The 216420-nt window shown below is 42.4% G+C and overlaps 9 protein-coding genes and 58 non-coding genes across 71 annotated transcripts in view; 7 read left to right on the top strand and 60 right to left on the bottom strand.

Annotated features, from left to right (window-relative positions):
• Window positions 1-3951: 3951 nt before the first annotated feature.
• On the bottom strand, window positions 3952-48247 carry adisspb (adipose secreted signaling protein b). Of its 3 annotated transcripts, none has more exons than XM_085152613.1 (6): window positions 48047-48233; window positions 42141-42244; window positions 28478-28611; window positions 13220-13358; window positions 10169-10294; window positions 3952-6241 (listed from the first exon to the last, which is right to left on the bottom strand). In XM_085152613.1, the coding sequence occupies exons 2-6, from the start codon at window positions 42157-42159 to the stop codon at window positions 6141-6143; spliced, it is 519 nt and encodes a 172-aa protein (XP_085008739.1). In that variant the 5' UTR covers window positions 42160-42244; window positions 48047-48233; the 3' UTR covers window positions 3952-6140. The 3 variants fall into 3 exon arrangements, with proteins under 3 accessions (XP_085008739.1, XP_085008731.1, XP_085008747.1); XM_085152605.1 differs by having other exon boundaries at window positions 47916-48232; XM_085152621.1 differs by lacking the exons at window positions 3952-6241; window positions 10169-10294 and adding an exon at window positions 10506-11612 and having other exon boundaries at window positions 47916-48247.
• On the top strand, window positions 7606-7676 carry trnag-gcc (transfer RNA glycine (anticodon GCC)). The gene has a single exon. It is a non-coding gene; the product is annotated as a tRNA-Gly (tRNA).
• A 1901-nt stretch (window positions 48248-50148) lies between the features above and the next one.
• trnak-cuu (transfer RNA lysine (anticodon CUU)) lies at window positions 50149-50221 on the top strand. Its single transcript has one exon. It is a non-coding gene; the product is annotated as a tRNA-Lys (tRNA).
• Window positions 50222-50376: 155 nt separating this feature from the next.
• On the top strand, window positions 50377-50450 carry trnan-guu (transfer RNA asparagine (anticodon GUU)). The gene has a single exon. It is a non-coding gene; the product is annotated as a tRNA-Asn (tRNA).
• Window positions 50451-50914: 464 nt separating this feature from the next.
• On the top strand, window positions 50915-50988 carry trnan-guu (transfer RNA asparagine (anticodon GUU)). The gene has a single exon. It is a non-coding gene; the product is annotated as a tRNA-Asn (tRNA).
• A 452-nt stretch (window positions 50989-51440) lies between these two features.
• On the bottom strand, window positions 51441-51513 carry trnak-cuu (transfer RNA lysine (anticodon CUU)). The gene has a single exon. It is a non-coding gene; the product is annotated as a tRNA-Lys (tRNA).
• A 1297-nt stretch (window positions 51514-52810) lies between these two features.
• Window positions 52811-52884, bottom strand: trnan-guu (transfer RNA asparagine (anticodon GUU)). The gene has a single exon. It is a non-coding gene; the product is annotated as a tRNA-Asn (tRNA).
• A 615-nt stretch (window positions 52885-53499) lies between these two features.
• trnan-guu (transfer RNA asparagine (anticodon GUU)) lies at window positions 53500-53573 on the bottom strand. The gene has a single exon. It is a non-coding gene; the product is annotated as a tRNA-Asn (tRNA).
• Window positions 53574-54188: 615 nt separating this feature from the next.
• Window positions 54189-54262, bottom strand: trnan-guu (transfer RNA asparagine (anticodon GUU)). The gene has a single exon. It is a non-coding gene; the product is annotated as a tRNA-Asn (tRNA).
• A 1091-nt stretch (window positions 54263-55353) lies between these two features.
• trnan-guu (transfer RNA asparagine (anticodon GUU)) lies at window positions 55354-55427 on the bottom strand. Its single transcript has one exon. It is a non-coding gene; the product is annotated as a tRNA-Asn (tRNA).
• An 895-nt stretch (window positions 55428-56322) lies between these two features.
• On the bottom strand, window positions 56323-56396 carry trnan-guu (transfer RNA asparagine (anticodon GUU)). Its single transcript has one exon. It is a non-coding gene; the product is annotated as a tRNA-Asn (tRNA).
• A 605-nt stretch (window positions 56397-57001) lies between these two features.
• On the bottom strand, window positions 57002-57075 carry trnan-guu (transfer RNA asparagine (anticodon GUU)). Its single transcript has one exon. It is a non-coding gene; the product is annotated as a tRNA-Asn (tRNA).
• Window positions 57076-57680: 605 nt separating this feature from the next.
• Window positions 57681-57754, bottom strand: trnan-guu (transfer RNA asparagine (anticodon GUU)). Its single transcript has one exon. It is a non-coding gene; the product is annotated as a tRNA-Asn (tRNA).
• Window positions 57755-58194: 440 nt separating this feature from the next.
• Window positions 58195-58268, bottom strand: trnan-guu (transfer RNA asparagine (anticodon GUU)). The gene has a single exon. It is a non-coding gene; the product is annotated as a tRNA-Asn (tRNA).
• A 615-nt stretch (window positions 58269-58883) lies between these two features.
• Window positions 58884-58957, bottom strand: trnan-guu (transfer RNA asparagine (anticodon GUU)). Its single transcript has one exon. It is a non-coding gene; the product is annotated as a tRNA-Asn (tRNA).
• Window positions 58958-60048: 1091 nt separating this feature from the next.
• Window positions 60049-60122, bottom strand: trnan-guu (transfer RNA asparagine (anticodon GUU)). Its single transcript has one exon. It is a non-coding gene; the product is annotated as a tRNA-Asn (tRNA).
• An 847-nt stretch (window positions 60123-60969) lies between these two features.
• Window positions 60970-61043, bottom strand: trnan-guu (transfer RNA asparagine (anticodon GUU)). The gene has a single exon. It is a non-coding gene; the product is annotated as a tRNA-Asn (tRNA).
• Window positions 61044-62145: 1102 nt separating this feature from the next.
• trnan-guu (transfer RNA asparagine (anticodon GUU)) lies at window positions 62146-62219 on the bottom strand. Its single transcript has one exon. It is a non-coding gene; the product is annotated as a tRNA-Asn (tRNA).
• Window positions 62220-62660: 441 nt separating this feature from the next.
• trnan-guu (transfer RNA asparagine (anticodon GUU)) lies at window positions 62661-62734 on the bottom strand. Its single transcript has one exon. It is a non-coding gene; the product is annotated as a tRNA-Asn (tRNA).
• Window positions 62735-63349: 615 nt separating this feature from the next.
• Window positions 63350-63423, bottom strand: trnan-guu (transfer RNA asparagine (anticodon GUU)). The gene has a single exon. It is a non-coding gene; the product is annotated as a tRNA-Asn (tRNA).
• Window positions 63424-64514: 1091 nt separating this feature from the next.
• Window positions 64515-64588, bottom strand: trnan-guu (transfer RNA asparagine (anticodon GUU)). Its single transcript has one exon. It is a non-coding gene; the product is annotated as a tRNA-Asn (tRNA).
• A 605-nt stretch (window positions 64589-65193) lies between these two features.
• On the bottom strand, window positions 65194-65267 carry trnan-guu (transfer RNA asparagine (anticodon GUU)). Its single transcript has one exon. It is a non-coding gene; the product is annotated as a tRNA-Asn (tRNA).
• A 441-nt stretch (window positions 65268-65708) lies between these two features.
• On the bottom strand, window positions 65709-65782 carry trnan-guu (transfer RNA asparagine (anticodon GUU)). The gene has a single exon. It is a non-coding gene; the product is annotated as a tRNA-Asn (tRNA).
• A 615-nt stretch (window positions 65783-66397) lies between these two features.
• Window positions 66398-66471, bottom strand: trnan-guu (transfer RNA asparagine (anticodon GUU)). Its single transcript has one exon. It is a non-coding gene; the product is annotated as a tRNA-Asn (tRNA).
• Window positions 66472-67562: 1091 nt separating this feature from the next.
• trnan-guu (transfer RNA asparagine (anticodon GUU)) lies at window positions 67563-67636 on the bottom strand. The gene has a single exon. It is a non-coding gene; the product is annotated as a tRNA-Asn (tRNA).
• An 847-nt stretch (window positions 67637-68483) lies between these two features.
• Window positions 68484-68557, bottom strand: trnan-guu (transfer RNA asparagine (anticodon GUU)). The gene has a single exon. It is a non-coding gene; the product is annotated as a tRNA-Asn (tRNA).
• Window positions 68558-69669: 1112 nt separating this feature from the next.
• Window positions 69670-69743, bottom strand: trnan-guu (transfer RNA asparagine (anticodon GUU)). The gene has a single exon. It is a non-coding gene; the product is annotated as a tRNA-Asn (tRNA).
• A 615-nt stretch (window positions 69744-70358) lies between these two features.
• On the bottom strand, window positions 70359-70432 carry trnan-guu (transfer RNA asparagine (anticodon GUU)). The gene has a single exon. It is a non-coding gene; the product is annotated as a tRNA-Asn (tRNA).
• Window positions 70433-71037: 605 nt separating this feature from the next.
• trnan-guu (transfer RNA asparagine (anticodon GUU)) lies at window positions 71038-71111 on the bottom strand. Its single transcript has one exon. It is a non-coding gene; the product is annotated as a tRNA-Asn (tRNA).
• Window positions 71112-71552: 441 nt separating this feature from the next.
• On the bottom strand, window positions 71553-71626 carry trnan-guu (transfer RNA asparagine (anticodon GUU)). The gene has a single exon. It is a non-coding gene; the product is annotated as a tRNA-Asn (tRNA).
• A 605-nt stretch (window positions 71627-72231) lies between these two features.
• trnan-guu (transfer RNA asparagine (anticodon GUU)) lies at window positions 72232-72305 on the bottom strand. The gene has a single exon. It is a non-coding gene; the product is annotated as a tRNA-Asn (tRNA).
• Window positions 72306-72746: 441 nt separating this feature from the next.
• Window positions 72747-72820, bottom strand: trnan-guu (transfer RNA asparagine (anticodon GUU)). Its single transcript has one exon. It is a non-coding gene; the product is annotated as a tRNA-Asn (tRNA).
• A 615-nt stretch (window positions 72821-73435) lies between these two features.
• trnan-guu (transfer RNA asparagine (anticodon GUU)) lies at window positions 73436-73509 on the bottom strand. Its single transcript has one exon. It is a non-coding gene; the product is annotated as a tRNA-Asn (tRNA).
• A 1091-nt stretch (window positions 73510-74600) lies between these two features.
• On the bottom strand, window positions 74601-74674 carry trnan-guu (transfer RNA asparagine (anticodon GUU)). The gene has a single exon. It is a non-coding gene; the product is annotated as a tRNA-Asn (tRNA).
• Window positions 74675-75786: 1112 nt separating this feature from the next.
• trnan-guu (transfer RNA asparagine (anticodon GUU)) lies at window positions 75787-75860 on the bottom strand. The gene has a single exon. It is a non-coding gene; the product is annotated as a tRNA-Asn (tRNA).
• A 615-nt stretch (window positions 75861-76475) lies between these two features.
• trnan-guu (transfer RNA asparagine (anticodon GUU)) lies at window positions 76476-76549 on the bottom strand. The gene has a single exon. It is a non-coding gene; the product is annotated as a tRNA-Asn (tRNA).
• A 605-nt stretch (window positions 76550-77154) lies between these two features.
• On the bottom strand, window positions 77155-77228 carry trnan-guu (transfer RNA asparagine (anticodon GUU)). Its single transcript has one exon. It is a non-coding gene; the product is annotated as a tRNA-Asn (tRNA).
• A 441-nt stretch (window positions 77229-77669) lies between these two features.
• trnan-guu (transfer RNA asparagine (anticodon GUU)) lies at window positions 77670-77743 on the bottom strand. The gene has a single exon. It is a non-coding gene; the product is annotated as a tRNA-Asn (tRNA).
• Window positions 77744-78358: 615 nt separating this feature from the next.
• On the bottom strand, window positions 78359-78432 carry trnan-guu (transfer RNA asparagine (anticodon GUU)). Its single transcript has one exon. It is a non-coding gene; the product is annotated as a tRNA-Asn (tRNA).
• A 605-nt stretch (window positions 78433-79037) lies between these two features.
• Window positions 79038-79111, bottom strand: trnan-guu (transfer RNA asparagine (anticodon GUU)). Its single transcript has one exon. It is a non-coding gene; the product is annotated as a tRNA-Asn (tRNA).
• Window positions 79112-79552: 441 nt separating this feature from the next.
• trnan-guu (transfer RNA asparagine (anticodon GUU)) lies at window positions 79553-79626 on the bottom strand. The gene has a single exon. It is a non-coding gene; the product is annotated as a tRNA-Asn (tRNA).
• Window positions 79627-80241: 615 nt separating this feature from the next.
• trnan-guu (transfer RNA asparagine (anticodon GUU)) lies at window positions 80242-80315 on the bottom strand. Its single transcript has one exon. It is a non-coding gene; the product is annotated as a tRNA-Asn (tRNA).
• Window positions 80316-81406: 1091 nt separating this feature from the next.
• trnan-guu (transfer RNA asparagine (anticodon GUU)) lies at window positions 81407-81480 on the bottom strand. Its single transcript has one exon. It is a non-coding gene; the product is annotated as a tRNA-Asn (tRNA).
• A 605-nt stretch (window positions 81481-82085) lies between these two features.
• On the bottom strand, window positions 82086-82159 carry trnan-guu (transfer RNA asparagine (anticodon GUU)). Its single transcript has one exon. It is a non-coding gene; the product is annotated as a tRNA-Asn (tRNA).
• Window positions 82160-82591: 432 nt separating this feature from the next.
• Window positions 82592-82665, bottom strand: trnan-guu (transfer RNA asparagine (anticodon GUU)). Its single transcript has one exon. It is a non-coding gene; the product is annotated as a tRNA-Asn (tRNA).
• A 1112-nt stretch (window positions 82666-83777) lies between these two features.
• trnan-guu (transfer RNA asparagine (anticodon GUU)) lies at window positions 83778-83851 on the bottom strand. The gene has a single exon. It is a non-coding gene; the product is annotated as a tRNA-Asn (tRNA).
• A 1094-nt stretch (window positions 83852-84945) lies between these two features.
• On the bottom strand, window positions 84946-85019 carry trnan-guu (transfer RNA asparagine (anticodon GUU)). Its single transcript has one exon. It is a non-coding gene; the product is annotated as a tRNA-Asn (tRNA).
• Window positions 85020-85634: 615 nt separating this feature from the next.
• Window positions 85635-85708, bottom strand: trnan-guu (transfer RNA asparagine (anticodon GUU)). Its single transcript has one exon. It is a non-coding gene; the product is annotated as a tRNA-Asn (tRNA).
• Window positions 85709-86800: 1092 nt separating this feature from the next.
• trnan-guu (transfer RNA asparagine (anticodon GUU)) lies at window positions 86801-86874 on the bottom strand. Its single transcript has one exon. It is a non-coding gene; the product is annotated as a tRNA-Asn (tRNA).
• Window positions 86875-87721: 847 nt separating this feature from the next.
• trnan-guu (transfer RNA asparagine (anticodon GUU)) lies at window positions 87722-87795 on the bottom strand. Its single transcript has one exon. It is a non-coding gene; the product is annotated as a tRNA-Asn (tRNA).
• A 1112-nt stretch (window positions 87796-88907) lies between these two features.
• trnan-guu (transfer RNA asparagine (anticodon GUU)) lies at window positions 88908-88981 on the bottom strand. Its single transcript has one exon. It is a non-coding gene; the product is annotated as a tRNA-Asn (tRNA).
• Window positions 88982-89596: 615 nt separating this feature from the next.
• trnan-guu (transfer RNA asparagine (anticodon GUU)) lies at window positions 89597-89670 on the bottom strand. Its single transcript has one exon. It is a non-coding gene; the product is annotated as a tRNA-Asn (tRNA).
• A 903-nt stretch (window positions 89671-90573) lies between these two features.
• trnan-guu (transfer RNA asparagine (anticodon GUU)) lies at window positions 90574-90647 on the bottom strand. The gene has a single exon. It is a non-coding gene; the product is annotated as a tRNA-Asn (tRNA).
• Window positions 90648-91262: 615 nt separating this feature from the next.
• Window positions 91263-91336, bottom strand: trnan-guu (transfer RNA asparagine (anticodon GUU)). The gene has a single exon. It is a non-coding gene; the product is annotated as a tRNA-Asn (tRNA).
• Window positions 91337-92343: 1007 nt separating this feature from the next.
• trnan-guu (transfer RNA asparagine (anticodon GUU)) lies at window positions 92344-92417 on the bottom strand. The gene has a single exon. It is a non-coding gene; the product is annotated as a tRNA-Asn (tRNA).
• A 605-nt stretch (window positions 92418-93022) lies between these two features.
• On the bottom strand, window positions 93023-93096 carry trnan-guu (transfer RNA asparagine (anticodon GUU)). Its single transcript has one exon. It is a non-coding gene; the product is annotated as a tRNA-Asn (tRNA).
• A 615-nt stretch (window positions 93097-93711) lies between these two features.
• Window positions 93712-93785, bottom strand: trnan-guu (transfer RNA asparagine (anticodon GUU)). Its single transcript has one exon. It is a non-coding gene; the product is annotated as a tRNA-Asn (tRNA).
• Window positions 93786-94279: 494 nt separating this feature from the next.
• Window positions 94280-94353, bottom strand: trnan-guu (transfer RNA asparagine (anticodon GUU)). The gene has a single exon. It is a non-coding gene; the product is annotated as a tRNA-Asn (tRNA).
• An 821-nt stretch (window positions 94354-95174) lies between these two features.
• trnan-guu (transfer RNA asparagine (anticodon GUU)) lies at window positions 95175-95248 on the bottom strand. The gene has a single exon. It is a non-coding gene; the product is annotated as a tRNA-Asn (tRNA).
• A 919-nt stretch (window positions 95249-96167) lies between these two features.
• On the bottom strand, window positions 96168-114900 carry gba2 (glucosidase, beta (bile acid) 2). Of its 2 annotated transcripts, none has more exons than XM_085153916.1 (18): window positions 114462-114900; window positions 113668-114335; window positions 110856-110947; window positions 110473-110588; window positions 109368-109586; window positions 108246-108485; window positions 107950-108052; window positions 106280-106433; window positions 103864-103989; window positions 103263-103447; window positions 102907-103011; window positions 102702-102809; window positions 102165-102316; window positions 101951-102057; window positions 99724-99866; window positions 99374-99489; window positions 98305-98496; window positions 96168-97077 (listed from the first exon to the last, which is right to left on the bottom strand). In XM_085153916.1, exons 2-18 carry the CDS (start codon window positions 113859-113861, stop codon window positions 96877-96879), a joined length of 2553 nt encoding a protein of 850 aa, XP_085010042.1. In that variant the 5' UTR covers window positions 113862-114335; window positions 114462-114900; the 3' UTR covers window positions 96168-96876. The 2 variants fall into 2 exon arrangements, with proteins under 2 accessions (XP_085010042.1, XP_085010043.1); XM_085153917.1 differs by having other exon boundaries at window positions 114577-114900.
• A 370-nt stretch (window positions 114901-115270) lies between these two features.
• rgp1 (GP1 homolog, RAB6A GEF complex partner 1) lies at window positions 115271-120689 on the top strand. 2 transcript variants are annotated; one of them, XM_085153919.1, is made up of 9 exons: window positions 115271-115516; window positions 115707-115822; window positions 116735-116868; window positions 117430-117513; window positions 117702-117851; window positions 118195-118341; window positions 118616-118743; window positions 118862-119039; window positions 120279-120689. In XM_085153919.1, exons 2-9 carry the CDS (start codon window positions 115707-115709, stop codon window positions 120500-120502), a joined length of 1161 nt encoding a protein of 386 aa, XP_085010045.1. In that variant the 5' UTR covers window positions 115271-115516; the 3' UTR covers window positions 120503-120689. The 2 variants fall into 2 exon arrangements, with proteins under 2 accessions (XP_085010045.1, XP_085010046.1); XM_085153920.1 differs by lacking the exon at window positions 115271-115516 and adding an exon at window positions 116052-116180.
• Window positions 120507-122996, bottom strand: msmp1 (microseminoprotein, prostate associated 1). The gene is made up of 3 exons (XM_085153923.1): window positions 122418-122996; window positions 122185-122293; window positions 120507-121388 (listed from the first exon to the last, which is right to left on the bottom strand). Exons 1-3 carry the CDS (start codon window positions 122527-122529, stop codon window positions 121217-121219), a joined length of 393 nt encoding a protein of 130 aa, XP_085010049.1. The 5' UTR covers window positions 122530-122996; the 3' UTR covers window positions 120507-121216.
• Window positions 122997-126998: 4002 nt separating this feature from the next.
• pik3c3 (phosphatidylinositol 3-kinase, catalytic subunit type 3) lies at window positions 126999-141188 on the top strand. The gene is made up of 25 exons (XM_085153915.1): window positions 126999-127407; window positions 128861-129049; window positions 129225-129368; window positions 130169-130298; window positions 131982-132068; window positions 132276-132371; window positions 132469-132540; window positions 132657-132761; window positions 133361-133453; window positions 133587-133772; window positions 134022-134152; window positions 134585-134666; window positions 134774-134841; window positions 134934-135039; window positions 135517-135633; window positions 135931-136062; window positions 137424-137552; window positions 137722-137791; window positions 137893-137957; window positions 138037-138121; window positions 138210-138284; window positions 138743-138911; window positions 139384-139474; window positions 140598-140723; window positions 140877-141188. Exons 1-25 carry the CDS (start codon window positions 127343-127345, stop codon window positions 140889-140891), a joined length of 2628 nt encoding a protein of 875 aa, XP_085010041.1. The 5' UTR covers window positions 126999-127342; the 3' UTR covers window positions 140892-141188.
• Window positions 141189-141674: 486 nt separating this feature from the next.
• On the bottom strand, window positions 141675-151525 carry LOC146522126 (uncharacterized). The gene is made up of 7 exons (XM_085153922.1): window positions 150501-151525; window positions 150170-150290; window positions 148702-148871; window positions 148391-148569; window positions 147946-148108; window positions 147360-147484; window positions 141675-147256 (listed from the first exon to the last, which is right to left on the bottom strand). The coding sequence occupies exons 1-7, from the start codon at window positions 150562-150564 to the stop codon at window positions 146948-146950; spliced, it is 1131 nt and encodes a 376-aa protein (XP_085010048.1). The 5' UTR covers window positions 150565-151525; the 3' UTR covers window positions 141675-146947.
• Window positions 151526-151858: 333 nt separating this feature from the next.
• On the bottom strand, window positions 151859-183455 carry tesk1b (testis associated actin remodelling kinase 1b). The gene is made up of 11 exons (XM_085153918.1): window positions 183185-183455; window positions 181745-182317; window positions 167060-167181; window positions 166021-166069; window positions 163609-163755; window positions 162718-162800; window positions 156208-156298; window positions 155608-155691; window positions 154349-154435; window positions 153868-153964; window positions 151859-153789 (listed from the first exon to the last, which is right to left on the bottom strand). The coding sequence occupies exons 2-11, from the start codon at window positions 181931-181933 to the stop codon at window positions 152663-152665; spliced, it is 2076 nt and encodes a 691-aa protein (XP_085010044.1). The 5' UTR covers window positions 181934-182317; window positions 183185-183455; the 3' UTR covers window positions 151859-152662.
• Window positions 183456-195191: 11736 nt separating this feature from the next.
• faah2b (fatty acid amide hydrolase 2b) lies at window positions 195192-208881 on the top strand. Its single transcript, XM_085153879.1, has 11 exons — window positions 195192-195477; window positions 197925-198007; window positions 199202-199338; window positions 199713-199922; window positions 200493-200612; window positions 201182-201317; window positions 204543-204660; window positions 204759-204878; window positions 207408-207519; window positions 207664-207852; window positions 208537-208881. Exons 1-11 carry the CDS (start codon window positions 195289-195291, stop codon window positions 208710-208712), a joined length of 1590 nt encoding a protein of 529 aa, XP_085010005.1. The 5' UTR covers window positions 195192-195288; the 3' UTR covers window positions 208713-208881.
• A 1834-nt stretch (window positions 208882-210715) lies between these two features.
• Window positions 210716-216420, bottom strand: part of nelfa (negative elongation factor complex member A) — a 15411-nt gene continuing 9706 nt past the window's right edge. Inside the window, exons 2-11 of the mRNA XM_085153874.1 lie at window positions 214533-214704; window positions 213727-213888; window positions 213453-213542; window positions 213251-213378; window positions 213059-213128; window positions 212878-212966; window positions 212674-212782; window positions 212254-212582; window positions 212066-212165; window positions 210716-211381 (exon numbers count right to left, since the gene is read on the bottom strand). Of these exons, the coding sequence (XP_085010000.1) occupies window positions 211197-211381; window positions 212066-212165; window positions 212254-212582; window positions 212674-212782; window positions 212878-212966; window positions 213059-213128; window positions 213251-213378; window positions 213453-213542; window positions 213727-213888; window positions 214533-214704 (1434 nt within the window). The 3' untranslated portion in view covers window positions 210716-211196. The remainder of the gene's footprint in view (window positions 211382-212065; window positions 212166-212253; window positions 212583-212673; window positions 212783-212877; window positions 212967-213058; window positions 213129-213250; window positions 213379-213452; window positions 213543-213726; window positions 213889-214532; window positions 214705-216420) is intronic.

Here is a 216420-nt window from a genome sequence, read left to right as displayed (position 1 = left end):
ATGTTTTTGCCCTCTCTGTTTTTACTGGTGCGCCACAAAAACCCCCCAAAAAACAGATTTTTCCCTCCATATTCAATTTTCTGAAGACTCCTCATAGCTTGATTTCTTTGTGTGTTTTTAGGAAACATTTTCATGTTTCTAATATGTTAACAAGTACAAATTATTTATTTATTTATTGGCTGCTACATTTGATGCCTAATTGTACCCCAGTACTTCCATCCAGGCCTGGCTGCCGACTGACACACCTGCTTGTTTAGACTTTTTAGAGAACGTTAGATGGATGGACACATGCATGATAGAGAGATTAAGACGGGGACAACCCTGTGTTGTTAATAAACAGTGAATGTGCACAAACTGTGGTTGCATGAAATTAAAAGATATGGCTGAATTTGTGCGATAATAAACAGACCGGTTCTCTTCAAAAGATGCCCCAAAACAAACAGGAGATACAGTGTTTTGTTTCACCTTAAATGCTTCATATCAGAAACATTTACTGTGGAGATATAGGGAAGCACTTAAATGCTCGTGTACATTTAAGAACCATTTGGATGCTTTTTATATGTTAATACAGCATCAATTTACACGCGTTCAATACTGAAGTGGTTCTGTGTAATGTTTTTATTCTAAGTGCCCTCATTCGTAATTTCAGTTAAGATTGATTTTTTTTTTTTGCAACATACTGGCTTTCTTAAACTTTCCTTTCGCGCTTCATTTTATAGTCTGCACTCGTCACTATTCATTAAATGTCGCTATCGCATTGGAAGTATAAACTAATGCATAATAACAATAACAATTTTTCCTTACGCTGTGCTGATCTGAGTTCAGGTTTATCCTGAAAAAACAACAACAACAACAACAACAAAATTCCCCCACTTTTGTTTTTTAGTATCATCATAGTGAGGTCCAAATTTAATCTCCTGAAATCTCACTTACATTAAATCAAAGCGCATATTCTGCGTCACATGATACTAGTGTTTCGGACCTGCGCACTGTTTGGAAAAGCTCGTGCCCAAAGGCCAAAAGAAAAAAACGCTTTATTTGCACCATTCACCGACTGCCTCATCTGCGTCCCCACCACCCCCACCACCACCCCGTGTGCGGATTGCGGCCTCGTGGAGATGAATCTGATCAATCAGATCAATCAACAGAGATTACTGTAATCCCGGAGGTCAGTGGGAGGGCACACATCTCACACAAGCTCTGCGCAAACATGTCCACGTGTAAGAATCCATGTAACGATTTTTCTTAGAATTGTTAGAGTTTTCACTTTAACTTCATTTAATGAGCAAACCTGAGTGTTGCCTCTGTGGAGCCATGCCAAACACAGCTATGTGAATATAAAAACGAGTGAAGCTTTTATCACAGTTTAAAGGGGAAAAGTCTCCCGCTGGAGGATTTCAAACGAGGACATAAAAGGTTGCACGAGCCTCTTAGAAACTCTTTTAAAACAAACAAACAAAAAAAACAAAGTGCGTTAGATGTCACACACGAGCCTCCACGATCCTGGTTGTTCGGTAAATATGCGCGTGCAGTGTGTGTGAACGCTGCTGCTCGTTAAAACGGACGGTGAGGAGCTCTGGCCCGTCGAAGGTTTCTCTACAAAGTTTATACGTACAAAGTTGAGGAAACTAACTTTAACAAGTGGCCCACAGTGTAGTGGTTTACACAAAAAATCCCTGGTTCAGTCCCGGGAGGAAAAGACCCGCCAAATAAAACCTGTGGAGTGACGCTCTGTAGACAAAGTAGCCTTCTGTGCGGCTCGAAGGTCAAACTGTTTGAACGAAATGTACCTTTATATAAATATGAGTTAGTGTTGGTATTGAAATGCGAGCTTACTGCTCTAAAATCTTCTTATTTTATTTATTTTTTTGCCCGTGGACTACTGAATATAATAATAAGCATGAGAAATACCCAAATTTCAATTTTAGATCCAGTTTCCCCCGTTTAAAATCTGCAACAAAAAGAAAAGAAAGAAAAAAAATCTATATTTTTTTAAACGGAAGGAAAACTTTTGAATATAACGCCACACTTCAAAGTTACACAAACTACACTATCGTTGTGGTAATGTTTTAAATTAGAATTTCACTTGAAATTAAATGAGTTTAACTAATAATGAAATTAAATTATTATTATAGAGTTTTACAGCATTTATTAGAAACACACAGAAGATTATCAATGTGATCATTCAGAGCGCTTGTCTGGTGTCCTCATTGTTTCTACATGTTGCCTTTTGGTTGCCTCCACGGGATCCAAACACCGCTGCTGCTTACACTGGTCCAAACGTGACCACATATGAAAACAACTAAAGTTATGTTAGTTGTGCTTCTGTCTCATCACCGAGTATTTAAAGAGCTACTGACTCCTGCTTTTGTGCACGTCATTATTCAAAGACATGAGTTCACTTTAACAACAGGAGGAGTCTCAAATGACAAAGAAAACAAGAAAGTAGAAAATCACAAGGTTATTAGTTTAAATGCAGATCCGTGCAGCTCTGCATTTTTCCCCCAGACTACTTTTTTTTTCAGAGAAAGAAAAAGTTAAAAGCGAGCTGTGATCTCAGTCTTAGGTCTAAAGGCTGTTTGTCCTTTTTTTTTCTTTTAAAATCATTTTTAGTTTGATGCGGCAGCATCGGGGCTGGCGAATCCGGATTTAGTTCAGGACACAGAGGGTCCCAGGAGCGCAGAGACCTCTGTGATCTGAACACTGCGGACTTTGTTCGAACTTTTTTTTCTTTGTTTTTGTCCCCAAAGCCACCCATCAACTGATGAGAAGAAGAAAACATCTGAAGGTCAAACGTAAACAAATTAGAAATGCGTCAGTTTGGTGTTGTGTGGACGTTTGTGGGAGGGTTGCGACCTTTGAAACTGCGACATTACGCAGTTGCAAGAGCGGCGGTTATTTAAGATTGGTTATATAATGTTTGGAAACAAGCCGGAGAGGAATAAAGGAGAGAATCCACAAAATCCTCTATTGCTTTCTCACGGTGTTTTTATTTATTGATTTATTTATAGGAGAAATTCCAGTGTGGAAGTTTTAAAGCGGAGCGTAAACTCAAGAATCGGGAGTAATGGCACATCGTCCCGGTTATAATTTTGACGCAGGCCTGCAGGTTGTTAAACAACTAAACCTAAACACGATGAGAACTTTTGTTGTTGTTGTGTGTGCACAGCCTGCCTGTAGATGTTGAGATAAAGTCTCTCTCTAAAAAAAAAAAAAAAAATATATATATATATATATATATATATATATATATATATATATATACTTATTTATTTATTATTATATATATTATTTATCTATTTATATTTCTACTTCTACACTTCATTTAATAGGATTGCTGTGTTGTCTGTTGTGTGGATGCATGCTGTTCTAGGATTAATAAAGTTTCTCTGATTCTGATTGTTTATAAAGTCCTGACAGACATATATGAAAATATGAGGTGGATGAGACGTTTTCTTCAACCTTTGTAATCCCATGTATTCAATTAAAATTATAATTGAACACAGACAAAAGTATTATTATAATTCTAGATCATGATCCAAGAAAAAGAAAAGGAGTGTAGTCTGTACAATTTGGGACATTTACAGTAAATCTGACTAAGAGGAGGATGTCATGAGGTTTGTTTTGGACAGAAACATGAACTGAATTCTTGTAAAGCTTCCATGAACCGGTTACAAGTACATTTTGTCATGCGAAACTTTTCTCCACAAAGATCCTGTAATGTCGAGAACATAAAGTAACCCTAAATCACGAGAAGACTTCAAAATTAATCTAAATTTTTTTAGAGGGTAAAAAACTTTTTTTTTCTATCCACTGAAGTCAAATAAAGAAATACTTTGTGTAAAAGACTGAATAGACTTTCTGCAGGATATCTGTTTGTGCAGTGACAGTGGAGACTGCCACCAAGCATCCTTGAAATGCACTGACAGCGGACACAAAGAGCAGCCAGACTCAAACATATACATTTTTTTTAATTCATTTTCAACATTAAAAATACAAATCAAACATACCGGGAGCAAAAAATAAACTGCTACATTCCTGAAACCTATCGAGCACTTCAGCTTTACACTAAGATGGATCTCTGACCTATCGTGCAGAAACAAACATCAAAATAATCTATCCAATCTTTACTATACCCACAGCGCGTGGTCTAATAATAAGAAAGCAAAAATAATAAGAAAAAAAATTACACGCTAAATTTAAGGCTGAATGCAACCAACAACAGAACGAGTAACAGCAAAAACATGAACATTAACCAGCAGGAAGGAGATGTTAGGACTTCTTTCAGAGGAGATTATAAAGAGACGGCAGTGCAGCCAGATCATGGCACTTGATCTTTTAAGCACAAATGTAAGTTAGCAGAGCTCCCTCTGATCTTCAGCTGCACTGTGAAGACGGCACTGGGACAGAGAGGTGGTGGAAGTGGTGGTTTGAAACCTGCAAACTTCCAAAGTTTAGGTGCTTCCGGTTTATGACCCCAGATGTTTGAGTCCTGGGTGGCTCGGACTAACACTTCCTAAACCTGAAAACTGCTCGGGTGACAGGATGCAAACGGATGAACAACGGGGAGTTAAGAGACAAATGGGATGTGGCGATGAAAGGCACTTTTCTGAAGGCTTCATGGATTAAAGCAAGAGATTGGAGCTTGAATAGCTGAAAGGAAAAAGCCCCTCAGAGACTTAAATACCAAAGGATGGTGGTCAGTGTGTGTTAAAGCACTGCTTTAAGGGTCTACACATGGGCAGGAGATGTTGGTCCAGGGAAAAGTTTGGGATAAAATAATGAAAATGTTTTTAAAATGATTATTCGATAATAATATATCAACAATATTTAAACAAATTTATCAGCCAATTCTTTCACCCCAGTTTAACACCCTTAAAACAACAACAGGCTATTCACACGTACACCGAATATTTGATTAGATCTTGTTTTGGTTACACATTTGTTTTTAATTTGGGGAAAACTGGTGAGTCAACAACATCTGTAGCTCAGCAACAACAACAAAAAGAAGAAGAAGGGGGAAAAAAAGACTAGACTTAAAACACGAGAGGTAAATGTCAGATTTTGATGTCAGCTCCTCTTAAAGAACGAGAAGGAGCTTTTAAAGTACACACACCTATCACAGAGTGAAAACCAGCTTAGAAAATCCTGACATATGTCAGCAGATCAGTGCCAGATAGCAGGAGAGCAGGTACTGAAGCATCACTTTCCCCTCCCTCCAGTGTGGCAGCTGTACATTCATTCCTCACCTACTGAAACAAGTCTATGTTTTATTTTGAAAGGCAGACTGGGGAAAGTGAAATGTTGGGGCAGGTTGGTTCAAATACAACAGAAATATTAGATATACCTGCTGAGATGGGTTTAACATGAACACTGAAGATGCAGACACATTTTATATTTAGGTCTTCCTTTAAATAGAGAACACTGCAGCACAACTGGTAAAAGATGGCCTTCAGATTGGAGCAGTAACGCATGCAGAGCTCTTTAGCACCCCCGATAGTCACACAGAGGTATTGCATGTTAAACAATGTTCCTAATTCGCTCTTGTCCTCACTGAATTGTGCAGATTAGAGCCTTAATTTAGGGTCAAGCTTTTGAAGTCGTAAATGAGCCCTTGTTTACTCATAACTCTATGAATCCAGGTGGGCTTTGCACATCAGAAAAAGACTAAAACTGAACCACAAGTAGTTGTGAGGCTGTGCTGATTTACAGGCAGACGCTGCCCTCTAACGGATGAACAAGGAAAGCACAACAGTTGAAGACAGAAAAGCAAGAGGACTTAATTACATGTTCCTTCAGAGTGAGGGCCAGAGCTGAGGAATGTTTTTCACATCTCAAGATGAAAACCATTTCTGAGGTCCAGTGAACAGTGAATCACACCAGAGGATGGATGGATGCAAACTGCATTTCGTTGCCCTGTACCTGTGCATGTGCAATGACAATAAAGTTGAATTCTAATTCTATTCTATTCAGAGGTGGAAAAGCTGCACAGCCCGTGGCACTAATCGTGTGTGTGTGTGTGTATTGACGGGCAGCTCAGGAGGTTTCTGTTTCTTTTTCTATCTGTGAAGATGGCAGGTGTGTGAACTTCTGTAGGCGTTTGTGGATGTGTGAAACAACTGGGAACAGAAGGCTGACATTTAGTCAAATCCCTGCCAGTCACTCTGCTCAGAGTCGTACTCGAGCTCCGGACCGATGCAGCGAACGCCTTCCAGCAGCATGGGGGTACCATGGTGACGATCTGGACAAGAGGCAGAGAGACAAAAAGAAATCGTTACTCTAATCAGAGCGATTCTTACATTACAATATGAACTGTAATGAGAGATTAATCAAGGCTGCTAAGGGCATGCTGGGAAATGACCTGCTTCACTAGCCTGAATTTACTCTAAGAGGCATTTAATGAAACTAAACAGATTCTGATCCTGCACATATTCAAGACTCTTGTAGCTTTATTTACAAACCTAAATGTGATAAGTCAATAGTTATGTGGGAAATTTACATTTGAAAAAAGTAAAAAGACCTTTAATCATGTAGTACTATATGGCCCAGTGTTCAGGCATGAAACTGGTCTGCACATAAAAACTACAAATTTTAAATATTAACTTTAAGGCTTTTAGACGTGGAGGCGGCTCTTTGTGATTGAGCATAAGAGTTGATATCAGGCCACTAGATGGCTGCAGAGTGTAAAATCTGCAGAGAAACAGGTCCTAATTTCTGGACGTTCTAGTACCAGGAAGCCTTGTGCTGTTAGTTTAGAGTGGATGGCGTTATGAGAGTGGCTGTCCCAGCACAAAGCCTGAATGATCTAAAAGTAACAAATTTTATTTCTCGCTCAAATTAAAGAAACATTGGATATCTATAACTTTTTCTTTCTGACATCTCTTCCTGTTTAAAGGGAGTTCTCCCTTCCCACTATTGCCAAGTGCTCCCTCATACAGGACTGTGTGATTGCTGAGGTTTCCTCTCTAATACTGTACTGTCTGTACCTAAAAATATAAAGCACCTTGAGGTGATTGTCACTGTGAATTGGTGCTGTTTAAATAAAACAGAACTGAATCGAATGTGGTCCATGAACTAAATCAATTTGAAACTCTTCCGATAGACACAGCCACTGAAAGTCTGGGAAATGTCTGACAGGAGTCAGCTATTTGGAGCTACATTACAATCTGACAATAACCTTTGATGGCATGTTCTGGTGCAATAACAATAAAACATCGTCAGCCTATTCCCGCCACACCTTTGCACATTATGAACAGTGTTTCACAACATCAAAGTATTTGAGCAAACAGAGGCAAAAAAGAGAGTGACATATTTTCCTTCCTTTAAGTCTTGTTGTAGAGCATTTAGAAGTGGAAACATGACCTGTGAGCACTTGGCTTTAAAAAGCTCAGGCATTGGTCTCAAACTCATGTATATAACCCACGATGTTCACACGGTGTGAGAGAAACAGACCGAGCGGCTCCTTTAAGAGAGGCAGCCCCCTCCTTCACCCCCCTCCTCCTTCTCCCCTGAGGCGTCTACTCTACTTCTCCACAGTCCCTCCCCCCGCCCTGCAGCAGCAGGCGCATGCTTTTTTTCGTGACTGCAGGATACACATGCAGCAACGCATTGGTGGTTCAGTGGTAGAATTCTCGCCTGCCACGCGGGAGGCCCGGGTTCGATTCCCGGCCAATGCAGTTCGTTTTATTTTTTTCCCTTCAGCCCTGATACTGCCAAAATTACTGCCAGAAGTCTGTCGTGAACTTTAAAATACACAGATGAATGTACAGTTACAAAGCTTAAAATTTTCACAAGTAACACATTCCACTCCCCTCTGGACACACGATATATGTCCATGAAATAATTAAACTACTCTGTCTGTGAAGGTTCTCAGTCATCCAGGTCATCGTAGTCTAAGGAGCTTGGAAAGAAAAGCATCTGGACTTCTTTAAGTTGCTTGAAGACGTTTCACCTCTCATCCGAGAAGCTTCTTCAGTTCAAAGGGTCAAATGGTGGAGAGTCCCAGATCAAACTACTCCCACACGTTTGCGAGCTTTTCTGCAGCCACTGCTATTGTTATCTTACCTACTTGCAACATGTGAAACTCACTAATCTGCTTTCTAACAGTACATGTTTTGATCGTCACCGGTGAGTGGCTAAAGACTTAAAGCACTTTGACATCAGGTGATTCTTTGTACCATACTGTTTTGGATACACCGTTTTTTTAAGGTATTAAGAAATAACTTATATGGGCTCCAACAAATGACCACCTTAAGAATAGATAATAGATAACATAAAAATAACTAGCAGCTTTCATCATGTTAGATTAAAATATTGGGAATGTCTGTTACAGTTTTCCTACAAGATAAAATCACTTTCTACATTTTAATAACTAACTAAAAACTACCATTAGGACGCTTCCTATCAGCCTCACTGGATATATAATAGTTAACTATACATCAGATAACAACCATGTGTATTTATACAAGACTAAAGGCTCAGCCTGCAGCTGAGTTGTATTATACTCCGTCACTGATCTGATGTGAGCGGTACAGCTGACGTAGAGTTTAATCCATTGATCTGGTTTTCATCCAGGACTCAGTTACACACAAACATCTGAACAGATGTTCAGGCCACATTATGAGGATAACAATAAACACTAAACAACACAGCCATCATTCATCCTCAACTACGCAAGTACCACACACACACACACACACACACACACACACCACGTTCTGCTATATTTACACAGACACAGATGGAAAAACACACTGCGCACCCCCTTTAACTAATTCTCCATCTGCTGAGACAAACGCCACAGACTAATTCAGTCTCACTGACATGGATTGAAGAGGAGGATGCAAATTTATTATTACAGCCTCCGCACAGCAGGACAGAGCAGAACAAAAGATTTATGGATTACAAGAGCCATATTGTTTCTGTCGTATCCCTGCACCACAGAAAAGGGGACTTTTTAAAATAATTTTTTGGTTAGTATTTCTGAAAGTTTTTGTTTTTATTATTTTAAAAATTTGTCCACAAAACAACTTTAGCCTTTCTTTTTTAGTGGTTCATTGTGACTTACTTTGGTTGTTGTTTTTATAAGTTATTCAGACCCAAAAATTCAAAGTAACCAGCAGGTGGCAGCAGCACACCAGAAACAAGCGACCTTTGGGCTTATCTGTTAGTTCTCCCTTTAAAACCAAAGAAGAAATGACTGATCATTTATAAATTAAAAAGTAAAATATAATGAAAATACACTCACAGAACACTTTATTAGGTACACCTTACTAGAACTACGTTGGCCCTCTTTTTACCTTCAACATTGCTTTAATTCTTCATGATTCAACAAAGTGCCGGAAACATTCCTCCAAGATTTTGGTCCACGTTGACATGACAGCGTCACACAGCTGCCGCACATCCATGATGTGAATCTCCTGTTCCATCACGTCCCAAAGGTCATGTCTACATGGATAAAAGCATCGAGCTGCTACAATTTGACTCGCTGAGTAGGCGCTTTCGTTAATGCGTCCTTGAACACGTGTACCCAATGAAGCGGTCAGTGAGGGCAAATTCTGATATTATGTAGTTTGATCATTTAACTTTACAGGTCATTTAACAGTCTGGGAGAACTACCAATTATATATTAATTATCAAATAAATCATTAATCAATAAGTTAATCAGGTATTTATGTATTTTACTTCATGTAAGAAGACATGGAGGAACAAAAAATAAACCCACTTTTAAGAACCACTTCAGATTTTAGAAAACCTGTGGAAAATGTATGATTTGTTTCCACAAGTTCATGAAATTTTATTAATCAAATTAAGTGATAAAACTAAACCAAATGGCTCCTGGTCAGTTTGTCCTCTACACTTCATGAGGTAAATCGTCTTTGGCCTTCCTTTGATGTTTTATGAGCCTTAGCAACTAATCTATGGAAGCCTTCCAATCATTTCAGTTTAATAAGTTCCCAAATGATTAATGGTTTTATAATAGAAAGTCTCACGGGCATAGGTAGTCGTATGGTAATGTCTGAAAAATTAATCAACTACACAATGCCTCAGCTATAAAAAAAAGAAAAAGGTCTTTTATAGGATACAATGTGGTGTATTTGTAACTATTTATACAGAAGAAGCAGACAAGATTATATTATCACATATATGTTGTTAAACACAACCTTACCCATGACTCTGGCGTGAACTTTAACTCTGACGCAGACGTCGTCGTTGGTCTCGCTCAGCAGCATCACCTCCTCACACAGAACTCCCTCGTGCTGGGTTATGTACTCGCACGTTATCTTCAGACCTCCTGGAGAGACATGCAGGACAAAAAAATAGCAACAAAGACAGAAAAGAGAGTAAGTGTCGTCTTTATTGGCACGTTTTACCAACGCACGCACTTTATCTTCTCTGTGTGAGATGTTTTTTATAAGGATAATTTGAGTGTCAGACAATCCAGAACAAAATGTCAATGGGATGGAAAAAAAACAAACACAGCTGACTGATAAGCACATGAATACACACACACACACACACACACATACACACACACACACACACACACACACACACCCACACACACACACGAGACAAACATAGTAGCACACCTGTTAACATAATCAGAGAGGCTGAGAGTAATATAAAGGGTGTGACGATTAACTGAAAGTAAAGGTCAGTAACCTGCTTCAATTACAGGCATGCAGTCGGCATGACTCCCAGAAACCTCTAACCCATTTCAGCTGTTTTATTGGCCAGGAGAAGCTCACGTTCATGCTAGCAGTTAAAAACTATCTTTTTTTTAGCCCACACGGGTGGCAGATGTTTAGGGTTTACTGACTATTGCGGCATGACGGGCGGCAGGAACACAGAGAAACACAGGAAAGCGTGTGAAAGTCAGATCTGTTCCTATGATTTTTTTTTTTTTCAAAGAAGGATCTCTGTGCTGACATGAGCTGAACTGTCTGCTGCTGTGATCCTCAGCCATCTGGAACTCTGCAGCCTGTGACTGTGCTGCCGAGTTACTTACTTTTTAGCTTAGCTATGCTTTCGAAAAATATGACTGCCACTATCCTTCAACACAGTCTGAACTCTCTGTTTTCTTGTAATGTCTTCAAGTTGGAATAGTTCTTGAGGGTTCTTGAAGGACAGTCAAAGCCCTTTTTTGGATGTTTCTGCCTTTTATTATGTTCTCTGTCAACACACTGCGTCAATAATGTTGAGTTACAATGAATTATAATCTGTTTTTTAATGCTGTTGCCAATCAGTTGATTTCCAGTTGGAACTGCACAGCGGATTATTTTGCAGATCAAAATTAGCCGAGCTGGAGGTGGCAGAAAGCAGATGTAGAATTTCACTGGGAGTGACAAGAATGGACAAGATTAGAAATGAGTGCATCAGAGGGATGGCTCAGGCAGTATGGTGGCAAAGTTAGAGAGACAAGACTGAGATGGTTTGCACATGTGCAGAGCAGAGACAGAGGATATATCGGACAAAGGGTGTTGAAGATGGAGCAGGCAGGCAGGCAGAAAGGAAGACAACAATTGAGGTTCCTGGATGTAGTGAAGGACATGCAGAGGGTTGGTGTTGACAAGGTGAGGTGGAGGAAGATGATCCACTGTGCCAATTCCCTAAAAGGAATCGGCAGAAGAAGAAGAAGAAGAAGAAGAAGAAGAAAGAAGAAGCATGGTGGTTTACCTGTCTTGTGATCATTCACTGGAGATAGGTGAGATAGTTGGTCAGTGAAAACGTGTTACAGAATATGAAATGTCTCATTTTTCCCTACATTTTGATATCAGGTCATCTTCTAGCCGTGATTCCTTCTGGGTCAAAGCAGTTTTCTAATATGATCATAGTCTGAGGTGTTCAGTTGGGAACTTTTTTTTAGTGAGATTTTGATATAAAATGACCCAAATGTATTGTAAACACAGTACCAATGACCTTTATACCACAAAAGGTCTGCCTGACTCACAGTTTAAACAGGAAACTAATTACTGTAAACTGTGCAAATGCAGCTTGTTTTACATATACTGACTGGGAAAAACAGGGCTTCGTGTCACTGAAAGTGAGGGCTGAAGGATGGCAGCTGATTAGTTTAACAAAATAACTATCAAAATGTACCAGCTTATCTCACAGCTTTAGATAAGCATTTAATTGAGTTTTTACCCTGTATTTCACCTCTCAGGCAACATACATGTGAGCTGTTAGTGGAAGACATTTCCTCCATTTAATTGAGATTATTGTAACTGTAGTAACTGCTCTGCTCCCAAATTACAGAACGTATGATAACTCGTCTAATCTACAAACATTTCTTCTGTAGCCACGCCTCTGCTTTTGGTGCAACACATTTTGTAGTTAGAATAATGATAAAGGTACAACTAACGTCAATAGCAGCCTGCATGCAGATCATTCTAGTAACGCTACTCTGTGTTGTTATTATGGTTTTTTCTTCTTAGCATCAGCTTGTTAAACGCCGGTAAGTCTGACAATATTACAGAGTCTGGTCACTGACTAAAGCCGGATTTATGCTCCTGCTTTTGTCTCTGTTAGCTCTCAGAGAGAGGGATCATGGGAGTTCAAAGAGGCTACAGAGGTACACTCGCCTGCAGTCCTCCAAAAACAGACAACACAATGTAAACCTTGTGCGATGTACTCTGGAGAGGCTACAAAGCTTGGTATAGCAGCGCACAGGCTAACAGGGCAGCACCATGGTGAGACCTTAACAAAGTAATATAGTACAATATAGTCATACGACTCCTAAAGGGATCAGCCAAACAAAGAAAAAGAAGATGATATTATGGTTTTAAAAGCAATAGGAGTATAAAACCACAGCATTGGTACTAACATATTAGACTTTAGGCCAGCCTGTTGTGCAGTCCTTATGCTATATTCACTAATCTGTTACTACTGATTTGGTTTTATTACCTAAAGCGAATCTAAAATAAACACATCTGACATAAAGACTGCACTACATGATTTTCCCATTTTTGACTTTTTCAGTAATCATTAAGCTAATGTGTTACATAACACTGATCATGATGGACAAATCCCAAACCAGTGACCTAGTTTAGCTCATAGTCATCAGTCAAAAGATGCAACACAGACAGGCATTGATAATTTGAACGTAATTACAAATTTACATTATTAAAACTCAACCTTCTTTTCACAATTTTAATGGAAATTGTTTTTCATTTTTCCATTTTTCCATTTTTTGTTTTTCCATCGCTCGTGACCTCACCCTCTTGTGCCGGTGTGATATCAGTGATCCGGAGGTGTGGGCCGGGTAGCGGCGCTGGACACACATTTTTACCCAGAGCTGGGATCTCAGGCAGGGTGAACACTATTTCATACCGGTGCTGTGTCTTCAGGAAGCCGACCTGTAGAGAGGGAGAAGAGGTTTTAAACAAGAGTCCAGCACAGATTTAGAGATGAAGGCAAATCATTTTGTTTTCTTTCTCCTTCCTTTATTCAGCCGCATCAAAGGGAAAGAAAGGTTAGCTGAGCAGAGATGGTCTATATAGAGGAGAAAGTGGCTGAGCCGTGCTCTCACATTTCATAGTGTAAGCTTATTACGGGTACATAAAAATGATTTATTTTATGGATACATATAAGCGCTCCACTACCGGGCTGAGTTTTCCTTGAGAGAGTCCTCTAATTGAAATGATTATCTATGGCTTCAGTGATTGTAATCCCATCACCTCTGCCAGATTTTCATTGTAGCCTGATGGGGAAAGAAAACCAAATTACCCTCTGAATTTCACTCAACTCCAAAATCATTTTAGTGATGCTAATCGCGCGTGTGTGAAGCCTTCAGCACTTATTCTTCTACTCAAGTATGAAGGCCATCAGCTCCAGCACCCAAACAACTTTAGCACCCAATGCTGGTGGACATTTAGCATAGCCAGGATCAAGTGCAAGAATTGCAACAAAAGAAAATTAACACATTTGTTTGATTTCAGTACTTTTGAAACAAAAAAAGGCAAACAGAGAATAATTTTATGCTTTCAAATGTGAGAAATTTAGGCTTTTCCAAGTTCTAATACAAACAAGTTCAAACAAGTATAAACAACGCACATAGCATCCAGCAACGTGTAATTGCCTGAAACTTGCATTCCTTCCAGTGGCCAGGGGAGACTTTTCTAACTAAAGTCTATGGGAAAATTATTCTCTTCTAAAGTGATTTATGATCTTAGTAAAAAACACTTCAATGACGACTTTATGCTCTTTCAAAGTTTAGCTAATTTCAAATCTTAGGTAAAACAGTATAATACTCATTTTTGCAAATGAAGGTCCCATTCAGTGTAAAATAGACAATAATCCTACCATCAGTATACATATAGCATTAGTTCACAACAATAGTCATATCAAGGTGCTTTATACTGCAGCATAAAGAGGTTAAAATATTACACAACATTCTTTTTTACGCAAGTCACTACAGCATGAGCATACAGTATCACTTGGTTTCTAAGTCAGATCCAATAGTGACTCATTATAGGGCTGCTCAATTAATCGAATTTTAATCTCGATTACGATCTGGGCTTTCAACGATCATTAAAAATGACTGAGCCGATTATTAGCCCCTCCCTCGTGCTTTACTCTCGCGCTGCTCCGTGTGGCAAATCGAGCGCACCTCTCTGCATTTCGAACACGTGTCACAACAATTAAGAGGACCCGAGGGAAGCTCAGAAAGCTAAGCAGAAGTTATTTGGAGAGGAGAGTGACTGCCGTTGGTTGAAAAGAGAGGTAAAAAAAAAACTTCAGTGGTGTGGAAACATTATGGGTTCGCGGAGTCAGACGTGGATCATGTAGACATAGTGTGTAAACTTTGCTACAGTGTCGTAGCTGCACCACAGAGCAACACTGCAAAGTTCACTAAACATGTTTATATTTTTCATTTATTTTTTATATTGCAAACATTTGCACTGTTATCAGTATTTGCACACTATTTTATATTATTTTTTGACAATCTTTAAAGTCATTATTCATATTGTTAAATAAATATTGTCAAATAATCAAGATCTTAATTTCAGTGAAAATAATCGTGATTATCATTTTTGCCATAATCGAGCAGCCCTAACTCATTACGTATAATTTAAGTCTATAAACCAGAGAGTGTAGATGCTACATCCATCTTCTTCATATATTTATTCTTAGGTTTTATTATATTAAAATACGAATGTATTTATGATTTAGACAGCTGCTCAGGTACCCAACAGTTGATTCTGTTCATCTGGACGTAGCATTTTCAGTGAGCAAAATGTTTCGGCACTCATCCAAGTGGCCTCTTCAGACTGTAGTGACTTGCTTAAAAAAGGATGTTGTGTAATATTTTAACCTCTTTCAGACTGAAGAAGTTACTGAATAAATTATTAGCTCTGGCTTTGGTGATTGTAATCCCATCACCTCTGCCAGATTTTCATTGTAGCCTGATGGGGAAAGAAAACCAAACTACCTTCTGAATTACCTCATCCAAGTGACTTCTTCAGACGGAAGAAGTCACTTGGATGACAAAATGTGTCGCCAACTTTAAACGCTACGTCCAGATCAACAGACTCCATTTTTGGGGATTTATTTAACTGGATGATTGAGCATGCATCAAGAAGCTGCTCAGATAGTTTAGGAAGTTCAAGAAATTTGAAAATTTGTCAAACGTTTTCATTCTCTGACAGTTTGTGCACTTAGCATGAGGCCACAATCACCATCATCAAATGCACTGATGGGAGTGGGAAGTTCTGCAAAAAATCTACTAACCACTGTGACCAGATTTCTACAAAGAGCAGCACAAATCAGCAGGTCAAAAACAAGTGGAACCAATGTGGGAGTGAGTACTGTACTCGCCAAATTGTTACAGGGTAAGCACAGGTTTTACACCTTAGGCCTAGATTATACTTTGCAGGATATCAATACAGTGAGCTGGAGACCCGACGGTGGAGTAGTCTTTTCGGTTATACACGTTTGATTTCTGCTATATTGGGACTCTCTTCCTCCCACCACACTCCACATTAGGTTCAGTTCAGTCTGCCATTCTGATAACCCTCTGCAATAAATTAACACCCAGTTACAACTATCACAACCACAAAAGCTGGAAAATAACACATGCATTTTTTCAGTGATAAATTCAGTGTTATTTGCAATAACTAGCCTACCCCTCTCCTCGTGTTTGTGTGAATCATTTGAATACCCTCCTCCCAAAATTGTTGTGCACTGAAAGGGAAACCTCCGCCCAGTTTAGTTTGAAAAATATTCATTGTGCCTCTTTATAAAATCTGAGCAGCAGATCTTCAACACCAAAAGAACATTTTGCACTGATGCTGCCCACAAATCTGGTCCATAGCGACCAACTGGAAACATAAAACTTGGTAAAAGATCTGTGCATATGACAGTGTAGAGTCAGTCAATTATCCTGCATTTTATGCTCAAACCTGAGATAAAGAGTATTATAGTTGGTATAGTAAGTGCAAGACAAAGCTGCAAAAAGTTAGTGTGGGATGATATAGTAGTAGAGATATAGAAGTAGCAGCCTCATATTAAGCAAAGAGAAAAATTCATGAGGGGGAGTCATCACAGCAAGTGGTGAAGAAAGCTGTGCAGAGGAGACGAGATATACAGAGATACATCGAGAGTGAGAGAGAGAGAGAGAGAATGAGACAGCAGGGCCATGCAGGCAAGGAGAGATAAGCGTAAAGACCCTCCAGCTAAAGCTGCAAACGCCATTTTCAGCCCCACGCGACCCCTGGTTAAAGCAACGGGCAGAGCAGAGGCTCCAAACAGCGCTACAGAGACAAGAGGGAATGCTGAAGGAGCGCTGCAGAGAAGAACAATCGTTCTGTGAGCGTAGTCCCACGCACGTCCACACACTGTGAATTTCAAATTTCAGGCTCCACATTAAAACAACAAAATAAAGAGTTTAGGCAGGAAAAAGCCCAACCAAACAGTTGGAAGTGAAAAACTCAGCGTGAACCATTTCAGTTCATAAGAAAAAGAAAGAAAGCATTCCTGTTTTTGGTATTACAATATATCATGTGTAACACTGGGAGCGTTCACCCAAAAACAATGGTGCGATTCAGCTGGCTGACAAATACCACACATTTCAAGAACTCGTCACCCCACTTCACCAAGACAGTTCAGTCAGTACTTATGAACACACAACACTGACTGCTGACTACACGTAGAAGCAGGAAACGCTTACTTGGAAGACATCGCTTATGAGAAGAAAAAAAAATTCTCCGTAGACCGAGCGAGCCACTGACTTACAAAGATTGAGCTGTAAGCTATTTGTCTGGTTACATTTGCTTTATAGCTGCTGGCAATACTTACATAACACATAAGAAATTAATTTTTGCTGGACTTCAAAGGGCAACTCCATAGAGTCAGCTTCATTTATTCAGAGTGCCGACATGCAGCTTAAGCAGATTATACTAGGAGCACTCAATAACTCAATCAGTTACCAGAGTAACCAAGGTTACTGAACAACATATAAATTTACACTGCTATGTAACCATTTCAGTCAGTGCTCTGACTATATAGAGCTTAATATAACTGGAAGTAAAAGTGTTATATACACAAATCTCCTACGTTTCTGTGGATTTGTTTGCACTTGGATGCACAGGGGTTCTGGTTGTAAGCAAGAATTGCTCATTTACATGTCCAAAACTACTAGAGCAACATTTGCAATCACTTCAGGTTGTATCTACATATACATTAATGTAACTTACTGTAGGAAAGGGGTATTTTTTAGGTCCCGTTTTAAACCACCTCTTGTGATTTAGTCCAATATCAAAGATCAGCTCATTTTATGTTGCAGAAAAATGCTGTTAGGTACTATAATCGTTTTGAACCTTTGCAATCTACATTACAAACGTTGTCGCTTAGAAGTTGAGGGTGTAGCACACTTCTGATTACAAGGTGTTTGCACAGGTCGCCTAGTGCAACTCCGATTGGTGCAATCATTCAGTTTGGCAAAGGGCTGCAATCAATCTGAATCAGTCTGCGCCAATGAGCCAATTTCCTCTGTGACACTTATTTACATTAGGGAACTCGAGTTGGTTGTTGAGCACCGATTTCAATTTGCAGTTAAATCACCATCCTGCAGCAACTACATCATTATTGGTTGATTCTGGTTGGACTAATCAAAATACTATTTTCCATGCTGGGAATGTACCATTACAGTGTACAAAGAATAAATATGTCAATTGCACCAAAACTGGTTAAAAAATGTCCATTTACACTCCAGTACTACACATAATTAACTTTTTTCTTGTCTCTTCCATAATTTGTGTTCTTCCCTCTTTATTCCCTACCTCATCCTCTTCTTTTCATCCTCCAACACATCAGAGTCAATGGTGTTCCCTCTCTAATGGTCAAAAAGTTGAAAAAGAGTTTGTCCTTCCCATCTTGTTCATGCTCATCTTGTCCTAATATTGTAGGGCCTTTATGTGGTCAGCTGTGTGGTTTGGTGGTGGTGATTAAAACTGTGCAAAAGATCCCCAGATGGAGACAAGGAGAGACAAACTCAAGGGTCACAAGTTAGTCTAAATAAATGGGAGGAAGGTCATCCGGTGCAGAAAGGGCAGATAAAGCTGCTGTGGAAAATGAAGCCTTCATTATACTCTGCTGTGGACACAGACAACTGCAGACCCAACCGCTGAGTGATCTTTCCTGTTAGATTTCTTTGAAGTTTGCCACCTGGGGCACTTGCACAGTTGGTGCATTGTAATGTAAATTCTAACGAGTCCGTGCGGTCACACAAAACAGGAAGGCGCACGTTCTCTCCCACTCACCATCTGATGGGGAAAATGACGTTTCGTTAAAGCTGAAAGTATAAACAAGGCTTAAGAGAGGAGCCAACACTACCGCTTTCATTGTTCATTCATTGTTTCATTTTCCTTACACAAAAAGTCTGTATGTAGGCAAAATCCTTGTGTTCACCTAATTACTGGAAGGCCCATCTCTTTTAACTCTATTTTGGTCTCCATCAGCTCCTGAGTGGAATAAATGGCTCTTTTGTAGGTAAATTCCCCCTGTGTACTAAACAACTGCCACTTATGCAGTGTTTATCTTGAAGAAGAAATCTTTAAGCATCAAGAGTCAGCTTTTGTTTGCAGATGTGTTACTACAAGAACAACCTCTAACAACAAATCACTTTTTAATATACTAAATGTATTAGTTCCACTTGAAGCTAAAAACAGCTTTTCCTATTTTCATCTTATTTTGTGTTAATCTTTCCAGCAGACAACCACACACGCTTCACTAATTAGCCTTTAATCTGGTAACTTAGTAATGCGATTACTGGTAATCTGCATGTAGAACCACTAACGTTATGCAGAACAACATCTCACCTTATGCACTACAGAAACTAAACTTCATAAACACTTTAAATTTAAAAACGTGTGGCTTCTTCAGCCGGTCTTTGCAGCACTGACAGCTGCTCATTTGCATTACCGCGGCTAAAATTTCTGTGCAGAAACACTGAATAGAAAATCTGCCCGACCCGCACCTGACACATGGACATACACAATTTGTGAAATGTAAATTACCTTCATCAGGGCTACATTCATACAGCTGTTAGATGCATAGCGCTTCCATCCCACGCGCGCCCACTTCTTCAGTGGTCTGTCTGCAGGGATTGGCACCTTTCTTCTCACCCCCTAACCAGTTCATTAGCGATGCCCCCTCCACGAAGAGCCACGAAACCGAGCTCACAATTCTGGGCCTGCACTTACAGAGCTTTTAGAAACACGAGTGCACAAACGGGCCGATCTGTGACTGAGAACTAAGTGTCTGCAGTCCATCCACGCGCTCACACACAACTTTTAATCACAATGATCTGGCTGTGAGTGAGAGTTAACACTTCAAGAGGCTTAGTACCATAAACTGAACTTTAAGAAAGACATTTCAACTTGGTTTCTGGTAGGGCAGTTATCATCTGAGGAAAGCTTAGCATAGTCACACGCACATTAACAAACACACTTTTGTTACTGCAAAATTAAACGTATGCGCAAGTTAAAAAAAAGAGATCTGTAATCACTCATCTGCCTGCTTTCCTTTCCTTTACATTGCTTCCTCTTTCCCACATTGTCAAACTCAATGCTGACATCATTACTCTAGTCCAATCATCTTCTTACCAGCCTTCTTTTAGCCAATCAGCCTCCACTTTCCGCTCTGTCATTCTCAACCCAAGCCTCCATCCTTACCACAATCAGTGTCTAGACTACGGGGATCCTGTCTAATAGCCAAATACATTAATTTTTCCATCTCAATAAATTAATAACTTTTTTTATTTATTTTTTATTTTTTTAAAAACACACCTAGAGCCAAGCGAACCCATGCCATAAAACTCCCATCACACAGTTTTTGTGCTGATGTTAATACAAGAGGAGAGTTGGAGTCCTGCAGGAACTGACTCATCAAAGCATTAGTGACTTTTACACACCAGGAATCAGCAACCTCGCTCTGTAAATGGTCTTCCACTTTGTGCCCCAGTTGTGGTTTTTAAACACTTCAACTTTGCAATAATACCAGGAAGGAAATCTCATAAACTGACTTGTTGCAATGGTCACATCCTATTACAGTACCATGGGCTTTAGAATGGCCCATTCTTTCACAAATGTTTGTAAAGGCAGACTGCATAGCTAGCTGATGGGTTTTATACACCAGTTACACTTGTACGGTGGCCCTGAGAGGTCAAATGCACTGCAGCTAAAGTAAACAACAGTCAAAAGAAGAATGCTGAATAAGGCAGACAAAACAGTGCTACTCCCAGCCTACCAACAGCTGCATCTATGAGGTGGCTGTACCTCAGGTGGTAGAGGTCATCTATTAATCGGAACGTTGGTGCTTCGATTCCCATCTACTCCAGTCTGCACACTACTTCAAGATACTAACCCCAAGTTGCTTACTGATACATCAGAGCAAGAATGCATGTGAATGTTAGATAGAAAGCACATACAGAGAAGCTTTGAGTGCTAAGATGGAGTAGAAAAGAGCTATATAAGAACCATTCCATTTACCATCTATGGTATCAATTCAGAAATCCTAGGTGACTTTGCTTTCTTAAAGTCACAAGTTTTTCAGAAAACTTGACCTCTGGCCCCTGAGGTCAGATTCTTAGTTGTCTAAGATTTTTCGTAGATGCACATGTGGTATCAATTGAAATTCCTACGTTGCTTTGATCTCGAGTTACCGATTTCACAACTTGGTTGTTGGTGTTGCCCACCTGCTGGCCCATCCATCAGGGTTACAACCCCATCTGACTTTTACGGCTGAGGGGTAACACGTAAAACCACAAAAAAGTGCAAAGTTTCAGATAGTAATTAAGAGAATTACCAAAATTATTACAATTCATCTGTAAGGGAGACATGATGGCTTTAAATTTCATCTACATGAACTGCTCATGGTTAACTAGTGAAAGCTGAAACCTGAGATGCAGGCTCTTTTTCCCAGATAAGTTTTTCCCTTTAATAAACCTTGTTGGTAACTTCTGTGTTTTATAGCTCTAATGTTGTGGGAACTAAGTAATTATTTCTCTGTTGTCACCATTATGTTGCTGCAGCCGCTGTATGTTGACAGGGGTGGTTAGGTTACTATAAGAAGCCAGAAAGTGTCTAAATAAGCCCAAGTTTAAGTGTAAAAGGCAAGGACAAACTTGCCTGTTCAATATAACCCAATGTACTCCTTATTACATATTCAATATTTTATATATACATTAAGATAATAGCTGCTGGCTAGTAGGTTGTTACCAGGTGGCTTACAGTTAAGCTAACACAACGAGAGCAGGAAAGAAGACTTTAATTTAATTATTTGAGTCATGAGTGGTAGGCACACAACAGTAGCATACATGCTGTTTTTTTACTCCTCCTGTTTTCATCCTGTATGTGCTTGCTGTTGGTTGAGCTTGAAGTTCCTGCTGTGCCTTTGAGAAGATACAGCGGATGGTCAGCTTCACACATGGATAAGGGTGTGGAGATAAAAAAAAAAGTCCATCTTTGCTTGCCAATTACACTGAATTGAGAAAGCCGACCACTTTATCATGTTTTATAACACACAACAGTTTTCATTCAACATTATAATATGACTTTGTTGACTTTGTGACTTTGGGGTTTGATTATTTTGGGACATATTTTATGAACCTGCCCTAACACCAAGAAAATAAGAATCAAATTTATGCAACGCTTTCTCACTGCATCCACCTCTTTGTTTCAGAGTTGACCACAGACACTTAGCCCAAAACAAGAATCTTCATACTGAAGTTTGCAGTTATGAATCTGGAAAGTTACACTCTGAAGACTTTAAAGGCACCGTTAAAAAAACAAAAACAAAAAAACAACAACAACATGAGAAAAAAAGATAAACAACAACAAATCTGTGACACTACTTCAAAGTGAGATGTTATTTCAAGTAGCTGTTTATGTTATTTTAAACTTATTTACTAAAGAAAAAATAATGTTGTAATAACAAAGACACATTGATTAGTGTGCAATTACATCGCCCAACAAACTGAGGCATTCTCATAGACTTAAAAATGAATCCATTAAAATTACATTGGGGAGGGCACTTGTTTGTGGAAGCCGCCAAATTGCCCTACAATCTTGATTACAGTGTCCCAGATGGATATCACTCTTCTGCCTAATCGCGTTTCATTTATGTGACTAAATAAATAAGGCGTACATACATAGTACGCCTTATAAGTCACTTTGAATTTAAAGATCACCCCTGACCTTAGGTCAAAGGTGATCTTTAAATACTCGTCCACAAGTTTGAGGTGCTTGTTACACTGAAACTTGGGCTTTCTGGCTTATTATAGTAACCTAAACCCACATTCCCCCATCAACAGAGTGACTGCAGCAACATGCTGGTGACAGAGAATGAATTACTCACTTACCACAATAATAGAACTACAACACACAGAGGTTACCAGCAAGGTTTATTGAAGAGAAAATCTGTTCTAGTAAAAAAAGTATCACTGCAGCTCATATTTCAGCCTTCACCAGTTAACCATGAGCACATTTATGTAAATGAAACAACGCTTGACTCAAACACGAGTTTCTGGAGCCAACTTCAGTGATCAATTTTGCTTTAGTGGCATGATGAACTTGATGTTTACGATGAATGAACATCGGATGGATTGCCATTGAAAGCTCTCCAATATTTTTAGTAGATCAATTTGAATATCCTGTCTCCCATCGTTCTCAAGTTATACTGTTCACGACGATAACACCCCACTCGACTTTTTACAGCTGAGCAGTAAAAAGCTGTGGGAAGATCTTCAAAGATTCAGTTTCAGTTTTATTTGTCATATGCAAGTTAGCACAGGGTCAACATTGCAATGAAATGTGTTTGACGAGCAGCAGTCACTCAGCAGCATGATACAGTAGGAGAAAATATAATAAAATATAATAAAATAGAAAAATAGTAAGGAGCAAAATATTAGAGAGACATGGTAAAAGAGAAAAGATAACTAAATATATATGTATCTATAAATATAAATATATGTACACTAGTGATTAAATAAGAAAATCTTGAAAAGAAATATGACGGGAGGGCAGATGGGATATTGCACAGGAATGAGCAGCAGAAAATTACAGTATTGCACTTTTAAATATAAATATCAATGACAATAAAGTGAAGTGACCAGTGCAGATTAAACAGAGTACTTGTGAAGCTGCAGGGTAGCTTCTGAGTGCTGTGTTGTGTGTGTTTAAGTGTTGTGGTTGAGGTGTCGTATGGTTTGGTGATAGAAACTGTTTTTAAGTCTTGTAGTCCGAGCAGACAGACTCCTGTAACGTCTGCCAGATGGTAACAAGGAGAACAGCTGATGTGCTGGGTGGCTGTGGTCCTTGATGATGCTGTGTGCTTTACGGAGGCATCGCTGGAGGTAAATGTCCTGAATGGCAGGAAGCCTCGTGCCAGTGATGTGCTCTGCTGCCTTCACCACCCTCTGTAGTCATTTGCTGCTGCTGGCAGAGCAGCTTCCGTACCAAACTGTGATGCAGCTCGTCAGCAAGCTCTCGATTGCACACCTGTAGAAATTTGAGGTGATGTTGGCGTTCATGCTAAACTTCCTCAGCCTCCTCAGGAAGTAAAGCCGCTGGCGAGCTTTCCTGACAGCAGTGTCTGTGTGAAGGGTCCAGGAGAAGTCCTCAGTGATGTTGACTCCAAGGAACTTGAAGCTGCTGACCCTTTCGACCTTGACACCGTTGATGTGGATGGGCTGGTGTTCCCTGACTGGTCGTTTCCGGTAGTCCACTATCATCTCTCTAGTTTTGCTGATGTTGAGAGTCAGGTTATTTTCCAGGCACCACTCGTACAGTGCCATCACCTCCTCTCTATAGGCCGTCTCATCATTGCCTGTGATGAGGCCTATGATGGTTGTGTCATCCACAAACTTGATGATGATGCTGGACTCTTGTTTAGCAACACAGTCGTGTGTGAACAGGGAATATAGGAGGGGGCTAAGCACACAACCCTGTTGCGTACCTGTGTTTAAGATGAGTGATGAGGAGGTGTGCTTACCAACTCTCACCACCTGGGGCCTGTTTGTGAGGAAGTTTAGAATCCATCTGCAGATCGGTGCTCCCAGCCCAAGGTCGACGAGCTTCGTGGGAAGTTTCGAGGGGATGATGGTGTTAAATGCCGAGCTGTAGTCGATGAAGAGCATCCATTCATGGCAATCCATCAGACAGTTATAAACACATTCCTCAAACACATGACGTTGGCAGAGGAAAAGCAAAAAAATTTCTGCAAAGTATTTTTAAAAAATGTTACTGCTATTCGAAAATAAGTTGTTGAGACACTTCAGTTTGGGTCTAAAACGGTGCAATATGTCGAAACAACTGAACATTGTAACAACATTATGAATTTGAATCTAGCAATGCATCTCTACTGACAGATATCCCACACATTACATTCACAGATAATAACGTTGAAAAGAAACATAAAGAAAAAAACAATGAAATGAATAAAAGTTGATGAAAAACCACCTCTATAACAAAGCAGCTGTAAAGAACTGTAAAAAGAAAGTAAAAAATAAATAAATTGTGCAGTTAGCAACATGGTTCATTATCATTACTATCATCTAAAGATCAAGTGTGTATGACAAGTTAAGTCACAGGGTGATTTATCATTAATATTACAATAATGTTGGGCCTTAGGCACCTTCCTTTGTTGTTGGTTCCTCCAGGGTTTAAGAGCCGAGAGCAGAAAGATGTGCCGTCCGATATCATTGTTCTCTAAACTTTAAAGCTGACAGAGAAGATTACCAGGAATGAAAAGACTTTAATCTTGGACTCGATGTTTCACAGATACAACCTATCAATTCTGACAGAAAGCGAGGGGACGGGTACACCAGATCAAAGACTTACCTCTCTCTGTTATATCTGCCACTTGAAAACATGCCATCCAAGGAAAGTAAGCCCTTATGTACTATTTCTGAATTTTTAAGCTGATATGCCACTTTTCTGTGAAAAGTAGATTTGTTTTTTGCAAAAGAAAACAAAACTTAAAAATATTTTTAATCACTACTTTTACAAATGTAGCCGGTTGGAGGCTTCTTGTTAGAAAGACATGTGCCAGAGAAGTAAGATCTTGTGTTGGCAAACCTTTAATCAACCTTTTTACAGCCTTTGTTGACATCCACTCTGAAACTACACCTGCACCCCATGACAATAAAACTGGAATTGAATTTGGTTCTCTGGTGTACGTGACACGCATGACGCAAACTGAATAACAGGCTGGAAGCAAACTGGTGTGAGTGTTTCTTATCCAGAGCGTGTGATGCTGCCAGACAGCTGAGCTTAGGGTGATCATTTTAAGTAAGTGCCTCCGAACATTTCCAACGCCTCATCAGCGAAGCACCTCATGACTACATTAATTCATAACAGACAGACATATAAACAAGACACACATAATCACCAGACTAAAAATAGTCTGGTGATTATGCTATCCTTTACAGACGGACGTTTAACATCTTTTGTGCTCTTGATAATTTCCCCTTGTTAAATAATTGCACAGTATAAAAGAAGTAACACGTGTGCTTTTAGTGTCCCTCAAACCATCAGTACTCTTAAAAGGGAAAATGAAAACCTAGGAGCAAAATGGAAAAATATGATCAAAAAGAAACTGCCTGTGAGCTGCAATCGCTAATGAAACTTGGTTCAGTATTTTGTTTGTATATCATCAAATTATCATGATCACAAATTTCTGTTGAAATATGGCGATATCTTTTTGAGACTCTAGCCTACCCCTATTACTTAAACGTTTACAAATACAAAAATTTGAGAATTACATCAGGAAAAAAACTACAAAATAAAATAGGTACTGACTTTTCATAGCATGTTGATGTAATTTTTGACTCTACTTGTTACAAAAGCTTTATTTTATTTATTTTTTAATGCCACCTAATCTAACACTTCCTCTTATTAGCTCTCCATATCCACTTCTAGTAACATCCTCTAACTAAAATATTCACACAACTTAGACATTGTTTTGTGTCTACACTAATCACACTGCTTTTTATTTCGTAGACTGATAAGATAGATTGATCGATCTAATGTGTCGTGGTAAAACTGAAAACAGTCTCAATCGTCCCGAAGACTGAAGAAGTCACTTAGATGAGTGATGAAATGTTTCTCCCTCTCAACGTCCAGATGAACAGAAGGGGTTTTATTCATTATTTTAGCGCTCAGAACTGTCATCTATAGCACCAAACAACAACAGCATGGCACTTACATTGAAGGTGAGACAACGTAAGACATTTTTTCTTCCATTTATATAATACATGTAGCAGCCAGAGGTCAGTCAATAATTGTCCTGCCTGAAGATTTTGATAATTACTGACTTTTATTACGAATCCCTAGAGAATTTTATTCATATTAATCCTCCTTCAACACTAACAACAATCTGAAGCAATTAAGTGGAAGTGGTGGTCAACCACAGAGCCATACAGAGGCAGTATGCAGTAAAGGACAAAGGTGACTTTATTTTCTACAGAGGCTAGGGTCACTGAACATCTGCCATCACTTGGTGTGCAGTGTGTCTACCATATGGTGGTGGCCAGTGCTTTTTGTTGGGGCCTGCTGAGGAGAAGCTGTCCGCACAGCAGAGAGGAACAGTAGACAAACCTATAGAGGAACGGCCCAGCAGTCGGGTCTGAACTTGAAAAAGTCCAGCAGGCAGTCGAGAGAAGAATGCACTTGAAGCTGAAATCAGCTATAATCAACCCTGCACACCCACTCTGTGGCCTGAAGGTTATCAACAGCAGCACCTTCAGTCAAAGACTGACTGCACCAAAGTGCACGTCTGATCACCTCAGGAGGTCCTTTATATCAGCTGCCATAAGACTGTTCAGTGCACAGTGATAATAATATTTTATCCACATGTTTGCACATTTGCATGTTAATCACCGACTGTTTTATATATATTGAAGTACTATTAACTTTTTTGGAGGAATTAATATAAATGAGTATAGGCTATCTTTCTTACCCACATTCGTGGGTTCAATGATATAGAACTGATGAGAAACTCAGAGTAAAGTGAATTACCTCAACTGCCGTCTGACAGTCAGAAATAGCATCTTATATTAGACTTCCTGTAAGGCGAGACTGTGGTCTGACTGCAACTAATACAGACAATACAATAGAGGAGAGTGGTCTTCAGACTCTTTAGCAGGACACAGGAAGTGAGATAAAACTGTTCAACAACTGCACCGATAAAAACGCTAAAGAAAAACTTTACTTGATTTAAATTCAGCCGTCATTGCCTTCAAAGCTCCTTGTGCAACTCTGACCTTCTTTTCTACATCTGGATATACTCTAGAGTCCATTCCCATGTTCACGTATCTTCTCCTCTGTGTCTAATCAGCAACTTGAAATTCATCTTAGGAAAAAGAAGGTTGCAGAGAGCCAAATTTGGCAATAGGGCACAGTGATGAGCTAAGATCATGGCCATATTTCAGGTCATTTGGATCAAATGTGACATGTCAGGATGTTAGAGCAGAAACCTGAACTTCTGCAGAGGGAAATTTCGGTGCACAACCCAGGAATGTTTAAAAATAAACAATAATCATACTTCTCTGACTCCTGACCTGATGTAGGCTCTTCCACTAAAACCTGCACCACAGTCGGACAGAGACTCGGCTCTCATCATTAGTGATCGTCCTTGGTATAAAAGTCAAATTGGTTTGAAGAATAAGTTCACGTTTGTGCTCAGCTGGTGGTCTGAACAAAACGTCAAGGAAACAATCTGTCAAGTCCTTAAAGCCTCACAGTGCTTCACAAGCAAAAGACATTGAAGAGGAATTTAGTTGTGGTGGGTTTTGTTTGGGTTTTTTTGGTTTTCAAGGAACAAGTTGTGAAACTTTTTGACTGCACTTGTTATAAAAACAGTTAAGGTAAAAAAAAAAAGGTTAAAAAAAATTAAAATCAAACTGAGCTACATTAAAAGACATCTCTTTAATCTTCAGTAACTATTAAGTGTCAAACTATTACAAGGTTAAACTAACCTTGACCAAGAAGTTGCCATCATCTTCTGGAGTCACCATGACAACGGAGTCATGTAGCTTTTCATCGAAATGAACGTGTGAAGATGCAGCGTGGGATTCCTCTGAGAAGCGCACGCCTCCCGCCTTAGCACAACCTGAGGAAGAGGAAAGACGGAAGAGCAGCTGAAGGTCTGCTATGTACAAATATTCACACTGCATGCAACACACATGAAGCAGCCGGTTGTTTCCTTTAAGTGATGTAATGGAGAGTTGCTGGAGAGCACTTCACAATCACTCATGCGCATGCTTTGCTAGTATGCACCCTCTGGGTGCTTTAAAGCCTTGAAAATGCACACACAAACACACATCAGGCACAAAGATTTCATCCCCTTCAGATATTTACATTTTTTCTTTTTTTTTTTTTGTAAGTGACCATCTGACTGGGCCAACGCTCATTTTGCAGCATGAGACAAAGACACCAAACACATACCCAGAGTCTTAAAGCTATCTTTACCCACAGGATAAGCAGGGTGATATCACATTACAGACACATTACAGACACATTACAGGTAACAGTGAATCTCACTGTTACCTCAGTGTCAAAATAAAAGAGTTAAAGGTTTGCAATCTAAACTTCTGATTTGGCCTTAGATTTTAGTGTTATCATAGGACACACTGACACATTTTTATTTATTTTTCCTCTGCCCAGGTATTCATTCCCAGTGTGAGAGAATGGAAAATCCTTCTCCAAATAAACCGCCCTCCACAAAAAATAATAATTCCCTGAAAAAACAAACAATTTGTTCAAAGGTCTCCTCCATAAATTTGAGCCCCTTTCAAAGCATCTCCTTCCCAGAGCCTTTCAACACCAGCTAAACAGCAAGACAGGGAGAAATAGTACAAAGAATATACCTAAGCAACTTTTTAAATATTTATGAAATACTCTTCAAATCAAATTCAAATTCAAATTTTATTTGTCACACACACACAACCATACACAGTATGACATGGGGGTGAAATGCTTGTAGCTGCGCAATGCCCGACCATTAAATGACAGAAAAAAGTTTTACAGTATTTACAATTTACTACAAAATTTACAAATTAACTTAGGAATTTACAGTAAAAATAAAAATAAAAATAAATAAAAATGTGCAAACAGCAGAGAGAGATTATAAAGATTATAAATTATAGGAAATTATAGGAAATGTGTGGTGGTGCGTGTGGTGATGTGATGTGTGTGAGAGTCCAGTCTTATAGTGATGTGTGTGGGAGAGTACAGTCCTACACCTGGTTCAGGGCCCGAATAGCCTGGGGGAAGAAGCTCCTCCTCATTCTCTCTGTTTTGGCCTTAAGGGAGCGGAAGCGCTTCCCAGACCTCAACAGTGAGAAGAGTCCATTGTTGGGATGGGAGAGGTCCATCATAATCTTCCTAGCTTTGGACTTGCACCGCTTGGTGTAGATGGACAGCAGGTCAGGGAGCTCTGATTGAATGATGCGTTCGGCTGAGCGCACCACTCTTTGCAGATCTCGTCTGTCCTGCTTGGTGCTGTTCCCAAACCAGGTGCAGATGTTTGCCGTCAGGACGCTCTCGATGGTGCAGCAGTAGAAGTTCTTGAGCACCTTCAGTGGCAGATGGAAGTCTCTAAGTCTTCTGAGGAAGAAGAGACGCTGACGGGCTTTCTTAACCTGGGTGTTGATGTGGCAGGACCATGACAGGTCCTGAGTGATGTGGACACCCAGGTATCGGAAACTGTCCACTCTCTCCACTGGTGTGCCACTGATGATGAGGGGTTTGTAATTCCTCGCCTGCTTTGTGGTGAAGTCCACGATCAGCTCCTTAGTCTTGCTGATGTTTAGGAGGAGGTTATTCTCCTGGCACCAGGTCTCCAGGTTCCTAATCTCCTCCAGGTAGGCCGTCTCGATGTTGTCGGAGATCAGGCCTACAACAACAGTGTCATCAGCAAACTTGACAATGGAGGTGGTGTCTGATGTGGCTACACAGTCATAAGTGTACAGTGAGTACAGCAGGGGGCTTAAAACGCAGCCCTGAGGCACTCCAGTGCTGAGTGAGATGGAGGGGGAGACTTGTTTTCCCACCCTCACTGATTGGGGTCTGTCTGTGAGGAAGTTGAGGATCCACTGACACAGTGATGAGCTGAGTCCTAGATCCGTCAACTTGGTGAAAAGCTTAGAGGGAATTATTGTGTTGAATGCTGAACTGTAGTCCACGAACAGCATCCTAACATAATTCCCTCTGCCAGTGTCCAGGTGACTCAGGGATGTGTGGAGCAGGTGAGATATGGCATCGTCTGTGGAACGATTAGTCCGGTAAGCAAACTGAAGTGAGTCGATGGTGGCAGGAAGTGAAGAAGTGATGTGATCTCTCATCAGTCTTTCAAAACACTTCATCACAATTGAGGTCAGTGCTACTGGACGGTAGTAGGACGGTCTGAACCCTCAGTTGTTATCACACATGAGCTTCCAGAGAGTGAGTCACAATATCAGAGATATCAAGTCAAGAAATTGTCCTAAGATGCCCTATTTTAACATGTAGACAAAAATCAGGAGATAGTCCCCTCAAGAAGCTGGAAATAAAGAAACTGCTGGACATTATAGACAATGCTGGGCATCCTCTGCACACGGCCATAAACAACCAGAAGAGTCTGTTCAGTGACAGGTTGCTTCTCCCAAAGACAAGAACCAACAGACTTAAAAACTCCTTTGTCCCACACGCCATCAAACTGTTTAACTCCTCTCTGGAGGGGAGAGGGAGGGGAAACAGGAGGACAAAGGAGGGGGGGAACAACTAAGCTGTAGTGCCTCTCCACTTCACTGTGCAATTACCTTTTGTGCAATACTTTTTGTTAATAATCAGCGGTGCAATAGACTCCATACTTGAAATGTGCAGTTCACTTGTATTTTTATTTTTATTCCTATTTATTCTATTTATCCCCTTTGTATATTTTATCTATATATGTCTTTGTATTTATATATGTGTGTGTATATATATATATAATATTCTTAACTCTGTAACTTCTGTCGGTGCTGTGCTTTTTGGAAAACAAATTTCCCAGAGGAACCCACCCGAGGGATTAATAAAGTTTTATCTTATCTCTTATCTTATCTTATACTCAGTTTGGTTTCGGGTGCTGCCTTAATAGAGTATGAGGGAGTCAGCATACATCACACCCACTCCATCAATTCACTAGATAATCACCAGTATTTATCTCACGTGGGCACAGTTCAGCATCACTGGGGAGCTTGCAGGTTGAAGACCGTTAACTGTTGTGTGTCCTTGTAGCTATACTGTGATCCTCTAACACTGTGCAAGGCCATGCGAGTTTGGTTAATAGAGAACTCTGAGGTGGTCATAAACAGACGAAACAATGCAGTAAAGAAAGAGGGTGGAGTTTGCTTTTTTTTGTTTATTTTCGATATAATACGATTATAAGAATGTCTGTATGTTTTGTAACGTTCACACGAGGTCTGCAGCATTAAGACGAATCATAGCGGTGGAGCAGCAGTGCTATGCTTGGTGCTAGCAGACTGGAGGCGCCCTCTGACATCTCCTGTGGAGTTAAACGATAGTTAATTACGGTTTACATATTTAAATATTCCTAATGTATGTTGGGCTCTAATGAGCGTAAGATCCCCTGCTCGGTCCCAGGAGGAGACACAATTCCCTTCAAGGTTGAATCAGGAAGGAGACCTGGCATGAAAAAATAAAAATCTGCAACTCAAACATGTGGAGCTACCTGCTGTGAATAAGGAAGCAGCCCAAACTAGCTTTATATGCGGTGAAGACTATCTGCTGCTTCCTGTCAGTGCTTTGCAAGGATAACGGTCCTTTGTATTAATATTCAAGATGTTAGTTTCTAAAGATAACAAGGAGGCGCACTCACAGCCGGCCACTAAATCTGAAGAGTTTGACGAGTTGAACTTGAACTACTTGATCGATAGCTTTTCTCCAAAGAATCCCAGAAGGAGATCAGTGCTTTAGCTGAAGTAGGACATTTTTTTAACCACTTTTATTTCGATTAAACAGTTTCTGACACCTTAAGATGGATATACTGTGCTTCAGATGGCATGTAAAGAGCTTTACTTTCTCTATTTATCATTCAACATGTCATAATATTAAATACAACTTCAAAGTAATACAATCTGCAATAGTGTTATTGTTTAACCAACCTCTGTCTGCACAGTTGTATGGTAATGGTAAATAAACTGGTTCTTGTTAAGCACTTTTTTAGCTGTACTTGAAAACTCAAAGCCCTCTACACAATCTCATTCACAAATTCATACAAGCTCTTCTACTTCTGCTGCAGCATTCAAACATATTCTCAAGGAAGTTGTTGTTGTTTTTAAAACTGTGTTTTATCTCTGTTTAATCTCTAACAAAGACTGTTTGACAACAAGGCCCACAACTAACTTGGATTTCATAAAGCATTACTTCACCACGGAACAAACTTTGCTGGGTTACTTCTTTGGCTTAGGTGTGTTTATGTTCGGAGTCACAGTGGAACAGGCCCATGCACCACCACACTGAAAAGCTATCTGGAATCAGCATTATTAATTTAGTGAGCTAAATGTCACCAAAGTCACACTCACTCCAATCAAGGCTCATTTACAGCAGTCAGAATATTAATGTCTTTTTTAATACATTTTCTAATTCGTGGTGTGCAAGAGAGTAATTTAAACCACATTTTGTTTCTTGCCAAACTGACAGTTGGGGAGATTTATTTCTTTTTCTGAAGTCAAGTCTGAAGTTAAACTATCCTCACATTTACTGGCAGAGGGTTTTCCTGCCCTTCAGATCTGGACCAGAAATGTTACTTTAATTCAAGCACAGGGTTTTTGTCAAACATCCTCTGCCAAATTATAATAAGCCAACAGTTGGTGAAGCTGATACCATCTGAATTAATTACCAATCTAAGACAGTGAATCTAGGCAATATCCTAGCATTTATCTTGAAGAGCAGATTAAATCAAAATAATGAATCTCTTATCTCACAGAAACAGGAAACCAATAGTAATCTGAAAATAAAGACATATCAGCTTAATATAAGCTAAATTTATATAAAAGCCAGTTTACTGACAAGTGAGCATATTAATATGCACAGGTTCAATTTGTGTAAGGTATAACTCAGCGGTCTCCAACCTTTTTTGTGCCACGGATCCGGTTTATGCCCGACAATATTTTCACGGACCGGCCTTTAGGGTGTCGCGGATAAATACAACAAAATAAAACTAGTACCGGTACCGAAAAAAAAAAGATTTATTCATAACACACGTGAAAAGACACAGGAAAACCAAATGAACGATAAAAACGATAACAAAATAACACTGAAAACCGATAAAAACCCTGAAAACCATACATTTCACACCTGAGCCTCAACTCTCGCGGCCCGGTACCAAACAACTCATGGACCGGTACCGGTCCGAGGCCCGGGGTTTGGGGACCGCTGGTATAACTGATCCAGCTCATTTAATTATGTAGCACAACCTAAACCTACTTTTTTTTTGTTAAAGTAATCAAATAGAATTTTCGTTTAAGGCTAGCTCCTGTAAAAATAACCAAAGGCCAGCATGTGCAGCAGAGCCAGTAAAAAGAAATGAAATAAAGTAAAAACATATATTCTACATTCATTGGGTAATATCAAAGAAAACATGCAATGAACTTGCAATCGTGTTGCCTTTGAAAGGTACAGGAACTAGAACTGCAACAATTTGGACGGTTGGATGGCAAAATTAAATGGCAATAACAAGGAGACAGTCTACAGTTTGTGACTGTATGGGGTCAAATTGGTAATTTCATGTTTGCAATAATCTGTCAATTAACTCTAACAACAGGGCGAAAATATCAAATTTGTAGCTGTGTACAATTAAATCATTCATATTCAATTCATATTAAACCCTTTAGATATATTCAGATACTCAGTAAAACCTCATAGATCTGAAACTAAAATTCCTCTATAAACAGTGATGTAGTCACTGCAGGATGGCAAATTACCTACAGGAGTTTAAGCACTTAAAGAAACACATAAAGAAATATAACCATAATACAACCACTCGAGAACCAATTTAGTCAAGTCCCCTATTGTAAGACATCGCAGACCAGTCGCACTCATCAGCACAGACTTACTCCAGTTAATCGCACTGTGTTGTGATCTGTTTGTGAGTGACTGCACTAAGTCAGGTCTTCATTGTTTGGAAGCAGCCTGGCTCCCAACAGGCAACTGGTGCAATCACCTTGTTATTGAACGCAATCGTCCAGAGTTTGAGGGTGTTGCACACCAGCTGGTTGCCACAACAACTTGTTAACTAATTTGCCTCAGACAGCAAAAGAGCTCAATGCAATCACTGAGCAAACATCAATTTTTTCTTTGGGGCAAGGAGGTTAATGTCAATAAAGGTTGCCGGCAGCTGCTACTTCCCTTTCAGTGGCAACGGTGAATTCATTTTAAAACGTCTTGCCTTAACAAGTAAAGAAGTCAAAAGATATGAAAATGTTCTTTCATCTCTTTCCAGTAGTTCTTCAACTGATTGGCCTCTACTAATGCTAACCAAAACTGGTATTGATAACTTATCTTTACACCAAAGTGTTGCACTTTCTCAGAAAGTGACTTATGTTCATTTTCTAAACAGAAGCCCTCTAGTGTTTCAGGAGACCAAATCCACAGTGTTCAACATGGGAGTGTTGGCCTTCTCTTTAATAAATATTATTGGTGCATAACGTGTTCGTAGAGTCAGCCTAACATTTTACTGCTGGGAAAGTAAGCTGATTTATGTGGAACTAGTCTCTACTAGAGTAGTTTTGCATGATTTACAGTTTAAAATAATCCACATTTATCTATTAGTGGGACTTGGTGGAGCCCCTCAATTCATCTTGTGTCTGACACAAGTTCTTTTAGCTCCTCTCCGTTTGAGCAAACCTTCCTCTAATTGGATGTCTTTAACAAACAGCAGGTTTTAAGAAAGTGGGTGGAACTTCTGTGGTCATATTAAGCGCTATACGACTGACATAGCCATGTAAGGATACCCCCTCTCTATGACATCATTCAAAGCCAACAACAGAAAAAAAAACTGTCTGCAGACAAGCATTTTCAGACATTTTAGGCCTAAACCTTGGTCTCACAGGGAATACATATACATACACAGACATCATTATGCAAAATGCTGGCTATGTTGGCCCTAACAGCAGAGATCACTGTAACATCCATCTATCCATCCTCTTCCACTTATCCTTGTCAGGGTCATGGGGGGCCTGACGTCTATCCCAGCTGTAGTAGTATAACTGAAAATATTAATAAAGAAATAAGTTATTTTTATAGATACAAACGTCTGCTGTAAGAACGATGAGTACATATTTTTAGAAACAAGCCCCGACGTGACCATGCATACCATAAGTGGCTCTCCAGTGCAATCCAGTATTCAAACTCATAGCAGAAGACTGATGCATTTACCTTTAGAACTCACACAAGCAGCTACATTACACGAAGCACAGGCATTACTGTCGCTCTAGTTCCATTTAACTTTTATTCAGACTCATATTAGAGATTAGAAGTGCTTGCTATCAGCAATCTGGGTCACAGTAATGAGTTCGTGGAGTTACATCATGTTCCATATGTGCAGGATCACTGTGTAGAAATAGAACTGTAAACTGAGGAATGATGTTTCATATCCAAAGCTCTTTATATCAAAGAAAACAACAAGAAGCCTTTTAATATTAACAATATCCCATACTCAAAGTTCTAAAACAAGATAAGCAAAATGTAAACTAACTTTAAACTGAATTTATTAGCCTTGTTATCCTAGACAACGCCACCTTATAAGTCTCCAGATAAAGGATGAGAAGAGTCAGAGTATGTCAATATTATCCGTAAAATGAGTTTTCTTATCTGATCTGTGCCTTTTTATGAATTCAACACATACCACGGTATTAATAATGAGTCTTTCCCAAGTCACGATATTCACCCTGATACTTCCATATTTGATTTTAGGAGCACAGTGTTTGGCATCAGGTATTTGACTTTCAAACATTTTTCAGCACCGTAAATGTGCTCATTCAGTTCTCAATGTTACTATAAAAATACACTAATGATAAAAGGAATACTACTTGTTTCATGTTTAGGGTAATTAGTTTAGGCAAAGAAAAAAAAATAGAATAAATCTGTGACAAAAATCCTAAATTTTAAATCCTGTTCAAATAAAAGAAATTATTGATGTATACTACATTTTAAATACGTCAACACTTCAAAGTCACATTATAACGTCACAATTAAAAGGCGTATCTTTACATTTGGAGCAGTTCATATAGGACTGGGGAGTGTGCAGCTACTGGGATTGTCTCAATTGACAATGAAGATCAAATTGAGATAACCCATCATTTATAACCAATAACAATACACACATGAAACCTATATCTACAAAAAAGAAATAAATAAACCAAAAAATGCTGTAGCAGGTCCAAATGCAAGAAACTGAATAACCTCTGAGTGATGGATCTTAAGTTTTTGGATTCAGGTGAGTCACCATTATTAAACATGTTTTTTTTTACCTTACGTGATTTTTTTTTGTTTGTTTTTTACAAAAACCTTTTAATAATTCAATTAGTTCATAATTTATCTGCACATTTTCTTTTTACCTTTATTGAAGACACCCAGAAGTCAGAGAGGTTTTATCTGATATCATTGTTTGTTTTATAGAACCATTACAAATGCATTTCTGAATAAGCTATAAGCTTAAATTCATCAGCTCCTATAGGAGTAATGCTTTATACCGATCAAGAACAAATCTTTTAACATCTACTAGACATTTCTTGTATCTTATTTTGGAGTATAGAGTACCAATATACGTGGGAAAATCAATAACATTTGAAAAATAGAGCCTAGGGCTCTCTTTTTCCTTTTTTATTCAAATAGAAAGTGAGTGGATACAATGATATAATGATCACCACACATAAATTAAACTTCAGCAATAATATGTATGCATTTTTTCTTTCTTTCTGAGAAGACGTGGCTCTCTATCAAATATTAAGCTCTACTATAATCATCTAAATCACGTGATGAGAGCACTTAAAGTTTTTCACCCTGCTATAAAGCTTTTTGAGTGAAGCCTTGAAGTTCATAAAATAGGGCTTCATGGGAGAGTAATTACTCATGTAAAGGCAGACTTTTTGCAGTAAAGCAGCCTTTCACAGTCAAAAGGATATGCTATAGCTTGAAAAGTCTGATTAAGAAACGTGCTTTTATTTACAGCGAGTCTACCTGAACTTTGACTCCATGTGGAAAAATTAGCAGTTTAAGAAAAAAAAATAATGGCATGAGTTGTAAATCTAACAGCTGTAATGTTTTGCTAAGAAACTAACAAATGACCATGACGCTACATGTGTATTTACAGATCCACTCGCTGGCCACTTTATAAGGTACATTTGTTCAACTGCTCAGTATTGTAAATATGTAATCAGCCAATTATCTTGCAGCAACTCATTGCATTTAGGCATATATACTAATAATGACTTGAAGTTCAAATTGAGCTTCACAATAAGGAATAAAAGAGACTTTAAACATGCTAGTGTTTGCTGTTTTTATAGCCTGGTTTCACTCAGCGGTGTGGTAAAATAAGTGTGTTGCTTCCACATTTGGTGGGGTTGGTTTTCTCATCTATTTTGAAGGACTCTGCTTTGTTGGAGGTTTCTAGAGTACCTTCATTTTTAGATACTAAATGTTTGGAGGCTGGCACAGTGTTTTCAGACACGCCCGTGCTTGTATAGCATCGCTATAGCAATGATATGACATTTTTTTATATTATATTTATACTATTATTATCACTGACCATATGATATGGCCCAGCCCTGGTTGTTACTACAGTTAAGATTTACCACAGATATTTTTACATCCCTACTAATATTTTGGGGGTGTGAAACATGGTCTCACAAATGCAAAATGTAAAGAACAATAATTAGAAATACAATTCAATGAAAGAGCAGATCGGCTGAGTTCAAAGGACACAAGGGAATTGAAGAAGACTTTTAAAGGGCAATGACTGCTCAGAAAATTAAGCATAATCATCTTAAAGAAACTGAAAGCTGCAATAAATAGAATTAGTAATAAATACTGTAAGTCATAGGTTATTTTTTATTTTTTTTATTTGTTAAAGGAGGATGGATAAAGATGAGTGTTTGCCACTAGCTGGTGAGCCAGTTAGGAGTTCAAAGAAAGAACGAGAGGTTTTTACACAAACAAATCAATCACGGATGATACTGTTCTCACATATGGAAAAAAAATGAGTCATTGAAATTTGACTAGCTGTTAGTACACTTGGACGGCGCACCTAAGTACAGGCTATGTGGGGTAAACATTATACATGAAGCCTGTTAAAGTTTTTTTTTTTATTTGCAGGAGTAACCATGCTCACTGTTTGGTTAGGTCAGGGTTTTCACTCATTCGTTCGAATTTAAGCTGATGTTCTTCACTATCTGTTGCCAAATTCCAATTTCATACTACAGCTAGGGAGATATCACTCAAGCTAGTGTCCCAGCCTGCATTGTATAATATATCTGCTGATATATTATACAATGCAGCTGCCTAAATCCACAAAGATCCATAAACCTCAGAGCCACAGCAGCAAAAAAAAGGTCAGCAGATCACACAGCCTCTACACAAACAAAACAAATCTAACAAAGCCACTAAGACAAACAAATATATATATATATGGTTGTTATCTGAGCTGCTGTTAGAGCTGTCCAAATTCCGCTTTAACCCCTGGTTAAAGACACTCAAAAAAATATATCTGCCCAGATTGCCGACTTTAAGTTATTCCCCATATAATTTTTGTTACATAAGTACAATGTACTTACATTTAATTTAATCTGGTCAAATGAAATTTACTAGACCAAGCACATTTTTCTTAATGATGAATTATTTTAATAAATTAACCTTTGATTTTATATATTTAAGTTGCATTTGACTGAAAACCTATTTACGGATAACCTCTTTAACACAAGCATTTCGTGTGTATTTGATGTACTTTCACATACAAGAACTGCATCAAAGGCGCAGATCTGAGCCAAACCCTAACCCTATCATTATCACAATACTGAGAGCTGGCACTGTTTAGACTGGTCTCATATCCCCGAGTTAGCACAAAAAAAGAATCTGTACACACAAATTAACACGCAGCCCTGCTCAACTGGCTTATTTCAAATTAATATACATCTACTTATGTCCTTCCACTAATCTGCCTGTCAGCATGCCCCTTTCTGCTTTGCTGAATATTACTGTAGTCAGTTAGCCTATCAGTCTAATCCTGGTGGGTTTAGGAATCAAGTGCAGTGTTTGCAGACTGGACATAAAATATCCTTACCTCCAAAAATTGGAAAAAAACAAAAAACAAAAAAAACAACAATCAGCTGTTATTAATGAAAAAAACTGCAGTTAATAAAAAGATAAAAAATATTACCAGTGTCTACTGTTAACATCACACCAACAAACTGCAAGCTTCAATATTTGGTAACAACTCTGAAAAGACCCACCTGAGACTCTCACATTTGGTTATATTACCACATTTAGTAGCACTCTTTGTGGGGAGAAGAGAAAAAAAACTTCCAATTTTGCTTTCAGCACACTGCTGGGCATGGTTAAAGTGAGATCACACACGCTCATCTATGTCTTCCTGTCTTCTTTTAGCTTCTTTTCTGTTGCCTTTACGTCCACTGACCTCGGCCCTAAGTAACACAGACGTGTCCAAGCCCATAAAGTGGTCCAAGCTACAACAAATACATATATATATAATTTCATATGAAGACAACTGAGGGAGACTGATACCGCTGATATGCAGCAGATGAAAGCGCACAGTAATTTACAAAATCCTCCTGGGAAAAGATTTTTAAAAAACAAACAACAACAATAACATTTTGTGTGTTACAGATTACCACAGAAACTCGCACACGGCAATGTTCAAAGGACAAAAGAAAATGATTGAAATCTCCACAGTAAAATTTTTACTGCTTATTATAAAATACTTTTATTGTACTGAAGGTAACAACTTCTAAGAGACACTCTTCCTGTGATATCTGAGCCAATCCAAACACTGTAAAACCAGCCATCAGTGAACCTAACAAAGGTCTGCACAGTGGTCTGTGAAGGCAACAAGTATCCATAACTACTGGGAAGGAGATTAAGTCTTCATAGAGATACACACATAGTCATTGTTCCCTGGCATGCCTCACTGTACCATTTCTGCTTTTCAATCAAAAAAATAATTTAAGTCAGGCTGTGTCATGGCTAAAATGGTTAATCTGTGGTTATGCGTCATCCTGAATTCTAACAGGGAATTGGTTACTCTATTTTTTTCCTTTAGTCTACCTTCTAATAAACAATGAATGCAGAAGAAGTGCTATGTCAGTTAGCCAAATATAAAGCATCTGAAACTGTAGCTCATGTCCCAGATGAGTAAAACTGTTTTTTTTGTTTGTTTGTTTGTTTTTACGCATCTATATATAGTAATGTGAAAATGAAAGTTTCACACGACTACTCGTCATTTCCTTTCCTATCCTTTCCTGTGAAAAACAAACCCTTACTTACCCCTTACTTACTTAAGAGGGTAAGTAGCAGTTTAGATACTCCTAATGAAGTTTTGATTAACTGATCATCAGCAACTGTTCACACCTCTATAAAAGCAGAAGTTTTGGCAGTCTGCTGGTCTGGAGCACTCAGGTGTATTTTAACACAAAGCCACAATGTAAGCAAATTAGCCTCATGGTCAGACCATGTAACGCTCAGAGAGACCTGCTCATAAAAAACAACAAGTGCGACATTCAAACATTACAGGCCTCAGTTGCTTGTTAAATGTTAAAGTGCATGAAAAAGTTAAAGTTCATCATATTAGACAAAGACTTAACAAGTATGGCTTGTTTGGAGGGGTTAGCAAGAAAAAGCATCATCTCTCTAAAAAGAATAAGCCAACTCAGCTGTAGCATCTGAACAGGAATTACAGAAAAATGTGTTTTGGACAGATATGACAAAGTGGAAATGTTTGGCCATAATACACAGCACCACGTTAGGAGAAAACCAAACATACACAGCACAAACACCGCATACCAAATGTCAGCATGGTGGTGGAGGCATGATGATTTGGGCTTGATTTTCAGTCACAGGACCTGGACACCTTGCAATCACCGAGTCGACCATGCACTTCTCTATATACCAACGTATTCTAGAACAAAATGTGAAGCCGTCTGTGTGACAGCTAACGCTTAGCCCAAAGTGAGTCACACAACACGTACAGCAGCAAATCTACAACTTACAACTTGTGTGTACTCAGTTTTTCACATGACTGTGCGTGATTTCCTGTACCAAATGTATCAGCAAACTGGTTTCCTCTTTCAGTACCCCCCCCCCCTTCCCAAATAACTTTATGCAAATTATTTTTGCAGTCTGTTGCCACACGACTGAGTTATTCAGTAGAATTTAAAAAAACAAAAACATTCGAATCTTGGGTTAGTGTGGGCTGCCTATATGTTGAATATTACAGCCGTTGCTGTTTGTCTGTCTGTCTGTCTCACCAGTTTAGAGTGGGCATTTTCTGTTTCTAAAAATTGCAGGCAATCACCCCATCATCTGGCACATTACTACAGAATGACTTAGAAGTACTTTTAAAGAATGCATACAACAGTATACACTCACTTTTCTTTGCAGTAGCCATCTCACAGGAATGAGTCCAATACAGACACACTTAGTCACACACGGTCACAGCCTTGTCATCTCAGCAGTCCGACCTCAAAACAACTCTGCAAAAAAAAAAGGAAAAAAAAGAAAAGTTAAGTTAGGAGGCAATCACACAAGGGGGTGACAACAGAAAACAGGAGGAAGATTTACAAAAATTTACATGAGCGAAAAGTAAAAACAGTGAAATAATGGCTGGACTCCCTGTGCTTGTTCCTAAATCCTCAACCCCCTGTTAGCGTGTATTTCAGCTGAGAGCACAGCTGTCCTGTACTAGTCAAGCCAGGAGAACCAGAGACTCCCGACAGAGACTTCAATTAAAGGAAAACAACAAAACAGTCTAAGAGGATTAGCTAGAGGCTGAGGCTGCTGCTGCCAGTGGGCTTCGCACAGATGGAAAATCTTCATCACTACTCTACTTATAAGCACGGAGAAACTTTAACTATATTTATGCAAAGTACAGTGCAGCACAAGGTAGTCATAGCCAGTACATGAAAGACATAGCATGCAGGTCTATTTAATATACTACTATGATAACACTCAAAGATAGCAGTCTTATTTTCAGGCAGTACTGCTGTTATACAACAATAACCAGCAGGCCTGACAGACTTCAACAAGCAGCAGCTTTAAATAATTTTAACCAACAGGTGCAAGAACTTGTGACATTGCTATAGAAAGTTTTTAGAAGTGGCATTTGTAGTGCATCCAATTATTTGATCTGGTGACACAATTTTTAAGTTAAGTCGGGTCTTAAGATTTGGAGCAGCTAATGCTATTATTAGTACAAAAGGATGTTTTATGAAAAGTATGGAAGCACGTGAGTGCCACTTAAAAACAAAATAATAACAATGCTAAAAAAAGTTCCCTCATTGCTTTAACACTTTATCTTTTTAGGCCTACGTTACAGAATAAATTGAATTGAAAGCCTTTATTCTCATTATACAATAATATTCTCTCTCACACCCACGCACATCTTCATACATCATTTTGAAACTTTTTTCTCTTTATATTTCAAGAGAGGACGTGGAAGAGGTTTTTTCCCCCCTGTGAGCACAAAACTTGATGAGTTTTCTCACTGAGGAAACACTAAATGGTGACAGTGAACATGTTTTATTTTTACTGTAGTAAGTTCAGAGCAGGGTAGGGCAACAATGACTTTGGTACAGTAAACACTGAAACAACCAAAAAGAAAGAAGTGTTGAAATCCATAAACTGGAGTAGATAGGACCGATTACTTTAAAATAAGCCTGAGCCGTTGATCTAAAAAACAAAAACTCTGGTAGAAAATGTTGGTTTTTCTGTGTCAGTCTGACAATAATAAACCTAAATGCTTGATACAGTACATTCATATATTATAGCACACGAGTGGATTGAAAACAAGCAGTCACAGATACAAACCATCAATATGAAACCATTTTCTCCAATGGTCTGTGTAATTTACTCAAGTGTCAATGTCATCACAGTAGAGACCCACATCACTAAGGGGAAAAAAAGCTCGGCTAATATTTGTTACTTACGTGCACATTTTTGTACATACATACAGCAGTACTCATAATTAAGTGATTTATTTATTTGCTTTCATCTGTCTGAGGTGACACAATCAAACTATCGGACAAGCCCTGTGCTCTTATTTTGAAGGTTCAACTACCTCTTACCAGATAGCACGGGCTCTTCCTGTCTCTCAACAAGAAGCCTCATCGGGAAAGTGTTCCAAGGCTCACCCCACAGCTCAAAAATATATCCAATTTTGTGCTGCAGGTGGTGATAGTGGGTGTACTGACTTGTGTTGGTGTTGTTCCTGGATCATCATAATTAATGTTGGTCCAGGCTAACACGGCCAGAAATCAATCACATTGTTGTGATGTCACAGTATTGTGACGTGGAAAGAAACCTGCCAATGTCTACTCAGGAAAAAACAAACACCAACAGGGTCAAGGTTAGTTTTTGCTGTGATGGTGTTTCCACATTCAACAACTATGACATCACAGCAATGCAACTGGTCACTTGCAATGTTGAACCTGGAGCAGATTAATTATGATAATCGAAACACCAAGATATCAGATTGTGCAGTGAATTGTACTTGCCAATCTGCTCTGAAAACCTTCTGTGAGCTGGAGGGTCACTCGAGCCCGAAGCTGGTTGAAAACTGGATCTTGTGCTGCTACACTGTTAACTTCTTAAAGCTCCAGAACAGAATTAGTGCAGTAACAGGTGACATTTAGCATGATTTGTTTACAGATTTAAGAAAAAACGTGTGTGTCTCCTTTCGCATCACAAGCGCCCTGCTGAAGCTACAGCTTTTATTCATTTTTTAAAAGTTTTACTTCTAAGACATCAGGGCTCAGTTGAGATGGTCCACAGGTTTGTTCCACCAGGCTGCAAGAAAATTTAAGCTCATTAATTTGAGACTCTTTATGTCATGATAATAACTAATCTCAGCTCAGACAGAAAAATGACTCACATGCATGTTAAATGCTTTTTTTTGCCCATTTATAACAGAAAAAAAATCGTATTCCAGTTTGGAATTGTCAAAAAACAAATGCTGCTGACATTTAATCAGCCCTAGTAAAGGTTCCTGTCCAAAATAAAAGATTTGCCAAGTCCGACCTTGTTCTTAGAAGTCGCTAAGTCCCTTTAAATAATTTCTAAAGGAAATTAGAAATTTCCTTTAGAAATTCCTTTTGTCAATGAGGTCTGTGAGACGAATGACCCCAAGAATCCCACTTGCTTTGCACTTCTTGCTTTTTTAGCCAAAGGGAGAAATAAAAGTGGACCAAGTGAGGACCAATGCCAGACTCGACACTTTTCTTGCTGCAAATGGTGAGGTAAGGGTGTAACAGCCTGGAACAGAAATTTTACAGTGTCACATCCACTGAGAGTGCTGCAGAAATCAGACAATGATCCACTTTTAGTGGGGCAAAATACCAGTCCTGTTTCAAGCACCTAAATGGGTCGCTAAGATTAGAAAGCCACTGATGGGATTCATATGTGCACACTTTGAGCTGTAGAATCAGGGTGGTGACACATTAGGTATATATGATTGGATAGATACACAAAATTTTACAAGGTTAAAAAGTGTTTACATGGATGTGTCGGGTGATCTGTGTCACGTAAAATACCACAACATATAGCTTATTCTAGGTTTATACTTGTGTTTTTGTCGTGGTGGAACACAACTGGGAAGGTTTTAAACAAAGCACAGGGAAAAAAAATGTGAATGGTCAGATTATTCTTTAACCTGCTGTAAGACTGTTGTTAATATCTGTAAGCGTTCAGAGCATCTTCTTTACTCCAGTTTGACCTACTGTACTCAAACCGTGCATAGTTTTCCTGCCTAATGACTAATTATTAAGGACATCCTGCTGTGACAAGTTTCAGATATGTGACTAAACTGTTGACTTGGTCACAACCTGTCAGACCATATGACTAACACTGCATTCCTTGCACTGTTTCACTTCACTGTTCTGCAATCACAAAGTTCACAAGTTTTAATTTGACTAGTATATAATTTTGTTATGCTCACAGTCATTTTGTTAAAACCTGCAAAAACAGATCCCAGGTTGCAATAAATTACATGATCTTTTTCTTCTGCAATACGCTGGGATTTCAAAGAGAGCTACTAAAGAGTTACTGAGTTATTATTAAAGAGTTATTCGCTTAAAACTTGGGGGGTACTGGATTATTTATAAATGTGTTTCTAAGCAAGGCAAGTAGGACAATGCAATGCTATACAATGTCACGCATTCATGGCAGGTGGGGCTAAGAAAACAAATGTCACTGTTAATTACACAAAGTTACTAAATACTGACAATATTCGCAGCAGTAAACATGTGGGTGGTCTACAGCAATGTTTAGGTAGGTGTTTACCGCCGTTCGATATAACGATATATATCGGATGACGATATAAAAACGTCTATCGTTTCATTTTACGCTATCGTTTGTTTCGTGGTGTCGCAAAATAAGCTATTTACGGCAATATTTTTTCATCGTTTTGATGGTCACTGTAGTGGCTATATTAATTTCTTAAAGTTATCTCTTCTCTTACATTTAATATAACCACACTACAGACGGACAAGCGTTTGTTTTTATGCGTTGTCGTTAGCAACAACGACGGTAAAACCACTGCGTGTCCGCTTGTTCCACATAAACCTTTCACAATAAAGCTCAAGATCCTGTTGAGACTTTTCAAAATAAACTGAATCATGTGAAAGATGCAGTGTTTACGCCGTCAGGTGCTAAAAAATAAACCTTAAGACTCAAACGTTAGAACAGGCTTTTCCCCGCAGCACGCCGTGTAATAAATACTCACAAAGAAAACGGCAGCCATTACAACTTATGTCTAAAAATGTATAGTTTCATGCATCAGTTAAAACAATCGATTCCAGGTACGCGACACGCAGCTGGAAACATTTCCCGCAAGTCGAACTGCCCGAGATTCACAGAATTTACAGAAAATGTTACATTTTGTGATTTATATCGTTATCGGACCATAGATGTCTTAATATCGGGATATGAGATTTTGGTCATATCGGACAGCCCTAGTAGGTGTTAAGTAACATCCATATGAACCCCAGACTTTCCCTGCAAAAGACTGTCTTGCAATAACATAAATCAATGTCATTTGCTTCAGCAGTTTTAATTTTGTGGCTCATCACCTGTTGCTGTATTTCCACACTGACTCAACCTGTGAAATTGCAAGGCCTTGTTTCTTCAAAGGGCAAACCTCATTTATATGCATGACCCCTCATTTAAACCACTAAGCCCAGCCAGGCTTTGTCACCGTCAATGCTGTCACAGCTCTGCACCACGGCCCATAAATTAAAACTGCAGATGCCACAGAGAGCAGCAACAGGTACTTGTTATTTTAAGGAGGTGATTTGCTCCCTGTAAAACAGGCACAAACTGGCAGCAACGGGAACCATAACATATTTATAGTTAGCGTGTCCTGACTACACTATTACGTGACCGAAGTTGTGGACCTCGCTCACGCTTTTTGCTGCACGTGGAAGCCACCACAGCACAAAATCACACTGATGCATGAATTATGAAGTGAATGTACGCTTGGTTTAGGGAACATCTAGGTACTGGTTTTGTTTTGGTCAAATCCACATTGGTATTTGAAATATGAGACAGCTTAGCTGGCAGTGAGTGATATTTTCGTAAGCTTTTATGTGTTTGTACGAGTTATTCAAAGGACTACTCTTTTTTAACCACTCGGAAGCTTTCAAAGACTCTGTCAAGTCTCATTTAATCGCTTTTAAAGGCACCACTTGCATCTAAATTTGTGCTGATGAATTTTATGTTGCTTTATGAATACAGCTTTAAATGCAGACCATTAAAACTCTTACACCCAAACTCAGCCACAGCCATGCTGGTTTTTCCCCGGGCTTTTCCTGCAGAGCAACAAAGAAAGTACAAGTGGAAGAAGAAGCAAGAATTACTTTTACACGAAACATGAGGCACTAGGAGCTAAATGTGCAGAGGTGAGGTCACAAATAAAGAGCTCTGTTAGTTTCTCTGGTGCACTTCTTTGTAGTAACACTAGAATTATCACACAGTCGTCACAGTGAGTAAAGCGTGCAGCATCGACAATTACTACAATTGCACTTCTGTCTACACAAAGACTCCCTCCTCATCCAGCCAACCAGCCAGGTGGTTTGTTGCTTTCCTCTTAAAAAGTTACCGCGTTTCACAAACGGTCGGGGCTTTCTTTTGTTTTGCTTCCTTGTTGCTTACCTTTACTCACACCATACGGAAATCGTACATTTAACCGTGGGGTTAAGTGGAAACCTTCTCCGAAACACGTAGCAGCAGCAGCAGCAGCAGCAACAGCCTCTCTGAAAATCAGGCGGGCACCAAACCCTCACCTCTCGCCTCCTGTTCTACTTTCCTCAATCGGATGATTTCCGCATTTGGTCACGTGGTGCGGCTGCGGGTGTTGCGCTTCCAAGTCTATATTTTACAAAAGCGAAAAAGGCGGTGGTGCAAAAGCAGAAATGTTCCTCTCTACTCTATGTGCTGCAAAAGAGTGACAGTCAAAGCTGGCTGTAAAACACTCCCAGTCTCCTCTTTCATCCTCGGGGTTTACTGTAGTGGATAGCGCCATCTGGCAGTGCTTTCTGCGCATGGGCAAACTCTAAATGAAGTTCTGTCCCTGACTCTGAAGATAATGTGTTTTTATTGCAGATACACATTACATCGCTTGATTTAACTTGGTTTTATTAAAAGATATGTCTTCAAACATCACAGCTGCCGGCCAAACTTAAACCAAACAAATAAATGTTAGTTAGTAGTACTGACCCACTGTCTTAAAACCCCAGTTTATTAGCACTACTACTTCATTTCACTGCATTGTATTGGTCCTGTATGCTTCATGTGGAGCATCAGAGACGGTCATCTTCCCAAGACCATTTAGTCACTGGACTGATGTTAAAAGGCGCAGACAGGATTACAGATAATTAAAATGCACACCATAAAGAAAACATGTTTAGCTGATGCACAGAAGAATCGTGACATGTTGCACGCTTTCTGTGGTAAACAAGTTAAACCTTGGTGCGCACGTGCAGTCATTTGCTTTGCCATTCAATAACATTATGCTGCTTTTATTTATGACATGGCCGGGCGGATTCAAAGTGGCCCTCTGGCCGGTGGTGGTCCCCGGACAATATTTCGCAAAAGACGTGGTTTGGGACTATACTGTACCCTTGCATTAATGCTCCTCCGCGAACAGAGGAAAACGTGCTTGATGAGAAGGTGTCAGCCTGTTATTAAGTGTCGGTAAACCTTGTTAAACGACGTTAAATTATTACCCAAGGTGAAGTTGTTCCCCCTACCTTTATTTTATTATTATTTTTGTATTTGTTGTTTATTTCCTGTATGGCAAATAAACACCCGCACCGAGCGCGTGAAAGTCGGTAAGCTCAAGTTTGAGTTTTCAGCCAGCTAGCGGAGTTAACTTGTAACATCAAGCCAAACCTTAAGGTAAGATTATCTTGAACCTAGAAGAATTTAGTGACGTGTTTCAGTTGAACTGTTTAGAGTTTATTGGAAAACAATGCTAATGTTAATGTCAGGTTAATAACTGGTGACTGAAGGCTGCCACGTAGATGCGACACCGTAAACTTGCAGTTTTAGCTAGCTTTTACAGTCACGTTAAATTGGCGTGATACACTAAAATTTGACCTTTCACACGTGTAAATTTTAAATTTGGGAACAGATTAGTGGAAAACGTCAAAAGCTAATAACAAAGGCATTTGAAAGCATTTATCATATTCTTTAATAAACAATCATGGCTTAAGGCACCTTGCATCTTACATAACATTACACGTTATATCAAAACAGACAAGGAAGAAGAAAAACACTGATAACAACAATGATAAATATGATTTGAAAACATGTCAATTCAATTAAATTTTATTTATATAGCGTTAAATCACAACAACAGTCAACTCAAGGCGCTTTATGTTGTACAGTAGATCCTACAATAATAGATATAGAGAAAAACACAGCAATAATTTCACCCCCTATGAGCAGGCACTTTGGCGACAGTAAAAACTCCCTTTTAACGGGAAGAAACCTCCGGCAGAAGCAGGCTCAGGGAGGGGCAGCCGGTCGCTGCAGATGACAGAAGGCAAACAGGATAAAGACACGCTGTGGAAGAGAGACAGAGATTAATAGCAGGTACGTCAGAATAACAGTTCAGAGTACCCAGCCTTCTTGGAGTAACTGGGTGGGGTGCTGGAGAGCACCTCATCTGGTGACTGTTGTTCTACTGGAAGACTTCAATGTTCACATGGGCAACTACAGTGAAACTTGAATGGGCGTGATTGGAAGGAATGGCAGCGTCTTAATTTAACAGAGCTCACTATTTTAAAATGTAAAGATATCGGGGAGGCTTTTCTTTTAAACACACTTTCCATGTGTTAATTCATAATACTTGATCTACTTATTACTATGTCACTAATCATCAGCCCGGCTAGCTCAGTCGGTAGAGCATGAGACTCTTAATCTCAGGGTCGTGAGTTCGAGCCCCACGTTGGGCGAAATGTTTTTATTCCCAGGTGTCATTACCTGAATTTTTTTTTTCTTCAGTGACCGCATGATCTGCCTTCCATGTTTAGAAAAAAAAACGCTAAAAAAGCTGTATACTACCCCTTGTAACTTTCAAAATTAGTCCCTCTGTGATTTTTACCATCTGGTCTCTGTGGCGCAATCGGTTAGCGCGTTCGGCTGTTAACCGAAAGGTTGGTGGTTCGAGCCCACCCAGGGACGACAATTTGATTTTGTTTTTTCTTTCTTTTTCTTCATGTCTTTGGGTTAATGCAACTTTACAAAGCTTTGTAGTAATTTCTGGATCCCCACCCCACTTGTAAAACATTATTCACAACATAGATAATTACTCTACAATTACAGAAATACTGTATTTCGGGTAGTACAGAGAAACTGCAGTCTCGTGCCTTCCCTTTCTGCTGCTGCCCATCCCCCTAACTTGAGCGCTTGTGGCGTTCCTCCATTTTTATTTTCCCGTGTTTGCTTGTCTTGTCACAAAAACATAAAAAAAAGGAGCAATCATCGTCCCTGAGTGGGCTCGAACAACCAACCTTTCGTTAGCAGCCTAACGCGCAAACCGATTGCGCCACAGAGACAATATGTGCCCCTGCACTGGCTTTGCCATAGTATTGCTGTGTTTGCGCTCAACAACAAGGGAAGGGAAACAATCAGGGATGTGCCATGTCGTCTCTGTGGCGCAATCGGTTAGCGCGTTCGGCTGTTAACCGAAAGGTTGGTGGTTCGAGCCCACCCAGGGACGTGTTTTTTTATTCCAGTCTTACTTAAAATAAAAGATTATAGATGTTTGTAATGCAACGGGGAAGAGCTGGAATCAGAAACACTGAGACAAGGAAAGGTATCCTGCATGTAACTGCTTTAGATGTATTTTGAATTCAAACATCTTGATGCATACTCAATCATTCAGGTAAATAAATCACAAAAGGTTGATGTTGTTCATCTGCATGTAGCATTTTCACTGGGAGAAACAGATGAAAAGAATCAACCTTTGGGATCCATATCTAAACCACGTGTGAAGCACAGCCTAAAGACAGTAAAAATTTACCACTACACGGTTTGGTATTTCACAAACACATATTGAAAAGTTTCTGTTTTAATAAATTCAAATTAATGGATTTATTTCTTTTAAATAAGGTAACACTTATGAACTACTTCTCCGAATATGGTAGGAAAAGAAAAAAGAAAATTTCAAAGCGCCCAACGTGGGGCTCGAACCCACGACCCTGAGATTAAGAGTCTCATGCTCTACCGACTGAGCTAGCCGGGCTACTAGCCCAACAGTTGGGGCTTGGATCAGATGAAGGGTTTGATTCCTGAGTAACATTCTCCGAAGAATTCCCATACCCTGACATCAAGCAGAGACTATTGATATCGTCCCTGGGTGGGCTTGAACCACCAACCTTTCAGTTATAACAACGTTATAACATATTTGGTTATGCCATGGTTATAACATGCTTGGTTATAACATGGTATAAGCAACATAACTGTTATAACAGTTGCACTGCAAGATTGTGAAGCATTCTGCATTACCTGGCAATAACAGTGATATCGTCCCTGGGTGGGCTTGAACCACCAACCTTTCGGTTAACAGCCGAACGCGTTAGCCGAAAGACGCAATCGGTTAGCGTCTCTGTGGCGCTAACCGATTGCGCCACAGAGACTGACGATGTGCAACCCACATGTGTCGAGACAGGACGGCAGCGGCGGGAGGGTGTTTTTGGTTGTGTGGTCAACGATTGTGCCACAGAGACAGAGCAAAGCCCAGCAGGGGGGTCGAGAGAGGACCAGGTGGCTGTCTGGACGTGCTCTGGTACTTCCTCTCCATACGGTAGCCCTTATTGTTTAAAATATGTGACTGGTAGGTAATGAACTTGGAAATCAGTATTAAGTTGCGGAGGAACAACCATTACCCCAAAGAAGCATATTACCCTTGATAAAACGGTTGACTGGGTTTGTCAAATGAGCAAAAGTAGAACTGAGACTATTGTGAAACCATCGCATTCTGAGGCAGCAGTTGCACTGCACGTTTGTTCAGCGTTCTGCATTACCTGGCAGTAACAGTTATATGGTCCTTGGATGGCAGCCAGTATGCAGTTGCGGCCGGACAACACCACCCCAAAGAAGTATGTCACCACACGTGTCGAGACTGGACGGGGGACTGGGGGAGGGTGTTCCGATCTTTTTGGTTGTGGGGTAAACGATTGTGCAACAGAGACTGAGTAAAGCCAAGCAGGGACGTCGAGAGAGGACCGGGTAGCTGGATGGAGGTGCTCTGGTACTTCCTCTGCATACCGCCTTGATTGTTTAAAATATGTGACTGGTGGGTAATGAACTTGGCAGTAAGTATGCAGTTGCTGAAGAACAACACCACCCCAAAGATGCATATCACCCTTGATAAAACGGTTGACTGCGTTCATCAAACAACCGTCCTGGTTATAACATATTTGGTTATGCCATGGTTATAACATGCTTGGTTATAACATGGTATAAGCAACATAACTGTTATAACAGTTGCACTGCACGCTTGTGCAGCATTCTGCATTACCTGGCAATAACAGTGATATCGTCCCTGGGTGGGCTTGAACCACCAACCTTTCGGTTAACAGCCGAACGCGCTAACCGATTGCGCCACAGAGACTGACAACGTGCAACCCACATGTGTCGAGACAGGACGGCGGCTGCGGGAGGGTGTTTTTGGTTGTGTTGTCAACGATTGTGCCACAGAGACAGAGCAAAGCCCAGCAGGGGGGTCGAGAGAGGACCAGGTGGCTGTCTGGAGGTGCTCTGGTACTTCCTCTCCATACGGTAGCCCTTATTGTTTAAAATATGTGACTGGTAGGTAATGAACTTGGAAATCAGTATTAAGTTGTGGAGGAACAACCAGCACCCCAAAGAAACATATTACCCTTGATAAAACGGTTGACTGGGTTTGTCAAATGACCAAATGTACAATTGAGACTATTGTGTAACCATCGCATTCTGAGGCAGCAGTTGCACTGCACGTTTGTTCAGCGTTCTGCATTACCTGGCAGTAACAGTTATATGGTCCTTGGATGGCAGCCAGTATGCAGTTGCGGACGGACAACACCACCCCAAAGAAGTATATCACCCTTGATAAAACAGTTGACTGGCTTCATCAAACGACCAAGTATAGCATGAACACTATTGTGAAACAACACAATTGCTTTCTGAGGCAGCAGTTGCTCTGCACGCTTGTGCAGCATTCTGCATTACCTGGCAATAACAGCGATATCGTCCCTGGGTGGGCTTGAACCACCAACCTTTCGGTTAACAGCCGAACGCGCTAACCGATTGCGCCACAGAGACTGACAACGTGCAACCCACATGTGTCGAGAAAGGAAGGCGGCTGCGGGAGGGTGTTTTTGGTTGTGTGGTCAACGATTGTGCCACAGAGACAGGGCAAAGCCCAGCAGGGGGGTCGAGAGATGACCAGGTGGCTGTCTGGAGGTGCTCTGGGACTTCCTCTCCATACGGTAGCCCTTATTGTTTAAAATATGTGACTGGTAGGTAATGAACTTGGAAATCAGTATTAAGTTGCGGAGGAACAACCAGCACCCCAAACAAGCATATTACCCTTGATAAAACGGTTGACTGGGTTTGTCAAATGAGCAAAAGTAGAACTGAGACTATTGTGAAACCATCGCATTCTGAGGCAGCAGTTGCACTGCACGTTTGTTCAGCGTTCTGCATTACCTGGCAGTAACAGTTATATGGTCCTTGGATGGCAGCCAGTATGCAGTTGCGGACGGACAACACCACCCCAAAGAAGTATATCACCCTTGATAAAAAGGTTGACTGGCTTCATCAAACGACCAAGTATAGCATGAACACTATTGTGAAACAACAAAATTGCTTTCTGAGGCAGCAGTCGCTCTGCACGCTTGTGTAGCATTCTGCATTACCTGGCAATAACAGCGATATCGTACCTGGGTGGGTTTGAACCACCAACCTTTCGGTTAACAGCCGAACGCGCTAACCGATTGCGCCACAGAGACTGACAACGTGCAACCCACATGAGTCGAGACAGGACGGCGGCTGCGGGAGGGTGTTTTTGGTTGTGTGGTCAACGATTGTGCCACAGAGACAGAGCAAAGCCCAGCAGGGGGGTCGAGAGAGGACCAGGTGGCTGTCTGGAGGTGCTCTGGTACTTCCTCTCCATACGGTAGCCCTCATTGTTTAAAATATGTGACTGGTAGGTAATGAACTTGGAAATCAGTATTAAGTTGCGGAGGAACAACCAGCACCCCAAAGAAGCATATTACCCTTGACAAAACGGTTGACTAGGTTTGTCAAATGACCAAATGTAGAACTGAGACTATTGTGAAACCATCGCATTCTGAGGCAGCAGTTGCACTGCACGTTTGTTCAGGGTTCTGCATTACCTGGCAGTAACAGTTATATGGTCCTTGGATGGCAGCCAGTATGCAGTTGCGGCCGGACAACACCACCCCAAAGAAGTATGTCACCACACGTGTCGAGACTGGACGGGGGACTGGGGGAGGGTGTTCCAATCTTTTTGGTTGTGGGGTAAACGAATGTGCAACAGAGACTGAGTAAAGCCAAGCAGGGACGTCGAGAGAGGACCGGGTAGCTGGATGGAGGTGCTCTGGTACTTCCTCTGCATACCGCCTTGATTGTTTAAAATATGTGACTGGTTTGTAATGAACTTGGCAGTAAGTATGCAGTTGCTGAAGAACAACACCACCCCAAACATGAATATCACCCTTGATAAAACGGTTGACTGTGTTCATCAAACAACCGTCCTGGTTATAACATATTTGGTTATGCCATGGTTATAACATGCTTGTGAAACCATCGCATTCTGAGGCAGCAGTTGCACTGCACGTTTGTTCAGCGTTCTGCATTACCTGGCAGTAACAGTTATATGGTCCTTGGATGGCAGCCAGTATGCAGTTGCGGACGGACAACACCACTCCAAAGAAGTATATCACCCTTGATAAAACGGTTGACTGGCTTCATCAAACAACCAAGTATAGCATGAACACTATTGTGAAACAACACAATTGCTTTCTGAGGCAGCAGTTGCTCTGCACGCTTGTGCAGCATTCTGCATTACCAGCGATATCGTCCCTGGGTGGGCTTGAACCACCAACCTTTCGGTTAACAGCCGAACGCGCTAACCGATTGCGCCACAGAGACTGACAACGTGCAACCCACATGTGTCGAGACAGGAAGGCGGCTGCGGGAGGGTGTTTTTGGTTGTGTGGTCAACGATTGTGCCACAGAGACAGAGCAAAGCCCAGCAGGGGGGTCGAGAGATGACCAGGTGGCTGTCTGGAGGTGCTCTGGTACTTCCTCTCCATACGGTAGCCCTTATTGTTTAAAAGTATGTGACTGGTAGGTAATGAACTTGGAAATCAGTATTAAGTTGCGGAGGAACAACCAGCACCCCAAAGAAGCATATTACCCTTGATAAAACGGTTGACTGGGTTTGTCAAATGACCAAATGTAGAACTGAGACTATTGTGAAACCATCGCATTCTGAGGCAGCAGTTGCACTGCACGTTTGTTCAGCGTTCTGCATTACCTGGCAGTAACAGTTATATGGTCCTTGGATGGCAGCCAGTATGCAGTTGCGGCCGAACAACACCACCCCAAAGAAGTATGTCACCACACGTGTCGAGACTGGACGGGGGACTGGGGGAGGGTGTTCCGATCTTTTTGGTTGTGGGGTAAACGATTGTGCAACAGAGACTGAGTAAAGCCAAGCAGGGACGTCGAGAGAGGACCGGGTAGCTGCATGGAGGTGCTCTGGTACTTCCTCTGCATACCGCCTTGATTGTTTAAAATATGTGACTGGTGGGTAATGAACTTGGCAGTAAGTATGCAGTTGCTGAAGAACAACACCACCCCAAAGATGCATATCACCCTTGATAAAACGGTTGACTGCGTTCATCAAACAACCGTCCTGGTTATAACATATTTGGTTATGCCATGGTTATAACATGCTTGGTTATAACATGGTATAAGCAACATAACTGTTGCACTGCAAGATTGTGCAGCATTCTGCATTACCTGGCAATAACAGTGATATCGTCCCTGGGTGGGCTTGAACCACCAACCTTTCGGTTAACAGCCGAACGCGCTAACCGATTGCGCCACAGAGACTGACAACGTGCAACCCACATGTGTCGAGACAGGACGGCGGCTGCGGGAGGGTGTTTTTGGTTGTGTGGTCAACGATTGTGCCACAGAGACAGAGCAAAGCCCAGCAGGGGGGTCGAGAGATGACCAGGTGGCTGTCTGGAGGTGCTCTGGTACTTCTTCTCCATACGGTAGCCCTTAATGTTTAAAATATGTGACTGGTAGGTAATGAACTTGGAAATCAGTATTAAGTTGCGGAGGAACAACCAGCACCCCAAAGAAGCATATTAACCTTGATAAAACGGTTGACTGGGTTTGTCAAATGACCAAATGTAGAATTGAGACTATTGTGTAACCATCACATTCTGAGGTAGCAGTTGCACTGCACGTTTGTTCAGCGTTCTGCATTACCTGGCAGTAACAGTTATATGGTCCTTGGATGGCAGCCAGTATGCAGTTGCGGACGGACAACACCACTCCAAAGAAGTATATCACCCTTGATAAAACGGTTGACTGGCTTCATCAAACAACCAAGTATAGCATGAACACTATTGTGAAACAACACAATTGCTTTCTGAGGCAGCAGTTGCTCTGCACGCTTGTGCAGCATTCTGCATTACCAGCGATATCGTCCCTGGGTGGGCTTGAACCACCAACCTTTCGGTTAACAGCCGAACGCGCTAACCGATTGCGCCACAGAGACTGACAACGTGCAACCCACATGTGTCGAGACAGGAAGGCGGCTGCGGGAGGGTGTTTTTGGTTGTGTGGTCAACGATTGTGCCACAGAGACAGAGCAAAGCCCAGCAGGGGGGTCAAGAGAGGACCAGGTGGCTGTCTGGAGGTGCTCTGGTACTTCTTCTCCATACGGTAGCCCTTAATGTTTAAAATATGTGACTGGTAGGTAATGAACTTGGAAATCAGTATTAAGTTGCGGAGGAACAACCAGCACCCCAAAGAAGCATATTAACCTTGATAAAACGGTTGACTGGGTTTGTCAAATGACCAAATGTAGAATTGAGACTATTGTGTAACCATCACATTCTGAGGCAGCAGTTGCACTGCACGTTTGTTCAGCGTTCTGCATTACCTGGCAGTAACAGTTATATGGTCCTTGGATGGCAGCCAGTATGCAGTTGCGGACGGACAACACCACCCCAAAGAAGTATATCACCCTTGATAAAACGGTTGACTGGCTTCATCAAACAACCAAGTATAGCATGAACACTATTGTGAAACAACACAATTGCTTTCTGAGGAAGCAGTTGCTCTGCACGCTTGTGCAGCATTCTGCATTACCAGCGATATCGTCCCTGGGTGGGCTTGAATCACCAACCTTTCGGTTAACAGCCGAACGTGCTAACCGATTGCGCCACAGAGACTGACAACCTGCAACCCACATGTGTCGAGACAGGACGGCGGCTGCCGGAGGGTGTTTTTGGTTGTGTGGTCAACGATTGTGCCACAGAGACAGAGCAAAGCCCAGCAGGGGGATCGAGAGAGGACCAGGTGGCTGTCTGGAGGTGCTCTGGTACTTCCTCTCCATACGGTAGCCCTTATTATTAAAATATGTGACTGGTAGGTAATGAACTTGGAAATCAGTATTAAGTTGCGGAGGAACAACCAGCACCCCAAAGATGCATATCACCTTGATAAAACGGTTGACTGCGTTCATCAAACAACCGTCCTGGTTATAACATATTTGGTTATGCCATGGTTATAACATGCTTGGTTATAACATGGTATAAGCAACATAACTGTTATAACAGTTGCACTGCACGCTTGTGCAGCATTCTGCATTACCTGGCAATAACAGTGATATCGTCCCTGGGTGGGCTTGAACCACCAACCTTTCGGTTAACAGCCGAACGCGCTAACCGATTGCGCCACAGAGACTGACAACGTGCAACCCACATGTGTCGAGACAGGACGGCGGCTGCGGGAGGGTGTTTTTGGTTGTGTTGTCAACGATTGTGCCACAGAGACAGAGCAAAGCCCAGCAGGGGGGTCGAGAGAGGACCAGGTGGCTGTCTGGAGGTGCTCTGGTACTTCCTCTCCATACGGTAGCCCTTATTGTTTAAAGTATGTGACTGGTAGGTAATGAACTTGGAAATCAGTATTAAGTTGCGGAGGAACAACCAGCACCCCAAAGAAGCATATTACCCTTGATAAAACGGTTGACTGGGTTTGTCAAATGACCAAATGTACAATTGAGACTATTGTGTAACCATCGCATTCTGAGGCAGCAGTTGCACTGCACGTTTGTTCAGCGTTCTGCATTACCTGGCAGTAACAGTTATATGGTCCTTGGATGGCAGCCAGTATGCAGTTGCGGACGGACAACACCACCCCAAAGAAGTATATCACCCTTGATAAAACGGTTGACTGGCTTCATCAAACGACCAAGTATAGCATGAACACTATTGTGAAACAACACAATTGCTTTCTGAGGCAGCAGTTGCTCTGCACGCTTGTGCAGCATTCTGCATTACCTGGCAATAACAGCGATATCGTCCCTGGGTGGGCTTGAACCACCAACCTTTCGGTTAACAGCCGAACGCGCTAACCGATTGCGCCACAGAGACTGACAACGTGCAACCCACATGTGTCGAGAAAGGAAGGCGGCTGCGGGAGGGTGTTTTTGGTTGTGTGGTCAACGATTGTGCCACAGAGACAGAGCAAAGCCCAGCAGGGGGGTCGAGAGATGACCAGGTGGCTGTCTGGAGGTGCTCTGGTACTTCCTCTCCATACGGTAGCCCTTATTGTTTAAAATATGTGACTGGTAGGTAATGAACTTGGAAATCAGTATTAAGTTGCGGAGGAACAACCAGCACCCCAAACAAGCATATTACCCTTGATAAAACGGTTGACTGGGTTTGTCAAATGAGCAAAAGTAGAACTGAGACTATTGTGAAACCATCGCATTCTGAGGCAGCAGTTGCACTGCACGTTTGTTCAGCGTTCTGCATTACCTGGCAGTAACAGTTATATGGTCCTTGGATGGCAGCCAGTATGCAGTTGCGGACGGACAACACCACCCCAAAGAAGTATGTCACCACACGTGTCGAGACTGGACGGGGGACTGGGGGAGGGTGTTCCAATCTTTTTGGTTGTGGGGTAAACGAATGTGCAACAGAGACTGAGTAAAGCCAAGCAGGGACGTCGAGAGAGGACCGGGTAGCTGGATGGAGGTGCTCTGGTACTTCCTCTGCATACCGCCTTGATTGTTTAAAATATGTGACTGGTTTGTAATGAACTTGGCAGTAAGTATGCAGTTGCTGAAGAACAACACCACCCCAAAGATGAATATCACCCTTGATAAAACGGTTGACTGCGTTCATCAAACAACCGTCCTGGTTATAACATATTTGGTTATGCCATGGTTATAACATGCTTGTGAAACCATCGCATTCTGAGGCAGCAGTTGCACTGCACGTTTGTTCAGCGTTCTGCATTACCTGGCAGTAACAGTTATATGGTCCTTGGATGGCAGCCAGTATGCAGTTGCGGACGGACAACACCACTCCAAAGAAGTATATCACCCTTGATAAAACAGTTGACTGGCTTCATCAAACAACCAAGTATAGCATGAACACTATTGTGAAACAACACAATTGCTTTCTGAGGCAGCAGTTGCTCTGCACGCTTGTGCAGCATTCTGCATTACCAGCGATATCGTCCCTGGGTGGGCTTGAACCACCAACCTTTCGGTTAACAGCCAAACGCGCTAACCGATTGCGCCACAGAGACTGACAACGTGCAACCCACATGTGTCGAGACAGGAAGGCGGCTGCGGGAGGGTGTTTTTGGTTGTGTGGTCAACGATTGTGCCACAGAGACAGAGCAAAGCCCAGCAGGGGGGTCGAGAGAGGACCAGGTGGCTGTCTGGAGGTGCTCTGGTACTTCCTCTCCATACTGTAGCCCTTATTGTTTAAAATATGTGACTGGTAGGTAATGAACTTGGAAATCAGTATTAAGTTGCGGAGGAACAACCATTACCCCAAAGAAGCATATTACCCTTGATAAAACGGTTGACTGGGTTTGTCAAATGACCAAATGTAGAACTGAGACTATTGTGAAACCATCGCATTCTGAGGCAGCAGTTGCACTGCACGTTTGTTCAGCGTTCTGCATTACCTGGCAGTAACAGTTATATGGTCCTTGGATGGCAGCCAGTATGCAGTTGCGGCCGGACAACACCACCCCAAAGAAGTATGTCACCACACGTGTCGAGACTGGACGGGGGACTGGGGGAGGGTGTTCCGATCTTTTTGGTTGTGGGGTAAACGATTGTAAGTATGCAGTTGCTGAAGAACAACACCACCCCAAAGATGCATATCACCCTTGATAAAACGGTTGACTGCGTTCATCAAACAACCGTCCTGGTTATAACATATTTGGTTATGCCATGGTTATAACATTCTTGGTTATAACATGGTATAAGCAACATAACTGTTATAACAGTTGCACTGCACGCTTGTGCAGCATTCTGCATTACCTGGCAATAACAGTGATATCGTCGTGGTTGCTTTCTGGGGAAGCAGCTGCTCTGCACACTTGTGCAGCATTCTGCATTACCTGGCAATAACAGCGATATCGTCCCTGGGTGGGCTTGAACCACCAACCTTTCGGTTAACAGCCGAACGCGCTAACCGATTGCGCCACAGAGACTGACAACGTGCAACCCACATGTGTCGAGACAGGAAGGCGGCTGCGGGAGGGTGTTTTTGGTTGTGTGGTCAACGATTGTGCCACAGAGACAGAGCAAAGCCCAGCAGGGGGGTAGAGAGAGGACCAGGTGGCTGTCTGGAGGTGCTCTGGTACTTCCTCTCCATACGGTAGCCCTTATTGTTTAAAATATGTGACTGGTAGGTAATGAACTTGGAAATCAGTATTAAGTTGCGGAGGAACAACCAGCACCCCAAAGAAGCATATTACCCTTGATAAAACGGTTGACTGGGTTTGTCAAATGACCAAATGTAGAACTGAGACTATTGTGAAACCATCGCATTCTGAGGCAGCAGTTGCACTGCACGTTTGTTCAGCGTTCTGCATTACCTGGCAGTAACAGTTATATGGTCCTTGGATGGCAGCCAGTATGCAGTTGCGGACGGACAACACCACCCCAAAGAAGTATGTCACCACACGTGTCGAGACTGGACGGGGGACTGGGGGAGGGTGTTCCGATCTTTTTGGTTGTGGGGTAAACGATTGTGCAACAGAGACTGAGTAAAGCCAAGCAGGGACGTCAAGAGAGGACCGGGTAGCTGGATGGAGGTGCTCTGGTACTTCCTCTGCATACCGCCTTGATTGTTTAAAATATGTGACTGGTGGGTAATGAACTTGGCAGTAAGTATGCAGTTGCTGAAGAACAACACCACCCCAAAGATGCATATCACCCTTGATAAAACGGTTGACTGCGTTCATCAAACAACCGTCCTGGTTATAACATATTTGGTTATGCCATGGTTATAACATGCTTGGTTATAACATGGTATAAGCAACATAACTGTTATAACAGTTGCACTGCACGCTTGTTCAGCGTTCTGCATTACCTGGCAGTAACAGTTATATGATCCTTGGATGGCAGCCAGTATGCAGTTGCGGACGGACAACACCACTCCAAAGAAGTATATCACCCTTGATAAAACGGTTGACTGGCTTCATCAAACAACCAAGTATAGCATGAACACTATTGTGAAACAACACAATTGCTTTCTGAGGCAGCAGTTGCTCTGCACGCTTGTGCAGCATTCTGCATTACCAGCGATATCGTCCCTGGGTGGGCTTGAACCACCAACCTTTCGGTTAACAGCCGAACGCGCTAACCGATTGCGCCACAGAGACTGACAACGTGCAACCCACATGTGTCGAGACAGGAAGGCGGCTGCGGGAGGGTGTTTTTGGTTGTGTGGTCAACGATTGTGCCACAGAGACAGAGCAAAGCCCAGCAGGGGGATCGAGAGAGGACCAGGTGGCTGTCTGGAGGTGCTCTGGTACTTCCTCTCCATACGGTAGCCCTTATTATTAAAATATGTGACTGGTAGGTAATGAACTTGGAAATCAGTATTAAGTTGCGGAGGAACAACCAGCACCCCAAAGATGCATATCACCCTTGATAAAACGGTTGACTGCGTTCATCAAACAACCGTCCTGGTTATAACATATTTGGTTATGCCATGGTTATAACATGCTTGGTTATAACATGGTATAAGCAACATAACTGTTATAACAGTTGCACTGCACGCTTGTGCAGCATTCTGCATTACCTGGCAATAACAGTGATATCGTCCCTGGGTGGGCTTGAACCACCAACCTTTCGGTTAACAGCCGAACGCGCTAACCGATTGCGCCACAGAGACTGACAACGTGCAACCCACATGTGTCGAGACACGACGGCGGCTGCGGGAGGGTGTTTTTGGTTGTGTTGTCAACGATTGTGCCACAGAGACAGAGCAAAGCCCAGCAGGGGGGTCGAGAGAGGACCAGGTGGCTGTCTGGAGGTGCTCTGGTACTTCCTCTCCATACGGTAGCCCTTATTGTTTAAAATATGTGACTGGTAGGTAATGAACTTGGAAATCAGTATTAAGTTGTGGAGGAACAACCAGCACCCCAAAGAAGCATATTACCCTTGATAAAACGGTTGACTGGGTTTGTCAAATGACCAAATGTACAATTGAGACTATTGTGTAACCATCGCATTCTGAGGCAGCAGTTGCACTGCACGTTTGTTCAGCGTTCTGCATTACCTGGCAGTAACAGTTATATGGTCCTTGGATGGCAGCCAGTATGCAGTTGCGGACGGACAACACCACCCCAAAGAAGTATATCACCCTTGATAAAACGGTTGACTGGCTTCATCAAACGACCAAGTATAGCATGAACACTATTGTGAAACAACACAATTGCTTTCTGAGGCAGCAGTTGCTCTGCACGCTTGTGCAGCATTCTGCATTACCTGGCAATAACAGCGATATCGTCCCTGGGTGGGCTTGAACCACCAACCTTTCGGTTAACAGCCGAACGCGCTAACCGATTGCGCCACAGAGACTGACAACGTGCAACCCACATGTGTCGAGAAAGGAAGGCGGCTGCGGGAGGGTGTTTTTGGTTGTGTGGTCAACGATTGTGCCACAGAGACAGAGCAAAGCCCAGCAGGGGGGTCGAGAGATGACCAGGTGGCTGTCTGGAGGTGCTCTGGTACTTCCTCTCCATACGGTAGCCCTTATTGTTTAAAATATGTGACTGGTAGGTAATGAACTTGGAAATCAGTATTAAGTTGCGGAGGAACAACCAGCACCCCAAACAAGCATATTACCCTTGATAAAACGGTTGACTGGGTTTGTCAAATGAGCAAAAGTAGAACTGAGACTATTGTGAAACCATCGCATTCTGAGGCAGCAGTTGCACTGCACGTTTGTTCAGCGTTCTGCATTACCTGGCAGTAACAGTTATATGGTCCTTGGATGGCAGCCAGTATGCAGTTGCGGACGGACAACACCACCCCAAAGAAGTATGTCACCACACGTGTCGAGACTGGACGGGGGACTGGGGGAGGGTGTTCCAATCTTTTTGGTTGTGGGGTAAACGAATGTGCAACAGAGACTGAGTAAAGCCAAGCAGGGACGTCGAGAGAGGACCGGGTAGCTGGATGGAGGTGCTCTGGTACTTCCTCTGCATACCGCCTTGATTGTTTAAAATATGTGACTGGTTTGTAATGAACTTGGCAGTAAGTATGCAGTTGCTGAAGAACAACACCACCCCAAAGATGAATATCACCCTTGATAAAACGGTTGACTGCGTTCATCAAACAACCGTCCTGGTTATAACATATTTGGTTATGCCATGGTTATAACATGCTTGTGAAACCATCGCATTCTGAGGCAGCAGTTGCACTGCACGTTTGTTCAGCGTTCTGCATTACCTGGCAGTAACGGTTATATGGTCCTTGGATGGCAGCCAGTATGCAGTTGCGGACGGACAACACCACTCCAAAGAAGTATATCACCCTTGATAAAACGGTTGACTGGCTTCATCAAACAACCAAGTATAGCATGAACACTATTGTGAAACAACACAATTGCTTTCTGAGGCAGCAGTTGCTCTGCACGCTTGTGCAGCATTCTGCATTACCAGCGATATCGTCCCTGGGTGGGCTTGAACCACCAACCTTTCGGTTAACAGCCGAACGCGCTAACCGATTGCGCCACAGAGACTGACAACGTGCAACCCACATGTGTCGAGACAGGAAGGCGGCTGCGGGAGGGTGTTTTTGGTTGTGTGGTCAACGATTGTGCCACAGAGACAGAGCAAAGCCCAGCAGGGGGGTCAAGAGAGGACCAGGTGGCTGTCTGGAGGTGCTCTGGTACTTCTTCTCCATACGGTAGCCCTTAATGTTTAAAATATGTGACTGGTAGGTAATGAACTTGGAAATCAGTATTAAGTTGCGGAGGAACAACCAGCACCCCAAAGAAGCATATTAACCTTGATAAAACGGTTGACTGGGTTTGTCAAATGACCAAATGTAGAATTGAGACTATTGTGTAACCATCACATTCTGAGGCAGCAGTTGCACTGCACGTTTGTTCAGCGTTCTGCATTACCTGGCAGTAACAGTTATATGGTCCTTGGATGGCAGCCAGTATGCAGTTGCGGACGGACAACACCACCCCAAAGAAGTATATCACCCTTGATAAAACGGTTGACTGGCTTCATCAAACAACCAAGTATAGCATGAACACTATTGTGAAACAACACAATTGCTTTCTGAGGAAGCAGTTGCTCTGCACGCTTGTGCAGCATTCTGCATTACCAGCGATATCGTCCCTGGGTGGGCTTGAATCACCAACCTTTTGGTTAACAGCCGAACGCGCTAACCGATTGCGCCACAGAGACTGACAACCTGCAACCCACATGTGTCGAGACAGGACGGCGGCTGCCGGAGGGTGTTTTTGGTTGTGTGGTCAACGATTGTGCCACAGAGACAGAGCAAAGCCCAGCAGGGGGATCGAGAGAGGACCAGGTGGCTGTCTGGAGGTGCTCTGGTACTTCCTCTCCATACGGTAGCCCTTATTATTAAAATATGTGACTGGTAGGTAATGAACTTGGAAATCAGTATTAAGTTGCGGAGGAACAACCAGCACCCCAAAGATGCATATCACCCTTGATAAAACGGTTGACTGCGTTCATCAAACAACCGTCCTGGTTATAACATATTTGGTTATGCCATGGTTATAACATGCTTGGTTATAACATGGTATAAGCAACATAACTGTTATAACAGTTGCACTGCAAGATTGTGCAGCATTCTGCATTACCTGGCAATAACAGTGATATCGTCCCTGGGTGGGCTTGAACCACCAACCTTTCGGTTAACAGCCGAACGCGCTAACCGATTGCGCCACAGAGACTGACAACGTGCAACCCACATGTGTCGAGACAGGACGGCGGCTGCGGGAGGGTGTTTTTGGTTGTGTTGTCAACGATTGTGCCACAGAGACAGAGCAAAGCCCAGCAGGGGGGTCGAGAGAGGACCAGGTGGCTGTCTGGAGGTGCTCTGGTACTTCCTCTCCATACGGTAGCCCTTATTGTTTAAAGTATGTGACTGGTAGGTAATGAACTTGGAAATCAGTATTAAGTTGCGGAGGAACAACCAGCACCCCAAAGAAGCATATTACCCTTGATAAAACGGTTGACTGGGTTTGTCAAATGACCAAATGTACAATTGAGACTATTGTGTAACCATCGCATTCTGAGGCAGCAGTTGCACTGCACGTTTGTTCAGCGTTCTGCATTACCTGGCAGTAACAGTTATATGGTCCTTGGATGGCAGCCAGTATGCAGTTGCGGACGGACAACACCACCCCAAAGAAGTATATCACCCTTGATAAAACGGTTGACTGGCTTCATCAAACGACCAAGTATAGCATGAACACTATTGTGAAACAACACAATTGCTTTCTGAGGCAGCAGTTGCTCTGCACGCTTGTGCAGCATTCTGCATTACCTGGCAATAACAGCGATATCGTCCCTGGGTGGGCTTGAACCACCAACCTTTCGGTTAACAGCCGAACGCGCTAACCGCTTGCGCCACAGAGACTGACAACGTGCAACCCACATGTGTCGAGAAAGGAAGGCGGCTGCGGGAGGGTGTTTTTGGTTGTGTGGTCAACGATTGTGCCACAGAGACAGAGCAAAGCCCAGCAGGGGGGTCGAGAGATGACCAGGTGGCTGTCTGGAGGTGCTCTGGTACTTCCTCTCCATACGGTAGCCCTTATTGTTTAAAATATGTGACTGGTAGGTAATGAACTTGGAAATCAGTATTAAGTTGCGGAGGAACAACCAGCACCCCAAACAAGCATATTACCCTTGATAAAACGGTTGACTGGGTTTGTCAAATGAGCAAAAGTAGAACTGAGACTATTGTGAAACCATCGCATTCTGAGGCAGCAGTTGCACTGCACGTTTGTTCAGCGTTCTGCATTACATGGCAGTAACAGTTATATGGTCCTTGGATGGCAGCCAGTATGCAGTTGCGGACGGACAACACCACCCCAAAGAAGTATGTCACCACTCGTGTCGAGACTGGACGGGGGACTGGGGGAGGGTGTTCCAATCTTTTTGGTTGTGGGGTAAACGAATGTGCAACAGAGACTGAGTAAAGCCAAGCAGGGACGTCGAGAGAGGACCGGGTAGCTGGATGGAGGTGCTCTGGTACTTCCTCTGCATACCGCCTTGATTGTTTAAAATATGTGACTGGTTTGTAATGAACTTGGCAGTAAGTATGCAGTTGCTGAAGAACAACACCACCCCAAAGATGAATATCACCCTTGATAAAACGGTTGACTGCGTTCATCAAACAACCGTCCTGGTTATAACATATTTGGTTATGCCATGGTTATAACATGCTTGTGAAACCATCGCATTCTGAGGCAGCAGTTGCACTGCACGTTTGTTCAGCGTTCTGCATTACCTGGCAGTAACAGTTATATGGTCCTTGGATGGCAGCCAGTATGCAGTTGCGGACGGACAACACCACTCCAAAGAAGTATATCACCCTTGATAAAACAGTTGACTGGCTTCATCAAACAACCAAGTATAGCATGAACACTATTGTGAAACAACACAATTGCTTTCTGAGGCAGCAGTTGCTCTGCACGCTTGTGCAGCATTCTGCATTACCAGCGATATCGTCCCTGGGTGGGCTTGAACCACCAACCTTTCGGCTAACAGCCAAACGCGCTAACCGATTGCGCCACAGAGACTGACAACGTGCAACCCACATGTGTCGAGACAGGAAGGCGGCTGCGGGAGGGTGTTTTTGGTTGTGTGGTCAACGATTGTGCCACAGAGACAGAGCAAAGCCCAGCAGGGGGGTCGAGAGAGGACCAGGTGGCTGTCTGGAGGTGCTCTGGTACTTCCTCTCCATACTGTAGCCCTTATTGTTTAAAATATGTGACTGGTAGGTAATGAACTTGGAAATCAGTATTAAGTTGCGGAGGAACAACCATTACCCCAAAGAAGCATATTACCCTTGATAAAACGGTTGACTGGGTTTGTCAAATGACCAAATGTAGAACTGAGACTATTGTGAAACCATCGCATTCTGAGGCAGCAGTTGCACTGCACGTTTGTTCAGCGTTCTGCATTACCTGGCAGTAACAGTTATATGGTCCTTGGATGGCAGCCAGTATGCAGTTGCGGCCGGACAACACCACCCCAAAGAAGTATGTCACCACACGTGTCGAGACTGGACGGGGGACTGGGGGAGGGTGTTCCGATCTTTTTGGTTGTGGGGTAAACGATTGTAAGTATGCAGTTGCTGAAGAACAACACCACCCCAAAGATGCATATCACCCTTGATAAAACGGTTGACTGCGTTCATCAAACAACCGTCCTGGTTATAACATATTTGGTTATGCCATGGTTATAACATTCTTGGTTATAACATGGTATAAGCAACATAACTGTTATAACAGTTGCACTGCACGCTTGTGCAGCATTCTGCATTACCTGGCAATAACAGTGATATCGTCGTGGTTGCTTTCTGGGGAAGCAGCTGCTCTGCACACTTGTGCAGCATTCTGCATTACCTGGCAATAACAGCGATATCGTCCCTGGGTGGGCTTGAACCACCAACCTTTCGGTTAACAGCCGAACGCGCTAACCGATTGCGCCACAGAGACTGACGACGTGCAACCCACATGTGTCGAGACAGGAAGGCGGCTGCGGGAGGGTGTTTTTGGTTGTGTGGTCAACGATTGTGCCACAGAGACAGAGCAAAGCCCAGCAGGGGGGTAGAGAGAGGACCAGGTGGCTGTCTGGAGGTGCTCTGGTACTTCCTCTCCATACGGTAGCCCTTATTGTTTAAAATATGTGACTGGTAGGTAATGAACTTGGAAATCAGTATTAAGTTGCGGAGGAACAACCAGCACCCCAAAGAAGCATATTACCCTTGATAAAACGGTTGACTGGGTTTGTCAAATGACCAAATGTAGAACTGAGACTATTGTGAAACCATCGCATTCTGAGGCAGCAGTTGCACTGCACGTTTGTTCAGCGTTCTGCATTACCTGGCAGTAACAGTTATATGGTCCTTGGATGGCAGCCAGTATGCAGTTGCGGCCGGACAACACCACCCCAAAGAAGTATGTCACCACACGTGTCGAGACTGGACGGGGGACTGGGGGAGGGTGTTCCGATCTTTTTGGTTGTGGGGTAAACGATTGTGCAACAGAGACTGAGTAAAGCCAAGCAGGGACGTCAAGAGAGGACCGGGTAGCTGGATGGAGGTGCTCTGGTACTTCCTCTGCATACCGCCTTGATTGTTTAAAATATGTGACTGGTGGGTAATGAACTTGGCAGTAAGTATGCAGTTGCTGAAGAACAACACCACCCCAAAGATGCATATCACCCTTGATAAAACGGTTGACTGCGTTCATCAAACAACCGTCCTGGTTATAACATATTTGGTTATGCCATGGTTATAACATGCTTGGTTATAACATGGTATAAGCAACATAACTGTTATAACAGTTGCACTGCACGCTTGTTCAGCGTTCTGCATTACCTGGCAGTAACAGTTATATGATCCTTGGATGGCAGCCAGTATGCAGTTGCGGCCGGACAACACCACCCCAAAGAAGTATATCACCCTTGATAAAACAGTTGACTGGCTTCATCAAACGACCAAGTACAGCATGAACACTATTGTGAAACAACACAATTGCTTTCTGAGGCAGCAGTTGCTCTGCACGCTTGTGCAGCATTCTGCATTACCTTGCAATAACAGCGATATCGTCCCTGGGTGGGCTTGAACCACCAACCTTTCGGTTAACAGGCGAACGCGCTAACCGATTGCGCCACAGAGACTGACAACGTGCAACCCACATGTGTCGAGAAAGGAAGGCGGCTGCGGGAGGGTGTTTTTGGTTGTGTGGTCAACGATTGTGCCACAGAGACAGAGCAAAGCCCAGCAGGGGGGTCGAGAGAGGACCAGGTGGCTGTCTGGAGGTGCTCTGGGACTTCCTCTCCATACGGTAGCCCTTATTGTTTAAAATATGTGACTGGTAGGTAATGAACTTGGAAATCAGTATTAAGTTGCGGAGGAACAACCAGCACCCCAAACAAGCATATTACCCTTGATAAAACAGTTGACTGGGTTTGTCAAATGAGCAAAAGTAGAACTGAGACTATTGTGAAACCATCGCATTCTGAGGCAGCAGTTGCACTGCACGTTTGTTCAGCGTTCTGCATTACCTGGCAGTAACAGTTATATGGTCCTTGGATGGCAGCCAGTATGCAGTTGCGGACGGACAACACCACCCCAAAGAAGTATATCACCCTTGATAAAAAGGTTGACTGGCTTGATCAAACGACCAAGCATAGCATGAACACTATTGTGAAACAACACAATTGCTTTCTGAGGCAGCAGTTGCTCTGCACGCTTGTGTAGCATTCTGCATTACCTGGCAATAACAGCGATATCGTCCCTGGGTGGGTTTGAACCACCAACCTTTCGGTTAACAGCCGAACGCGCTAACCGATTGCGCCACAGAGACTGACAACGTGCAACCCACATGTGTCGAGACAGGAAGGCGGCTGCGGGAGGGTGTTTTTGGTTGTGTGGTCAACGATTGTGCCACAGAGACAGAGCAAAGCCCAGCAGGGGGGTCGAGAGAGGACCAGGTGGCTGTCTGGAGGTGCTCTGGTACTTCTTCTCCATACGGTAGCCCTTAATGTTTAAAATATGTGACTGGTAGGTAATGAACTTGGAAATCAGTATTAAGTTGCGGAGGAACAACCAGCACCCCAAAGAAGCATATTAAACTTGATAAAACGGTTGACTGGGTTTGTCAAATGACCAAATGTAGAATTGAGACTATTGTGTAACCATCACATTCTGAGGCAGCAGTTGCACTGCACGTTTGTTCAGCGTTCTGCATTACCTGGCAGTAACAGTTATATGGTCCTTGGATGGCAGCCAGTATGCAGTTGCGGACGGACAACACCACCCCAAAGAAGTATATCACCCTTGATAAAACGGTTGACTGGCTTCATCAAACAACCAAGTATAGCATGAACACTATTGTGAAACAACACAATTGCTTTCTGAGGAAGCAGTTGCTCTGCACGCTTGTGCAGCATTCTGCATTACCAGTGATATCGTCCCTGGGTGGGCTTGAATCACCAACCTTTCGGTTAACAGCCGAACGCGCTAACCGATTGCGCCACAGAGACTGACAACCTGCAACCCACATGTGTCGAGACAGGACGGCGGCTGCCGGAGGGTGTTTTTGGTTGTGTGGTCAACGATTGTGCCACAGAGACAGAGCAAAGCCCAGCAGGGGGATCGAGAGAGGACCAGGTGGCTGTCTGGAGGTGCTCTGGTACTTCCTCTCCATACGGTAGCCCTTATTATTAAAATATGTGACTGGTAGGTAATGAACTTGGAAATCAGTATTAAGTTGCGGAGGAACAACCAGCACCCCAAAGATGCATATCACCCTTGATAAAACGGTTGACTGCGTTCATCAAACAACCGTCCTGGTTATAACATATTTGGTTATGCCATGGTTATAACATGCTTGGTTATAACATGGTATAAGCAACATAACTGTTATAACAGTTGCACTGCACGCTTGTGCAGCATTCTGCATTACCTGGCAATAACAGTGATATCGTCCCTGGGTGGGCTTGAACCACCAACCTTTCGGTTAACAGCCGAACGCGCTAACCGATTGCGCCACAGAGACTGACAACGTGCAACCCACATGTGTCGAGACAGGACGGCGGCTGCGGGAGGGTGTTTTTGGTTGTGTTGTCAACGATTGTGCCACAGAGACAGAGCAAAGCCCAGCAGGGGGGTCGAGAGAGGACCAGGTGGCTGTCTGGAGGTGCTCTGGTACTTCCTCTCCATACGGTAGCCCTTATTGTTTAAAATATGTGACTGGTAGGTAATGAACTTGGAAATCAGTATTAAGTTGTGGAGGAACAACCAGCACCCCAAAGAAGCATATTACCCTTGATAAAACGGTTGACTGGGTTTGTCAAATGACCAAATGTAGAATTGAGACTATTGTGTAACCATCACATTCTGAGGCAGCAGTTGCACTGCACGTTTGTTCAGCGTTCTGCATTACCTGGCAGTAACAGTTATATGGTCCTTGGATGGCAGCCAGTATGCAGTTGCGGACGGACAACACCACCCCAAAGAAGTATATCACCCTTGATAAAACGGTTGACTGGCTTCATCAAACAACCAAGTATAGCATGAACACTATTGTGAAACAACACAATTGCTTTCTGAGGAAGCAGTTGCTCTGCACGCTTGTGCAGCATTCTGCATTACCAGTGATATCGTCCCTGGGTGGGCTTGAATCACCAACCTTTCGGTTAACAGCCGAACGCGCTAACCGATTGCGCCACAGAGACTGACAACCTGCAACCCACATGTGTCGAGACAGGACGGCGGCTGCCGGAGGGTGTTTTTGGTTGTGTGGTCAACGATTGTGCCACAGAGACAGAGCAAAGCCCAGCAGGGGGATCGAGAGAGGACCAGGTGGCTGTCTGGAGGTGCTCTGGTACTTCCTCTCCATACGGTAGCCCTTATTATTAAAATATGTGACTGGTAGGTAATGAACTTGGAAATCAGTATTAAGTTGCGGAGGAACAACCAGCACCCCAAAGATGCATATCACCCTTGATAAAACGGTTGACTGCGTTCATCAAACAACCGTCCTGGTTATAACATATTTGGTTATGCCATGGTTATAACATGCTTGATTATAACATGGTATAAGCAACATAACTGTTATAACAGTTGCACTGCAAGATTGTGCAGCATTCTGCATTACCTGGCAATAACAGTGATATCGTCCCTGGGTGGGCTTGAACCACCAACCTTTCGGTTAACAGCCGAACGCGCTAACCGATTGCGCCACAGAGACTGACAACGTGCAACCCACATGTGTCGAGACAGGACGGCGGCTGCGGGAGGGTGTTTTTGGTTGTGTTGTCAACGATTGTGCCACAGAGACAGAGCAAAGCCCAGCAGGGGGGTCGAGAGAGGACCAGGTGGCTGTCTGGAGGTGCTCTGGTACTTCCTCTCCATACGGTAGCCCTTATTGTTTAAAGTATGTGACTGGTAGGTAATGAACTTGGAAATCAGTATTAAGTTGCGGAGGAACAACCAGCACCCCAAAGAAGCATATTACCCTTGATAAAACGGTTGACTGGGTTTGTCAAATGACCAAATGTACAATTGAGACTATTGTGTAACCATCGCATTCTGAGGCAGCAGTTGCACTGCACGTTTGTTCAGCGTTCTGCATTACCTGGCAGTAACAGTTATATGGTCCTTGGATGGCAGCCAGTATGCAGTTGCGGACGGACAACACCACCCCAAAGAAGTATATCACCCTTGATAAAACGGTTGACTGGCTTCATCAAACGACCAAGTATAGCATGAACACTATTGTGAAACAACACAATTGCTTTCTGAGGCAGCAGTTGCTCTGCACGCTTGTGCAGCATTCTGCATTACCTGGCAATAACAGCGATATCGTCCCTGGGTGGGCTTGAACCACCAACCTTTCGGTTAACAGCCGAACGCGCTAACCGATTGCGCCACAGAGACTGACAACGTGCAACCCACATGTGTCGAGAAAGGAAGGCGGCTGCGGGAGGGTGTTTTTGGTTGTGTGGTCAACGATTGTGCCACAGAGACAGAGCAAAGCCCAGCAGGGGGGTCGAGAGATGACCAGGTGGCTGTCTGGAGGTGCTCTGGTACTTCCTCTCCATACGGTAGCCCTTATTGTTTAAAATATGTGACTGGTAGGTAATGAACTTGGAAATCAGTATTAAGTTGCGGAGGAACAACCAGCACCCCAAACAAGCATATTACCCTTGATAAAACGGTTGACTGGGTTTGTCAAATGAGCAAAAGTAGAACTGAGACTATTGTGAAACCATCGCATTCTGAGGCAGCAGTTGCACTGCACGTTTGTTCAGCGTTCTGCATTACCTGGCAGTAACAGTTATATGGTCCTTGGATGGCAGCCAGTATGCAGTTGCGGACGGACAACACCACCCCAAAGAAGTATGTCACCACACGTGTCGAGACTGGACGGGGGACTGGGGGAGGGTGTTCCAATCTTTTTGGTTGTGGGGTAAACGAATGTGCAACAGAGACTGAGTAAAGCCAAGCAGGGACGTCGAGAGAGGACCGGGTAGCTGGATGGAGGTGCTCTGGTACTTCCTCTGCATACCGCCTTGATTGTTTAAAATATGTGACTGGTTTGTAATGAACTTGGCAGTAAGTATGCAGTTGCTGAAGAACAACACCACCCCAAAGATGAATATCACCCTTGATAAAACGGTTGACTGCGTTCATCAAACAACCGTCCTGGTTATAACATATTTGGTTATGCCATGGTTATAACATGCTTGTGAAACCATCGCATTCTGAGGTAGCAGTTGCACTGCACGTTTGTTCAGCGTTCTGCATTACCTGGCAGTAACGGTTATATGGTCCTTGGATGGCAGCCAGTATGCAGTTGCGGACGGACAACACCACTCCAAAGAAGTATATCACCCTTGATAAAACGGTTGACTGGCTTCATCAAACAACCAAGTATAGCATGAACACTATTGTGAAACAACACAATTGCTTTCTGAGGCAGCAGTTGCTCTGCACGCTTGTGCAGCATTCTGCATTACCAGCGATATCGTCCCTGGGTGGGCTTGAACCACCAACCTTTCGGTTAACAGCCGAACGCGCTAACCGATTGCGCCACAGAGACTGACAACGTGCAACCCACATGTGTCGAGACAGGAAGGCGGCTGCGGGAGGGTGTTTTTGGTTGTGTGGTCAACGATTGTGCCACAGAGACAGAGCAAAGCCCAGCAGGGGGGTCAAGAGAGGACCAGGTGGCTGTCTGGAGGTGCTCTGGTACTTCTTCTCCATACGGTAGCCCTTAATGTTTAAAATATGTGACTGGTAGGTAATGAACTTGGAAATCAGTATTAAGTTGTGGAGGAACAACCAGCACCCCAAAGAAGCATATTACCCTTGATAAAACGGTTGACTGGGTTTGTCAAATGACCAAATGTACAATTGAGACTATTGTGTAACCATCGCATTCTGAGGCAGCAGTTGCACTGCACGTTTGTTCAGCGTTCTGCATTACCTGGCAGTAACAGTTATATGGTCCTTGGATGGCAGCCAGTATGCAGTTGCGGACGGACAACACCACCCCAAAGAAGTATGTCACCACACGTGTCGAGACTGGACGGGGGACTGGGGGAGGGTGTTCCAATCTTTTTGGTTGTGGGGTAAACGAATGTGCAACAGAGACTGAGTAAAGCCAAGCAGGGACGTCGAGAGAGGACCGGGTAGCTGGATGGAGGTGCTCTGGTACGTCCTCTGCATACCGCCTTGATTGTTTAAAATATGTGACTGGTGGGTAATGAACTTGGCAGTAAGTATGCAGTTATTGAAGAACAACACCACCCCAAAGATGCATATCACCCTTGATAAAACGGTTGACTGCGTTCATCAAACAACCGTCCTGGTTATAACATATTTGGTTATGCCATGGTTATAACATGCTTGGTTATAACATGGTATAAGCAACATAACTGTTATAACAGTTGCACTGCACGCTTGTTCAGCGTTCTGCATTACCTGGCAGTAACAGTTATATGATCCTTGGATGGCAGCCAGTATGCAGTTGCGGCCGGACAACACCACCCCAAAGAAGTATATCACCCTTGATAAAACAGTTGACTGGCTTCATCAAACGACCAAGTACAGCATGAACACTATTGTGAAACAACACAATTGCTTTCTGAGGCAGCAGTTGCTCTGCACGCTTGTGCAGCATTCTGCATTACCTGGCAATAACAGCGATATCGTCCCTGGGTGGGCTTGAACCACCAACCTTTCGGTTAACAGGCGAACGCGCTAACCGATTGCGCCACAGAGACTGACAACGTGCAACCCACATGTGTCGAGAAAGGAAGGCGGCTGCAGGAGGGTGTTTTTGGTTGTGTGGTCAACGATTGTGCCACAGAGACAGAGCAAAGCCCAGCAGGGGGGTCGAGAGATGACCAGGTGGCTGTCTGGAGGTGCTCTGGTACTTCCTCTCCATACGGTAGCCCTTATTGTTTAAAATATGTGACTGGTAGGTAATGAACTTGGAAATCAGTATTAAGTTGCGGAGGAACAACCAGCACCCCAAACAAGCATATTACCCTTGATAAAACGGTTGACTGGGTTTGTCAAATGAGCAAAAGTAGAACTGAGACTATTGTGAAACCATCGCATTCTGAGGCAGCAGTTGCACTGCACGTTTGTTCAGCGTTCTGCATTACCTGGCAGTAACAGTTATATGGTCCTTGGATGGCAGCCAGTATGCAGTTGCGGACGGACAACACCACCCCAAAGAAGTATATCACCCTTGATAAAAAGGTTGACTGGCTTGATCAAACGACCAAGCATAGCATGAACACTATTGTGAAACAACACAATTGCTTTCTGAGGCAGCAGTTGCTCTGCACGCTTGTGTAGCATTCTGCATTACCTGGCAATAACAGCGATATCGTCCCTGGGTGGGTTTGAACCACCAACCTTTCGGTTAACAGCCGAACGCGCTAACCGATTGCGCCACAGAGACTGACAACGTGCAACCCACATGTGTCGAGACAGGAAGGCGGCTGCGGGAGGGTGTTTTTGGTTGTGTGGTCAACGATTGTGCCACAGAGACAGAGCAAAGCCCAGCAGGGGGGTCGAGAGAGGACCAGGTGGCTGTCTGGAGGTGCTCTGGTACTTCTTCTCCATACGGTAGCCCTTAATGTTTAAAATATGTGACTGGTAGGTAATGAACTTGGAAATCAGTATTAAGTTGCGGAGGAACAACCAGCACCCCAAAGAAGCATATTAACCTTGATAAAACGGTTGACTGGGTTTGTCAAATGACCAAATGTACAATTGAGACTATTGTGTAACCATCGCATTCTGAGGCAGCAGTTGCACTGCACGTTTGTTCAGCGTTCTGCATTACCTGGCAGTAACAGTTATATGGTCCTTGGATGGCAGCCAGTATGCAGTTGCGGACGGACAACACCACCCCAAAGAAGTATATCACCCTTGATAAAACGGTTGACTGGCTTCATCAAACAACCAAGTATAGCATGAACACTATTGTGAAACAACACAATTGCTTTCTGAGGAAGCAGTTGCTCTGCACGCTTGTGCAGCATTCTGCATTACCAGTGATATCGTCCCTGGGTGGGCTTGAATCACCAACCTTTCGGTTAACAGCCGAACGCGCTAACCGATTGCGCCACAGAGACTGACAACCTGCAACCCACATGTGTCGAGACAGGACGGCGGCTGCCGGAGGGTGTTTTTGGTTGTGTGGTCAACGATTGTGCCACAGAGACAGAGCAAAGCCCAGCAGGGGGATCGAGAGAGGACCAGATGGCTGTCTGGAGGTGCTCTGGTACTTCCTCTCCATACGGTAGCCCTTATTATTAAAATATGTGACTGGTAGGTAATGAACTTGGAAATCAGTATTAAGTTGCGGAGGAACAACCAGCACCCCAAAGATGCATATCACCCTTGATAAAACGGTTGACTGCGTTCATCAAACAACCGTCCTGGTTATAACATATTTGGTTATGCCATGGTTATAACATGCTTGGTTATAACATGGTATAAGCAACATAACTGTTATAACAGTTGCACTGCAAGATTGTGCAGCATTCTGCATTACCTGGCAATAACAGTGATATCGTCCCTGGGTGGGCTTGAACCACCAACCTTTCGGTTAACAGCCGAACGCGCTAACCGATTGCGCCACAGAGACTGACAACGTGCAACCCACATGTGTCGAGACAGGACGGCGGCTGCGGGAGGGTGTTTTTGGTTGTGTTGTCAACGATTGTGCCACAGAGACAGAGCAAAGCCCAGCAGGGGGGTCGAGAGAGGACCAGGTGGCTGTCTGGAGGTGCTCTGGTACTTCCTCTCCATACGGTAGCCCTTATTGTTTAAAATATGTGACTGGTAGGTAATGAACTTGGAAATCAGTATTAAGTTGTGGAGGAACAACCAGCACCCCAAAGAAGCATATTACCCTTGATAAAACGGTTGACTGGGTTTGTCAAATGACCAAATGTACAATTGAGACTATTGTGTAACCATCGCATTCTGAGGCAGCAGTTGCACTGCATGTTTGTTCAGCGTTCTGCATTACCTGGCAGTAACAGTTATATGGTCCTTGGATGGCAGCCAGTATGCAGTTGCGGACGGACAACACCACCCCAAAGAAGTATATCACCCTTGATAAAAAGGTTGACTGGCTTGATCAAACGACCAAGCATAGCATGAACACTATTGTGAAACAACACAATTGCTTTCTGAGGCAGCAGTTGCTCTGCACGCTTGTGTAGCATTCTGCATTACCTGGCAATAACAGCGATATCGTCCCTGGGTGGGTTTGAACCACCAACCTTTCGGTTAACAGCCGAACGCGCTAACCGATTGCGCCACAGAGACTGACAACGTGCAACCCACATGTGTCGAGACAGGAAGGCGGCTGCGGGAGGGTGTTTTTGGTTGTGTGGTCAACGATTGTGCCACAGAGACAGAGCAAAGCCCAGCAGGGGGGTCGAGAGAGGACCAGGTGGCTGTCTGGAGGTGCTCTGGTACTTCTTCTCCATACGGTAGCCCTTAATGTTTAAAATATGTGACTGGTAGGTAATGAACTTGGAAATCAGTATTAAGTTGCGGAGGAACAACCAGCACCCCAAAGAAGCATATTAACCTTGATAAAACGGTTGACTGGGTTTGTCAAATGACCAAATGTACAATTGAGACTATTGTGTAACCATCGCATTCTGAGGCAGCAGTTGCACTGCACGTTTGTTCAGCGTTCTGCATTACCTGGCAGTAACAGTTATATGGTCCTTGGATGGCAGCCAGTATGCAGTTGCGGACGGACAACACCACCCCAAAGAAGTATATCACCCTTGATAAAACGGTTGACTGGCTTCATCAAACAACCAAGTATAGCATGAACACTATTGTGAAACAACACAATTGCTTTCTGAGGAAGCAGTTGCTCTGCACGCTTGTGCAGCATTCTGCATTACCAGTGATATCGTCCCTGGGTGGGCTTGAATCACCAACCTTTCGGTTAACAGCCGAACGCGCTAACCGATTGCGCCACAGAGACTGACAACCTGCAACCCACATGTGTCGAGACAGGACGGCGGCTGCCGGAGGGTGTTTTTGGTTGTGTGGTCAACGATTGTGCCACAGAGACAGAGCAAAGCCCAGCAGGGGGATCGAGAGAGGACCAGATGGCTGTCTGGAGGTGCTCTGGTACTTCCTCTCCATACGGTAACCCTTATTATTAAAATATGTGACTGGTAGGTAATGAACTTGGAAATCAGTATTAAGTTGCGGAGGAACAACCAGCACCCCAAAGATGCATATCACCCTTGATAAAACGGTTGACTGCGTTCATCAAACAACCGTCCTGGTTATAACATATTTGGTTATGCCATGGTTATAACATGCTTGGTTATAACATGGTATAAGCAACATAACTGTTATAACAGTTGCACTGCACGCTTGTGCAGCATTCTGCATTACCTGGCAATAACAGTGATATCGTCCCTGGGTGGGCTTGAACCACCAACCTTTCGGTTAACAGCCGAACGCGCTAACCGATTGCGCCACAGAGACTGACAACGTGCAACCCACATGTGTCGAGACAGGACGGCGGCTGCGGGAGGGTGTTTTTGGTTGTGTTGTCAACGATTGTGCCACAGAGACAGAGCAAAGCCCAGCAGGGGGGTCGAGAGAGGACCAGGTGGCTGTCTGGAGGTGCTCTGGTACTTCCTCTCCATACGGTAGCCCTTATTGTTTAAAATATGTGACTGGTAGGTAATGAACTTGGAAATCAGTATTAAGTTGTGGAGGAACAACCAGCACCCCAAAGAAGCATATTACCCTTGATAAAACGGTTGACTGGGTTTGTCAAATGACCAAATGTACAATTGAGACTATTGTGTAACCATCGCATTCTGAGGCAGCAGTTGCACTGCATGTTTGTTCAGCGTTCTGCATTACCTGGCAGTAACAGTTATATGGTCCTTGGATGGCAGCCAGTATGCAGTTGCGGACGGACAACACCACCCCAAAGAAGTATATCACCCTTGATAAAACGGTTGACTGGCTTCATCAAACGACCAAGTATAGCATGAACACTATTGTGAAACAACACAATTGCTTTCTGAGGCAGCAGTTGCTCTGCACGCTTGCGCAGCATTCTGCATTACCTGGCAATAACAGCGATATCGTCCCTGGGTGGGCTTGAACCACCAACCTTTCGGTTAACAGCCGAACGCGCTAACCGATTGAGCCACAGAGACTGACAACGTGCAACCCACATGTGTCGAGAAAGGAAGGCGGCTGCGGGAGGGTGTTTTTGGTTGTGTGGTCAACGATTGTGCCACAGAGACAGAGCAAAGCCCAGCAGGGGGGTCGAGAGATGACCAGGTGGCTGTCTGGAGGTGCTCTGGTACTTCCTCTCCATACGGTAGCCCTTATTGTTTAAAATATGTGACTGGTAGGTAATGAACTTGGAAATCAGTATTAAGTTGCGGAGGAACAACCAGCACCCCAAACAAGCATATTACCCTTGATAAAACGGTTGACTGGGTTTGTCAAATGAGCAAAAGTAGAACTGAGACTATTGTGAAACCATCGCATTCTGAGGCAGCAGTTGCACTGCACGTTTGTTCAGCGTTCTGCATTACCTGGCAGTAACAGTTATATGGTCCTTGGATGGCAGCCAGTATGCAGTTGCGGACGGACAACACCACCCCAAAGAAGTATGTCACCACACGTGTCGAGACTGGACGGGGGACTGGGGGAGGGTGTTCCAATCTTTTTGGTTGTGGGGTAAACGAATGTGCAACAGAGACTGAGTAAAGCCAAGCAGGGACGTCGAGAGAGGACCGGGTAGCTGGATGGAGGTGCTCTGGTACTTCCTCTGCATACCGCCTTGATTGTTTAAAATATGTGACTGGTTTGTAATGAACTTGGCAGTAAGTATGCAGTTGCTGAAGAACAACACCACCCCAAAGATGAATATCACCCTTGATAAAACGGTTGACTGCGTTCATCAAACAACCGTCCTGGTTATAACATATTTGGTTATGCCATGGTTATAACATGCTTGTGAAACCATCGCATTCTGAGGCAGCAGTTGCACTGCACGTTTGTTCAGCGTTCTGCATTACCTGGCAGTAACGGTTATATGGTCCTTGGATGGCAGCCAGTATGCAGTTGCGGACGGACAACACCACTCCAAAGAAGTATATCACCCTTGATAAAACGGTTGACTGGCTTCATCAAACAACCAAGTATAGCATGAACACTATTGTGAAACAACACAATTGCTTTCTGAGGCAGCAGTTGCTCTGCACGCTTGTGCAGCATTCTGCATTACCAGCGATATCGTCCCTGGGTGGGCTTGAACCACCAACCTTTCGGTTAACAGCCGAACGCGCTAACCGATTGCGCCACAGAGACTGACAACGTGCAACCCACATGTGTCGAGACAGGAAGGCGGCTGCGGGAGGGTGTTTTTGGTTGTGTGGTCAACGATTGTGCCACAGAGACAGAGCAAAGCCCAGCAGGGGGGTCAAGAGAGGACCAGGTGGCTGTCTGGAGGTGCTCTGGTACTTCTTCTCCATACGGTAGCCCTTAATGTTTAAAATATGTGACTGGTAGGTAATGAACTTGGAAATCAGTATTAAGTTGCGGAGGAACAACCAGCACCCCAAAGAAGCATATTAACCTTGATAAAACGGTTGACTGGGTTTGTCAAATGACCAAATGTAGAATTGAGACTATTGTGTAACCATCACATTCTGAGGCAGCAGTTGCACTGCACGTTTGTTCAGCGTTCTGCATTACCTGGCAGTAACAGTTATATGGTCCTTGGATGGCAGCCAGTATGCAGTTGCGGACGGACAACACCACCCCAAAGAAGTATATCACCCTTGATAAAACGGTTGACTGGCTTCATCAAACAACCAAGTATAGCATGAACACTATTGTGAAACAACACAATTGCTTTCTGAGGAAGCAGTTGCTCTGCACGCTTGTGCAGCATTCTGCATTACCACCGATATCGTCCCTGGGTGGGCTTGAATCACCAACCTTTCGGTTAACAGCCGAACGTGCTAACCGATTGCGCCACAGAGACTGACAACCTGCAACCCACATGTGTCGAGACAGGACGGCGGCTGCCGGAGGGTGTTTTTGGTTGTGTGGTCAACGATTGTGCCACAGAGACAGAGCAAAGCCCAGCAGGGGGATCGAGAGAGGACCAGGTGGCTGTCTGGAGGTGCTCTGGTACTTCCTCTCCATACGGTAGCCCTTATTATTAAAATATGTGACTGGTAGGTAATGAACTTGGAAATCAGTATTAAGTTGCGGAGGAACAACCAGCACCCCAAAGATGCATATCACCCTTGATAAAACGGTTGACTGCGTTCATCAAACAACCGTCCTGGTTATAACATATTTGGTTATGCCATGGTTATAACATGCTTGGTTATAACATGGTATAAGCAACATAACTGTTGCACTGCAAGATTGTGCAGCATTCTGCATTACCTGGCAATAACAGTGATATCGTCCCTGGGTGGGCTTGAACCACCAACCTTTCGGTTAACAGCCGAACGCGCTAACCGATTGCGCCACAGAGACTGACAACGTGCAACCCACATGTGTCGAGACAGGACGGCGGCTGCGGGAGGGTGTTTTTGGTTGTGTGGTCAACGATTGTGCCACAGAGACAGAGCAAAGCCCAGCAGGGGGGTCGAGAGAGGACCAGGTGGCTGTCTGGAGGTGCTCTGGTACTTCCTCTCCATACGGTAGCCCTTATTGTTTAAAATATGTGACTGGTAGGTAATGAACTTGGAAATCAGTATTAAGTTGTGGAGGAACAACCAGCACCCCAAAGAAGCATATTACCCTTGATAAAACGGTTGACTGGGTTTGTCAAATGACCAAATGTACAATTGAGACTATTGTGTAACCATCGCATTCTGAGGCAGCAGTTGCACTGCACGTTTGTTCAGCGTTCTGCATTACCTGGCAGTAACAGTTATATGGTCCTTGGATGGCAGCCAGTATGCAGTTGCGGACGGACAACACCACCCCAAAGAAGTATGTCACCACACGTGTCGAGACTGGACGGGGGACTGGGGGAGGGTGTTCCAATCTTTTTGGTTGTGGGGTAAACGAATGTGCAACAGAGACTGAGTAAAGCCAAGCAGGGACGTCGAGAGAGGACCGGGTAGCTGGATGGAGGTGCTCTGGTACTTCCTCTGCATACCGCCTTGATTGTTTAAAATATGTGACTGGTGGGTAATGAACTTGGCAGTAAGTATGCAGTTGCTGAAGAACAACACCACCCCAAAGATGCATATCACCCTTGATAAAACGGTTGACTGCGTTCATCAAACAACCGTCCTGGTTATAACATATTTGGTTATGCCATGGTTATAACATGCTTGGTTATAACATGGTATAAGCAACATAACTGTTATAACAGTTGCACTGCACGCTTGTTCAGCGTTCTGCATTACCTGGCAGTAACAGTTATATGATCCTTGGATGGCAGCCAGTATGCAGTTGCGGCCGGACAACACCACCCCAAAGAAGTATATCACCCTTGATAAAACAGTTGACTGGCTTCATCAAACGACCAAGTACAGCATGAACACTATTGTGAAACAACACAATTGCTTTCTGAGGCAGCAGTTGCTCTGCACGCTTGTGCAGCATTCTGCATTACCTGGCAATAACAGCGATATCGTCCCTGGGTGGGCTTGAACCACCAACCTTTCGGTTAACAGGCGAACGCGCTAACCGATTGCGCCACAGAGACTGACAACGTGCAACCCACATGTGTCGAGAAAGGAAGGCGGCTGCGGGAGGGTGTTTTTGGTTGTGTGGTCAACGATTGTGCCACAGAGACAGAGCAAAGCCCAGCAGGGGGGTCGAGAGATGACCAGGTGGCTGTCTGGAGGTGCTCTGGTACTTCCTCTCCATACGGTAGCCCTTATTGTTTAAAATATGTGACTGGTAGGTAATGAACTTGGAAATCAGTATTAAGTTGCGGAGGAACAACCAGCACCCCAAACAAGCATATTACCCTTGATAAAACGGTTGACTGGGTTTGTCAAATGAGCAAAATGTAGAACTGAGACTATTGTGAAACCATCGCAATTCTGAGGCAGCAGTTGCACTGCACGTTTGTTCAGCGTTCTGCATTACCTGGCAGTAACAGTTATATGGTCCTTGGATGGCAGCCAGTATGCAGTTGCGGACGGAACAACACCACCCCAAAGAAGTATGTCACCACACGTGTCGAGACTGGACGGGGGACTGGGGGAGGGTGTTCCAATCTTTTTGGTTGTGGGGTAAACGAATGTGCAACAGAGACTGAGTAAAGCCAAGCAGGGACGTCGAGAGAGGACCGGGTAGCTGGATGGAGGTGCTCTGGTACTTCCTCTGCATACCGCCTTGATTGTTTAAAATATGTGACTGGTTTGTAATGAACTTGGCAGTAAGTATGCAGTTGCTGAAGAACAACACCACCCCAAAGATGAATATCACCCTTGATAAAACGGTTGACTGCGTTCATCAAACAACCGTCCTGGTTATAACATATTTGGTTATGCCATGGTTATAACATGCTTGTGAAACCATCGCATTCTGAGGCAGCAGTTGCACTGCACGTTTGTTCAGCGTTCTGCATTACCTGGCAGTAACGGTTATATGGTCCTTGGATGGCAGCCAGTATGCAGTTGCGGACGGACAACACCACTCCAAAGAAGTATATCACCCTTGATAAAACGGTTGACTGGCTTCATCAAACAACCAAGTATAGCATGAACACTATTGTGAAACAACACAATTGCTTTCTGAGGCAGCAGTTGCTCTGCACGCTTGTGCAGCATTCTGCATTACCAGCGATATCGTCCCTGGGTGGGCTTGAACCACCAACCTTTCGGTTAACAGCCGAACGCGCTAACCGATTGCGCCACAGAGACTGACAACGTGCAACCCACATGTGTCGAGACAGGAAGGCGGCTGCGGGAGGGTGTTTTTGGTTGTGTGGTCAACGATTGTGCCACAGAGACAGAGCAAAGCCCAGCAGGGGGGTCAAGAGAGGACCAGGTGGCTGTCTGGAGGTGCTCTGGTACTTCTTCTCCATACGGTAGCCCTTAATGTTTAAAATATGTGACTGGTAGGTAATGAACTTGGAAATCAGTATTAAGTTGCGGAGGAACAACCAGCACCCCAAAGAAGCATATTAACCTTGATAAAACGGTTGACTGGGTTTGTCAAATGACCAAATGTAGAATTGAGACTATTGTGTAACCATCACATTCTGAGGCAGCAGTTGCACTGCACGTTTGTTCAGCGTTCTGCATTACCTGGCAGTAACAGTTATATGGTCCTTGGATGGCAGCCAGTATGCAGTTGCGGACGGACAACACCACCCCAAAGAAGTATATCACCCTTGATAAAACGGTTGACTGGCTTCATCAAACGACCAAGTATAGCATGAACACTATTGTGAAACAACACAATTGCTTTCTGAGGCAGCAGTTGCTCTGCACGCTTGTGCAGCATTCTGCATTACCTGGCAATAACAGCGATATCGTCCCTGGGTGGGCTTGAATCACCAACCTTTCGGTTAACAGCCGAACGCGCTAACCGATTGCGCCACAGAGACTGACAACGTGCAACCCACATGTGTCGAGAAAGGAAGGCGGCTGCGGGAGGGTGTTTTTGGTTGTGTGGTCAACGATTGTGCCACAGAGACAGAGCAAAGCCCAGCAGGGGGGTCGAGAGAGGACCAGGTGGCTGTCTGGAGGTGCTCTGGTACTTCCTCTCCATACGGTAGCCCTTATTGTTTAAAGTATGTGACTGGTAGGTAATGAACTTGGAAATCAGTATTAAGTTGCGGAGGAACAACCAGCACCCCAAAGAAGCATATTACCCTTGATAAAACGGTTGACTGGGTTTGTCAAATGAGCCAAATGTAGAACTGAGACTATTGTGAAACCATCGCATTCTGAGGCAGCAGTTGCACTGCACGTTTGTTCAGCGTTCTGCATTACCTGGCAGTAACAGTTATATGGTCCTTGGATGGCAGCCAGTATGCAGTTGCGGCCGAACAACACCACCCCAAAGAAGTATGTCACCACACGTGTCGAGACTGGACGGGGGACTGGGGGAGGGTGTTCCGATCTTTTTGGTTGTGGGGTAAACGATTGTGCAACAGAGACTGAGTAAAGCCAAGCAGGGACGTCGAGAGAGGACCAGGTAGCTGCATGGAGGTGCTCTGGTACTTCCTCTGCATACCGCCTTGATTGTTTAAAATATGTGACTGGTTTGTAATGAACTTGGCAGTAAGTATGCAGTTGCTGAAGAACAACACCACCCCAAAGATGAATATCACCCTTGATAAAACGGTTGACTGCGTTCATCAAACAACCGTCCTGGTTATAACATATTTGGTTATGCCATGGTTATAACATGCTTGTGAAACCATCGCATTCTGAGGCAGCAGTTGCACTGCACGTTTGTTCAGCGTTCTGCATTACCTGGCAGTAACAGTTATATGGTCCTTGGATGGCAGCCAGTATGCAGTTGCGGACGGACAACACCACTCCAAAGAAGTATATCACCCTTGATAAAACGGTTGACTGGCTTCATCAAACAACCAAGTATAGCATGAACACTATTGTGAAACAACACAATTGCTTTCTGAGGCAGCAGTTGCTCTGCACGCTTGTGCAGCATTCTGCATTACCAGCGATATCGTCCCTGGGTGGGCTTGAACCACCAACCTTTCGGTTAACAGCCAAATGCGCTAACCGATTGCGCCACAGAGACTGACAACGTGCAACCCACATGTGTCGAGACAGGAAGGCGGCTGCGGGAGGGTGTTTTTGGTTGTGTGGTCAACGATTGTGCCACAGAGACAGAGCAAAGCCCAGCAGGGGGGTCGAGAGAGGACCAGGTGGCTGTCTGGAGGTGCTCTGGTACTTCCTCTCCATACTGTAGCCCTTATTGTTTAAAATATGTGACTGGTAGGTAATGAACTTGGAAATCAGTATTAAGTTGCGGAGGAACAACCATTACCCCAAAGAAGCATATTACCCTTGATAAAACGGTTGACTGGGTTTGTCAAATGACCAAATGTAGAACTGAGACTATTGTGAAACCATCGCATTCTGAGGCAGCAGTTGCACTGCACGTTTGTTCAGCGTTCTGCATTACCTGGCAGTAACAGTTATATGGTCCTTGGATGGCAGCCAGTATGCAGTTGCGGCCGGACAACACCACCCCAAAGAAGTATGTCACCACACGTGTCGAGACTGGACGGGGGACTGGGGGAGGGTGTTCCGATCTTTTTGGTTGTGGGGTAAACGATTGTAAGTATGCAGTTGCTGAAGAACAACACCACCCCAAAGATGCATATCACCCTTGATAAAACGGTTGACTGCGTTCATCAAACAACCGTCCTGGTTATAACATATTTGGTTATGCCATGGTTATAACATTCTTGGTTATAACATGGTATAAGCAACATAACTGTTATAACAGTTGCACTGCACGCTTGTGCAGCATTCTGCATTACCTGGCAATAACAGTGATATCGTCGTGGTTGCTTTCTGGGGAAGCAGCTGCTCTGCACACTTGTGCAGCATTCTGCATTACCTGGCAATAACAGTGATATCGTCCCTGGGTGGGCTTGAACCACCAACCTTTCGGTTAACAGCCGAACGCGCTAACCGATTGCGCCACAGAGACTGACAACGTGCAACCCACATGTGTCGAGACAGGACGGCGGCTGCGGGAGGGTGTTTTTGGTTGTGTGGTCAACGATTGTGCCACAGAGACAGAGCAAAGCCCAGCAGGGGGGTCGAGAGAGGACCAGGTGGCTGTCTGGAGGTGCTCTGGTACTTCCTCTCCATACGGTAGCCCTTATTGTTTAAAGTATGTGACTGGTAGGTAATGAACTTGGAAATCAGTATTAAGTTGCGGAGGAACAACCAGCACCCCAAAGAAGCATATTACCCTTGATAAAACGGTTGACTGGGTTTGTCAAATGACCAAATGTAGAACTGAGACTATTGTGAAACCATCGCATTCTGAGGCAGCAGTTGCACTGCACGTTTGTTCAGCGTTCTGCATTACCTGGCAGTAACAGTTATATGGTCCTTGGATGGCAGCCAGTATGCAGTTGCGGCCGAACAACACCACCCCAAAGAAGTATGTCACCACACGTGTCGAGACTGGACGGGGGACTGGGGGAGGGTGTTCCGATCTTTTTGGTTGTGGGGTAAACGATTGTGCAACAGAGACTGAGTAAAGCCAAGCAGGGACGTCAAGAGAGGACCGGGTAGCTGGATGGAGGTGCTCTGGTACTTCCTCTGCATACCGCCTTGATTGTTTAAAATATGTGACTGGTGGGTAATGAACTTGGCAGTAAGTATGCAGTTGCTGAAGAACAACACCACCCTAAAGATGCATATCACCCTTGATAAAACGGTTGACTGCGTTCATCAAACAACCGTCCTGGTTATAACATATTTGGTTATGCCATGGTTATAACATGCTTGGTTATAACATGGTATAAGCAACATAACTGTTATAACAGTTGCACTGCACGCTTGTTCAGCGTTCTGCATTACCTGGCAGTAACAGTTATATGATCCTTGGATGGCAGCCAGTATGCAGTTGCGGCCGGACAACACCACCCCAAAGAAGTATATCACCCTTGATAAAACAGTTGACTGGCTTCATCAAACGACCAAGTACAGCATGAACACTATTGTGAAACAACACAATTGCTTTCTGAGGCAGCAGTTGCTCTGCACGCTTGTGCAGCATTCTGCATTACCTGGCAATAACAGCGATATCGTCCCTGGGTGGGCTTGAACCACCAACCTTTCGGTTAACAGGCGAACGCGCTAACCGATTGCGCAACAGAGACTGACAACGTGCAACCCACATGTGTCGAGAAAGGAAGGCGGCTGCGGGAGGGTGTTTTTGGTTGTGTGGTCAACGATTGTGCCACAGAGACAGAGCAAAGCCCAGCAGGGGGGTCGAGAGATGACCAGGTGGCTGTCTGGAGGTGCTCTGGGACTTCCTCTCCATACGGTAGCCCTTATTGTTTAAAATATGTGACTGGTAGGTAATGAACTTGGAAATCAGTATTAAGTTGCGGAGGAACAACCAGCACCCCAAACAAGCATATTACCCTTGATAAAATGGTTGACTGGGTTTGTCAAATGAGCAAAAGTAGAACTGAGACTATTGTGAAACCATCGCATTCTGAGGCAGTAGTTGCACTGCACGTTTGTTCAGCGTTCTGCATTACCTGGCAGTAACAGTTATATGGTCCTTGGATGGCAGCCAGTATGCAGTTGCGGACGGACAACACCACCCCAAAGAAGTATATCACCCTTGATAAAAAGGTTGACTGGCTTGATCAAACGACCAAGCATAGCATGAACACTATTGTGAAACAACACAATTGCTTTCTGAGGCAGCAGTCGCTCTGCACGCTTGTGTAGCATTCTGCATTACCTGGCAATAACAGCGATATCGTCCCTGCGTGGGTTTGAACCACCAACCTTTCGGTTAACAGCCGAACGCGCTAACCGATTGCGCCACAGAGACTGACAACGTGCAACCCACATGTGTCGAGACAGGACGGCGGCTGCGGGAGGGTGTTTTTGGTTGTGTGGTCAACGATTGTGCCACAGAGACAGAGCAAAGCCCAGCAGGGGGGTAGAGAGAGGACCAGGTGGCTGTCTGGAGGTGCTCTGGTACTTCCTCTCCATACGGTAGCCCTTATTGTTTAAAATATGTGACTGGTAGGTAATGAACTTGGAAATCAGTATTAAGTTGCGGAGGAACAACCAGCACCCCAAAGAAGCATATTACCCTTGATAAAACGGTTGACTGGGTTTGTCAAATGACCAAATGTAGAACTGAGACTATTGTGAAACCATCGCATTCTGAGGCAGCAGTTGCACTGCACGTTTGTTCAGCGTTCTGCATTACCTGGCAGTAACAGTTATATGGTCCTTGGATGGCAGCCAGTATGCAGTTGCGGCCGAACAACACCACCCCAAAGAAGTATGTCACCACACGTGTCGAGACTGGACGGGGGACTGGGGGAGGGTGTTCCGATCTTTTTGGTTGTGGGGTAAACGATTGTGCAACAGAGACTGAGTAAAGCCAAGCAGGGACGTCGAGAGAGGACCGGGTAGCTGCATGGAGGTGCTCTGGTACTTCCTCTGCATACCGCCTTGATTGTTTAAAATATGTGAGTGGTGGGTAATGAACTTGGCAGTAAGTATGCAGTTGCTGAAGAACAACACCACCCCAAAGATGAATATGACCCTTGATAAAACGGTTGACTGCGTTCATCAAACAACCGTACTGGTTATAACATATTTGGTTATGCCATGGTTATAACATGCTTGGTTATAACATGGTATAAGCAACATAACTGTAATAACAGTTGCACTGCACGTTTGTGCAGCATTCTGCATTACCTGGCAATAACAGTGATATCGTCCCTGGGTGGGCTTGAGCCACCAACCTTTCGGTTAACAGCCGAACGCGCTAACCGATTGCGCCACAGAGACTGACAACGTGCAACCCACATGTGTCGAGACAGGACGGCGGCTGCGGGAGGGTGTTTTTGGTTGTGTGGTCAACGATTGTGCCACAGAGACAGAGCAAAGCCCAGCAGGGGGGTCGAGAGAGGACCAGGTGGCTGTCTGGAGGTGCTCTGGTACTTCCTCTCCATACGGTAGCCCTTATTGTTTAAAATATGTGACTGGTAGGTAATGAACTTGGAAATCAGTATTAAGTTGCGGAGGAACAACCAGCACCCCAAAGAAGCATATTACCCTTGATAAAACGGTTGACTGGGTTTGTCAAATGACCAAATGTAGAACTGAGACTATTGTGAAACCATCGCATTCTGAGGCAGCAGTTGCACTGCACGTTTGTTCAGCGTTCTGCATTACCTGGCAGTAACAGTTATATGGTCCTTGGATGGCAGCCAGTATGCAGTTGCGGACGGACAACACCACCCCAAAGAAGTATATCACCCTTGATAAAAAGGTTGACTGGCTTGATCAAACGACCAAGCATAGCATGAACACTATTGTGAAACAACACAATTGCTTTCTGAGGCAGCAGTCGCTCTGCACGCTTGTGTAGCATTCTGCATTACCTGGCAATAACAGCGATATCGTCCCTGCGTGGGTTTGAACCACCAACCTTTCGGTTAACAGCCGAACGCGCTAACCGATTGCGCCACAGAGACTGACAACGTGCAACCCACATGTGTCGAGACAGGACGGCGGCTGCGGGAGGGTGTTTTTGGTTGTGTGGTCAACGATTGTGCCACAGAGACAGAGCAAAGCCCAGCAGGGGGGTCGAGAGAGGACCAGGTGGCTGTCTGGAGGTGCTCTGGTACTGCCTCTCCATACGGTAGCCCTTATTGTTTAAAATATGTGACTGGTAGGTAATGAACTTGGAAATCAGTATTAAGTTGCGGAGGAACAACCAGCACCCCAAAGAAGCATATTACCCTTGACAAAACGGTTGACTGGGTTTGTCAAATGACCAAATGTAGAACTGAGACTATTGTGAAACCATCGCATTCTGAGGCAGCAGTTGCACTGCACGTTTGTTCAGGGTTCTGCATTACCTGGCAGTAACAGTTATATGGTCCTTGGATGGCAGCCAGTATGCAGTTGCGGCCGGACAACACCACCCCAAAGAAGTATGTCACCACACGTGTCGAGACTGGACGGGGGACTGGGGGAGGGTGTTCCGATCTTTTTGGTTGTGGGGTAAACGATTGTAAGTATGCAGTTGCTGAAGAACAACACCACCCCAAAGATGCATATCACCCTTGATAAAACGGTTGACTGCGTTCATCAAACAACCGTCCTGGTTATAACATATTTGGTTATGCCATGGTTATAACATTCTTGGTTATAACATGGTATAAGCAACATAACTGTTATAACAGTTGCACTGCACGCTTGTGCAGCATTCTGCATTACCTGGCAATAACAGTGATATCGTCGTGGTTACCTGGCAGTAACAGTTATATGGTCCTTGGATGGCAGCCAGTATGCAGTTGCGGACGGACAACACCACCCCAAAGAAGTATATCACCCTTGATAAAATGGTTGACTGGCTTGATCAAACGACCAAGTATAGCATGAACAATATTGTGAAACAACACAATTGCTTTCTGAGGCAGCAGTCGCTCTGCACGCTTGTGCAGCATTCTGCATTACCTGGCAATAACAGCGATATCGTCCCTGGGTGGGCTTGAACCACCAACCTTTCAGTTAACAGCCGAACGCGCTAACCGCTTGCGCCACAGAGACTGACAACGTGCAACCCACATGTGTCGAGACAGGACGGCGGCTGCGGGAGGGTGTTTTTGGTTGTGTGGTCAACGATTGTGCCACAGAGACAGAGCAAAGCCCAGCAGGGGGGTCGAGAGAGGACCAGGTGGCTGTCTGGAGGTGCTCTGGTACTTCTTCTCCATACGGTAGCCCTTATTGTTTAAAATATGTGACTGGTAGGTAATGAACTTGGAAATCAGTATTAACTTGCGGAGGAACAACCAGCACCCCAAAGAAGCATATTAACCTTGATAAAACGGTTGACTGGGTTTGTCAAATGACCAAATGTAGAATTGAGACTATTGTGTAACCATTGCATTCTGAGGCAGCAGTTGCACTGCACGTTTGTTCAGCGTTCTGCATTACCTGGCAGTAACAGTTATATGGTCCTTGGATGGCAGCCAGTATGCAGTTGCGGACGGACAGCACCACCCCAAAGAAGTATATCACCCTTGATAAAACGGTTGACTGGCTTCATCAAACGACCAAGTATAGCATGAACACTATTGTGAAACAACACAATTGCTTTCTGAGGCAGCAGTTGCTCTGCACGCTTGTGCAGCATTCTGCATTACCAGCGATATCGTTCCTGGGTGGGCTTGAATCACCAAGCTTTCGGTTAACAGCCGAACGCGCTAACCGATTGCGCCACAGAGACTGGCAACCTGCAACCCACATGCGTCGAGACAGGACGGCGGCTGCCGGAGGGTGTTTTTGGTTGTGTGGTCAACGATTGTGCCACAGAGACAGAGCAAAGCCCAGCAGGGGGGTCGAGAGAGGACCAGGTGGCTGTCTGGAGGTGCTCTGGTACTTCTTCTCCATACGGTAGCCCTTATTGTTTAAAATATGTGACTGGTAGGTAATGAACTTGGAAATCAGTATTAAGTTGCGGAGGAACAACCAGCACCCCAAAGAAGCATATTACCCTTGATAAAACGGTTGACTGGGTTTGTCAAATGACCAAATGTAGAATTGAGACTATTGTGAAACCATCGCATTCTGAGGCAGCAGTTGCACTGCACGTTTGTTCAGTGTTCTGCATTACCTGGCAGTAACAGTTATATGGTCCTTGGATGGCAGCCAGTATGCAGTTGCGGACGGACAACACCACTCCAAAGAAGTATATCACCCTTGATAAAACGGTTGACTGGCTTGATCAAACGACCAAGTATAGCATGAACACTATTGTGAAACAACACAATTGCTTTCTGAGGCAGCAGTTGCTCTGCACGCTTGTGCAGCATTCTGCATTACCTGGCAATAACAGCAATATCGTCCCTGGGTGTGCTTAAACCACCAACCTTTCGGTTAACAGCCGAACGCGCTAACCGATTGCGCCACAGAGACTGACAACGTGCAACCCACATGTGTCGAGACAGGAAGGCGGCTGCAGGAGGGTGTTTTTGGTTGTGTGGTCAACAATTGTGCAACAGAGACTGAGTAAAGCCAAGCAGGGACATCGAGAGAGGACCGGGTAGCTGGATGGAGGTGCTCTGGTACTTCCTCTGCATACCGCCTTGATTGTTTAAAATATGTGACTGGTGGGTAATGAACTTGGCAGTAAGTATGCAGTTGCTGAAGTCACTGCACGTTTGTTCAGCGTTCTGCATTACCTGGCAGTAACAGTTATATGGTCCTTGGATGGCAGCCAGTATACAGTTGCGGACGGACAACACCACCCCAAAGAAGTATATCACCCTTGATAAAATGGTTGACTGGCTTGATCAAACGACCAAGTATAGCATGAACACTATTGTGAAACAACACAATTGCTTTCTGAGGCAGCAGTCGCTCGGCACGCTTGTGCAGCATTCTGCATTACCTGGCAATAACAGCGATATCGTCCCTGGGTGGGCTTGAACCACCAACCTTTCAGTTAACAGCCGAACGCGCTAACCGCTTGCGCCACAGAGACTGACAACGTGCAACCCACATGTGTCGAGACAGGACGGCGGCTGCGGGAGGGTGTTTTTGGTTGTGTGGTCAACGATTGTGCCACAGAGACAGAGCAAAGCCCAGCAGGGGGGTCGAGAGAGGACCAGGTGGCTGTCTGGAGGTGCTCTGGTACTTCCTCTCCATACGGTAGCCCTTATTGTTTAAAATATGTGACTGGTAGGTAATGAACTTGAATCAGTATTAAGTTGCGGAGGAACAACCAGCACCCCAAAGAAGCATATTACCCTTGATAAAACGGTTGACTGGGTTTGTCAAATGACCAAATGTAGAACTGAGACTATTGTGAAACCATCGCATTCTGAGGCAGCAGTTGCACTGCACGTTTGTTCAGGGTTCTGCATTACCTGGCAGTAACAGTTATATGATCCTTGGATGGCAGCCAGTATGCAGTTGCGGACGGAGAACACCACCCCAAAGAAGTATATCACCCTTGATAAAACAGTTGATTGGCTTCATCAAACGACCAAGTATAGCATGAACACTATTGTGAAACAACACAATTGCTTTCTGAGGCAGCAGTTGCTCTGCACGCTTGTGCAGCATTCTGCATTACCTGGCAGTAATAGCTATATGGCCCTTGGATGGCAGCCAGTATGCAGTTGCGGACAGACAACACCACCTCAAAGAAGTATATCACCCTTGATAAAACGGTTGACTGGCTTCATCAAACGACCAATGAACATCACAATAGCATGAACACTATTGTGAAACAACACAATTGCTTTCTGAGGCAGCAGTTGCTCTGCACCCTTGTGCAGCATTCTGCATTACTAGCGATATCGTCCCTGGGTGGGCTTGAACCACCAACCTTTCGGTTAACAGCCGAACGCGCTAAACGATTGCGCCACAGAGACTGACAACATGCAACCCACATGTGTCGAGACAGGAAGGCGGCTGCGGGAGGGTGTTTTTGGTTGTGTGGTCAACGATTGTGCCACAGAGACAGAGCAAAGCCCAGCAGACAGAGCAAAGCCCAACCGTTTGATAAAACGGTTGACTGGGTTTGTCAAATGACCAAATGTAGAATTGAGACTATTGTGAAACCATCGCATTCTGAGGCAGCAGTTGCACTGCACGTTTGTTCAGCGTTCTGCATTACCTGGCAGTAACAGTTATATGGTCCTTGGATGGCAGCCAGTATGCAGTTGCGGACGGACAACACCACCCCAAAGAAGTATATCACCCTTGATAAAACGGTTGACTGGCTTGATCAAACGACCAAGTATAGCATGAACACTATTGTGAAACAACACAATTGCTTTCTGAGGCAGCAGTTGCTCTGCACGCTTGTGCAGCATTCTGCATTACCTGGCAGTAATAGCTATATGGCCCTTGGATGGCAGTCAGTATGCAGTTACGGATGGACAACACCACCCCAAAGAAGCATATCACCTTTGATAAAACGGTTGACTGCGTTCATCAAACGACCGAGTCTAGCATGGACGCTATTGTGAAACAAAACCAGTGCTTTCTGAGGAAGCAGTTGCACTGCACGTTTGTGCAGAGTTCTGCATTACCTGGCAATAAGAGTGACATCGTCTCTGGGTGGGATTGAACCACCAAACTTTCGGTTAACCGGCGAACGCGCTAACCAATTGCGCCACAACATCCAAATGTTAATGAGCTGAACAACCTAAACCCTTCATCCAATTTGAATGTGCATACTTTGAAGCGAAAGGTGAGAGGCTTTAATTAAAAGATGTTTCAGTAAACATGTAAATAAAATGTTAAAAAAAATCTGTTTTAAAGATATACCCAACTATACTTCATTAAAAGGAAAACAAATATCTCCTTGTATGTTATTCAGTCATTTATTCAGCATGATTGTCATGAATATTCTATTTTTACAAAACGGAAAATTTTGCTGCCACATTTATATACTGTAGATATAGTTTATCAACATACAAGAATGCACCAAATTCTATTTAAAAAAAGATATATCTTTTTTTTTTTTCCACTACAGGCTTAATCTCCAAAACCACTTATCAAAAATTACACCACTTACAGCAATCAAATTTAAAGAGGGGATGAAGAAAATCATATATTAAACATGTTGCAGGTATTATAGCCATGACTGTGAACAGCGAAGTGTAGTGTTTGCTTGTTTATGTGTATGCAAACAGTATTTTGATGTTCTGTAACAAATTTGTTTAATAGACACAGGTTATGATTTATTTATTTATTTTTTGCTATTACCTGGCTAACACTTCATACACAGAAAGAAAATCAAACGTGCTTGCCTAAAAATATGACCACTATTTCACACCTACTGTCTTTGTAGAGGAAAATGTACAATCCTGTACCATAGCCTCAAACATTTACAGCGAAACAAACTTGGGAAAATTTAATTCTGGGTCTGTAAACAGTTAAACAGCACCTCAAAGTGTCAGTCCAGATCAAAGTGGTGGCTACAGCGGCGTTTCTAGGAACTCCTGTTCCCTCCTGTAATGACTCGGGTCTTAGTTCAGTATGTGACTCCAGTCTAAGCTGTTGTGGTCTGATCCTTCTGTGAAGTGTTCAGGGCGAGCTGCATGGCCCAAATGCTCAGAGGCCTCATGTAGGCTAGAGAACGATAGATATTCTTCTCACAGTAGGCTTCTGGAGTCTGAAAGGCCATGCCCAGCTTCTCCCACACCGTCCGGTAGCAGCCCTCCGCTGTACGCATACCTTCCTCCTGCATTCCCTGAGGAAAAGGCAGATAGTTGCAGGCTTGAGGTAGTGTTTAATTCAGGATCACAATATCTCCACAACTTTAGAAACACCCACACTGTCAAGTATTATCAAGTCACTTTTAGGGTAGTAAATGTTAATTGTGCAGCTTGTACCCCAGTCACACATGGCTAGAAACTGATGGGCAACTTCTTGTCACTATGTAAGTCACCATCTCCTGAGTGGATGGCTATTGGTTGCTGGGTATGGTCACAAAAAGGTCTCTGCACCAAAAGCCTAATGATTGCTCTGGCCTCTAGCAGATTTTCACGGTTGCCTGAGAAAGGCACCAACATATCTGAAAACACACACTGAGCAGGAGTGAAACTAAAGCCCCTTTTTCATTGGTACTTACTTGGATCGACTTGGCACGGTTTGCCACAGTTTTAAGGGTTTTCCATTAGGTGACAGTACCTGGTACCAGGTACTAAAATAGTACCTGCTCAGACGGGATTCCAAGCAATCCGAGCAGGTAGAAAAATGTGATGTTGTCAGACTCCATGCCACAAAAATCAAAACCACATTTTTAAAAAATGGCTACAAAAAACAACAACAACAACAACACTTCCACGGTCCCTCCAGCGATTGCTCTAGTGACTAGTGGTTGCCAGGGGGTTGCCGACCAGTCTTTAGGCCTGTGTAACTGAGACATTTTCATAGAAGACGCTTAATTGCCTCTTTGCTGAGATTTAAGTAAAAAGACTGCATTAGAAATCAGGAAACAATCACATGAATCAAAAAGTATTCCATAACATAAACAGGTTTCTGCTTTAACAGAAACCCGTTTATCAATTCCAGTAACTCCTTAGCTTCTTATAAAAGCAAGAAAAAAGCACTTCACGTGTTTTGTTGGGAAAAAAAAAAAGAAAAAAGAAACAAAAAAAAGAATTTATGTATTTTGTGATCTTCACTATATGATTATTTTTATTTTATTAGTTATTTTGAGCTGGTATACACATTCACCTAACAAGCAAAAGATCCTTGGTTTGATCCCAGGAGGAGACAAATCCCTTTGGGGGTTGCATCAGGAAGGGCATCCAGCATAAAAATCCAACAAATCAAACGTGTAGGTACATATGATCCCTGCTGACTGAACAACTGTCCAGTGTATCCATGACCCAGAGTGACATTTTGAAAATGCTGCTTTTAAAAAATGATATAAGAAAAAGAGAAAAGATGACGATTGATAGATCGATCATACCTCATGGATCATTGTGGCTGCCAGCCCGTATACAACTCCAATCCACACTTCATCAGACTGGACACTGGAGCGATCAGGGACTCCTTCAGGGCGCATGCCATTGACTGCCCCCATCTGGCCTCCAGCAAAGCTCATTACATTCAAGTCAAACACAGATTTTAGTGCACTTTGGATCTTTTCTTTTGGAAAGGCCTAAAAGAAGAGAAGAAGCAATGATTAACCCATATAACTTCCTTCAGAAACATTCCTCGAGTAACATACATGTATTCTGGAGTCCCGCAGACGGAAAAGACATGATATTATGTTTTATTTATTTGCAATTGTACTTATTTTTAATTCTTTTTTAGGGAGTTAGTACAGTGCACGCATTACAATTAAAAAAAGAAACCATTAAAAAAAAATCTTTTGATAGTTTAAATCAATAATGTAAAGTCAGAGCTGTCGTGGCTTTTCAGCTACAAAATGTGTCAAACTTAGGTCTAGTCATTTAATGTCAAAAACCAAGCGTTCCCTTCAATCTTCCGGACATAAAAAGACATTCCTCCCATAATAGCTTCTCTTCATGGCATCCTGTTAAATTCAGAATGGAATTTAAAATATTCAGATTAAAAAAAAATCTTGAATAGAAAACTGAAAGTTGATTCTATTCATCTAAATGTAGCGTTTTTAGTGGGAGAAATCACTAGGATGAGTGATGAAATATTTCACCCTGAGCCTGGTTCTGTTGGAGGTTTCGTCCTGTTAAATGGGAGTTTTTGCTTCCCACTGTTACCACAGAGATTCGTTTGATTGTTGGGGGTTTCTCCAGTATAAAGTGGCTTGGAAATGAAGTTTGAACATTTTTAAACTTTGAATGAGCTTTACTTTAACAACAGTTTCCAGCGAGGTGTGATTTTTCCAGAAGGATTAGGAAACATTTCCTCCACTCTGGTGTACATGTTTCAATTTAGCTCCTCCCACATTAAGCTTGCAAAAGTCTAGAGCACAAAACAACAATAAAATAATAAACACATTTTTACAAGCACCGCTCTTGAACTGAACACTAATGCTAGCTCAATAAAAGACTTGCCTGAAATTCTCCGTCTCCGAGCCCAGATGCTCTCAGGAACCAGTGGCCAGCACACTGGTCCGACATGACACTGTTAGAAAGATCTCTCCCACTGCTGTCATAGTTGTAGTATTTGCCTGTGTTTGATGGGATGAGAAACAAAAAGGGAAGTCACTTTAGGTCTTCAAGCAGTCCACTGTCAAACATTATTTAAAAATAGCTAAAGACAGATGTGACATCTTTGAATACCAGCCACACATTACTTTTTATTACCAGCCTAAGAATAAGCATTTGTTTGTGCATTTTATCATCATCACTGACCAAAACATAAGAATTACGTTTTAAGTCAGGACTACATTGTTTGGACTCACCGTTCCACAGTAGTTTCTCAAAAGCAGCACTGCCTCTGTCCAACAGGTCTTTGTAGTGACGGTACAACTCCTCGCTGTCCAACAGTCTGGCCATTTTACACATCACACAGAGCGATGCCACCCACATACCACCACAGTAGGCACTAAAAATACAAATTTAAAAAAATTATACTAGAGTCAATATTTTTTTTACTAATATTACTTCTTTGTTAGATGCAAACTACTTTGGACCACATGAAAGAAAAATCTGGTTATCAAGTCTGATTCAGTACTTAGATTTACCCAAAACCTTTGCATGTAAAGCCAAAATATGTGTCTCTAAATTTTATTCTCACTATATTTGATTAAAAGGCAAATTATTACGAATATGCTTAAATTACTGATGGTATACAAGAGAAACCTGGTTTGAGGAGTCTCAATTTCTGTTGCAACATTCAGATGGCAGGCTCTGAATTTGGTGTAAAAAGCATGGAAGGCAGGCATCCTCTATGTATCACATTTATTTTATTGCAGAACAAACCATTTCCTGGGCTTCAATCAGATTGTTGAGCTATATCATTTGGAGCACAATTGATTCTGGAGATATGTCCAAATGCGCAGTTCTTTATTGAAATAGCTGGGAAGTCCCAGGAGTTGCCCTGCGGGCAGCCCTGTGGAAGCACTGCTTTCGAGATCACCCTTTGGTAAAGGCATTACCCCTAAGATCTACCATTTACTGCAAGATCAGATAGCTGACCCTCTTTCCAAAGTTAAAGGTTGCTGGGCCCAAGATCTGGCAGTGGACATTTCTCCAGCTGAATGGGAGTCATGTCTTCATAATATTATTACCATGCATAAGGAGATAGGCAGCAGATTCATCCAGTTAAAGATAATCCACAGGTGGTATTGAACACTGCAACAGTTGCACAAATGAGCCTTGATTCCTATGGACAATTGCTGGAGATGTGATAGCCAGAGTGCCTTGATTCTACATATTCTATGGAGCTATCCAGCACTTTGGGACTGGTGGGAAAATATCCTGGAGGTCATTTTCAGTGTTCTGAAAAGAACATTTCGCGTCTCACCAAAACTTTCCATGGTTAGTATAACCATAGAACATTCTGACTGCGACTTCTCCCCCCATATAAAAAAAAGCATCATCCTGCCTCTTACCAAGGCTAAACGGGTCTTGCTAAGACACCGGTAGGAAAAGTGCCCCCTTCCTTTGAAGAATGGTTAATGACGTTGGTTAAACATCCTACGAAAAAGTGACTCATGGTCTGTTAGACAAACTTTATCAGTATAACTGTATTTGGTCTCCTTTCACCAGCTGGCTTTCTGGAACTTGAGGTGCAGAATGAAATACAAGTTTGATAAATGTCGATTTTCTTGTTTTATTTACATCTAAAGTTTAAAATAAAAATGTTGAAACAAACAAACAAACAAACACAAAAAAAAAAAACCCAGCATGGAAGGATAGCTCCATCCTGCCTTGTATCAACAGTTCAGGTTGCTGGTGGTGCCTGTATAAATTTCAAAATTACTACTCCTGAACTCATCTTGCAAAACAAAACAAAAATCAACAACTTTCAAGATTAAAAAAAATGGACTAGTACATCTGATGTGTGTTTAGTACTTTGCCTACTTTCTTTCAGTGTCATCTTGAAGCACAAAATTAGCAAGTGAAAAATAAAAACAACCTTATTCTCCAGCTCAAATGAAGTCAGTTCAGATCTGTGAGAAGCTTCTGCATCGCCGGTCATCCCTGACCCCCAGTTTTCAAGTACAAAGACACATCATTGATGTGATACACATGTGCAATAATGTTATTATGCAGCAATAGGCCTGGGCTGCTGTGTTCTTACCTGTGTATAAAGACATTCTGTCTGTTTATACATCACTCAGCATTTAATCATTAGTTATTATTAATCTTTGACTGTCTTCCACAGTGTGTCTTTTGTCTCGTCTCCCTCCTCTTATTGCTAACTGCTTACAGCAAATGGCTGCCCTCCCTGAGCCTGGTTCTAATGGAGATTTCTTCCTGTTAAAAGATTTTTTTGCCTCCCCTTTTCATTTGTCACCAAGTGGTTGCTCAAAGTGGGTCATCTGCTCATTGGTGGTTTCTCTCTATTACTGCATGGTCTTTACCTTAAAATATTCAACATTTTGAGGTGCCTGTTTTTGTGATTTGGCATTATGTAATAAAAATAAAACTGAATTGACATGACTTTAATTGTCTAACTCTCACCTTGGTCCAGTCACTACCCAGCCATCATAGGTCTGGTCAGCATATCCAGAGTTCTCTATTAGGCCATCTCCGTCCAGGTCAAATTTCAACTCGGACTCCATCACTGCCTAATAGATAAACAAAATTTTTTAATATACATCCACCTTTGTATGTGATGTCTAAAATGATTTATCCTTCGCAGTCAGTGTAATTAAGAATGTGTCATCAGTTATACCTGGCAGATGGGCCACATGTCCTGGAGGTATTGCCTGTCCTGGGTAAGATGAAAGTCCCTGTATACCTGCAGGACAAACTTCAGGTTCAGGTCCTTCCAGTGTGCGGTGTCATGAATGAGGTAGGCATTCACCCTCACCCAGGGCTCGTCATCTAAAGAAAAAAAAGTTTCAAGAAACGATAATAGAAAGTGTCAGGAAGATGATTTTAATTCTGCTAAGGGCTGAACTGAAAAATAACTGCCTAAAAGGTACTCCAGCCATCAATCTTTTATTTATTTTTGTAACAAGAGCGCTCAAAGACTGCAACTCCCCGCAAAGGGCAAGGAAGGGGTATACTAAAACTCTGGTATTTAAGATGATTTTAATACAATACAACAACATCATCCGGTTACGACATGATTGTGACATCGTCGGGTGTCATATTTAAAAAATAAAGTGTGTTGCACAGCTCTCTACATTCCATTTCATAGACACGCTGCTTCCAACAGGCCTTTGTTGGAAATAAAATGTAAGTAAGGTTTTTGCCTTTGTCATACCTGGGTCTCCGATGTCATGAGGCACCACATTTTTGGTTTTGACGGGAGAATACTGTCCGCTCATTAGGTGGAGTCTCTCCGTGAGGTCTTGCTGAACCACACTGCCAGCTGAGAAGAGGGTAATGCTGTAAAACTAGGTCTTAGGATGGCTCTTTATGAAACACACAAGCTTAAGACCACAGATAAAAATGCACACTACACTCACCAATGTCGTACTGCAAACTCAAGGCAAGTTTGGGCCACAGCATGATAAGTGCAAAAGAGGCGTAGAAGTGCACATCATATGTGTTGTACATTCTGTACTCCTGACCTGGAAAACAGGTAATGTGTGGTCAAAGCACAAGCTTACACACACACACACACACGCACACACGCACACACTAGCCCAGACTGTGAGAGCAACATAAAACTGGAAATGTTTTGTTTAACAAAATAACAAATGCTAAACTGTAACACTTTTATGTTAGTATGCACCTAATTAATTGTTACCATCTACATGTCACAGTTGAAGGATATGAGTTTCATTTTTCATAACTTCCCTACACCCCTTTTCTTGCCTACCTTCTAGGTAAGCGAAACGTCCATACTCCTTGATGACAGTGGGTTGAGCTGGCAGACCTCCGTCCTCGCTACGTATGCCGCCACTGATGTCAACATCCTCCATTATCTCCGTCCACACGGTCCCACCATCCGCCACAAAGTATAACTCGTTAAACAGTGCTGACTTATACCAGGAAGGTAGAGAACTGCAGCGCATGAGAGAAATAGAAAGTAAAAAAGTGCTTAGCTACTGGGGTTACGAACTAATATACCACATTTTTTAATATCAGCTGTAGATGTTTGTGACCTGCAAAGCTTTCAGTGCTATAAAAACTAATTATAGATAGTTAAATATAGAGCTCAACAAAATAAAATACAGTATGACAAAACAAAGAGCCCAATAAGGACGAAATTTATAAACATTTACAATGCAACATACAATGCAATAAAATGCTCTGTATAAAGCTCTGTTTAATATAGTAAAGTGGCTCTATAAATTGTACTGAATAAATTCAATGAAGCAAATTAAAACACCACAAATGGCTTTCTGAATATACTACAAGAAGCAAACTCTGCCATTAAACTGTATCTGTCCACAGTGCAATAACAGGCAATAAAGCACCTGTCCCGCAGTATGGGTCTCTGCCACTCCTCAATGCTTTTCTCCCACTGCTTGTAGTGTGTTAGGGCATAATGGCTGAGTGAGGGGGATGCATCCCCTTTGGTCCCAAAGTAACGAGTGTATCTCCTGCAAACAATAAAAAAAACAACAACCCAAGTTTAAAAATCCGACACACTCATCAACACAATTGTATGTATATAAAAAAGGTGTATATATATATATATATATATATATATATATATATATATATATATATATATATATACACACACACACACACACACACACACACACACACAGTGGGGCAAAAAAGTATTTAGTCAGCCACCGATTGTGCAAGTTCCCCCACTTAAAATGATGACAGAGGTCAGTAATTTGCACCAGAGGTACACTTCAACTGTGAGAGACAGAATGTGAAAAAAAAATCCATGAATTCACATGGTAGGATTTGTAAAGAATTTATTCGTAAATCAGGGTGGAAAATAAGTATTTGGTCACCTCAAACAAGGAAAATCCCTGGCTCTCACAGACCTGTAACGTCTTCTGTAAGAAGCTTTTCTGTCCCCCACTCGTTACCTGTATGAATGGCACCTGTTTGACCTCATCATCTGTATAAAAGACACCTGTCCACAGCCTCAACCAGTCAGACTCCAAACTCCGCCATGGCCAAGACCAAAGAGCTTTCGAAGGACACCAGGAAAAGAATTGTAGACCTGCACCAGACTGGGAAGAGTGAATCTACAATAGGCAAGCAGCTTGGTGTGAAAAATTCAACTGTGGGAGCAATCATCAGAAAATGGAAGACATACAAGACCACTGATAATCTCCCTCGATCTGGGGCTCCACGCAAGATCTCATCCTGTGGGGTCAAAATGATCATGAGAACGGTGAGCAAAGATCCCAGAACCACACGGGGGGACCTGGTGAATGACCTGCAGAGAGCTGGGACCAAAGTAACAAAGGTCACCATCAGTAACACACTACAACGGCAGGGAATCAAATCCCGCAGTGCCAGACGTGTTCCGCTGCTGAAGCCAGTGCATGTCCAGGCCCGTCTGAAGTTTGCCAGAGAGCACATGGATGATACAGCAGAGGATTGGGAGAATGTTATGTGGTCAGATGAAACCAAAGTAGAACTTTTTGGTATAAACTCAACTCGTCGTGTTTGGAGGAAGAAGAATACTGAGTTGCATCCCAAGAACACCATACCTACTGTGAAGCATGGGGGTGGAAACATCATGCTATGGGGCTGTTTTTCTGCCAAGGGGACAGGACGACTGATCCGTGTTAAGGACAGAATGAATGGGGCCAAGTATCGTGAGATTTTGAGCCAAAACCTCCTTCCATCAGTGAGAACTTTGAAGATGAAACGAGGCTGGGTCTTCCAACATGACAATGATCCAAAACACACCGCCCGGGCAACAAAGGAGTGGCTCCGTAAGAAGCATTTGAAAGTCCTGGAGTGGCCTAGCCAGTCTCCAGACCTCAACCCCATAGAAAATCTGTGGCGGGAGTTGAAAGTCCGTGTTGCTCGGCGACAGCCCCAAAACATCACTGCTCTTGAGAAGATCTGCATGGAGGAATGGGCCAAAATACCAGCTACTGTGTGTGCAAACCTGGTAAAGACCTATAGTAAACGTTTGACCTCTGTTATTGCCAACAAAGGTTATGTTACAAAGTATTGAGTTGTATTTTTGTTATTGACCAAATACTTATTTTCCACCCTGATTTACGAATAAATTCTTTACAAATCCTACCATGTGAATTCATGGATTTTTTTTTTTTCACATTCTGTCTCTCACAGTTGAAGTGTACCTCTGGTGCAAATTACTGACCTCTGTCATCATTTTAAGTGGGGGAACTTGCACAATCGGTGGCTGACTAAATACGTTTTTGCCCCACTGTATGTATGTATGTATGTATGTATGTGTATATATATATATATATATATATATATATACACACATACATACATACATACATACATACATACATACAAACAGCTGCTAGTTTAAGTGAAAATACGTTGATTTTTTTTTTTTTTTGCATAAATAAAAGTTGTGGAGTTGTAAAGTATCTTGTCTAGTGTCAATTATATCGTCAGTTATATAAATATTTTTGGTCATATCGCCCTGCTCTAATATATATGAATGTATATTTTGTTGCCCATCACCTTCAGAAATGCTTTTTTGCTGTAGTTATAATAAGTAAGCAAAATTCAAACAAGCTGTTTTACATTTAGCAACAGCAAAGACTCACAACACAGGAAACATGCTAATAAGATAAAGTGCTTCTTTACAAAGTAGCCCATAGTTGAAAAATGCAGTATTAAGCCTTCCAGCACATTTTGGTGACTTTTTTGTCTTTTATAAAAGCAACATACTGTCTGTGTATTTCCTTTTTGTGTTTGAGCTACCTCATGTGCTCCTTCTCCCGAGACCCAAAGGTAATTTTGGGCATGTCCCAGGCCAAGCAGAACTCCAATGAGTTATGGCCCTGAGCCGGCACCGAGCAGCCCACAGCTACTGCTGCAGCTACCTTTTCTCCTTTGACTGTTGGTGGGCTGGATCCTGCAGAGGGAAGACAGACAAGAGGTTACTAACTTGTTGTAAACTCTAATATTTCAGAGATGACTTTAGAGACAATGAAAATAATATAATTTGTTTTCAGTGTCTTACAGTAAGTGTCATTTTCAAATATTTTTGTGGCATTTTGTGCTTTTTTAAAGAGAGAAAAGTAAAGAAATGACAGCAAGTGACAGCAAAAGATATGCAACTAATCCAGGGTTGTACTTGGAGGACTGGGATGTGGCTTTAGAAGACCATTTGTCCTGCAACCATACATGCCAACCCTCCTGATTTTTCCGGGAGAATCACGAATTTTAGTACCCCTCCCGAAAATCTCCCGGAGCCACCGTTCTCCCAAATGTCTCCTGATTTTCCACCCAGACAACAAAAATGAAAAACCATATCCCAGAATTCATAGCGCGGCCCAGCCAATTCCAGTTTCCAACAATGGCGGAAGCTACTTAGTTTTAATATTACTCTTATTTGTTCCTGAGTAAATCGGTTTGGCTGAGATTAAAGTTATTAGATTAGATTAAATCAGTGGTTTTTAACCTGGGTTCGATTGAACCCTAGGGGTTCGGTGAGTCGGTCTCAGGGGTTCGGCAGAGTTTCCGCCATGACATGCACGGCTCATTTTGTGCACCAGTAAAAAACATATGAATGTATTGAATTTGAAAAAAATCATATTTTATTTTTCACTAAAGAGGAGTTCAGTGACTGCACATATGAAACTGGTGGGGTTCGGTACCTCCAACAAGGTTAAGAACCCCTGGATTAAATAAATCTTTATTAATCCCTCAGGAGGGTTCCTCCGGGGGTTTTCACACAGCTGAATAAACGTCAAACAGAAAACTGATTAAACAGAAGTGTGAGACGGTCGAGAATTTACGCCAGCGTCCGATTATATTTAGATAGCAAGGAGCAGTCAGCAGAGTTTCACTCCACTGAGAGAGCTCATGACGTAATTCTAAAGGCGAGACCGTCACAGTCGCTCACTACTGGCCTACCCGGCTTTTGGAGGACCCGGCCCACTTAGACCACAAAGGCCGGGTCCTCAGGTGGATGCTGCCTCTGAATTTGGACAGCCCCAGCTGGGGGACAGTAGGCTAATAATGGTGACATTTAACTTACTTAATTTTAATAATTAAGTAATTTTAACTTAATTTTTTGTATATGTGTATGCATATGTATATGTATGCCCCTCCCCCTCTTTTTTTTTGAATGTCTCCCTAATTCTGAGGTCTCAAGGTTGGCAAGTATGCCTGCAACGATGACTCACAATTTAATAAATAACTTTAATGAAATAAAATTTGATTCACACACTACGTCTTGTTTTCTTTCATTCCACATCTTTTTAAGCTACTTTAAATATGGTTACACTAAAATCTAGAAAACATTTTGTGTTCTCTTCTACTAATTTGAATGCCACAGTGGGGATTTATTTAGCATTAATCTTGTTTCATTCTACTTTTTAGACATCTGTCTTCTCTCTGCACAGTATATTTTTCTAAGTGTTGACCTGTAGGAGAGTCCAGTCGTCCATCATCGATGAGGTCATTCCACAGACTGAAGCAGGGTCCCTTTGGACTGAACGCTGTCTGGTGGCTGATCTCCCTGTCAGACTGGCAACGTGCACACAAACACACTCTTGTTGGCAAATCTAAAGAATAATACTCATTAATACCAACAGATTACATTTACGAATCCATTTCAAAACAACAGAGACTATTGTTAAAAGTCCAGAGTTCATTCCCAGGGAAATACTTGTACGCCTAGTTAACACACAAACCTTCTTACAGCTGCTAAAAATCATACCTGCTCTCGGGCTGCGATGCACAGAGTGTAAGGGTTCACTGCAGTACAGTGATGAAGTAGGACCCCAGACACTTCCTGCCCCTCCTTCTCCAGGTGAAATGGTTCATTCCAGTGTCCGCCACACTTGTCGTCCTTTTGTCCTGATCCGTTGACCATGGTAAACATAATCAAGACCTCAAGATCGTACTCATTCTTGTTCTCTATGTCCCACACCAATACTGCAACTGGGAGACTTGAGTCCTGAGAGGATGTAGATGTAGATGATGAGTTAACCTTTATAAAACTAACATGTAAACACATGTCCTCTAAAATGAATGATAGGGTAAACATTTGTAATTACAGGAGCTAAAAACGAATAAGATAAAGTACAGAAACTACAGAAAATCTACTACTAAGAAGTTCTTGGGAAACACATCAGTATTATTCCTTATTAGACCATATAATCTGCTAATGAACATCCTGTTCATCCGTCTTTTTATGTGTGGTTTCACTGTGCAGCACCTGTGATCATCCCTGTTTTTTTTTTCTTTCTCAAGTGCTTTATAAATACCGTGGTGTGGTATGATGTAGTTCAGCAGTCCCCAAGCTTTTTTGCGCCACGGACCGGTTTAATGTCAGACAATATTTTCACAGAGGGCCTTTAAGGTGTCGCGGATAAATACAACAAAATAAAATGATACGACCAAGATAAAAACTGTATTTTGTAAATATAATAATAAGCACAAATTCACTGTGTAATTGTGTAACTTTATTAGCAGCGTCTTCCTGAAGCACGCCAACAACATTGAGAGTAACATCCTCTTCTCTGAGCCTTAATGCTCTCTGGTCGCTATGGTATTGTGTAAATATTTATTTCAAAATAAGACACACAACTACATCATGGGAAAGACTGAGGGAAACAGAGTTAACGGTAAAAACTCTGAAAACCATAAATTCCCCACCCGAGCCTCAAGTCTCGCAGCCCAGTACCAAACAACTCCGGGGTTGGGGACCGCTAGTGTACTTGATTTGTTGGGTAATAGTGGACCTTTTTTTAGCACTTTAACTGCAGTTTACCAGCTTTTTACCTAGTAAAAATTACTAATTGAGTACAATAAAGGAGGGAGTTCAACTGTAGGTTACCTGATAATCATGAGGGATGACTGGGGAAATCTGTCTGCAGGTCAGGGTGACGTTCTGTCCTGGCAGGTCGTAAACCGTCCAGGCGCGAGGATACAAGGCGTGATAGAAGGCGTACTCCCCGCAGTAGCCCCAGTTCCAGCCTTGTAATGTAGGTGGACGCTCTACAGATAACACCTGCTGGTAAACAGTTTTTCCTTCACGACGCAAACACACAGTAAACTGTGAACACAGAAAAATGAGAAAAGGGACATGTTGACAGATAATCGTTTTATGGTATGTCTTTGGAGACAAAACATTTGCACAGTCATTACAAAGAAACCTCAATTTGTTCAGTGTTGTAGGCATTAGCCAGAGATGCCCAAATGTGAGCTATTAGTAAAGCCATAAAGTCTTGATGAGAAGCTTTTAAAACCTGGAGCAAATACACCAAACCTTTTAAGCATTTTTAAAATCAGGTTTGACTGATTCTACGAGTGCAGTTTCTGTTTCCCAGTGACCACTGAAGTTACAGCTCTAATATTTTTCTCAAGTCATCTAAGCAAGGAAGTGCTTACTTTGACTGCCTTGTCATTCTACATTGTGATATTTCTCAAGGCGAAAGTGCTCCCAGCTGCCATTTGCACACTGAGATGAAGACAACAATAGTACTCGTGACAATAAAAAATACGTGGGCGGGTTGTTCCAGTACCATGGAGTCACACCCTCTCTCAAAACATTCTAGCTCAATGTAGTTACTGCATGAGAAAAGGTTCTGGTATGAAACGAAAACGTGCCGAACAGAATACACTGGAAATAACACTCATCTCACCACAGAGGCCCAATAACTATAGAATCGAACACCTAAAATAATAAAAACTTTTTTTTGATCATTTGTGCCCACACATGATTTTTTTTTTTATCATGAGTGGGCAATACAGCTTTTCATGTTTTTATGATATCTACACCAGCTGATAAGCAGGTACTTATTTGTAAAGTGAGACTCTGCCAGCGATAGGAGGACATTATTTTCTGACTTCCAAAGAAACAAAATGCATTGTAATCCAATTTTTTTTGTTTTTTCAGTTCATTACAGAATGCATTCTGTCATGTCAGCCACTGTAATCACCTGATTGGGTATGACTGTTTTGTAGTGGTACATCCCAGGATTAAGTTGCCATCTGCAGAACTCCCCCCTCCAACCTCTTGTGATGGTACCTCCTCCAATGCCGCCAAGTGGAGCACCTGTGAATCAGAGAACAGAGTCAACATTGCAAAAACTGGATGATCCTAAGCAGCATGACAGGAAAGTCTACAAACACACTGGTCGCTCTTCATGAGGTTGCAAAGTATTTCCTACTGTGAGACTTTAACAGGTTCTCAATGATCCCAATTTGTTTGCACACTATTGATCATGATTACATTTAAAGTAAACAGAACTGTGTTTTATGTTAAGATTTATCATAAAAAAAGTTGCAAAAAAATTGAGCATCAGTCTGTAAAAACACTCACCGTAGATTTGGCGTAAGGGTTGGGCACCAAACATATCAATGAACGGAGCCTTCTTTTCCACCTGCGTCTTCTTGTACCAAAACTTTAGATACCTGGATGAACACAAGCAACAGGAATATCTAGAAATACTGAGACACTGATCTGGTTTTGTTGAAGAGCATTGATTGGGAATGCTTTAACAATCAGAGATTTAGAAAATTACCAGGCCAGTCACACGAGCACGCCTTTTCTCCTTGCTCGTTTGTTTTTGTGTTAAAAGCACCTTTTCAGCCAAAGCTGAATCAAACAATTTGCACACACCAGCAGGCTGTGAGAAAAAAGGGAGTTGTGCAACTGCTTAACGGAAGTGCCTGCAAAAGTAGTCGACGTGACAGGTCTGCTTTGATCTTGGTCACGTTAACAGTTGGATTCTAGCATGTGTAAATGTGTGGGTGGGCCCTGCACTTCCTTTCAAGCAAGAATACATTGTAAAATAATTAGGCCACGTTACAAAAGGATTCAAACTGCTTTCAGAGCCTGAGAGTTGAGTCATTAATCTGTTTGCACTCTGATCTAAGATCTATAGCACAAGGCTGTTTGTTTAGCACAAGCCTTCGTTACATTTACAGCTAAGACATCTTTATTTACGGTCTCTGGCTTTTAGCTCATTTTCTTAATGCGCAGTGGGTTTTTATGCTTTTATTTTAAAAGTCAAGACTTTTGAGCCTCGAGTGTTCTTGAAGGGTCTTTGAAGAGCTTTGGGAAAATGACCATGATAAATCTGCAGCAAGCTGACAGGTTGCTGAACAAGACCAGTGACTCTGCGATCAACTCTGTACACACTGCAATTTGTTACATTTTATTGGCTTCTCTATTTGGATGCCTGAGCACAGAATCCTCCCTGAGGGCAAGACAGCAATCAGCAAAGCAGCACCCTGGCTGAGTCTTTTATGTTATTTGAGATATAGGCATCTGCAGTGGCAGTCATCAAAGAATACCTTTTTTTAGCCAAGGTGGTGAGCCGCAGAGACCCCAATGATGGGATGTCACACAGGTTGCAAATATGAGTTTTTTAGCACAAAAGACCACCTCAGTTCTTTGTCATAAAGGTTAATGTTTTACATTGTTATGATGTCAGTTTAGGTGGTCTTTAATATAGGAAGTTGTTCATTTACAACCATTTTCCATAGTGTGTGTCTTTTCTTCTGTCTCCCTCCCCTCAGCCCAAATGGTCGCAGCAAATGACTGCCCCGCTGAGCCCATTCCATTTCAATTCCATTTTATTTATATAAAGCTAAATCACAGCAACAGTTGCCTGAACAGGCGAGTTATACTTTAAGGTAAAGACTACGATAACAAACAAAAAAACCCCAAAATCATATGAACTGATTTGGCAACAGTGGGAAGAAAAAACTCTTTTTTTTTTTTTTTTTTATCAGGAAGAAACCTCGGGCAGAGCCAGGCTCAGGGAGGGGCCATCTGCTGTTATTGTTTGCAGTCAGGTGAGCTATATGAATCCATTTTAATTGGATTACAAACAACACTTGTGCAGCATTAAAATAGGAAAGACCTACAGACCAGAATTATTGTTAAGGTTTCAGCCACAGAGAGCTTTCTACTTGCTGTGAGGAAGATCCTGTGCAACAGCAGAACTGCTGTGCATGACAGTGTAGTTCCAAACAATAACTTCAGAGCAGAGTTCAAACCAGAGGTAGAACAATGGTCTATCAATACAGCTCCAGTCATGGTGAAAAGGATTCGTTAAACCATGTTATTTGAAGCTACAGCAGGGTAGGCCATCGTCAGGATTTTGTTATTCTGTACAAAAGCAAACAATGGTCAGACTCTGGTGCAGATCTATGAATGCAGACCAGTCTGTGAACCTCAACCTAAGCTGTGTGAGCTCAAGCGGGCATCTTTTCCACAGTGAGTCTGAAAAACAGTCCACTGTGTCACACAGTGTGCCAATTAAGATGTAGGGAAACACGCTAGCTTTTCTTTTCTTTCCCAAGTCAAGGAGCAGTCCTAATGACTGGTGAGCCTCGCAGAGTCACTCTGATAGACACATACTCCTCCGTCAAGGCACATTGTCAGGATTTAAACAGTACCACAGCTGGCTGTACAGTCCACTAAAGCTGCAGAATGTACTACTTTGCATCTCAGATATCAGCAGGTTCCAGAAAAAAACAGTCACTGCAGGCGTCGAAGGCCAGGCTGGATATTTGTCTCTAGGTGGAGGCAACATTAAAAGCATTAAGATCATGTTTGTGGGATGGTGAATGCTTAACCTCGCTCGCTGCCTTTATTGCTGCAGAGGTTTTAAAGTCAAAGAGCAGTAAATGACATGCACTTTGAACTTGGCACTGACCTGGAACCAGAGTTGACAGACGATAGGAAAAGAAGTTTAACTACTATATTTATTAACACAGGAAACCCTCGGAACATTTTGCATTACTGCTTAACTTGTATGTATTGCAACAAAAAAGTTCAACTTATGTAAATAAGATTTTCGTGAGCATCATTTGGGATTTTGCTCCAGAGTAAACTAAACTGATGCGCTGGGAGCACTGCAGAAGAAACTAAAAAAAATGGACTCCTGCAGCTGGCCGTCTTGATGCTTAATTTTCAGAGAAGCACCAGTAACATTTTCAGGTCAACACTGCACTTGCAGGCTTGTGCTCAGGTGTGATCTGAGAAACGTGACACTATAGTCTGATGCCTCCCATGGCTCTCCACCATGTTAACATGAATATTGTAAAGTGAATAGTAAACAGGCTGGCTGCATTGAGGTGTAACATGAAGCAGGCAGGGTGTGCTGAGAAAAAGATCTAACCTGACTCCAAGGCCGATATGCCCCCAGATGTTGGCCAGAGAGACGTCTTTTGCTTGAAAGGGCTTTCTCTTCTCCTTGAACTCGTGCGCCAGACAGATACGCCAACCTTCCTTGGGCACATTGTATCCCATTTCCTTAGAGACATACCTGCTCATGAGGTCTGCTGTGGATTTCTCACTCCACTCTGAAGTCATTTTGCAGACTTTTGAACAATGACAATGAAACTTCAGGTCTTCAAACACTTACAAGCAGGGAGTTGCCAACAACTATTGTAACCAGAGCCAGCTTACAGTGCCCTCACCACGGACCAAAACCACTAATGTGGTAGTCAGTCACAGGTTTCAGGAGTAATAAAAGCGCCGGTGTCATTCCAGTGGGTTAAACCTGTTCTCCACTGATAAGCTCTTAAGGCTTGCTCAGTGAATGAATCCAAATTTAAGTTGGAAGTTCCTGTGCCATTCTTTAGTTGTAGCATTCATCCAGTGTTTTCATATCCTCATGGGCGTCTTGAATCAACCCCCCACCCTTTGATTTCTGTTTTGGTCGACCCCCTCCCCACCCACTCCTCAGCACTGAGTCCGGATGTGGATATGCAGCTGTCAGCACCGACGGATGGGTGGATGGATAGCTGACGGCGAAATACCAGCAGAAATTTTTAGCCGAAACACCTAAGAACAGAACAAAAAGCAATGGTTAAAATGCGGCAATCACATTTACACTGTGCACATTCAGAGGGCCAACATCAAGTAACAGCCGTTTAGCTGCAATGCAGAAAACACACAATATAATCGCACCTTAAACGGTGACCACGGAACGCCTCTTTGCTTTAAAGCCGTGCAACAGAATGCGACTTTACAAGTTAGCCCGCTTCTAAGAGCAAGAGACGCATAAAAATGAGTTTGAAAATACCAGAGGGACAGCGTTATCCATATCCAGACTCGAGCGGACCTCAGTGAAGTGCCTGTAGCTTCTGCTAGCTCGGCGCCCAGTATGCAAAACCTTTTTGCCTGTCATAGATATCGAGAAACTTTTGCCCCTTTCGTTGTCTATCAGGCATCAATATTCTCAAGCCACGTTCTGATAGCGCCCCTTTTTATAAACTCGATAGCGCCAAGCTTCAATCAGAGCACTAACTTTTTATTAGATCTAACAGAGGAAGCGTTAACTGTTACGATTACACGGAGTAATAAATAGCAGTTAATGATGCCTGACAAAGCTGACTCTGGGTCTAGTAGGGGAACGAGAGCGCAAAAAAAAAAAAAAAAAAAAAAGCCTCCGTTGGAGACCATACCATTTAGACGGAAAAGGGGAGGTGGAGTCATTCTGGTCTTCAACTATTCATTTAAGTTATACTTGACACTGTATGCATGGTATAATATGAATATGAAATTCAACAGAATATTCAAAATTTTTGTCTGTCTTAATTCAAAACTTTCAACATAAATTCTACAAATCAAAGATTCTTTGTAATCACTTCCGTATATGTTACCATAGCAACATCACACACTCGCTTGCTATATTTTTTAATATATCCAAATTTTAAATAACGTATTATTTTAAAGGTAATCTTAAAATATCGTGTGAAAGGAAAAATATATGTATAGATATTCTTATTTGTTATTAATCTTATTTCCATTCCCCGTTGTTCGTGATTGGTAAAACAGCACCGGAAACAGAATGTCTACGTATTTTTTGTTTACTGTAGCCAGCTGGAATGCTAGCTAAGTAAGCTATGCTCGGATTGGCATGAATTGAGAAATTTGGTATACTTTTATTCAAGAAGTGTATTTAGGTTTCTTCGGGGGTAACATTGCGTGTTTGCTTTGCCGCAGTATCGCTTGAAGTGAAGGTATGTGATAAACTTGTCCTTAAAACTACAGTCATTAGCAAAGAGGGCCAACAAGTGAAATTCATACTGGCTGTATGTTGGTCAAACTGTAACGACAAAAAAGTACATCAGATAGGACTGCAATGTGCTCACGATATTATCGTTTAAGTTTTTCATTTTCTAACTTAGCGTTGTCGGTTTGTAATGTTAGATGATCGAGGTTGTGGCCTCTATGGCCCGAGGCTCAGTGTTTCTGGCCGGGGAGCTCATGGAGTGTCTTGTAACTTTCACCAACCCGATGTCTCATCTTTCCACCTCGGCGAGCAGGTAGGATTTTACAAGTTTGCTCCTTGTTCAATGAGATTAAAAATAAGGGAATATCAGCCAAGTGTTATTCTTTGTTTTGACTGTCGTATGTTAATATGCCGGCTTTTAATTAGGGTAGGTTTTGTTTTGGCAAGATTTACAGAAAAGGATTCTTAATAATAACACGTTTCTGATATCCTGCTGTTAGAATATTTTGTAATCTAAATGATTTCTTTATTTCCTTGGGAAGTATAGAGAAGGTTAGAAGGATTTACACGTCTTCTAGAAGGATCTAGAAAAAGCGTGTGATGGTGGTGAAATATATGAGGACAGCAAAACAGTGATGAGGTGTGCAGTAGGAGAGACAGATGGATTCAAGGTAGGGGTAGGATTACAACAGGGATCTTCTCTGTGCCCTTCTTGTTTGCAGTGGTGTTGGTCAGGCAAGAGTCCCTGAGTACTGAGGTGGTGGTATGTACTTGAGGGAAGAGGAATGAAAGTCAGTAGAAGCAAGACAAAATGCATGTGTGTGAATGAGAGGGAGACAGATGGAAAAGTGAACATTTAAGGAGACATGTGAGTGAAGGAGCTTAAATTCCTGGGATCAACTATCCACCCAGGCAGGTGGAAAAGAGGAAGACCTTAGAGGAGATTCATGGCTGTAGTGAAGGAGGACATGCCGAGGGTTGGGTTGACAGAGGATGCTGGAGATGGGGAGGTGGCGGCGGGTGATCCACTGTGGTAACCTGTAAACAGAGCAGCTAAAACAGGAAGGAGTTGGGTTTTTTTTTATTTCACTTCTATTAACACAGTTATTAGGATTTATATGGTATCTTGTGACCTGGTGTTGTTGGTAGACTGTAACACAGAGGACACTGAAATAATTGTACCCTTGTGTAAGCCTTGTTGTCTGATTCTGATTTTTTGTTCCAGTGAGATGCTGGCATGGGCCAGCGCCCAGATCCACTGTCAGTTTCATGCAAGTGAGAACAGAGTAGCCTTGCCAGCTCAGGGCAACAAACAGGATGTCCAGGCTGAGAGCGAGACTGTGCTCATCCCAAGCAGAGGTAAGAAATAAAATATGAAATCTAAGACTAGCAGAAATAGCATAAACTTATCTTTTAGCATAGGTTCAAGATAAATAATATTTATATTCTAAACTACTTCAAAACATTTAGTGTAAACGCAATGACAAACAGACGTCTTACGTTATATAAACTATATGTCAGTGGACTACAGACAGAAGAGTTAAACTACACCACTATAACATCCAAAAGTTGATTCTGTTCATCTGGATGTAGCGTTTTCAGTGGGAGAAACGTTTCGTCACTCATCCAAGTGACTTCTTCAGTCTCAGCTGACTGCAGGTTTCCCCAATCTTATAAACAGTGCATTTGCATAATGACACCACTTTAGTGGATGTATGGGTCATACATCCAACTGCCTTACAGCCATGCAAGGTTCACAAGGTGAATTTAAAAAAGAAAATCCCCAATACTGGATAAATTTGCTGCTGTGTCTGCCAACGAGTCTTCACACACAATGAAAAGTAGCAACATATTAGTAGCCTTTTTTCCATAGCTTTCTTAGTGTGTAATACATTTAACATCTCCTGCTTTGTTCTCCAGGAGAACGAGGGCAGTGTGTGCTGGACACTCCTCCTAAGATATTATTCTGTGACCTGCGCCTGGACCCTGGAGAGAGTAAAACATGTACATGTCTTTACATTTGTGGAAAAAAGTTAACAGTAATGTGAAGTAAAATATCTACACTGCTGTTAAAGAATAAAAAACTTAACACAATAATGATGAGGTTTCTAGATGGTTTTCCATATATAGCATTATCTCATTTGTGTGTGTGAGACTCAGACAGTCTGGCAAACATTGTCATTCTTTCACAGACTCATACAGTGAGGTTGTTCCCATTGATGGGCCTCCCAGTTTCCGTGGTCAGGCGGTGAAGTACGTCTACAAACTGACCATTGGCTGTCAAAGGGTCAACTCGCCCATCAAGCTACTTCGTGTTCCCTTTAGAGTGTTGGTTCTGCAAGGTGAATGGACTTTTGACCGACTCTGGCTTTCATTTTACAGTTGTAGCCACAGAGAAACAGTGGTTGAAAGATCTTTGCTTCAGCTGTAGTATAATATTAGAACGACAGCAAAACCAGAGAAGTATTGGCAAAAAAATACTGTGGATATAAACTTTTGTTGTGGTCTCTTAACCAGGCATGTAGATTTTCATTTTTCTCTGGACAGCAAAAAGAGTCTGATTATGTCACAGTTACCAGAGCTCTTTGCTTTATAGAAAGTACTTAATAGGTTGCCAAGAAAATTGACTTTAAAAAATGAGAATCTTTTATCTGATGTTGGTGTTTTTTGCATGTACCCACATAGGCATGCCAGAGCCTTCATTTCCCCAGGATGAAGAGGTTTGCCCCTCCAACCCTTTCCTGGAGGAAGAGGAAGTGAGCCGCAGGGACTCTCGGCCTTTGGAGAGAGCACTGGACATGTTAATGGTCACCACCTCGAGGCGCTACCCCCGTGAGTCGGATTCTCTGCCCTTCTGCTCTTTGCTGGAGTTTAAACTCTAGTTTGTGCTCTCATGCAAATTGTTTTTAACGTCAGCATAACCCCTTTTTTCTTTGGGGATATTTTGACAAATTAAACTGTTTTCTCACTATTTTAGTTGTTACATTCACATAAGCGTGTCCATCTATAAAATGCTGGCTTCCTTCTGTACCTGAAAGGCAAAAATAAAAGCAGCAGATTCTTTTTGTGTCTCCACATCTGATGTGTGTGTCTTTGTTTTTTCCAGATATGTTTAATATCACCAACATGCGTGGGAAAGTAGCAAAGTTCTGCATCTTTAAAACTGTTTACAGACTCGGGGAGGACATCATCGGCACGTTTAATTTCTCAGAGGGAGACATTCCCTGCCTGCAGGTGTGTTTGCTCTACAATTTTCATACGATGCACTTTCCAATTCAGTCACCCTTTGAATTTTCTCTAAAGGTGTGTGTGTGTGTGTGTGTGTGTGCGTGCGTGCGTGTGTGTGTTTCAGTATTCAGTGAGCCTTCAGAGTGAGGAGGAGATCCAGCAGCAGTACCAGCGTAGACCAGGACAAACTCCCAGTGTGACTGGACACGGGCGGCATCTGGAGTCTTGCCTCCACACGGCCTTCAGCCACTTCTCTCTTCCCATACCCCTGAATGTCACGCCGGGTTTCAGCAGAGACATTGGTAAGTCATTCAAGCTGAATTATGTCTGACTCACGGCTCAATCATATCTCAACAATTAGATCAGTGTCATAGAAACTAAGGTAGGCATAGTTCATCAATTGCCTATATGAGCTAAGCACAATTCCAGGTTCCTACTATCACTAGTTTTCTGAAAAGAATTTCAAGCGATGAATGTCAGGATGTTTTTAGATGTTTTCCTTGCATACATTTTCAGAAGGCATCTAAAAATGACATAATCTTGAGTGTCTGTACTATGGCTCCATATAGACTCTCAGTAGTGTGGATGAAGTTCAGATAGAATGGATGTTCTATTGCTGACAGCAGATTCTACAGTACAGGCCTGTAGAAACACAGTTTTGCAGGTAGAGGACTTATATACAAGGTACAAAATATGGTTCAAAATAAGTAAAGGATTTCATGAATATTAAAGTTTGAATAAGAAAGTTTCATCTAAATCGAATACAATATTCCCCTGGTATGACACCACATCCTAAACCCATATTAACCTCTTTCAGAAAGCGTGAGTTTGTGTTAGCCATATCAAATAGATGTTCTCCATCATTTTCGTATGTAGTTTTCAAAATATTCATATTTATGTATGACAGCCAAAGATTATAATACATTCTAATACTTGTAAAATTAAATGTTTTTAAGATAAAGGGGCTAAACTTCACCCAATGCTTCTTACTTCTCACTCATAATTTGTAGCAGATGTTCCAAGGCAGTATTTTAACGTTTTTATTAAAGTACCGGCCAGGCTTCCCAGATGAAGTGTGAGTTTTCATCCATTATTTGATGGAATGCAGGATAAAATGATCAGCTGTTATGCACGATGCACATTTTGTTTCTGAACCAAAACAACACCCTGTGTAAGCTGGGCTGGGTCATAATCGGGCTGATGCTGTGTAGTCTGAACCTGGATAATGACAATATCAATTACACGTAAACTCAATGGGCTAACCACAGAAGAGAAGGACACAAAAACCAGTGTGGGTTTACAGTGCCTTAAGGCAGTGACTAAATTTTAATAAAAATGATTCACACCTATTAATATGGAAAGTTTCATTCCTTATTTTTCCTTGTGGCTGCACACTAAGAAATGTAGGAATGTGCTGGCAAAAGTGTAAAAAAGGACATGACCGGTAACATCTACACATAAACCTAGGTACTTTTCATAGAATGTATATGAAAATGTATATGAAAAGAAAATTACTTACTCCGGCTCTTTTGTTTATTTAGTGACCCTGAGGTGGCGCCTGCACTTTGAATTTGTTACTGCCCGGGAGCCTATGGAACCGCCCACTGTCCTGCAGAACCAATCAGAGGTCACAGTGTGGGCTGGGGCGGAGCATGTGGATGTGGACACCTTCAGCTGGAATCTACCAATCAAAGTCCTGCCCACCAACCCGGCTTTGGCTTCCTACGTGTCCCAGTTTACAGGGACCAACACCATTACCATTTAACGTGTGTGTGTGTGTGTGTGTGTGTGTGTGTGTGTGTGTGTGTGTGTGTGTGTGTGTGTGTGTGTGAGATGTAGATGCACATTTCAAGAACAAAGACTCTCCTCCGATGGTTAATCAGAGCTTTTTCTTTCATCTGGAGCAAAACGCTCAACCAAGATGTAAGAGAAAATTAAAAGCGTGACTTAAATCGCTGTCATTTCTTCATGTAAACAACACTTTTATTTGGAGGTTAAATGAGTTACAGCAGCAAACAGGTCAAACTGAACAGACATTTATATTAAAGTACATTTATATATTTACAGAATGTCATCAGTGGGTTAATTAAAGATAGCAGTTGGATTAATATCAGGATCTCTGAACAAAGAAACACTTAACGATTTGATGTTATTTAGCATTTTAAAATCCTGTAAACTTAAAAGGAGTTTCATAAGAAGCTCAGCTGGGATTAGACAAGTTGCTAACTGATATAAGTGTAAACAGAAATTGAAATGCTTCTAAAGCAGGCAGGGACCTATATTTTCTACATCTGTTAAGACTTCAAATTATTTTGTGTAAATTGCTGCCCATTTGCTTAAAAATTGCTAAGCATCATATTCCCTACATGAATAATTCATATACTGAAGATGAGTATTGGTTATGGATATCTAACTGTAATGAGTATCGGCTCCATGGGCAGGCAGAGTGGCGGCAGAGTTACTCAGTGCTAGTTGCGTTCTAGCCTTCGAGATGCTGCTGCAGCTGAAGCGATCCATGGCTCGGGTCCTTGTTCGCTTCACCCGGGGAGCAGGGCAGGCGGGGGTCAGCTGACTGGACTAGAAACACTTTGCAGGTCACTGGCTCCACCTGCACTTCACACCATGCAGGGAAATCCACCGGCCGATGCACTCTGGGCAGTAATTAAGAGGAAGGTAAAGCGTGTCAAACCTTCTTTTCCTTGCACTTCTCACTTCACGCTTTAAAATGTAAACTTTTTCAGAATCAGAATCTCATTTTTATTGTTATTTTTGCCAAAAGCACAACGATATTATATGCGGTCCCATTCAGTACAAAGAAAGCAATCTAAGTACTCATAAAATACAAAAATAAAGAGTTTCTAACAAAGTATAGAGTAAAAATAGAATCTAAAAACATAGATATGTACATATCTATATCATCCATATCATATGTATGTACATACATATGTGTGTTTGAGTCAGAGATTGCACAGGTTAGTGACATTCTTACTACAGCCCTGGGATATTTTTTGGGTACCCACAAAAAACTCGAAACACTTTGTCAAATCTGAATATTTTTATGTGCCCAATTGAAAACATGTAATTTTTTTTATTGAAAAAAAAAAAACCCGAGAGAAGCTTATAAAAAATGTAATTAGAAACACTAAATATTACCATATTTGGCTTCTAAAGCATTACCTTAAATATTTAAAAGTATCTGCAAAGTAAGGCGCAGCCACCTGTGATTTACAAGAGTAACACTAGAATAATATCAGTAAAAAAAAACCTCACAGACAAGATTCCTGCAGACTAACAACATTTGTGGTCACTTTCTTTATTCTTAAGCAAAACAGCTGGTGAAACTACTGTTCCACCATGAAAACAAAGTCACTCAGTCTCTTTAAACCATGCAGTTTAGAAACTGTTGGCATCTGGACACCAAATCACACCGTCTGTTTGTGTACTCACGTCTCACAGCAACCGACCCCAACAGGGTGCAGACAGGTGCATTGCATGCAAGCGTTGTCCATCCAGGTTTCACCCAGTGAGTAGTGCCTCCCCTCATACACACACAGAGCTAGACGAACACATGGTCGGGGGAAGAGCTCAAAATAATACATTTTTTATAAACTGATGGGTTTTTTTTAAAGGTAAATGTTTAGGTTTTTTTTTAAAAAGGGTTACAAAGAATTGGATCTCACCTCTGGAGCTGAAGTGGCACTCCATGGGTGCAGCAGAGCCACCGCTGGTCCACAGAAGAAACCCTACGGCTCCAAGCAACAAGTGAACCCTGGAGAGCTCCATCTTTATCATGTCTGGTCAGCTTGTGATTCCTCTTCTCCTTTTCTTCCCTCATTTATATGCTTTGAGGGTTCATGACCATGGCGTGGAGGTGTGGCTTGCACCGTCATGTGGCCCACAGACTTGGCTGTGGAGAGTGTCAGCGGTGCCATCCGTTGGGAATGAGGAGGTGGAGGTGTTGTGTAGAGGGGAGGGTAAAGTTGTATCTTGGCACGCTTTTGGCACTCTGGAGATCTCCTCGATGCGCTTCAGCAGGCATGAACCTCCGAAGTGTTAGAAACAATGACACATCCACGTGGTGACTAAGAGAGGGAAGGGTAGCAGAGAGGTGAAATGGAGGGCAGAGAGAGAGAAAGAGAGGTTACGTCCAAGGAGAGGAGGTGGAGAGAGAGGGCAATGGAAATGTAAAACATGATTCATCATCACTCAGCCTCCCTCTTGGTTTTTGTGAGGATCACTGCACAGCCTCAGAAAATGTGTCGAATATAAATTTAAAATATATAATCATGATTCTGCGAGGTGCTTTCAGCTCTGGCAGCTACATATGTCCATAGTGTCCATATGCCACAACTGTGTGTCGTTAAATGCGGTCTTCTCTCTCCATGGTTGTTCTGCTTTTGAATGGTTCTTCCTGTTATAAGGCAGTTTTTCCTTCCCACTTTCACCAAACTGCTTGCTTCTCGGGAATTCTTTGATTCTTGGGGTTTTCTCTCTCATGTGGTGAGGTGTTTACACTCCAATCTAAAAAGCACTTTCAGGTGACTGTTTTGTGAACTGCTACCATACAAATGAAATTCAATACTACTGAAAGGAGTCTAAATGTAATTAAATTAAAAGGGAAGGAAGGAATTGGCAGATGTGGGAACAACATATGTGAATGTAGATCAAGGGCTTTTGTAGATTTAGATTTCTTTTAACCTGATCTAAACACTTACATGGGATTTTGGATGATAACATATTTCCAGCTCTATGAAAGAAGTATGTTTGGGGAGTGTTTGAAAATCAAAAGACTCCGAGAGACCAGGAGTTTAATGAGCCTAAGGCATAATTCCAGCTTCAGTATCAATAAATGATGGATACTGAAAGCTAAATGAGAAAGACGTATACATTTCTTTTGGAGGGATTTTTTTATTGGGTTTAGTTGATATTTTGGGAGAATTAATTAAGTAACAGTTTGTGGAAAGTGGAGGGACAGTATGAGACTGGCCATCCTAACTGTATCATAATGAAAACCTTAGTTACAGCTGCTTACAATTTTTAATTATTTGTCATTTAAACCTAAATTCTGTGTTGCAGAGTTTATTAAAAGAGTGTGTGTTAATGTAGATGTTGGCTGTTTTCACTTTTTCCTGATTGCTTCCTTAGCAGGATGTGGAGCATCATAGGGAACAGAGCTCAGTCACCTTGATTAAGAACCCCCTCCCCCCCAAGGGGAAACGGGTAATGATGATGATGGATTTTATTTCATTTCAGCCTCCTGCTCTTTTGCACAAACCTCAATCTACCACTGACCAAGCTGACGCTAACATCAAGTTTGTTTCAAATTCTTTTATATACATGGCATGTAAATCAGTTTATAACTTTTATGGAGTGTGTCTCTTCTGGAATTTTTGTTGATATTCCGTCTCTCTCCAGTAAAATGAACCTACCATAAAAATATGAAACTGTTCAGCAGGGGATCAAATAATTATTTCCCCACTGTAACTAACCTAACATTTAAGAAAAAGATTTGACTGAAAAAAAGGTCCATGCCAAATCATCTAAACAACAATCAAAGATAAAGTTTGAACTGCTCCTCTTATCACAGTTGGTCACTGGAAACATGTGTCTTCATATTCATAATGTCTGTAATGCAGACAGGTGTATTTCTTTGTTGCCCGGTTCTTTTGCAATTTTTCATGGATTGTTCATCCAAGGAAAATGGCGTTAAGTCAAAAGTTAAATATGTCATCTGAGCGTATGTTGCAGTGTGGTATCAATCCACACGCCAACAAAACATTAGCTCATCTTCTTCCACTTGTTTACTATCTGCAGGCTGAGCTCGAGATCATAGGAAAAATCCTCTCATGCCTCTCACAGGAGCCCCCGGGGCCCTGTAACATGGTGCTTTACATGCCTTCTCTCTATAGTTCAAGAGTGTTGATAGGTCTCCCTGATCGACCAAGGGTGCTTCTTCTTTCACTCAGTCCGACTCACAGTTGCCTCTGTCAGGCAGCGCAGAAGACTAACGGCACGTTAAGGTGTCAGTCAGGCTACGTAAAGGCCTGATTGAGGTCAGTATTTAGATGCAGATGTTTTTCCATAGTTCAGCCTGGGTGGCGGAGACCTCCTCAGAGCCTATGGGGTCCCATATGCTGACAAAGAGTTCACACCCTGATCTGACAAATATGTTGTCGTCAGTGCTGATGAAAAGGGAGGACCTCTGAAAACAAAAGATTTTCCTCTCACACACCTCTCGTCCTTCATGGATATGCACTTAATTGGGTACAAGTGTTTTTTAATTGGGTTGGGAAAAGTTCACAGAACATGAAATCCTTGTCTTTAGCATCTTCAGTGTTTCACAAGTGGATTGTTTGTATTGATTAAATAGAAAAAAGCTTAAAAAAAAAAAAAAAAAAATCAAAGGTGCATCAGTCTCTTTTTTCTCATTTTTGAGCTAAAATTTACACTAAATACTTAAAATTTTAGTGAATATCAGATTAGAAATAGACAAAAGTAGCAGCAGACAAAAATGGCCACAATAGATGGGAATAAAGTAGTAGCCCTTCCTCAACGATTTTCAGATGAAAACTGTAATCAATCAGGTAAACATAAAGGTGCTGGGTCGCCTTCACATTACACCTACAGGAGCTGCTCAGGCACAGAAGACGAAGGAGTTTTGGAGCTCTGCAGTTATTGAGTCAGCAAAGTTGAAGACTTTTACCCACTATGCACCTCAGCACTCAGTCACCTGCTCTGTAGTGGTCAAACACTTCATGGCTCAGTTGCTGTGGTTTCCTGAACACTTCCACTTGTGCTTATGATATGTTTTGTGTGCAGCATTTTTATATTTGGTGGTGTGCTCTTAAGTTAGAGTGCATTTGACCCCTTAGCGCGACTTGTTAAAAAAAGCTTTAAAACCAGCTCATCTTGTATGTTATGTTTAAATTGATTTGCAGCTTCACTGTTGATTTTTTAAAACTGTATTTTGTTTTTCTTTAAAGTTCTGCTTTTATTTTAAATACTTTGGAATTATATTTCTGCTGTTTCTGTGCCATATGCAACATTTCTGTATATATTTTGCCAAAAGCGTTTGTGTGTCTACCTTCAGACGCATATGAACTTGAGTAGCATCCGTTTTGTAATCCACTGGGTTTAATATAGTGTCAGTCAAATCTTTGTAGCTATATCACCTTCAAGTCTTCTGGGAAGGCTTTCCACAAGGTTTGGGAGTGTTTATTGGAATTTTTGATCATTCTTCCAGAAGCACATTTGTGAGGTCAGACATTGATGTTGGACAAGAAGGCCTGGCTCACAGTCTCTGCTCTAATTCATCCCAAAGGTGTTCTGCTTGGTTGAGGTAAGGACTCTGTGCAGGCCAGTCAAGTTCATCCAGACCAAACTCGCTCATCCATGTCTTTATGGACCTTGCTTTGTGCAGTGGTGTGCAGTCATATTGGAACGTGAGGGAACATCCCCAAACTATTCACACAAAGTTGGGAGCGTGAAATTGTCCAAAATTTCAACGGCCAAACCCAGACTCGTCTATTAGATTGCCATCCGGCAAAGCGTGATTAGTTACTCCAGAGAGCACATTTCCACTGCTCTAGAGTCCAGTGATGGCGTGCTTTACACCACTTTGCATTGCGCTTGGCGATGTAAAGCTTTGATGCAGCTGCTCGGCCATGGAAACTCATTCCATGAAGCTCTCTATGGTTGTTCCTGAGCTAATCTGAAGGCCACATGAAGTTTGGAGGTCTGTAAGACTGACTCTGCAGAAAGTTGGAAACCTCTGTGCACCATGTGTCCACTGACCATGCTCTGTGATTTTACGTGGCCTACCAGTTCGTGCCTGAGTTGCTGTTTTTCCCAACCGTTTTCACTTTGTTATAATACCACTAACAGTTGACTGTGGAATATTTAACAGTGAGGCAATATCCCGATTGTACTTGTTGTATAGGTGGCATCCTGTCACGGTACCATGCTGGAATTCAGCATCCCTTTGAGCGACCCATTCTTTCACAAATTTCTGTAAAAGCAGTCTGCATGCCTAGTAGCTTCATTTTCTACACCTGTGGCCATGGAATTGGTTATAACACCTGTATTCAGTGAACTGGATGAGTGAGTGAATATTTTCCCCAGTGTATTTGTGTAGTTCTATTAATGTAGTTAATGTGCACTGCTCCTTTAATATAAACGTTCCGCCTCTTTTTTTTACTTCCTTCTTTTCCGCATCAGACTCGGTTAATCAACCCCACGATATGACGATCCCACGTTCAGTCGTCTCAGTCACCATATCGCAATTCGACTGCTCTCGCCTGACTGTAGGTTTCGGTTGCTGCTGTGTTGTGTAGGTAGCTAACAAAAACACCAAATCATGCCCGGCGAGACAGCCGTTAGAATTATGTCTTTATCGTGAATGTAGGCAGTTAACATCTTTTTAAACTCGTGTCCGGACCTACTGCGTCTCCAGCCGTGTGGCGGGACTTTTAGCTGAGCTCTGCGGGGTGCTGATCCGAGGCCTGGTCGCAAACACAACCGCTCGCAAAGTCTCCTATAACCGTCCGGGATTTCATGTTGAAGTCATCCGGTCTCTGGTTGGAATTCAGAGTTTCCCCGTCGGAAGATGGACACTGATAAATTCAACTATGTTTACAGCTGTGATATGGACATCAATGTTCAACTTAAGATGTGAGTTTTTCACTGAGTCTCTTTGGGTCAAAGCGGCGTAAACTCCTGTATCTTGTGACCGCACGCGATGCTTTCCTTTGTGTGTGTGCGCGCGCGTTGTGTCTCGTTAACACGTTTTTCTGACTTTGAAGTTTGTCCAACACATTGTTTGTCGCTCACACATAAACCAAACAGGAGACAGCAGACTGCCATCACAAGCCCCAGAGTTATGTGATCGCGTTCATCACAGCAAACTGAAACGATTTGCTGTTCTTCTCTTACTTTATGTGCAAATGTAAGATTATCATGCATTTGCAGTAATTTTAGGTTATATGAAAGCGTAATTACATTACATTTGTACCTACAGAAAAGGAAAAGACAAGCCTTCTTCTTTTCTTTAAGACTCAGTCCACATGTATTAGAAACACTGGTACTGCTTTACGTCGTTCTGATGAATTACAGTGTTGTATTGTGTTTATTGTCCTTTTTGGGGTGGGAGGAGAGACAGAAGCACTGTCAGGCCAGTCGGTTGCTTAATGTTATCATCATGACTCAGGTAGCATATGCCCCCCTGAGCTAAACTCTTATTATCTGAGCTCAGTGTGTCCTATATTTAAATCCTGTGTGCAGCTCCTGAGTTTTATTATTGCATTATGATCGTATTATTATTAATAATTAAAATTAATAATGGTCAGATTTTCACTGGAGTTTTCTGCCTCCAAATGGGTTGACTACACCTGCAAGATAAACAGATCATTTATTGTTTATCCCCTACAAAGGGATTTATTGTGTAGCAGCAGCAGCAGGATAATGAATAAAAATAGTACAGTCCACTGTACTACTAGTATGACTGAGATAATGGAAGATTATTGCAATGCATTCATAAATAATATGCCCCTCGTGAGTCTAAGAAACAGCTGCAATAAGCTATAATGCAGAAATATGTGTGTGGACTCTTATACCTGACAGGTAAGAGTTATTGTAGAGTTTTATAGAATGGTAGGAGTGTGTTACCCTATTTAACAGCAGTCTGTGTATCTTCCTGTCATTTCTGGCCATTTGTTTAAACACAAATGTACTTTGAACATGTTATAAATCATGGCCGGGGTATATTCCCTTTTATTGAAGGCCAGAAACCTCTTTGCTGGTGGGGGAGCTAGTGCTGCAGTATTGAAATTCTCAGTAACAGCAAATATCTTTTTTTTTTTTCATGGTATCTTGACTAAATACAGTATACTTGCAGGGTTTTCTTTACACGAAGAGCAAAAAAGGTCAATTAAATAAAGGTTTGCAGCATTGTTGGGGAGATATTTTGACTTGGCAGGCTTTGAAAATCTGTTTTGTAGGAAACACAAAAGAAATATTGACTTACTTGTGAGAAGAGAAGCTAGACAAGTTGGAGCACTCTTGATAACATCAGCAAACAATCAGACTGCAGCTCCACACTCTGACCTTTTCTTCTCCCCTCTTTCAGAGGCAGTTTAGAAGGAAAGCGAGAGCAGAAGAGCTACAAAGCGCTGCTCGAAGACCCGATGCTGCGCTTCTCTGGGCTCTACCAGGAGAACTGCTCGGACCTCTATGTAACCTGTCAGGTGTTTGCTGAAGGAAAGCCTCTGGCCCTTCCTGTTCGCACCTCGTACAAAGCATTCAGCACACGCTGGAAGTAAGAACCATGCTGGTTTTTAGTGTTATTATAATATGATGTAATGCACTGATTATGAGGTTGTAAAAGTCAAGCAAAGGAATTTTTTTTCAATGTTCTGTAGCAAAATGGCCATCAGCTACTCACTTCTACACGTGCATTTTATTTTCTCTGTTTATCCTGTTTTCCGGTGCAGCTGGAACGAGTGGCTGCGGTTGCCAGTCAAGTACCCCGACCTTCCCCAAAGTGCCCAGGTTGCTCTCACAGTGTGGGACATTTATGGGCCCGGCAGAGCCGTTCCAGTCGGTGGAACCACTGTGACTCTGTTTGGCAAATATGGGTAAGTGTGTCCTTGCTCTGTTACTTTTGGCAGTGGTTTCCAGGTGATGTGTCAAGGCACGCTGGTGAGAGAAAAGTCTAGGTTTGCCTTGCAATTTTTTAATGACATTTCCCTATTATTACAACACACAGATAGGTCCACATGTTTTATGTAATTTTACTAATGTACTCCCCTGCAGGGAATTTTAAATCAAACACGGTAAGAAGTGATTGAAGTGCAGACTTTCAGCTTTTATTTCAAGAAACAGCATGGACACTCAAGTTTATGAATGTGATAACTTGAGAACGAGGCCATGTAGGATTTTGAAGTTGATAACTGAGGTGCATCTACCAAAAATCTCGAATGACTTTGAATGTCAAGTTTTCTGAAAGTCTCGTGAATGCGATACTTCAAGGAGGAGTTTTAATCTGATACCATATGTGCACGTCAAAGTCAGAGGTCAACTTTTATGAAAATCAGAATTTTAAATGTATACCATAGGTGTGTCTACTAGGAGGCTGAGGGGTAGCACAGGCGGTCGTCAGCCACTGTCAAAGTCTACAATCAAGAGACTCCTCCATGAATCTAAATATAGAGTTTAGAACGAGGTGCAAACCACTGGTTACGCAAGGAGGTCAGATTACACTTTACCAGAAAACGTTTAAGAGAGCCGACGCTGAATACAGCTGAACCTTGACATTTTGCCTTGTCCTTTGGTCTGCTATGTTCTCCAAAAGCTGCCGTACTGAAATCAGTGTTTAAAGGTCTGAGTATGTAGTAGTGTGCGTGAGTTTAAATCCCCTCCTCCCATCCTGCTCTAGCATGTTCCGGCAAGGGATGCATGACCTGAAGGTTTGGCCAGGCGTGGAAGGGGATGGAGGAGAGCCCACAACCACACCGGGACGCACCAGCAGCAGCCTGGCAGAGGACCAGATGGGCAGGCTCGCCAAGGTATAGTATTGTATACATGTGTGTGGATAGGAAAGAGGAGGGTGATGATGAGGATGAGTGACTAAAGGACTGAAAGGAAAGGATTGGGCAATGAAGTAGAGTCAAAGGTGAACAGGAAACGTTGGATAAAAAGAAACCATCCAATGCAAAGCACTGTCTAAACCATCATCTGTTCCAGGGCCCTGACCTGGAGGTACTCAGTGATGTGAGTACCACTGCAGGAGTTAGTGTTGGCAATGCAGATTATGTGTGTGTACTGTATATGTATGAACAAGGCCATGGCCAAAATGTATCTGCAAATAGATTTCCATTTGTATAACACAGTATGAAAATGATGGTTACCACATCAGGACAATCCAAACTGTGGCAGGGACATTAAGTACTCACTTCCTCCTCGTGTCAGACCTCTGTTCACTTTGCACTGTTCTATGTGGGAAACCTGTAAACAGCATAAATCTGTTCAGTGTGTTTACAAATACATTTTGATCCAGGTTTTGGTGTGAAAACTTTTTTTTTGTCTGTGAAGATGTATGGCTGTGTGTTTTTTTTTTTTTTTTTTTTTTTTTAAAGCATTACACACATCAGTTTTCTGCTTGTTATGGAGGATTAAAACTGCCAAAATTAAGAAATGAATGACTTGAGATACATTAATAAACACTTAATTCAAATATCGTTCAAATATGAATGTTGTTTACTAAATATTTAAAGAAATGCTTAGGCAAAATAATAAATATATAAAATAATATAATAGTCAAGTATGTCAGTATTTTGTGAAAACCGTCTTTTTGACATAACTGTATTGCAGAGTCACCATACCGGACTGGAGGCTAACCTTTCTATCATGAGCCAACTACACACTTAAAATGACAATAATAAAGCCTATTTATGTGCATAATGAAGTATAAAGAAATGCCAAAATAAAAGAAATATGTATGGGAAACACATTAAGGACATATAATACCTAAATAATATAATACAGTACTTTTTTTAAAAATAAATTAGAAAATGATGTGAAAGTAAATAAACAAGTGAATTGTTACAAAGGTAAGAAATAGGAAATAGAGTACATATTGATTTGTTTATCAGTTTTTTATTTTACTCTATTTTTGATTTTGGCACTTTCAGTCCTCCATATTTCACATGTTGGTGCGTTTTCGTGTGTGCATGGATTTCATATTTATGTGGACACACAATTATGTTCATTGACTCGTTGTAGCTTTATGGGATACTTAGAAGAGGTTATCAGGGATTACACTTTATTTCATTTTATTTTTAAATTTTGTTTCCTAAAACAACCACACTGATTCCCCATGTTCTTTTTATTATTATTATTCATCATAAATGCAGCTGGCTTAAGTATATTAGAGGTTGTGTTCAGGCTGCTACCAGTTCATATGTTGTTTTAAAGAGTGAGTATTTATTCTACGCAGCTTCCTGTTCGTGGCCAAGTGTGTGCTTACATTCCCAACACCCACACTCACTAACTGATGAGTGGACTGGCTGCTGAGTGTGCGGAGATGCTGGATTGGCCGCTGGCACTGTGCATGATCGGTCGGGCTGTTTGCACACCAGCCGCCATGCTGTGATCAGTTCAACAGAACGGCCGTTTCTGTATTTTTCTCTTTTGATTTTGCTAAAATTATGCGCTCATTTCTCTGCAAACCCTCCCATCTCTCCATCCAGCTGACAAAGGCTCATCGGCAGGGCCACATGGTGAAGGTGGACTGGCTGGACCGGCTGACCTTCAGAGAGATTGAGATGATCAATGAAGTGAGTTTGTTAAGCTCGATTCTGGTTGCACAGGCCGACTCTGCAGTCGAGTCGAGAAAGCATCAATAAGATGTACTATGTGAAGATTAGTCTCAGAAGGATATGAAGGCTTATTTAGGAGGAATTGAATCATCAACTGTATTTGCGGTTCAATTTACGCTTATTTACATTTTTCAAATTGAAAAATGTGAAATTGTCTTTCTGCAGAGTGAGAAGCGCAGCTCCAACTTTATGTACCTCATGGTGGAGTTTCCTCGTGTCAAATCAAATGACAAGGAGTACAGCATCGTCTATTATGAAAAGGTAATTTCCTGATTATTAGTGGCAGCACACAGCAGGTAGATACCACGTGTTGGAACGGTGTCGGCTGATTGGTCTGTTCTCCTTTGTCGCCATTAAGGATGGAGACGATGCATCACCAGTTCTTACCAGCTGCGACATTGTCAAAGTTCCCGACCCACAGATGGGGATGGTGAGAAAATGATTTCATGATGTTGAAGAAATATAAATGTTGTGTGCTAGTTTGCTCACACATCTTGTATTTCATTCACATGCTGTAACTTTGGCTTTTCTTTTCCTTCTTCACAGGAAAACCTGGTAGAGAGCAAGCATCACAAACTGGCTCGTAGCCTTCGCAGTGGGCCCTCAGATCATGACCTGAAGCCTAATGCTGCCACACGTGACCAGCTCAATGTGAGTAGCTAGCAGCTACTCAAGTTTTAGAACTACAAAAAAGCTATGACGCTGTGTAAAACATAAATGAAAATAAGATGCAATGATTGGTAAATCGCACAAACCTAGAGTTTATTTACTATAGAACAAAGAAAGCATTAAATCTTATCATTTACAGCACATGATATCAAAAGATTCAGAGTATATGGAGAAATCTCTGTGTGCAAGGGACAAAAATCAGTATTGTATGACTGTGATCTTATAGCCTTCAAGGAAAAAACACGATTCTGTCATGGAAATCAATGCATGGGCTCATGAACACTTCCATAAATCACTGTCTGTGAACACAGTTCTCTGTCAGCATCCACAAATGCAGGATAAAGCTCTATCATGAGAAAAAGAATCCATATGTGAACACGATCCAGAAACCCATTTAAAATGTACTGAACTGGAAACTGTTCTGTGTTATGTTTATAGACTGTTGCTAAAAGAAGACGGATGCTTTTGAGTGTAGACATCACAAAAGATCAGTGAAAAAAAATGAAAGAATCGTTAGAACAATTATGTTTCTATAATAACTTTGCGTGCTTTAATCTAAAATTGTTTGTTTGCATGAACAGATCATCGTTAGCTACCCTCCAACCAAGCAGCTGAGCTCTGAAGAGCAGGACCTGGTGTGGAAGTTCAGATACTACCTCACCACACAGGAAAAGGTGTGCTGCTGGTGTCTTCCCCGTTACAACCAAGTGTACATTACTATGTGTAACTTCCAACTATTCCTCCCCCGGCGACTGCTGCTGCTACGTCTGTATACATGTTCAATGATTCCTCCTCCTCTGACTGCAGGCCCTGACAAAGTTCCTCAAGTGTGTGAACTGGGATCTGCCCCAGGAGGCCAAGCAGGCTCTGGAGTTGCTGGGAAAGTGGAAGCCCATGGATGTGGAGGACTCTCTGGAGCTGCTGTCATCCCATTTCACCAACCCCACAGTGAGACGCTATGCGGTGGCTCGGCTGCAGCAGGCTGATGATGAGGTAGGAGGACAGGTCGTGTGTGGGTGGGAAAACCTTTAAAAGACTTGAATACAAATATGTTTTTCCATATTTAAACTTTCCAACACGATCAGCTCCACTTCCTCTGTAATGGCAGAGCAATGCAACCAGAAGTATAAAAGCCACCAGCAATCCCTATCACTACACCATAGGCTCTAAATCAAGCTTAACCAGGAGCATTAAATCAATTACATTGAAATCATAATGATAATTCCTGTCTCTCCTCTCTAGGACCTGCTGATGTACCTGCTTCAGCTGGTGCAGGCGCTCAAGTATGAGAACTTCAGTGATATTCAGGGTGGTTTAGATCCAGGCAGCAAGAGAGATAGCCAGGGACTTTCAGATGACGCTGCATTGGACAGGTCAGTACTTTAAAGCCACTCTGGTTAATAAATGAGTCAACACCGCTGGTCGCATTAGCTTCTCTTCTGGCTCTGAAACTGAAAATGTCTAAAAGTGGCTTTGAGATGACTCAAGTATGTGTTGGGGTTTTTTGTTCACTTTCTGGGTCTAAATTTACCCCCAAATGTTCCCCAGCTGAGAGAGCATCAGCCGATCTGCAGGATCTGATTATTTCTCTTTCAGAAACCGCAATGAACTCATTGAATGTTATGATTTTACTGGCAGATCTGCAGCTGGATCCAGACAGCTGCAGATCTGCCACAGTGCTGACTTACACGTAGAATGAAATAAGAATGAACAATGCACACATTTTAAAAAGAATATCTTCAACTGTCAGTAACATATACACGATCCTTTTAAGTTGATGTGTAAAACTGTCACATGCTTTGCAGTTCCCAAATTCTTTCTGGTTCATCTGGATCATCCACTACGCCACAGAAGGGAAAGGAGGGAGCTGACAGTGAGAATCTAGAGGTGAGCAAATAAAAATCCCCATAAAGGACCTGTGGACAGTGCGTTGCTCTGTCATGTTGTCCTATCAGTTGTTCGTAACACAGCATTGTGTCCTCGCGTCTTTGCAGCAAGACCTTTGCACGTTCCTGATCTCTCGTGCTTGCAAGAACTCTACGCTTGCCAACTATTTGTACTGGTGAGTCCTCTTTACAGTGCTTTTTGTTTTCTGCCTGGACAAAAAGAAGTTAGTCATAAAAATGTGTATATAAATCCACGTTTCTTCCTCAGGTATGTGATTGTGGAGTGTGAAGATCAGGACACACAGCAGAGAGATCCAAAGACCCACGAGATGTACCTGAACGTCATGAGGAGGTTCAGTCAGGCTTTGCTTAAGGTCAGATTTTTAACTTACTTTGGCAAAGTTAGCTGATGTCTCATCGAGTGTGAGTTAGTGTTATATATCATGTCACCCTGCTACTCTGTAAAAATCTATTTGCATCCCAATGCTTTTACCAATAAGGTGTCTTATTTTAATCACTTTCTGCCTTCATTTATCAAAGAGCATACCCAAAATAACGCTGCCAGCTGTGTCGTAGTTGGATCATAATGTTATAAAAATAAGTCTCAGTGTATTTTCCTTTGTTGGACTTATATTATTAGATGAGATTTAAGGATATTGTCAAGAAAAAGAGTTTGGAGTTGAGTGTAAATGGGTCATTTTTAAAATTCTGGATTGTTCCAAATTTGCCCCGGTCTGATAAGCCTGTACAATAAAAGCGGCTGACTGATGTAATATGTAGCAAAGCTTTATAACGGACTGTGTGTGTGTGTGTCTCCACTGCTGTGTGCTCACACTTTTGCTTTTCTCCAGGGTGATAAGACCGTGAGGGTGATGCGGTCGCTCTTGGCTGCCCAGCAGACATTTGTAGACAGACTGGTGCAGCTGATGAAGGCCGTCCAACGGGAGAGCGGAAACCGCAAGAAGAAGGTACCAAAAATATTCAAAACAGCTTCGGTGTTAAATGTGCTTTTAAAAAACCCACCTGTGTAGGCTCCCATGTTTTTTATATCTGAGTAAATCAACAAATATTTCCAGAACATGGTTTATTTATGAGAAGTGTTTGTATTTATTTCCTGTTTTAATACGCAGTAGTACGCTGTCCTTTTAATAAAAGCACTCCTTAATCACACATGCAAACACTTAATTGACTTCGGTGTGTGGGCCTGGTGACACTGATCCTGCTTACTTGTGTAAATGTCAGCAAACCTTCATGTGTGTCTGCAGACAGAGCGACTTCAGGCCCTGCTGGCTGACAACGAGAAGGTGAACCTGTCAGAGATCGAGGCGATTCCGCTTCCTCTGGAGCCTCAAATCAGGATCAAAGGCATCATCCCAGAGACAGCCACACTCTTCAAGGTACAGAAGCCTTTACCTCATCCTTTCGCTGTCACGACCAAAAAGGCATTTTTTTTGTCGTGGCATGGGACACTCTTGTTTCGCCTTAACTTTACACTATCTGTGTATGTGGCTGGAAGCCTTATTTTGATACAGAAAATCAAATATAAGTGTAAAGTAGGATTTCTCAAATTTAATAGTTCAAAGTCAAAAAATAGAAATGACTTTCTTCTTCTTCTTTTAGCTGCTCCCTTTAGGGGTGTCCACAGTGGCAAATCCGCTGTATCTCTAGCATCCATCACATCAACTCTTTCCATGTCCTTGTCTTGCCTCTCTAACTTTGTCTCCAAACTACTCAGCCTGAGCTGTCCTGTCTTTCTGTCAGCGCCACCATCTCCAAACCATACATCACAGCAGGTCTCACCACCACCCAGTTAACCTCGTTAACTCTTGCTACTGTCTCATTTTCACCTCTCTCATGCGCTTTTCATTACTTTGAATGGTTATTTTAAAAGAAATTTCTTACTAAATGTAGTTAAAACAAACACATTTATCAGATTAAAGTAGCTCAGCTCAACAAAGTGCTCCCCAGTCTCTCCGTTGTGAGACTGCGGGTGTAGCTCAGGAGGTCATCTACTAATCTGAAGGCTAGTTGTTTGAACCCTGGCTGCTCCAGTCTGCATGTTGAAGTATCCTTGGGCCAGATGCTAACCCCAAGTTGATCTCTGTGTTCATCAGAGTGTGAGTGTTAGATAGAAAGAAAACAGTGCTTGTATGAATGTGTGTGAACGGGCGAATGTGATATGTTGTTTGAGTGCTCAGTTAAAGTAGAAAAGCTCTATATAAGAATCAGTCCATTTACCATTTAAATAAACTGATAACATGAGAGAATAAATGGTGATTTGTGGCACTGTAAATTCAATGATCAGGCAGGTGGAGTAGCTAAACAGCAGCTCAGCTACAGCCTTCAGACAGTTTGTAAATGTAACCGCGGGTGTGGTCATTACTCATCAAAAGTGCAAATTTGCTCACTTCATCGTTCATTTGCTCCATAGCATCAGATCTCACACACAGAGCCTCTGCAGGCACTTAAGAGGAAATAGACTGTCTTTTCTCTTACTAGCAGTGTGTTTGATGCACATTAGAAAAACAGGGGTGCTTTCATGTTTAATTTCACTATCAGGTACTAATTTACTTGTACTTGATGTGATCCCCTGACCACTGTGTTATATCCCTTCAGTCATCAGTGGTGCTGTTAGAAAGGCAGAGGCTTGAATGTCCGCCTTTGATTTCAGTGCAGTTTGCTCTGGTGCAGATTGTCCTGATTACGAGCAGTAGCTATGCAAAAATAAAAGGCTTTTCTCTGCGCGTTTGTGTGTCAGAGTGCTCTGATGCCCGCCAAACTGATCTTCAAGGCTGAGGATGGAGCCACATATCCAGTCATCTTCAAACACGGAGACGACCTGAGACAAGATCAGCTCATCCTGCAGATCATCTCACTCATGGACAAAGTAAGAAGTGCTTGTTAACAGACGGGAATGCCCCCAGGAAGTTGAAGATGATGTTTTTTGCTTAAAAAAAATATTTTAGCTCATCACTGATGAGAGACAAAGTCCAAGATTATCTTCATGAGTCAGGAGTCTGTGTCAGTGTGTATCATCATTTTTTTCTGTCTTAAAGCTGTTAAGAAAAGAGAATTTGGACCTGAAGCTGACACCCTATAAAGTTCTGGCCACAAGCACCAAGCACGGTAAGAAGAACGAAGTAACTCAGCAGCAGCGTTTTAAGCTGTTATGATTTCAAAGTATTAAAGATGTTCAGCCTAATGCAGAAAACGTGTTGCGTGCTTAGGTTTTATGCAGTTTGTCCAGTCGGTTCCTGTCGCTGAAGTTCTGGCTACTGAAGGCAACATCCAGGTGAGCAGAGTTTGTCAGAGGCACGGTGCGTCAGGGCGCTGCTTCGATTTAAGTGCTCATTTTAATCCTGTGTTGACAGAGCTTCTTTAGGAAGCACGCGCCAAGTGAAAAAGGGCCGTACGGCATCAGCTCAGAGGTGATGGATACCTACGTCAAGAGCTGCGGTGAGACGCTTGTAACAGATCTGTGCTCATTTAGTTGCTGGAGGAGCCGATTGAATATCTGATCAATGTGCCTCTCGTTATTTCCCAGCTGGTTACTGTGTCATCACGTACATCCTGGGAGTGGGAGACAGACACCTGGACAACCTGCTGCTGACAAAGACCGGTGAGGCAAACACACTCGTATTCAGACACACTAACTTACTAACATCAAGCCTGTGTGTCATCTCTAATGTAGCTTTAGGTAGCTGTGTGACTTCCATATGTTTACAGGGCTTACTTGTTAGATTATTATCCAGTGGCACTGTATCAAAGCTTAAAACAACTGGACTTAAAGGACAACCTTGCGAGCCCCCAGTAGATGTATCTGTTTTTCTTAGAAATCAGAGGCGAAGGAAAGCTCGTTTCTGTCAATTGGGAAAAAACATTTTATTCTGGATTGGTAGACCGAAGTTGACATTGGAAGTTAATATCTCAAATTTCTGACTTGAAAATTCACATTATTTTCTCATAAATTTGAGTTAAGAAGCTTCCGTAGTTCCACGCTGGAGGATTTCATGATCTCAGAAATCAAAACCTCCTACTTTCTAAGTTTGTTTTTAATTCTCACCTTTCTCCATCCAGGGAAGCTCTTCCACATTGACTTCGGCTACATCCTTGGCCGAGACCCCAAACCGCTGCCTCCACCCATGAAGCTGAGCAAAGAGATGGTGGAGGGTATGGGAGGCATGCAGAGCGAACAGTACCAGGAGTTCAGGAAGCAGTGCTACACCGCCTTTCTTCATCTTAGGAGGTACATGCAAACACATAAAAGCAAAACGATGATTCTGAGCCAAGCAAACTCTGAATATGGACAGTAACAACACAAACATACCAACATGGTTTTAAGTGAGTTTATTTAATCAGTGGATTAAAGGGATATTAAACAGGACTAATCCATCATCAGACTGGTTTTAACTTTTAAAAAGCAAAAAATCTAAACTGTATTGCAGCTTGAAAAGTCTTTAAATTTGTCTGAGAAAGACGTTTAATGACGATGATCATTGCTGTGATTGAAAAAAACACTTTGATGTGAAGTTTATCAAATATTGTCTTTGATTAATCATCCTTGGGAGTTATATTTTACTTTTACTTGCAACCTTAAAGCTTGAAAAGCTACTTTCAAGTAAAACTGCAAACATGTAATACAAGGAAAGCATTGTTAGTTTTTAATGGACACCACTGTAGCTAATGTGCAATATGCTCCTCGTCTTCCACTTCCTCAGGTACTCCAACCTGATCCTGAACCTGTTCTCTCTCATGGTGGATGCCAATATTCCTGACATCGCTCTTGAGCCTGACAAAACTGTTAAGAAGGTAAGGTGGTTGGTAGCTTTAGCTCTTTACCCTTTGACAGTCTGCTTGGAGTCACCCTTAAAGCTCTTTTCAGGGCTCAGGTCATTAAGGGTACTCGGGTTGTCTTTGTAGCCTCCTACAGAAAGTCTGTAGGAGGCTAATCCCCCTCTGTTTTCCTGAGAGGGATTAAGAAGACACTAGCTGTCATGAAACAAATCATGCTTTATTTATTATGAATATTGTTCAGTAAAGTTTAAGTAAATTTGAGACAAACTGAGTCAAAGAGCTGTTAATGCACTGCCATGAATCTCTGATTAAGATTACAGCGTGATCCTGTGGAGCATCCCATTATCTGTAACCAAGAAATGTCTGGTTAACCCTTAAAGTTCACATTACTTAAACCTTTGGGACCCAAATATCACACAGGATGCACTGAGTCATTTTGTAATTTTGGTTTTAACCTCCTAAGACCTGAACTCCTCCACATCATGCATTTTTAATTTCTCTTTGATATTTGGGCTGATTGGAACCTGATGAATGTAAAACAAAGATTTTTTTTTTTTTTTTGCCTAATTTTTGTTTCTAAGAAAAATAAGAGCCACATATGAGGATATTCGTTTAAAATTTCGATAGAACAGTAGCAGTATAATGTCCTCGTAAGTGGATATCAGGCCTTTGTAGAGCAAAATTAAGTATTTTGGTCTAAATAACCCAAAATGTGATGTCCACATATGTGGACGCCAGGTCCTAGGAGGTTAAAATGATAAAATAACCATCTTCGTTCAGGAACCATTTGAATTTTCCCTCTAGCTCAAAATGGTTGGGGAGTTAAAGTAATGTGAAGAGCACCTAGTAAAATCCAGGTGGAGGTGAATGCTTTGTGCTACAGTGATATAATATGAATATGCCCGTAAAGCTAGTCTTCTGTTCTCTGCATTTGAATTTTGTCTCTACTACAAACGGAGTTAAGGTCTTTTAAAGCGCACTTGTAAAATGGTCCTGTGGTAATTCAATTCAGTTTTATTTCTATAACACCAAATCACCACAACAGTTCCCTCAAGGTGCTTTACATTGTAATGTAAAGACCCTAAAATAATACAATGATGAATAAAGGGTTAATGCGTGGATATTTATGTGGCTCCAGGTGCAGGATAAGTTCAGACTGGACCTGTCGGACGAGGAGGCGGTTCACTACATGCAGAGTCTGATTGATGAGAGCGTCGGAGCTTTGTTCGCTGCTGTCGTCGAGCAGATACACAAATTTGCACAGGTAGGTGTAAATAATTCAAAACGCAGAAGCTAAATAGCTGATAGCATAAGTTTACCTTTCTTCCCATACCTCCACCAAGATGAGACCAAACTTTTCTGTTGTTCAGCGTTCAAACTGCTGACTTTAAGCTCACTTTGTTCTTTCCCTTTTCAGTATTGGCGCAGATGAACAGAGGAGAGAGGCTGAACTGGACCGAACTTGAGCAGCAGGATCAAACGGCTCCGAGCCGACAGACGCCGTCTGCGTGGGTGCACGTGTGAGTGGGAGAAGATGAAAGGAACCCAGTGACACTGTTAAAAAGGCCAAGATTGCACTGCCAACCTTTACTGCAAGACGAGGACGCTGACGTCTTTTATCTGCTTATGTATATATCGTGTATATTAAATCCTGAACGAATGATTGAAATCTAATGTATGGCCAAATAAAAGACTGTTGTTAAACTAAACGACTATTTGGATGTTCTGTGTATTTTTTTTTTAGCATTTGAGTCCAAAAAGGGTGCTGACATGCAGTGTTTTTGACATGCAGCATGTTTCTTAATTGAGCATTGCTGCCCATCTGCAGACGGCCATACTGTCGACGCTGGGGGTGGAAACAAGTCGAACCCCAAGAGGGTCGATGAGTCACTCAACGAGTGACTAAGTATTTCCTGCCAGGCACAGAGACATGAAACATAAGCCAGTGTGTGTGATTGAAGCAGAAGATATACATTTATTAGTATCCATTTCTGATAAGTTGGTTATCTGTGTTACAAGTGTGTAACAACAAGTTAAAATATGTTAAATGACCCAGAGTGTTTGTTCTGTTAGTTATCAAGTTCAGCCTTACTCTAAATGAAATAATTATTTGATCACCTGCTCGATTTGTAAGTTTACTCATTTACAAAGAAATGAACAGTCTCAAACTTTTATGGTAGCTTTTATTAAAATCTGTAAATATTAATTCGATCTCTTATTTTTTTATTTTTTTATTTTTTTTTATTTTTTTTTTTATTTTTTATTTTTTTGCCTGTCCCATTTGGTTCTTTAGCCGTCAGAATTGTTGTCTGAAGACCAACAAGGATACCCAATGGATTTATTTTGCCAAATGGATCATCATGGCATTGCCGTATTGGTCCATTTGATCGACCTTTGTTTTTATTATTTATTTTATTTTATTTTCAGTTGTTACAGACGGGACAGACATGAGTGAGGGATAGGAAAGGGAGAAAGAAAGAGGAAGGAAAAGAAAAACAAAAGGGGAGAGGGACAGTGAGAAAGGGGGGAAAAAAATATCTCCGGGATCACCTGTTGAGAGAAAAAGAATAGAAAACAAGCAAAAAAACAAAACAAAACAAAGCAACATACTATACACAACACCATCGCATTAATCTAGCTAAGTGTAAACAGCAGTAAATACTAAATATTGAATGTTGTTGTGCAGCACGCAGGACAGACAGCGCACAATGTGCTTTGAAGTAGCAGCCAAGAAAGGTGTGATTTAAGTCTACAAACAGTGAACACCTGTGTGCACACCTAATTCGGTCTCTTAAATGTTAATATGAGAATTAAAGGTGAATATTAATGTCATTTATCAGCAAGGTGATGTGTACACTTTAATACTTAAACTAAACTGAACCAATGTTTTCTGAGTCTGTAAGCACATCTGGGTTTTTTTGGTTTGTTTTGGTTTTTCCTGACATTATGCAACTTTTGGACTGCAGCTGTTGAATGGCTCTCAAAAACAGTCCAAATACATCAGGTTCAACCACAAACCTGTTTTCATTCGCCATGCGATTGCTCTGTACCCAGGAACGGTGACCACAAACAGAATCGTTCTTTTGACCTGGAAGATTTACACATTGGCTCAAGAAGATGCCCTTTGGCATAAAACAAATCTATCAAAACCAAATATCCTGATCAGATGACAGAGAATAAATAAAGAGGCCTTCCTGGAAATTCTGGACCTACCTCGCCTCAACTAAGGTCAGGTCCTCTGTCCCTCCAGTATGATTCAAATCTTCACTGAAAACAAACCTCATCTAGTTCAGTATTAGCTGAACTTTTAACCCACAGGGGTTACTTCACAATGGTTAATCATCCAACAGCATCTTTATTATATTAAAGAGAAAACGTATTTGCCCCCTTTACTGATTTCTGAGTTCATGATTCAACAATATGAGAGAGACTGGGCAAAATTGACATCCATGGGAGAGTTCAAGGAAAAAACTACTACTGACCTAACTTTTTGAAGGGTTGGAGTCCGAGCAGACGTAAACTAATACAGCATTTCATACCAGCAGTCAAACATGGTGATGGTAGTGTGATGGTCTGTGGCTGCTTTGCTGTAATTGTTGGAACTATGGGTTCTGCTCTCTACCAAACAACCTTGAAGGAGAGTATTGGACCATCACTTCATGCCCTGTAGCTCAAGAGCACTCAGGTTATAGAGGAGGACAATGGTCAGAAACACAACAGGGACTCCAATTCAAGATGGCTAAACAAACAAAATGAAGGTTTTGGAGTGGCCTAGTCAAAGTCCAGACGTAAATCCAATTAAAATATTTTGGTATGACCTTTAAAAGGACCTTCAAAAGGTCACTCATGCTGGGAAAGTGACTACTGTTGTGCAAAGAGGAGTGGCTAAAGTATCTCCATAGTGATGTGACAGACTCACTGCCAGTAATCACAAATGCCTGATTGCCGTTCTTAGTGGGAAGGACAGCAAAACCAGTTATTAGGTTTAGGAGGCAATTTGTTTTTCACACAATACCAGGTAGGAGTTACTCTTCATTTCGCTCATGAAAAGATTCGCTACACTGTAAGCAGTGTTTTAGTACCTGTTCTATTTTTATCAAACTCTTTTGTAGCTGAGCTGCATTCAAGGATCAGAAATCACAAATATATTTTTTTTTTCTTCATATTGCTTGTTGCTTTATACAATGAAGCAATGACTTTTTAAATTAGGAGTCTGGGCCAGCACACATCCAAACCAGAAAAACATAAAAACCTCACTGCTGCAAAATGGTCAAGAGGTGCTCTAAACATTATTGTGTAAAGTTGTGTTAAACTACATGTAGATTAGGTATTAGGCATGAGATTAAAAAGCCATCACTTTCAACACAATTAACTAAGCCTTAAGAGGAAAACGTGACTTTAAGATTACGAAAGTTTTTGCTACAAGGATAATTTATCAGTTTGTAAACAAGTGTTATAGGTAAACTCCATGTCATTATCAAGAAGCAGAGAGCTGTCACAGACTGGAGGCTGATAAAAAAAAATACCCTGTTCAAGAAAACTTCTTGAATAATACAAATGGCAGATAATTCGCTGTAGTTATTAACAAAGCCAAACCAAAGGCTTGTATGTGGAGCTTTGGTAACCCCCCAGGTCTCTGTGGACTCTGGAAAAGTCAGATGGGGAAACAAACAATATTGGATGGCCAAACCCGCAGGACTTCCCAATGTTGCGGAAAGAATGCAACACCAGCAAAACAGAAGGCAAAAAAGTGAGATGTCAAGATGTTTCTTGTTTTCATGCAGGATGAGGTGCGAGTCACGGGTTAGAGGCAGCAAAGCTCTGATGGGGCAACTGTGAGTCAGAAACATTTTACAGCAATGAATGACAGAAAAATAACACACTATGTTATCGGCAGAGCTGCCGGCAGTATGTGGGGGGTCTAAAGTTTTCCTAGCTCTTGTTTATGAAGTTATGGTTTGGAGTGGAATTCAGCACAAAAAGCAGGGGGGACAAGAACCACTCTCCGAGTAAGTTGACGTTTACACACGCACACAAAACGGCTTCTTTTGGACCTCCCAGATAAACTATTTTTGCTTGACTGATAATTTTCACTCACCATCTAGTTCTCTAAACCTCTTCCTGAAACACTGACTCATATCTGACAGGAATCTGCTTGTAGGTTTCAGATTAGGAGCCACATTTCTATTACTTCATAGCTGACAACAAAACACAATCATAGTGTGAGCAGTAAACTGGTGGCCTCTGTTTATCGCTCTCTCTGCAATGTGATGCCTAATCTGGAAGGAAAGTTCAGAGGTTAAGCACAGACGGCACCCAAACAAACCTAAGGGAGCCATTATCCACGTCAAAGACGCTCCTTGGCGGGGGTGAGCTCATGAAAACTCATTGGACAACCCTGGTGCCCCCTGACCAACCAACACAGCAACCAGTCTGTTAATTAGAACCAAAATAGAAGACAAATATTGGGTGCTGAGGACCCATTATAAGCCTCACAGTAACTCCCAATTAGGACATAACCTGTTTCTACAGCAGCTGGGGGTTTACAGAACTGGGTGGACTTGAACAAGCATGACAGCGCCCCCCTCAAAAAAAATAAGAAGCAGAATTTAAAAAACTAAGTAACGGCAATATGCATAAATTATTTTAAAAAATATTGGTCAAAATAATAGGAAAGGGTAATTAAAAGCAGTCTGGCTATCATATTTCAAAAGGTAATGCATCGAATATAATGGATAAACAGTTAAAATACAGTAGTACAGTGGCTTGCATGTGAATTGTAAGATAAAAAGGATAACAGCTGAAATAGCTAATAGCACAACTGTGCGTTAATGTGTTGCTACAATCTTCCCAGGAGGTCAGCCCATGTAATAACTTTTAACTATACACATCCAAAATGTGAACAAATGATAGAAATTGATCATTAAAAAGCAATATGGCTAACAGTTAGACATATCTGAGAAGCTAATGATACCACTGATTATCATGGATAGACAATTGAAACACAATACTGCAATGGCTAGCATTTCAGCTGCAAGCTAACAGCACGGATAACAATCGAAATAGCTAATAGCACAACTGAAATTATTTGCTGATAATGGATAACTGGGGGGAAATGGTCACTGGTGAACACAACGTATCACTGCTATTTTGTACTAGAAGTAGTTGAATAAAGGTTAAAATATTAAGCTAACAGACCTTAATGGTTCAAACTGTTGTCTTTATATTTGCAGTGCTGAGCCAGTCATGTGAAAAAGTAAGCAATCGCAGGTTCGGTGTAATCCTATGAAAAACGACATCTTTTACTGCTTCGACAGAAATTAAGAGGGTGGTGATAATCAAATGCACTTGATTACCTGTTCATCAGCAAGTCTGACAGCATATGCAAGCAGACGTTTTGGCAGTTATCTGATTTGTGTTTTAACGCATTGCTAAATCTTCCCAGGAGTTTCCATCCCAGCAAATTCACCTCAAGGTAGACATAGCTTACGGGTTTTTTGCTGTTTCTCAGACACTACAGGGCTCAGTTAGCCACTTAAATGGTTCATATCAGTACAATTGGAAAAAAAACTGAGCATTGTTTGATGTGTTTGGAGAGGTTGTCAGAAGAAAGTCTCTTTTCTCTCTACAAACAAAAAAGGCAGCTCGGCTGAGGTTACAAAGTTGCTTCTGAACAAACCACAAGTTCTGGAACAATGTTCTTTGGACAGATGAGACCTAAGTGGAGATGTGTGGCCATGAAGTACAGCACCACATTTGGAGAAAACCAAACACGTCATAGCCACTGTGACACACGGTGGTGCACGGGTGATGATTTAGACTTGTTTTACAGGCACAGGGCCTGATTTGGGGCCATGATTTGGGGTACTCCCAAATCATGAGTACCACCCCATGATTTGGGTACTCGTCTGGATACCCAAATCATGGGGTGTACTTATTTTTTAAGACTCTATCCAGTCTTGTGTAAATGTTCTTTTTAGTGTGATTGTAGTTAACTCAGTTCTGCAGATTTATTTATTTTTTGTAGACAAAAAATCTAACCAGGTGCTCTTGACTTCAGCTAAAGATTTTGTGTATGTGTACTTACAAACTGGGGAAAAGACAATTTCCTGTTACAGTTCATTTTTGAACCTGGGTATCTATTTAACAGTCAGTCTGTAGGTTTCAGTCCTCTCACTTGGTTTTCATCAGCAGAAAAGGTTTTCTGAAACTAGTTTTTAAGGCTTCAATTTATCCTGTGTTTAGGGCCTTCTCGTCAATGTTTGCTTAAAGGTTTAGCTTCCAAAATCTATGAAGACAACTTGTTGTCAACTTCCAGATAATCATAATGTGTTTGACCATAATAGATGAAACACATCCAAACATTTTAAATGGACCAGTCCATACTTTGAGCAGTTTAGTCTCCTATTTCATCCCTGAGGGAGAAAGAGGCAAACTCCAGCCTTACAGAGCAACATTCACGAAGAGAAAGCTCTCAACTTTTCAGTATCAGTCTCCATGGGGCCCACATGTCTCTTCAGAAGAGCGAGAAACAGGTGGGATGCTGATGCCAGAGTCCAGGCCGCGATCTAGCTCCATCCCTCCGCTGTCCCAGTACACTTCATCCAATTTGGTGTCATAATTGAGACGATTGCTGGATTGCATGTTTCCCTGTTTGTGATTTAGATTCTGATTGGACACAATACCAGAGAAGGGCTCGGTGGAAACATGGTCAGGAATAAACTCCAAGTGGATCTCACAAGGGTCGACTGTACCCGGGGACAGAGGAACCAAAGGGATCGGATCTTGAACAGACGACTTAAGGAATGAAAGAAGAAATGTTTTATTCTGGAAAACTGCATGTGTTTAAGTATTTTAGAAAAACAGAGGGTGAAATAAAGTGAAACACAATAAATCATACCGGAGCCTTGGGCTGATTCTCAGTGGCTGGTGTAGCTTGTCTTGATTTTCGTAGATACATGATGAGAATTGGGAAAAGAAGAAGGGAAGTCAGGCCGATTCCCATACACAGCGCCGGCAGCAGCCCTGTAGGGAAGAAATGCATGCAGGTTGAACATGTCTCTGCTCAAAAAAGCATAGAACTACACTAAATCATTTCAGACCCAAGATTTACAAGTTGCATCACCAGAAAAGCTGCGGGAAGAGGCAAGCAAGCTTCTGCAGGAGATCTAGCTGACCTCTTGGACTTATGAAGTGTGGTTCACATCGTTTAAGGATCCAAGCACAGCTGTCTTTATGAGGCTGTCTTGCAGTTTCATGGGAGGTTCTTAGTATCCTAATAGCACCTAAGCAGTATTTTGGACCTCACAACTAATGAAAGTAGGATGTGTTGTGAATGATCCATGGACAGGTCTGTTTTCTGTTCTCAGTGTCAAAACTATAGAAGCAGCAGTGATTTCTTAAGCTATCAAACGTGAAGATGGTTCGGGTAGCTGTTAATTGGGCAACCTTTAGTTTTTAAAGTAAACTGTATCTCATCTCCTCACCTGAACTGGCGACTGTTTCAACGCACTGAGGGGCTGATTTCGGTGAAGCCGCCATGGCAAAAGTTGGGAAGGAGAAGTTGGCCTCAGCGCAATATTTCTGACCCAGAGGCAAACCGGAGAACTCCACATACGACACGACCTCCTGAGTCCAGACTGTGCGGCTCTGCAAGAAACAAGCATGTATAATGTGTAGCTGGTACTACTACCACTACTGGTATTGCTGCTTGAATGATTCAGGTCAATCTTAAGTAGCTTAACAAACAAACATTCCCTTGAAAATGGTCAGGTACAAGGACTGAGCTGAAAATCAGTGACAAAGCAGCCAAAGAAAAACCTAAAACTAACACTACATATTTAAAGTGTATTTAGCTTTAAAGTTCATTTTGAACACAATACTTCCTTGTTCTAAAATATCAGTAGAACTGGAGACAAAGCATAGCCACACCTGGTATTCTGCACCACTCGGCTCAGTATACACAGTCACTGTGGTCCAGGGATCAATCAACTTAGAGATGGGACAGCACCTCTCCAGAGAGCACCTCCTGTTGGCAGCACAGGGGAAGTGCACCTGCACCACCATCTGGTCGTCTTTCAAAGAGACGGAAACAGAAGGAGGACTGAAGTCTGCAGAGGAGAGACAGAGGCTTCAAATTCAAACCACCCATGATATTTGAAAAGTAAACCTGCAGAGTCTCCTCAGTCTGTGGCATATTTTCACTCCGCTTCATTACAGAAACATTAAGGACTGTTACTTACTGAAGTCACTGTAGTCAAACTTGCATGGTTTGAGCCACACAGTGGAGCTGGGACTGAGGTGAACACCAAGGCGAATCATGTTGTAGAGCTCAAAGTTTGAGAAGACCTGAGAAATGTCACAGCTTTGGGATGAGATCCAGATGCACCATGGCACATCCTGCCACGGGTCCCTGCAATAGTAACACCAAAATTAAAGAACAAGTAAGTATTGCATTTAGAATTAACTTTAAAGTTACATATGATATAATTCAACCATATATGCATACCATTTAAATATGTAATGTCATGCAAAGCAGACTCTGCAAAAGTCTTAAGCCAACCCTTTTTTCTTTGGCTCAGACTATCCTGTCATTTTTAAAGTGCTCTTGAACAATAGTTCTGCAGGCTTCCTGTAGGTCTCTTAAGTTTTTTCTTTGGATCTTGGATGCTTTTTCATCCATTTTCAGTCCAGTCCTTGTACTCGGGGGGTTTTATCTACAACCAAGTTTTGTGTCACAAAACACATAGTATAAAACACAGTGGAGGCTCGTTCATGGTTTCTGTACCTCTATTTTAGTCAGTGCTGTTGGAAATTTTGTCAACATTGATGAAATTATGAACACAGAAAAGTACAATTTTTATCCACAATGTAATATCATCTCACACTGGCAGCAGCTTCATTTTTCAGCACCACAGTGATCCCAGGTGGTCATACCAAATACTGACTCTTAGAATTGTACAATCTCAATTTTTGCCTCATATTCTCCATTTTCATGCATGTTTGCTCATGTTTCAATAATTTATCATTTCCCATTCTCCTAGCAAAATATGAAGAAATGAGGGCTGGCTCAAGAAGTTTCACAGTACCTTAGATGTTAGTATGAGGCCGGTTAATAGATACATTGGGCATTTGTTGCATTTCAATCTTCTTAGTTATTTTCATTACGTCCAGTGGACATTTACTTGGGAGTTTATTAGAGACACCAGTTGACAATAATACCTCCCAACAGTTCTGCATTCTGAATTTTACATTTGTGACGCTCATGATGTTCCGTTTTGTTGTTACTGTAATCATTTTAAAGGCCTCATTTTTTGGTACTAATGAACTCCTCTGTATTATATATACTCTTGTTTGCCTTTCCACAAGAATCTAAATTATTTGTGTTTCTTGTTATACACATAATTCAGTATTCTTATTGTAATCAGCATGCACAATGTAACTGTGCAGTTATATATTAACAGCTGATCCAATGCCAAATCCAAAAGTGTCTGAAGACAGTAAAATCATGATCATCTAATTTAACGTACCCAATGCTGTAGACACCAGCAGAAATAAGGCTATAAAGTGTGCTGAGATAAAAGTGAGCTCAAAAAAAGAAAAAATTTAACGTGACACAATGAACTGCAAAGTAAAATCAGAGTGTGTGAGGTTACAGGAATATGTCTCTCTCTCTGACACACACACACACACACACTCAGACAGACTTACCCCTGCGTCTTTGTCTGCACAGTGTAGGTGGTATTAGGACTGGCATGGGGACAATCCCACTGCAGGAGGCAACCTAAGTCCAGTGATTCCACTGCAGTGTAACAGACTAACTCGCTCGACCCTGGGAAGTTCGCACGAAACCCGTACACCAAAAATAGACACACATAACACACACAGAGGTTCTCATTGGTCAGCAGAGTCCGATTGTGCCAATTTTGTTAACACTTTAAAGCACGAGTGCACACAGAGGGAGAAGACGACCTGATGCAAACTGGTTTTTAGCACAGTTTGAACAGGGGGCTTTAACAGCAACGCTGACTTCAATTCCTACCTGTGATGAACAGGATGTACAACCCCAGCAGCACCATCAACCAGGTTATACTATGCATTTCCATGACAACCTGTTGACCTCTGGATCAAGAAAGGGCTTATAGAGCGTGTAAAGTCCTGGAGGTGACTGACTCCCTTTAAAGCAAGACAAATGCACCTGTAAAGAAGCACTGAGACTGAGTAAGCTGCAGGCAAGAATGAGGGCCTGAGGACAGCAGGACGGTGGAAGGGGTGGAGAGAGAGAAGGATCTAATTGAAGGCTGGTGATTTTGTAAGGGAGAGGAAAGGCTTTAATCTCCTTAAAGAGGAGGGCCATAAAAATCAAGACTGGGATGGTAATGAGATTCAGAATACTTTATTAATCCCAGAGGAAATTACGTGAAGAAAGAAGTGTTCATTTTACTGATCGTTTGGTGCTCCTGTACTCATTAACCCCATTTCAGTTGCCAATTTTATACTTGGCTACCAAACCACAAACACCTTTAAGTCACAAAAAGGAGTATATTTTAAAAAATAATTTCCTTTCTACCGTTATTAAAGGTTCTTTGCCAAACTGCCACAACACACGGCAAAACTTTCCAGTTTGCAGCGTTTATACTGAAACAACAAGGATAACCTAAATGTTTATTCAAATGCAGGATTTCCTCTTTGTGATCAACGTCAACCAAACTGCACATTTTCATTCAGTTTATTACTTAATTAAAAACAACAGGTGCTGCAGTGCACTTTATAAACACCCTACAATGTTGGAGAGAAAAACCCAACAATTAGACAACACCCCTACAAGCAAGCACTTGGTGACCGTGGGAAGGAAGAACTTCCCTTTAACAGGAAGATACTTCCAGTAGTACTAATCTATGAGGATGGAGGCTCCACAGGGTTAATCACTATAAAAATATCTGCTTATGAATTTGCAGAATGTCTTTGCAATAAAGCTTCGAGACCAGAAGCTTTCTGGTTTCAGTATGTAGTCCACTTTCTGAGGGGAAAAAAAAGAAAAAGAAAAAAGAAAGGGTGGGGGGGTGTGTGTGTGTGTGTGTGTGGGGGGGGGGAGCACAAACTCAAACCCCCCAAAATATTGAAACCCCCCCCCACCCTCAAAACAAGCTTCCATAATGTGGGGAATAAAAGGAGGACTGAATTTTTGGAAATACAGATTTGTCTTTGCTCATCAGATGATGGGTTTCACGACTGTTTAGGATTGCTCCAATGTAAATAAATACATTTGAAGCAGATGGGGGTTGGAGATTTTGGTCATAACTGCTGACAATATATCCTGAAATAGAGATGAAAGACTATAAGAAACACCCCAGGAATCTAAAGCAGCCAAAACAAAGTAGACACAGCAGATCAAAGACATGAGTGCATTCTGTCTTTTTATTCAATGCCATGTTTAAATAATAAGAATCTGTACATCTCTTAAGCAGGTCAAAGACCTTCATTCCCAAATATAATGATAAACAGTTTCCTTATTAACAATAATACAGCTGAAGTGCTTAACCAGGCAATCAGAAGGACCAACAGAGATCATACAGCAACAAAAATAGTCTTAAGAATGGTGTACATCACACACACACACACACACACACACTGAATCCAGACACACACCTGCATTCAATTCACAAACACACCTCAGCAGAGCATCATACACCTGATAATTAAAGACAAAGCAAAACTGTCTGTTCATTCAGCACCAAACATCATTGCAACAACAATAATACTAAGCTGAACATTCCTCATTCCAGGATCCTCTGACATATCAATCTATACATCTGCAAATATTCAACATCCAACTGATGTGGATCCCAGACTGGAGTGTTTACATGCTGATCAGTTCTGGACGCTGCCGATCAGATCTATACAGGCACGGCTGACGTCACAGGCTGTGCCGCCCTCAGTCCAGCAGAGGGCGTCGCCTGAAAAGTTTTACGTCCCACGGCTTTGTTGGAGAAAATCAGCCGGTTTTGGAGTCTCTCTGTAAAGCGACCCAAACACTTAAGAGTCACCTGTGCACCAAAAAGTGTGTCTGGAAAATAAGCAGAGTATTGCTGCGTTAAAATCTGTGCAAATTTTAAAGAGGACCTGCTTAATTCCCCAGAATGTGACCTTTTGGTGCAGTTTGCACGTCTGCTCTGTGTGCATTTGGTGTTGAAGAATCAGGGTTTATGTTTGCACCCCAGGCAAGGCGAGCCCCGGCTCCAGGCTGGTGGTCGTGGTTGTGGGTGTGGGGGAGGGCGGCAGGCCCTTGGGTCCTGAACAAAGCAGCCCGTGAGAGGCCGCGTGGTCTCCGTTCAAGTTCTTGTAAGGGTTACGCCGTGGAGGAGCTCTCAGACACACTGAGGGGAACCGGAGGCCAGCCAGGCAGCAGCCAGGACATGAGGAGATGACCTCCTCCTGGTCCAGAGAGTGTCCGCTGCCAGAGCCAAAGGGAGAAGAGCCCGCGGGGTCTCCTGTTGGGGAGTGGTAGCCGTTGTTGTTGGTTGTGGGAGTGCTGTTGGTGGCGGTGCTCCAGCCCAGTGGTCGACTCACAACCACATTGTTGTTGACCAAACTGGAGAGCGGCGGCAGGCACGGAGGCCCGTTAGAGATGGCCGACCCCCAGCCGTTTGACAAAGGAGGACTGGATGGTTGTAAGGGAGATGAGAAATGGGAAGGAGGAGAGGAAAGTTTGGAGTAAGGAGACGAAGTGCTGTCTTGCATGTCTGGGGAACTAGTGCAGTCCATTGGCTCCTCCTCCCTCCCTTCCTCCTCCTGCTGCTGCAGCTTCGCCTCCTTCTCATGGTCGAACATGTTTACCGACAGCGCCTCGAGAGACAGAGGGAGACCTGAATCACTCGCCCTGTAAGCATCCTTCTCTTCTAGAAGACCGTCCTCTTCAGTTGCCTCGTTTACTTCCGTCTCAGACGGAGACTCCTCAGAGAGAATGATGTTCGGTGCCGACGTGAGGTGTGGAGGAGGCGTGCAAGGCAGCGAGTGGCAGCGCCTGTGCCTCCTGGGCATGTCAACAGCATCCGCATCAGATGCAGTGGTGTCATCGCAGTCTGGTGGAGGAGGCAGCGTGAAGGTCAGGGAGATGACTGACTTGCTGGGCGTGTCAAACAGCTTGATCTTCCCGCCTTTGAGGTCCTCCCTCTGGGAGAAGGGGTTAAACCGAGCAGGAGGAGCCAAGGTAGTAGAAGGCGGCGTCTCTGAAGGATGGAGCATGTCGGATTTGCTGCGGGAGAGACGCTGGTCTAACAGCAGGCCGAGGGATCGCCTTCGCACAGGGCTGACAGGCGGAGAAGTTGCTTCTAAAAGCAGAACATTCGTGTTAGTTTACAGAAGTGAGACCGAGTTCTTTTCAGTGAGGCATCTACAGAATGGCTCACCTTTGACAGCTGGTTCGGCCTTCTGTTTTCTCTCAGCTTGTTTCTTCTCCAGCTCTGCTACGATTTGGGAGAAAGATGGACGGAGCTTTGCGTTCATCTGTCAAATTAGAGGAAAAGGATGGAAAGTTAAAACAGGTCATAAAACAGGCAGCAGTTATAAATAAAAAAAAACTCAAATGTAGAACCATCTGAAACATGTCCTCGGGATTTTTGGCATTTAAGCTGAAGTTACAAGAGTCAATAACTACTGTTAAATCTAAAGATGACAGGATCAAGTGTACAAGTTCTTGGCAACTGTAACAAAATGCCAATGGACACTTTTCCTTCAAACATCCAAACAATTTGATCTCTCGTACTGAAGCTCAAACCTTTGGTCAGTGCACTGCACTTGAGGTTACATCATGCACAAGTCAAGAAGATGACAAAGTGAGCAGCAGTGAGCTAACAGCACATATGACATGAGACAAAATGCATTTCTTACATTACAGCAGGCGATAGCCAAATTCAAGAAGTGAGATGGGCAGTCTGCCACCATATGTCGAAAGGCCTCCACATCCAGACCAAAATCCTGAAAGAACACAAAACCGAATAAGTTCTGTTTCAGTACATGTGAGCACTTTGTTTAAACAGTCTCCTTACTCCATCTTTCTATCACAGAGACAAGCGACTGCAACCAGAATCTTCAATTGCTGTACTGCTAAATGGCCACAAGGAGGAGCAGTGCTCTTGTAATAGCTTCAAAAGGTCTTAAAGTAGATTAATAGTCTGTTGCATGTCAAACTCATTTTAGCTCATAGGCCACATGCAGCCCACTCTGATCTCAAGCAGGTTCCACCAGAAAGCCCATTTAATGAACTGGAATATTGGCCAGAGCCAACAGCTTTTTGGAGAAGCTGAGTAGTCTGAATAAACAAGACCCTTTATCTCACTTCCTTAAAGATTTCCCAAAATCTGGAGTAGTTTGATCTTCCACAAAACCATCCAGTGGACCAAATGGGACCCCGTCTGCATCACACAATACTACGATTTAATATTAAGGCTGTGTCCTAAATAAATGCCATGTTATCATGCTGTTAATAAAGGCTGCTGTAAAACTACAAAATCAAAGCAAAAACAGAAAAAAAAAAAAAAAAAAAAAAAAAAGAGGCAAAAATCTTTAAATGTTTTTCACATACTCCATTTTTTTGGTTTTTACCATCTACACTGACTGTTCTGAGTAGTTTTACTGATGTTCCAGTTTGACAACACAACTTAAAATCAGTTAAAATAAATAAAGAACAACAAATAAATAGGTATAAAATGAGAGGTTGGGTGACTTAAACACCAGGTAGCGCAGCGCTGCACGTCGCTTCTTTTGAGCCCTTTAAACATTCGATTTTTCAAGCAATAGGTCAGTCAGCTTTCTGTTTGCCCGCAATGACATTCAGAGGATTTTAAAATGATCTACAGCAGCTATCATTTCAAATATTTTTTAATTATCTCTCTCGCCTGTTGCTCAATCTTAGGAGCCATTTTAACAGTGCTGCTTGCACAACCATTGCGCTCTGGAGGAGCACTTCAGATGGCAACAGGCTTGAGGGTCTGTCCTTGAGCGGAGACAAACATTAAATCAATAATGGCTTTATTAGAAACTCCTCCCCACACTTCCTTAATAAAGAGGTCAGATTGTGACTGAGGTGTGAGTGAGATGACGAGCGTGTCAGGAAACAGGATAGGCGATGAAAACATCGTCATCAGTACCTCAGTGCGTGGCAGGATGTCAGGATCAGCCTGTATCCTTGCAATGATCTCACACAAGATGATACCGTATGCAAACACGTCCACCTGCAGAGAGAGGACGAACAGTCTATCAGCCAGAGATAACACAGCAGCTGAAGATAAGACCAAATAAGTGGAAAGACACGCATGCGGACTACGTATGGCTTCTAATATTATCTGTGTACTTTAAATTCAGATCGGATAAACAGCAAGATAAAAGTCTGTCACTTTTTCATTGTTAAGCTTGCTTGACAAAACAAGTCTGCCGTAATTTCTCTCAGCTTTCAACAGTATGTGGTTTATAGCCAATTTATTATTTTTGTACATACGCACCATATTCTGCATATAGTTTATACCAAACTGGAGCTTCTAATAAGTCTCTACACACAAAACAGTCATAACCCAGGCCAACGAGTGCACCAATTACATAACCACATAACCGCTTTATTAAATATTGATTGCTGTACATCACTGCCCGTTTCCTCTGTTTATTTGAGCAGCTCTGATCACGCCCACTGCGGACCTTGGACTTCTGAAACAACATGCAGCTGAAGTGAAGTGAAGAAAGTGAGCTGTCAGTACCTTCTCATTATACACCTCTCCTCTGAGCACCTCTGGAGCCATCCAGTAGGGGGAGCCAACCACAGCCAGAGGCTCCTGGCCTTCTTCCTCACTGCAGGAAAACAGGAAAGAGAAGAGAAGCAAAACCTCTAAATGCACAAGTGTAATGGAATCAGGTTAAATTTGCTTTAATGTAGTGTTTGGATAATGTGCGTGGACTCTATGCTCGACTTTGTTAAAAGTGATTTCTTCATGATGCAAATACCCTCCAACGCTTTAATATAAAAACGCAAACAATCGACATTTGAATTTAATCTGATTTTTAACTCGTCAGATAAAACAAACTCAAAGGCAGCTCCTGAGGTTTTGTAATCGTGAGTTGTTTTGGGCCATTTCACCACTTCAGAAAAAATAATTACCAGAACAGCAAACCGATGTGATGCTTTGGCTTGTTTTTTTGTTTTTAGTTAAAAATAACTAAATAGACTCTCAGAGTTTAATGTTTTTCTCAACAGAAGTAACAGATCTTTGTCTAAATTTGCAGCATTTTGTAAATCAAATCGACCTAGGAGGGCTTTTCTTCAGCTTAAAATGGGGAGAGGCAACAATCGGCTGCTTGGCATGAACACTATGCAGCTGTGTTTTGTAGTCAGTGCTTTCGAGTATTTATCTAGTTCCAATACACACATTTAAGCTGTCATGGTGCCACCTTTAGGGCCTTTAGGACACAGATGTTCATTTTCAAAAACCCAGCAGTGACTCATGCAAAACAATACACGATGATGACTTTCTATATAGAAGCCTGTGACGTGCAGGAGACCGAAGAAGATGACAGATTGATAAAAGGTGCAACAAGAGCAGACTTCACAGGCCAATTCAGTGACACAGAAGCTAATTAAGAGGTCGTGCGGGGTGAGACGTTACTCTGTGCAAGCGTACGTGTGTTTGTGTGCACTTCCTCAGTATCTAAGAAACCACAGTGTTTTTCAGTTATCTGGAGATATTGTTGTGCAATTTTTGACCGAATTAAAAAGGAAGGAACACAAGAATGTGCAAGGACAACGTGCTTGCACACATGCCTGCGCGCACACACACACACACACACACACACACACACACACAGAGCTGGCAGATACTTCCTCTGTGCTATTTCCATCTGCTACTGAGGGCTATGATACAGCAAAAAAAACAAAAAAACAAAACAAAAAAAAAAACACATACAGAAGGGAGAAAGGATGAGTCGAGACGGTCACAGCTCCTAGTGTAAACACCATTTGGAGAAGTGGACCGGAAGAAATGAGACAAACTGAGCGACCGCAGAAGGCAGCACAGGGAAAACACCACAACAGAAAAGTCATCAGCATAAACAGTTCAGATGATATCAGCAGAAGGGAGAGAGTGACTTGTTATGAGGGACAGCAGAGATCCAGCAAAGCCGGGAGAGCAAAAGGAGGAGGACTGGAATAGTTTGACCTTATTTGGAGCGCTAAACCCCTGTCATCATCTTTCCTTTCCTTTTTTCCCCTCCCCATGCCACAAGCACAGCAGTTTCAGTCAAAAACACACTCAAAAAACACACACCATCCATTTTCTGCTAGCGGCCTGCTGCAGGATGCAACAGTGTTTGACTAAAATCAAGAGCAAACAGCCTTGGAAAAAAAAAACGAAAAAAAAATAAACAAACCACAATTGACCAGCTGCTATTGAAACAAAGTCTAGAACAAACAGAGCTGTCATGTTGGATAGGTGGAAGTATGCAAAAGTCCACAGTGACAGTTACATGGAAGACTCATCTGTAAAAATGTCAGCCTTATTTTTCAGCTCATGTGACACATTTTGCAGACACACAGACAAGTGGCTGGGGACAGACAGACAGACAGACAAGTGGCTGGGGACAGACAGACAGACAGACAAGTGGCTGGGGACAGACAGACAGACAGACAAGTGGCTGGGGACAGACAGACAGACAGACAAGTGGCTGGGGACAGACAGACAGACAGACAAGTGGCTGGGGACAGACAGACAGACAGACAAGTGGCTGGGGACAGACAGACAGACAGACAAGTGGCTGGGGACAGACAGACAGACAGACAAGTGGCTGGGGACAGACAGACAGACAGACAAGTGGCTGGGGACAGACAGACAGACAGACAAGTGGCTGGGGACAGACAGACAGACAAACAAGTGGCTGGGGACAGACAGACAGACAGACAAGTGGCTGGGGACAGACAGACAGACAGACAAGTGGCTGGGGACAGACAGACAGACAGACAAGTGGCTGGGGACAGACAGACAGACAGACAAGTGGCTGGGGACAGACAGACAGACAGACAAGTGGCTGGGGACAGACAGACAGACAGACAAGTGGCTGGGGACAGACAGACAAGTGGCTGGGGACAGACAGACAAGTGGCTGGGGACAGACAGACAAGTGGCTGGGGACAGACAGACAGACAGACAAGTGGCTGGGGACAGACAGACAGACAGACAAGTGGCTGGGGACAGACAGACAGACAGACAAGTGGCTGGGGACAGACAGACAGACAGACAAGTGGCTGGGGACAGACAGACAGACAAGTGGCTGGGGACAGACAGACAGACACACACACACACACACACACACACACACACACACACACACCAGAAGGAGTCGTGTTTTTAACGTAATAGCTGGAGACAGAGGAGGATGAGGACTAAAGAGACAAGAGTGTTTGTCAAGTTTGTCTGCATGTGTGGGCAGAGACACACTGGCTATGGCACTGCTTTGAGGTCAGCCTCGACAGCCCTTTTAAAACAGCAGTCAGACTCATATTGTTCAACCAATGGCCAAAACCTTTCTGCAAAAATGCTGTACATAAAGACCACAAATTCTTTAGTCTGACACATTTAGTCTCCTTAAAACTCCTTTTTTGGCATTTTCCAAAAGTGAAAAAATTTATAACACTGATGGATGTCAAGTACTGCATTTCCTTTCTAAACTCTGATGCAGAAAGTAAAGTGCTGTCATTTGTAGCAAGTATGTGTTATACTCGTGGATACTACATTAACCTGTTAGTTCTGTGCAGAGACTCACTCTTTATCAGATAGTTGTGCAGATAAATTTAGTTCAGCTATTTGTTTCAACAACACGCAGCAACCTGCTGCACTCGTGGTGTCACTGCTTTTCTTATCTAACAGCATTAATCATCATCAGCCACCAAAATTCATGCACAGCAAGAGAGAACTCATTACAACATAGCGTGCATTTTAACACCTGCCCATAAGCCATGCTGCATGCACCCTCAGGCCACCAATACAAGAGCAGCTCCTCATGCAATTCTTTCTAAAAGGAAAGCCCAACACTATAATGGACAAAGGCTTGCTTACATTGAAAGGGCTTTCATTTTCAGACACATGAAAGAACACCACATGCAACCACAGGATTATGTTTTGTTTGTTTGCTTTAAGCTGCGAGATATCAGACTGGAAGGGGGTTGCCTACACCTGCAACCCCCTTCCAGTCTGGGGGTTGCAGGCTCAACCTCCAGACTGGAAGGGGGCTCAAAGGAGGATGGACACATAGGAACTGGTGGAGTCTAGCAAGGCCTGGGTTAAGGCATTCTTAAACACCTCCCCAAGGTCCTGCTCCAGGTCGAAAACTATGTATTCCATGTGGTCAACCTACTCATTAAAGATACAGGAGCTGCTTGGCCCTTGAAACCCATGCAATACAGTTCCTGAAGCACAGTTTCTGTGCTGATGTTGATGCCAGGGCAAGTTTGATTTCAGCATCATACCATCATCCCAGACATTCTTATAGAGAAGCTGGTAAACTTGGACCCCCCCCCCCCTCCACATGTGCATGGATCAAAAACTTCCTCACAGACCATTCACAATCAGTCAAGGTTGGCAACCAGAGATCATCCACCCTGTCTCACAGCACTGACTCACCACAGGGATGTGTGCCGAGTCCACTCTTATACACCATCTAGACCAGTGACTGCACCCCTGCAACATCATCATCAGATTTGCAGACGACACCACTCTGATGGGGCTCATCACCAACGATGATGACACCGCCTACAGGGATGAGGTCCAGCGACTGTCAGAATGGTGTAACTACAATAACCTCACCCTAAACGCCAAGAAAACAAAGGAAGTGGTCATGGACTTCCGCAAAACAAGAACTGATCCCCTCCCCTATCCATAAAAGGTGACTATGTGGAGAGGGTGTCCTCCTTTAAGTTCCTCGGCACCCAAATATCTGAGGACCTATCTTGGTCCACAAACACATCAGCCCTAGTAAAGAAAGCCCAGCAGCGCCTCCATTTCTTGAGGGTTTTGAGATGTAACAGGCTGCAGACTGAACTCCTAGTGTCCTTCCACCATGCCACTATCGAGAGTGTGCTGGTGCACGCCATCCCTGTGTGGTACACTGGTTGCACAACAGCTGACAAGAAGAGACTACAGAGGGTCATCAGAACTGCAGAGAAGGTGATCAGCTGTCCACTCCCCTCCCTGGACTTAATTGCCAGCTCAAGATGTCTCTCCAGAGCCAGGGCAATTATAAAGGACCACCTCCATCCTAACCACCACCTCTTCAACATCCTGCCCTCTGGAAAAAGGCTCAGATCCATCAGGTGCAAAACCAACAGACTAAAGAACAGCCTCTTCCCGTGGGCTGTCAGAACTCTTAATGCAAACTAAGTGTGTAAAGATTTCCCCAACACATCCACCCTGACACTGCTGTTGATCATCTATGTGCAATATCTCAGTCTTTCCATGTTCTGTGCAATGTTTTTGGCTCATGTGCAAAATTCTGGTCCCAGTCTGTTTCAATGTTTCTTACACATACACCATGTATATAGTCTCACTCACATATATGTATACATATACACTGCTTTTTATTTTATTTAATTTATTTATTCCCCCCTTTTGTTGTATATTGGTCTCTCTTCTTACTTTTGCACCTTTGTGGTCCAGCTACCCAATTTCGCTGTGCAAGAAACTGCACAATGACAATAAAAAGCTCCAAGTCTCTAAGTCCAAGTCTCTAAGTCCAAGTCTCTAAGTCCAAGTCTCTAAGTCCAAGTCTCTAAGTTTGGAGCCCTAGAAGCGACTTTTTAACAGCACCACTTACAGTTGATGGTGGAATATCTACAAGGAAGGACATTTCACAAACTGGCTTGCTGCAAAGGTGGCATCCTGTTACAGCACCACACTCAACTGATTGAGCTCTTCAGAACGACCCATCCTTTCACAAGTGTCTAAAAGCAGACTGCATGTCTGTGTTCTTGATGCTATACATCTGTGGCAGTGATAGCACCTGAAGTCAAAGATGTGTGGCCCAGTACTTTTGCCCACACAGTGACATTCCCAAGAATACAAACCTCTCCACCACAATAAGGCAGATTTTCCCTCAGTTTCCTCCAAAGCAACCATTTCCAGACAAATGGCTTTTACATGACTGCCCGTTTTTCTTCAAATAAAAACCGAGTGAAGCTAGAGCCAAGTAACAACTAGTGGAAATTCATTTCCATTTATGTAAAAACTGCATTTTAATTAATGAACCGTGGGACAATTTCATTTCAAAGTTTTCAGGACCTCCTTACTTCAGGCACAGACATCAGGACCGTCTCCGTCACACCACTTCTTTCGTTGCAAGAGAAAATATTAAGATGCTGCACTGCTTCTTAAATAATTTCTCTATTCTCCAACTATCTTGCAACAACCCTCATGCTGGTCATTTTACAGATTCAGAGAGAATATACTTACATGTGATCACTGTCAGATTTATTAAAAAAAAAAAAAACAAAAAAAAAAAACAGTTTGCATAACAAGTCTACAATTTAAAAGAGAACCTAAGAATTTGTGTGTTTTGTCTCCTCTACTAACACTTTGTTGAACCACTTTTTCTTCTGTAAACATTTTAACGTCTTTTCCCCTCAATCTTTAGAGCGGGGCCCTTTTATGCCAAGAATCTGATCATCTGCCACTTAACAGACATGATGTCAGTGGAAAAATAGCTGCAGAAATTAAAATAAAGACCCATCTGAGGATTGCTGGTCATTTATAGCCTGTACAGGCCAGTGATGAATTGTAGAAACCACATAAATGTCACTAGAAATGCAGCTGCAAAAACGAAGGGGAAGAGTCATAACGCGACACCAGCAACAGAGCTGGGAGTTAGTGGTGTGTCATAAAAGCTCACACTAAAAAAAAAAACAAAAAAACAAAAACACTGAAAAGATCACTGCGAGCCAAAATGCCGTCCCGTCTGCCTTCCCCTGGACCTATGAAACAGAGCGGAGGCAGCGTGTGCCTGTGTACTTTGGAAAAACCTGACTGATCGGGAGTGAGCAACAGTCTCTGTGTGTGACTGTGTCTCATCCGAACGTCTCCAGGAGAAAAGCAGAAGTTGAGAGAAATATTTCGAGTGCACGGAGAAAGAGATATGGCATGGAATATAAACAGAGCAGAGACGAGTGCAGGAGTGGAATTTATTGAGCCCGACTTATCTAATCACACCGCTGATAGGTGTCGACGGACTGACCTGTAATCTGGTATTTTCTCTGCCAGGCCAAAGTCTCCCACCACAGCCGAGCACACGGCACCTTCCCAGCGCACCAGGCAGTTCTGAACAGAGGGGCAAAGGTCACATGAATCACTTTATTGCTGCATCCACAGTATGTGAGAGCGGGGCTTTCTGCATGCCTGCAAAGATGTTTTTGGTTTTTTGCAAGAAGAAGAAAACTTAAATTTAAGAAAATTCAGACATTCAGAGAGCATCAGATCGCAGCGTCCCTCCCAAATTATTTCCTTTACACTCCTAGAAATACTCTGGACGCAGGACACGTGATGCCCACTCACTAGTGTTGAATGCAGCGGCAATAGTTTACAAAAGTCAACGACCTGCCGGGAGCACAGATGATAAGCCTGCAATCACCAAATCTGGTACATTTTTACACAATGTTTATTAATGTGCATTTTAAATACAATAAAACACATAGGCTCCTGTAGGATACTCAAAAACAACCTATAAAAAAATGTGAGAAAAAAACCCAGACGTGAGTAGGGGCTCTAAGTGTGTAAAGTTCGCCTGCCAGAACTCCCACAGATGTTTTGGCTGCTGTTTGGCACAGATCCAGGTCCAACACTGGACCTTTGTGATAGCATCATATGTAATTTTACGATTTGTAACGCACCTGCAGCGCCTTTAAATCTGTACTCAGATCTTTTTTACCTTCCTTCTGTTTACTAATCACGAAGTATTTACACTCCTGCGCCTCCTTGTGCGCGTGTGCGCGCTCACCTGTCGCACTCGTGCTATTGTGGAGCATTCATACGCCTATGTGTGTCACAACCTTCTGAGCGAGTGGGTTCAGTGAGTGCTGATTCTCAGTGATGTGTGTGAGCAGTACATGAGCACCGTGTGTGTAATCACCTTGGAGGTCAGGTCTCTGTGGAAGATGCCCTTGCTGTGCAGGTACTTCAGTCCCCGGGCGATATCCAGAGCAAGGCTGAGTCGCACACTCCACGACAGGTACACGTCGCTGCCCAACAGCTGCTCCAGGTTTCCACCATTGATGTACTGAATTATCAGGAGACCAAACAAAAACACAATTAGCTATATTAATTATACTGATTATGTATGCATCTCATTCTGCTTAAAAATGTTGAGATAAAAGCTGCTTCCAATGTTGTTTAGGGAAAATGCTGCCAGAGGTGTTTTCCTATTTAAAAAAAAGAAAAGGAAAAAAGGAAAAACGAAGCACTTCCTCCCCACAGACACCAAATGCTTGCTAATGCTTATCATCTGGGTTTCTTCTACTGTAGGTTTTAATCTTTAATCTGAAACTGCTTTCAGTCGAATGAGTTTATTTTCAAAAACAACTTTATTTATAAGGACAACAGAGCAGTCTGGATACTGCAAACATCGCTGCAATCTTAGAGCACACTGTCAAGTGTCCACAACCATCCAAGTTACAAGAAGGCAGCGTCCTCTTTCCTTTTCTTCATGTTTGTTTAAACATCTCAGTTTACTTCAAAATACAGTGCCATGGCATCTACAGGAATTTCATAGCCTAGCATCCTTCTTCTCTAGAGGTAGACACAGATGGTCCTAAAATACTTGAATTTTACTGCATGTCCAAAGTATGTGAGGGTGCATGTGTTCATGTGGCCAAACAGTCTCCAGCATTGCTGTTGTGCTATATTAATACAATATAACTGAACTAAAATGTTGTCATACGCACTCAAACATCAAGTCTACTGCAACAACAACTATAGATCCTTGTTTAGTGCATTTTTGTTATAGTTAAGAGCAGATCAGAATTAAATCTCAAGTTTTCAAGCACTTAATCTTCCTGCGTTGAACTGTGCCAGGCAAACCTCACTGAAGATTAAAGTAGCTTATTTCGGTCACGACTTTTCATATTCATCAAGTCATCTGCTGGATGAAGACTGGAAATCTGTTTGCATGCATTGTTATTTCAATGGTTGAAAATGTCACTTTCATTTATGAGAAGTTGAGCTGACAGCCAAATTTTGAAGGAAAAAAAAAAAAAAAAAAAAAAAAAAAAAAAAAAGAGAAGCTTTGAAAAGAGAAGATTAAACTAACCCCCCCCCCCCCAAAAAAAAACAAAAAAAACAAAAAAAAAAAACAGGATATTCTGTAAATTGATATGCAACAAAAGCTCTCGTTTGCACTGGAAGCCACTGAGGTTGCATGATAAACAATTTAACCACAAGGTGACAAGAATTTCCCCTTTTCTAAAAATGTGAATGATGATAAAACCTCTTGGTCAATCAATCATTTAAATAAAAGAAAAAATTAAGAAAAACAAAAAGTTCTAAAACCTCTCTGACTAACACGACCCACTAAAGACACTACCTGACGTTAGAGCAGGTACGCCTCTTCTCTCCTGACCTTTATCCTTTTACTGACCAGCTGCTCAGTTACTATGGCAACATCTAAGAAACAGGTGACCTGTTATGAACTGTGTGACCTCAGTCTGGCCAGGATTAAGTGTACCGCATTTACAGACGCTTGTACCGCCTGTTCTGGGTTTATGTGGAGAAATGAAAATGAAATCACCAATTCCAGAAGAAAAATGCTGAGAATCCATACACACATTCATCCAACCTGCCTCAACACTTTTGTTAAACTGAAGGCTGGGCTCAGTTAATTGAATAATTATATTTGTGCTTTAAGATCAATTTTCAAATTAACTGACTAAATTAATGAGGTTGACACTACGCCTGCGTATTTAGCAAATGAAAAAGCCAGCCAATGACTTACAGCAGGCCTGATTCTTTTTCTCCTCCCCCCGGGACCAATAACTCGACTCATACTAGTTTAAAGTACAGGATCTGAAGAAACCATCTCTTTACGGCCAGATTTAAAACTCAGACGGTGAGATCTGAGTGCGATTTAAATTTGATTTCAAAATCAAAGAGCCAAAATCTTTTCATAAATGCCTCAAAGCATTTAGATAAATAATGTAAAAGATATAAAGTGCACAATAAATGCCACGTTCAGTGTAAAGCGAGCTCAAAAACCAATGTATAACATTAATTTAGGCTGGCTTTCTCATACAGACTGAATTAAAAACCACAGATTGAGGCTGCAGATATTTTCCCACCATTTGATGAGTTTGACTTTTTTTTCTTGCTACAAGGGAATCTTGTTTGCTACAATGTTTATAGTGAGGACAAAGGCAGATAAATATCAGTTTCTGGTCACATCAGTGCTTTCATGGAGATGCACACAGCCGCCTGTTACCACTACAAAGGGCAAAATGAGGAGATCAAAACCAGATCGCCATCTGTGCTGTAGCACATTAATGAGTCTTACCTCTGTGAGAGCATGGAGCTGCCCCTCATGGACACACACGCCTATAAACCTGTGGGTAAAGTACAGGAACATATATTAATGTCAAGTCTAAACTTTTTAAACATTTCAAGGATTTTTTTTAGTATGGTGGACACACCCGGGACAGGTTCTATCACAGGGTATATATTACACAACCATTTAAACAGTGTCAACAGTTAAAAAATGGTTTTATCAAATGCACGGCTGCTTTGAGAGGCATGTCCCGACAGAGGAAGCTGCCGGGCAAGTGTCGCGTCTGCTAATCTGAATCACTGAGCTGGAACTCGAGACAGTTTGTGGCTTCTGGTGCCTTTTGGAGCACTTTATTGCAATCGTTCAATAACATGTCTGCTGTGCAGCTAATTGCACTAAGTTGTTTTGCCGTTTGTTTTGTTTGTTTTAAATGTTTTTATCAGGTGTGGCACACCAATGTGGTCTATGGACCTTTTATAGCCCACTCACTTTTACATCCATGTACACTTCAGGCTACATGGCTACGGCAAAAAGTGCCAAAGACTCTTGTTAAAAGGTCATTAAAAAGTTATTTTCAAGTCAAGTGGCTTTATTGTCATTTCAAGCATGTGCAGTGGTACAGTACACAGTGAACAGAGACAACGTTCCTCCATGTGGTGCTACACATGACAAACAAACGCAGGACTGCACAAAGTGCAATTGTGCAAAAAAAAAAAAAAAAAAAAACCCAAAACCTAACCAAAAAAAAAAAACCCAACAACAAACAAAACCAAAACAGTTCAACACCAGACAGAACTGAACGATACAGACACAGCAGTGCAATCACTGACAATGAACCCACTGAAAATCTAGTCCGTGGGCTCTTCTTGTGGACCACACAAACCACATCCATCACCAGTGTTTGAAGGCCGAGTATTCTAAACAGTGTACGATGAGACATGCCATCACAATGAAAATCAAACACTGGAAAGAAATGTTGTTTTTTAATGAAAGAGGTAAAAACTGAGTTCATGTTAACAGTGAGATGGAAAGCCAACATTTCAGTTACCTGAGTATGTTAGGGTGCGATAGTCGATTCATGAGCTGGACCTCCCTGAGCATGTTGGCCCTGTTACTGGCCAGGATGTTCATCTTCAGAGCCATCACCTGACCAGACACACGGTGTTGCACCTGGATGATGAAAGGGAAAGGAGCACAAACGCTTTATTTAGATCAACTGAAGCAACGAGAGCTGAAAAGCCGAAAAGACAATTTGTCATCACAAGCAAAAACACTTAAAATCTGCCTCACACCCCGGAAGAATCCATGACTGCTCCACATTTGGATGAAAGAAATATTTAAGACGCCTCACAGTTAACAGATGTATGGCTGAGGAGAGTAGGCGTGCGGCGCAGCGCTGGTGATGACAGAACTATCACACATGCATCAGTCACACCATCAACACCCTCTGAAGCAATAAAAATCTAAGTGCTGACTGAACGATATCTGGAAACCGGCCACGAAACATTTAGAGGGTCGGTCGAGTTTCTTCTACACTCCTCTTGGCTGCTTGTCTGACCAAACCTGCTGCCATGACAATGAGGCCGTCTGGTATGGTAACTATGGCGATGCGACATGCTTCCTGGCGGGTGCATGTTTGTGCATATTTGCTTGGCAAGTAGTTTGACTTCCACAGAAATGTGTACGAGCAGCAGATGAAAGCAAAACACTCTGGGAATGTTTGCTGTGCGTGTGTATGTGCGTGTGCGTGTGGTGAGAAAGGCCAGCACTTTAAGTGTTTTACATGTACGAGTAAGTGTGAAAGGAAAATGCTGGCATTGTGAATCAATTAGAGAGGACTGCTGCTAAATTCTGACTTCGTTTTCTATCATTTTATGCATTCTGACCCCTCACGCTTCATCTGCTGCCTTTAGAGATTTTTTGTAATTTAACAAGTCTATAAAAGTTAATTGTTTTAACATTAAAACAATCACAAATACTTTGGCGTGCAAACAAATATAGCTCGATGATGTCAGAGTATTCAACTGGTCCAAAGCATTATTGTTACAGCCAATTAAGCTGGAATTAAAATAACTCATTTGTCCTCTAGTAGTGCTACGTGTATTCAACTTGTTTACTTTGGGTCCTGTCCAAAATGTCTAAAAGTATGTCTAGCAGCTCTGTGAGAACACACTCTTGCATGAAGGAGCCAACACCAAAAAACACAACATGCTGCACTGCTCCAGTAAATGCTGAGCCTTGCTATGACGTGCAACAGTGTTGTTGTAACATCTCACCACGAACAATTGTAACAGGGTATCAGTACAATTACCAGTTACTGAAAAATAAGTAGAGAAAAGGACATTGAAAAGTACACCCCATGATTCAGCAGCTTGTTGAACCACCTTTATTATAGTGGAGAAATTTTGGGCCACTCTTCAGTTCACTAAGGTTTGCAGGCATTCATTCATGTGCCTCTGTCAGTGCGCCCCAGGTGGCTGTGGCTACAATGTAGCTGCCATCACCAGTGTGTGAATGTGTGTGTGAATGTGTGGATGACTGGATGTGTAAAGCGCTTTGGGGTCCTTAGGGACTAGTAAAGCGCTATACAAATACAGGCCATTTACCGTTTACCATGTGCAGCTCTCAAAAAAAATTTCCACAGTATTTCAGCCAGGTTGAGGTCTAGACTTTGGTCCGTTACAACCCTTTAATTCTTTTCTTTTTCAGTCATTCTGTTCTAGATTTCCTGCCATGTCTGCAAGTCATTGTGCTGGTGCATGACCCAGTTTCTGCCATGCTTTAACTTTCAGACAGCTGACCTCATACTTGACTCTAGAACATTTTGGTATTCAGAGGGATTCATGGTCGACTCAGTGACTGCAAGGTCCCCAGGTCCTGTGGCTGTACAAGCCCAAATCATCATCCCTCCACTACCATGCTGACATTTGGTTTTCAGCAAACATGCCAAACATGGAGCTGTGCATTACGGCCAAACATCTCCACTTTGGTCTGTCTAAAGCACATTGCTCTAGAAGTCTTCGGCTTTGTTCAAATGCATCTTCGAAAACTGAAACCATGCTGCCATGGAGAAAAGAGGCTTCTTCTAGAATTCCTTCCAAACAGGCCATACTTTGTCTTTTTAATAACTGCACCATCATGAATTTTAACATGTGATCTGAAGCTTGCAGAATTTGAGACGTCTGTCTGAACTTGGGGTGGATTTGCTAGAATATCCACTCCCTCCAGTCCTATGAAACACTATATTAATAAAAAGTCTTAATACAGAATAGAAGACTTAATTTGATATCTTTTTACAACTTTTTTTGACATAACTCTGGACAACACGGGTCAGAAAACCAGACAAATTTAAGTATAAGGGTACAAGCGTTTACATGGCGCATGCAGACATACATGCATCATTCTTTTGCTCAAGTTTTTAGCCGCTAACTTTAAATCTGCTCTTTTCTATCGGTCAAATCCCATCAGTCGTGCCTTCAATAGCTGACAACACCAAGAAAGGTTAAAGTGATCACACATGAACACCTTTCAGTGGTAGAAATTCAACAGCATTTTTACTTTCTGGAAAGCATTGGTCCATCAACGCGTTAACGAGCTAACCGTGCTAACACCGTCCAGCCCCACGCACGGGGCGATCCGCGGTAACTCATTAACAGAGATTTGCTGCGTTAATGCAGTTATGGCGTTAACATCATTTTAAGGAGATTAACGCCGACAGCACTATGACGTGGTTTTGGGAAGTATAATTTACATATACATGCCAAACAGACTCTGAATCAGTGTTAAATGTTTCTAAAGCGGTCTCTAAACCCCCTTTAAACCCGCTCAGTCTGTTTGTTAGGGTTAGCAGGATGCAATTCAGTGTGTATTTACCTGCACAGTCTAAAACAGTGACCTTAAAGCTTGGCTATACATCAAATATCCTTTTAGCTAACAATAAAAGCTAAACCGGCAACCTTTTATCTTCATTTGTGATATAAATGTGACGCGAAGGAGCGAGAGAGCGTGAGAGAGGGTCAAAGTCTGCAGTCGTGAACTAAAGTCAGAGTGACACTGGCCTGGATCTTAGCTGAGCTCTGGATCTGACTGATGATAGAAGAACCACAAAGCCTATTAGAGTACAGACTAGAGTGCAGTGAGTAATGCCATTAACGCACACGCAGACAAACACAGTGAGGCCGACTCTCATTGACTGGCTGCTGTGTCTCTTCTTAACAAGGTCGCTCGAGGACTCCAGACTGCAAGCGCTGCACGCATGCATGGGTGCACACATGTAAGACTCGCACACGGACACAACTGCACTTGTGAACAGTCGCTTACTTCCTGTTGCAGAATAAAAAGGAAGGCTGAGCAGCACAAGTGTGGAGGGGAGAGGTGCAGAACTAATCTCCACTTCTCTTTATACATCTGCTGCACTTAGAGGCTGATGCAGACTCATGTGGGCTGGAAGATGGAGCCTTGAAGCTGATTAAAGGTTACTTTATACTTGAAAAGCCTTTTTGTGCACACATTAGCACCAATTTCTCTTGGAAAGCAGCCTGCATGGCTGTGGATTCACATCACACTTGTCTAGGTTTCTCTGCCTTCACACTTAGACGAAATCTTTTTTTTTTTTGACACTCTGCTGTGTAATCCTGTGATTAATGGGCAGTCACACACAGACTCACACTGACTCGCACAGGCAGGTTACATTGCAAACATGCACCAACTGCTGAGACAGCAGTGGTTGGAACTGCAGCCCTGTTCGACCTGTCAAATTTTGTCCTGACAGTTTAAGCTCCCAAACAAACAACCTCTCACTCATCATCATCACAGAGTCAGCCTGACTCAGCATGGAGCTCAAGTGCAAGCCTTTCTTACGTGTGCAGTTTGGTTTTTTTGGCCATCTGAAAAGCTGAACTCTGTAAGGCCAACAGCGTATGCGTGGTGTTTTTCATTCCAAGCACTTTGATGGTCATCTCCAAGGACTCGCCACTGGAATGTCCATGGCTACATAGAAATTATCCCATGATATGAACCAATTACACACAAAAAGAAGACTTCTGCTCACATGCATGTGCCCAGCCACACCCTAACGCTCGCCTTCAAACACACCGAGCCTTGCAAAGTGCTGCTGTCAGCAGAGGAAAGGTCACTGGCATCTTTTGCCGTCTCGCTCAGTAGAGCCAACATGTGCAGCAGCATCTGTCATTAGCCAGCAGCCCGATGAGGCAGACTGATGCACAGCGAGGGAGGGGAGGACGTGCCAGAGATGCAGATGGACGACGCACTGGAAGGAAAGACTTGTTTGAAAAGAGCATATGTAAACCGTACTATGAGAAAAACTACACACATTTGTTGCAGCTTCAGAGAGAACAGACCTGTAGTTTAACCTGACAGGTGGTCGTTTCTGCAGTGCTGCGGTATTGCCAGGCTTCTTACGGTTAATGTTGCAAGCTGCAGCCAGGGTTTAATCCAAGCGCAAGGTACCCTCAGCCCGCGAACTGCTGTAAGGAGTCTCAATGAAGTCTCAATGCCAGTTGTTTTGGCATTTGCGATTAATATATTTTAATATTAATGAATCCATTTCTAATGTTAGCTAGAGCTGCTAACTGACTTTGAGGCAAAGTGGATAAGAGGGAAAATTAACCAAAAAAAAAAAAAATTTTGTTTTTGGAAGTTTGTTTATGTTGTCACGAAGAATATAATACACTGAAAAATGCAGTCACTGCTACCATCACTACCACCTATTTAACAAATCTGTTTCACCACAAACAAGTGAACCTTAAGGATTTTGGACAATAAACATAAATGAAACAAATATATAAATAGTTTTGGTAAAGTGTAAAATGCAGATTACATTATGATATGCAAACACAATTTTTCCTGAATATCAAAGAAGCTTCACTAACATTTAAGCTGATGTTCATTTCATGTAATGCTGTGTTTTGTGTGCTTTCACCTTGTAGTGGCGACTAGAAAATCTGTGCTGAACAGATTACACAGAACACAGAACACACCTCCAAAGGCCTTGAGGATTTCATGGTTACTTCAGCTTCCCACCAGCAGTAGCCCGTCTCTGGCTACTTTAATGAAAAGTAAATCAGCCTTCAAACCACATCAGAAAGTGGAAATACAGGGAGACTGGACTAAAATTAGTTTCTTGTACTATACAGCAAAACAAATGTGACAAATCTCCTCACAGTACTGGCTTGTAGATGCATATGAAAGCAAAACATCCCTTTCAAAAAAGTAATCATCATCACTGAATGTGCTTCCTACACAGTATTTTAACAAAAGGAAAGCAGCATTTATCTCACAATCAGCATTTCAAGACATTTTTAACAAGGGAAGCAACACATCAACCAAACTGACATGTGAGGTTTACGCTGAAGTGTGAAGAGACCGAGCAAAGTCCCGAGGGGGAGGGAAGTAAACTTGTGTTTGATGGATAAAATTACTTCTGCAAAACAACTCAAGGCTTAAGCTGCCGCCTGAGGCACTGCTCTCACTTATAGCATGAAGAAGCTCACAGACTGCGTTTCGATAAGAACACACGCGTGGAAACGACCGAGACGAGGCACTCAGCCAAGCGGGGGTCCATCAGCGAACGAGCAGGGAGGTCCCACTCTGTGCGGTCGGGTCAGGTTCAGAAACACAACGTGATCCGGGAGGCGTGCAGTCCACGAGCCGTCACAAAACCGATCACTGTCTGTTGCACAACAGCAACACTGAGCCGGCCACGCCTCCTCACACAGGCCAAAACAAAGAGGGGTCATTTAAGTTCACGCATGCAGCAATACACTGTCATCATTGCTGACCCCAGAGAGGCTGCTAAAGCAGACAGAGGAACATGGGGACCAGATCTGGATCCACTGGATTAATACATGCATGACGATCACATGCATGCATGAGACATGACTGATTTTTTTTTTTTTTTTTTTTTTTTTTTTTTAAACTATGGCCCTCGAATGTCTGATTATTTCTAGAAAAATTACTTCTTTCACTGATACATGGACATACAAGACGTTATACAGCTGTAGTGATAGCTTCTAGAGTCCATGTTAAATACAATATAAGTAACACCTCATCAAATCCATGTGCATAAATGACAACACCAACTTTTTAAAAATTATTATCCAACAACCCCCCCCCCCCCCAAGACTGGATCTACCTGGGAGCTGTGCTGGGAGTGCTTGCCGTGTTAACCTTCTTAAATCCAAGGAAACCATCCGGAGGCCTAATTTTTAAGTGAATTTCAAAATAAAAGACCAAAAGAAACAAAGTCCAAGGTGGAAATTCATTCAGGTACACTTCGGAAAGTGTTATTTGTAATTACTGGTCATTAATTTCAGATTTTTAGGGGAATTTATGTTTTTATCAAATATAGTGAGGACATATTTCGACTGGATTTGGAAGTGGCAGATTTTGGAGAAACATATGTATAAAACACAAACGGCCAATAAATTACCATGTGTGGCTTTAATACTGCAAGTAGTGAGAGAGTACATCTTGTTTTCTTGAGGTGACTCCTTAATGGAACAGTGAAGAACTGAGCCACCGTCACTGGCGACACAAATACTGAACCACTTGTTTACCTTCTTACAGGGGAGTTGCTCTCCTTGAGGTTTAGCTAAGACTACAGCCCCACCAGCAAGTGGACGGGAGGAAACGCTCATTGTGCACCAATGTAAACACACAAAGTGTCTCCTGATATAAATCTATTGGTAACCATGAGAGGGGGTGAAAAAGAAAGAAAAAGGGAAGGACCTGAAAACATAAGTGTTGGGCAACTCTTGCCCAACTACCTATTTTAATCCACAGTCAAGTTGAAAACTTGTATTCAATAAACACAGCGGTTTAAATGAAGACGTGAAACACCACACGCTCAGCACTTTTGTGTTTGTGTGGCCGTGCAGAATATAAACAAAGCTAAATATTTGTGCAGTGAGCTGCAGCAAAGCAGGCCCCGACTGGAATGACAGAGGAAGGGAATAATGAGGGAAAAGTGCCACACTAAAAGCAATCATTTTCAAGTCTGCACTGGCTCTCCCATACCAACACCACCATCCAACAGTAACACAAGCACATACACCCAGCCCGCCTCCTAATCCCAAACACTGAAAATGATCACAGGCACACAGGAGACAGCTGATGACGGATCATGGTTTGTGTGTATGCAACACAGGAGATCTGTTTTTTTTTTCCTCCTCCTTTTTTGTCGTTTTAGATTTCCAGAGCTGAAATCGTTCCAGCCACCAGGATTTACTAAGAACCAATTACATCCAGACACGTCCTGCTGAGAGATTCCCAGATTTGCTGGTTACAAAAATGTTTTATTTCCCTCTTCCCCCATGCCATTTCAGGAAGTGTAAAACCAATAACATGTAAGAAAAGATTTTGTTTTCTGAAAGAAAGTCGTGTTTTCCAATATAAATCGACCTGGGTAATAAATCCATAAAACAACTGCCAAATCTATAAAATGTTAGAAAGAAGAGGAAAACATTCCTGCCACCATTACAGAAATCCCAACATTGAGTAACAGGTACATCGAAAGTTAAGCTCAGCTAATCCAATAAAAACCGAATGAGTGAGAGGCAGAGCAGAAATGTTATGAAAATGCAAACACAAACGAGTACAGTACTGTGCAAAAAAAGTCTTTGGAAAACTGTCACTTCTTTACATTTTACATGGAAAGTGAGACATATTTGCAAACACACACAGAAAGACGCTATATAAGACTTGCAACCATTTCTGATGAGGTTTCAGTGAACAGTACATGGGTCGACTGAAGGGTCGACTGAAGGGTCAGATGCATCAGTCAGGTCCTGTACTGGATTTTTCCCACTTTAAGGACGTTCAGATATTGTTAATCTACTGTAGATGTTTTTCCCCAGTCCTGACACGTCTTTTGTCCTCTACCTGCCCAGTTTTCCTCAATTTTTTATTTTTAAAAAACACACACACTGCACCCTATGACGTTTTAAGCTATCGGCTCTTTGACAACTTTTATAGATTCAACTAATGAAATTGGAACAAGTTCTGTGTTCTTATGACAGGCTGCTAGTAACAAAGTGCCAAAAGACATAACTTCAGTCTCATTGTTTACCATGTTGTCTGTTATATGCAGACGATACAAGCTCATTTATCGAGTTAGGCATCTTTATGTACCTAAATGATTCACAGGTCAATGTTAAGTGGCTTAAATAAAATAATCCTGAAATTGAATAAAAATACAACCTACCTACAAAGCATACTCTATTAAGGAATATTTAAGGAAGAAACTTTATTATCTAGCAAGTTTATTTGCTAAATATAATATACATATAACCCGCAAAACTAAACAAAAATAATTTCAGGTCCATTTTAGGCTATGTCCACACATACACGGGTATTTTTGAAAACCGAGATTTTCCGTTTTTGTTTTTAAAAAAAATAATCCCGTTCACACGTAAACGCAGAAATGAAGGAAAACGCTGCTAGGAACATGCCAAAGCAACAGGTGGCGCTATATTCCTAACCGTGTAGAAATGTTGGCCAATCAGAAGTCTAGAAGCCTCGGTGGGAACTAGTAAACAAGGATGGGGCATAGAAGCAGAACCGAGTCTGTGTGGAGGGACAGTAACTGTGTGTGTATATGTAAGCATTTAAACACTGCAGAGAGTACAATTAACAGTATTGTAGATAGATACACTGAAACAATAACGTGGCGCACAGTGTGACGTCAAAAAAAAGGCACACACCTTTGACGCTGCGTTTTCTCCGTTTTTCTTGTCCACATGTAAATGTAAAAACGGAGTTTTCAAAAATATCCACCCTGGCCGGAGTTTTTAAAAATCTCCGTGTTCAGTGACCGAAAACGCCGTTTACGTGTGGACGAAAGGTGCAAACCCATAGAAAAATCTGCATTTTCAAAAATACCCGGGTACGTGTGGATGTAGCCTTAGTCCGACTACAAATAGTGGATAAATGACAGCTTGTTAACTATAGCGGGTAAATGGTGGGCTGAAAATAATCTAGCTCCATGTTAAACCTGATTTAAAATGTTCAAATATCAAAGCCCTTATTACAATTTTTTTTAAGAAAAAAAAAATCCCTACATTTCAGAAAGCAGGAAACAGTCTAATCGCTAGAAGCCAAATATAGCTGATGATAGTGAATTTTTGCCTAGCAACAGGTCTTGATGGCAGATATAAACTTGATAAACACTCAAACAGCAGCAGCACAGCAGCGTTTGACAAACCATTTCCTTCACCTTACCAACTCGTCACATACAGCTGACCGACACACTCTTCAATCACAAGGACAACACTCCTAAATCCCACTTCTTATCCACTTACTCTCCATGAGCTTGTTATCTTACATCAGGTTTACGCAGAATCCAAAACAAATGCACACACAGCCTCCAGTCGGGCTAATCAGAGCATGTATGATAATTACCAGGATGACTGGCTTTCTTACAGTGAGGAGTTTCATGGAAATTCACAGTGTTTGAAAAACTGGCAGTGATGCTGAAGCTCAATTACCAAAAGAATAAAGCAATCAGGAAATGGGGAATTATATCACGTACAGCATGTTGGTTAAATATAACACTAAGATAACAGGCTGCTTGTAGTAATTAGCAGAAAGACTGGAACGCACTGGTGAAACTACAACAACTGCTACACTGAAAGATAACATCTGGGCTCTGACCTTATTAAGCTCAGCTCAGTCAGGAGCACAGTAAGTAAAAAAATAAGACTGCTAGTGCTCCATCTGCAGTAATTTTATAATTGCTGGTGTGGCTCCGTTCTGAGAACTCGATACACATACTTGGAAAACTGGAGACAGGGCGCACAGCAGGGCAGGCATCAGTAACAGGACACTGATTAAATCAGAAACAGCACGAAAAGGAGAAGCCAGAAGGGAGGTGGGTTGCAAAGAGGCTTGCAAATGCACAGCAGTTGTTAGCAGCTTAAATTTTGCTTTATATAATTTACAAATTAGGCAGTCATGTATTTATAGACAGGTCGAAAATAATGAGATTAAATCATTTTAGCTATACCTGGAGGAAGAACTATGGATGAGTACAGGTAAAACTTTGACAGCAGCACATCTGCCTATTCTACTTAAAGGTTCGATTATTCACCACCTACTTTATGTGATCGAATTTCTGTGTGGGAAAGAAAAGTTTTCAGCATCAACTATCAACTGATTAACAGAGCAGAGCGGCAGAGAATAAAACTGCATATGGAGGTGTGCAATGGCATGAGACTGACATCACAGTTTAGCTATGCACAAAAAACCAAAAAAGCAAAAACAAAACAAAAACCCCACACAGATACCAGCACTGATAATAGATACTCTGATAAGCTTTGAGGAATACAAGTCCAATGAATTGAAGGATCTGGAACCAGTTTAATTCCCATATCTAGGTGGAAAATGTTACCTTTGCCCAGCCAACTATCATTTCGTGTTTTACATTTATAACTGAAGAAAAAAAACCAAAAAAAAAAAACCAAACTAGATGTGATAGAGCCCTCACACATTAAGAATTCGATGAATGATGAATTCGATGTGTGGAAACGTTCATATACAGTCAATGATCTGTGAATTCGGTTGTGTCAATTTCATGTCCTGTCTGAACAGACAAAACATCAAATGTTACACCAAAGTTGCCTTTGCGGAGTGGGATTTTCTGTGGACGCTGAGATTTCCATGTCTCATGTAAATGATGGAGAAAGTCCAAATGAGAACCAAATCTTCTACGTGTGCTTGTTCTTGGACGTCTAACGTTCTCTGTGTTCACAAACATGCCATCTATTATCAGGAGAGAAACAGCCGGAGCGTGACGCTTTTTATGAAGTAAAACAATAATCCAATTAGAAATTGATCCAATTTGTTTGCTCAACTCCCTGCAGCCCTGAGAAAGGGACAGAATAAATAACCACATCCTACAGTTAACTGAACCTTTGGCTTATGATGCAGTTTAATTGTGAATGGGCGCTTTATTGCTTTCGAGCCTCTGGGTTATCGGGCTGATGAATTAGGAGTATTGCACAAGTGCAAAAGCTGGCACTTACAGACAGACACGTCCAGAACTTTGCTTTGAACAACATTAAAAAGAAGACACCTGGAGGATTTGTCTTAACACGTGCGCTCCCTTCCCTTTTTTTTTTTTTTTTTTTTATATAAATCGCCCTGCCCTCTATTCCCCCCTGACCCCTCCCAGATTGCACAATTTCACTCTGGAGATGTGAATGGCTGCCCGTTCGTCTGTGCTGCTGCGAGTCACCATTGATCTGAAGCACAACAGCAGTACACACATGGCAGGAGGCCAGGAGGCCTTTGTGAGCAAGTGCAGGAGCATCCATTTCAAAGCGTGGCCCATACACACTTTCAGTTTAGTAAAGTTTCATAAACAAAACATCAGGTAGGGGGATTTTTCTGCAGAACAGTCGGGCCTTCTTCCTCCGAGCTAAACCCGGATACAGGAGCGACTATTCGGTCAGCCGTGTCAGCACAATTATAAATATGACTGATAGCTGTGGTAACAATTTTGCATTTATATAGCACTATCAAAGAGCACGCTCATCCAGACTCAAGTGGCAACTTAATAAGCCCGCAGTGAGCACAGTGACATTTGCATGCTCATTGGCCATTCAAAGGGCAAAGCTGAGGGAGTGGCTTCAAGAAGCCGAGTGGCCTCAAGAACATTTTTTTCCCTTGAGAACGAGAACAGCACAAAGAGTGAAGTCCAAACACAAAAAGCCTCGTTTAGTGAAGGTCGACCTGAGCCGGACTTCTTTTAAACTGAAGCACTCAAAAGCAAGAATTAGATGTTTTTACTTAATCGTGTTTTGTATAATGAGTCAACTTCTTGTGAAAACATTTTTTTTTCACAAATGAATGCACAAATGATCATCAGGACTTTCTCTTCTGGAAATCCACTGGCCCGAGCAGAGCGCACAGGAGACGGCGTAGACGCTGCACAATCATCACTTTTCCTCAAACTTTGTACCAAGGAACGGACGTGATAAAGGGCACCTGATGCCCGAGTCATTTGTGATCGCTCGTGCACGCCAACTGGGTTATGCGTGTAGATAAGTTCAGGCCTCCAGAGCCTGTGTGAAAACGGCATTAGACTCCACAAACCAGCCAATTAATTTTTTAACCTTTAAAATGTTAGAAGTAGAGACCAACTTTTTAGAAATATTTGAAATAATGCGCAGTTTTGACATGAAAACCTTCGCTTTTTAGAATCAAACCCTGCTGCTTTTCTTTGCCTTACATGAAACTGATCATTTTATGTTTTTTACCCCTTTCATTTTCATGATTTGCCACAAAGCATGTGCCACCATTTCTGACAAACGCCTGTTCAACAGTATGATCGATGATGGAAATAATTACTGTACTCAGCATCTTATGCACCCACTCCATGTGATTTCATATCACGAGTTTAGTTGTGCAACAATCTGCAGGAGGACCAAATTCATCCTGTAAAGTCCCACTAATGCTTTTAAAGACAAGATGATCACACTGAAAACAACTGGAGCTGTTTACAGCCAGCTGTTAACCTGTGCGTTACCACAGATCCAAAGATCAGACACATTACCTCATCTGAGTGTTTGGCAAGACAAAATGAAGGAGCTCAAAATAATCTCTTCACAAGAACTAGTCATTACTGTAGACAGATTTACCTTTAAGGAGTGTTTATTTTATAGGCACTGATGTCAGTATTGAACAGCAGAGCTCTCAATCCTTTGATAAACTATTTACCAAATTAAATCACATTGTCACTTTCTAATATTTTAGATATTTGAAGTCAAACACATCAACTGATAATGAAGAAATTCTTCAGCCAGGCAGTGACTGAAGGGCGGGTTAACATTCAAGTGTTTCTATTTCTATACATACGCACAGAAAGCCTGACCAGCCACACACAGACACTTGTGACAGGAGTGATATGGAGGAAATCCACAACTGCAACTTAAATGTAACTATGAATACTCTAATGCTTTAGTCCAGGCTGGTACATGTAGCCTATGAAGCATCACTGCTAGAAGTGTGGCGATTGTATACGAGCAGATCACACGATAAGAGCTGCACCCAAATTATTTCCACCAGCAACCTCACTGACAGACATTTTTATGACCACTTAAAAGGTTAAACAAAGTCCAATGCACTAACCCAGAGTTCATTTCCTTCTACCAACATAAAACCAAATTAAATAAAACTTGAACAGTTTATTAAAAAAAATATACAGAAGCTATAACCCCAGAGGAATGCTTTCATCACCTATAGAGTGAATAGTGTCTAACAATTATTTTTTTGCACAGTAAATTCAATTTAAAGACGCAGATTTATTGCGAAAGCCTGTCGAATGACATGCGAGTGTGATGTAGGGTGTGAAAAAACACACACCATTATAAAATACTACAGCTGGATGGTTTAACTTGACAACTGCGCTGCCTGAGAATTTCGGGGTTTAGGTTTTAGCAGTACTTCGGTTAATTCCAAGTTTGTATGAAAGAAGAAACGGACTAAACGGCAAACACCTTTCATCAGAAAGATTAAGAGAGCAGGTGGTCAGCGCTGGCCTGAAACTTAATGATTAGAAATTAGGCCGTTTTGTCTTCATTAAACAACGAAACCTACTTAAATTATTGTTCCAACTTTGATCCTATTAGATAAAAAAAACAAAAAAAAAACAAAGCTTGAACTGTTTATTTATACCAAATGCTGCTGCAGTCACCTATACTGCTGCTCAGTGAATAAATACAGAGCTGCAACCATTAGCTCATTAATCTGCAGCTAAAAACCATGAGCTTTATCAATAGTGACAACAAGTGCTCACATAAAGCCCCAGTATGCTCTAGATTAAACCCCCTAATCCTCATAATCTTTGAATCAAGCCTAATAAAGTCTTAGGTCGCGCCACACCCACCTGCAAATTCAACTACACACCTGTAACATCTCATAACTGAGCTGTGGACAGTTGTGACACCATTATGTTGATTAAAATCTCCTCAGACAAAGACAAACACCTGATAAAACACCTTGCAGGGAGCTCCTGGTGCAGCTAGACAACGGTGATGAAACAGACTCGAGAGATTAAAGCTATACCTGCTACGCTGCATTAAGGTTCTTCTCAGCCAGCTCCTCCTGGAGTGATCTCTTTCACGCCATCACACCCTGGCAACTCAGAGCCATCGTTAATGAGGCGTACCTCAGAATTAGGCTCGATGCAACTGAAAAGGCAGCGTGACAAAAGGGGATGAAGGCCACTGGTGCAAGCAGAGTCAGGAGTAGAGTCACCTTACAAGTGTACATGATCTACCTGCACTGACCATATCCCCTTACACACGGGGTTGGGAGGCAAAAACAAAACACTGCGTCCATCTTTCACCAACTAATAGGTCACTGCAAACAGGTGCAAACACCATGATGCCATCCATCAAAAAAAAAAGAAAGAAAGAAAGAAAGAAAGAAAGAAAGAAAGAAAGAAAGAAAGAAAGAAAGAAAAATGCATCATCAGCTTCCTCAGCAGTTATTCAGCACCATCAAGAGACTTGACAGGAAGTCAACAATTCATTCTGGGGCGTCAGGAAGTACATCTATTTGCAGTCTTAAAATACTGAAAGTTTAGAGGCTCGACTCAGACTGCAGGATGTGCACGTTAAACTTCGAGCTTGTCACAAACGAGACTCAAAATCAGCTCGTGGAAGTTAAGTGAAAACTTGTCCCGTCCCCCGTTTAGACCCCGTTTTCTCACCTTGAACACCTCAGAGAAGAACCCTGCGCCGATCTTCTCGCGGCTGAAGTCATCCAGGCGGGCCAGGGTAGACACGGCGCTGCGCAGGGCCCGGTATGAGGACGGTCTAATCCGGTTGGTTCCATGGACGTGGTGCATGGGCGGCTCAGCCTCTCCCTCCTGCTCATGCACAATCCTTTCCGTCTCCATCTCCGTCTCGGACGGCCCGGGAGGAGGCGGCGGACTTGGGACGTGTGCGTAGTTTAAAATCCAGCCCGACTACTGTTTACATTTCCCATGTCCGCTACAAGGCCACAGCGCACGGCTCTCAGGAGAGCAGGAACGATAAACCAAATGTTGCAGCTGCGGTCTGAAACCAGTCAAGCCCAGTCCCTCAGAGATTCTTGCACACGTCCGGAACGAGCTCGTCTCAGTGAGTCCTCAAGCAGCTACACAGCTGCAGGGGTGCATCCTGCAGAGTCGGTGCGCAGTTTGGGGGGTGAAGTCCCTCATGCCGTGCTCTCTCTCTAAACTGCGCAGGCTGCTGCTGCTGCTGAGCGGCGTCTCTCTCAATTTCCTCCAAGTCTGCTCCTCCTGCAGCAAAGGAAAAAAAAGAAAAAGAAAGGAGGACGGGGCTCCACTTTCTACTTCCACCAATTGAATCCCAGGCTTCCAGTGCGCGCAGACCTGCCTCACTGGAGCTCCAGCCTATTGAAACTGAAGAGGGAGAGCGGAGAGGGGGGCGTGCACAGAGGCGTTAATTTAATAAATCATAAAGTGTGCGCGTCTGATGCGATCGGTCTGTAAATAAAACTGCTGCTACTTGTGCTGAGGGGGACAATACTTTAATTACAGCTGTGACGAATCATCGCATATGTCACAAAAATAAAACAAGACGATTTTGGAAAAGCGTGGCTGGGTTTAACTGCGACTCTTACATTACCCATTGAAATATAATGTGCACTCGTGAAGTCTGTAGAATGAATTTCCACGATAGAGTCTAAATAGCTTTTCTTTTTCTCATTCCTGACGCAGTCTGTCATGTCCTGCTCTCTGATAACATCGCAGAACGCAGACATATCAGCCCTGGCTGCCGCTGCTTGCACTTTGCACACACACAGTCGCTTTTTACAGCTGATCCAATCATTCAGCCGGCATTTACAGCTCTAATGGTCCCACGGTCACGCCGAAAGGGTGGGGGTGGGGGGGGGGGGGGGTTCTCAGCAATCCTCAGACAGCGCGTGTGTGCCTCCGGTGCTGATGCTCCACTGCGGATTCTAAATTATGGATGCTAAAAGTGAACCGAGTTTGACACGAGCGCACGTAAGCACGCACGCATGCACACATGGTCATCAGACTCATGGTTCAAACAGAAATACGCTGACGCATAAAAAGAAGCTGCACCGAAACAGAGCGGAGACGTGCTTCACCGCAAAGGAGGAGGGGGAGGGTCTGACTTACCTGGCCTTCTCTGAAAAACACAACCCCGACATGCGCCGGACGGCCCGGTGTCCTCTGCTGAGCTCCGAGCCAGCACCACCAGCGGCGTCCGGTTACCGAGAGCTTTAGTTTACCAATTAATCCTCCAGGAGCCGCGGGTACGGCTCGGTGCTGGTTTCGTTTCACGTCACCGCCGCCGATCTGTGCCTCCCTCGTTGCGGTGTTGGCTGCTAGAAGGGAGAGGAGCGGTGACTTTTGCCGTGCTTTATTGGAGGCTGCCGAGCGGGGCGGGCACACACGTGATCACCGCAAAAATGCACCTGTGGGGGCGCCTGAAGTGCCCCAGGTCGTGCTGCTGCGTGCATGCGCTTAGTGTCTGGAAAAGATGAGGAGTCCGTTTGTGCGGAAACCCTGAGCTGTATATTAGACACGATCTTTATTGTGATTCCTCTCTAACAGATCAGCAAGACATTTCAGTGGCAATAAACACGAGCTGCCTCATCCAAAGTCTGGATGCTTTTCACTGACTGGGCCGTTTGTAATTACCCAGGAGACCCCTGCGGCAGAGAAACATGGCTGCTGGGCCCCGATAACCATCCACTGCCTCCCATTACTGCACACGTGTCAGCCTTATAATATACCATAGACCAAACAATAATATCGCGCAAACCTAGCTCGATTGTTATTTTTTGTGGAGTACATTTCCGGCTATTGAAGCCACAAATTGGCACCTGACCGAATACCAGGATTCCCAAGTTATCTTAAAATGAATCTGATGGGCTAAAGATTAAAGAGGCGATTAAAGAGGCATATAAATGGAAGGAAAACATTTTCTAGTGTGATGTCATGTGAGGAACTTCTCACACATAAACGCTACCAGGCTAAATGGATATTTATTACACTATTACCTATTACACTCTGCAAACCTGCCGAGTGGGCAATTTCCATACATATATATATATGTATGTATAAATAATGCAGGGGTGTCAAACATTAGGTTCTGGGGCTACAGTTGGCCCAGCAAAGACTCCAATCAGGTCCACTAAAAGGCTGGGAAATGTGATTGGCTTTTATTTTTGGACTTTTAACTGTATTTTCATCAGTTTTAAGCCTTTTCTGCTGATTGCTCCCACATAGCTATTCATGCTGAACCAAAAAGGAATTGAGTAACAGATAAACATAAAGAAAAAATTCTGTGAATCAACAAAACATGTATGTCTTATAAATACAAGACAGGGTGCATAATGAGCTAGGAGGATTTTCTCTGAAACTTTCTATAATTTTACACATCTTTACATAGAAATCTTGAGACGTGCTGTTGAAATTACAGTTTTTTCTCTTATGTTAACACGTTTATGGTTTAATGTGTCCTAAAACATTTTTACACTGGTTTAAATACTCAGAGTAGCGTCATAATGAGGCTCACGTGCATAGAAAAAAAGCCCTTTAATGGCTCATTGAATGTTCTGTGCGTTTATGCAGCTGAAAACATGTTTTTCACCTACAGAGGTTAATTCATATCAGCACAGAATATTAAATACAATAAAACAAACAACTTTAGTCAAACTGAGTACAAACCAAATCAACCCCAGTGATGTAAAGTAAAACAAATAGCTAAATAAATAAATGTCCCTGTTTTGAGATGAGATTCAGTCATGAAAGGATATTGATGTTCATTACAGGCAACTGTGAATCCTGCCTGGGAGCACCTGAAGGTTCTGCCAGAGAGGCATTAAAAAAAAAAGCCCATCATACGGCGTGGAGCCATCTCACACCTCACAGCCACATACTTCGGGTGGTGACACATCGTTATCACATACAGCTGGAGGCGAGTGGCTCTCTTCCTTATGAGCTCTATCCTGAAACCAGGGGAAATAAAAAATAAAACACTGAAGTCACATTATAATAAAACATGTCATTTATTATTCAGTGCTGCTGATCACTTATTCATCACAACAACTGTTGATTTGCTGTGAGTCCAGGCTGGGCTTCACTGAGCATGCTGTGGGGATTATGTGTAAGCATTCATGCATGTGTGTGTGTGAGAGAGAGAGATGGGGGATTATTCTGACCCCCGCTGACCTCCCTGAGTTGTACTAGACTTGAGCCTTCCCCAGTGACGTGAACGACTGATGTGTCCCATTTTAACCTCTGATTAGTTTTTGCTGTCTTGACACGGACTTCAGATAAACTTCATGTGAGAAGAGCAAACAACAAGCAAATCGCGCTGCTTTCAAGGCTGAGCAGTTCTCCACCAAAATAAAACTATCACATTCTATGCAATCAGATGTTTTTTTTCTGGGATTAAAATGTCTAACTTTCCATTTGCATGTTTTGACAAGCCCAGAATGAGAAGGGCTGCTTCAGGCACGGCACCCGGCACAAAGAAGAAGAAGAAGGCATGCTTGGAGGAAGACTACAGAGGAGCTTAATGGATATAGAGAAGGAGGGCATGCAGAGGGTTGGTGTGACAGAGACACACCCTAATCTGCTATCTATAGGTTCTGTGGTGAACCTATAGATAGCAGCCCAAAGAGGAAGAAGAATAAGGAGAAGAAGATGGTGACTTTTAGGGCCACTGAGGTTCACATTTTTGTTTTTTGGTGAAATGTTTCAGCAGCTATGGTGCAGACTGCACTGTAATTTGGTGCAGAGCAAACAGTGAGGTGAAGTAAACGCAGAGGTTTCTGTTTGTTGTAATGGCCAGCAGGGGGCAACACATCTGGCTGGAGGGATATATGAGAAGATGACCCCCCTGCTCTATTGCTCTGTGAAATCAGTAAACACTTTAATGATGGATTTATGTCTCAGTCATTAGTTTCAAGTCTAATTTAAAGAAGCACAGCCCATAAAAAGCTACTTTCATCTACTTATTCATAAGGAATGACCAGAGCAGGTAGTGCCAGAGATGCTTTACTTGTTCATGTAAACCACATGTACATTACAGCCTATAGACATCTGCTGTATGTGAATGCTAGATAAAAACGCACTTGGGCATTGAAAAAAAGTGCTGGTATGAGGAGTAAGTATATAAATGCATAAAGCACTAAAAAGCAAAACCAATCTTTCCATCGTGTTTGATTTCAACACACCAAGAGGCTAACTGCAAAAATGCTAAGCTTACAGCTTTACTACAGGACTTCACTAACTAGTGAGTGATATCACAGTGGCTATAATCTGTGTGCCTGATGAAATGGATTGATAAGGTCTGCAGATCTGCTCTAAGTTTACCAGACCTCTGGAGCCTGTTAATCATCTTTGAGCTAGCATGACATTTAAATAATCAGTGATCTGTGGACTGTGTCCTTCCTGATAAATGGATAGGCGACTGCTGTCAATAACCTCGATCAAAGAACCAAATCAGTATGTAAATGTCTGAGGCACAGTCTACAGACCACAGTTATCTGAGCCACTAGATCTTACTAGGTCGTTATATAAATGTTACATGTAGCGTTAGGCTGAAAAATCATTCTCACTCAATTTTTCCTGCAGTCACCTGAGGGGTCAAAAATTTTATTCTAATGAGGCTGGTTCATGTGGTTTTTCATTTTGCTCCCCCACTGAAGAGTTTTAACAACACTTGGTAGGAGGCGAATCAATAGCACAGTCAACACCTGAGCTTCCAGTTCCCTTCAGGGGACAAATCAATCCACAGAGAGCACAACTAACTAATTCAGATACACAGGCTTTTCATTAGCTTCACCAACTGAATAACATCCCCACAGCATAAAGAAACTTGGCTTTCTATTCATTTATTTATTTGTTTATTTTAGCCATTTATGCTTTAACTGAAGAAAAAAACCTGTATGGACCACCTGTTTTACTTTGTGTCAAGGCCCCTCAAAAAACACAGTGTAAATAAAAGATCAAACACACAGCTCTCCTTCATCTGAAATTCCAATTTCCACCTGATATAAGTGATGTGAACCTGCTGGGTCTCCCCTCCAACCGTCCTTGTGGTGGCCTCTCGTTAAAACTCGTCCGGGGGTGCTAATGACCACACTATCCCCTGCCCCGGTCTTACAGGCAGCCAGGCAGGGGGCCCGGGGGCTTTATAATTGCTTTTTGGAGCACACCAGCTGTTTCATGTGCTTGCATGCTGGTCCCCAAAGGAGGACCAGTGAGGTGAGAGGGGGTTAGGGGGTAAGGTAGGTCTGCCACATGGGACCTTCCCCCTCGGCCTATTCCACTTCAGCTCCCCCCATCCCTCCTCCTACTGTGGAAGAAAAGTGGAAGCTAGATAGGAGAACAGAGATGCTGCAGCTGGTGAGGGGAGCTGCATTAAGAAACACCGCATGGCACATGCATGTAAAAATATACAGTAAATAATACACTCTTCTATTTACTATCTACTCCAAAAATTAACATCAGTTGCATTTTTCTCTATATTAATTCCTTATAAATGCAGGACCTGTAGAAAAACACCATGGCTTAATAAACAAAGGCAGGTTACTTATTGTGAATTCACTTTAAAATAGTACCTCGTTCTGTATTGTCTATGGATTTGTTTTCAGTGTAGGGCTGAGCCTATTTAACCAGAAGGGTGTACTAGGAAGCTAAATTAATGGGTTAGCAGGTTAGGTTGAACTTAAAGACAGTTTTCTGTGTCACAGAAGTGACTCTCTTTCTACCTGGCTAAATCACCGTGGTAACCGATGCTGAACACCAGTGTTGGGACTAACGCGTTATTAACCTCTTAAGCCCCAACGCCCCCTGATACGGGGGCAAAAAGCAGGAGATCAGGTAGGCTTGGGGCTTAAGAGGTTAAGTAACGCGTTACAGTAACTACGTTACTATTGTGGTAACGAGCACGGTAACTAGTTATTATGCCAAAACCAGGAACGCGTTAGTCGTTACTAGGATTTAGATAGGGTCGTTACTCGTTACTTCGTGTGGTGGCTATCGCGGAGCTTCCACAGATTCTGTAACATTAGCAAGTGGTGGAGGCAGCAGGTGGAGGACGCAGAAGGAAAAGAGACCCGAGGCGGCCGCCGGTCCAAGTGTGAACTGAACTTCAGGTAAGAAGTTATGACCTGCAGTCTATCTGGGTCAGATATAAACCAAGTTTAGGTGGAGTTTATTTTCGTTGTGCTGACTTTTTCCGTACTGCGTACTAGCTAGCATGACAGAGTTTCTATACAGCTGGGTGGGTGCTATGAAGTTAATGATGTTGAACTTTATTTTGTTCATAAGTTATTAGAGTTGCCAACCGTCCCGTCTGGTATTCAGAGAAAATATTACGCGTTTCTTATTGAGGTGAAAAGGAACAGTTTGTCCCGTAATTCAGCTACAATGAAAAGGGCACAAAGCTGGAGTTATTCTGTGTCTTTGCTGCACAGCTGCCTCTTCTTCTCTCATTCTCCCCCTCCCTCTCCCGTTTCTACTTCAATCATGAAAACTGATCAATGATCAGCTGATCGGCTCTCTTGTTCGTTTATCGCCCACTTTGCGCCAGAAAGAGGAAACCAGCGGATGTCACGCTAAACAACAGCAGCACGTTTAAGCTTGATCAGCTGTTGTTAGAATTTATATAATATTAATTTCTAGTATCAGCTGATGTTTGCTGGAGCCACAGCTGCAAAAAAGCTGCTGGTCATGATGTCGGTTTGGTTATCTGGTGAGAGGGAAACATGAAGATGAAACCAGGAGATGTCCTTACTGAATCATCAGAGCTGAGCAGGTGATGGAGAAACAGGTTTACCTTTTAGGTGACATGAATGAGTTGAAGGGAAGTTATGAACTGTTTCTGAGAGACAAATAACCCCAGGATCCTTTTTTAGGTAGCTGACAGCTGGTAATTGTGCAGGTGCGGATCTAGCAAAGTTTTGCCAGGGGGGCCAGGTAGGGCATTAACAGGGAGAGGGGGGCACAAAGAAATACTTTTCTTTCTTATTCTAATTTAAAATGTCTAGCTTTTAAAAAATAATTATCTGAATCTTGCGAACAAACGATTCATAGATTGATGCAAATATACCATCAAAACAGTGTACATCACTGTCACAACAGTGTTTGTTTTCATTCAAAGGCTTTATGATTTTTCCTATAATGGCGGGCCGGTCTCTAGTCAAAATGCCCGAGCCGATTTTTTGTCCCAGTCCAGCCCTGTATGCAGCTCATCTGCAGTCTGGTGTTACCTACATCTTCCTATTCAGAAGGCAGAATTTCCGAGTTCCGAGTACAATCAAAGTACCACGACTGCAGTTTTTGTGTTGGATGTAAAAGGCGCACATGATGCTGTGACGTAGGCTAGAATCATGGCAGCAGTCAATGATGGTCCGGGTGTGGGATTTCTCTCGTGGAAATATGCACATTATCTGTTCCTTTCTATTGGTAGGTGGCACAGTGCACTTGTGGCAAGTAAGCAAGCTAGAAGACTGGCAAAGTTATGGAAGCAACACATTAACAAGAGAATTCTGAGTAAAACTAAAGTTACTTTCCCTAGTAACTAGTTACTTTGAAAGTAACGAGTAACTTGAAGTAACTGAGTTACTTTTGATAGAAGTAACTAGTAATGTAACTAAGTTACTATTTTAAAGTAACTTACCCAACACTGCTGAACACACAACACAGTCAGGAAAAGGTTACTTTGAAAGTTTCCGTTTCAAATCATGTGCAACCACCACGTCTTCACTGATTCTTTTATTTACAGAATGTTTTAAAGGTGATATAGATTCTCTGTTGGGTGAATATGTTTTATATGTGCAGGATGTTCATCTGTACCTTTGTAAAAGCCCTGAATGAAGCGTAAACTGCATTGCATTGTCACTGGAATGTGCATTTATGAACTTGTTGATGCAGAAAATGTGGAAATGTTGTTGTGCTTGATTCTAATCTGCTGCTGGAATTGAATTGCAGTGTGTGTGTGTGTGTGTGGGGGGGGGGGATGTCCTTTCCTTTTTCTTTTCTTGTTTGTGTTTTTTTCCTGTGTCAACCACTTTGACTTGTCCATTTTCACACACTGCATTTTATTGCAATTGAAAATAATTTTTGTATCTTTATTTTTTCCCTAATATTGGTGATTCTTTATCTTTATTCTTTATCTCCAGAAGATTTCCCGACCCTGCGCAGAGGAATGTGGGGGAACCTTTTAAATACTTGTCATTTTAATAATGAAAATTGTCCATTAGAGGCACAACAGTTGCAGACACTCTGCTCTGGCACCCCGAGGGACAGCCAGATCAGCTTGCATTGGTCTCCAGGGCTGAGTGGAGGTGCTGGAAAGTGGATGAGAGCAAAGTGCTCCTTTCAAAACAAACTGTAAAGTAAATTACTGTCCAGTGAAGGATGACTGGATTTGACGTCTGTGATCTCATTAGAAAAATTAAACGTCTGGGCGATACTTTGTCTGATTTATCCGGAAGCAGAGGCTTTAACATTATCAGCTAGCATCTGTTGGTTGGATGCTGTAATAGGTGGCGCTGCTTGAGTTGTTTCCATTGTGTGTAAACTGTGAGAGTCACAGTAATGAGCCGCAGCTAGAGTGCATTTGGTGGATATCTCATGTCGGCAGACACAGGAAAGAAGATGGAAAAGCGCCCAAAGGCTTCCTTGTGTTGTTCACTGACCCCATATCATTTTACCCCGAAGGCGTGCATTAACAAAGCCTTTAAGGTTTTTCCTAAAACACGGCAGACCGCAAGCTACACTCCCTGCAACCGGAAAATTATACACACTTTAAATGCAGCTATAATTGCTTTGCGGGCCACATTTTTCCTGCAGCTTTACACAGAGACATTAGTGCCATCAGTTGTGTGTTTCCCCTGGTTTTCCCTTCTTGTCTCTACATGCCCAGCAGTTGTGTCTGGGCCTCAGGTGTCACCTTACAGGTGATCAGGTTGTCTGTTTTTCTCCACTCGGTTGGTATTGTGATACGTTTATGTTTTGTTTTTTTTAGACTGGGTGTACCCATCAAGGAACATTTATGCCTTTATTCTGTGACCATCACGTCATCCTGCCGAAAGAAAGTGTTGCTTATTCGCTGAAGGCGACACACTGGGTCTCAGCTATAATGTGGGTTAACTGGCTGTAGCTCCAGAGTTTTAAAGCATGTAAATCATGCAAACAGAAGTTATAGTGAACTCAGCTCCTTACAAATGACCATGGAGGTCTGTCCTGATGGAAGAGGATCAATAAATAGCTCAGCAGGGTGGTGCACCTATTGTGTGGACATGATTGATTACATACTCCTTTTATGCACAGGGTCAAACCCTAATATGATGTTATTCACCGTAATGGTACCTGCACACACCTCCTCACACTGCAGATGCACAAATCAGGCTTTTAATTCACGTAAAAAACACACAAACTAACATAAAGATTTGGTGCTGTTATGGTTTATCTTTAAATAGAAATATGATGTATGTATGTAAGGTGATCTATTCAGTGCTAGGATCACCATGAATTAAAATATTTAAAAAATGTAATCAAATATGTGCATGTTAATCTGTGACAGACTGGGTGTGCTATCCAGGGTGTACCCTGCTTCGCCCTGTGACAGCTGGGACAGACTCCAGCCTCCCACAACCCTAAACGGATAAGCAGATGGATGCATGGCTGTGCATTTAGGGGGATTTGTTGTTCATTCCACATATGTTATTAATGTCAAATTACAAAAAAAAATGTAAAAAAAAACTTAAACAAAAAGGTTATCAATATGGACGCATCAGTAAAAGTACAAACTGGTTCTTATGCATTAATGTGGCATTTGTGTGCCAAATCACAATGACAGTCGCCTCAAGGAGCTTTATATTATAAGGTAGGCCCTACAATAATACTGAGAAAACCCCAACAATCAGACAACCCCCTTTGAGGATGCACTTGGCAACAGTGGGAAGGAAAAACTAATTTTTTATAGGAAGAAACCTCCAGCAAAACCAGGCTCAGGAAGAAGATTATATTGCCACTGGTTGGGGGTGAGGGGAGGGTGACAGGACAAAAGAGACAGAGAGGTGTGTAAAAAAGTGAGTGACTAGGAAGTGCATCATGGAAAGCCTCCACGAGTTACCTGATATAACCCTAACTACATGCTTTATCAAAAACTAACGTTTTAAGCCTAATTATTCAAGACCTTGTCTGTGAGGAGCAGGATATTAATTTTAATTCTGGATTTAACAGGGAGCCAGTGAAGGGAAGCCAGTACAGGAGAAATATGCTCTCTCTTTTTAGTCCCTGTCAGGCGTGGCCCTGCTAAATCTCTAAACATATGAATTTGTTCAATAAATCTACCAGATTTTTAGAAATATTTTCAGCCTGCATGTATGAAACATAATCAGAGTGGTTTGTCTGAAGTAATGTAGAAGGAGGCGGTGGAGTCAGATTACAGACATTTGAAATGAAGCATATCATCATTAATTTTATCCTTTCTTTTGATTATTTTGAATACAAAACAGTGAAATAAAGCAAAATAAAAGATGTCTGTGTGGAGCTGAATCCAAACAAAGCGTCACACGAGGCTCTTCAACAGTTTCGGTGGTGCAGTGAGACACAAATTCAAACAGACTCTGTGGATTCTCCACTAACCCACTGACCTGCATTGCAGAAGGATTTTTTTTCTTGCTGGTATGTGCTCGGCATGTTCAATTGCTAAGCCAAGAGGTTTCATTATGTTTAACAATGCTGCCCTCTGCTGTTGACTGATGGTTGCTTAACTTCATGTTTTTTTTTTGTTGTTGTTTCTTGGGTGGTGGGGGAACCTTAAAATTAGTTGTAATGTGGGGAAAAGAATCATAACTCACAATAATTTCCATTGAGAGCTCCAGTAGATTTTCTCAGTGTACAGGCTGTGATCAGCTGACCTGCTGCACTTTGTGGATTTACACAAGTTAATTCAACCAGATGTCAGCAGATGTTTCAGGAGTTGTCCTGGCTGATTTCCATCCTCTACACTTCACCCTCCTCTACACTGATGCTATACGGTTTAATTCTTTTTTTCTAGAAGGTATAAAGTTGATATGAAAGTGGAATTTGGTGAATGAATCTCAGCATCATCGGCTAAAATTCATATGGAGCTCTGCTACACTTGATGTAACCTAACTCTGACCATGAAACCACAGCCACTGTGTACCAGTCACACACTGTTCTTTACTTTAAATCCATCACTGTGCAGCAAACTAACCTGTTTATCCTGCACTAACCTGCAGATGGTTTTCATGCAGCCTTTAAATAACACCTTGGTTTGTTCTGCAGCATTTTTCACAATATGAGAAAACATAATGTCGCCTGAACAGACCCAATATCTGATTTAAAACATGAAGACTTACATGTAAGTTTTAAATGAGCACTCCTTACTTTTCAATCTAACCTCTCCTCTCCTGTCCTGTCCTGTCTTTCTTATCTTTCTCCATCTCCAAGTGAAGTTGGCTCTCTTGCTTTTCTCTCCCTGTTAAATACAGCAACCGGACCTTTAGTTAGCAACACACTGTGAGACAAACTGCGCACAAACTGTTTATGTGTTTGCTGATGTTTGCTGAACTGATAGAAACGCTGCATTTGAAATTACCTGCTACTTAAAAACAACGTCACTCCCTTAATGCTGGTTCGGTTTCTGTAGGGCTAACTAAATGCTGAAATACTACAAAAAATATCCCACTGTCTCACTTTTAATCTCTGATTTTGGCACACGTAATATGCACAAATACATGAAATAACATATCATTACATACAAACACACTGTTATCAAAGTTGCCCTCAAAAGTAGCCCTTATCGCCAAACATTGTCGTGAGCCAACAAAAACAAAAACTGGATTCCTGAGCATGCAAAATTTAAAATAACTTCATAAACCTGCCTCTACGTCTTTTAGATTTACAGTTTATGTCATTCTAAATATGATTACAAGGACAAACAGAAAAGGATGCCCCACCTTCAAATCATACTGGATACTAACTCAAACATCTTATTGGCCTGAAATTTGATACCTTTCCAGTAATGATACTAAATACTAATGGAGAACAGTTCAAGATACAGTGTACTTGGTATACTGTATCTTCATCTTGTTAAGTATAGATATCATACTGTATCTATACTTTATCAGAAACTTTGTTCACAAAATCCAAGTTATTTTCTTATAACTCATATAAACAAGTGATACTGGGCAGCAAACATCGAATGGAAGGCTATCTATGTTTTGCAGGCACTAGTTTAACAGCCACAACCAAGTAATTTACGCAACCACATTTACATTACACTCCTAGTTAAACGTTACCTTTAATTACCCTGAATGGTGGCATAGGTCACTGACAGGTAAACCACAATATATTGTTTTATGTTCCGGTAGTAATTTTCAAAATAAAACGTCTCCGCCACACAACTGATTCAAAGTACTCTGACCCTATCACACTTCATGCATTTTTTGCATAGTAATGCACTCAGTAAAAATAATGCTGTTTGCTGATGCAGATTATGAGATACAGTTAAAAGCTCCTGGAAAAGTTGGTTAACCTAGTTAGTTAATAACGCCATTATGGTTTAACAAAAAAAAGGTAATTTAAAAAAATATATATATTAATAGAAGTAAAAACTGATACGCAGACAACTGTCAGTAGTAAAAACCTATCACTTAAATAATTACATCACAGTTCTACTGAAATAACAGTGTACAAGTGATGAAAAGTCAATAACAACATGCATTGTGCAGAATTTTAAAAAATGAAAACACTTGTAATATTGTTTTATAACAATATATTAAAAATGAGTGTTTTGTTTACAAAAAAGTATCACCAAATAAGTGTGAATGACTAATAAAACTCTCCACTGAATAGTCGTACTTGAGGTACATAAACTACTTATTTGATAAACCAGGAAAGTAACTACTAAGCACTAAATGAAGCAGAAGGAAATATTATGCATTTTCTCTTTACTGTTTGGAAAGTAGTGGAATACTGTATTAAGCAGCATAAGATGGAAATCTGAGTAAATTCCAAAAACTGACTTTAGTACTGGAGTATTTTGGCCCTTAAAACGAGGTCATGATTTGTTTTGAAAGCAACCGCTTCATTTCCGGTGGCGACCTAACTGTCACTAACTTGTCTCGCGGGTGTATATAAAAGGATCGGCTGCTGTAAGCTAGGAAGTGTTCTGACTGCGGTCGACCAGCCGTTGACCTTCCGTCCTCTCACGCGCTTGAAACATGGCTCTGAGTCGGCTGGAAAGAGTTCAGGTATGGCTGTTGAAGGCGGTCACAGGGGTCCTCGTCATCGTTTTTCGCTTCTTCTCCCCTCGGAGACCTGCTCTGTCCGGGAAGAAGCTCCCGCCCGTCAGAAACCCGCTGCTGCTCATGTCGGCGACGCAGCTCGCCAAGAAGATCCGGCGAAAAGAGGTGTGTACCCGGTCAGACCTCCCGGCTGGAGGAGGAGAGGGGTGTGTGTTTGTTTAACACTTGGTCCAAGCGCAGTAGATTTAACCATCTTCATGTCAGTTTGATTTAGACGCACATAAGCCGTTGTTAAATCTGGAGGTCATGCGTTGTCAGTTTCCGCTTCTTATATCCCCTCTTTAGCTTCTATTTCCATTTTTATTTCTATTTACAATCACTGGAGCTGAAGCACCTTGGTCCGCTCCTCAGGGACGGTTTCCCAACGCTTGCTTTCTGCTCCCAAGTCTCCACGCCCACAGTAAGACCGTAACACCTGTGGAATAACAACACACCTGTGCTACCTGTACAGCCAGAATGGGAGCAGCCTTTTGTCGGGCTGTGCTTTGCTCCAGACAGATGTGTGGAACTTGGAGGTGAACAAATCTTGTACTTGTTGCCAGGTTTTATTGGAATGCACACATGGCGCATGTGCAGGTGCTGCTTTCATGTGGCGCTGGAGCGGTAAATGCTGATTAATGAGTTACTCACAAATGTTTTAACAGCTATTGGACAGACATGCCGAGATGGGATGAGATAAAAGAAAGTAACATCTTTAGGAAAGACTGCTCAGTGATAACATTAAAAAAAGAAAAAAGAAAAATACAATAGTGCAGGAAGCAGGGGTTCCCAAGGTGTGGGCGGGGGACACCCGTTTGGGCCGTGAAGCTGCTGTGAGCTGCAGGCCCTGAGAGGAGAGAGAGTTTTCAATGATTTATTAAAAACAAAAACAAAAAACCCCAAATAAGACTGTTCCTTTTTAATTTTAAACTTGTATCCACTTTAGAGCAGGGGTGTCAAACATAAGGGTCTGGGGCCAGAATTGGCCAGGCAAAGACTCCAATCCAGCCATGCACTGCATGGCTCTGGAATGGGGGGGGGGGCATGCATTTTGTCTTTTTAGTATTTTTAACAGATTACAGCTTCTGTGACATTCATGCTATACCAAAGTAGTTAAGTTATTAATAACTTAATAACTTAACTACTTTGTTATTAAGTAATATAAAAACATTTAACAAAATATGTTTTTTCACATAATTGTTGTGAATAAATAAATAAAAAAAATCTTCAGTGTTATAATTATAGGATGGTCTGGGCAATGACCTACTAGAACCTTGTCTTTAATTTTAAAGTAATCTCTTATAATTTGAGCCCAAAGACTGCTTACTACAGCACCATTTCTTTATAATGTAGAAAAACTGAGATGTATGGTTATTTGCACTTCTTTGTCTAATATTAAGATATCAGGAATTAAACGTGTCTTTAAACCTCTTTACAGTGACAGAGTTTCATTGGTCACACCTTGAGAAACGCGCATCTTTCGTGCACATATATACTTTTAGTATGACTCCAGTGTGGTGTGCAGGGGATGAGAGGCATCATCCACAGTACTAAGTGGATGATGCCTCAGTCTGTATCCAGGACTGAATCATCATCCCTGATGAGCTCATTGAGTGTATTTGCATCAGCTGCTCGACTGCACAGTAGCATAAAAGCTGACACTGAAATCACCAAGTCTACTGAGGGGTGGGGAAAAAACAGGCTGTTACTGAATGACCTTTCCTGTACAGAGCCCCTTTGTTTTTAGATTACAGTATCTTATTGTAATCTAATTCACTCTGGATAACTATATCAAACAGAAAGCTTGATGTTTGGTGGTACAGCCCTGTTTTGGACATAACCTGTATAAAAGATGGATGTAACTTTTGGCCAGGAAAAATGAAGCTAATGCCTTAAACCTGCATTCTTCCTAATGACCAGCAGAGGGCGATTCTTCTGATTACAGAAGACTTCTGGCCTGACAATGTTTACAGAGGTCACTTCTGTAAACACCTTATTTCCTGATAATTTCCTTTGGTCTCAGTTACTAGTTTCAGTAAAACAAATAAAACATAAAATCCATTTTTTAGTTTATGGTTATTGTAAGAGTAGGAAAGGATTACCCTGGTAATGCTAACAGCTTGTCAATCAAAATTGTTAGCCAATAAGTGTGGAGTGTCACTGGCACATCCACTGCTCACTCATAAAAAACATGTTGATGTTAAGTGCTCAGCTACAGACTTCAATGACACATTACTGTAGCTTTCCTCCTTTTTTTAAAAAATTTTTTTAATAGCGTCTGTGATTCTGGGAGAGCAGCAGGCATCAGTGACAGCAGACGTAGCAGAAACAACTTGAAAGGAGGAACTGTGGGCTTGCAGATGTACAGCTGCTGTAGAGAAGCTGAAGCAGCTTTTATAATCCACCCTAAAGACACAGAAGTCAAAACCTTATTTCCTTTAAAAAAAAATTTCTTTAGGATAAATCATATTCAAGTTTCACCCTCAGTTTGACTTGTTTTCCTGTTCTGTGACATTCTTTCTGTAATGAACCATAACATGTCCTTACGTGGTCTAAATGTTATGTCCCTGCAGGTGTCCAGCGTGGAGGTGGTGCAGGCTTACATTGACAGGATCCAGGAAGTTAACCCTTTTGTGAATGCTGTTGTGAAAGACAGGCAAGAAACGATCATCTCTATTTCCCTGATGTCTGATAGTGTGCTCTTGAGCTCCAGTCATTGATTATTTTATTGACAGGAAGACAGAAATAAACATTTTCCTGGCCCAGCACAGGGTATGATGATGTGAGGCTTTTTTTTTTTTTTCTTCAACTCAGAAATGAAACAAAAATGAAGATGTATCAATATATCAGCCTTGAAGAATGCCATCAGACTACTGGGATAAAAACATGGTGTTTACCCTTGGCAGTGCCTGATGTGTACCTGTTGTGTCACATCACGTTTGCTGTGGGTAAATGTGCAAAGGTAGTGTGAGGAAAATATAAAAAAGATTTAAGTGCTGAAGTTTTCTCAGCAAATGAAAACATGTAATTGTAGTGACAATACAATGCACAGTTTGCACTGCTGTAATTTGACATTTTACAATTTTATTTTGAGCCTTTGAACTGAGCCTCTTGAGTCAATATTTGTCAATGGGCCAACATGATCGTCTGATATTAGCTATTTGTCCGTCTATCTGGATCAGTTGTCACATAAGATGATAAAGGAAAATTAAACAAAGACAGGAGAAACGCCCTTCATCCATGTGACGAGTGCTGAGGATGCATGTTTTTTTTTTTTTCCACCAGGGGCATTCTGTAACGTCCCTTTTAGCAACATGCGCTTTTGGAAGACCGAAACAATAATCAGCTGATCTGAGGAGAGTTGGGTAGAGCATAATGAGTAATAACAAGTTTGTTTTACATGTCCTAAAGAAAATAAACAGCCAACACATCAGAATATACAAAATAATGGTCTTAAAAATCTTGCGTTTGTCAGGCGCTACTCCCGACTGTGGTGATTGTCTTTGTGTATTTTTAATGCAATTATCTCGTAAATAATGAGGATTTCTAAATGGCTAATTGTGCTAACGGACCATTCAAGAAGTTTATGCTCCTGGTTAGGAGATTTACTAATTAACTAATTGGCAAGTTTCTACAATGCACCCATATAGTTAATGGATGCACCTGCTATCAATAGCTTATAAAACGACAGCCTACCCTGCAAATATGGTCAAAAATCATGGCAAGGCACATGTTCCCTGCATGATGAACACTATAATCAGCTTGGTGAATCTTTTTCATACTGTACTAGCATCAGGTCAAAATCTTTTCCCTCTAAATTTGTCAGTAAACTGCATTTCTGTCTGTCCAGGTTTGCTGCTGCCCTCCAGGAGGCAGCTCAGGTCGATAAGCTGATTGAGGAGGAGACTGGAGGAGAGGAAGTGCTGGAGGACCGGCTGCCTTTATTAGGAGTCCCACTTTCTGTGAAAGAGTCTTATGCCCTCCAGGGTAACTTCCAGAAATTTAATCTCCCGTCAGCCGCGTGAAACCTGACACTTTACTGTGGTTACCTGCATCAGGTGACCTCAGTTTTAATCAGTATTTGATGCTGTTAACATGTCTCAGTCCACACACGCACTTTGGACTGTATGTACGGTATGCATTTAAGCGCTGTAAATCCTCTTAGGTTTTACTGTGGTAGTTAGTTTTCAAACTTCAATTCTGGTTTTTGACTTACTGTTCACTGAAGGAGAAAACTAGAAGTCAGAAACGTTTTCCATCAGATAAAAATGATGCTGAGGGAAAAGCAGAGCTGTTAGTCTTTAGTTTTATTTAGTCACTGCAAATCCACTCTGCACATGTGACTTGTCTCCCTGCTGCAGGCATGCCCTTCACTACAGGCCTGGTCTCCAGGCGAGGGATCGTGGCCACAGTCGACGCTCCACCTGTGGCCCTGCTGAAGAGAGCGGGTGCCATCCCGCTGGGTGTCACCAACACAAGCGAGCTCTGCATGTGGTATGAATCACACAACCACATCTATGGCATCACCAACAACCCGTATGACCTGGAGAGGATACCGGGAGGAAGCTCAGGTTAGCAGCCGGTGTTGAGACAAAGTTGAATTTTTTATTTTTATTTTTTGCTGGCTTCTGTTTTTGTTCCCAGGAGTCGTCCTGGTTTTAATCATATTACTGAGGCTCTGGCTGTGGTGCTCTCATTTATTTATTTTTACCTTTCCCTGCTTTCAGGTCTGTTTGAATGCTATTTTATGTGGAAAATGTTCAGTGATGTCTTGTGTGCAGAGCTGTACAAAATCTAAAAACCTTGTGATGTCTCTTTCTGTGTCTTTGTGTGTGAACACTACACTAAACCTCTGTGAGCTGCTTTTTTTTAAGGCAATTTTAACCATAAAATCTCCAACCAAACCATCGTTAGTCGAGTTGCTTTATTTTTATAATAGTAACACTGCTTATTTCATACATTTAATGAACAAATATATTTTATGTTGCCATTTTTCTCAAAAACAAAAATGTTCGTATCTGCAGGTAAACGTACTTTGACTCTGTGAGGACTTTTATTGACAATAATGGTCCAGATAAAGTCCACTTCCACTGACTTATCTCTGCTCTCTCACCGTTTATCGCCTGTTCCTCTGGGCTCAGGGGGAGAGGGCAGCATACTGGGAGCGGCAGGTTCAATCATCGGTGTGGGCTCAGACATCGGCGGCAGCATTCGTATGCCCTGTTTCTTCAATGGAATATTTGGTCATAAAACTACTCCAGGTAAAAGACACTGGCTGTGAATCTGATAACCCCACATAAGCTAATGTTGTAGCTCTGTTTGTTTTTTGTTTGTTTGTTTGTTTGTTTTTGGGGGGGGGGGGGGGGTTAGTAGCAGTTAATGAGGAAAAAAAAGTGACAGGGATCACTCATAGACATGAACCTCCAGAGGTCCTGCAGCTCCCCTCTACTTCTTTTTAGCTTTGCCCACAACTTTACAGCTAACTGCTCGCATAGCACAGTGACAGTTAAAGCCCAGCTGAGGACACAGTGGAGCATTTAGGAGCTAAACAGGCAGGTTTGTCTCAGGAGATTTCTGTTCAGCGCTGTTAAAATGTGCATTAAAGCTTTCTACACTAGTTGTTATCTGGGCCCTCTTCACAAACCAAGCAAACAAGCTGTGACTGAAACAAAGGCTTGGGTTTTACATTTATCAGGTGGACAGAAACTTTGAAGGAGCAGCTGCTACCCACTGCACCAAATCAGATTGAAATCTTTGTGTATGACAGCGTTTTGCTTAGAGATTGTTTGTAAGGTTGACTAATAGCAAAAAAAAAATACTTTTCCTTTAGGTGTCGTGTCCTGTGAGAACCAGTACCCTCCTTCCTCTGGCAGGCAGGAGGAGTACCTCAGCTCTGGTCCCATGTGTCGCTACGCTGAAGACCTTCTGCCTATGCTCAAGATCATGGCCGGACCCAGAGTTAACATGTAAGGCCCTGCTGCTGTTGCTTCATCTGAGTGTAATTCGGGGCTGATGTGTTAATTCTTTTATTTATTTGTATTAATTTATCTACATGTATAAGTGACACAGTGTGCAGTCTGTGTTCATGCACAAATTCAGTTCTTATGGTGCCAAGGTAAGAACTGGGGCTTACTTAGAAGAGGCTGCAGGCCTTCTAAAGGTGTGTGTGTGTGTGTGTGTGTGTGTGTGTGTGTGTGTGTGTGTGTGTGTGTGTGTGTGTGTGTGTGTGTGTGTGTGTGTGTGTGAATCGGACACGCCCACATTGATAAATTGATGGCAGATGTTTCATATCCCTAATCTGCACAATAAAATGTATCCCGCTATCTCAGTGCTTTTTTGTTTTTAGTGCTTCATGGACGTGATAACGATCCACACGCAGTAACATTTTATACTCTCCTAAACTTCTTACATTTTATTTGACTGAAGATTGCTTGCACATAAGAGGATTTTGCTTGAAGACGTTTCACCTCTCATCCAAGAAGCTTCTTCAGTTCTAAGGTCAAATGGCGGCGAGTCCCTTCTACCCTCTCCAATCTTAGGAGAGGTTTACAAGTTTGTGGACAAGGCTCAGCGGGCCCAACACTCTAAAGTAAAGAAAGACAACGCAGGAAATTTCACACCTTGCTTACTAAAACACACACTCCTCATTCTGAACCTACACAACTCAGAGAAGAAAAACACCTCAGGACAGTCAGGAGAAATGGGTAAAGAACTTTTCAGACCGGAATCTCACTGAACCTGAAAAGAGTATTAGCCGAAGGACTCAATTTTGCCATTTCTCCGCAACATATGCCCATAGTGGACCTCATCACAGCCACAGAAACTGCCATACGGATTAATAAATTATCACAAACAGAAGCAGAGCAAATCAGGATGAAAGTCTCAGCCACCCTCTCCAGTGCCAAAGTCCCTCCGTCCAACCTCACAATACAGGAAAAGAAGGCCGTCGCTTCCCTGAGCAAAGACCACAACATCACTATTTTACCAGCTGATAAGGGAAAATGCACCATGGTCCTAAACACCACAGATTACCACACAAAGATCACTACTCTCCTCAGTGACAACAATACCTACGAAGCCTTAAAGCGAGACCCCACCAGCAGCTACAAAAAGAAAGTTATAGCTTGCCTTCAAGACCTTGAAAAGGACAAAATCATTGACCGCCTTACTTATCACCGCCTTTACCCAGGGGATGCCATACCCTGCATTTACGGACTTCCTAAAATCCACAAGGAAGCTGTCCCACTCAGACCCATAGTCAGTAGCATAAACTCAGCCACTTATAACATTGCAAAACACCTTGCTACCATCCTTGCTCCTCTCGTGGGGAACACCCCACACCACATCAAGAACTCCACCGACTTCACCGACAAGGTCCAGAAACTTACCCTGGATCCAGATGAAACCATGGTGTCCTTTGATGTAGTCTCTCTCTTCACGTGCATACCCACCACGGAGGCAGTGGAGACTGTCAGAAAACGACTACAAGAAGACAACTCCTTGGAGGACAGGACCAACTTCATACCCGATCAGATTTGCACACTGTTAGACCTCTGCCTCACCACTACATATTTCAAATACAACGAAGGCTATTGCAGACAAAAACATGGCTGTGCCATGGGCTCCCCCGTGTCACCTATTGTAGCCAACCTTTACATGGAGGAAGTGGAAAGGAAGGCTCTTGGCTCTTTCAAAGGAAGAGTACCCAGCCACTGGTACAGATATGTAGACGACACCTGGGTCAAAATCAAGACACAAGAAGTGGAATCCTTCACTGCGCACATCAACGCTGTGGATAAAAACATCAAGTTCACCAGGGAAGACACAAAGGACGACTGTTTGCCTTTCCTGGACTGCGCTGTGCACATTGAAGAGAATGGCAACCTCAACATCGAAGTTTACCGGAAGCCCCCACACACGGACCAGTACCTCCTGTTTGACTCCCATCACCCTCTGGAACACAAACTTGGAGTAATTAGGACCCTACACCACCGGGCAGAACATGTTCCCTCTAAGCCTGAAGGGAAAAAGAAGGAACACACACATGTAAAGGAAGCACTTAAAACGTGCAGCTATCCTAAATGGGCATTCTTAAAGTCAGCAAAGAGGCACAGAAAAGAAGATCAGACACCAGCGAGGGAGGATAAGAAGGACAGACGCAACAACATTGTCATCCCCTATGTAGCTGGTGTATCAGAAAAACTCAGTTTTCTCCAAGCACGACATCCCGGTGCATTTCAGACCCAGCAACACGCTCAGACAAAAACTGGTTCACCTGAAAGACAAAACTCCAAAACACAGACTTAACAATGTGGTGTATGCCGTACAGTGCAGCGAGGAATGCCCAGACCTCTACATTGGAGAGACCAAACAGCCACTTCACAAGCGTATGGCACAACACAGAAGAGCCACCTCCACAGGACAAGACTCAGCTGTCCATCTGCATCTTAAGGATAAAGGACACTCTTTCGAGGATGCCAATGTTCACATTTTGGACAGAGAGGACAGATGGTTTGAAAGAGGAGTGAAAGAAGCCATCTATGTGCACTGTGAACACTTTGAACAGAGGCGGTGGTTTACGACACCAACTGTCTGCCATCTATAATCCAGTTTTGAGTTCCCTCCCCAGACGCCTTAACGCCCACTCACATCCTGGGCCATCTGACCTCAGGAATTCGCATGATAAGGTGGGGCCAGGTTTCACAGTGAGCTCACCCGAAACAGGGGGTCCTTTTGTCCCTCTTTGGGGGGACACTCCCACTGGTTTTAAATCTGGGACTCTCCACCATTTGACCTTAGAACTGAAGAAGCTTCTTGGATGAGAGGTGAAACGTCTACAAGCAACTTAAAGAAGTCCAGACGCTTTTCTTTCCAAGTTCCTTAGACTATGATGACCTGGATGACTGAGAACCTTCACAGAGACATAATACAGGCATTTAAATACAGAGAGGTATTTTGGGTAGCCTGCGAACAAGGTTTTACCAGGGCTGTAATAACGTCAGCACTTGATCTCGAGGTTTCATTTACATCAGCATAATGGACACATTTGTTTATCAAATGGTCCAAAATTACAAGGAATTGTATAGATTTCTGTCACAAAAAATCCTGACTCAACACAACCAAACCCCAACTGTGTTTGTTAGCTGCAGTAGTTCAGCAGTGCTCTTGATTGTTTCCACTTGTGCTCACAGGTTGTCCTTAAACACAAAGGTCGACCTAAAGAAGCTGCGGTTCTTCACCATCCCTCATGACAGCGGCTCTCCTCTCACAACCCCCGTCAGCAAAGAGCTCGTAGACATTCAGAGGAAGGTGCATTGTTTTTTGGGGGTTTTTTTGTCTGTTGCAGAACTCCTACACACTTAGGAGGAATTGTTTTACACTTTAAATCCTCGTGTGGTCTTCCACAGGTAGCCGAGCGCCTGGAGGCGGACCTCGGAGTGAAAGTCCAAGAAGTGCATTTCCCTGAGCTCCGCTACAGCTTCCAGATCTGGGACGCCTACATGGTCCTTCCTGACAAGGAGGGCAAAGTAGGTCCAGAACATAAACTTTACAGCAGACAAAGAGTCAGCGGGTGAATGATGAAGACAAGGGAGAGAAACAGGCATTGGTTTCTTGCTGTTGCCAGGACTTTCCAGCTAATAAGGCACGTCTCGCTAAGAGAGAAAGCAGGCTGAGTCTTAGTCACAGCACCTATTGTAGTCTGCTGCCCAGAAATGGTCCCCTAATCTGTTTAGCTGCCTGTGCACGACACACACACACACACACACACACACACACACACACACACACACACACACACACACACACACACACACACACACTAATGTTTCTGCCACTTCAGAGGACAATACCCGCATCTAGATTTCCTGCAGACGCCTCGCATTAAACCAGGTCTCCTCATTAAAATGTAAAGCTTTACAATGTGATAACTTTTTGTTACTAACTCAGAGTTATGTGCTTGGGAAAAGATTTATGTGCCCACATAGTTACATCCACGCATTTCTCTTCAGCTGATCTGGAACGTTTCTGTTACCAGGCTGTGAGTTAGTCACAATCAGTTTACTGATACTTTCTACTTTAATGCAGAACACCAGTTTGACTTAAAGTGAACCTACTATGCTTTTCCTTATTTTATGTCTTGTACTGTCACAGTGCTGGATGCTCATACTGAACATGGCCATGGAGTTTCTTATTTTCCTACTATTGGCTCTGTGTGATGTAAGGGGATGTCCTTATGTGGTCTTCTCAGGCATAGTATAAGAGCATTCAGTGATTGATTGTATGTAGTTGCAGCGATCATCTGATCATCCAGAGGTTGAGCATCATCTTTAATCTGTCTCTTTGTAATATGAGACTCAACTCAGTTGGTTGTTAATTGGTTGTATTCTAGTTTTATTCTTATATAAAAGCAAGGTTGCTGTATTGAAGTTAAATCACCGTCCTACGTCAAATATCAATGGAGGTACTTGTTTCAGATCTGAGGTTCTGGACTCTTAACTAGTTAATGTGAAGTATATTTAGAGAGGAACAGATTTGCAATTCCTTCTGATTTATCACAGTTAGTTGACATATTGCTACACAGATTGAATTGAAGACACCAGCTGATGAGTGATCACAGACCCGGTCCCCGTCTTTGAAGCAACACTTTCAAAGGCAACACTGCAACTTCAGTGGATATGGTTGCAGTAATTTTTGTTTTGCTCTGGTCTCCAAGTACTGTAGCATAAAAGGGTTCTGGTAGAGTCCAAGAACAAAAATATGGGTAAACTAGGTATTCTTTAAACCAAATCAATATCATTCAGGCATCTAAATGTACCAAGTTAAAGAGAGCTAAATCAAAATGCCCAGTATAGGAGTTAAGTATTGAAACACTGGTTTCCAGTCTTTGTTGTTTCTGCATTTTTCCAAAAAATAAGTTTCTACACTTTTTCTCAGATCAGATTTGTATCTTGTCTGTATTTTGAATCAGATAAGAACCAGTGAGGTAAACTTCGCAACTAAAACCCAAAAGTTATGTGGCTGTACTATTTTTCTTCTTTCCTTGACCCGTGAATCATTTCACACCCACCTGTTGGGTTGTACAGTGGTCCCTCGCTATAACACGGTTCACCTTTTGCAGCCTCGCTGTTTCGCTGATTTTTATTTTTTTTACTGCGCATTGTTCTGTGTCCTGATTGGCTGTTGACCATTGTCAGTCAATCTCGTGCCGTGTCTCCTGTCCAGTACAGAATGCGTTCAGCTTGTCAAATTTACATAAATCTTTGATCTCTAGCAGCGTGACTCTGAAGTGCTGCACTGTATGTTTGTAAGTTTTCTCCCCAACAAACGGAACGAATGTCGACAAAACGTTTTACACCGTCAAAGGCAACCGCAGGTGCCTTTGGTTTCATTCTATAATACTGGACTTATTTTTCTACGAAGGTTTGAACTTTAAGAGTGTTTAAACAAGAGAGAAAACTGTGAAAATGTTCATGCCTGTCTGAGAAAAGTGTATAAAGTGTGTAGTGAGGGGTTTTACAGACTTAAAACATTTATAATAATTGTAAAAAATAAAGTTGGCTACTTCGCGGATTTCACCTATCGTGGATTATTTTTAGAACGTAAGTCCCGCAAAAACGAGGGACCAGTGTACTCGTGTTTACAAAGTGGGCAGTAGCGTGGCATCACTGCAGTGCAGGGAGCCCAAAAAGATTTTAGAGCTGGCACTCAAAAAAGATTAGTGACGCAGCCACTCTACTCTACTCTCTACCCCTGACATCCATTTTTGTGATATTTGACTGAAGTGGTTTCATGACGGGAACATTTTTGTGGCCTGTGGGCTTCTGCTGTTTTCAGGTTCTCAATGATTAATAAATCATTACTAACTTTAAACCTGAGCCTGGTGTAGTGATGCCACACAGGCGCAGGTTACTGACACGATAATGATGACAACTTGGACAGTCTGTCAGCAGAAAATAGCAACCATGGTTGAAAGGAAGCAATAAAGAACATGGAGAAATAATACAGTCTGTGTCCTTTCTATGACCTTTAAAAGAACTGAATTTTTTTTCTCCCAGCCTCCTCAGATGTTTGCTGAGTTGATGGGAGAACCAGGACGACCAGCTTGGCCTCTGTGGGAGCTGCTGAAGTGGATGATAGGAAGATCAGACCACACCCTCGCTGCTATCGGTAAAGGCTGCAATACAGACTTCCAAAGTGTTCAATAGTAGCTCTCAATTTAAAAAAACAAAACAAAACACTGTTATATATAAAAATGATTAAGTAATAAATGAATAAATAGCATTTAAAGTTTCTGTGAACCGACATCTTCAGGTGTGGGCCTGATCGAGATGACTCGCGTGTCCAAAACACCGTCCTCCATCATCCAGATGAAGGAGAAGCTGCAGAAGGAGGTGGATGAGCTGTTGGGTGCTGACGGTGTTTTCCTTTACCCCTCTCACCCCAAAGTGGCCCCCAAACACCACCACCCGCTCCTAAGACCCTTTGACTTCTCATACACCGGTCAGTGGCGTATCACTTCTCACCTGATCTTATTTTAACAGCCAACATCTGCACAGCAGCGTCGCAATTAATATCACAGCCATTAAAATCCAGAAACCGCTGATCTGCTGGGACTTTCCCACACAATCATTTACAAAGAAAGGTCCGAACTTGTTTTTTCACCATAACAGTGAGTTCCCTGTACTCACATGGCCTCTACTCACCAGTAGAGCAACTTTGCTGTTTGTTGTTTTTTTGGTTTTTTTGTTTGGTTTTTTTTTGGAACGGGAGACTCGCATCATGGATGTGCAGCAGCTGTGTGACGCTGTCATGTTTCAAGCATCTTGTTGAATCTGTGCCATGAAGAATTAAAGCAGGTCTGAAGGCACAAGAGGATCCAAACCAGTACTAGTGAGGAATACACAAAGCTCTTTGGTGGTCAGTTTTGTTTTGTTTTTTGCACCTGGACTTTTGCAGTCTGTGTGCAGGTTATCCTTTGTGCTTTTCAGTCACATCACTTTGCAAAATAATCTTTAAAGCTCAGTTGGGAGCCTTCAAAACCTTTTTACATCCTGGACACTCTGTGATTTATGTCTGACAGTCATTTTCGAAGTTGCTATTTCTGGATTATGGCTGTTAAAAAGACTTATTCCACGTATTAAGACATTTGCTTTTTTTTTTCTTTTTTCTTTTCTCCATAAACAGGTATAATTAACATGCTGGGGCTGCCAGTGACTCAGTGTCCTCTGGGTGTGGGTGAGGAGGGTCTGCCTCTGGGCGTGCAGGTCGTTGCAGGGAAGCTGCAGGACCACCTGACCCTCGGTGTGGCCCTCCACCTGGAGAAGACGTTCGGAGGCTGGAAGGACCCCGGAGCAAACTAAAAGCACACGCTCACACAGTAGCAGTCATCACCAAGCCTGCAGAGCAGGTCTGGTTTGGCTGAGGTAGCGGTACTGCCTGATGTAGTACAGAGAGAGCTAGAGTCGTTGCTTTGAATGTTGTAGTAGGACAGATTTTGCACTAATAAGAATTCAGTCATGATTTTGTCATCTACTCTTTTCACAGACTGCCATGAACCTGAGCTTTAACAAACTGAAAGGCTATCAGCTCTCTCTGAGCATTCACTGTATTACATAGGACAGGGTGTTTGTGTAGACAAGCCTTGCACTGTTAGACTTCCCTTGTTTTTCCACCTGCTTCACTCATGTACGTGCAGACTCATTGTTACTGTTTTGACTTTCAAAAGGTCACTTTTGATTGTTTATGTTCACACTTGCAGCCACCCAGGTTGTTACTGTTGCTCTAAGTGATTGGACCTCTGCAAACACTCAGCGTGAACCTGAGCAGAAGTCTCCTGAATACATTAAATAATGATTTGTGCCGCAACTACAGAGGCAAACGGACAGAGCTGACAATCAGGTACGGGCTAGATATGATCATGCATTAAACACTGGAAATAAAGTGTTAACCAAAGTGCTTTATAGAGATGACATTAGATGGTCCAATAAGCCAGAACAGAATGGCAGGCACCAGTGGAATAGAGATTATGAAGGAATACTTATCTGACATCGGTAGAGGAAAACAGCCTTAATTTAATGATGACATGAATGTTGCAGATCAGTGCAGTGACTGAGGCGCATGCTTTATGTTGCAACTCATTTTAATTAATAAAAAAGTATTGTTTCATATTACAGCTGTTTTTCTTTTAAAAACCCTGTTTGACTTCTTCCAATGAAGAATTCAAGGTGATTGTTATGCGCACCCACAGGCCAGAAGGCCAAATGCGTGAGGACCAATGGGCAACACTTGAGCTGAATTTTTTTTAAAAAATAGCTCATCCACCCAGATAACTGTATTCAGAGCACAATGATCAGCAATTAGCTAAACAACATGACTAACATAGACAATCCCATAAAACAGGATTTCAATTTTTCTGAGTGAAATTCTCGTCATTTAGTCCGTTACTTAGGATTTATTAGCAAGGGTGCAACACACACACTGGCTAACAGCTGTTTAAGAACTTGGCAACAGGGAGGAAAACCCACTTTTAACATGAATAAACCTGAAGCCGAATCAGGCTCAGGCACAGGACAGCAATTGGCCTTTTAATACAGTATCTCTGTTAAGTTCAAGACATGAATCACAATCAGTAAAGAATTAAGTTGGTTAATTAAAAACAATGAAAGTGAACAGATTTTATATTTTCATTTCACTGCAACAAGATTTACAGAAACATTTTGCTCTTGTGTATTAGATCACTTATGGGATATTGATCCCGAGGTGGTGACCTGTGCTCACATATTTTTTAAAAAAAAAAGCACATTCACACTATTCTGAAGCAGTTTAAAGTCGTGGTCAGTTCCTCTCTCAGGCTTTCTCCAGCATCACTTTTAAGCTTGGACTGGTTGGCAGGTGTTTTTAGGTCCAGGTTATGATCTGAGTTTTGAGGTGGAAGGACACATGCTGCCTAATTCATGCTGTGCTAAGACTTTGAGAAATGCTCATGCCACACACAAAGACAACTATACTTGTTTCAAATGCAGATCTCTGCCCTGTGTTGGTAAATTAATTCTATTTTTGACTGAAGCCACATCAAGGTACTCATGAGCAGGGCAGGAAGTCAGACACAGGAAGTACGCAGACTAAATGTTGAAACAAAACCACACTGGAGACACACACTGTCTCATTGGAGATATCTTAATAAGCATGTGTTTAAAGGTGTAAGATAAGTTAAACACAAAATAAACCCCCACTGGTCAAAGTGAGTAAGAAAGAGATACACCTGCTGGAGTCTGTCACTTTATTTTCTTCCCTTCTTTTGGAAAAAAAGGATGAAAAATTATTAAACATCTACCAGAAGGCTCCAAAACAGAAGTGGACAGCATTAAGAACTAGTTCTTTTTCTTTATTTCATCTCATCTTTACAATGACCGTCTTCGTTAATTTCTGTTTCATCACAAAACATGGTTTGGTTCTGAAATGTAGAAGAATAAGCTGCAAACGTCACATTTGCACAGAAAAATACAGACGGCTCGTCGTCTTTCTAAACACGTGACATGCTTGTACCTCAGTACAAATGTTCAAAGGTGCCTGCCGTGAGAATAACTCGTATCTCTCTTCTGTCAACAGCATCATTCAGAAATCGGAAGTGACATAAAAACAATAAAAGGGTAAGGGAAACAACCCCCCAAAAAAAAGTCTTCAAAGAGTCCCACATTTTGGAGGTGCAGCAAAAGGGAGAACCTTTCTCTCCTTGACAATCTTTCACCCTCCCCGTGCTCGATTTGGCCCAAATGTGTATGCAAATACTTTGTAACTGTGCGTAAACGCGTCTGAAGTGGGGATTCCTGAGCGAGCGCATCGCCTCAGGAGGTGTTGGTGATGGGTTTGTATTTCTTGAGGCGGGTCCACTGTCCTGTGGAGTAGTTCATTTCGAAGACTGTGTCTACCAGCATGGTGGTGCTGCCAGTGCCGTCGGCTTTGGGCAAAACCTCTGTGTGCTCGCTCAGCTTGATCTGGATGATGTCCCCCTGCTCCGGGCATGGGTTCTCTGCAGGGAATGGGTGGGGGGTAGGGAAGGGTGGAGTTAGGGTGGTAGGCTGGTTAGTTTTTGCCCTGTCAGATGTGCATAAATGCTGAGAAATTATGAGGGACATCTACTGTAGTTAAAACTGCATTTAAACTGAAACATATTCTGTAAAATCCTGCAGCAAATGTGGGGAAACTCTGAATGACTACAGGGAATTCAGATTTACACAGGCCCTGAGACCAGTCAGTGACCTTATTGACCTTCATTCGTTGGGAAAAATGTTGCTGGCAGGTGCTGGGTGAATTCAACGCAAACTGGAAATTGAGACTGTTCAAACACATTCATAGTAGAAGATGTGCCTCATTGCTACAAACAAGTTTAACTTTTATTTAAAAGGTGCACAATCTCCAAGTTTTACTGCAATTTGAGAGTTTGCAGACAAGTTTGCATCTTCCATCCAAACATGCATCTGCAGCAATCTGCTAGTGACCAAAGTCACAATGTGTTAAAGCTAATTTGCGAAAAAAAGAAAAGAAAAAAAGGGTGAAGTGAATGAAAACGGGTCTGACAGGAAATACAACTGGTAAAATGATAAACTAGATAAATAATCTGTACTTTTAGATACAGGCTCTGTGAGGAAGTAATATGCATTTATGAAAAAGATGTTTTTTTATATTTGCATCAAGCAGCTAAAAACTCTCATACCTCTGGATCCAGCCATGAAGCCCAGGATGAGGGCCTTCTCCGGCCTCGTGACTTTGTTGGCGGTCTTGAACATCTCCTGGGCGGCGTACATCTGGTCTCTCTGACGGTCGGAAACAGTGGGGACAGATAATTTAGCTGACGTTTTAATATCCTCTGACTTTGAAAGTCTTGAAATGGTGTTTATTTACCGTAAGTGAGAGGTTCTTTTTGGGCTGTGGCTGTGGTGGCGTAGGGGCTGCTGTCGGGGTGGGGGTCTGAGGTGTGCTGGGAGGCTGAGTGGGGGTCTCTGGCTGGCTGGCTGTCGCAGCTGCTGGTGGTCCATTGCTGGCGGGGGTGGATACCGGTGTGCTGGGGGATGTGGGAGTTGCAGGGTTTGCTGTGGTTCCCGCATTGTACATAGGCGGCCTCTGCTTGTACTGGCCCGGTAAGGTGGCGTTGGCACCTGTGGTCGCTGTCGCCGACTCCTCTGGCTGACGGGCCGCCTGCAGCGTGTCCCGTCCCGAACCACCAGCATTGGCTTTGGAGGAGGACATGAAGGAAACGCATGAGCAGAGAATTTAACTTTATTTGTTTTTAAAGCACTGAGCCCTGGGAAGTAGGCGGCTAACCTGGCTGTGCCTCGGAGCTGGGAATGTAAGACGAGGAGGGAACCATGCTGGGTGTGGCTGGTAGGTAGCTGGTTGATGGCAGAGGATTCTCGTTCAGCGACCCCAGTTTCTGAGAAACGACACAAAGGAGTGAACCTACGATGGCAGAGAGGCAAACGGGGGCTGGTGTGACAGAGAACAGTAGATATATGTTGGGTTAAATACCTGTGCGGAGACGAGGCCAGCAGCGTAGTCGGGTGTGGTGTTTTCCACCACAGCTTCTTCTTTGGCTGCTTTCTCTCCAGCCTCGGTTTCTATATCATAAAAAGAAGCACAGGTTAAGCACCGACACAGTGTCACACCTTATTGCTCAAGAAAATCTAACTAAGGCTGTAAATTTACTTACCCAAAGTCTTTCGCCTCCTTTTAGCTTCTCTTCCAGCTCCAACCATATCCAGCTCTGAAATATCTAACAGCTAAACAATAGGAGAAAAAAAAAAACCCTGTCACTCCAATCCTGCAGGAGCTCAATGAAAGCGAAGAACAAAGATGAAAGAACGAAAGCTGTAAGAAAAACAATACACTGGGTACGATTTACCTTGACCCCCCGCTCCTTACGCAGGGGCGTCCGTGCGGGAGCAATAGGTGTGCGGTTACTGGGAGGGCTGAACATACTGGGGGTGGTGGGGCTGCGGAATGGGGCTTTGGGAATCCCCTTGAGAGGAGCTGTAATGCAAACGTGGATGCAGTGAAATAATTTAAATCTTTTTTTAGTATGACTTTTTTTTTTTTATACTTACTTGTGGTGTCAATCTTTTTGACCAATCCTCTCCCTTTGGCATGAAAAGGCACTCCGGCTGTCTTCTTCAGCTGCTGGGCTGTCTCTGTAGCTATAAAACAAATGGATTTAAAATGTGTTAAGTTGGACAATCAATTCTTGAAGAACACCAGACACTGACAATCTGTCAGGCACAATAAAATGAACACAAATGCACATCTTTTACCCCACCCCACGGTCTCTACCCCCATAGCTGTGGGACGTTGTGTGTATTGGCCATTATTAAATGAACTTACATTTCTGCAGCAGCTCTGCTCTCAGGGTTGCACTCTTGGGCTTCCTCTTCAGCTGGAAATGTTTGACGGGAGGTGTGAGGGGTCCCACCAGAGTAGTCAATGCACTTTTATTCAGGTACTGGCACTCCAGAGGAAGCATGGCCGACGCCTCGCACTCGCTCACTGAGGAGGAAGAGAAAGGTGGGGACGTTAACTACAGCACTGACCACTGTGCTCCTCTGTCTGTGGCTGGTCAGCATTATAAAACACGACTCTGCTCGCTGAGCTGATGAGTGTTTTTCATTAACAGATACTTTATCCCTTTGTTACTGCTGAAAAAAAATTAATTCAACATATAAGACAGCTTGCATAAGTTAAATAGAGCTCAAGTAGTAAAAACTTAAAGTTAGTATAAAATTAAGGAACTAAATCTAAATGAAATACAAGTAAATATTTAAGTAAAATATCAAAACATGACAATTTAAATAAAAGCTTAAGTGTGGAGTTATGTTTCTGCAATCAACACTAATCTAAATACAGCGACAGGAAAAAACGCCAGAAGTGCTTCCACTTTAAACCTTTTGAGTCTGGCTTGTGGTCATCTTGCCTTCCAGTTTACAGATAAAACAACATGAGGGGAAACCACTGTACTACATGAGATCCGTCTACACCAGAAACCACCTGGGTAGTTTTCATGGCTCAGAATGGCTCCGCAAGTGATCTGAATATAGTTAAAGCAAAGACACTGTAGCTATGCATTTGCATTTATTTAAATGTTTAAGACATCAGCGCTCACCCGGAAATGATGCAAATTAATATAAAACTACCTTTCTCCCTGAGCTCTCCGAGAATATCCTGCACATTTGGATTCTGCTCCTCCAAGTCCAGATTCAGAGAGCCGGTCTCTGGGAAGGACTTGAGGATGTCTGCAACCATCAGCACCCAGGGCTCTGAGTCCACCGTAGCCAGCTGGATTATCTCCGACAGGGCCTCCTTCATCTGGCAAGAAAGGTGGTGTTAGTGAAACCTACAGTCACTGTAGTTACTTTAGCATTGGTTCCACAGGTTAACAGCACACAACTGAGTCTGTGAATCTATTTTTGGTCTGCACTCATGGTTCAGAAAACACCGGTTGCTTACATGAAGAAACAAATTGCATCATATCCTCCCGGACAGCTTGAATATGAGTGTGTGTAATCACTTTAACTTTTCCTTTAAAAAAGGTACAGACCACAAACCAAACTATTAAACGTGCAGTAATGTTTCCAAACAACCGTCTTAATAGCCTATGTCACTTACTGCTGTACGCTAAACAATCCAAATTTGTTGTTACATTTATTGAAGTTGCATTCATAAGACCTTTAATGTCAGCATTTCAGCTTTGTAATACACACTAGGGCTGCCACGATTAGTTGACTAGTCACGATTACGTCGACTATCAAAATCGTCGCCGACTAATTTAATAGTCGACGCATCGTTTGAAGCTTTGTAAGATCCCAAAAGACGCAGGAATAAGTAGTAGGATTTAAGAGTGTAATAACGGACTGAAACAGAAGATGGCAGCACTGCATGTGCAAGTGTCACTACCCGATCCGTACCGGAAACCCGATCGGTACCCCGCATGCGCGAAAGGTGTCTACTTCCGGTTGAAGCGTTTTACGATAGTTACAGGTCAGAGTATCTGTTAAGATGTTAAGAATAATAAGTATCTCTTAAAATGTTTCCGATAATGAAACATTTAATATAATGTAGACAAAAACAAAAAAATAAAAAGATAGTTACGGATCAGGACTCCCGATTCTTACTGCGCATGTGCAAAGTCAGACCGTACAAATCGGGTGTACCCGATCCGTACCGCGCATGTGCAGGGGTTTTCTTCTTCTTCTGTTCGTTTAATGGCAGTGTACTCCCCAGTGTACGAGGATACCGCCACCTGCTGACTGAGCGAATGAACCCTATTGTAAACTGAATTAGCGTCATTACAAACGTGTGTTAAATTTGATTTAGTGATAATCGAGTGTGTTTAAGCTTGTCTGTGTGGAGAGGATTGTTGGAATAGTGATGATGATGTCCGCTATCACTGTCAATTGCCAGTAAACACTTCATCTGGCTGCTGAATCTTCATGTGACATATTATAAAGTCTGTATTATTAACTCTGTCATTAGGCACCATTCTTCTTATTTTACGGCGCTGTTGTTCAATCGGGGAACGCTCTCTGTTGAGGAGAAAAGCAAAAATTTGTTGCGGATACGGATTATCCATTGTTTAAATGTCCCGGTAGTCGAAAAGGAGGCAGAGCTGTTGAGAAATGCTAAGAGCTAACTGGGCGCTAACCGTGTCATTCAAATATATTGAATGTCGCAATGTTGGCAAAGAGAGGAAGTGACGTAAGATCTGCGCATGCGGAGTACCAATCAGGTTTCCGGTACGGATCGGGTAGTGACAGCAAGGATGCCAGCTGCCGTTAAACCCCGAAGAAGAAGAAGCTGCGTCCCAGAATTCATAGCGCAGCCCAGATCAGTTTCCAACAATGGCGGCAGCTAGTTAGTTTTAATATTTCTCTTATTACTCTTTCTGGGTCACAAAATAAACGTTTAACATATTTTCAGGCGAGAATGTAGCTGTGTAAACCTCAAAAATCTGCTCAGTTTATCAAGACACCACATATTTTCAAAAGCGCTCCGACATTTTCGGAGACGTCTGTTACCCACCAG

The sequence above is a fragment of the Neolamprologus multifasciatus genome, chromosome 3, assembly GCF_963576455.1.
Source record: "Neolamprologus multifasciatus chromosome 3, fNeoMul1.2, whole genome shotgun sequence".
Taxonomy (NCBI): domain Eukaryota; kingdom Metazoa; phylum Chordata; class Actinopteri; order Cichliformes; family Cichlidae; genus Neolamprologus; species Neolamprologus multifasciatus.
This window is presented reverse-complemented; position numbering and strand designations above follow the sequence as displayed.

Coding starts and splice junctions, on each gene's coding strand:
- pik3c3 (XM_085153915.1), top strand. CDS start 127,343: ATGGACACTGATAAATTCAACTATGTTTACAGCTGTGATATGGACATC. Junction 133,773..134,021: donor TGCAGCAGGCTGATGATGAG/GTAGGAGGACAG, acceptor TCTCCTCTCTAG/GACCTGCTGATGTACCTGCT. Junction 136,063..137,423: donor AGACAGCCACACTCTTCAAG/GTACAGAAGCCT, acceptor TTTGTGTGTCAG/AGTGCTCTGATGCCCGCCAA.
- faah2b (XM_085153879.1), top strand. CDS start 195,289: ATGGCTCTGAGTCGGCTGGAAAGAGTTCAGGTATGGCTGTTGAAGGCG. Junction 198,008..199,201: donor AATGCTGTTGTGAAAGACAG/GCAAGAAACGAT, acceptor CTGTCTGTCCAG/GTTTGCTGCTGCCCTCCAGG. Junction 201,318..204,542: donor GCCGGACCCAGAGTTAACAT/GTAAGGCCCTGC, acceptor TTGTGCTCACAG/GTTGTCCTTAAACACAAAGG.
- gba2 (XM_085153916.1), bottom strand. CDS start 113,861: ATGACTTCAGAGTGGAGTGAGAAATCCACAGCAGACCTCATGAGCAGG. Junction 108,053..108,245: donor GCATCGCAGCCCGAGAGCAG/GTATGATTTTTA, acceptor GCACGTTGCCAG/TCTGACAGGGAGATCAGCCA. Junction 99,867..101,950: donor TGGGTAGTGACTGGACCAAG/GTGAGAGTTAGA, acceptor TTGTATTTTTAG/TGCCTACTGTGGTGGTATGT.
- rgp1 (XM_085153919.1), top strand. CDS start 115,707: ATGATCGAGGTTGTGGCCTCTATGGCCCGAGGCTCAGTGTTTCTGGCC. Junction 117,514..117,701: donor CCCTGGAGAGAGTAAAACAT/GTACATGTCTTT, acceptor ATTCTTTCACAG/ACTCATACAGTGAGGTTGTT. Junction 117,852..118,194: donor TAGAGTGTTGGTTCTGCAAG/GTGAATGGACTT, acceptor GTACCCACATAG/GCATGCCAGAGCCTTCATTT.
- adisspb (XM_085152613.1), bottom strand. Junction 13,359..28,477: donor ATGGCAACTTCTTGGTCAAG/GTTAGTTTAACC, acceptor CCCTCTCTACAG/GTCGGCTTCCTGAAGACACA. Junction 6,242..10,168: donor AGTTCACGCCAGAGTCATGG/GTAAGGTTGTGT, acceptor CCTCTTGTCCAG/ATCGTCACCATGGTACCCCC.
- msmp1 (XM_085153923.1), bottom strand. CDS start 122,529: ATGATAAAGATGGAGCTCTCCAGGGTTCACTTGTTGCTTGGAGCCGTA. Junction 122,294..122,417: donor GTGCCACTTCAGCTCCAGAG/GTGAGATCCAAT, acceptor GTGTTCGTCTAG/CTCTGTGTGTGTATGAGGGG. Junction 121,389..122,184: donor GGGGTCGGTTGCTGTGAGAC/GTGAGTACACAA, acceptor ATTACTGCCCAG/AGTGCATCGGCCGGTGGATT.
- LOC146522126 (XM_085153922.1), bottom strand. CDS start 150,564: ATGGAAATGCATAGTATAACCTGGTTGATGGTGCTGCTGGGGTTGTAC. Junction 150,291..150,500: donor GTACATCCTGTTCATCACAG/GTAGGAATTGAA, acceptor CGAACTTCCCAG/GGTCGAGCGAGTTAGTCTGT. Junction 147,257..147,359: donor AGAATCAGCCCAAGGCTCCG/GTATGATTTATT, acceptor TCATTCCTTAAG/TCGTCTGTTCAAGATCCGAT.
- tesk1b (XM_085153918.1), bottom strand. CDS start 181,933: ATGGAGACGGAAAGGATTGTGCATGAGCAGGAGGGAGAGGCTGAGCCG. Junction 167,182..181,744: donor TCTTCTCTGAGGTGTTCAAG/GTGAGAAAACGG, acceptor TTCATCATCCAG/GTGCAACACCGTGTGTCTGG. Junction 162,801..163,608: donor ACAGAGACCTGACCTCCAAG/GTGATTACACAC, acceptor CCCTCTGTTCAG/AACTGCCTGGTGCGCTGGGA.